Source organism: Anoplopoma fimbria, chromosome 5 (genome assembly GCF_027596085.1).
Source record: "Anoplopoma fimbria isolate UVic2021 breed Golden Eagle Sablefish chromosome 5, Afim_UVic_2022, whole genome shotgun sequence".
Taxonomy (NCBI): domain Eukaryota; kingdom Metazoa; phylum Chordata; class Actinopteri; order Perciformes; family Anoplopomatidae; genus Anoplopoma; species Anoplopoma fimbria.
Window position 1 is genome coordinate 6,616,992 of NC_072453.1, and position 288,358 is coordinate 6,905,349.

The 288,358-nt window shown below is 41.5% G+C and overlaps 16 protein-coding genes across 26 annotated transcripts; 7 read left to right on the forward strand and 9 right to left on the reverse strand.

Moving 5' to 3' along the window:
* Positions 1-5,172: 5,172 nt before the first annotated feature.
* On the reverse strand, positions 5,173-10,784 carry metrn (meteorin, glial cell differentiation regulator). Its single transcript, XM_054598676.1, has 4 exons — positions 10,466-10,784; positions 9,275-9,708; positions 7,679-7,738; positions 5,173-6,960 (listed from the first exon to the last, which is right to left on the reverse strand). Exons 1-4 carry the CDS (start codon positions 10,570-10,572, stop codon positions 6,647-6,649), a joined length of 915 nt encoding a protein of 304 aa, XP_054454651.1. The 5' UTR covers positions 10,573-10,784; the 3' UTR covers positions 5,173-6,646.
* Positions 10,785-26,947: 16,163 nt separating this feature from the next.
* stub1 (STIP1 homology and U-Box containing protein 1) lies at positions 26,948-33,052 on the forward strand. Its single transcript, XM_054598674.1, has 8 exons — positions 26,948-27,070; positions 27,771-28,000; positions 28,198-28,396; positions 28,788-28,953; positions 29,097-29,172; positions 29,275-29,331; positions 30,229-30,345; positions 31,264-33,052. The coding sequence occupies exons 2-8, from the start codon at positions 27,887-27,889 to the stop codon at positions 31,387-31,389; spliced, it is 855 nt and encodes a 284-aa protein (XP_054454649.1). The 5' UTR covers positions 26,948-27,070; positions 27,771-27,886; the 3' UTR covers positions 31,390-33,052.
* A 1,221-nt stretch (positions 33,053-34,273) lies between these two features.
* Positions 34,274-35,095, forward strand: crp1 (C-reactive protein 1). Its single transcript, XM_054599476.1, has 2 exons — positions 34,274-34,364; positions 34,485-35,095. Exons 1-2 carry the CDS (start codon positions 34,274-34,276, stop codon positions 35,093-35,095), a joined length of 702 nt encoding a protein of 233 aa, XP_054455451.1.
* Positions 35,096-57,660: 22,565 nt separating this feature from the next.
* Positions 57,661-60,054, forward strand: prr35 (proline rich 35). The gene is made up of 4 exons (XM_054599477.1): positions 57,661-58,089; positions 58,144-59,066; positions 59,235-59,730; positions 59,764-60,054. The coding sequence occupies exons 1-4, from the start codon at positions 57,661-57,663 to the stop codon at positions 60,052-60,054; spliced, it is 2,139 nt and encodes a 712-aa protein (XP_054455452.1).
* A 1,463-nt stretch (positions 60,055-61,517) lies between these two features.
* LOC129091161 (toll-like receptor 13) lies at positions 61,518-66,714 on the forward strand. Its single transcript, XM_054598669.1, has 7 exons — positions 61,518-61,578; positions 62,134-63,009; positions 63,096-63,658; positions 63,744-63,891; positions 63,995-64,365; positions 65,522-65,615; positions 65,695-66,714. Exons 2-7 carry the CDS (start codon positions 62,188-62,190, stop codon positions 66,421-66,423), a joined length of 2,727 nt encoding a protein of 908 aa, XP_054454644.1. The 5' UTR covers positions 61,518-61,578; positions 62,134-62,187; the 3' UTR covers positions 66,424-66,714.
* Positions 66,715-71,101: 4,387 nt separating this feature from the next.
* On the reverse strand, positions 71,102-117,359 carry si:ch73-103b11.2 (myosin phosphatase Rho-interacting protein). 7 transcript variants are annotated; one of them, XR_008531218.1, is made up of 25 exons: positions 117,205-117,359; positions 114,836-114,913; positions 112,882-112,947; positions 95,910-96,061; positions 93,455-93,539; positions 90,516-90,569; positions 89,650-89,878; positions 88,789-89,338; positions 87,337-87,478; positions 87,058-87,174; positions 85,893-85,949; positions 85,712-85,780; positions 85,503-85,592; positions 83,478-83,587; positions 81,436-82,198; positions 81,231-81,347; positions 75,597-75,744; positions 75,406-75,511; positions 74,971-75,130; positions 74,781-74,888; positions 74,609-74,695; positions 74,353-74,515; positions 73,931-74,016; positions 73,582-73,666; positions 71,102-72,572 (listed from the first exon to the last, which is right to left on the reverse strand). XR_008531218.1 is itself a non-coding variant. In XM_054598559.1 (24 exons), the coding sequence occupies exons 1-24, from the start codon at positions 117,322-117,324 to the stop codon at positions 72,501-72,503; spliced, it is 3,729 nt and encodes a 1,242-aa protein (XP_054454534.1). In that variant the 5' UTR covers positions 117,325-117,359; the 3' UTR covers positions 71,102-72,500. The 7 variants fall into 7 exon arrangements, 3 of the variants coding, with proteins under 3 accessions (XP_054454534.1, XP_054454535.1, XP_054454533.1); XR_008531219.1 differs by having other exon boundaries at positions 73,578-73,666; XR_008531220.1 differs by lacking the exon at positions 90,516-90,569.
* Positions 117,360-119,581: 2,222 nt separating this feature from the next.
* LOC129090991 (actin-binding LIM protein 1-like) lies at positions 119,582-135,928 on the reverse strand. Its single transcript, XM_054598393.1, has 20 exons — positions 135,840-135,928; positions 131,945-132,088; positions 129,880-130,063; positions 129,664-129,773; positions 128,944-129,070; positions 128,694-128,787; positions 128,183-128,270; positions 128,012-128,070; positions 126,935-127,012; positions 126,069-126,239; positions 125,355-125,384; positions 125,065-125,194; positions 124,815-124,904; positions 123,467-123,514; positions 123,059-123,123; positions 122,748-122,793; positions 122,611-122,618; positions 122,196-122,270; positions 121,763-121,843; positions 119,582-121,338 (listed from the first exon to the last, which is right to left on the reverse strand). The coding sequence occupies exons 1-20, from the start codon at positions 135,850-135,852 to the stop codon at positions 121,225-121,227; spliced, it is 1,755 nt and encodes a 584-aa protein (XP_054454368.1). The 5' UTR covers positions 135,853-135,928; the 3' UTR covers positions 119,582-121,224.
* A 2,933-nt stretch (positions 135,929-138,861) lies between these two features.
* On the reverse strand, positions 138,862-143,749 carry mfsd1l (major facilitator superfamily domain containing 1-like). The gene is made up of 13 exons (XM_054599163.1): positions 143,384-143,749; positions 142,497-142,597; positions 142,239-142,348; positions 142,098-142,153; positions 141,860-142,003; positions 141,606-141,764; positions 141,372-141,487; positions 141,138-141,238; positions 140,830-140,941; positions 140,575-140,712; positions 140,173-140,312; positions 139,957-140,068; positions 138,862-139,839 (listed from the first exon to the last, which is right to left on the reverse strand). The coding sequence occupies exons 1-13, from the start codon at positions 143,403-143,405 to the stop codon at positions 139,699-139,701; spliced, it is 1,452 nt and encodes a 483-aa protein (XP_054455138.1). The 5' UTR covers positions 143,406-143,749; the 3' UTR covers positions 138,862-139,698.
* A 569-nt stretch (positions 143,750-144,318) lies between these two features.
* LOC129091279 (probable crossover junction endonuclease EME2) lies at positions 144,319-147,402 on the forward strand. Of its 2 annotated transcripts, XM_054598844.1 has the most exons (8): positions 144,319-144,861; positions 145,345-145,466; positions 145,607-145,693; positions 145,782-145,906; positions 146,048-146,126; positions 146,316-146,431; positions 146,534-146,722; positions 146,929-147,402. In XM_054598844.1, the coding sequence occupies exons 1-8, from the start codon at positions 144,408-144,410 to the stop codon at positions 147,083-147,085; spliced, it is 1,329 nt and encodes a 442-aa protein (XP_054454819.1). In that variant the 5' UTR covers positions 144,319-144,407; the 3' UTR covers positions 147,086-147,402. The 2 variants fall into 2 exon arrangements, with proteins under 2 accessions (XP_054454819.1, XP_054454817.1); XM_054598842.1 differs by lacking the exon at positions 146,929-147,402 and having other exon boundaries at positions 144,321-144,861; positions 146,045-146,126; positions 146,534-146,795.
* A 24-nt stretch (positions 147,403-147,426) lies between these two features.
* Positions 147,427-153,189, reverse strand: spsb3b (splA/ryanodine receptor domain and SOCS box containing 3b). The gene is made up of 7 exons (XM_054598845.1): positions 153,065-153,189; positions 150,998-151,133; positions 150,094-150,274; positions 149,661-149,848; positions 149,402-149,504; positions 148,599-148,724; positions 147,427-148,515 (listed from the first exon to the last, which is right to left on the reverse strand). The coding sequence occupies exons 1-7, from the start codon at positions 153,103-153,105 to the stop codon at positions 147,977-147,979; spliced, it is 1,314 nt and encodes a 437-aa protein (XP_054454820.1). The 5' UTR covers positions 153,106-153,189; the 3' UTR covers positions 147,427-147,976.
* A 690-nt stretch (positions 153,190-153,879) lies between these two features.
* On the forward strand, positions 153,880-156,917 carry nubp2 (nucleotide binding protein 2 (MinD homolog, E. coli)). Of its 2 annotated transcripts, none has more exons than XM_054599162.1 (7): positions 153,880-153,942; positions 154,457-154,572; positions 154,732-154,930; positions 155,202-155,356; positions 155,652-155,762; positions 155,981-156,050; positions 156,582-156,917. In XM_054599162.1, the coding sequence occupies exons 1-7, from the start codon at positions 153,909-153,911 to the stop codon at positions 156,719-156,721; spliced, it is 825 nt and encodes a 274-aa protein (XP_054455137.1). In that variant the 5' UTR covers positions 153,880-153,908; the 3' UTR covers positions 156,722-156,917. The 2 variants fall into 2 exon arrangements, with proteins under 2 accessions (XP_054455137.1, XP_054455136.1); XM_054599161.1 differs by lacking the exon at positions 153,880-153,942 and adding an exon at positions 153,976-154,195.
* Positions 156,918-157,632: 715 nt separating this feature from the next.
* Positions 157,633-165,244, reverse strand: atp6v0cb (ATPase H+ transporting V0 subunit cb). The gene is made up of 3 exons (XM_054599219.1): positions 164,983-165,244; positions 159,552-159,735; positions 157,633-158,662 (listed from the first exon to the last, which is right to left on the reverse strand). Exons 1-3 carry the CDS (start codon positions 165,053-165,055, stop codon positions 158,458-158,460), a joined length of 462 nt encoding a protein of 153 aa, XP_054455194.1. The 5' UTR covers positions 165,056-165,244; the 3' UTR covers positions 157,633-158,457.
* Positions 165,245-167,924: 2,680 nt separating this feature from the next.
* tbc1d24 (TBC1 domain family, member 24) lies at positions 167,925-176,371 on the reverse strand. Of its 2 annotated transcripts, none has more exons than XM_054598965.1 (7): positions 176,264-176,371; positions 172,622-173,724; positions 171,856-172,014; positions 171,234-171,297; positions 170,530-170,625; positions 169,575-169,821; positions 167,925-169,310 (listed from the first exon to the last, which is right to left on the reverse strand). In XM_054598965.1, the coding sequence occupies exons 2-7, from the start codon at positions 173,605-173,607 to the stop codon at positions 169,156-169,158; spliced, it is 1,707 nt and encodes a 568-aa protein (XP_054454940.1). In that variant the 5' UTR covers positions 173,608-173,724; positions 176,264-176,371; the 3' UTR covers positions 167,925-169,155. The 2 variants fall into 2 exon arrangements, with proteins under 2 accessions (XP_054454940.1, XP_054454939.1); XM_054598964.1 differs by having other exon boundaries at positions 176,068-176,365.
* A 4,432-nt stretch (positions 176,372-180,803) lies between these two features.
* On the forward strand, positions 180,804-192,905 carry LOC129091692 (alpha-1,6-mannosylglycoprotein 6-beta-N-acetylglucosaminyltransferase B-like). Its single transcript, XM_054599388.1, has 17 exons — positions 180,804-180,829; positions 182,162-182,277; positions 185,626-185,758; positions 185,852-185,988; positions 188,017-188,081; positions 188,342-188,512; positions 188,660-188,827; positions 189,053-189,222; positions 189,357-189,488; positions 189,741-189,874; positions 190,999-191,141; positions 191,328-191,483; positions 191,660-191,806; positions 191,900-192,016; positions 192,137-192,211; positions 192,366-192,526; positions 192,707-192,905. Exons 1-17 carry the CDS (start codon positions 180,804-180,806, stop codon positions 192,903-192,905), a joined length of 2,250 nt encoding a protein of 749 aa, XP_054455363.1.
* A 37,549-nt stretch (positions 192,906-230,454) lies between these two features.
* ntn2 (netrin 2) lies at positions 230,455-269,945 on the reverse strand. Of its 2 annotated transcripts, none has more exons than XM_054599092.1 (7): positions 269,757-269,945; positions 255,852-257,124; positions 244,535-244,723; positions 238,828-238,977; positions 236,017-236,070; positions 231,248-231,322; positions 230,455-231,153 (listed from the first exon to the last, which is right to left on the reverse strand). In XM_054599092.1, the coding sequence occupies exons 2-7, from the start codon at positions 256,900-256,902 to the stop codon at positions 230,765-230,767; spliced, it is 1,908 nt and encodes a 635-aa protein (XP_054455067.1). In that variant the 5' UTR covers positions 256,903-257,124; positions 269,757-269,945; the 3' UTR covers positions 230,455-230,764. The 2 variants fall into 2 exon arrangements, with proteins under 2 accessions (XP_054455067.1, XP_054455068.1); XM_054599093.1 differs by lacking the exon at positions 269,757-269,945 and adding an exon at positions 266,721-266,793.
* A 14,653-nt stretch (positions 269,946-284,598) lies between these two features.
* Positions 284,599-285,234, reverse strand: nog2 (noggin 2). Its single transcript, XM_054599371.1, has one exon. The coding sequence runs from the start codon at positions 285,232-285,234 to the stop codon at positions 284,599-284,601; it is 636 nt and encodes a 211-aa protein (XP_054455346.1).
* Between the last annotated feature and the right edge of the window lie 3,124 nt (positions 285,235-288,358).

Sequence of the window (288,358 nt, forward strand, 5' to 3'; positions counted from 1 at the left end):
CCATAAAATAAGATCCAGTATTTAAAATCCACCTCAGGATAAATTGTAATCCCTTGATTTTTAATCTAGCACAATAATCTGGATAACATTTATATTTTTCCAGTACTTTCATTTATTTCAAAATACCTACAAAACTAATGCAATTCCCATTAGCCTCTGCTGTAATTTTCTGTTAAGCTAATGGACAAATCAACCAACATGCTCACATGGAGAACTACAATTGTTAACATGGTTACATACCTGTGAAACATCAGCATCCATCTGTCTATCAATCTATTTTCTACTATGTGAGCATGTTTCCCCTCATCTGGCCACAGTGAACATATCAAAGTAGCCTTATTCTAGTATGATGTCAGTGTTTGGAGGTTTATATGGTTGTACCCCCTGCCGGCGATGTCAGCCCCAGGATACGGTGAGGTGATGGCAGCTGCATTCAGCTCAAACGGAGGGGTAGCGAGCGGGCCTTCATTGGAGGGGGTCGCAATTCATTCCCTCAGTCTTTCCTTACAATACTTTTTTTTTGGCGGGAAAGCGCCAAAGACGCTTGTTTGACCCAACTTGTGTTTCTTTGCGGGGACCCCCTCCCTGAGAAAAGTGTCGCCCGCCTCCACACCCATACACCATGTCCACCCTGTCTTGATTGATTTTCAGTGCGCATTTTTTGGAAGGGATTACAGCCATCTGCAGGCTCTTGAGGAACAAAGGGGGCTCCTCGCTCTCCTCCCTTCAGTTCTTCAAAGGGATAACATGGCCAGATAAACATGCTCTTGCACCGCTCTGCACTTGTTCTCTATTCTGCCTTGACCTCTCAACCCACCCAAACTGCCCACTCAACTTTTAAAGCCGGCCACGTTATTCTCTGCTTTGAATAGAAGGTCTTCACCAGTTTTTGCAAATGACTCATTGCAGAAAGACCAATATGAGTCAGTGTCTTATAAAAACTGTTGCACTGAAAGAGCTCTGCCATCACACTCATTGTTTGGGTGAAGCAGTTGCTAAAACAACATATAAGATGTTGTTTTAGCAAATTGGTGTGTTCTCAGACGTGAACATTCACATTTTCCATTTGGGAATCATCACTCCCAGCTGTGCAAGGGTGTTATGGGAACAAAACATTGTCAGCTGGGAATCTGGGATGCCAAAGTGTGGTCATGGACCGCAGGCTCATCATCAGCTGGTGCTTAGCTGATGGAGAGGCAGCAGGACGCACAGCCACTGAGTCACAGGCATACAACTCGGCCTAATGTTGGGTTCCAGTGGGTTGGATTACTAGTATGGTTAAGTTATTTATTTATGTGGAAAATAAAGCCTGATGAAATCCACAGCTTCTACATAAACTTAAGTAGTGATGAATAAACAGCTGTGCTTTATGTGTGTGGCAACCCCTGTTTTGGATCCAAAAACAGCAGCTGTGGACGAAGCTGTGGGAAAGATTAGATGATGATGCCATGAAAGACAGATTCAGTGGAGAGAGATCCAGGTGACGGACAAGTGTGAGAACCTCTGTTATTAAACTCAGTTCAACTAGATTTATTTTTTATAGATCACAAATTACAAATTTGCTTCAGAGTGCTTTACAGTCTATACAGCATATGACATCCTCTGTCAAGGACTCTCACATTGGAACAGGAAAAACAACCCCCAAAAAAGCCCTTTAAAGGGGAGAAAAAACAGGAAGAAACCTTAGGGAGAGCAACAGAGGAGGGATCCCTTTCCCAGGATGGACAGAAGTGCAATTGATTTAAAACCTGCTCCGGGGAAAAAGCAAAGTTAGTAATGTGCATTACAGTTTTTTCCTATCGTTTTCATGTACATGGTCACTTTTCCTGTCACTTAACACAGTGGGCTTTAGAGACACACACCTCATGTGTACAAAATGAACAACATGATAGAGATACAACACATTAAATACATAATATAACCATTAATGGTATCAGTAATAGTAATAGAAATGTGACCAATAATAATGATAATAGCAGCAGTGGGTGTCAGGCCGGACCACGGCAGGAGGCACGACCACGGTCCAGGTATAACCATGAAACATGGAAACCTGCTCCGGGGAAAAAGCAAAGTTAGTAATGTGCATTAATGGGGCTGGATAGATTACAGACTGAAAGAGAGAGGAGGAGAGAGGAGCTCAGTGTATCTTAGGAAGTTCCCCACAGGCCTATAGCAGCATATCTAGCGGCTGGTCTAACTATAAGCGTTATCAAAAAGGAAAGTCTTAAGCCTTTTCTTAAATGTGGTGAGTGTCTGCCCCCGGACTGAAACTGGAAGCTGGTTCCACAGAAGAGGAGCTTGATAGCTGAAGGCTTTGGCTCCCATCCTACTTTTTGAGACTCTAGGGACCACAAGTAACCCTGCATTCTGATAGTGCAGCTCTATAGTGGGGTAATAGGGTACTATTAGTTCTTTAAAATATGATGGTGCCTGGCCAATTAGTATCTTTTTTCTTAGTTTTTGTTAGTACACGTGCAGCAGCATTCTGGATCAACTGGAGAGATTCCAGAGACTTATTAGAGCAGCCGGATAATAAGGAATTGCAGTAGTCTAGTCTAGAAGTAACAAATGTATGAACTCATTTTTATGCATCACTTTGAGACGATTGTACCAGATTTTGCAATGTTACATAGGTTATGTAGTGAGAGAGATCAGGCTTTAGGACAGGAATGAAGATGAGATTACTTTAATGTCAGAGGATATTCATTGTTGGCATAGAAAACTGAAGCTAATAGTCTGATGTTCCTTAGTAAAATATTTTTTTTTGCAATTCTGCAGACAGAAGATACATTACAAACAAAGTCAATTGTATATGTTTTAGCTAAAATAACTGAGGATAAGGAATAACCCTCGTTGACACAATCATTTCCCAGTCACTTCTTTCTGTTTAGGAAACTATTGACCTTATAAACAGCAGTACTTGTAGTTACCAGAAATGTGGAAAAAAAATGTGAATCATCAATTTCACAATAACTGTGCAAACTCCATCAACTATGAAATGTGTCATCTGCTGTTTCCAGGGTTAAGATTGTATATTCAATATTGCAAAAAAAACCTCTTCAAACATCTCCACATATTGCAAATGAAAATTGAAAAAGAATGCATGTAGTCCAATATCAAATTATTGGCAGGTTTGTCCGCAGGTCTCATTTGTAAACCTTTATACAGCGGGGTAACAGGGAGCGTTTCTGCTGCAAGCACAGGACTTGTGTGCTGGGTGTGGTGCTTTGTGTTCTGGACTACAAGGGAGTGTCCAGGAGCACTTTGCCCCTGTCTGTGCTCTCATCTCTGGAGCTTTGTCTCCAGCCACTTCCCTCAAACTCCCCCAGGGGCAGGCGGAAGTCCACACCCTACCACTCTCTCTCCCGTCGCTTTGGATTCCCCTTTCTTGAGTGCTTCCCTTCTTGCCATGTCCAAAGCTCACCTCAACAATCCATCTGGACAGAATAAAGAGAAGAGTGGGGTTGACAGGGGACGAAGGTTTTTTGTCTCTGCAGCACACAAATAAAAACAAACACTGAAGATGTGCAATCATCAATGGTGTGCAATATAATCATGTAGAAGTAAGACATAAATACTGGAAAAATACTTTTCCAGGGTCTTGAGCAAGAAATTCTGAATTTTTCTGTTTCCAAAGTTGTATTTGTATTGTGCACTGTGCATACATTGAGAAAGTGATTATTGCAAAACTAAACTGCACCACTGTGTCATTGTGGCCACACTGACTTTATGACTGCAGTTTTTGTGGTTCAACTGGGGTCACAAAGATGTGAAAACAATGCAAGAAGTTGAGCTTTGTCAAAATGTCACATGATGTATTAGTTATAGGCGCATAATTTGAGTGCTCTTTGTTTTGTCTTATCAGCCCTGCAGCAGTAACCTCAGATGTACTGGAGGGGAGGGGGTGGAGGTGTGTGTGTGTGTGTGTGTGTGTGTGTGTGTGTGTGTGTGTGTGTGTGTGTGTGTGTGTGTGTGTGTGTGTGTGTGTGTGTGTGTGTGTGTGTGTGTGTGTGTGTGTGTGTGTGTGTGTGTGTGTGTGTGTGTGTGTGTGTGTTTGCAGGAGCCGAGCAGGGGCCCCCGGCTACGGGATGTTTTAAAGGAGCACTGAGGCAGTAAATAGCTGGAGAGGTTGGAGGTTCACTCACATGAACTACTGATTCGGTGGCAAACCAGTTTCAGGGTTTCTATGGGAGATATCTCACCAGACATGGAAGGCATGTCAAGCTTTTGTGATTATTTTTACCCCATTTAACCTTAACACCATGTAAATTCCCCAGCTGCTCTTTTTCTAAGCGGATTTACTGTGTGCAGTAAATCTGAGATTTTTACTGAGGTGTGTGCATTTAATTGTTCATGCAGAATTTTGCAAGGAAGAGAAACAGGTGGTGAATTTATCATAGAGGATCAGTAATAAGGTCGTTTCTGTATAATCCACCATGCAGTTCCGGGTCTGTTAGAGCATAAAAATGGGTAACAGCTATGGTCTGTGATGCTGTAGATAAAATCCAAGTTGAGGTAGGAAACAAACTTTTGCTCCAGGCTGAAGGAGCATGTCTTAAGTGAAGTGGAAAGGAGATTTGGTTATATTGTGTCCTCGCACACATGCGGTCAGGATAGAGCGAGCGACTGTGTGGCACCTCAGCTCAGCCCAGTCTGCCACACCGCTCCCTTTAATGGCAATTTATTGCTTCCTGAATCCTGAAAATGGGAGGCCTAGGACAACAGAATTCCAAACGCTGCTTTCTACCTCCTTCCCCGTCCTGAGCCCTCAGGGTCCTGAACACTCCTTAAATCTCTCCGCCTTTTAGGCCTCTCGCTCTCTCAGGCATGTCGTTTGTTCTGAGCTTTCAGAGGTCTGATTCATGGATACTTGAAGTGACTTATGTCTGAGAAAGCTTTGCCATGCTAGAAACCTTTGGACCCAAATACTTTGGTGTGGGTTAAACTGTATTGATGTAATAGATGAGAGGGTAAGAGTGCTGATAAATGAATGATCCAGCTGCATAATGTTTGTGGAGAAAGAAATGCCCGAAGAATGAGTTCAAAGTGAATATATACGAGAAAGGCTTTCAGACGAACTTCAATTCATGAGTATTTTCTCACAGTATATTTTAATAACACAGACAAACATAAAAATAATCCACAATACAATGTTTTTTCACTTTTTTTTCATGCTGTGGTTTCTAGAATTTCTTATAAACATATTTACAATTACATTGTTATTAACATAACTTCACATAAAAAATAAACAAATAAACAAAAATGGCAGTGTACACATTTAAGACATACCACTTGAGCATATAACGGTAATTTGGTATGAACACCTCCCCTTGTTGATATAGTGCACATAAGTTATGAATCATTTTACAGAGCAGATTTTTTAACACTGAATGCATATTTATGTCTTTCTCTTGAGCTAGCCGTTGTCCAGTGTAATCCACCAAAAACTGGTCAGATGATTTCTCTATCCATATCACCCTTTTTATATCTTATAACAACACTGGATTTATGATGTTATAATTGACTGTTGTCGACAGAAATTAGTGATTATATACAGTTGAATATCTTGTGTGATAATATGTGACAACATCAGCAGAGAATAACTTGGAAGCAATAAAACTTAAAACCGCTTTGGCAACACTGCTGCAATTCCACTCCAACATATTTTTAGACAATTCATTTCATAATCAAATGCAGTCAAATTTGTTTTCAGGTTTGCAGAAATATTGCATGGCTAATAAAATGTACTGTAAGACAGGCCTCCTGGACACCTGCATCTCTTAATGGAAGCAAAATCTCAGAATTGGCTAGCATATAAAAGTGCTCTCAGCACTAGTTTGAGCTGTGAAACCTGCTCAGGTAGCCTTAGCTTTGTGTCACTACTGTATTTGCTCACATTATCTGTACATATATTAAATTCTCATTGCTCCGCTATGCTACATATAGTTGCTTTTTATTTGGTTTCCAGTGCTCGCAGCATCACACTTTCCAGATCTTTCCCTTTCCGTTATCAGTGCAAACATATATATTTTTTAACATTTTGTTTTGTGAGGACTTTTTTTTATAATCTCTTTAATAATAGTAACACTGAGGATGACCCCAGTGAAGGGGTAGCAAGCAGAATATAACTTTCCCATGACCTGACATTCACTGAACAAAGAGGTGCCTTAATGTATCCTCACTAGGGTACCAAGGCAGTAAGCTTTCTATAGAACTTTTAATAAATTTTCCTGAGTTTCAAAGCAATGACTCTCACTAGGCCTGAATTAATGGCTTGACTTAATTTATCCCGAATGGAAAGCTTTCAATAGATTTTATCTGAACCTGCGTAATGGCATCACTGCGTGTAAAAACTGTCCAATGCCAAAAGCTGATGATCTTCATTTGAACCACGTCCCTCTTGTCACAAGTCCACCAGGTTTTTTCTGACCCGATGACTGCATATTGCACTGAAATGGTGTTGGGGAAAAGTCCATTTCACTCCTCAGACCTTTGGGAAGTCGTTTTGTGGCCCCATGGCTGCATCGGCCAACAGTTGGACACCATGGCTTCTTCCAAAAACATGGAACAGGGCTGAGTTTGGCCTGGCTTTCAGTGCGGCCTCTACTCTGAGCGCTAGTATACAAGCTGCTGTGGAGATTTTAACTCAGTCAACAGGCAGTTCACAGGGTATCTGCTGGGCTGCTTTGGCCATAGTGTAAGCCTGCTTGAAGTCCTTGTAGCGGGGAGCGCAGCCCAACCAGGCCTCCCCAAAGTGGACCCGGCCTGTGAAGAGAAAGCTGCCGGGCCCCGGTTTAACGCCACACTGCAGCAGAGTCCTGACCTCACCCCGTCTGATCAGGCGACTGTTGCCCGTAAACAGGGCGTACTTCTGACGAAACACCCGGGTGGCGCTGACCTTGATCACCGCTGCTCTTAGGGTATCGTCTTCCACCACGGATCTGATGTTACCTCGCACAACTGTGGATAAACAGAACATTCAGGTTAATATCTTCAATCTATGTGGGGTTTGTTTTTTTTAACTTACAAAGTGTTTTGCTGTATTTTTGTCATGTTGCCCGTTATGTTGTCCTATTGTAGCTAGTTGGGGGATTCTTTGTTGACCACCAACTGATGTTAAAAGCCGTGCGAAGGTCGGCGCCTGCTCACTAATCCCTCTGACTTTTGTTGCCAGCTGAACTTTTCCTCACTGCCATTACAGCTCAATCAGAGGCCAGCAGATTAGTCCACTGCTCCTTCTCTTGGGGGGATGTCAGGATTAGTCCACTACAGTGCCTCCAGTAGGAGTTTGTGTGTGTGTGTGTGTGTGTGTGTGTGTGTGTGTGTGTGTGTGTGTGTGTGTGTGTGTGTGTGTGTGTGTGTGTGTGTGTGTGTGTGTGTGTGTGTGTGTGTTGTGTGTTGGGGGTTGCAGAGAGCTGCTGTTTCACCTCTAACCTTTGCACTTTTGAGAGGAGAGGATTTTGGAGCCACTGGGGTGCTCTGCCTTTAAACCGATTTGACACATTTGTAGATCCTAACAAGAACTCATTATGTTCTAAGGCTTTGCTGCCAGGACTTTTTTGGGGGGTCTGGTTTAATTTGTTAATCTCGGCTGAATTAAAGGGGGTGGATTTCTAAGTGACAATGACATTTCATTCCTGGTTTTCATATTAGCAACTTGTTGTATCAGGTAACTTACCAAAGTCACTGGTGCAAACCGCCATCAGAATCTCAGTGTTGTTGCAGGGTCTGCAGGCCTCTGGAGAGAAAACAAGGGGAGAAAAGAGGGAGAGTCAGTTGGTGACCTCACATAGCACTATAAACTGCTATAAAACACCTATATGCCAATACATATACTGAGACTCTGGAAATCAGACTGCAGTTCCAGATCACATGCACAGGAATGTGAGATGTAAATCCAGACTTAAAAACTCTGTGCAAAGACGAGCAACAAAAGAAAAGACCAACCACTGCGTTCTAACAGACAGCTGCTACTTTTACAGTTGGCAGAAGAGGACCAGTGGAGCTTTAAGGTGCGAGGCTCTTCCGCCCCAGACGATTTAAAGGCCAGATGAAACTTTCCCCCTTAAAGCCTTTCAGGGTGTCTACAGTCACACCTCATCAAAGCCTGCTAGACAGGGGCCAAGGGGAAGGAGTGGGGGTGGACTTCAAAGATTTTTTCAAGGGAGCACAATCACACTTCCCACAAAATACTCTCCTTTCTTTCCGCCAAGGACTTTTCTTAAAAAAAGAAAGAAAAAACAAATGCGGTGCACCTTATTCAAATTGGTAACAGGATTTGGAGATGGCCACAAAAAAAAAAAAAAAATCAAACCGACCCTGCAAAGCTCTGTCTGTCTGCATTGACTAAACTGTGGGTAGAACAAAAAAAAGTCCTGGCATTTTTTAAAGTTCTCCTTGTGGTTCTTTGGAGGCCCCTTGCCCACCCCACACATTCTCCTCCTTAGTGAAAACCACTTGATAAATGAGATTCCTTCCTCTCTAGTCAACAGCAAACCCCCTCCCAAGCCTAATCAGTGTGTGTGTGTGTGTGTGTGTGTGTGTGTGTGTGTGTGTGTGTGTGTGTGTGTGTGTGTGTGTGTGTGTGTGTGTGTGTGTGTGTGTGTGGGAGGGAGAGCGATGTAGAGGGGGGAGTATACTCCTACAGACAAGTCTCCCTACAGAGAGGCAGCTCAACAAAAGAGAGGAGCATCTCAGCTGGGCAGAGGCCTCCCTGTCGCCTAGGCGACGGCAGTAATCCCAGAATACTCATGCGGCACCCATTCAAAAGGGCTCTGGGCTCTGGAGAAAGCCCCACATACTGTGCTTTTGTCCCCCTCCTCCCCACTCCACGGCTCCCCTTCTCCTACTCCAAACCAGCACGCCTCTGGGGAAAGTTTGGCCACTTCCTCCCTCTCTGCACTCTGCATGGTCTGTGGAAAGCCCGACCAGCCCACAGAGGCCTGTAGAGAATTATGAATCATCTACAGGCAGGATTTTATGGTGTGGAATATCATCACTGGTGGGTTTAAACCTTGCATCCCCCAAACTTTTCAGGAAGGGAGGAAAATAACTTCAACCACAGTTTGGTGGTTTTTTAAGAGTTTTGTTTCTGATGCTGAGAATAAGTGTCTGTTGCTAGGAGATAACATCAAAAGTTCTTCTGCACGTCCTCTGTTCCCTAATTCATTAACTAAGAATCACAAATTAAAGCCAAAACCTTTTTATAGTGGCTCCTCATTTGACCTCATGTAGCCACACTCAAACCAACATGGCTGACTATTCACTGACTCACCTTCACTGCTGATGGGGTTGGAGTCCAGTGACAGGCGAGCGGTCCAGTCCCCTCTCAGCTCATATCGGAAGGTGGCGATCCTCCTGCTGATGTCCTGATGAGGTGTAGCCTGCAGGTAGAGAGCCACCCTCTCCCCAGGCAGGCGGCTGAAGCAGCGAACCCTCGGTGGGGGAGAGGTCTCCAGGCGGTCCCCTACCAGGAGCTCCAGGACCCCATCTCGCTCCAGGTACAGCTGGGCTCCGTGGAACTGCTCGGAAGGCTTGACGCAGGCCGTGATGAGGCCCGAGCTGCTGCCGCCGGGCCCCACCGCCACAGAGGGCAGGCGGGGTGAGAGGGTGAGGCGCAGGGCCCCTTTGGGATAAAGCCAGTCCAGTGTGCCCTCAGAGCAGTGGAGGGAGATCTGCTCCACGCTGCCCTGCTGCTGGGACAAACCACTGTGAGAAGGGGAAAAAAGAGAGGAAGAAAAGGTTACATAAAGGTTTACATATTATTTTTTTAAAGGCAAGAGTCCATCAATTCAGCATCATCAGTGGACACTTTCCTAAATGTACTGCAGGATGGACTGAGCTGGTTTGAATGTGAGCCATGCAAACAGGCAACTTAACAGAACTTTTCATAAAAAATGCTTAGAAACAGAAGATGACATAAAAAGAGAGAAAAAAAATGATGTAGAACTTTAGCAAATCAAGACATATGCTCCTACTCAAGAGAAAGCAACCACCTACTGGCAGCTTGTGGTAACAGGGGCCAATCATGGCATCTCAAGGGCCAAACTTCTGTAAAAACTGAAAGTCTTCTGCGGGTATTTTAACTTTTTTTTTTAATTTTTTTTATTTAACTGCTATTCAACAACTGCATGCATCACATGTTTGTTTGTTTTTCTCTCCAAGTAACAGAATTAATCCTTCAGTCTCCTGTCTGTCTGGACCCCCCGTGCCTCCTGCAGACAGCCCGGAGGCGCAATCTCAGCAGAGCATCAGAAACATGTTCACTGCGCCCAAATGGCACGTCCCAACATGTCGCATTCAAGCAAACATGGTCCTTCACCAGCAAGACACCTGCAGCATCTCTGAGCGGCATGTCCGAATCTTATCTTTTCATTCAACCAAATGCAGAAAGAGCACACATAAATAATATGAGCTCTTTCTGCATTTGGTGCAGAAAGAGCACATATACTATATAAATACTTGCCTTCCTCTCCAGCTGCACTGGTCTTCAGAATAGCTCGAAGAAGCCGCGTTAAAAATGGCGAAAAATAAAATCCAAATTGCGTTAATCCAAACGCCGTAACAAGGCATTTTTTTCAACAGTGGATGATGCGCAGTAAAAAAAAAAAAAAAAGATAAAACCTTAGAAAAATATAATTCCAAAGCTGCAGCCTCTGCGAGTACAATCCCTCTATAAAACAAATCTGACTGTGTGTCTGATAACCTCCATAGTTTTGTATCCTCTTACCCTGATGTGTAAGATAAGAGAATACTGCTAAACTCTCTGCTCTCTGCTCTCAACTCTCCGGGCTGCTGTGCGTCAGGAGGACGCAGAGCTCTGAAGTTATTCCCCGTCGGAGAAACTTGACGGACCAATCAGAGTCCGAGCAGTGAAACTTTAAACCACTGACGAGGGGGAGGGACGTCTGACCCGCAGAGAAAGTAACAGTATGCAAGGGGAAACAAGTTTCAATTCACTATTGTGTTTAGCATGTCTGCATAGAAAATACTAATTAACTGACATGATGAGTAGTTAACTGAAACTTTGAGGTTTTTTATTATTTCCTTTTTTTTTTTCTCCTTTCTTATTTATTTTACATTGCTGGAATTGGTTTTATCAGTTTCATTATAACATTTAACGATTTTATAATTTTTTGATTTTAACTTGAAAAGGGCTCTATGAAAGTTGTCAATGTTATATGATTATTAAGATGATTATCATATGTACTTGATTTTACGTTTTTCTACCAAAATAATTAGTTAATAAACTTAATTCAAATTAACTTTTTCAAAAGTTTAACAACTGGACACAAGATGTCTCATACTTTACTTTTACGACCATTGTCAGTGTATTTGTTCACTAGAGGCTTTGAGTTTCCACACCAAAATTGTGTAAATTCTATATTGGACCGCATAGTTTTGCATACAAACTAGTTGTGATGTCAAAAACTAATTTAAGGTGAGCGCAGAGAAACTTTCCGTTCTTCAGCAGATTCATGTAATTTCATCTCTCTCTTTAGTATTAAGTTCACACATCAAAGTGAAGCAATAATGAGCTAAACACATTTTTGTGTGGAGGGGGACTTTGAATATACCATAAAATGCTTTATGATGCATAGAAATCTTGGTTTTCAAGTCATGGTCATTAGACTTATATAAACACAAAGAAAATTCTTGTTGTAATCCTTGTTATAATTATAATGAATGGCTTACTTTTTTAACATCCCAAATTCACTGAACTTATAATAAAGCATTTCATGGATTTGATCAGTAGCGTTCTATATGTGCTTCATTCTGCAAAATTGTATTTTCAAACAAGACTGGCCATTTCAAAGACTTCTGAAATGTTGGAAAATATATTACCCTCATGAGACTAAATCCAATGAAGAAGAGGAGACAAAAAGCACTGGTCACAGCTCAATGACGCTAACCTGATTTTCAGATGCACCATATATGATGGTGATAATGATGAATATTTTGCCTCCTCCGGTTGTCGTGCCCTTTGCCTTTTACCCTGCTGGGCTTCTCTTTCATGTTGTGGTATTTATAACCAAATCAAATATTCTTTTGTGTTAACACCGCCATCCATCTCCCCGAGTCAGTGACTTTCCATGCACGTTTGTGTGTTATTGCACGTGTGTGTGTGCGTGATGAAAGTCTAGGCCCCTGCGATGGAGTTATGACAAGGCCTCAGACCAACACAATGGCACATGTGCAGAAATCCAGCTGCTTTATTGTCTGCAGCAGGACGGAGCTTTGTTTTCTGCAGGGCATTTCAAAGCAGCAGAGTTTAAAGTGCCGAACGACAGGGGGGTGACCCAGTCAAAGAAAAATGAATACATTAGTGCCTAAATTTAGTTATGGACGTCACAAATATGTCTTAGCATCCACGTGTGCAAAGTGTAGTCAGACACGGACAGTCAGATTTACACACTTTGTCAAACTCATCAGTGTGCATGCATTTATACACGTGTCCATTAAAACAATAGCACGCACACGCTTATTGACCCTGGTATGACCTGAACTACAGTCTTATCCAGCTAGGATATATTAAACGCTTTCATGTGGCGTGTGAGAATAATGCGCTCATATGAAAGTACGGATCTTAGAGTTCAAACATATTTAAATTAATTTAATGTGGATATCAACGGTTTTATCACATGTGCGATTTAACTGCTACTCCCAGTTACTGAGAGTTTTCATTACTAAATATGTCATGGTGTAAGGAATGGAGAATTAGAAAAAAAAGTAAGTGAAAACAACATTAATTTTGTTTAAACATGCAGTAACGCATACACAGAGGTAAGTAATGCATGTTAAATTTGCATCTCAAAGTACCAGAGTAATGTATTTACTCTTGCGGAGAGTTAGATTAGAAGATTGATGCCATTCTCATATCTGCCCCTACGTCTAACAGGCGGTAAGCTTAGCTTAGCATAAAGGCTACAAACTGAGGGAAACAGCTAGACTGGCTCTGTCAAGAGATTCTATATCAAGGCCATCTGAGTGTGTGTGAATCATCAGACCTGGTTGTTTCCGTTCTGCATCCAGAACAATGCCATCTTTCACGCTAATGAAACACTGTCAGCTTGTCCTCATTTTAACCACTGAACCAGATTCCCGCATTTCTTCGCTCTCTGTGTCCACTGTATTCTCACTGGCCTGCCAATGAGAGCGTCTTCAAACAGTGTTGCTGTACGCATACGAGAGTTTGCATGTACCTGTTAGTTCTGTGTCTATTTACCTCGTATACCGTATTCCTCTATCTATGTGTGTCTGCAAGTACGGGGAGGATTTTGTGACAGTGTGGTGTCACTGGCATTTACGGGACCATGACATTTTGTGTAACTTTTGTTTCGTTGTCTGTTCTCGCTGTCTCAGACATAGAGGCTCTTGTAAAAAAAATGCTATGTCTTCCATAAAAGCTGGAATTACCTATACACAGGGTAATGTGTGTGTAAGTGCAATCCAGAAATATTGTGCTATGTGTTTATTTTTAGTGTTAAGAGGATTCACGATTTGTTTAATTCATTGTTAGGAGTCAGAAAATTACAGTTGTCTAGGTTGCAATCTGCAGACAGAACTATTCACTTGATAGATTTCCTCCTTTGAATTTCACACTCACGACGTGAGTTCAACATTGCTGACATCTAGAAACCAAATCCTCCAGCAGGATCAAAGCCTCACACAGTATTGGTCTACTGTCATAAGTCAACACATCCTTTATATGACATGTGCTGCACCAGAGAGGAGGCTTATAGGATCTAAGGGTTGTATATTATTTAGAAAGTGTGGTGCAGCAGCAGTATGCTGTCAATGCAGCAGCTGAAACACCAAGACGACGAACCGCTCTGAGTTGAGAAGTTGAGATGTCCTCGTTCCCAGACTTTTCAGCAGCTTCCCATGGCACCTCGGTGCTAATCCGGTTGAGCTGACATCGCTGCTGTTTGTTTTCCTGTACGGAGTCATCTATCTGCTGGTAATGAGATCTAAGACCATGTCAGGATACTCTGACAATCAGCCTACGTTCAGAGAGGCCTTCCCGCCACTGGATTGTGCTGTGTCTTGTGTTTTGCTTGGTTAGTTTGAGGTTTGTCATGGGAAATAATGTTTAAGTAGCTGTGGAATCAGGGTTACATATGCAGTTATATTTTAAATTATTGTTGGGTTAAATGAGAATTACAAAAAATATCCTGAATGCCAGAGTCATATATTTTAACATACACTTGCTGGATGAGTGTATTTAGTTATCAGGCTGAAAAGTACATACTTAGATTATTTATATACACAACATGTAGTAAAAGTGACCCTTGTCCCTGTGACGACTATTATTCCCTTGTCACATTATTTCCAAGGGAGCTGTAGCCTGATATGCTTTTGTAAAAAAAAAAAATAGGCATATTTTGGACAGCAAATACATTTTCAAATTTTGCTTTAAGTGAGAATAAATAGTGGCATATTTAGTTATAGGAAAGAGGCTGTTTTATCAATGGAGTTCTGTGTTGTGATGAGTCAGTGAGAGCGGTGGAGTTGGCGTTTTCCCACCTCTCCATGCAGGTGAGGGACTCCTGGTCTGCGGTCACAGTCGAATGGCGGCCAGAGGCTGTGAGAGGAGCCGATGCGAGGAGGAGCTCGGAAAAACTTGTGCTGATATTTACCCTCCGAGCCCCCATGAGAGCTGCATGTGAAAACTGACACCTGCTCTCTCATTGCACTTTCTCAGGATCCTGATTGTGTATGTGTTTGTTTGTATGACAGTAAATTTCTCTTTGTGCCTCTCATCTCAGTTTGTGTGACTGTGTTTGACCGTGAATGTGATGTGTGTGTGTGTGTGTGTGTGTGTGTGTGTGTGTGTGTGTGTGTGTGTGTGTGTGTGTGTGTGTGTGTGTGTGTGTGTGTGTGTGTGTGTGTGTGTGTGTGTGTGTGTGTGTGTGTGTGTGTGTGTGTGTGTGTGTGTGTGTGTGTGTGTGTTAGTATAAAGCCCAGTGGGAAACTGAATACAAGAGGGCCCTATACCAGATAAACAGTGTCAGAGAGGGTTGATAGCAAACGCAGCTGGAAACACGCAGAGACACCCTGAGAATGTGTTTTAATGCTTTTCTAAACATGTAATAGATCACTTAGCTTTACTGTCTCAATTCTCTAATATGACCCTTGTGTGTGATATTCAGATGAATTATCTCATGATTTGAAGACTGAAACAAATCACAAGAGATTTTTTGCACCATCCTGTATCACGTCTCAGTTTATTCATCTTCTCCATCTATCTCTCACTCAACTCTCTCCCCTTTCTGTCTCTCTCTCTCCTATGACGCACACATGTTCTTGTTTTAGTTTATTCTACTTTTTTAAATCCCATTCATCATTGTCATCTGTGTTTGTGTCTCTGTGAGACGAATTGATCTTTAAAAAGTGCTTTGAAGATGTTCGTTTTATTTATAGCGCCACAAATTAGCAATCCACTTTTTGCATTCAGCAGCTCAGAATATAACCTAATTATAGTGTCTGGGGTCAGAGGTCACAGCTGGGTGCCCTGGGGACTTTTCATTAGCGAAATGGAGGGAAGAGACTGCAGGTGTCTATTGGACCTCTCCATCTATTGTTCCCAAATGACTGAAGTTCTGTCACTCTTGGAATTTTGGTTTTAGGGCCTTCATTCTTTCATCTGTTTTTTAATCCTATGTACCTTGTTGACACTGCAAACTTAGAATATGTGCTTTATGCAATGTGTTCAATAGACATTTTGAGATTCATCTAAACAGAACCAGTACCAATACTGACAAAGAAATATAAAAAATAATTGTCGTTTTGTTGTTTTTTAGAACAAAAAATTGTAAAAAATTGAGTAGCCTACTTTTTCCATCATTGTTTAATGCCCCTAAATGGAGCCAAACACTGGTGTGATTCAACCTTGAAATTGTTTAGCGATTCAGCTTTAAGTGCTGATTAAGTCAGCTGAGAACTCAATATGTCAGTACCCCTTGATGCAATATCTCTGCCAGCTAACATTCCCAAATACATCTGCATACATTTCATTTCCCATCAAGCTTTTGTTGCTCTATTTTTCTCACTTGTGTGAAACTTTGAGCACTTCATTTTTTTCTTACATTTAAATTAAAACAATGTCATGGTAGGGACATGAAATTCATGGTTTCACTGTTTAAGAACCTCACAGCTTTTCTAAATTGTTTTCCTTTCAAAGTGCTGTTGTAGTTGAAAAAAAAGATCATGCATGCCTTATAATTTTTGTATCCGTATCTGGACAAAGAGGTTAGATTCAGTCCCTTAGCTTAGTGTAAACACATACTGATAGTGTCATTGAACTGACTTCACACAGGGACAGCGTCAATACTGCAGCCAACCTTGATGTCCTTTGAGATGATTCTCACATTCCTCAGTGTTCAAAAGCACACAAGGGAATAGTTTAGCTGGAGGGTAAACAGGCCAGACTCTTTTTAAGTGGTTCTTCACACACAATTTCCAGTGCTAACTCAAGAGGATCTGACAGTCAGTGCTTTATTACGGGCAGCAGGCTGGGATGAAAAATGTCAAACGAAAACACATCGCAGTTGCCCACAGAATGCACAGGAAGTTTCCTGCGGTACGTGAGGTTTGGGGCTAAATTTAGACTACAAAAGCATCTGAAGCCACCACTGCTGCTTTTGATTGAGGCAAGCATGTGTCTCTGCCCTTTATAGATGCTGTGTGTGTGTGTGTGTGGCGTAGTGGAGGGCAAGGTAGTTCTCCAATCAGAGGGTCGGTGGTTCGATACCCGGCTTCGGCAGTCGATGTGTCCTTGGGCAAGACACTTAACCCCAAGTTGCTCCTGAAGGCTTGCCATCAGTGTGGACTGGATGATGAATGTTAGTTAGAGTCTGATGGTGGCACCTTGATGGCCTGTCATCAGTGTGTGAATGGGTGAATGATATGTAATATACTACTGACTGTAAGTCGCTTTGGATAAAAGCGTCTGCTAAATGACTGTAATGTAATGTAATGTAATGCTGCAATCCCTCATTAGAGCACTGCAGTGTGTGGGTGAGCTTGTGATGGATGCCTGCCATTTACTTGCAAAATTAGGTCTGTGAATGGTGTGGCCTGTCTTGTTTTTGGAGGGAAACCCACTTTTGGCGTCAGCCTTTGGAGGACGACATCTCCAGCCCCATTCACTTCACATTTATGACTCTCATTAGCTGCCATTAACAGTGCATATCCCAGTCCTGCTATTTAAAATCCAGATGAGAGTATTGTTATCAGCAGCCCAGTGGTGCTATAGTGATGCCTCAGGCCTGGTGAGTTTGATAAGCAGTGTTGTTGGAGCCCAGCCGGGGGTCAGACAGGGGTTCACCGCTGTCTGTCTTGTTTTTGCATTTCCACCCCCCACACCACTTCTAATTGGCTGGATCAATTTGGAGGGAAACTTGAGCAGGATCCCTCCAAAATTGACAATAGGTATAAGGTTTTACATATGTCCACAGGGAAGACAGATGTTGTCCCTTTTGACCACATCCACATTTGAATACCCTTATTTAGATACAATGGGAGAGAATACAAAGGGGATATATTTTGGCGGTCAAGACAGATGCAAATATTTTGGCGCTCAAGACAGATGCATAATTTTGGCGGCCAAGTCACATTGCGATAGACTTTTTCATAATTTAGATGCTGTGGAGCGTTAAACTTTGATTCAAATAGCTGTTTTTAGATGATCTGAATGCGTACTCAATGTCCACATCTGACAGGCGTCAACATCAGTCACAAAGAAAACAGGGTGGTTTCCTGTCAAACATGGTGACTTAAAGTCATTCTGATCCTGAAAACGGGTTACACTGCAACATCGTCCCTTGCAACTTTGATGAATATGTGTTTTATAGTTGAGAAAACTACTGAGAAGTTAACGTTCCTCCCTGATTTAATGTTTTTTAGAGAACATTTTCAACATCTTTATGCTAAGCTAACCAGCTACAGGTGCCACCTTCACATCAAATATATAAGGACAAATATGAGAGAGGTAGCCTGTTAAACATGTCATATCACCCAGTGCATTAAGTTCTGGTTTTCTAGTCTCACCTGTCATATCTCGCTTCACTAAATAAAAAAACGAAACAAATTGAATGATCTTCTTATCTAACACTCAGCACAAGAGCGAAAGAGAGCATTGACCAAAATACTGAACCATTTCTTTAATATGCACATACAGAATAGACATATGTGACTAACTCAGTATTGACTGAAAAACCTGATTAATCTTCTTAATTCTGTGGTCACAAATGTTGCCATTACACCACAAAAAATCTAATGGATAAGTTTATCTAACATAATAGAATGTATCAAAGTTGCTACATTAATTATTAAAAATATATTATTTACTCTCATTTCTTTCCCTTAAAAACCCTAACATTTTAGAAGACACACATGAGAAACTTACACTTGTAAAATGCAACACAGTTTTTTTTACTTTAACTGCCTGACTGCACTCAATCTCCTCCTCCTCCTCCTCCTCCTCCAACTCCTCCTCTTCTGCACTCCATCCTGCTCTGTGAATTAAGTTTGGCCCGGCCAGGTCATCCTTGGCTGTGCAGAGTATAATTAGCCTGCCTACACACATGCACGCACATACACAGACACACATTCAGACTTTAAACTTTAAACCCCCCTATACAATGGCCTTCTCGAACAATAGACACATGCCAATACTATGACCCCCTCGGCTATCTCCCCATGCACAATAAACTCCCTGTTCATCCTTAAACTCTCCGCCTCCGTCAACAGAATAATGAGACTGATAAGATTACGTTTTTACCTATCACATTTCACATCGTACCAGAGAAATAAGGCTGAGCTTAAAAAGTTGCTGAACCTCAGCTGTTCCCATGGAGGTTTGAAATCTGGCTGGTGGTCAGAATTACACTGGACGTCGCCTCAACATATTAAGTTTCACGTAATAAAGAATGTGTTATGGGTTCAAAGCTTGATACTGTGAAGTTTGTAACCAAAGATGGAGCTGAGATTTACCTTCAGAAACCATTGAATAATGATTTTAGTCCAAAGCTTTACACTTTTACATGTACACTTTAAAACTACTCTTTTAAAAGTGCTTGAAAGTAATTTAATAATATAGATAAAATGCACCAACGGATAAAAAGTAAGAATGAGACACTGTGAGTGGGAAAATAAAAGGATGAATGCAAAAGGATAAGAAGTTATTGAGTGATCATTCCAATAGCCTTAGCAGTAATCCAACAACCATTACATTTCAGCCTCCAGATGACGATTCAAATCTCTGAATAGACGCCATAATTGCGCACCAAATCTAAATCGAGAATGTCATTTATCTGCTACCATCTTCCGTCGTCTCCATTCAGAATCCTTGGTGACCTGCAGTTCGTCCCTGAGCCCCTATTGATCTTCTTTTTTTTTTTTTTTTTTAATGCCATCAAACACACGAGCTGCCCTCCCCTTTGCTCTCTCTGCACCTGCACTCCAGCGTCCTCCGGCTCATCAATGGAACCTGTCTTTTAAAAATGTATATATCTGTTGCAAATGAGGTAGCCATTGTTGGGGGGAAAGCCCTTGAGGGGACCGCCAAAATTTGGAGTCTCCCCAGCTCCATCATTGAGTAAACCCCAACCCCCAACTTACGTGCACACACACACACACACACACACACACACACACACACACACACACACACACACACACACACACACACACACACACACACACACACACACACACACACACACACACACACCTCTTAGTTCAGGGGTATCATATCACCTATCCCTCAGGGTATGCTGGTGTGCAAGGCTGGATGTTTTCATGATAACAGGTGTATATGAATATATACAACAGGTGGGATGAATGCCGGAAGAGAAGTTTGTGGCTGTTTTTTTGACTAGAACATTGTTTTCTACAGGTTTTATTTCGACGAAGCAATGCTTGAGTGTGTTTTTATCACACATATTGGATTTATTTATTTATTATCTTTGGTTGAAGTTATCATTAGCTCCTGTTTTTCTGTTTTGAGTGTAAAAGGAATTTTGCTAGGCATACCAGGGACAATAAATATTTGTCTCACAGCTCCCTTTGGTTATTTGGCTTTATTTACTCCATCTGACCCACGACTGATGAACGGAGGAAGCTGATGGAAGCGGAAAAAAGAGGACTCTGTCCTTTGACTGAGTGACTCTTCAATAGATGTGGTGTCTTTCTGCAGTGAACTGTGTCGTCCTGCAGAGAAGTGCAGACGAGTGAGACAGCAAAGGGGAAATCGAAAAGAGAGAAAAAGGGAACTTGCTGATTAACTAGAGCATGGAGGATAAGCCTAAATTGCCTGACACATTCTTGCATGCACCCATATGCATGAGTGCCTGCACTCACACACTTTATATACATGCACGTACACACACACACATGAGAACATGCATTAATACATGGGCCCAACTTAGGGATTTTGGGCCCTGCCTGCACATGTATGCAGGCTAATCAGGGCCTCTCCACAGACAGAAAGCAAAGGGTCACTCAGGGTGAGATGTTTGTGATGGAAATTTGGACGGCAGGCGTAGGAAAACAAAGCTAGAGACAGGACGCCCCAGAGACGACATACTTTACACATGAGATAACACACATTGAGGAGTTACAAATGAGAAAAGGGTTTAACAAAGCCTTTCTCATTCATATTACTAATAAAGAACTTAATTGCAGGCGGTTTCACGAAATTATGAGAGAATAGTTGGATTTAGAAACTATTTTGTCTGTAGATTTAATTCTGAGGCGAGGAAAGAAAAAAGCATTTCACCAAGTTCTTTGATTAGATATGGTTCGATCGCAAAACACAAGATTAAGAACTAAACTCATATTTATATTTGACAAAGGTTGCACAACAGAATGTAAGTCTTTTTCTAAAATTGTCTCCTCTAAGTTGCTCAAACTATTCATATTGCTCTTTTTTCAGCTATCTGCATCATACACGTAGACGCAAACTATTCCACTGATTGATTTTTAATCCAGCGGTGAAGATATGGTCATTCCTTCACCACTGGAGGCCAGAACATCTAGCTTTTATTGGACGTATAGTGCATAGATCGGGGGAATCTGATGGAACCGCCGCGCCTCATCGAGAAATCACACAAAGATGGGATTTAATGGCCCTTCGATTGAGCGGTTTTGAAAAGCCAACCTCTGACCTCCAGCCTTCACCCCTGGCAACCCCTCCCATCCTCCAGGGTCCAGTGCTTGTCATTGGTCATTTGTCAAACGCCTCAGCCTGATCTGATTACCGTCCAATTTGAGATCTGCCGACTACACACTTCTAGGATCAAGACAAGCTGCTTTCAGCAACTTTACAAGACAACAAATAGCTGGATTGTTGCAGGAAGAGACAAGTTTTGTTCTATTCAGGCGATAGAGGTGGCCAAAACTAGGCGCCTTCCTTGGTATCTTCGAAAGAGTTTTATTGAAGCAGGAAAAAGCTGTAAGTGCTCACATCCTGCTAAGTGCAGTTGTTGCAGACAGTTATGCTCATATGTGTTGAAACCTATTAAAACCTTTTGTTCTCAGTACTTTTTTTCATACAGTGAAAATAGGAACTGATAATATATATATATATATTCATATATATTTAACTTTACATGACAACTAATAGCTGGATTGTTGCAGGATGAGACAAGTTTTGTTCTATTCAGGCGATAGAAATTGACAAAACTAGGCGCCTACCTTGGTATCTTCTAACGTCTATACAATCTTCATTTGATGAGGAACTAATGGAGAAAACACACTAAAGTCATATTTCATACTGAATCATTGCAAGGCCAACAGAACAAAAAAGATGGTGTAAAATAGTGGAAGAAAATAGTCAGATCAACCGTCTAAAACTTAACATTAATCCCATCCGAATCAAATGATTAACATATATATGATATATATGATAAACATATATATATACATACATATATGTGTGTGTAGGTGCTGTTTATAAGCAATATAAATAACTTCTTGGAGAGCAATGGTTTCCGCATCGTGTGTGTGTGTGTGTGTGTGTGTGTGTGTGTGTGTGTGTGTGTGTGTGTGTGTGTGTGTGTGTGTGTGTGTGTGTGTGTGTGTGTGTGTGTGTGTGTGTGTGTGTGTGTCACTATGCATGTGTCCGCCTATGTCTGACTGCTCTGAAAATCTTCTGCAAAGGCCTGTCAATCAAGAGCAACACTCGCCTTTTCCTGATCCGCCCTGAAGGACTGTGCACAATCACCCACACACACACACACACACACACACACACACAAGCACCACCCCCAAAACAAACCTCTGTCTGGCCAACACACACACACACACACACACACACACACACACACACACACACACACACACACACACACACACACACACACACACACACACACACACACACACACACAATTAGCCCATTGCTCATTATGTCTGCTTTAGCTCTTTTGAATTGTGTTGGTGGGTGGGGGTTGGGGAAGGGTGGGGGTTGGTGACCCTAGAGAGCATGACCTAAGGGGACTTTTGAGGAGTTAGAGGGGGAGTGGCAGTGAGGACCGGGGGATGGGACATGGACATACAGGGAGGGAAAGTAAGTTACTTCTTGGTGCCCCTGCTGCTAGTGGTCACTCCTGTGAAGATCCCCATTGATTTTCAGAGTGAAAAACATACAGATAGTCATCACTAGTGAACTGCATGAGCTTTACCAGAACAATTACTTTTGAATTGATAATGTGGTGAGATACAACTAAAGCAAAGCTCATTATAATTTAAAAGAACTCAATGTTGTCTTTTGCATGATGCAATTAATAACAATCAGTAAACAAATAGTGTTTCCATCTGGAGATATGCATCAGTTCCATTAATGGTTAACTTATACTGTATGTAGATGCAGCGGTGGAGGAGGGAAGGATGAATTTCACTCTGCATCCCTGAACTGCTCAGTCTCAAGAGTTTTGATTTCCCTCCAAAAACTCTTTTGTAAAACTTCTCCCCCGCAACTTATACACAGCAGCCGCCTCCACCTCCAGCCGTCACACATCAATCCATGGTGTGTGTGTGTGTTTTGGGAGTGGGGGTGTCTCAGCCAGTGTGCTTTTAACCCCCCAGGGTGTAAAACATTTTTGGACTAACACGGCAAGTTTCAAAAACAAACTGTTTAATTTCAGTTTACTCAAGCTTTTTTAAGGTCTCAAACCAAAATACACCGAAGATGTTGTGTCATTTACATCTAGTCTGAGAAAAAGAAGAATCTATCAACTGCATGACCAAAGTTTCTTATGTAATCCATATGATACATTTCAGTTGTGGCTGATCACAAAATCGCCGTAAATCCTGTGATCCTCTGCAAAGGATTTTGTATATTCGCATTTTAAAATCAAGTTTGCCTGAAATTAGATTCTCATTAACAATCCACATTTCTGGTTTCCCTGTGTGTGTGTGTGTGTGTGTGTGTGTGTGTGTGTGTGTGTGTGTGTGTGTGTGTGTGTGTGTGTGTGTGTGTGTGTGTGTGTGTGTGTGTGTGTGTGTGTGTGTGTGTGTGTGTGTGTGTGTGTGCAAGATCTGAATAAGAGGAGTTATTCCACCCCCTCCCTTTGTCAGGAAGCTTAATCACGGTTGCAGAGGTGTGCGGCTGGCCTTTGACCCATGGGTATCTCTGGCCTTTCTCTTACTTGCCTTTGGGTTAGCTTCAGGATATCCCTCATTTAACTCTTAACCCAAGGAGTCAGCTTTAGCAGCCAGTGATTCACAGTTAAAGCATGTGAGAATAAAGGCACATTTACCCAGTCACTATAAATGATTACCAAACGCTTTTAACCACTAATTAACTAAAGTGATTACAAATCGGACATTACTTTAAACAAGTCTCCTTTCTGTCCACCTTTTGGAGTATATTATAGAGTCTGAAATTTTATTTTAATTGTAAAGAAATGTACTAAAGAATATCACTAACTGGAGTTGATATAATCTATTTGGGAGTAATCTTGTGGTTGTTAATGAGCATTACAAAATAGATATATGTAGGGGAATTTACAATGAAAAATCAGTTAGAAAAGAAAGAAAATCCTTGATTTAGTGCTCTGTATTTTGTAATTTCCTTTTTTTCCACTGAAAAGGAATTCTTGTTATACTTCTGATGTCATTATGAGCACATCCAACAATGTTCCTTTCAAAAAGATCACATAGTAACTTCGGACACATGTCACATACTTGCAATACATTGTGCATGCAGATTAGCAGAGCACCTTTAATTATTTGACGAACTTTAAAGTTTTAGTTTGTGTTTGTGTTCTTGCACAAGAGCAGCTTAAAGGAATGAGCAAGTGGCGATAAAGAGGGAAGTTGTGATTTAAAGCTGGACATGTGTGTGCATTTGAGTGTCTGAGTGAGATGTGTTTTATTAGACGCCACAGTGCGATGGCTAATTACAGAGTGTGAAGGCAGTCATATTTAAAAAAGTTTGAAACAGGTTCAGAAGAGCTGGTAAAAGGAAAATAATTGCAAACATGTTTCTACTAACAAGCAGTGATATAACATTATTGATACTGACAGCATGACAATATTGGCACACGTCTGACTCTCAAATAATCAAAATAGGCCGATGGACTTCCTTTCATTATGAAGCTGTTTAATCAGTTCTGATGTAAATGGAAACAACAATTTCCTGAATTTCCATCTTCTTTCAGTTAAAACAGGCGAACTATTGTTTTACTTTTGTGTACATGTTGCATTCAGACCCACTTGAACAAACTGCATTAAGTCTATGAGCCTCTTCCCTTCCCAAAATGAGCAAACCCACCAAACAAAGGGGCACCATTGTGGATAAATACTGCTTTTGTTTTACCCATTTGAACCTGAGGTTTTGCTAAGAAGAGTGTGTACACCCTTTTTCCCTTTTCAGATGCTTTGGCGCTGAATAGCGGCGACCACTGCCAAATGGGAAAACGTCTACACAGTCAGAAAGAAAGACCAAAATCAATCAGGAAGTGGCTGCTTTTCAGCTGTGCCAGAGGAGCCGGGCAACTTCCTGGTCTTGTTGCCAAGGTGACTGTCTCAGCCAGCTGGTGCAGCGGGCAGCAGTTGGGTATGATGGGGGGATGGCAGAGGATGACGGTTGGGATGTTGGACAGAGGGCAGAGAGCTGGTGAGTGAGGGAGAGGCAGTTTGAATGTAAGCACTTTCAAACTGCATTCATAGGAACCATCACAATGTGGAGTTTCTATTCGGTTCATTATCCTTCGCAAACAGTCACCTAATCTCTCCAATCGCTCACATAAAATGTTGTTTTCCAAAATGTTGAATAATCTATGACCTTTTTCTATGGTCGACAAATACACTGAAACTATGTGGAATCCAATCAAATGTCCATGTCTTTTTTCTCTAAGGAACATGATTATAAGAGATGAGAAAATACGGTATAATAGTTTAGAAATAATCATATAAATCATGAGCAGGAGAAGCAGGATAATTTAAAGACGATTCTGGCATATACAGAGCAAGCTTAACCTTTACTCATATCAATAATGAAAAATAATGTTGATATTATTGAATGTGCCTATATTGAGATGTCAATCAGGGATATGGCTCGGCCAAATATTTATGACTTTCCCCTATTTGATAATGTGCTTTTCTTGTGCAACAACAAACTAGTAGGGAATTTTATTTGTGTCTAAATTCTGAATGCATGACGGGAAATCCTGAGTTAAAAAAACCAAGATATGTCTTAAATTAGAGTACATGGGGTTAGGAGCAAACAAAGCAGGAATTTGAGTAAAACTTAGTGACAGATTGTTATTTTGCACTTATGGATAACAGCAAACATGCATATACAATTATTTCTGTATAACTCAAAATGTTAAGTGTACGAAAGAGGAACATATTGTATGCCATTTAGTAAATGCTTGGTAGAAATGTGTGTCACTGATCTAAGTTTAACATCTTTGAATCTAAACTTCTGAACTCACTATCCTAAAAACCCACTTTTACAGAGTTGGGACTGGGGCTGGCTGGGTAGCTGGGTGTTCTGGGGGATCAGGGGACCCGACTGGCGGAGATAGGTAAACACAGCTGGGGACACACAGTGCTGGTGGGTCTGCAGCTCAACGGCCCCCTTCACAAATTTATCAGTGTGTTTGCTCAGGGGATGTGCTCTAAGCTTCACACGCTGATCTCTGTACGGCGCCTTCCCAGAGGCACAACAGGCTGGGATGAAAGTGAACCCGGCCACAGTCACAGCCTTGCTAATTCCTCAATGGCTAAACTTGAATGTTCATCTCTTTATAAAGGCCTATAAAGGTCATCTATCTGTCTCAGCGTGTTGTTGAATCTCTCGGTGGGTGGGATGGCCCTGATGATATATACTAAATTCTTGATCATAATCTTACCACTTTTCTGAACATGCCACCCACAAATGAAATACATTTGTCATGAAGCCGCCCCCATTTTTTTTTTTATCTGAGCATATAATATTTGCAATATTTTGGCACATGCTGCTTTCATCTTTACTTATCAGGAGTCACACTTTCAGTCAGTCCAAGGGAGGTATATTACCTACATATATATCATATGATTCCGAAAGTCTTCATATATATATATTTTTTTAAATAACAGCTCAGTAAAGATTGTGCACTTGTGTCACTTTTTAACTTTGGATGAAACTTTTGTTATTGAGCGCCATCTGCAGGGTGTCTTTTGTTGTGTTGTGGGTTTCTCCACCCGTTGGAGCAGTTAATTCACATGGGGGCATCCTCATTTCAGTAAATCAAAATATATTTAAACAAAGATCTTTTTACACATGTCATGCTCAATCAATAAAATGGACATCCATTCATTGTATGTTCTCTTATTTCACATTTCCTCTATAATAAACTATTTATCTAGGTAGTAGGCAATTTGCCTTTTGCGTCAATTTTGTCTGTAGGGTGAACGCGAAAAAAACGTCCTTTCGGCTTCCGTCGACGTCGCCTATGCTCTTGACGTCAGCATAACAACAACCTGTCATGACAGCTCGTATGGGTAAAAAAATACCGATTAGGATATCAAAACATATAAAATCCGTTTCACCTGGATGTAAGATTACTTCTTTAAGGTAAGGTCGGGAAACCGCGGATGTAAGGTACAAACCATAACTTAAACCATAAAATTAGAAGGCAAATGGCTGTGTAGCGAATGAGCTAACCTAGCATTAGCTCATTTCTGTTTTATGAGGCTGCTGAGCGGTGTGGAGGTAAATGTGAGAGAAATGCAAAGACGACGTGTTCAGGCCCTTGGTACCCAGAGTCCAGTCAGTTGCTGATACATTGTGTCACTACAGGCATCAAACACCCGGCGTGAGCCGACAGCATAGCTCACTATGCTAGCTTAGCTAACCAGCTAACGTCAAGCTAAGCAGCGATCTCTCGTTCGCTGCTTAGTCAACCAAAGTTAACGCATTGTCACACTGTCTCTGTGCTCTCTGCTGCAGAAGCTATACATCAGATGTTAATAAGCCCAGCCTTAATAACAATGTCAACGTGATTGGTTTACAACCTCTAACTACGTGTTACAGCTGTACAGCCGGGTGAGACAATGAGTGTACAATATTCAGCTAGCTGTGCTGCTCGTTTACTCACTACTGATGGCAGTCGAGCCACCTCGCTGTATTTTTTTTCTGCTGTGTGCACAGTCAGCGAATTAAATAGCCTTTTGGGTGGCATCAAGGACTGCACCTAATGCGACCAACACGCGCATTGCAGGTGCATTGCAGTGAATGTCGACTTAACTTCATATTCACTGGGTCTCTGGTCTAGTGTGTGAGATCCAGGAGGGGCAGGGCTTTCTAGGACCTGTCAGCTAGCCAGCCGGAGACACGGGGAACAGAATCGGGAAGCAGGGCGAGGCGGGCCCCGCGGAGCCGGTGGAGAAGATGGCCGGTAGCCCGGAGAAGAGTTCCACCGCACAGGAGCTCAAGGAGCAGGGGAACCGGCTGTTCCTCTGCCGCAAGTACCAGGAGGCTGCTACATGTTACAGTAAAGCTATTGTGAGTAACTGTCATTATGAAAGAATAGCATCAATGGTGGAATGGCGTCTCCTTAACAAAAACGAAATACAACCTAGTATTGTCTTAATTAAATACAATCAATGCATTTTTTTGTGAGTCTCTTTGTAGTTTAGTCTACAGTGCCGGGATGTTAAAGTGGAAGTATATGCATTGTCTGGTATGTCCTGTCTCCCCAGAACCGTAATCCATCAGTGGCAGTGTACTACACAAACAGGGCTCTCTGCCATGTGAAGCTGCAGCAGCATGACAAGGCTCTGGCAGATTGTAAGCATGCACTGGAGCTGGACAGCCAGTCAGTAAAGGCCCACTTCTTCTTGGGCCAGTGTCACCTGGAGCTGGAGAACTATGACGAGGCCATCGGTAACCTGCAGAAAGGTCAGAGCAAACTAGTATATGATTGTGAAACCTTTGCAACGTTTTGTTCTAGTGTGTAGAAGCAGCTTGCTCATATATTGCACAATGTTACTCCTGTATTTCCTCATTTATATTTTTATTATTTTTTATTCTACTAATACAGTTGCTTATATCAGCTCCTCTGCTGCTAGGCACTTTATGGGCACAGTATATGTTTTCAGGGATGTTTATAGTATGCTTTGTCGGGGTTTCTATCATTGGAATAATAATAATAATTCTACAATGAAAGGTATAAAGAGTTTTACACATCTATATTGTTATGTTGTCTATGGAACAAGAAATGTCAAAGTGAGAAAACTGTAGCAAAAACTTTAATGGTATACCATTGTTGGTGTATTACTCTTTTCTCCAGCTTATAACCTGGCAAAAGAACAAAGATTGAATTTTGGAGATGACATCCCCAGCGCCTTGCGCATCGCAAAGAAGAAACGATGGAATAGCATTGAGGAGAAACGCATCAACCAGGAGAATGAGTTACATGCCTATCTGACTAAACTCATCATGGCTGAGAAAGAAAGGTGAGACTGTCAGTGTGCTTATTTGAGGGGGAATGATCTCTGGATGAAGATGGCAGATCACTGGAATAAGTGTCATGACGGTATAATAATGTCCTTTTTTTGTGGGTGAAGTGGTTATTTATAAAAACTTTGTATTAATGCAGAGAATTTGAAGAACACAAAGAGAAGCAGGACGACAATCAAAATGGAGGCGACGCTGCCAAGATTGCATCAAAACATGCAAGTTTTATATCTGTTTTTGACGGTTGTTATTCTTTCAATAAACAAATATAGTAATTCATATATTCTAACTGAATATTCATATGTCATGGCCTACTTTAGGACAAGTATCTAATGGACATGGATGAGCTCTTCTCTCAAGTGGATGAGAAAAGAAAAGTGAGTATGAAAATGAACTCATTATTATTAATATCAATTGAGCATGTAAGAGTTTATAATTCTGTTTATTTCCTCAGTGATTTCCCGTACCCACTTATACCTATTATGTGAGGACTCGAATTTATCCCTGCATGCATTGAGCAAAAATCAGGGAAACATCCTGGATAGGTCAACATCATCCATTACATGGCTGACAAACAGACAGACACAAACTGATCACATTCACCCACACTAATGCATCTTTGCTATCAGTACACACCTACTTCACACCATCTTCTTTGATCGTTGACATGGCAACAAGCGAAATAGACTCAAGCCCATTTTCAGATTTGTGTGCAGTTATGGTGGCTCATTTCAGATTTGATTTTAGGGTGTGGACATTCTGTCTGCATTGTTCCTTTGTTGTATATTCCAATTATCAGCTACATACAGTGCTTGCGTTTGCGGCTGTGAAAAAATGCACCTTTACTCTAGACAGACGGTTATGCTCTATTTCCAGCCCAAGCTGTTTCTATGGTAACCATCACTATTGGTTTGTCAGGGATTGCAGTGTTAAATTATCCTTGCTATAGTTAGTGATTGTTGACTGACCTGAGCTAGCTGTCACGTTATTGTCATTTGAAATGACACCACACTGACTGCTTACAGGGTGTTTGTTTTGTATGTGTACGATGCTCTGAAGGCCGAGGGGTTCAGTATAGAACTCGGAAGATTTTTTGAAATGTAATACCTTTTATTTCAACAATTTGATGATATTAAAGTTTGTCATTAAACTGTAATGAACCTGGTAAGACCAGGAAAAAATGATATCCAAGCTATATGTTATCGTAGCAATTCTGATTTCATATCCCTATATCTCTGATCATGACTCTGGCTGCGTTTTTGTCGTCTGTTCAGAAACGGGAGATCCCAGATTACCTGTGTGGTAAGATCAGTTTTGAGCTGATGAGGGAGCCTTGCATCACACCCAGTGGGATCACCTATGATCGCAAGGACATTGAAGAGCACCTACAGGTAAAAAAAAAAAAATCATGTCCCTCCAATTCTCAAAAATCGATATAATACTGTTTTTTTTTTTTTAATTAATTAACGTCGGCTAACTTTGGCTTCTGGTAAGCTTGTTTGGGTTTCTCTCAATATCTTTTACCAAATGCAAACCCTGCTATCTAACTCTCATTTTGACCAAATTCTGTCATTTTCACATAAAGCTAATTTGCAGTGGTTTATATGAATTACATTGAGACTGTCTGTGTCCTGAATGAATCACTATTCAAGTTTAGGTCATTTTGGACGGACGTTTTGGGTGTAAACTGCACAATGACTGGTTGCATACAACCGTTAGGCGGTATTTCTAGTTTCTATTGTGCTCTGATTGTGATTAAAATTGTTGTGTATTTGGAGTACATTTGAGGTCACTTACGTTTCCCAAAATGCACCGTAATATCATGTGAATATCTATGCTCACTTATTATTAAAACTATACCACAATGCATTGCTAATTTTCGGTCACCTAGCAACCAACAAGCGACGGTAGTGGGCTTGAGGAAAGTAAATAATGTATGATTAGAGATCAAAGAGAGGAATTTGGGCTACATACTTTCATAATGGTGGTTTTCAAAGTAAAATATTTTAGTGCTACGAATTCATTGGCATTTAATTTTCAATATATTCAGTAGTGGTTCAATTTACAAAATTAGGCAATCAATTGCCAGTAGGATTCAAATCTTTATAGTCATTATTTTCTTCCCTATTCTTGTGAGCCTGTATGATTTTTTTTTTTTTTTTTTTTTTTAAGCCTTAATTCACTTGTTACTTGTATTATAGGTGTGGTTGTACCCAAATAAAAGAGTCTTATTTGCATACAGTATATTCTGTATTCTGTAAATTCAACCACAGATGCAAACACTAACATTTAACCTGCTCTCTGTGCAGCGAGTCGGTCATTTTGACCCAGTCACCAGGAGTCCTCTGACCCAGGACCAGCTGATCCCCAACCTGGCCATGAAGGAAGTGATTGATGCCTTTATCCAGGAGAACGGCTGGGTGGAGGACTACTAAAGGAATCACCCCCCCATCTCCCATCTCTCCATCATACCCCAACACAAGCCTGGACAACACAAGACTGTAGAGAACAGATCACCCCTTGCCTGGAGATGTACTTTATACAAGCGGGAAATACCACTCTATGGACTACCAAATGAGAGCCGTGTATCTCATTCTGCCTCTTCCCCCCCACATTTTATCTTTGCTGTAAAACTCCCCACTCCTACCTTCGAGGCTCGGTGTTCATGGCCTGCTGCTCCCTTTAAAAAAAACATTCATTCTACCCCTTCTATACTTTCTCTCTTGCTTCCCCTTCCTTTCTCTCATGCTGTATCAAGTCTCTCAAGCCTGACTCCCTTCTTTAAATAAGGGGCCACGTTCTCAGGTCTGTCCTGCTCCCTCCCTACTCTGCCTCTCTTTCTCTGAGTGCCACAATCCTTGGAAAGCATCAGCATTGCACTCCAGTGTTTCACAGAAACCACCAATATTAAAGAGAAAACATCTTACACATGGTGGTTGAATACATAAACACATTGCCCTTTTAGTTGGCGTTTACTCCAGTATTTTTGGTAATTTTTTCACTAAACATTGGAGTGTTTGCCCACTTCATAATCACATTAGCTTAAGTGGTACCTAAAATGCCAAAAAAAACTCACTCACGAGAGTGACTAGTTTGTGTGCAAGTTTTACATAATGAAGGCCCTTTTCCACCTCCAGGTGGCGCTCCAAACATACCCACCCGTTTCACAATACTGTAATATTTTGAGAAAATATATAAGTATTTTTCTTTGCATATCAATCACACCCCATTACAGACAATTTAAATATGTTGAATGTATGCATAATACTCTTACGGTTTAGACCTGACCTACAGTAATGCAGAAGTGGGGGGGTTTTTCAGGATAATACAAAGTTTTCATGAAAGGCGGCCTTGAACTGGATGCAGAAAATCAACAAAAACAGCCGCTGCATAGAAAAAAAGTTTTCACATAGCTGGATATTAATTGAAAATGTTTGAATATTGGTGGCTGACATGAGTTGTTCAAGTTGATGCTAGAAACCTGCTGTCTGTGTCGTTCATAGAAACAAAAAATGTGCTTGAATGTTGTGTTTGACTCGTGCTGTTTTTCCATGAATGATGATGGGCGCTCACATCAGGCATGAAGTGATTTTTTTATTTTCCTATGCAAAGACAAGAGGATGGTTATTATTCTTCTCCCCTTTTTGCTGTTCATTTTATGCACCTCCCCCTTACAATGTCGCAGGTTGCACCAGTTTATGTAAACCAATCATCAGTGTGAGACTAAGTAAAGTTGTGTCTTGTTGCAGGGATTTGAGGTTTGCTAGCATCATTGTACCAAACTCCTCCTGTGTCAGAAATGCTGGAAGAGTTATAATATCGCATCCATACCTCAGTCCAATTTTTTGGGTGCTGGTTCACTGGCATTCTCTGTAAAACACATTTTCATTAGTTTACAGGTTTTCCAGCCCGAATGTGTGTCTGTGGTGAATTAGGCCTGTCGGTGGTTCATGTCTGTGTGCAGGCAGTGTAAATAATTTGCTTGTGTATCAGATTTTATTTCTTGACAAAATAGGGTTCTTTTTTTCTTTTTTTTTTTCTTGAGAAGTCCTAGAGCTTGAGAAACTGTATTAAATGTAGATATGTTGATAACATAAACGCCTGGTTCAGTTTTCATTTGTCCCCATTAAACCGCAAACTTTGAATTTGTTTGATGTTTTTATGACGCCATTAAAGAGATACCAAGTATGACGACGTCTGTACTGTACTGCTCAGAAGCAACCGATCAATAGCAATCAAATGGTTTCCAACATGTGAATAATAATAGTAGTACAGCTGTACTACAAAGCAAAATACCTGCTTTGCAGTACAATCTGTAAACTGAGCCCTGTAATAAATGCAAATTTGTGAAGCTAATTTTTTGTTTTTGTCTCAATGTCTGTTTTTGATTCTGTAGTTTGTTTCATACAAACTGAGTCAGTTTTTCACGTTTCTTCCTGCCATATTGCAGAAGTTTCCAATTGAATGATGCAATTCAGATAGCAACTGTCTCTAGCACATATTTAAGTTGCTAAATGTTTTCTTGAAAACACATACATTCTGATTATTTATTTAGCAAATGCAAAGTCCTTGACCAAGCCAAGGTATCCCTGAAATGAATGCATGAACCTTTGGGTTTATAATTGCACGTTTATTGCAGTTGTTGTCTTTTTTTTATCCACTCTGTCATGAAAAGCGACAAGAGGGGCAAACAATTGCCCTGAGATATGACACTGCAGATATTTAAAGCATCAGTAGAAATAAACTACTTTTTTAAATGTTATTTTTCAATCAGCATGAACAAAAGTTAATTAACATTTATTACTATTGGCAGTCATCTCAAAACACTGGCACATAAAATAAAAAAATAGTATCTGCGTGGTTACCACCAGCAGTTAGTGAAAAAACATGTTTTGGGTGACAACAACAATCTCTGCCAGGCTCTGACATCTGGTATGAAAGATTGTTCTCCCTGATGAGAACACTGTAAGTCTACCATGTGAAATGGACACACAAACACATAACTGAAATGGTGTGTGTTTGCATGAGTCACATGTAAAAGGACAGTGTCACCCAGTCCTCACACACCGGGCCTATTGTCAGAGCATCGTTGAACAGCTGACGTCATGGCTTGTGCTAGGAGGGAAGAGGACTGGGCACGGGACATTTGCAAGTGGGACTGAGTTAGCAACACAGAGGAACAACAAACAACATCAAAATGGTAAGAAACGCTGTTTTCTCGTAACTTTTTACATAATTTGGTCTCTGGTGTGACTTGTCTGTTCAGAAATGATTAGGACTTCATTTTTGGATACTCTCAGAGGATGATGGATGTCTTGTATGTGTTTGAAGAGTGGCAACACTGCAAGGTTTGCTGTGGGAATACTTGGTGTCTTTGGATGGGCTCTGACACTCTCCTCAGCCACGCAAGGTATAAACTTAACAGAATTTCATGAGAATTTTTTTTACCTTCAGATATATACCACCATATGTTGTTCAAACACTGAGTCAGGGTGTCTTAACTCTATCTTCTCTTTTTGTGTTGCCCCAGTGGGTCTGAGCGACAAAGTCCTGGTGTTCCCTTATGAGACGGACTTCAGCTTCGTGGCCCTGATCCCGCAGAAGGAGATGGGGCTAAGGGCCTTCACTCTCTGCATGCGTGTGGCCACTGAGCTGCCGGAAGAACGTCAGATCATCCTGTTCGCCTACCGCACAGCCGACTACGACGAGCTCAACGTGTGGCGTGAGAAGGACGGACGCATCTCCTTTTACATGAGTGGCGACGGCATCACCTTCCACCTGCCGCAGCTCACCACATTCCGCACCAGCCTCTGCCTGACCTGGGAGTCTCGCACGGGCCTGTCTGCTTTCTGGGTGGAAGGGAAACGCAGCACGTACCAGGTTTACAAACCCGGGCACAGCATCCGTCCAAAAGGCACCGTCCTTCTGGGGCAGGACCCAGACAAACACTTGGGGGGTTTAGAGGCCGTGCAGAGCTTTGTAGGGGAGGTGACTGATCTGAATATGTGGGACTTTGTGCTCTCCAGGAGCATGATCCAGGCCTGGCACTACGGGCACAAGGTCCCCAAGGGCAACATCTTTGACTGGGGCACCATGGAGTACGAGCTGAACGGGAACGTGATGGTGGTGGATGATGACTGACTCAGTGAGGAGTCGAGTGCAGAGAGGGATGAGGCTTTAGAGATCTGTGTTGGACTGATACTGATATGTGAAATTCTTTCTTAGATTCAGTGTTGTTTTATGTTAGGGCTGATCAACTGTTCTTCCATAAAGCCCACAAGTCTGAGGCTGAGTATCCTCCTATATGTATGCAGAAAACTGAACTGGCAACTAAAGCCTATATTTTGTGGGACACAGAAGTCAATTGTTTCACATCATTAACCTTTTGCTTAACAGTAACTCAGTTTAGAGTCAATGAATTAATCAATTATCTTATTTTTCATTTTTTAAAGTTTTTTTAAGTCTTTTGTGTCTTAAAGCTTCATCCTTCTATAGAACCAGTCTGTAAAGAAAAAAAGTTGATGTGCCAGAAGTATCCATAGGGTGGCACTCTGTACTAGTTCACATCAAAGAGAAACTCTGTTTCAAGTGAAGCATTAACATGCATCGGCTAATATGATATTGCATAGTTATTAACCAGGCCACCAAAAACTGAATAAAATGTTTCTGCTTTAAGTATTCAAGAACAATTTTCATCAGCCTATAATGATATGTAATATAAATGGAGAACTGCAATGCAACTATAAGTTAGAAAATTACAGGTAAAAATTGATTTGCATATTTCCAAAAACCTGTTATTAAACAAGCAATTAGTATATTTGTTTGTTCAATGCTATTGATGATAAAAATTAAAGGGTATAGTAAAACAGTAAGCTGGGAGTTTCATCGTTTCTATTGTAGACTTAATGATTTAACTGCACTCAAAGACAAATTGCAATTATCATGTTTAATATCCACCGCCATAATGTTGCCTTTGGTTAGCGTACTCACTTATGAATTTTCCATGTTTCAACTGATGTAAGAATGCTTTCGGGTCTGAAATAAAATCTTTCCATATGACTAATAATGTTTGTAATTAGAGAGAATTATCGTCTTTGAACCTTTGCTGTTTCCTTTTCTTAATCATCTTTTTTAAGACACATTTTAAAAGAATAATAACTTGTTTACATAATTCCAACTGGGGAATTGTTAAATGTATTTTATGTTATGCTTTATTTACTGATTTTTTATAGGGAATTTCACGCATTTGGCTGGAGGAGGAGGGGACAAAAAGGTTCCACAAAGATAGAGAATTAGCCACTTGTCCATCGATACATTCTTAATGAGAAGACACAAATTTAGTTTGACTTATAATTTTCTAGTGCTTGTGCTCAATTGACAAAAAGTCCTTTATTTCAGAAGACCATTTTTTTTAACTCTATAAGGCTTCTGTACTTTTTCCTTATGGGCCTTTGTCTCCAGGTTTTCAGTGTTCCTCAAACAGAATAAGATGGTAACATGTTTCATACAGAAATCAAGTCATATGGAGCCGCTTCACTAACAAACCCCTCAGAATAAACTCAAGGTCAGATCTTCTCCATCCAAGTGTAACACAGTAACCCTGAGTTCCAGTGTGCTGTCTCTGTTCATCTCCATGGCTCCGTGCACTCGTCCTCCCTGCCTGCACCACCATCGTGACCTCCTTGCAGAGACAAGGGGAGATGTTTCCAGTGTGCAGCTCATGCAGGCTCCCTTGAGGGTGGGAAAGAGCTGCGTTCCCAGTGTGTGTGTTTATTCCAACCAAATCACCCGTCGGCTCTCTCGCAGCAGCTAAATAAGGAGAAGGCAGGGCCGATGAGTTCTGACTGCGGGTCAGCAGCCAAATGTTCCACCTTCTTGGATGTTGCAATGCATCAATCGCAGTGCCCACTCACTGTGTGGTAACACCTTTGTGGACCATCTGTCTTAGCCTGCTTCTTAGCCCTCTGGTACACTGGTACACACACACACACACACACACACACACACACACACACACACACACACACACACACACACACACACACACACACACACACACACACACACACACAAGCACACACGGTCTGTTATTTCCTTCTTTTTGCATCTCTGTCCAATAGGGGTACTAATTCTTCATACACAAAAATGTAAAAATAAATCCCACTTAAAAAGGTTTAACTTCATTTCGTCCTTTTAGTGTTTTAGTAATCTCAATTTTAAAACATCTCAAGGTTCCACTCAAAATATGTAAAATACATTCATAGATTATTTCTAAACATTGCTCTAGCAAATAAAATTGTGTGTTCAACACAACCTTTTCATTTCATGCAGGCATGTTAATATTTTGGAGTCCAACTGTTTCTGCTACAAAGAAGGACTTTAATTGTGTAACAGAAGGACAAAATCTGTGGCTATGGCTCTTCACGGAGTGGATAATTATTCCCTCTGTGACACTCTATTGCATGTATTATCCAACTAAGCAAACAGTTACAGGGCTCCTTGTCCTGCTTGCGGACAGGGCCGCCAGTGTGTGCCTGTGAGATCTGCATATTGGCCCATGGTGGTTAAAGCTGTCTGAGACAAGGCGGTGCCACTGACTGTATGTCCATGCGTGTGGAGCTGGTGAAAATGTTTTCCACACGAGAGGAGAAAGACGGCAAGAGGGAGCCCCGCGTGAGCCGGCAAGGGGAGACAGAAGGAGGGCCGTTCTGGATTCCTTCGAGCAACTCCAAATAGATTTCCAGGCAAAACATATTTGCATACGCAAGACAGTGCTACGAGCTATCTGAGTGAGCTGTGGCATGTGTGCACTGAACAGATGGATAATTTTTTTAGAGCTTTCTTGCAGAAATTTCAGCCCATTAAATTGAGATCTTGGGCATTATTCAGCCTGCTTTTGTTCACCAAGCGCGAAAAAAATCATCAGGATCAAGTTGCTCTAGTTTATTGGATTTAGTGCATGGTATATGATCATGTATGAATCAAAAACATGACAGAACATCGGGTTTTAAACAACAACCTCTGTGAATCCATGCATTAACAAAGCCAAGACATGCACACAGATCAGTGCAGTAAAGACTGTGTCCTTTTATCCCCAAACTGAGTCAAAAAACAATTCTGCAAACACATATATTACAACAGAAACTCCACTGAACTGCAAATAAGGCAGAATACCCCTATAAAGGTGAACCTGTCAAAAGGATTACAGTTTGCTGGCTATTGAGTGCTGTCTCATGATCACCTTTGATATTATTTAGGCCACACTAGAGGTTAAAAAGATGTGTCACCTGATTCGAAAAATCAGCTGCTGCTTGTTTATTTTTCAATATAGAAAATAATTTTGAGAAAATTGTGCATTTAAAAGGATGTTAATCAAAAATCTTGAAACATTAACTTCTATGCACTTAATCTTTTCTCAGCCAATGTGTACCGAAAGTCTATTGGAGGGTGACGCTATGACCTGTAAGTCAGGTTACTACTTCACTCTACTGTTCTCTCTCTCTCTCATTCTTAGAGGTTGTAATCTGCCAGTATGGCCACTCGTCCTCTCCCTCTGGGCTGTATGAAAAATTCACCAGGCCTTCCCATTAGAGTCAGTCTGAATCAGTGAGCAGGCGTTACAATGGCCACACACACGACACATTTTTATCACTCGACACTTAGCAACGCAAACGGTATGTTTACGAAAAACCACAAAATCACAGCGGCGCCTCATTGTTTTTTTGTTTGTTGCTGCAGGTCAGGTCAAGCACATACTGTATGTACTGTACAGTTGCACATAGACAAGATCGGCAGCCCTGAATTGTTAAAATCAGATGGACTATACCCTTTTCAGTGCAGGCTTTTCACGCTGATGGTGAGAAACCTGACCTTTACTGTGAGGGAGTGCACAGCCGGTGCAATACCTCCTGACAGGACGACTAAGGCTGACAGTATGAGCTTCCTGACAGCACTTCCAGGGAAGGTGTATTTCCTTAACATGAACCAAACCTTAATTACAGGAGGGAAACACTGTTCTACGAGAGAACAGCCTTTCAAATAACACCAGCCAAAAAAAGATAAAATAATCTTTTGGGAATTAAAACATGGCCTCTTAACGTGCTTATAATATACCACATTGGCCTTGATTATTCTCCTACTTCATAAAAATTATACACTTTAAAACACCATTTATAAAATTCACATAAATAAACTCATATATTTGTTATTCATATGTAATTGTTATGTGGCTTTTTTGGTGAAAGTGCATCGATTTCTCCCAAGGTGATCACGATCAATTAGAGCTCCCTCCCTCCCACCTGTGCGGGTCAATCAAAGTTGACCAAGATCACCGCTAAATGTTGCCGCAAGTTTTACTATAGAACCATAAGTAACTCAAATCTACCGCTTTTTTGTAAGAACAATATATGCCTTGGTGTAATATTTTGGCAGGTACATAGATTAATGGTGACTGTAGAATGTGAAAGTAAACTGCTTCGTTTTCCCGTTAATATCACTGACACTGTGTTTGTTTAGATAAGGTGCGTTTAGATGATTTAGAAAGCTCGGAATATCCAGCGATACAAGTTACACTGTCATGTACCAGTCCTCATTCCTTGCATTAACTGTAGTGCTCAAACGATTTGTGTCCTTCGACAGAAAATGAAAGGAGTCTGTCACAAATTTGACATACAAAGTCAGTGACTAATCATGGAAAGTACTATACAAACAGTTCTATAATGTCTCTGTGGTTTTGGAGGAGGTTTGTCAAGTCTAGAATTACTCAAGTTATATCACTTGAATATTTGGCTTGGACTTGGTTACTTCATATTATAACAAAAGAAAGAGAGCTGTCAAATGCAGGAAGTAAGAATATTTATTATGTTGAATATATGCACAGACAGGCACTCGATGGCATAAAGAACACAATAAGGATTGGCTGGCAGCTACTCTGGAGCCATTAGTTTAGGAAGCCTTAGATTATTTAATACCTGACTTAAAATTTTCTCAGAAAGCTTATGTTACAAACTGGGTTGTGGCGTTTTGAAGATGTGTTTACAAGGCCGTATTCTGAGAAAAACCATAGTTGCATACATGGAAAGTGTAGGATCCAGTGTTTTGGGAGGTTTACTCATACTAGGAACTAAAAAGTCAGAACATCTTCTGCTGCATTGACTTTGACCGATCTCACATGAAAGTGCACTACAAAATCACTGAGGTACGCCTTTTAATATGGTTCATTTTGATATTGGTAATTGGCTAATTGAAAATAATAAAAACAATACTGATGTTAAATTTTTTCACTGAAAAAAGGAAGCAATTTATAGATGTCACTTTGTGCTCTGGGAACTTTAAAAAAATTAATAAAATAAAAATAAATCAACCAACAAAATATAATCATAAGATGAATTACAAAGGGAATTGTTCTTGTTATTTTGTCCGTCACCTGTAGGAACATCTTATATTGGATGTGATGTAGTATGATGTAGATTTGGTTAATTTATAAAAAAAATATTTAAAAAAAAAAAGGAACAAAATCAGTAGTGGTTTGGCAGATTATAACAGGGAAGCACTTAAATCAAAAGTACACTAAAAGTATGTACTGTATACAGTATACATTTCATTAAAAAAAACCTATCAAATAAATCTATCTGCAATTCCAAACTCTTCACACTAGTGCCAATCCATGTTAATGCTCTCTGGTCTCCCCCACCCCAAAAGAACGTGGCATCAGATAGTAGAAGAGAGCGAGAGGCTCTGTGGTTGAATGCATTGTGGCTTTTAGCAGTGAATTCCCCTTCGTCGCCTCTGGGCTGGCCTCTCCTGTGAACATATGAACTGTGCCACAGCGTGTGGCGCTGGGAGACGGTCCGGGGCCTCCTGATTAAATATTACAGCCCTCTAAATGGATGGAGATTAGCCTCTGTGGGAATGTTAAGGCTTAATTTACCCCCCGGCCAGATGTGTGTGTGAATGAGAAAGTGTGTGTAGATATGAAAGGGAAAGCAGGGAGGGAACGGGTTGTGGTACATGTGCCCCAGTGTAAGTGGATTGCATGTTTCCGGCAGTGGGTCAGTGGAGGATGTACTGCGGTTTCATGGGGAGAATGTATTGCAGCAGTTCAGAGGTGGGAGCAGGTTAACAAGATCAATACTGTTCAGCTGTGCAAGAACTGCAATGTACTGTATTTACTATATGTCTTTATTTTTTATGTTCACTTGAAATGTTTTTTTTAAATATGAATAGGATTAATTGAGTCTATTGTGCTGTGAGTATCGAACTGATGGTAAATACTTGGTCTTTATGTTAAAGACAAGAGGAAAGAAAAGCTCACTGGATTTAAGAAGTGAGCATGAATACCTTGTGTTGCAGAGTTGGATCATCTAAACTTGACGTGTATTATTCTTGCAATTAGTACTTATGTTCCTCAATGTTTCTGTATATTTATGCATATCAGATTTTTTATATATTTATTCAACATTCATAAAGACTGACAGAAAAAGAGAATTGTTAAAGGTTTATGTAATTGACAGGGATGAAATAATCTTAGCAATATGTGGTATGCTTATATGTGTGTGTCCCTAAATACTTACAAGTCAGGTAATGGTTATAATTGTTTTTTCATTAACATCATTTGAATTCATTAGAGTTTATAACTTCAATGATACATCGGACTAATTGTCTGTACAATATTTGCATAGATAGATAAATAAATGTGAATAATGGTCAACATTTAATTAGTATAATTATAGTTAAAAAACAAAAAACATTATCAATAAGATGTTACAAGATATAAAGTTAAAAGAAGGGTTAATTCAAGCTTTGTAGAGTGAAAGTTGTATAGAGTTTACAATCAGGCCATATATCGTGATGTATTCACTGTCTCTTACAAAGTCAATACAGCCTTTATAGCCACAATCACAATGGGAATTTTTAAATATAAATAGATTTTAAAATAATTAGGTCTTTTTCACAGCTATATTTCCCTTTTGCAGTTCAGAGTTGTTCTTGCTGCCTCATTTCAGGCTACATGCAGCCTCCCTCAACAGCAGACTCAATGAAAAAACATTGCTCCACATTGGTTCTGTTTGACAGTAGGTGTTAGCAATAGTAAAAATTATTACTATTACTAAGGAAATGATTAAATTCAAACACGTATGGAATAAATGGCTGTCATCTTAATTGCTGGTTGTTTTCTGTGTTCTGTTTACCATCTTGACATTTACTCTGAATTATTGATTGGTTGGTTTTGTAGTTCACCGCCTTTAAAATGCTTTTAAGGATGTGAGTGCATGTTTTGAGGTCTTTGCATGAAAACCCTAAACTTTATTATTTATAAACACACGTAACATAACCTTTATGAAAAAGGGGGGCTTTCTATTTAATCATCCACTCTTTTTCATCTTTTAGCCTTATTGAGTGTGTTCGTATGTTGGACGTGACGGTCGTGGATGTCTGATAAACACGCTCGGTTTTATTCTGCAGAAGTGTGCATCAGATGTATCACTGCGAGGCCTAACTTCTCTGTTAATTTTCCTCTCATAATGGACAAACACATCCATCAAACACACACCACATATGTGTACAACATCCGCAGACAATGACTGTTCAACATAAACCCACCACATATGCGCGCACACACACACACACACACACACACACACACACATACAGAAACACAGCAAAACATCATCTCACACATGCACAAACGCACACACACACAAGCACTCTGCGCCACTGGGCAGGGACTAGCCTGAAAGATTGAAAGCAATTAAAACTATCATCTGCAGTGGCTCTGGGCAGGCCTGTGGCTGCGAGGGGGGAGCTGCCACTGTGCATCAGCCTCTCAGTCTCAGCAACGCGCAGCGACATGAGAAGGAGAGTCGCAGCCCTCTCCGAAACGCACAGGCACTGCCACGGCTCCCCTTGTAACGTACACACATGTACGCTCACACAGGGCTTTGTCATACAACTGCCAACACTCTTAATCCTGCTGCTGATCTTTCACCTGCTCCTGTGTTTCAGCGTCTTCTCCTTTAGAGCTGAGCACATGATGAGGCTCAAAGCTGAAGCATCCCAAAAACTCTCTGCGAAGTTCGATAACTCCGTGTGCAACGAGAGAGCTGAACATTGGCAATCAGACAATATTGTCGAGATTTGGTGCAGGTACGCTGTGTGTGGCTTCATAATGGCCTGGCCTGAAGCGCGAGGAACCAATGTGTCTCCAGAGGTGAAGAAACGCAAACAGTGACGAGAGAAAAAGTTACGATGCAATGATGAGAAAAGATTGAGCAAGGTCCCTTCGGTGCTCGGGATAAATGCCTGTTTTTTTTTCATCTGCATGTCCTACACTAAAAAGTCTGCAGAGCCTTGGGTACATGCGCCTGCTGACAGAGGAAATAGTTATTGTTCCAGTAAATACTTTTGTGCTTTGGGATGCTTCGTTGGAGGACACACACACACACACACACACACACACACACACACACACACACACACACACACACACACACACACACACACACACACACACACACACACACACACACACACACACCTGCACACAGGACTCATCAGCCTGATCTCATTAAGTGAAGGGCTGTAACTCCAAGCTGTTTGGGCCAAACTTGGAGCAGTTTACCTGCGTTCAGATCCTTGGGAATGGTGGCTGTCTGGCTCTGTCTGGACTGGCCCCTTAACAAGTCTCCTCAGGACAACCACGCCACCATTATCAACTACCGTTACTGTTTCTCTCTCTCTCTCTCTCCCTTTCTCTCTCTCCTTCCTCTCCCTCCGATCAGCTCTCCACCTGTCACTCTCACTTAGCGTCGACATTAGCACCGGTGGTTTCCTCATCCTGGTTCTCTTCACCCCTCCCCGCCACCATCTCCCCTTGGTGCGTTTGAATACATATCTCCGATATTCAGCCCCTACTTAATTTGACAGGCCCCTGTTTTGTCAGTCTGACAGGCCCATAGCAAGACACTAATAGGCCACAGAGACCACCAGCAAAGGCACCAGCCAGGGAGGCCCCTGCGGTGCCAGTCCCCATCACCCTCCACGTCTCTCGGGGCGATGCAGGCAGCAGAGAGGGGGTCATGGGTGGGCTGGTCAGGCAGGAGTGCTGTCACACCAGGCCACAGCAGACTGGACCAGGCCTCAGTACTGACACAAGTCACTTGAACCCCCCACCACTCAGCCTGTACACACAAAAGCAGGGTAAAAAGAGCAGCCAGTGGGGGTATCCAGGGATCTAATGACTGCGCCTGCCACTCACAGCCATGACTGCAGTCGTCATAGAGATGGCTGCTGAGAGAGGGAATTAACTCCACGCTGTTTGTTTGATGATGGACCCGTGGTGGAGCAGCTGGGACGGAGGAGGCTTATTTGTTTGATGTGTGTGTGTGTTTCCCTTTAGGGCCGCCTGTCTGACCGATTGTGACCTGCTAAACTCTGATCATAGTTAATTGGTAGCCGGTGGTATTGGAAGGAGGTACCCCAAATTTGGAGACAGTGCCTATTGTTCTTCTTTTGTTGGCACACCAGACAGGTGAGGGGGGAGTTCAAAACAGACACCGATTCTAGCGGCACTGATGGCAATGTCTCTCTGCGCTCCATCACGTCAAGTCCAGACTGAAATATCTCAACAACTATGAATAAATTGTCATCAATATCTGTACACATTCATGGCGCCTATAGAATAAATCCTACTGACTATGCAGATCCCCTGAGTTTTCTTCTTTTGCTGCCATGAGGTTGACGTTTTTAGTTAAATATCTCAACATCTATTGAATTGATTTCTTTGAAATTTGATACAGACAATCATAATGCCACCACAATGATGACATTTGTGGTTTGGAAGTGAAATGTCTTGACAACTATTGGACGTATTGCTGTGAAAGTTGGTTTTACTGTAAGTTCCTGCAGAGCTGCTAGTGAAGCGGTGGACCTTTGAGTCTTGTTAAATTGACACGTATGAATGACGCTTTCTGCTCTTTTCAGGACTCACATTAAGATTTTAGACTCTCTATTATCATTGTGCTGCAGTCAGTTGGTAGTTCCTGCAGAAGGATGTGAAGTAGAGTTTTCTGAGCACATCACAATACTTAACCGCAAACAAGATCAATGGAAACCATTCTGCAGAAGTGTGTTGGTCAAGAACCCTGACCTACACATCCATGACAACTGGACAAACTCCATCTGCTGACAAAGACAGACAGCTATAAATTCACTTTGTGATGAGATAGTTTTTTCAACCACTGTCGGAACTCATTCAGTTCTCATTAATGGGCATAATTCAATACATATCAGATCAATATGGTGAATGACATTTTAAATGTCCATTTTGAAGAGTTTTTATTATTTTAGACTTCCTGGGGCTTGCTGTCGATTGTAAAAATATTAAAGAAAACTGTCTTCAATGATCAGTCAGGGGAGATCATTCTGGATTCTTCTCGTATTTGATTTTGACTGGTGACAGGCGCTGTGATAGAGAGAGAGAGCAAGAGATCCAGAGGACATCAGGGCTGGGATGAGAGCCAGAGACAGGGGGTCGACTGGGGGACTCCCGGGTCTTTCGTGTAGTGAATTATTAAGGTTTACTAATACTTCATAAATCTCCTCTTTGTCCTGTCCATTACCGGCCTGTCACATCCTCTTGCCACTCTTAGACTGACTCACTTGCTTCATCTAAATGACAGAAGTTAAACTGTGTTCCAGAGGAGATGGGGTTGGGGGGTGGAGTTGAGGGGGCAACAGCACTCTGCAAGTAGGCCCCAGGGCTGGATGGCTTGGTGAGGGTGCACGTCAGTTCAGATTGTGTGCTTGTGTGTGTGTGTGCCACCGCTGCTCCTGCTTGTGTTTGTGTGTTGTCTTGTTGAAGTATCCAGATTGAAGTATAAATATGCACTTAAAGACAGTGAGTGACTGAATCAAAAGAGGAAGTCAGTGTGTAATTTTTCAGATCCACGCTTCCTCATTAACTCCCCATGCATCTACACCACCAGCTCGCTCCCTGTCTTTCCTCCGCCCCCCCCCTCCTCCTCCATTTCTTCTCCTCCCAAAACAGCGAACCTTGCCTCAGTGCGTGCCTGGCGGACTCTCTCCGCGGTCTCGACAGCCGAGCTGGTCGTTGCCCCGAGCGCTGAGGAGCTGTCGCCTCTCGTTAGTGTCGCTGTGGCGACCCAGAGTCCTGCCTGCCTGCTCCTTGATTAGAGAGTGAGGTGGATTGTGTGTGTGTGTGTGTGTGTGTGTGTGTGTGTGTGTGTGTGTGTGTGTGTGTGTGTGTGTGTGTGTGTGTGTGTGTGTGTGTGTGTGTGTTTAGTAGAGGAGGAGATGCCACTCAACCCCCCCCTCCTGCCCGTAGAGCTGCTTTTAAAGATCAGTGATTTGGTCAATTGGCCTGGCAACTCCAATCCCACCGAAGGTCACTGATGACTCAATGGACCAGTCAGTGAGGCAGGCTGTCATGTCATAACGTGTGTGTCCATGTTTGTGTGTGTTTACAAGTTACCAAGCCCACCAACAAAATCATTGAGGGCCAAATCTATAAAGATGTGATCAAAATTCCACAAGATCTTCCAGGCTTGTTCTAATTCAAAATCATTTTCAAAGTACTGATCACGTGAACTTGCGGACTCTACATAGAGATGGGACCCTTTACTGTATGTGCACTGAAGAAAATGGATCCATAGCTTGCTTTGAGTGCTTGTACTCGTCTTTCTTTTCCTCCTTTATTGTTCTGTGCGTTTGGCTTGAACTGTTTAACTTCATATTCAGCACAGGAAGTGAGATAGAAGAAGTGCAGTTTTGTTAAACAGAACAATGCCTTTGTATCTCATCTTGTAACCTTAAACTGTGATGGATGGTGGCTGACCTTGTGAAAAACTTTGGACTGCCAACTGTCTGCCTGTCTGCTGCTAGATGGCCAGGTCAGTGAGTCGCTAGACCCCGAGGGAGCCATAAATACTGTGTGTGATTTCACTTCCTATATGCCCTGCCCTGGGCACAGCTGTCCATCTCTGGACAATTTCTCTGCCCAAAGGGAGGTCTGACTGGCTCTGCGGACCTTGTGCACAAGCTGTCCATCTGTTTGGGACTGTCTTTCATTCACCCCCTTGGAAAACATCATTTTGGATTTTAAAATACTGACATTGAGTCATTGAGTTTGAGTGTAACTGGGGAGAGCAATAGTTTTCTTATAAACTCAGCATCAGGCCTATTTATAAAGCAACAAAGGCCGGATGCAGGATGCGTCACATGCCACTAAAGCCGCGTTTAGTTCAAAGCTTTTAGCCATGTCAGCGTCATGGCACTAGGGATGGCAAAGCTGGTTCGTAGATTTGTCGGCGTTCACTCTACTACTTCGGTCAATAAAATCCATGGTCCCCAGAGGATGAATCCTTATGACTTATGATCGCCTGACTTTTCATTTTCAGTAAAACAAGATTACCTCGAATTATTTGACACAACATTTTGTGTCATTCATTACTCCCAGATGATCTCTCCAAATAGAGAGGCGAAGTTCCTCCCCTGCCCTTCTAGTGGCCAACCATTGGCCCTTATTTTGGAAAAAAATAGTTCCGTAGTCAACCAAAAGAGACAAATACTTATTTTGATCCTATTTGAATTGACCTATGAATAACAAGTATGATCTGTATGATGTAAGCCAATTATCTGGTTGAGTAGAATAGGACCAGATCCTGGTAGAAAAGCACCAGATATGGGTAGAATAAGACCACATCTGGATAGAATGAGACCAGATCAATGAGGTGATCATAATGAATTTTAACTGATATATTGAAGGTGTATGTGTTTTGTTTTTTTGTGCTTCTAGGAAAAAATACAGCATGGTCAAATCTAGTTTTAGGCAAAATAACTGGACTATAAGTACAGCCTCACATAGTCACTAGCAACGCTGTATACTCTTAGTCTTGGTTAGTATGAAGATGCTAGTGTAAGACACTTGACTTGCTGCGCTGATTTCGATAACATAACATAAACCAACTTTTTTGATACTTACTAACACTTAGGTTGGTATCAGAACACAAACCCTATTGTCAGTTAATAAAAAGACAAAATCTGGACTTTTGCATGAAAGACAGACTCGCACACAACCATCTAAAAAAACATTTAAAAAAAATACATTAAAAAAAAGCGCCTCCAAAATAGAAGACACTTAACAAAAACTTAGAACACGTTCTTCATCACCATCCGCTGTGTATCACAGCTTTAAATTAGCGGATGTGAGAGGAGAGAATCTGCAAGCGGCAGTGAGAATATGAGAGAACGACAGCCAGTGAGAGGGAAACAAGACTTCCCTCTAGCTATGGCTTCCTGACTTGTTTATTTGCTAACTGGGTGGGGGTGGGGGGGTTGGGGAGAGGGTGAACATATGGTTTGCTAAAACATGGACTTGTAGTTGGGAGGCCGAGGCACCCTAAGGGATGGAGCTGACGGGCTTTGGTCCCTGTCTCCCTCAATTCCTCCCGCTTGGACAGCCAGAGCCGAACAGCCGTCCTCCAGGAGTTAGCAGCCTCTCGCTCTCCCTCCCTCTCCCTGCTGCAGCCCACACCCCCCACACCCATCCACAGTCAAACCCAGAGTTGTGAAGAGGGGGAGGTGAGGGGCCACTGGCTTTGGGGCGTACATTGGGGGGGCCCTGGCTGCAGCTGGGAAACTGACTGACACCATCATCTTGTCCCCAGCCCCCAGAGTGTGAGCCCTGTTGCTGAGGGATTAAAAGCCCCGGTCCCGGCAAGAAGACATGCTGGTACTGCAGTCCCAACACATATGGACATTTGCTGTGCATTAGCGTTCAGATTTTGGACATGCTTTCTGGGTAACGGATACTCTCTTCTCTGGGAATTTGTCAGAACTCAGGGTGAGGTTACCGAGTAAGTTCAGGAGATATGGTTTTAGGAGTGGAGTAGGTTGTCAATGACCTACCAGCTACTGAAGCTATCTTATACAGATCACTGCACTGGGATAGACAGTTACACACACACTCAGACACACACCCTCAAGGTCTATGTGTTTACGGACACACTCCCTCACTGGGATCAAGGCGCTAATGTACACACATGGTCTCACACATCCTGCATTGATGAACAAACATATGCACACACTCATATAAACTCCCTGTGGGTCAGTGACTTAATATGCACATACTTACACACACACACACACACACACACACACACACACACACACACACACACACACACACACACACACACACACACACACACACACACACACACACACTGGTTCAGTTGTTGATAGACTTACACATGCACACGCCCGTACACACCCTGAAGGTCAGCACCGTGATGGACAGCAGTCCTGATGTGCTCTGACAGACTCGGCTGCTTCCTTTCATTTCCACTTGCTTTTCCCCCATCAGGTGACACCCACAGGTGCCTTGGCGAGAAAGACCCCACCTCCTGCGGGTGCGTTTGGGGGCAGCTGGTGAAAAACGGGAGGGCGTAGACGTAGACGATGAGCGAAAAAGCGGGCTGCCGTGGCACCAGCTGCTTCCTATCAGTGACCCACAGCATGGTGTGAACTCCACCTCTCCTCACACTCACAGATATATATATGATTGATAAACCGTGAACGTTAAGCATCAGCTGGCTCTCATTCCAAGTGAATAGCAACAAGCAGCTCTCACCTACTGATTTGCCTGTAAAATTAAATCCTTATCTGAGAAGGGCATAGATATCTGCAGAGCAAAATCCAGCGAGTCATATGTCTAGTCATGACTGAACCTTGACTTCTGCCCTTTTTAGATATCAACCCAGCTCACATTGACGGCTGGGTTTTCACCTTGGAAAATAGCCAGTGTTCGTCCAGCCCTCTTATGTATAATTGTGTGTGTTCATTTAAGGGTGAAGCTGAAAATGTCTCATTGTGTGCTCCAAGCGCTGTTCCCTGACATACTGTTGGGGCATTTCACCTCTGAAAAGGACACATGTCTGTTTTGTCAGGACTTTTGGATGTTGAAAGTGCGTCTGATAGCTTAAAAGAAACCAATGACCTTTGAAACGATAGTTTTGGGAATGATGCTTATTCACTTTTCAAGAGTAGCTGAGAAGATCCATACCAATCTCATGTCTGTCTGTTAAATATAATTGCATTAGTACAGTCAGCATTCTGTTAGCTTGGCTTAGCACAAAGACTGACAAACGGTTGGATACAGTTGGGCTTGTTCTGTCCAGAGGTAACAAATCCACCTACCAGCCCCTCCAAAAGCTCACTAATTAACATGTATGTTATGTGAGTTAGTAGTTAATTGCTGGAGCCTTGTAATCACAAGGAGGTCGCCAGGCAACCAGCTGAGACACTGGCACACGGACAAAAAGAAAATACCCACAAATTTCTAAGCTCTTGCAAAATAGTTGAGGTTCAGAAAGGTCATGGGGCAGCTAGAGTTTTACATGTTTTTGCTACTTGTGGGTTACCATCGAGACGGAACCAAAAATGATAACTGCACTAAGCCCCAAGTAAAACCACAGCTTTTCACTTCTAAAGTTCTGTTTATGTACTATAAAAAATAAAGAAGAAAGAGATGTAAAATGTCAACTTCTGAGCTTTAATGTTGCTCTTTGGCATATTACCACAGGACAGAGGCAGGCTAGCTGTTTCCCCGTTTTCCAGTCTTTATGCTAAGCTAAGCTACCCGCCTGCAGCCTGCACCTTTTTAAATTTAAAGGAGAAACATGAGAGGGGCATCAATCTTCTCACCACTTCTCATCTCATCTCTTCTCACTTAGTTTGCAAAGCAATCCGTACTCTGCATTTTGCATTTTTCACACTACAGCCACCTGATTCTTTTTTCCAAAGTCCATTATCATACAAGTTTCAGAGGCCTATCAGTTTGAGAGACCATAAGCCTCTGTTGATGAGGTTCTGTTCTGCTGAAGTGTCCTTGAGCAAAACACTGAATCTCCACTTGCTCCGGGACTGCTGAAGTGCCTCGTGAAAAACCCGCTCAATTATACATCAACTAGCTGCAGTGTATATAAACTATATTATTGCAACAATGACGTAAGACAGCTCTTAGCAAGTTAAAGAATATTATTCAGATTATAATTATAATTTGAAGGCATAAAACACACTAGGTGCTAAAGAAAACCAGAGGAAGTCACCAAGGGCATGAGGTTGTTTTGTCACCGTGGCTTGGAATGGCTGTTGGAGTTGTTCTCCTTTGAAAATGGGGGAAAGAGGGGGAAGAAGGGAGGGGGTTGGTGAATAATTGATAGTGGCTGAGAGCGATATGAGTTTAGTTAATGTGCCCAGCAGCACAGACTAAGAAAGGAGCTGTTAGCTATTCCACCTCAGGCCTAAAACTCAGGCAGTGGAAAGATTCACCCTGGGTTAGAGGTCGTTGTTTAATCATCCATCTTCCTATCTGTATACATTTTTATTACTCCATACAGTCCTTTTTTCTTTTCAGATGGTGGGTGCATGCAGATTTTTATCTTAATTTGCATGGGTCTGTTTGTGTGTCTCTGTGTGTGTTTGGAGGCATCTGCACATCTGGATCTCCCTGCTAGCGGTGTTGTTGCAGCCCTCAGGTTCCTTTCTCTGAGTGGTAATAGAGTGCTCCTGTCAGCCTCCCCAGATGCCGCTCCATAAGGACCCTCAACTCTCGTAACTCGCCAGAAGACTTCTGTGTTCACACTGCAAGTCTCAGCTTCTTCACATTCCTACTTTTCCTGCTGAAGGTAAAACACTGAAGTTTGCATTTGGACTTTGAGTATTTTTCTTTGTACTTGGGGTATAAAAACAAGTAAATACAAACAAACAAAAAGCCAGACAACATTAATCATTTGTCACAAGATATTGTTTAACTTAATCATTAAATGCAGCAGGCCCCGTGTTATGTCTGGGCTCCAGGGGGCCTGGTCGCTCCCACAAAGCTGCAGTGCGCCCCCCCCACAACTCAAACATACCCTACTAAGAGCGAGAGCAAATTGTTTAAAATGTATGAACGATAGTGTCAAATTCAGCATGGAAGGCTGCAGAGAAAAAGCTGTTTGCAAGTCTCTCTCTCGTGGAGTGTCGATTCACTTCCCCTGTGGTTTCCCTTCCAATATAGAGGTGGAAGTTCTATTTACAACCACGCAAAGCAAGCAGGCAAAAAAAGGTGGCTGTCAATCATTCTCCACCGGTCCCTTTCTTCAGTACTCTGGACAGTACCGCTGTTACATAAGCACCCCTAAAAATATGACACAGCGCTGTCCATGGTCCTGACGCAGCAGCTACGGCATGTAGTCACATCATGTATCGGCCAATTATTTGTTCTTTTTGCTATTTTCCTATAGATACATAAAGTTTTAACAGAGGGACCAAACAAACAAAAAATGTCAGAGCCTACATAATTTTAACATCACAATTCTGTATAATCTGAAAGGTAACCCACAATTTTTGAAGAAGGTTACACATTTCAATAATTATGTATAAGAGTCATATCAAGCATGAGGACGCAGGTTTCATCTTAACTTTTTATGGACTGGTTTCACTCTAACAGTGTCTACCTAATTATATATACTTTTCAGTCCTTGATGGTCAAGTGTCTTTTATTATAAGCAATACGATACTACTTTTATTCACAAATATTCACTTGATTCATGGGGATAACGCCCTTTAAACCCCTCAATCATAACAAATTTTCCTGAGGTTATTTCATATTTGATTTAGCTTGACTTCTTTGTATATGAAAACTTTTGGATCCTTACTATGCAATTTCAAACGTATTTGTAAGAGCTTGAAGAAATCGTTGCATGACAGTGTTGGCTCTAACCAAGAATGTTAGACTTTATGCAGGCTTAAACATTTAATACCTTGAATATCAACAATCTTTCTGACAAACTGGACAACAAAGAGGCTGAAGGAAGTGGCAGCACTGAAGGAGTAAGTCCTCACTAAACACTCATACACTGACATTGTCTCCTGAGTGTCTCTGTAGTTGGAGAAAAAATAAAATAACTGACACCATCTCCCATGTGCCTGCGCTTTAAGAACTGGAGGATGTTGCTTCTCTCCTCTCTCTACTTCCTCCTCTATGTCATAGTGCGCTCCTGTCGTTCCTCCTGATTTACCAGACATCCTCTTTCCCCTGTTGTCACATTTGGTACAGATGGTTAGGCTCTATAGAGTGGCCTGTCAGTCTCCATTTGGCTGCCTCAGTGTGACAGCGGGTCTGATGGCTCGTGAAGGGCCCCCGACTTTCCCAGCACACGGATACTGACATTTCTCAAAGGGGCTTGCATGGGTGCTACCCACCCAGCCAGAGGAGAGAAATGAAGAACCTGGAGTTGACCCAAAGCCTGCACAGGCTAAGAGAGCTGATGGATTAGGAAAGAAGAGACTGTGGAGATTGAGAGGTGGAAAAGAAAGGGGAAGGGGGTAGAAGATGAGAAGTGAGTGGGAGATAAAAAGATACAAAAGAAGGGCAGGTAAAGTGGTAGAGGACAAAAAAAGTTCAAGAGAAATGAGGCTGAACTCTCAGAAGACAGACATGTCAGTCATCAGTTGTAGATGTGATCTTATATCTCATGTCAGTAACTCATCCAGTGCGCTAACCATTTCCTTCTGAGGGATGCTGCTTCGAATTCCCTACACCCTTCAACACCCGGCTTTGTGCATGTTGTTGGTAATGCAGGGGGAGTGAAGTAGAAAAAAAAAACTGTTTATATTACTTACTGTGTAAGACAGTCATATAGAGAAATGCAGACACAGGCACATCATCAGATACACACACCTTTATCATTAAAACACACAGAAAGCCAAAAACACAGATGCAGACATGTGATCAGATAAATTCACAGTTCTATCTAGTGTGCCATTATTTTAATGCATTGCAAATTACAAAGACAGATGTCGTGAGTAAAAAGGGATGGTGTAATTAGGGGAGAATAGTCTGTAAATGCTTAACCGTGTATGTCAGTGCAGCAGAAGCCAGAGATGCTCTCTGATTTTAAAAGATAACATATACTGAGTATTTCTTTTTTTCTTCTTGTAATATTTGGAGATCTAATTCAAAAGGGGACAATTATGAGTTTTCATTCTATTTATCTTTGCTAGAAATCATCCTGTTATGAGCATATTCTGATTTGGATGTAATTTCCATAATGGAATATTTCCTTTGACGAGTGCAAGTTTATTTAAAAACAAGGAATTATTAATAGAAAATTGTTTTTCAAGATTAAAAAAACAACAGATTTTAATACACGATTTTCAGGTGTTGACATTTACATTTATCACCTCTTATCTCTGCTGTTTCCTGTATCATTTTTAATGGACATTATTTTGTACATTTTGCTTATGTTCCTTAAAGTTAAAATTAACGCTAGACTTCAACAATTAGTTATCTCCGTTCTTCACCTTGATGCTGCTAATAATTAGGGAAAACACAGCATGTAACTAAATACACTCTTACTTGTTTCAGTATTCACAACAAAACATACAATGAACTACCTTAAAATGACCTCATAATGGAGGACTTAACCCAGACAAATGTCTACCCTTCTTTAAAACAAGAAACAATCACCGACCTGACCTTTGCCAATATTGTGTAAGTTGTTATATTGCATCCCGGCTGCAAGGTAGAGACCACATTTGACAATTCAGGGGGGAGAGAGGGATGGGAGTGAGGGGAGGGGAGGGGGGAGCTGCTGTATTGTAGTGCCTGCGGGCAATGCTCCCAGTCAATATATATATCCACACTTGCTCCTGCGCTCCTATTTGAGTGGGACGCGCTGCCCTCTCAGTGCCGCTGCAGAGGAGTGACAGCCAGCCACACCGGGACGCTCTCGAGGTAGGGATGAATACATTTCTTCTCTACTTTCAAGTTACTTTTATGCATGCAAGCAGGTTAGTTTGCTAATATTAAATTATTATTTTTTAAACTTAAGGATTCCTTATGTACATTGTGCTTTTGCACACATTAAGAAAATGCTTTTGTTGTATGTCTTTTATGTAACATATCGAAACATTAAAGAATGAGTTTTAAGTTGTAATTTAAATGCAATTTGATTGTTCATTTCTAAAGCTGAATGTGGTCACAACATTTTATAAAAAACAGTTTTTTTATTTCCATATACAGACTTTTGAAGCTAAAATTATGCAGTGCATTGCCACTGATTTTACACATGCAATTTAACATTATTAATGTGATTCTAATGCAATTCCTGTAACCAAGTACTCCTTAACCTTAACCCTAAAATCTTATCAGCTGCTGTATCATCGGATGTTTGTCTGTCAAATTTTAACGGCAGTAAATAATGTGTCTATTCATGCATACAATACATTTATTTAGTTTTTAGAACAATGTGTTTTTTTTATTGTTTGCTGCAAATTGAGTTATAAAGGACATTTGTTATTATATTGAAAATGAAACAGAGATAAAGATGAATAATGACAATACATTTATAAGCTCTTTCTTATTTTCCAGACAACCAACTCTTCATTCTGACAACCATAGGTAAAGTATGAATTTATAAATGCTTAAAAACCATTTCAGTTACAGTCAGTTACAAAGTGTGCATTTACTTACTGTACAAACAGCCCGTCCCGTAGTCTGCCAGTGGTGTGGTTGCTGCTGCATGTTACTTGTCAAAGCTTTTAGTGTGGTGAACCTCCTTAATTGGAACAATAGATGTTCAAGCGGTTAGGCTTGTTTGATCATCAGCCCTAAAAGCTTAAAACAAGACCGCAGGGTTCGGATACGGGGCAGCGGGGGGGCAAAGTGCACAGTCAGTGGAGAGGCGAGCGGGTAGCAGTGACCAGAAGAGGAAAAAAAAACTACTGTAAAAATGATTTTTATTGATTGGATCGTAGCAGCAGCTGTTAGGTTCCATTATGAGCTCAAAGCTCAGGTCAGAGCCCTGGGGCGGACAAGTGAGCCAATCAAATGGTCAGCCACAAAACGGGCCAATTCTTAGGGTCCAATTGGGAGAGCAGTTGGCAACAGCCTGCCATGCTGTGTTAGACTCACTGCGTCTTTCATCATCACCCTTCGTGCTGTGGCTTTTATAGATGAGGTTGTCTGCTGTCTCTCAGTATCACCGGCCATCCATCACCTGTGTTTGCTTCACTGGCCTTTATATCAAAACTTGTCATGAGCCGTCTTCGCAAGACAGAAAAAAAAATATTTGGTGAAGTTTTTCTTTACTTCAGCTTGGACGGAGCAGCACACAGACTTTCATCTTTGAATGACCTGGGGAAAAAAGACAAAATAAAAGCCCCAAAGCGTGTTAAAAGTGTTTTAAGTTTAGGAGCACACTCCTCCTCACATCTTCTTTCACCGCAGGGTTCACCCACCGGCCTGCCTTAAAGTATAAAAAGATCACAAAGTTTCTGTAATTTAACAGATGAAAAAAAACATTTATTGTATGAAATAGATTTTTTTTCTTTTTTTAGGGGGTTAGAAAAGAGAAGGATATTAATTAAGCTAATGCTAATGGATGATGAAGAAGGATAGAAAAAAAAACTTGAGAGAGAATGAGAGAAACATTTTGACGGCTAACAATTTTAGAATAAATTGAAAGGTGTAAATAGTCGCTCTTTTAAAATCTCTGAATAGAAGCTATACAAGCTGTTTGCTAAATGTTCATTGATGGAAGAAAGACAAACTTAAATCATGTTTAAAGTGATAATAAATGAAAATTTCCTTAATTTTAACCTTTTTTTTTAACCTTCTCTTATGAGTGACATCAAGTTACAAAATAATCCTCAATTATAATAATTAAAGCTTTTTAAAATTAGATAAAGGGAAAAAACATATCTTTGAATTAAAATGTAGCCTCCAATAATACATGGTATCTTTGAATATTGATTAGTCAGTGTGACAAAACTTAGAATAATACAGAGTTAGTCAACGAGACAGAGTTCAGGAGAGCAGTTGAACTTATGCGCTTGTCCTGACCCAGATCCCATTCCTGGCACTAATGACGCCCTTTAGGCATGACGCCAGGCTCTCATTAGGAACCAGGCCTCAAACCTCCAACTCCTCTCCCTTCCATACCTGCAACCCTCAGCCTGGCCGCACTGTGCCTGTAGCCGGTCTCCGAGGGTCTCGCCCTAAGCTCAGGCAGGCCTGTTAGTGTTGCGATGGCCCCCTGCACAGGTGCTTAGTCCCCTGTGACGGCCAGTTAGCCCCCCAGCCCTGGACCCTGCTAGCGCCCGGTGCTGCACTGGAACTAATGAGTAGTGGCAGGTACAGTCAGAACAGAGCAGAGTGGGACTCCCTGCAGTTAGGTTAGTGGCAACCCTCAGCTTAGGCAGACAACAAATGTGCTCTCCTAACACACATATGTGCATAATGTGCATAATGATATATATGACCCTTCAGTTCACACATGACTTTATCTAGAATATTTAGATTTCTTACAGAGCCACATTTCTGCAAGCTGTCTCTTGTTTTATTTCCAGAACAAATAGGCAAAGTGAAATAAAAAAATATAGATGAAATAAAAAATCGGTTGTTTCTGATCTGTTGATTTGTTTTTTGCTGTTTTCAAAAAGTTTCACCTTTTTATTCATACAGAATATTCTTGTGTGTTCACAGGTACAAGAAATGCTCTCTTTCATCTACATAACCAAACTGAGGAAAAAACAATGAAATGAACCCTGGCACAAAAGATATAAAATCAAAAAATATAACTTGAATTATCATCATTTAAATACAATCACATAATCTTTATAAATATCAAGACTCAATCATGTCTAAGGACGATACTTGCAAAGTGACGTCTGCCAGCAAACACAAGGAGCGCAAGCCTAAGAAGCCTCACTATATTCCCCGGCCATGGGGAAAACCCTACAACTACAAATGCTTCCAGTGCCCCTTTACCTGCATGGAGAAGTCCCACCTGTACAACCATATGAAGTACAGCCTGTGCAAGAACTCCCTTTCTTTGTTAATTGAGTCAGACTGGCCGTATAAAAAGGGCAACATCCTGCACCCAGAACAGCTACGACCCTTTCAGCAGGCACATGGCCATCAAGCTACCGGGAAAGACGGATTAGAGCAGGTGACACGGACTGAGGAGGGACAAAGGCAACGAAGGGCCATTGAGGAGGAAGGGGAAGACAGGAACAGCCAGGGACCAGAAGATGAAGAAGAGGGAGGGCAAGGAGAGCGACCAGAGGTCACTGGGCTAACAAAAGAGAGCTCCAGTGACCGCAACAGAGACGCTGTAGAGTGCGCTACCAGGAAAATCAAACAGCCAGAGTCCGAGCTTCTGATGGCTGACATGCTCTCCCTGGAAGATCAGCTTTTACGAGCACGCTCAGTAGAAGTAGAGGCCCAACTGAAACAGTATAAGCTATCAAAGACATATCTGACAGCTCCTAGTCTGCTGTCGGAGCAGTGGCGGCTGTTGGCTTCCAGCCACTCTAAGGCAAAAGCTGAAGGTGCTCAGCCCAGAGTGAGTAGTTCAATCCCCTGTTACCCTCCTCCGCCAAACCTGCTGGATTACCAGGATCCCACTGGACTCAACTTGTCACTGCTCGGGGTGGGCTACCCCATCAGCCCCAGCCTCTTCTCCTACATGAACTCAGCTATTCCCACTGCTGCCGCGGGTGTCACCGCCCAGACCCACGCGCAGCTCGCCCAGCTTCCCTTCCTGGCGTCGGCCGCTCAGCTGATGCACCCAGCCTCCAGCACCCACACAGACAGAGCTCTTATCCCACCTCGCCTCTACTACCCCTTTCTGTGTGAGCATACGTTTGGACCGGCCTCCAGTCAAACCGATGCCAGCAAAGCGCTCAAGACGTCCCCAAACAGCCTAGAGGTGAATACTCTGTCCGGCTTCCAGCCTAAAGTCAATCTGTGGAAAGTGCCTGCTTTGCGGCCAGGGACCGCTGCAGTCTCCCCTGCTGGCTGGGTGTCACCTCAGAGAGACGCCCCCGAACAGGGCTACAGGCTGGGGGATAAAATGCAGGCTATAGCCAAGGAAGGCAAAGCAAGCTGGGGCCTTAAGAGGACAGGTGCTCCTCTGGGGAACCAGGAGGTACCCGTTGAGAAGAAGCCGACCATGGGAGGTTTCAGTTTGGACCTTTTGAAGAATATCCAGACTGCATCAACTCTTAATATGGCAGCAGACAGAGTTCTCTTCCATGGAAGGTGAAGATTTCCTTAAAGTATTCTTGTTTTGTTAAAAACGATTGTGAGTAGAAAACAAGCAGTAAGAGTATTTTTTCCCCGTTATATAGGCTAATTATGTACAGGGAACAATTGTAGAGGTATTTCATTTTGTTATACTAATGAGCCATACATTTTTCCCTTTCTCAGCTTACAGGATGCTCAGCTTCAAACCCGGCCCACTGAACTGTGGTACAACGACCCTCTCGCCAGTCCCAACAGTGAAACATCCTCTCTTTCTACCTGTGGGGGACCCAACAGCCATGACCCGACCGCTGCCCGGACAACGGGGGAGGGAACTTCAGAGTCAGTGGCTGCTCTCCTCGGTGACCTCTCCAAGGCCTTGCAGGAGTACCAGGAGGCTGAGCGCAAAATCTCCCACCTGGAGAAGGAAGACCTTCCCGCTCAGCGCCACCTCTGGGAACACCTGAGCAAAATCCGCAGCGAACTCTCGCACATCCACCAGGCGCTGGAGCAGACAGCCCGCCAGAGCGACGGCCCTCTCGACCTGTCAGTTAAAAGGGACACAACAGATTTGCTTAGTGACCGTGGTTTGAGAGAGGACGGCAGTCTCAAAGACAACACGACAGAGACAGAGGAGGAGGACGAGGAGCTGGAGGAGAAAAAGGAGGAAGAAGAGAATGAGGTCGAGAGGAATGCAATGAAGGCTTCGTTGGAGAGTCGAAAGCAGTCGTTGGACATGCTGATCAAGATGAGTCAGGCATCGGTGATGAACGCAGAGGTTCTATCTACCGGCGGTCTCGGCATGAGGCCCAGTTCTGCTGAGGCCTTATGGCCGAGCAGAACCACCAAATGTGAGGCAGACTCCAGCGTCCTGCTTTGCCCAGATGGTAGATCAGTGGTTTTCACCGACATCCCTTCCTCTGCCAAAACCCCAAAGAGACCTCCGTCCATGCAGCAACTAGAGGCCCAGTGTCCTCCGAGCCCTTTGACAGCTACTGACAATTAAACTTCTACTCATCTGACTGTAATATAACTGACTCCATACAGTTGTTCGAACGCAATTGTCTTTATTATTACTGGCATGCCTTTGATTTGCACTGGCTGGAGGAGGACTGTCAATCTGACCCTCGGTTTAACTTCGCAACAACCTCAAACATTTTGCACCTTATGAGACAAACAGGGAATGAATGAGAAAAAATGTCTTACAAATGCACTATGGACATTGATTGTTACAACAATTCTCCTAAAAAAATATTTTAAAATGTAACATCAGCACTTGACAGTAACTTCCATGAGGATAATTTTAACAATTAAGTCCATTAAAATCATGTTGAGAGACAAACATTTAAATGGATTTGTAAATATTGTTATTATAATAAATGTAAGTAAAATGATTTGGAGGGTAAATGTTTTTATATGGGTGATGTCATGTTGGACTGGATCATTTCACTTGATGAATAAATTGTATTATACACACTGTATTTCTCTGAATAAACTCGGTAAAAAACAAGAAAGACTTTTTTGGACCAATAAAAGGGAAAATGGGAACAAACCATCTTTTATATTATTTGAACATAAATTCATTGGTTTGCTGTTCAGTCCCATTAGAAAAGGCCATGAGGTGAAATGCCATCATCACTATAATTTTAAGTCTAAATAAGAGACAAAACGACTCATAGTGGCAGCACCACCTGACTCTCCTCTATCTGTCCTGACACAGTCGACGGATGTGCTAAAGGTGAAGCAGCTCCTGAAGCTAAATTGCCATCAGCGGGGTCACCTGTGCTTCTACTCGTGGATCAAGTAGCCCTCCTGCAAAGGTCAGAGCCCCAGGGCTGAGCTCCAGTTGGACTAAATGGAGGACTACCTGTCGCCCCCAGGATGGGCACCGAGCACTGGGGAGCCCCACGTCTCCTGGCCCCTTTACCACCGTCACACTCAAGACACAGTGGCAAAGGTCAGCTGCCTTGACCAGAAGAGCCCACAGTGGATGCTCACTGGATATGGTTTATAAAAAAACAATTCTGTTATACAAGCAAATACATGCAAATAATTTGGATTTAAAGTATAATGTAAGATTTGTATACAATATTAAGACATGTTAAAAGCTTCACATGGAAAGATATATATTTGTTTGAACAAAAGGAAAAAAAAAGTTTCTCACAAAAGTAGAGTTGTAATTATTCCATACAGTTGAGTATCACCTGGGGGACTCTTTAACGGGAGTCTCCCTAAATAAATGTATATGTTGGCATTATGTCTGACTCGTTTAAGGGTTTCTGCCGCATGCCAATTTAGATATTTGCGATATGAAAAGTATTGCACTCTTTCAGTTGCAGCTTCACTAAAATCCAAGTAGATAGCTCCCTCATGTGGGGAAATGATTTAAAGCCACATTGTCTCAGTCATCAGAGCTGATGACAAAGTCCTTCCTCAAAGAGCTTTTGATTTACTTACTGCAAAGAAGCTGCCAGTTAAAAAAGGAAGTGTGTTTGCAGAGTTAAAAGCAGCATAAGAGGAGCATTAAATGGTAAGTTCTAATATTTCATTAATGTTAGGGTAGGAGCATGCAGTCAGAATACTCAATTGAGACTAAATTGAAGTTAATTTATATATATATATATATATATATATATATATATATATATATATATTGCAATTAAGGAAATGTTTTTTATTAAAAAAATAATAACTTTAATTGCGTACTTCCACTCATGTTCACATTTACTATCTACATGCTGTATTCGTTAAAGTGCCTGATGTTTTATAGTTTTACAATTATCACCATTATCTGGTGCTCCCCTCAGCTGTATAGAACTTTGTAGCAAGCTTCCTCCTTTTTTTTTTACAACTCTATTTTGTTTCGCTCTCGTAGCGGTGTTTTTGGCCATAGGCACCGGTTTTCAGCGATGAGGTGGTGAACAGGACGAAGCATTTAACAGAGCGCAACTTGTTATCCGCAAATAATCCAGAATAATCAGCTATTGCTTTGTATCTTCAAGGAAATGTCAGTGCAGCTACTGTGTGAGATTATGTTTTAACTTATCCATGATGCATTTCCTTTTCTATCTTAACATATTTTTAGATTTCTTTATACTGACATCTGTGCAGTCTGTGCCCAAGCAGCTGTCAAGTAAAGATGGTGCGATCTGTCCTCTTCCTGCTTCTGCTCAACACCTCGGCCTGCTGTGGTTTTGGCTTTAAAGGCTGCTCTCTGAACTTCCCCATGACAGACGTTATATGGTGCTTCAACCGGAACATCGTTAACCTTTCTGAAGTTGTTAGCATGTTGCCAGATAACATAACTACCATCATCCTGTCCAAGAACATGATCAGGGTCATCCCACCTGGATCATTCAGTCAGATGCTTGAGCTCGAACGCCTGGACCTGAGCCAGAACCAGCTGGTCTCTCTCAAAGGAGGAGAATTCAAAGGCCTGGGTGTCCTGAAATGGCTCAACCTCACCTGCAACAACATATCACACATCCACTCCAATGCCTTTGATGGACTCACCAGTCTACAAACCCTGCTTCTGATCCACAACGTACTTGCAACAATCTCTCCGGATATCTTTAAGTTCCTCCCAGCCATTCAAGAAGTCGATCTGTCCCTTAACATGCTCAAGACTTTCAGCTGTGGGGACTCTGGTGGATCCTCCACTCTTTTGCAGCTCGACCTTTTCGCAAACAACATCCAGAGGGTTAATGTAAGCTGTTTCCCTGCCCTTGAGTACATCAGGCTGTCCAACAACTCAAAACTGGAGCTGCAGGCTGATGTTTTTGCCTCCAACCCTAGGCTGAAGAGTCTGCTTTTACAGGGAGTTAATGCAGAAGTGCTGGCGGGACTCTTAGCGGAGACAAAGAAGAATCTCTCTTCGGTGGCGTTTTCTCTGTTTGTGGAGAAATCTCCACTGACGATCTGTGGATTGTTAAAAGGAATGAACCAGCTTAAGAAAGTCGAGGTATCTGTCCTTGTTGCTTATGCAAAATCTGTGTTTATTTTTTAACGAGTTTTAAATAACTATACTGTACATTTGATTTGATACAGGTTGACTTGAAAGGATCCAGGTTACCTGAGGCTAACTACAGCCTGCTGGACTGTGACAGCCCACCTGTGGTTGTTATAATGGATGCAAAGCTTCGAAATGTTGCACAGTTGTCGCTGGGTAGGGGTAATACGAGCAGACTTTATCTCATCAACTGTGGGTTGAAGCAGATATCTCATACTACATTCGACGGTTACCGAGGACTGAAAATGTTGCAGCTGAATCAAAATAAGATTGACATTCAGAGGGACACATTCAAAGGCCTCACCAACCTCACCTTTTTAAGCTTCGACAAGTGCAAAATTCGTGACATTGACCCCAACTGGTTCGTCCCTCTGAAGAAACTGACTCGCCTGTCTCTCGTGAAAAATGAAATCACTGAGTTGACACCAAATGTGTTCAGCGCCCTAACTCGACTTGAGCAACTCTACCTGCAGTTCAACCTGCTGAAATACATCACCAAGAAGCCCTTCAGTAAGCTATGGAGGCTAACGAAGCTCAACCTCAGCTTGAACATTATTGATTTTATCGAAGCCGGCACCTTCCAAGACCTTACGAGACTTATGTATGGAGTATTCTCTGCTTGTGCATTCATCTTTCCTCAATTTTTCTCGGTGTCCAAATATTTAACACATTCATCTGTCCATTAGATACCTGGACTTAAGTGGGAATCGGATCAAGAGGCTGACACCATATATTCTGTCTGGCCTGATCAATTTGAGGCAATTTGTGCTGTACAACAACCGCCTTCATTTTAAATCCTATGAAGCTCCTTTCATAAACCTTACTTCTCTGGAGGTATGACTTGTTTCTTTTAAAGTCAATTAATACAAATAGTTATGCAAGTTATGTATATATCAGTTAATTTTTTATTTGTCTATCTTCTATGTCAACTTTGGAGTATCTGGAGATGAACTACCAGGGGCCCGGAGGTCAAGGCATTGGTGTCATTGGACCGCATTTCTTCCAAGGTCAACGTAGACTTACCTCCATTGCCATGGGGCACAGCATCCTGGTCGACTTCCATCCCAATGCCTTTGTTCCTCTGGTCAATTTGAAATACCTGTACATAGCTGGAGTTGTTATGAAAACGACCAACCTGAGCGCGGTGTTGTCTCCTCTGAAAAATCTGAAGAAGCTGACTCTTTACAGAGCAGACCTTGATGCTCTGCCTGCCAACCTTCTGCCACCAGATAATACACTGGAGATCCTCAAAGTCCAGTCAAACCACCTGCACACTGTAGACAAAACTATGCTGGATGCTCTCCCAAGGTAAAAGAGCTATTGAAATGTCCAGCAAACAGCGCTTTACCCTTAGAGACCCACATAGTCCCATTTTTTACTTTATTAGGGTGGGGGATCTTTAGGGGGAGATAGCAGATAAACAATATATGCCACATAGGAGTGGTATACACTATCTGAAAACTAGACACAATTCGGGCTCAGCAGTCACTGTTGCCAGATTGGGCTACTATATGGCAATATAAAAAGAGAAATTGATTTTGTATCCAAGACATTACAATTTCTGAAAGAATTGCATTTTTCACCAATTAGATGGATGAGCAATTCTGTCCTTGGAACTGCTCAGAAACCCCCTGATGGTCAATACACCATTCATCCTTTGAATGCCATAGGTTACTAGTTTGTTCAAGAAATGTTCTTACTATGTGAAATGGCCTATATGGGGATTTACATCATCACACATGGATACAATTGGGCTCATTAGATCTACAAGAGTCGATTTTAAAATGAGAATTTATGCAATTCCAAGACTGTTTAGGGATCCCAGTATTCATAAACCCAAACTGCATTGGATTAGTACTAAGTAGCATGTCTGTAAAGTTGGGGACTTGTGGGACCCCAAAGAACCCATTTTTATTCACATATCTTGAGGTGAGAGGTCAAGGGACACCTTTGAAAATAGCCATGGCAGTTTTTGCTCACCAAAATTGAGCCTAACTTTTGAGCCTTATTAAACCCCCGTCCTGACAAGCTAGCAGGACATGGTGCTAATGAACTTATTATATTGTCTTGTTTCATATGATACCACTATCTTCAATCTATCTTCAAGCCTCAGTACAGTTTAACATTTTGAGAAATACCATTATTTTACTTTCTTTTTAAGAGTTGGATCAGAAGACACCCTCTCGTGTCTGTACGGTAACAATGAAGCTGCAGCCAGTAGTCCTTTAACAAGAGAAACCGTTAGCCTGGCTCTTTCCAACTGTAAAAAAATCCCCCTATCACATTTCTACCTCATTCAGATTTTCAAATTCTACTACTGAAATATCTGCATCACAAAAAAATAAACAATTTTGGAATCTTGACACCTCCTCTGTGCAAACTATACCAGTACTGACATACATATTTGGTGAGAATTTAAACTAAATACAATCTGTGACATTGGTGTATATTTATGTATTTCCAGATTGCGTGTTTTGGACATTACAGAAAACCCACTTGCCTGTACCTGTGAAAATGCCTGGTTGAAGACCTGGGCCATCCACAACACTTATACACAGGTAATAGCTGGAGACACTGTGTTAAGTTTTAATGTATGTTGTAAACCAATAAAAGGTAACTTCATCAAATTCCCTCTAGGTGTCCTACCTGTACAGCCTGCGGTGTGACAACGACAGGAGATCTCCCTACCTGTGGCAGTTTGACGATAAGGCTTGCTCCTATGAACAGGTTTCCTTCACTCTCTTCATCACCTGCTCTGTGGTGGACATATTGTTTGTATGTGTGTGTCTGGCCTGGCACACACAAGGCCCCACTCTGCGCTACCTGCTGCTCGTCCTCAGGGCAAAACTACGTGGACGTAGGGGGGCAGCAAGGGCCAAATTCCAGTATGATGCATTCATCTCCTACTGCTCTAAAGATGAGGACTGGGTGATGGGACAGCTGGTGCCCAATCTAGAGAGGCCTGCTGGTGGTGAACCGAGTCTCAGGCTGTGCCTTCACCACCGTGACTTTAGGCCCGGCGCTGCTGTTCTGGAGAACATCGAGGCAGCCATTCACAGCTCTCGCCACACCATCTGTGTGGTGACACGTCACTTCCTGCAAAGTGAGTGGTGCTCCATGGAGTTTCAGTTGGCCAGTTTAAGGCTTTTATGTGATGGCAGTGATGTCCTGCTGCTGGTGTTCCTGGAGGAGCTACCTGAACACTGTCTGTCTCCCTACACACGATTACGCAAGATCGTACACAAGAAGACCTACCTGCTGTGGCCTGAGAACCCACAGGAACAGGAAGCTTTCTGGGTCAGAATGATCAATGCTTTGAAAGACAACGAGGAGGGAGGAAGAGGTGGAGAACATGAGTTGGCATAGCTAATTGGCGAAATCAAATTTTGAGATAGTAAGTCACAATTATGACTTACAACATCATAATTATACAAAGTCATAATTAAAGTTCATAGTATAGTATGTCAATAAATAAGTCTTAGTAAAGTATGTACGAAAAAGTCATAGCATATTATTAAAAAGACATATTTAAGTATTTGACAAAAAAGTCATACTATAGTATGTCGAAAAAAAGTGATTAAAAAGTAATATTTTAGTATTTGACGAAAAAGTCGTAAAAAAAATCATAGTATAGTACATCAATAAAAGTCATAGTATAGTCTGTCAGTTTTTTTTAAGGTAATAGTTTATTAAATCAAAAGAAGTCACAAGAAGTAATATTTCAGTATTTGACAATAAAATCATAAAAAAGTCATAGTATAGAACATCAAATAAGTCATACTATAGAATGTCGAATAAAGTCATAAAAAGTCGAAGTATAGTAATTCGATAATAGGTCCTAAATAAGTCTTAGTAGTGTGTGTGAAAATGTCATAGCATAGACTGTCGAAAAGAGTTATAGTATAGTATGTTGAAGAAAGTTATTAAATGGTCATATTTTAGTATTTGACAAAAAGAGTAAGAAAAAAGTGATAGTATAGTAAGTTAAAAAAGTCATAGTGAACTATGTCGAAAAAGTCATTAAAAGTCATAATTTAGTATTTAACATAAAATGTAATATAAAAACCATAGTATAGTATGTCGATAAAAAGTCTTTAATAAGTCTATGTAGAGTGTCTGAAAAAGTCATAGCATATGATGTCAAAAAAAGGCATAGCATAGTATGTAAAAAAAGATCATAAAAAGTCATAGTATAGTATGTCACTAAAAAGTAAAAAAAGTTAAAAAAAAAAGTCCTAATTCAGCTTTTTATAAACTATAAAAAAGTCAGTATAGTAGGGCAAAAAAAACATAAAAAAGTAATATTATATTATCTTGAGAAACATCATATTATTTCGTGTGGTAACAAAAATAGTGTAGTGTATTGACTATAGTAATAAACATGTCATAGTATACTATGTCAAATTAAGTTCAATTCCTGTGTCTATGTTGCTGTTCTCTGGGTTACAGATGTTAAATGCATTGTCATCAGCTGTATGAGTCACAACTTAGCCGTTGTGTGTTCTCTGTCAACAAATACCTCCTTCTGTCAGACTCTTTCTCTCTTGAAAAATCTTTTCTTCCCATTGGCATGGCGCAGTTTCTTTGATTTATTTCTATGTTTGGTTTCTTCATACACACTTCCACAAACCCATACAAACACTTCACTACTGTGAAAGAAATGTTAATGTTTAATGTTTTTGATAATTGTATACCCTGTGAACCATGACAAAGTTTTACTGTGGCCTTTTGCACGTCTGTTAGTCTGCTAGCTACACGATATATACATAAATAGATTTTTTTTCTGAACAGTCAACTCGCCTTCAACTCTCAGTTCTCTTTTTACCTTTAACGGACCTCTTTATTCCCCTCTTAACTGTTTCTAAACAGCGTCTCACTTTGATTTTAAACAGTCTGTCTCTAATTGGATTACACATTAGCATATGACACCTACATCCTTAAGAGCAAAGTATATATGTATAATACCTAGATGTAACTCCAATACTGTGCTTTTGTTCGGTGGAGACCAATGATATCTGTATGATCTGAGACAATTTGCAAATGCTATAATAAAATCCTGAAAGCAATCTCGGTTCGCAAGTCTAAATTCTGATTTCCACCACACTACTGATAACTATTTCTCATATATTGGTTTGTTTAATTATGCTGATGGCAAATAAATTGCTTTTCTCAGCCAGGTTGTGTGTCTAACTGCTTTGTTGCTGGCTCTGAACTGGTCTGTGAGATATGTCGAATAAGTCATTAACATATATATTGTATATTGAAAAGGTCATTGTATTGTATGTCTAAAAAGTTCATAAAAAAGTCATAGTATAGTATGTTGAAAATGGTCATGAAAATCAAAGTAAAGTATTTTGAAATAAGTCACTTGTGGTTATATTATAATACGTCATAAAATGGTTTAAAAAGTCATAGTAGAGTATGTAAATCTTTTTATTAAATAGTCATATTATGTTGAGCCATAAAAAGTGATAAAATATCCTAGTCCAGTGTGTCGAAAAAATGCAACAAAAAGGTTATAGTATGTCAGAAATAGCCCTAAAAAAGTCCTAGTCTAGTGTGTCAAAGCAGTGTCAGAAAAAAGTAATAAAAAGTTGTAATAAAGTATGAGGGAAAAAGTTATAAAAAGTAAAATTATCGTATGTCTAAAAATCACAATTTAGAATGTTGTAAAAGTCATAAGAAATCAAAATGTAGTATGTTGAAAAAAAGTCAAAGTAATTTGGGACAAACAAATTTATGAAAAATGTATTGTACAGTGTTCCAAAAAAGTAAAAAATGAAGTCCAAATATAGTGTGTCAAAAAAAGTTATAAAATGTAAAAATATAGTATGTTGAAAAGTCCTGAAAAGTCATGGTACAGTATTTAAAAAAAGGTCATAGTAAAGTTTGTCGGAAAAAGTCATAAAAAGTCAGTGTATAGTATGTCGAGAAAAAGTCTTAGTAAAGTATGTTGAAAGATTTAATTTAAAAAAAGTCATAGTATAGTATGTCGAAAAAATACTTAAACCGTCATAGCATAGTATGTTGAAAAAACATCATATTGTAGCATGTCAAAAAAAAGTCAGAGTATAGTACGTATAAAAAAGTCATCAAAAAGTCATACCATCATGTGACGAAAAAAGTAATGTTGCAATACGTCGAAAAAAGGAATTTAAAAGTCATAGAATAGCATGTCGAAAAAAGTCATAGTATAGCATGTTGAAAAAAGTCATAGTATAGTATGTCGAAAAAAGTCATAAAAAAAGTAATAGGACAGTATGTCGAATAAAGTCATAAAGAAGTCATAGTAGTTTATGTCAAAACAATCATATATAAAAGTAAAAGTCTAGTTTGTTGAAAAAGGCATACAATATTCATGGTATAGTATGTTAAAGAAGGTCATAAAAATGTAATAGAAAAGTGTGTCCTAAAATATGTATGCTGGAAAAAAAATCATAAAATGTCGTAGTATTTTATATCGAAAAACGTTATTAAAAAAATCTAAATACAGTATGTTGAAGTCATAAAGCCATTCTTATGTAGGACAACAAGTCATATAAAAGTTAAAAGTAAAGTAGGTCGCAAACAAAAGTAAAGAGGCAAAATATATTATCTTGTGAAAAGTCCTAAAACGTCAAAAATATTGTTCGATGAAAAAAAATTATAGTATTGTATGTCAGAATAAGACATTATGTTGAAAAACGTTACAGTTAAGTATGTCGAAAAAAGTCATAGTATAGTATGTCGAAAGTTTCTCCCCCGAAAATTATGAAAAAGCCATAGTATCATCTTATAAAAAGGCATACACAGTCCTGGTATAGTAAGGTAAGGATTCCTAGTAGAGCATCTCATAAAAAATATCATGGTATATAGTATGCCATAAACATTTCAAAGCATGTCATGAAAATGTCATAGAATAGTATGTCACTAAATGATATGAAAAATCTAGGGCTCCAGCTAATGTTTTTTTTTTCATCGACTAATTTGCAGATAACACTATCTAGAAAATACATTCTATTAAATGTCATAAAATTGTGAAAAATGTCCATTCCAGTTTCAAGTCCAAGGTGATGTCTTTGAATGTCTTGTTTTGTCAGTCCAAAACTTCAATATGGGCTGCCTGGTGGTATGGTGGCTAGCACTGTCGCCTCACAGCAAGAGGGGCCCGGGTTCAATTCCCGGGCTAGACGGCCTTCTGTGTGGAGTTTGCATGTTCACCCCGTGTCAGCTTGGGTTCTCTCCGGGTTCTCCGGCTTCCTCCCACAGTCCAAAGACATGCAGCTTAGGTTCATTGAAGACTCTAAATTGCCCGTAGGTGTGGATGTGAGCCTGAATGGTTGTGAGCCTCTATGTGTCAGCCCTGCATAGTCTGGCGACCTTTCCAGGGTGTTACCTGCCTTCGCCCAATTACAGCTGGGATCGGCTCCAGCCGCAGCTCTAGTTGGCAAGTTATTTTGAAATGACTTGTAGTGAGTGAGTTACACATTTTTTGCCGTATAAGGATAGCTCTTTCTAGAACAAGGTAATATTTACTATAATTGCTACGAAAAGTCGACAAATACAATTGTTTTTGGAAAAAGCTGAAAGGGTATTTTTTGCCAGGTTGGCCTCAGCGCTCCATCTAGTGAGCTGCAAAGGTACTGCCAAATGGTTATATTAAATTTAAAACTTTGCAAATTTACAAGGATAGTTATTTGTAATGTAAATGTGTTCAAGAATTCACGTATTCGTTCATATTAACGTAAAATTATAATGCATGATTTCCAATGACCAGTTGCATTTGAATATCACAATGCCAATCACCATTAAGTAAGACACAAATGTCTTTTGCCACTGTAAGCTTGCCAACGGCCCCTCGGATGCAGCAACACATTTTTAAATAAAAAAGTGATGGAGGAGACAACCATGTGCCACTAAAATCTCCAACGCGTGTTGTGAGAAAATATGAGCCTGAATACATAAATGAATACATTTTTTTTCTTATCTATTCCTTATTTTCAAGTGGATGTGGTGAAGAAAAAGAAAAATTCTCGAATAATTCCAAACACTTCATTTATTTGACATTATACATTCAAATGAAAATAAAAAATATTCATATATATTTCATATAGAGCTAATGAGCAAGGTACAAGTTTAAAACAAAACACAGAAGTCTTGTGTGTGGCATATATATATATATATATATATATATATATATATATATATATATATATATATATATATATATATATATATATATATATATAGACACACACATACAAGACATGGTTTGAATACTATACAGTGTGTATCCTTAGCTGCACAGGTTTCATGGATGCTTAAATTCTTCACTCAGTTGAGGCACAACTAGATTTTAGTGAGAGGTCAGGGATTGGGCCAAGTGCTTAAAGACTGCCGCTTACAGTAAAACATTTCAATCTCAACACCTTAACAGTAGGACTTGCAAAGCAAAGCTTATTAGTGTTTTAGAGTTTCACACTAAAGCATTAAGTAGGGAAATGAGGCAACATGATCATTCTGCAATTCAAATGATACTGTACAGTCATGCAAATTCCTAAATAGGTCCGTTTTATTTTTCTGAGATGATATTCTCACACAAAAGTCAAAACTGAGCAAACACAAATCCAGGTTTTAAGAAACTTTAAAAAAATCCAGTATGTCACGGTTGTTCACTAAATTTGACAGAAGTCCGGATGTTTGGTTGCACTGCAAAAATCGACTTGAAGTCACTACACCAATTTGAGACGAATAAAAAAAAAAAAGCTTCCTCAAGTAGTCAAGTGATAAGTGCAATCCCACCCCTCTTTACCCCCTTCACACACAAGACACGCCATTTTTTATAAAACTCTCATACAAAAGCAAGTGAAGCATCACATTGTTTTCCACTATCAATCAAACCATAGTTATAGTACAGCAGATGCCCCAACAATCAATAGCAAACCATACTCTTACATATATCCAGTAGTTATGTACAAAAAAACTGGTGCAACATTAAACACATTAAAATTATTAGATATAGAAACTGTAACAATAATAAAATACAGCAGATACTTAATTCATATTGGGAAATATATATTACTTGTACTGTGTATTGCTGTCTATTTTGGCATTTTGGAGGATCAGTAAAAATGCTGTCATGTATCCCTCTCGCAGCTTATTTGACACATCACCTGCTTCTCCCTATTGGACAGATTATACATCCATGGATTTTTTTTAAAGAAACCTCACACAGGATTGATTCAATAAAACTTTTTTTCAATTAATAAAAAAAAAAAAGAAAAGAAACAAAACTATGACAACTTGTCAGGAGCATGGAAGCAGCAGGTCCAGGATTAAAACTGACCTTGATAAATGTATTTCCAATTTCCAATAATAGTCGTCAGCTGTTGCTGGCAAATCCGAAGCATTCTGACCAAAAACCAAGGTCAAGAAAGAGAAACAAAACTTCAGATTCTTGATATTCAAATCTTTTTGGAATCCTTTGCCTCAAAAAGCTTCATACGCTCCTGCACGGTTAGTCCCTCTTTCAGGCTCTGTTAAAGGAAAAGAAGAAAGTAATTTATTGTTCATTAATGATAAGGGTGAATGTGGGCAGAGACGTATGTTAGAAAAACAAACCAAAAAATACAGACACTCCAAAATGGGCATTTATTTTCTGACCTGGAGGACCTTAATCTTAATGTGAGATCTACATGAAAAAAGTGTGTTATACTGGAATATGCTCATGCCACATAAGGGTAGGTACTGGTGCGCACAATGCACAAATAAATTAAAAACTCACAAAACAGACAAAAGCTGACAGTTACAGAAAAGCTTTTTACAATAACAGAGCAAAACAATGTTTAAACATATGAGATATGTTCCATAAAAAAAGAGCTATCTTGTCCCTCTATAAAATGTCCTGAGATAGTTCAATGATCCACTGATGAGCTACACTAATATGCACCTGCTTTTTTTGCAGACCCAAACAACTTACAGAAGTTGTCAGTTTACAGAAAATTTAGGAGTGACACTTATAAATACTAAATATGAGTAAGCTGAAACACTATCACTAGGTGTTGGATTTTCAAAGCAAGAGCTAGCATTGCTTGGTCCAAAAAATAAATAAAAATCCACCTACCTGCACCTCTAAACCTCACAAATTAACTCTTTTGTTAACCTGCTGTTTTCACATCAAACACAAGTTAACGTGTAATTTGTGATTTTTAGAGGGGCTGGCAGGCAGATTTTTATTTTTATACCTAGCCTGGCTACAACCGTTTTTTTATGCAAAGAAAAACATAAACGGCTGCTGACTTTAGCTTCATATTTACCGTACTTGGGATAGAGTGGTATTGTTTTTCTCATCTAAGACACAGAAAGCTTTCAAATAAGTGCATTTCCTAATATGTCAAGCCAGAAAGGCTTTTGGACAAAGTTTGCAAATCATTGCATCTGTGATATAAAACCAAGGGGTAGACACTACAATCAGCTTTAGTGGTGAGGGTTGTGGGGTGGGGGAGATCATGCGAGGGTAGTAAGGGCATGCTTTGCTATACCTACAGCACATCTTGGGGCAGGGGTTGGGGGGGGGATCACCCCACAATGGGGGGTGTCAGCTATCCCATGAGACCTGTTCAATGACAGACTGACGGACAAAACAATCAGATGACAAACTTACAGGACAAGAGACTTTCAGTAAAAACGTCCGGACCAATGAACACACTTCTACCGTGTGTGGCGGCTGAGTGCAGAACAATTAACAGCAATAAAGTCTGCACGACAAAAGCTTCAACATGACATCACACTGCAAACTGAAATGGTAGCTTTAGAATGCATGGACATTTCTCCAACTGTCCAAAATGTCTGTAATTAGCAAACAAAAATCTATTTTATTGAACTTGAAACTCACCTTTGACCTCATGCCTCTTGATTGCTTGGAGGCCATTGATCGTTCCTTTTTCAGGAAATCTGGATTACTTTTTGATTTCATGATATCTAAAAACAACAAAAGAAAGCCCTTAATACCATTTACTAAAGTAGCATAATAGTAGTAGGAAAGTTTACAAGCAATATCATTTAAATATGTGACCTATTTAATTGCTGGGACGCTAAAGACCTGAGGTACTGTATGTTGGACCACTATAAAAATTAACTGTATATGCATCCCATTTTAATTTTTAAAAAGGTATTTACATTTCCAGATTGCACCAACGGTGACAAAACAGGTTGTCATTACTCCTGGACGTCTTCAGTACTTACAAAACTTGGGAAATGTAAAGAACTTTTGGGGTTAATTCAGTGGTACTGATTAAATGAACATTTCCTATTTACCGTATCCAGATGTGACCGTTCCATCAACAGTCTTCTCGCCCAGAGCTTCTGTGGCGATGAGCAGCTTCTCCTTCAGTTTGCCGATGTCGCAGTCGGCCTTTGCTTTCGCAATGCTGAGCTCTGTATAGATGTCCTTATATTTGTCTGTGGCATATTTCTTGTCCTGTTGAAATTAAATCAAAGACACTTCCTCTCAGTTTTTCAAAATAAGTTATAATAAATTGTTTACGATAAAATAAATAATGGTTTTGCTTACCCTTAAAGCAGACTGCAGTTCATCTTTCAAAGAGTGGATTTCCTGTTTAAGATACTGGATCTCTGACTCCTTAATTCGAAGCAACACCTACAAGATGGGGAGAAACCCTCATAAGATTTAAGATCAAATTCTGTGCGTGCATGTGTGTGTTTGTGTGTGCGTTTACACATACCTCCAGTTCATACACATCTTTGCCCTGGGTAAGTGGTGCCAGTGCTGTTTCGCCACTGAAACAGGAGCGCATACGAGTGATCTCTGTAGTCAGTCGGTTATTTAACTCCTGTTGGAAAGAATAAACGTGTGTTTTAACTTGTTAACACAAATGTTTTTGTATGTACTTGTGCATATACGTGCATTCAAACCTGGTTGTGGGCGTTCAGCTCCTGGTTCTCTCTCTGACACTGCCTGAGGGCCTGCCTCTCGGCCTCCAGTGCCTGTGCCAGGTGAGCGTTCTCCAGACATTTCTGAGAATACTGCTCTGACAGCACCTCCAGTTCTCTGTGGATGGACTGCAGCTCCTCCCTGGACAGTCAGATCGTCACAAAATCACCAATTCTCATCTGATGTTTACCAAACCAGCCTTGACATGAGTGGATCTTTTTCATCATGTGACAAAAATTATCTGGCCATCCCCCTAACCCATACTATTAAGTGATAAAAATGTTCTCAACCTTAGGACTTATCGTCAAACCTGAATATGGTTTTCAGGGTTTGACTTGACAAGAAAAAGTCAAATGATCATGTAAGCTCTTTTTCAGTAAATATCGTGTTTCTCATTTGCAAAGTTTAAAACATACTCGAATTGTAAGCGAAGTTCATCGATGTCAGAGTTCAATCCACTCAGTTGGGAACGATGGGTCTTCTCCAGTTCCTCCCTGTGTGCATTCTTCATCGCTTCAATAGCTACATTTAAGATAGATCACACACACATTTAATTACTGTATGTTGGTCTTGTTTTTAAAGTACAGAGATAATAAGTTATCTTTACCAGCAATTGTGGCAGCCGTCTCCTCAGCCAATAGTCTCTCTCGCTCTTCCATAAGTTTGGAGATCTCCCTCTGATGCTGCCTCTGGAGGTCGTGTACAACCTTCTGGTGCGTGTCTTCCATTGCTGCAAAGCCACGTTCACACGTGGCCTAGGGGAGGAAAGGATCAACTATCAGTTATCACAAAATGTATTATTAACTCTAAACCTACAATCTAAGTTGTGACCATAAATTCAGGGTAATATCTATTAATAGTTCACTAGGCTACATGGTGTGTCATGCAAAATTAGTGATAGAAGCCATGCAAGCTTTTTATGATTTGAAGGTCAGTTATGTTAGAAAGAGAGCTGCATAGTTGTCATTAATAGACTGCACTTCCTTCCATCGTTGAATGTGGTAAATGGTGTGTTTGTTAATGCCCAAATGAAGAAGATATCTTGGTGGCAAGCAAGGCATTTTACACTCACTTCACTCTGGGGGGAACATAAATGTCTGTACCAAATGTCACAGCGATCCATTCAATAGTTGATAAGACTAGAGGATAATTCAGGGCATCAGCACAGTCAAAGGATGCATTGGCTGGGAGCAACAAATGTCGATGCCAAATATTGTGCCAATCCATCTCGTAGATGTGCATATATTTCACAAGATAGTGATAGTATATTTGTCTCACTCATTGGCTGTAAATCAAAAGTCCTGATCATTGAAGGCAATCACCTAGTAGTTATTGAGATATTTCAGTCATAAATACAACATGAATAGAAAGTGGTAGATCAACGACTGACCTTGCCATCCCTACAACCACGGTGCTAGTATGGCTCTAAGGATGAAAGCCAACTAATATAATCTAGGTTGTCAGTTTAATAAATTCAGGAATAATTTGAAATCACACCATTTCCCAACTCCAAACTCTCTGTGCACATTGGCAGATTGTTAAACAAAAGCAGCATGATGTTAATCTATCCTACTATTTATCTAGTACTCTCTCACTTATTTTACACCATCACTAAGGTAAAATGAAAGAGCAAAAACCTTAAGACTTTCAAAGTCTCTCTGGTATTTCTCTCTCAGGCTGGCCACATCTCCTTCTAGGTGCTTGTTCTCCAGTTCGTCCCTCATGGTGCTCATCTGAGCCTCCAGCTCCTGGACACGGTCCTTCAGAACCAACATGGAGTCCAACTCCTCCCCCTTCCCTTGCTCCTCCTCTTCCATTGGTGTAGCGGCCTCATCGCAAGGAAACGTATGGGAAACCTGAGGACCTTTTTTGTCCTGTTGTTGCTTTTGGATACATTGAATGTTTTCCATATAATGGGAGTTTAACTTTTCGATCTCCTGTCTGTGGATGAGCTGGAGCTCACAGATCCTCTGCTCAAATTGCTCCTCCAGTTTCCTCACATGACACTCGTGTCGCTCTTCCACGGTGCCCATGTCCACGAGCAGAACTTCTAGCTTCTGTTGACTGTCGGCTGTTGTCTCCATGAGGGCCAGCTCGGTTGAGGCACGGCCTTTCTCTGCTCGGCTTATCTCTTGCTTATGCCTTTGCTTCAGCTCTTCAGTCTCCTTCTTAAAATGGTCTTCGAGGAGAGCCAGTTGCTTCTGCTGCTGGGAGAGCTGGTTCACCCGTTTGCTGATCTCACTCTTTAATGTGTGGTTCTCCTTCTGGAGACTGGACACTGTCTGTGTGAAGTTCTGTCGCTCATCCTGTAAGGATGCTTCATAGTTCTCTTGGATTGCACTGACATTGCGGGCATGCTGCTGGACGAGAGCATCCATGTTCTGACCTGTCTGTTTACACAAGCCCAAGTCATTTTCATGCAGGGCCCGTAGCCTGCATGCCACATAAGCCACTTGAGCCTGGATTAGGGCTTCGCGCATACAAAGAGATGTACTTGTGAAATGATGTGAAGTTTGGTGGCCCAGAAGAGCATGGATCATTTTAGTGAGTCCAGGATGGTTTTCACCACTTTCTATCTCTTGAGCATACTTGTGGAGTTTTGCTGCTTGTCTTTGAAGCTCATTAGCCAGGCTTTCATGTGCATTTTGCAGTGATTCAATTGAGTCGACACCACAAGAGGGCATTTTTCCAGCCAAGTGTCTGTCTACGATATCCTCAGCCAAGCCTCTAGCCTCTTCCATTTCAATCTGCTCCATGTAGGGAGCAAGCTCGGGGGGGCGAATGTCTGCTAATTTCTGTTTACTAAATCCAAAGTTATTTTTGACTTCTTTTATTACATTTTTCAAATCAGGCCTTTTGGAAGCATCAATAATTGTTATTAGAGCCATTTCCCTTTGATGCAGGTTATCATGGGCATGCGTCAACTCCCTTCCCAGTATTTTGAATTTCTCTTCATAGCAAAGTTTTAAGTTCTGAATAGAGTAGGCTAGCTCTGCTTTAATGAAGGTGTTAAAGATAACTGTGGCATCAACATCTGCATCAGCTGAAACAGTGTCCTCTTTGGATTTCGCAACATCTGTCTCAGCTTTTTCCAATTCTTTACAGAATGAACTCTCTAACATCAACTTCCTGGTCAAGACATCAGCATAAACTACAGCCAAGCAATCTTTGTCACCCCTTTTAATGTTCTCCATGTCTTCCCATATCTCAGCAAGAGACTGTAAGAGGTCAGACTTTGAAGTCTGTATTAACAAAGCCATCTTGTTCAAAACGACTGCCTCAAATGACAACGTTTTGGCAAAGAGGTGCAAAGCTTCTTTATCTAGAGAATCCGGGGTTTGATTTTGATGGACAACTGGGGATTGATCTTCCAATGACTTATGTCCTTGTCGAATGTACAGGGATGCATTGAACAGATTGTTCTCTATCTCTGACAATGAGTGCAGCTGTGAATCAGTGGTATCACGAGAGCCACTGAGAATAGTCCTGACTTTCTCTCGACTATTTTCCACACATGCCAGGGCCTTGGAATAATGCTCATTGGCCGCACTACTCTGTATCCCACTTTCACAACTTAACTCCTTATCAGGGTTAGTTTTTGTTTCTGTCATCTTTACATCGGTCTTTGAAATGTCCTCTGCTTGGATGGATGGTTGCTCTGCTAGATTCTGTGTGAGGTTTCTTAGTTTATCCTCAGTGGCTAGCAGTTTAGTCTCTAGGGAATGTATGATAGAGATGAACTTCTCTGGGTCACTACTGTGAGATAAGGTGATATCAGAGGAAATGTTCCCTTCACTTAGATGGATGTCTTCATTGACATCCTGGTTAACTTTTTCTCTTGTTTCTGCAAAGGAACTGCCCAAATGGCTTGTGTCCAGGCCCTCTAAATGTATGTATTTTTGGCACTGAATACTGGAAAAACGTATCCTTGGTCTCTTGGCTTGAGATTCCTTATCATCTGGAAAGTTCTCTGTCTTTGATGTATTGTCAAAGGGAAGTGAGAGTTCTTTGTATGCTGATAAGGAGACCGATGTTTTAAGCCTTGACTTCTTGCTCTGTTCTGGGATTTGCTGCCTTTCTACGCGTAGGTCTGCATAGCCCAGCTGCAGAGCATTGAGATGCTGCTCTAGCTCAGCGATGCGGTCCTTTGCAACCACGAGCTTGGCTTTCAGATCTTTTTCAGCACTACAGGGCTCAACCTTATCTAAGATACTTTGACTCATTTGACAAAGAAGCTCCTCCTTAGCTTGCAACTTCTGTTCCGTTTCCTCTAAGCTGCTGCCAAGTGCAGCCATTTTAACAAGGGCCTCTTTCAAGTCCTCTTCCTTACGTTCCACCAGCCTCTCATACATCTCCTTAGTCTGCCGGATCTCCTCCTCCTTTTCTCTAAGGAACTGGCTCATTTTCTGAAACTCTTGGGTAGCCCTCTCATACGAGTTCTCCAGGGTGTAGTAATCAGCCTCTTCTGTTTCAAGGCGATTGCGGAGCTTATTCACCTCACGGTCTGCTTCTGCGATCTGGTTGAGAAGCTCCTGACAGCGGCAAGTGAGATGGCCTTTCTCTTCTTCTAGCCTACGCATACTCTCCATCAGTGACTCTACCATGTCGGACTTCTGGGCCAGCTCCTCTTGCAATTTCAGCATTTCCCCCCTGCATTCCTTTCCACCAGAGGCCTGCCTCCCTCTTAACAGGGCCTCCACCTGCTGCTCAGCCTCTAACAGTCGGTTCTCCATCTCTTTCTTTGCAGTTTCAGCCTCAGCTAATCTTCTACACAGATTCTGCCTTTCCCTCTCATGACTCTCCTGCATGCTATGCTGCTCCATCCTCAGGCGCTCCTCTTTCAGTGCCTGACCCTCTTCAGTTGCCCTTAGCCGAGCAGTCACTTCTTGCAGCCTCTCCTGCAGCCTCTGTATCTCTCTCATGTGGTCTCGTTGCAGGGCTTGCTGCCGCTCCAGGTGCCTAAGTGCCTGGTTTCTCTCCAAGAGGCTGGCCTCTATATCACGGAGTCTATCTTCACTGTCCTTTAGCTGGGCACGGAGGGTGGCCTCACCACGGCCATATTCCTCTTCTTGTTCTTTTGAACGCTCCTGCTCTAGCTTAAGCTCATTGCGCATTCTGGCCACAGCCTGTTCACTGGCCAAGATTTCAGCCATTGCAGATGCTAGTTTTGCCTGCAGAGCCTGAATACCAGCCTCATGGTGGTCTACAGCATCCTGGGCTTCTGTGTAGCTTCTCTTTAGTGTCCGAATCTGCTGCTGAGCAAGGTCCTGCTTGTGCTTTTGTGTCTCCAACTCGCCCTGCAAATCTTGATTAAGCTTGTGTAGGCGTTGCAAAGGCACTCTGTGCGGTGAAGACGAAGGGGGTGTTGCATTCTTGAAAAAGATTGATGAGACAGTTTCATTAATGACATCACCTTACTTCCCCTACCATATACGGAGAACCACATCTCGGGGTAACCAGGAAAATAAGTTTTTTCCTTTCTTGATATCAATCTCTCTTTTTTTCCAAGCTTCCACTGTGCTTTTTCAGAGGTGACTTGGAAAGAAAAAAATAACTTTGGTGGGTCACTAATACATTGATTTAAAAAAAAAAAAAAAAAAAACCCCAAAAAAAAACCCTAACCAACTGTTTAACTTTTGCAAAGTTAATATGATGCGTTACAAAAAGGAAATTCTGTCTCCCTGTTCCCGGTATAACTTAAAACCCCACAATGTAAAAAAGCATTAAGTTAGTTAGAGTATGCAATTCTGAAACACCAAAAAGCATGCAGAAATCAAGCTTGGAAAGGGCAAACAGACAAAAGACAAATGAACACAGAGAAAAAGCACAGCGCAAGGTTTCTTAATCAAGTTTCTTACCTTAAGCAAATCAGACCAAATCAATTATTTTCCCAGGAGATGTGAAACTCCGTAAAAACAGTTAGTGAAAACTCATGCTAAGAACACCACAACCATGCGTATCAGTTTTAGAGAATAAGCACCCACACCTGTTAGTAGAATTTTGTACAAGTTACAATAGCCAGAGATAAGTCTGATCTATCATAAGAAACTACACTGTATAACAATAATACAATCTACACATGTACAGTTTATCAAATGTACTGCAGGTTTACAAAACATATATACTATCTTGTAAAACATTTATTTTTAAAAATTAGAATGCTTGTTGGAATGCTATTTGTTCATACTGTCAATATTGAAACCCATACTAATCCTGCTCGAGTGGATGTTGAGTGTAGTACCTGCAGTATATAGCCATCTCTGGCACTTTGTTCCCTCCCTAGTGCATTTTCCAACTGCTCTTTTAAAACATTGTTTTGCTTCTGAAGTCTGTCCAGCTCCTGCTGCTTCTGTCCCAACTGAAGAAAGAAAGACAAGAGAAGAAATAATGAACCAATGGCACAGGATGCTCATAAATATGTATACCGCTAAACTAAGGAAACATACCTCTTTGTCTAGCAGTGCAGCAAGCTCATTTGCAGGCAATCTGTCAGAGTTTCCTGAACCTGTGTTGATGGGCACTTGCTTCTCTTCTCTTAATGGTGTTGTCTCCACCTGATGCCAGCGCTGCTCAATCTCTACGTGGACATCTGAGGTTTTGTTTTCCATCTTATCTTCACGAGCAGGATGGTCTACTTCCATGTTTCCTTGCCCTTGGCATTCAGGTATCGATGGCTGTACCGGTGTTGAAGTGTTTAGTGTGGAGGTCATAGTAACAGTAACACTATTTGGCATATGGGTTGCACTGGTTGTTCTACATGGAGGGACACCCCTCCTTACACCCTCTTTTTCTTCTTCTACTGTCATAGAAGGTGGGTGAGCACCTGACACAGAAGAGGTTTGGAGGGAGGAGGTAGAGATAGGAGAGGACGCTAATGAGGAAGAGGAAGGGGAAGAGGACGGAGAGCAATATGAAGACGTTGTGGAGAATGATGAGGTGAGGTCGACTGTGTCGGCTCGTTCCTTCACAGGCTTTTCTGTCTTTTCCATTTTGAACTCAGACCAGTCGAAAGTCTTGGAGCGACCCTCTCGTCTGCGCTCACGAACTCTGCTTTTTCGGGGTTCAGAGGGAGGAGCAGAGACATTGTTGCCAGCTGGCTGTCTGTGGACATCAGACTTGGGGGCCTCATGATTAGGGCTTGGCTCAGAGGTGGCCTGTGGACACGGCTCCAACATCACATGGGCTTTTGTCTTCTCGTCAGCGAGGGATCTGAATGAACAAAAACACAAAAAGGAAAGAGAATATGTGTAAGATGATTTTTAACAGAACGCAATGTGGATAAATTAACATCAAGCTACAATAGTATTACATAAAGCTTTGCTGGACAAACAACAATGCGTACATTTGTGGCAGAGCAGCATCATTTCATTGTGCATTGAAAGCATGATAATCAATGAAAAGCATTCAAGTCAAAGCATAAACATCAAAATGTTTACATGGAACACTGCATTAGGCTGAATGGAGTTAACCTCTATAATCTGAGGTAAGCCTGATGGCAGACGCTTGGCTTTAGCGGCTATGTTAATGCTATTTGTACACAGTAGTAGCGCAATGTGAAGAATGTGTTTGATTGGCACTTCGTAGTGTTGAGGGGCAGAGCATTACAAAAAAAGAGAGCTGACGGAATAATCTATTTTTACCACGTTGTGTGTGGAGGTGTCAGGAGGTATGAGTAAGGGGAAAATGAGAAGGAACAGAGCTCAGGAATGAGAAAGAGGTGACTGTGAGGCGCTCTGCAGAAATACCAAAAATATCACACATGCTCTCCTTGGAGGGAGTTACCTAAGAGACGCTGGCAGAGTGTGACTCAGTCAATGCGGGTCAGTGCATGTATACAGTATTACGTGGGATGACCCATCTGCAAGGCAGTACTTAGCTTTGAAAACCACAAAAAAAAATAATTAGGTGGTTTTAAAAAATCCTCAGGTGATTTACAAAAAAAAAAATTGACTTTTGTATCTCAGCTCTTCTCTCGATTCATTCAAGGTATGTTCGGTCTGTGCTACAGTCGTGATTTTGTTGTTGTTCTGTGATCACTTCCAAAAGTTAGCGGACAACCACACTGCAATGATTAATTATTAAAATGCTCTCTGCTGTTGATCAACAGATGGTGGCAGGTTATTCCTGCATGTTGATGTGATTGCAGTGTGTGTCTCTACAGTAGAACAACTGACAGGGAGACATTACTCAACAATCACGTGACATAGGGCGGGACGACAAACACGCCGGGGCTGACATCGCTGAGCAATTACATCACTGTTTGAGAAAGGGGGAGATATTCAACACACAAGCACTCCAACCTGGGCTTCAGAACGGATAGTTTCAGAGAGATGTTTTTCCTGGAAGCAGGTTGAAAATACCGGATGAGGGAGGAAGAGAAAAAAGGAAAGAGAGGGTGAGGAGGAGAGGGGAATTAAAATAAAATAAGTGGGAAAAGCAGCCATCATATCTGCCAGTGGTTTAAGTGTTAATCCTCTTTGGGTATTACCGAGTGACATCTGGGGCAATAGCAGGCCGCACATTCTTCATGATGGCCTGAATCCAGTTGCGACGGATTCCAGAGGTCATGGCTGACAGGGTGCACGCTTCCTCTTTACACTGAAAACAGAAAGGCATTTCATTGAAATCCCTGACAGGGATGAGACAAATGACGTTTAAAATATCTTCCTGACACTTGTTTTTGTACAAGCCTAAAATAGTATTAAGATGTGCAGCAGCAGATTTACCCAGACAATGCAAGGCTTTTCCTGTTTAAGAGGACGGACTTATTTGTTGTTCTTCTTTCAGGTGTTTGGAAGATTTATATTTACAGCATTAGATGTCCTTCAGTATCTTCTTTAATAATTGTATTTAGTAGTAGCCCTAATGCAAAAAACTCTAGGAGGAGTACATTTTGAGAGAACAAACTTCTTCTCAGAATGCAGTTTTATCAGCAGAAGAAGAATAAAAACTGTGAAATGAAGACAAACCTTGGCCTTACCTCTCCTTCGCTTTACTCTGTTTTGCTGTTTAACAAGCTATTTATGTGCAATACATTCAACCTGACTGTGTTTTCAAATCTAAATAGCACTCTGCTTAGTGTGATTAACTAGATTTTTTCCTCTCTGATTGCCGCTCCCCTTTCTTTTGCAACAAAGTAATAGCAAAAAAAAAAATAGCTTTAAAAGGCACAACAGAGGAAACCATTTCTAAAAAACCTTGTGTTAAACCATTTATTTTATGAGGAAAACAATGTGTTCTTTCCATGAAGTCCCAGTGCACTCTGGGTTTTCAACTGCTATTAATCTATTACATCAAACAAGATATTTTAATCATTTATATGGAAAAAAGGATATAATTCTAATAGCCTCTGGCTTTAAAATGGGTTGAAGCAGTTAACAATTATATGTAGTTGAGACCTGTCTCCTTAATGCCCTCGAATGCAAAACATGACTTGACATGAATTCTTTGTAAACTGTTCTGAGCAATAGAATTCTCCCTTTAAACAGAGTTATCCTTCGCTTAGTGACCTTGTAAGACTGCTTTATTATGTGTGCAAAACATTAAACTTTAATAACCTAAAATACAGGGACCTCTAGTGGAGGTTAAGTGAATTCTACAAGAACACAGTTTCTCATTAAAGCTTCAGAGGACACAGTAATGGGGTCTAAGAAACCCGGTACTCTATTCCACTGCTTTGACTGCATGACGCAGCGCCTTCCAGTCAGACCAAGGAGCAGAGGGAGTAGACATAAATACTGGAGTTATTAATTTCTCGACACCAAACCCATGTTGTTCTCAGCCAAAGAGACAACGATCCCCTTGACTTCTCTATTTCTGACTTCCTCTGGAGAAAATAGTTGGGTAAGCTGCCTCAAGCTAATGTAAAGAAAATAAATTACATTGTAGCTATCTGCCTCCTCATATAAGATTATTATGAAGAGTTTAATTCTATATGTAGCAGGGGAAAAAAACACCACCAAATGGATAACGATTGGACTTCATAGCAACTAGTCTGGTAAGACTGGTGCCAGCAACAAGTGCTAAAAATGTTTAATGGCCAAAGGATTACACAACGAAAGCCTCCGTCGTCATAGGACTCACTGCAGCATCCATAGAACTGCACAACTGTTTTGCAATAAGGGAGTTAAATAAATGCAACATAATTGTTTTTAAAATGTGAGTGTCATTGAGCAAATGTGGACAAGGACAGGGTTTTTGAATGCAAGAGGTTAGGTAAACATATTGTGCAGGATGAAGGACAAAAGGTTCAGAGAGACAAGCAGGGCTGGCGACGGCTGTAACAGATTTAGACCCCCATGATGTCAGCCTCTCACAGAGAGATGACAAGTCAAGAGACATCCGTCATAACAGACAAAGAATCCTTTCAGAAAGACAAAACCTGATACCTGAAGTTGTACCACATGGTATCGAAGGCTGTTTATAGACTGTCAGCAGACAGCAGAGCTCAAGTGTGTTGAGTTTGGTGATGAATTACACAGGACCATCAATGACATGAAGAATTAATACTCACCAGGATTTGGAAGCCGTAATTCCTCTGGACTGGGAACTCTTTGACATCATAACAGGTGGCGAGGTCAATCTCACCATCAAGTTCTGAAGCCTAAGTAAAAAAAAAGTAAAAAATGAAACAATGCAACAAAAACAAAAATGTCCTTGTTAATTGCCTATTTATTCAAATTCACAGTCAAAACCACACAGTCTCTTGAAAACAATTTTTACCTCCTCGGCTATTGAGTCCTTGTAGTACCTCAAACTCTGATCTGTCAGGACAAACCAGTGTTTCTTCCACTAAGGTGAAAAAAGACACCTTTAATTGGATTTCACCAGGCATCAATGATATAATATAATTGTATTCAGTAGAACCAGATGTCATTTAATCCCACTAATGAAAGATAATTACCATTCCATCTTCATACAGCTTTGTCATCCATCCTTTTTTGAAGTTCAGCAGATCTGGCTGCAATTAAGACAGATTAGTGTGATGTAATATTATATAATGCAACTAGATTAACTCAAAACTCAAAAATCAATAAAAAGGAAATTCAGCAACCACATAGAATTGACTTCCGATTAAACAAACCACCAAATAAAAACAAAGCTAATGGAATTGTATTTTGTTGAAACATTTTGTGCTAATCTGTGACTATATTAAAAGTTTTCATTATGTAAGCGTTGATGTGATGTAGTCAGAATATAAAATTGACATCACCTTTAGCTCTACTGCAATATGTGCATTTGTTTACATTTAAGTCACTACCTCAGCATGAGTGCAGATATTCAGCTCCAGCTAAATAGACCAACTGGCGGGAGCTGGACTTTCCCTGTGAAACTAAAACTGCTGCACATTGAAACTAAGATCAAGTCTGTTTATAAACTCCAGAGTCAGTCATTCAACCAGAAACCGGACTTCAGCTCACTCAACAATACCTTGCTTTTGTTGAGCTTCATCAGGTGTGGTGTCACCGCCTGGCAGAGAGTCATTCTGATGCCTAACTGCCTCCACTTCATATGTTGACAATCTGTTTCTTTCCGTCTGTCCCAGGGATATACACGACTGTGGCTGCTTCAGTGCTGCTATTTATAATCATCAGTAGCGGAGGCGGCAGTGGTGTGTACATAAATGTGTGCGTGAGTGTTTGAGTGGGCGGGGGTTCTGGCAGCTGCAGCTCGGCCAGAGAAACCAACCATACACCGAGGGGATCACCCCTGCAGCACTGAACAGACCGTGGATCAGTGGCAGTTTGTCAGACTGGTAGGAGTCAGACGTCAGGAAGACACTAGTTCAACTTTAGGGCTACTTTAATCTCACTTGTAAAAACTGAAGAAAACTAGTGGTAATTTAATGTGGAGTCGGCAAACTTGCAAACCACCAGTGCAGCAAAATGGGTTCAATCTCTGCTGCCACGCTTCTGGAAGTGCTTTATTGTACACAATTGGCAATTTTCAAGGGTGGGAAGATGGTGAGGGATCACACCCTTTTTGAATCACAAAGCCATTTAATGGGACCGTGAAATTATTGTTTGGTTAATGACCCAATACACTTTGGAAATACTGTCTGTACTCACAGTCATTGAGGACTCGGTGACTCTGCGATCCAGTGACTTGGCTCTTCTTAAATTGGCATAAGTGGAGCTGGACACATCAGGGACTGAGCGATCCTTTCCTGCATCCAGTGACATCTCCTATAAATATATAATATTATATATTTTATTATAATAAGTATTTGAAATTAGAAGTAATTCCTTATCAACGTTAAATAGTACATATGCCATTCAGTGAATTCTTTTGGTAGTTCACACTTTTTTAGATTTGGTTGTTCAGGATTAAGAAAGAGAATAACATACATGTTTGTTGGCCAGATAGCGCCTCTCGCTGCGTCCTTGTCTCTGGCTTAGCGTGGTGTTAGCAGAGGGCTCATTGGAGCTACTTATGTCCATGCGCTCTACAGGCTGACCATCCTCAAATCTGCCAATGATTTGAGAACGCCTAAGAAACACAACAGGACCATTTGTTTCAAAGAAGTGCTTGATTCACAGTACATAGAGTATTTCAGTTGACATAAAAGTATTGTCTGACAATCAGGAAAATATCAAAATCATTCTTTAAAACATACATTTTTCAGCATACAGAAAGAAATATTTGCTTAAAAATGCAGCACATAATCCTCACAATGTGGCAGAATCAGCATAAAAACAAGACCAAAGCATGTTATGAAAGAAAATTTGAGCCAAAATCAATGTCCATAATGGATAAAAGTAGTATCAATTTATTGTGTGCAGAATGCACTGCAGTCTTTAGTGCACAACATTTACAAAATACATAAGACGTTTGACTTTGGACATCATTCAAGACTCAAAGAGACTTTCATAGTAATATACCCAAAGAGAACCATCCAGAGATACATCAAAGAAAAAAAAGTAGGTGCTACATGATGAGAGATTAAATTTTAGAAGACAAGGAAAATGACTAGGATGGTGGATTAAACAAATTGAAGTAGCAGCAATGACAACACAGTCAGGGTTACCTTAAGGCTCTGCACTGTTTACTATATGTGTGTATAGAGTGTGTGCACGAGAAAGAAAAAGAAGAAAGAAAGAGATATCAAACTGTATGTTAACCCACCATTAGTACCAACCACCAGTATGTTTGAGTATGCACAATATATACAGTAAATCAAGTATTCAAGAAAACTGTGTGGGTTTGTGTTCTCCCAGGCAGTCTAGAGATGAAATGATAGAAAGCAGGAATCAGCGGTGACCAGCAGGGAACAGCATTGAGACAGGGGTGGAAGGGTTGGTTGAGCTTTAGATCTGAGATGCTCTGTTCAGTAGCCCCTGGAAAAGATTGAAACGACAAAACAAACTAGCAAAGTAGCAAGGGCAAAAGATAGAGGTCAGTAGAAATGAAAGTAAAACATGCATTTCAATCCCCAAATCATTGCTGGCAAACTACTGGTAAAGCTAGGGGAGACAGCAATAGCAAAAGATGCTCAAGATACAGGAATGTCTGAAGGACAGCAGCCACAGGGTGGTGCTAAAAAACTAAAAATGCTGATGCTTTAAGCAATGTATGGGCTTCACATAGCAGATTACTTGGCAATCAATCTATATGTTTTAAGGCTATGTCTAGGGATTACAATCAGAGGATCATTAATGAATATTAATCATAAATTGGCAGCCAGTATAATCACAAGTGAATCTGCATGTGTTTTATGCTATGAGATATGTGACTTCAAATGTCTCCATAGAATAATTTTTGCAGTGTGCCAAGCATGACCCAAATAAATAAACTCTCACCTGCGCTCTTTCCCAAACAGCCGAGCCACCTCCTCTCGGCCAGGACTCCGGGTCCGTGCCCTCAGCTCTTGCCGCTTTTTGTCTGAGCGGAAGGCTTCGCGGTAACTCAGTCTGCGAGCCCGGGGCACATCAGACAGCGCTGTGTACTCCCTGCCAGGCCGGCCCACTCTGCCTCCTCCACCACTGACACTACAAATGCTTCCTCCACCACCACCACTGCGTCCGTCCGAGGTGGGTGTAGACCCGCTGGGTTCAGAATCCAGCGAGCTCTGGGAGGAGCTGATGGTGGAGTAGCTGGGGGAAACAAGTGCACCTGGAGAAGGGAGAGGATCTTGGGAGGGTTGATAAGGGGAAGTTTGGGATTCGGACTCAGAGTTGTACCTGGGACTGAGAGCTCCTAGAGAGGAGGAAGATGCTGACGATGACAAAGGTAGATGCTGGGGTGGCTGGGGTGGCTGAAATTGTGGAGAAGGCTCGGACTTTGTCTTCTCCAGGGAAAAGTAGCCACTCTCCACTCGTACCTTGCGTCCGGTGCTCATGGCGCCTCCATCTAAAGAACACAGAGCCACCAATATGAAACTCCCAAATATGTGAACATGCACAACATATCTGTAAAATAAAAAATAGTGACTTGAAAAAAAAAGTAATTATTTCACTGAACAGTTGCTGAAAAATCTTATTCTTAAGCGTCAGAGTGAAGAAGTTGACTAAAAGTAAATGCGCAAATGCCTTTATGTAAGCAGTGATAAACTTTCCAAAACTGTTTTCTTTTTTAAACTAGTTAGCCTTATCACAGTGAAACAATAGCTGAAGCATATGCAGGATGTTGAGGAATTTGCATGCTATCCTCTTAGTCCTCACCATCTTGAGTAGTGATACTGGAGTCTGGTTGGCTCTGGCTCAGCTGGCTCAGACAGGAGGCACTGCGGCTGCAGGGGATGGTGGCCCTGCTCCAGCGGTTCTCCTCCTGCCACAGAGTGGCACGGCTCATCGGGACACGCTCGGCACTGGCGATGTTGCTGGCCAGGCAAGGGATGCTTCCTCCACTGCTGCTGCTGCTGGTCACGGTCACCTTGGCAGGACCAGGCTCCTGGGTGCGGGTTTGGGTTGGAAGGAGCGGAGGGGAAGAGGAAATTACATAATGGGAGGTAAGGTCACAGAGAGACTACAAAAAGGAATACGAGAAGGAAAGAGATCGAAGAATAATTAAATATTGAAAAGAACAATATAAGTGTTGCTTGATCTTTAACTGCAACTGTGCAGAAATACCAGGTTTAAAAAGAATGAATAGCCATTTGAATGTTGATTTAGAATTTGAATGCCAAAATGATGAATGATGCTTCAAACTATTCAGTACAGCCAGTCATCGTCATCTGAGTAATAAATACAAAGAGCAGACAAAATTAAACATTCATTGCTGTTTTGTTCAAAGTTTGATGTCCCCAGAACATACTGGGCCATAATCATCATTCGAGTTCATCAGAGGAGAAAGATTTTCCAAAGCAAAGCGACCCTCAAACATCAGCTTTTCTGCCAGCCTACTTTAATCACCACAAACATGCTGTTGTGCCAAGAATCAATCATATCGGAGAGAAGCAAAAATCACGTTCTTTTTATTCACCCTTCACCTGGATTGATCTGGATTATAATAAAATAATTTATCAGGGAATTTCAAAGCCACCCAGGGTGAAGCAGGGAAAAAAAAGGTTTGGCCACGCTGAACTCACTGGGTGTCCATTCATGTCTTCAGTGGAAAAACACTGGCTTGCAGTTTCTCCACCCTGCCAATCACAAAAAGCCTTTGATGTTAATGCTTGCTATGTAGTGATGATTTAGAATCAATACAGGTAAACCCAAAAATGTGTCTCAATGATTTATAGTTTTGTACTCTTTGAACTATGGCTTATAGTTTTGTTCTTATTTAGGCCAAATTCATGCATATTTATGGCATAAAGCATTATTAAACGCAGTTTGTAGCTAATGAGTAATCACAAGAATCTGAAAGTAGAAAACTCCTTTCAGTTACAGTATGACACCCAAATAACTTTCCTATCATATTTTTTGTACTCAAGGTCAGGTGCTTCAATTTAGAGGCACCACCCAGAAGACAAACATGTTACAGTGCTTAAGCATTTACAACAGTTTACGAGCATGAGTCTTCAGTAACTTCAGTCAAAGTGGGTGGAGAACATTCAGGTGGAGAATTGAACCTGAACAAAACTGTGGATATTTATCTGTGACAATCTTTATCACATTTCCATCCAAGAACAACTAAACAGCCCATGAGACAATGATAGAAACTGACATTAGACAAGCACAAACACCCTCACACATTATTAGCCTTAATTATGTTGCTTGGCTTGACTGTTTATTGTTATTTCAAGCAATTCATGTCACATGCGTGAAAGAAATGCAAGAATTCCTGTTCTGGGCTGCATTGTTGTTTAAAGCCGATACCAGGAACTTATTGTGATAAAATAAAATCCTAGTTTGTAGAACTCATCTACACAGGAAAGTAAACAGTCTAGGTCATCACTGTGTCACCACTGTCAGTCTGCAAATGAGCCTTGTTGGTGTCAGCCTGGCAAGGTCACAGTCGGATTCAGGGCGCCGTCATTAGAGAAACCAGACAATGAACTTCAGAGAGGATTTTGTGTCACCACAAATTTGGACTCACATCAAAATAGGGAAAGCTCTACAATATTTTATAACAAGCGCCTATATTTCATCTCTATTGAAATCATTATTATGGTAATAAAGCTTTACCTAGTCCTGTTATTATATTTTTTTAACTACCATGGAGAAATCTGACTGCACTTTCATGAAAAGTGCATTTTTGTTCCCTATGGTCATGTGTTTAGATGCTTGAATGACGCTGCTCAGCTTGCTCTCAAGACTGTTGAACGCAACTGTGTATTGTTTTCTCATTGCTAAACGTTGTGTATATACACTTGATACTTTTCAGATTCCTTCTAGACACATTCTGGGACCCTGGACAGGGTAGTCAATGTGGAAAGTCAACAAACGAACAGCATTACAGGGAATTCAAGTCCAAAAGTCCACCTTTACTGGACTCTGACTTTGACATGCATCCTCAATAAGTCTGCAAAGGCTCAGGGCTGCCACAGTGTGAAGCCAAAAACATTTTTGAGCCATCTTCAGGATTTTACTCACAATTCACAGCATTGGAATGTTTAAAACATTTGGAAATTGAAATGCTTGAGGTAATTTCACACGGTATTGTGCTACTCCTCATGACCATTTTGAGCTGTTGCATGCTCCTGCACTGACATCATTTTACTGTGCACATAGTCGATGAAAAATTGTGATGTTTCTGTTTTTAGGGTTTAGGACAGGGATTTGAATCGGTTAGTAAGGACACTTTTACAGATCTCAACTTGAAGTCCTGAATCTGAAAACAGAGTGAAACAGAGTGCACCAGCAAACACATTAGTGAGAGGATCATGGTCACATTGCTGAAGGTTACTGCTGGATGTTACTTTAGCAGACAGCTTTCATCATAATCCTCGATAATGGTATCAGGAATATTTTGATAGATCACTTTTGTTGGCAGCCATCTAACCAGGGGAAACTATAAATGTATTTGAAGTAGGTGTCCTGTTCTGCATCTATAAAAAACAGAACTACATTGTTGAAACATAATGCAGATATATCTTGCAGAAACCTATATGACAATGTTGTTCACACTTTTTTTTACCAATGACCACTGCAAATGATCAAAGTGTATAAATGAATTTAGGAGAATGTGGAAAGCATATACTAAACGTATATTCAAAGTAGGTGACCCGTTTTCCATCTATAAAAACAGAACTACATCTTTAGAAACATGAAACAAGTATTTGGTTCAGAAAAATAGCTGACAATGTTTAAAAAACGGTATTCACACTCTTTACAAATGACCACTGCAATTCATCTAGACGCATAAATTAATTTAGGATTGTGTGGAATGCAGTCTATTCGACCATTGAGACTGCCACATCATGTGTCTCAAGAATGGAAATATGGATAGCGTGAACAGTTCATCATGTTGCTGGCAGAAAAAAAACAATACATCTCTTTCTCTAGGGGAAAAACAGCTGGTGTAGTTTGAGTGGTATGAAAAGCCTCCACACTGCATACTTCCACAGCACATGTTGTCCTAAAATATATGCAGGTTCTTTCTCTTCAGCTATGGAAAAATTGCCACATGGGGATCATTTACAAATGCTCAACTTAAGTCAAACTGTGTCGATATTAAGTCATATCCATCTTAAAAGTTTGCATGAAATCATATGGGCAGACACTGATTATCTGTCATTTGGACATACTTCAGTTATAAGGTAGACAATGTCAGACAAGCACAGATGCACCAAACTAAATATGCATCAGAATTGTTGCTGCACTTGGTAACAATATGACCAAATTCTTAAATCACCTAAACCTAATAATCATAAATGACTGTTCATCTGTATTCTCAAAAAAAAAATGTATCATCATTCTTATTCTTTGCTTTAAGTGTGCACAGGTGTCTCCTGGTTGCCAGAATTACGGGGCATTCAGGAGCCCATCCTCACGAAATAAAAAACAACAAATCAAAAGCAAAAAATTCACACATGACCTTCATCTGAATTTGGTTGTGTGAATAGTGTGTGAATAGTTGCATTACCTGGTGACTGGGTGGATCAACCTTGCGTTTTTTCTTCTGGTTCTGCTTGTTGGTCCTGGGGTAAACAGTCAGAGCCTCCTGCCACCTACGAATAGTGAAACAGTCAAAGAGTTGTTCTTGGGAAACTGTGGTGGATCAATGTATGACAGAGGAAAGGTTTGCTGCACCAAAATATGAACCACTACACTTGCCAGGCAAAGCATGTGCATGACTTAACGACACCAGCCGATACAAAAAGTGCAATGTACTATTACTTTAACACCTTCTAGACTGTAAACAGTGAGCTAATGCAGCGAAAGAGAAATTTGAATCACAGTCTAATCAACTAGGTGGCAACACAAAGCATCTTAAAGCCTCGTATGGTACCATTTAATTATCTTTGATCATTAACGTTTGCTTTTTTGCTCTGTGTGTGCGCTCTTACTAAAAGGGCAATTCACAAGGACGCAATTATCGAACTAGCCATGGTTGATTTAGTTAAGTGTTGTGCTTGAAAAGCATAAATACATTATTTACTACACAGCAAAAATAATACCACAGTTTTTAGCTTTTTAATGCCACTGTGCCATCATACTCTGCTGTAGCACCATCATTCTACCTCGACACAAGGTGATATGTATGTATGTGCAAAATCATCTGCATTAATTCTAGACCAGAAAAATGCCCATCTAGATCATAACTAAAACTAGACTAAAGTGTTCATGGTTTAAGACAAAGTATACAGAGTCTTGGTTTATTAAAAACTAAAGTTTGACTAAAAATAATAATGTTTAAGTTGACAAAATATAACTAAAACACACCTGGTCTGATTGATCTCAAAACTAACCAAAATAATCTGAAAATAGCCATCAAGATTAACAAAAATCCTCATGTTTTTGTAAAGTATAGAGCTTCATGCAATACATAAACCACCGCTCTTTCACGATTAGAGTAATCAAGTCAGTAACTATGGTACACCACACTCATGCATTATCAAATATTTTTCAACTACGCCCACTTTGTAAAGAGTGAAAACCTTTGTTGTGGATTGTCACACTTTAAACTGTCATACTGTCATACATATAAATTAATGAGTGTCCACACAGCCCTGTTATTATACTGTAGCATAATTATACTGTAGCATAATTATACTGTAGCATAATTAATAAAAGCTTAACATAACCAGGAAAGACATAAAAGATAATACATATATAAAAGACATATATTTTGTTCTTCTTGGTTGTTACAACAGTCAGTTATTGGCAACCTTTACGAGGGTATGACTATGACTGTGTGACGGCCCACAACCAACACATGGGAGCCAGATGATGGGAGAGTGGGAGAGTGGGAGGTGTGCAGCGATAGAGCAGGTAGCATAACGGAGAGTAGGTGTTATGAGTCACAGCTCCCTAAGAATAGCCATAATATGTACTCTACAGTGCAGGGACATGACAGGTTCCTCCACATAATCCATTTCAAAATTCCATAATTTTCCAGACTCAAAATTCCAGACTTCTTGGCTGATTTTTTCAAACCATATTTGACATCCGAGTACAAATGTCTAGATGTTTATTATGCAAATAAACATTTATCCTATTTCTTTGCCCTTGTATATGGCCTACAGTTGCCGCTACCCCAATTTTGGAGATGTCCAACACAAACTTTGCATCAAGCTTTTCTTTTCCCACTTGGAATCTGCCAACCTGGCTTTATATTTGTGATTGTCAAGCCGGCCCTCAGTGCAGTTACCCGTTGTGGCCGTTCATTCCACAGTCCAGTTCGACGAGATTTCACTGTCAAACATCTTGCAAAGGCAGCTCTGTGTAGGAGTGTGCGTTCAGTTGCACGTCATACTTCTTGCCTTGCTTTCGAAGATATCAAGCTCGCTCTGGCCCGCGCTCTCTCACACACTGGTAAACATTTTGGTGGCGCTGGCTGCCTGTTTGTTTGATCAATGTATATTTAGAAATTCATAATTTTATATCTTATAAAACAGGTTATGCGAACACAATTATTTTTCTTTCCCTCTTTTCTTTTTCCATATTTATCCAGACCTGGAAATTACTAAAATCAAATTCCATATGTTTCTGTACTGCGTCAGTGTTTTGTGATCTGCGTCCGGGCATATGGGGGGGTTTGTGAACACAGGTAGACGCCAAGAGAGGCAGGGAGCGGGAACAGTTCAAGAATGTGCACTGTCACTGCAGTGTGGATTGCAAGGCTCTAAAAAAGCACAGCCCAAAGGAGACAGCAGGGGGCAGAGCAGCTTTGGCAGCAAAAGCAGCTGCTCCCAACGATTCTCCCTTGTCCAAGTCTCTCTCATCCTTATTCATTCAAACCAGTATAGAGAGCAACAAAAAGCATATTGCCCACCTGAGGCAATTATTCTATATCATTTAGCTATATATATGAAGATATAAGGGCAGATTTGTAATTCCTACATTAACAGATCACATTTCTGGTTATTATGTCTTACCCATTGATTATTTCTTTACACTCGGCCCGTATGAAGTGCTCTTTGTCAGGGGTTAGGATGCAAAGCGAGTTCTTCTGACCCGTCCTGGACTCTCCATCAATGACGTCGGAGCACTGGTTCATATTGATTGTACCCTGTGGTAGAGTACTGGGCTGTAGGACACAACAGAGACACATAGATAAAGTGTTAAGTGGTTAACAGACGTGACTACATAACCTTCCACATGGTCCGTCTTCTCACACAATCCGCCCCAGCAATAAATTTCCTGCAAAGCTTGGCAAACCACACACGATGATATAATCACAGTCTGTGCACAAGAAAATGTTCTTGTTAGGGTTCGATGTGATATTTTTGTTTCTTGCGACATCTATCATGGTATTTAAAAGAGAGTTATTACATAATTGCATCATATATGCAGTTTTTTTTTTTTTTATACTTCACTAACTCCATTTGTAAGGGAAAGTAGCGCCCTGGCAATAATCACAGTGGTTTTAGACAGGGAAATTAGGTATTTGTTCACGACTCTAATGGCCTAGACATGACATTATGGTTAACAGTCGCCACTCAATCCAGGCTTAAGTCCAAAATCATCACAGTAAAAATGATGCATTTTTAGCAGCTGTTGAAGGAAATTTTATCTAGTTAAAAAGGGTGACATCTAGAATCAGGTGCATACAAAAAACACATGGAAGCATAGTAAGTTACATTATTTATCAAAGGAACCAGGGTGTTTTACTTCAAATTTATTCCTATTGCATCCGTTCCAATGTGAATATAGCCTGTTGGTGGTTCAGTCCAAATCCACACAGACAAATTGTACATTGCACCAATAGAAAGAGCCTGAAAGGACCTGTGAAAAAGACTGTCTGCTCTTACAAACGGTACAAGTTCATGGGTTCACTGAGCGGTTTTGAGTTTAATCTGTCTGATGCCTCGCTGTGAGGTGTAAACCCAACTATGCACACTGAAACGGACGTCATCTGTCAGTTATTAATAACGTGACCACAGGACTTCCACAATAACACTACTTTGTGTACAATGACTTAAGGTTTTCACCACCAGGTTTATGTAAGCATGCAGTGACTTTGTATGTAGGCACGGCTCATTTACCATGAATAGAGGCATGCTAGCTCAACTTGGAACAGATAAAATAATCTATTCATAAACCATTGCAATGCATCACTCCGAGTGGACCTGTTTTGCTAGTCATGCAAAGTACTTGTGCAGATGCATTCTTAGAAGGACAGTACTAACAGAAGGTAGATATTTGCACACATATCACAGATATTACTATATCATAAAACTGACTTTGCGTTGTCTGACCTCTAAATGACTTACAAGCAATGGGAGAAGCCACAATAATCTCGTGTTGACCGAGGGATTTATATTTGTTCAATGTAAAGTAAATGAGTACTGCATGACTAAGCACATCGGGCATGGGTGGCTGTTTGAACAGCATTTGGGCGCTACCTTCACTACACTAAACATACAGGCAGAATTATAGACACCGAAATGCCACAGTGGTTTCAAGCTATAAGTACCAGGTAGCCACAGATGATAAATTACAGCCCTCTGCAAATAAGAATATATTAGGAGATAGAGATGGAAACAAAATTAAAAGGCATCCCATTCATGTTTGCTATTGCCTTGATAAATCTAACTCAAGGACACGATTAGTGCAGCATAACCATAGCCTGTCAGCAACAGAGCAATGGAAGCCTCTAATGTGGACAGAGAAGTCAATAGTTAACAGTTTGTGGTCATCCAACCCTGAGGGTAGATGAGAGACCCCGTTTACTTCGTTACTGTTAAACGTCACTTTCATTTTTGACTCTTTGACCACTGTCTATATTGTAGCAGACAGCACAGTCAAAATGTGGCACAATAAATTGGAACATAGCAGTTTGGTTTAACTAATCTAAGAGTAAGAGACAAATCTGCGGCAGCAAGTAACCATTGCCATTTCACATATATCATGGTAAAACAAGAGTGCCACAGAGAAAGTTGGACACTATGTTTTGCTTCAACTTTTTACAGCCGTGGCTTTAAAATCACAGAGGGCTCTTGACACTAAGGTGAGAGGCCAGGGCAACAGCCGTGCTTGACAGACAGACGGACAAATAGACGTTGGGACAGCTGGGTGAGGGCCTAGGCCTGCTTCAGACTGGACAGAGAGACTGGCGTCAGCTTGACCTGAGAGCCCTGTCACTCTCAGACATGGGGAGAGGAAGGAGGTTTGGGGACAGAGGGTTAGAAAGGGGAGATTAAGTCTCAAGCTGGTGGTCAAGGAGAACAGCAGTGCAGCAGGAAAAAAATGGGTTTTGTGGACTCTGACTTTGGACTGCTAGGCCATCTGTCTGAGTAAACAAATCTAGAGTACACCACACATGTGGGCCTGTCCTTGAGCTGGAGTCAGAGGAGGATAAACAGCAAAATATTTCCAATTCTGGGAACAGTTGTACAAGCAGTTTAAGCCCCCAGTTTTATAATCTCAGCATCAGATTCTCTGGGACTCTGAAAATAAATCAGAGATTGACAACAGCTCTGATTAAAAACCTATTTTCACAAAGCTGCTCACCTGTGAGTCAGATTTGACAGCTTACATAACGTAGGTGGTTGTGTAGGAGTACAGTATGAATAAAAGCAGCACGGGACCCCACTCACACGTGTGCACCCTCCCTGCCCCGGCACTGTGTCAGCTGAGCACCAACACACGGCCCTACTTCGGGCCAGCAACACGGCTCTAGCCCCCAGACCCAGGCCCCCAGACCCAGGCCCCTTGAACCCACACCTCTCTGTCACCTAGCCTAGACCCAGTCCCCTCTTCCCGGGCCACCGCTCTCCACAATGGGCCCTTTGTGAAGCAGCAGCAGTTCGCACAATGTGGGATTGTCAGCCGCCACAGTCCACAGAGCCACTCCTCCCCTTAACTCTCAACAAGGAAATGACTGAGAGACAAGAGGCCCAAACAAGTGTCCTTTTGTGATCAGAGCATTGGAAATTATGAAGCCAGCATAAACTTATTCTAGTCTCTGAAGTTGTTCAGACAATAATATGAATACTGTCTGGATGGGAGACATTCAGTCTTAAGGGGAGACAGGAACAAATCAAAAAGAGATTTGGTTTCTCCAGGCCAGTGTTTGATGACTGAAGAGGCAGGGAAACATTTTGCATCAGCACCAATAATTATAGGGATTTATACATCTGTGAAAAGATTAAATGAAAGCAGCAGCCAAATTAGCAAACTTAGCTGTCAAACAGTACTAGTCTTCACCAGACTACTGTGCAAACATCAAATCAAAATATTGTCAATATAATTATTAATTAGAAAACTTGCTTCCCATCTAAAACACAATTTATAATTTAACCCTAAGTGCTCAAAATAAATTTAATTAAAATGTATTTTCTGATGCCATACAAGTGAACAGAGACACTATTCCCAGTTTACCCACTCAGGAACTACAACTGATCCACTGCATAGTTTAGACCCAACTCTTCTCTCCTTACCATATATTCACATGTCTTGTGATATTTTCCAGAAGGTGTGTATCATTACAACAGTGTTCATTAGGAACCAACTCTCTGTTTAGAAATTGGTAATTAGCATGCCTTAGCGCTATTGGCATCCTTCACTCTTGGCCATTCCGCAGCTTAGCAAAACATTCCCATTCTCCTTTATGACACAGCGGGAGAAATATTTGCTTCTTTTGGCAGCTGGCTGAGGATCTACTCTCAATTTTGGTTGAGAAGCAAATACTCTTCCTCTGCCATCAACATTTTTGGGTTTGACAGACTCATTTCTAGTCATGGAAAGTAAAAGTGCAGTTAAACTGACTCAGTTTAGAGGAGCATGAGGAAATGAAATGGCATTTTAAATCATGTGATCTTGTCACATATTTCAACATCTTAAAAAATTACATTCACTTTATTTTCTCATTAATATTGTATCAGTACCCAAAAACACAGAGTATTGCTCAATGTCAAAGGTAGTTATAAACACCTGTTAGTTGATGAGAAACATCTGGAATTAGGTGCCAGTTTGTCTGCCAATGTTGGTTGTGACAAATTCAAAAGCTACAACTGCCCTTATTAAATTACATTACTCTTCTTTAGACATGTAACAGCAGGATCCAGAAGTTCGTCACCCCGCAGCCAAGCCATTTGACTTTGATCACTGAAGACATGGAAACCAAAAGGAAAGCTGATGAACTGGCACTGCTTAATCCTGACTCATGAACATGGCCTGGGATCAGGTCTCTTCAGGGTCCAACATCCTCTGCTCATTACCGATAACGGCAATTATGCAATGAATCTTTCCATAGCAACTAGAAGGCAACAGAGGTAAACACTCATTTTTTGATACCAGTGAGCATGCCCAACAACCAGCTGCAGGGGAAATGTCCTCAGGTGCCAGACGGTGGAGTCAACTTGAGTCTTGCTAAAGAGGAATATCAAACCTTTCTCTCTCTCCTTCCCAAGTCCACAATAATTATACAAACACAGATATACATTGCAATCAGGCTGGGAACTAGAGCTGACAGATTGGTCACGGACAAGATTACCATCATCACAGTTCCAGAGTCCTCACGGCCCTATAATTTCACCCCAATATCAAGACAACATTTAGCCAGTACAATCACATGTGGTATTTACCTTATATCCTCACTTATAATACCATACCTAAGCCCTGCCTGTACTTAAGATAAACATATAGCTCTATAAAATCAGACTAAACCATATGGTGGATATCTGACATCTCTGTCGCAGGGCCAAGTACAGTCCTCCAGGCATTTTCAGATACACCTCACTCCACTGGTATGCTTTTAAGATATTCAGACGGTATAGGAATCTGCTCGAAGCCCAGCTACACAGCAACAGCACAGAAGTGAAGGCTAATTGCGAGAGCACTGTATCGGGAAAAAATTCTGAGGAAAAGAATCCAAACACCACGCATTTCGCGCATATTTGTACCAGGTATTTCAGAGAGGACTGTGGGTGGCAGCAAGGCTGCATCTCTTATGGAGAATGGTGAGAGAAAGTGGGTGGTTAAATGCTGTGTTGGGAGGCCAGCAGTCGACAAATGCAGAGGAGGAGGAAGAGGAGGGAGAGTTGGAGGATGAAGAACCATTTACCACAGCTAGTACAGCAGGATCCTTTCAAAAAGAGGCTAGGATCAGTCAATCAGATGCAACTGTACTGTAGCTACATGAACCAGAGCAAAGCCCAGAGTAATTAAATGGATGTGTGGGTACCAAATCAAACAATTTATCCATAGTACATTATTTTCTTATTCTACTACATATAGTAATTGTATTTGAAGCTTTTCCAATTGTGTTTATGTAATGTATATCATTTTAACAAATTAATAATTTAAAAAGCACACAGACTGATTGTGAGAAATCTGCCAGTCTATGTCTAGGTGGTGACAGAGTAGAAGGGCGGCTGGAGAAACAGGTGCTACAGTCGAGTTGTGTCATGTTGCGTAGGCTGTTGAGACTCAGACTAAGTAGAATTACTGTGAGTATGTGTGGTTTCCAGATGGGCAACTTTTTCCTTTCTCTGCTTTCCAACTCCATCTAACATTCGCCAAGGTGCTTCTTTCTGCTCTTCACACTTATGTCTCATAATGTAGACTGACTTAAATTCAATTACTGTGTTTGAATTTGTTTACCTCTGCTTGCTCTACTTATCAGTTTAGTTTTTAATCTCTGCTTTAGTGGGTGCTAACTAGGGCTGAGTGAGATACCAATTTAATTTGATTAATTGAAATGTAAGTTTTTACATGATGTGCAAAATATTTAAATCATTAAAAGTTATTTTAATATGTACAAAAAGGTTACTATTAGTCAAAAAGTAATGTACATGATAGCAAGCCCCAAAAAACTGTGAAGAGTGCCAGGCTTTGAAGCAAATTTTTACATAGTAGCTAAACGGTGGAATTACAATAACCGGGTCCGTCCCATGAGGCCATTGGGCCCAAAAATACTTTTTCCGATTGACTTACATTGGGGAAGAGATGTTGGTAACTGAGCAGTATATAATTTTTGAGGTAAATCAACCTCTCAGTATGAACACTTGAATAGCCCTTATTTAAGTCACTAGGTTCCAAAAGTTGTTAAATGCACTAACTACCAGTTTAAATTATTTCAACTTTGTCTCCGTGAAATTATGTTTTAAAATTACATTTATTTGGCATGGCTGATGGCTGAAAATAGTACAATACCCTGGAGTCTCAGCAACTGTTGCCATGGAGAAGCAGTCTCTGATCAAAGCGCCATAGTTGTTTAATTCGACCAAAATTGACTTAATCCAGGTGAATTGATTTAAGCTGCTGATTGTAAAATCTGTTTTCTCGACAGTGAGAAAATTTGGAGATGATTGCTATCTCTAAAGTACGTGATGTGAAACATTTTAGTTTTGTCACATATCTCAGTAATTTCTGTGAAACATGGAGGCAGTAGAGTGTGGCTCATGCATGTGCAAATGCATTTTACACTAATAACACCATTAGGTCCAATATAAAAAACAAACGCACTCCATTAACACCATTCACTAATATGAACTCACTGCAACTGATACTCTTCCAAGGACAATAAAAGTGGATAACCTGCACATTTGACTGTTTGTTATTTACAACACCACTAATAACCAGTGTCGCTCTTTAAATATCTTAATGTTTCTCTCAGTACAGTACCATCACTCACTGACTTCTAGAGCAGTAAATCCTAGAGTAGCAGCTCTAGGATCAGCCTTTTTTGTCTCCACTGCAAAAAGCAGTTGTTCCCAGATCAGTCTGCCCCAAAAACAGCAGTGTCTGGATAACTGCAGCGTCCCATACGGTGCTCTGACATAGCACTTTGGAAAGTAGGCCAAGGTGAACAGACACCCATTATATGCTGTTGCAATTTTAAAGTCAAATGGTTCCAATGAAAACTATTCTAACCAAATACAAAGGGCACATAAATAACTTTCACTCTAGCACAATTAACAAGCCCCATTAAGTTTCTGCAACTTAGTCTACACTGTGTGAAGAAATTACATAAGCGTGCAGTCAAGCTTCCACTACCCCTTTGATAATGACTGCAAATCTGACAAAGCCTAAGTCAACGCAAATTAGCCTATCAGGCAGAAAGGAAGGGAAAATGGGGGAGGCATTGGAAAATGTTGCTTTGGGAATTCAGCTAATACCTCGGTTTTTGAGCAAGCAGTTTTTCCACAGGGCTGAAGAGCTGCTTCCTACAAGCCCAGGTCTGGTGGTTAGCTGTTAACCTGCCCAAAACAGTCCTGACCGCAGATACCTCTAGAGGCTAAGAGAAGATTCATAAGGTAACAAAACCTTAGGGGCAAAATTAATATTCAGATGTTATATGTGTTTTAGGACTTGTAAATATAAAAAATGTCCAAACTAGTATCAATACAGAATATTTCTTTAAATCCCTAACTTTCCTAAAGATACAGCGTTTAATGGTAACCAAACTACTTGAATGAATCACGTACAGTAAAACCACACAAACAGTAAAAATAAGAACTTTTCCTACATATAATACTGTATGTAATTGACACATTTAGTGTTAAACCAGACCATGTATTAAGCATTGAGGTTTAATTCCAAGTTTAGTGCTGTCAGTGGAAAGATTTAGAATATAAACTTCCAGACACAACAAAAGATTAACAGTATGCATTCTGGTTCGGGCATCTTAATATGTTTTGCACATTTCAGATAATCAGCTTAGCAAAGGACTGGAGTTTATTTAAATACAGGGGGCATTTTTTTGGTTTCTTACTCTTGAGAGAAAGCGCAGAGGAGAGAGCACTAAGCTGGCATTTATGGCCAGGAGCTGAGGAAGCTGGAATGGGGTTTTAAAGAGTGAGTGGCTCACCAAACAACAATTAGCAAGAAGCCAACATACTTACATTGCAGGTTATGGGGATTTTACAAGCAAGACCCAAAGATGAAATAAGGCCAAGAAATGGTAGTAAGAGCTTCTTCTACTTCTGGGATAATTTCACTTGCATTTCAAGTATTTCTATCTACATATGTGGACCCTTGCTATTGTATTCAAATGAAAGATCAACAAACCAGAGCTGGGGCGATTCATCAACATAATGGATGTTTTTGATATAAAAATTGGCCAATTGCTATATTAAATTGGGAATAAAAAAAAGTATCTTGAGAATATTAGACAAACATGTAATTATATTAATCAACTAAACGAAAAAATACTTGTTACATTAATCAATAATAAAAAAATATATAGTTTTGTAGTGCAGAACTATACCAAACCCAACTGCACTTTCTTTCTGTCTAAAAATATCTAGTCTGCAAAGCTCTGACTTAAACAGGTGGTTGGATTGGCAAGTAGCCAAGCTGAGGTTAAAGGTCATCCAATACACCTGCACCTGTTGCCACTCGGAAAGCCATTCAACTGCAGCTGTAGCTACTGCAAGCCATTACAAGTCAGCAGTATTAGACACTTGGTCTCTGCCAGGTTAAAACTGAACTTCATCCAACTGAGATGTCATACTGCAGTGATGTAACTAATCAACCTAGAAAACACACACAGCTTTAGCTTATGAGCGTGATAAATTGTGTAGCCAAATGTTATTTAATAACGGATATGACCTCAATGTACTGGTTGTTGACAGTGTTGTGCATCAGTGGGCGATTCACCATAGCAGTATTTTCACTTTCTAGTGTCTAGGTGTCCTTACACCCCCACCATCGCAGATCCAGACACCTACCGACCTACCCCACTGTTTTATTAGTGCCTGTCTCAGGGCTGGCTAACCTCTCACCCTGATGCTTTAAATGAAACCTTTTGTCAGAGTCCTGGTCTAGTGTTTAGAACAAACTGAGCGAGCAGTCAGTCAGGCCGGCCATGTTTGGCTTTATAGACAAGGGAGGGTTTGGGAGAGAGAAGTTACACAATACAGCTGGCTGCTCTCTCCAACACAAATGATTTATTGGCCAGAGAGAACTGGAATGAAAGACAGAGATGCAAGAGAGTGGCATAATAAGAGAAAGTGAGGAGGCGAAAGGAAAGCAAAGTGAATCGGACTGAGTAATGGGAAAGTAAAAGTGGGGACCAAGCAAGTGGAGTGGACACTGGTTAAGCCAAAGCCTCCTGGAGCCAGCCTTTCTCTGGATAATGAATAGCTGGAAATCATTAAAAAGAACAAGAAAATGAAGGAGGGTGCAAAGAGAAGGATGGTAAAAAGAAAAAAAGGAAAAAAAGAGCCTTTTAAGGACTTCTCATCTAGCCTTATGGTCAACCCAACTCGGTGCTCGTTTTCACCAAGAGAAAAGTTAAAAGAGAGTACATATTCACCATCAACTGGAATGGTACTATTTTCCTCTGGTGCTGATAGACCTAGTGCCCTGTGTTAAATGATCCTGTCCACAGGCTCACGCAACAGTGAACACCAATATAATAATAGACCACAGGGTTGAACACAGGGACTGTCCCCACTTGCTTCCAGCCTACATTAGTTAAAGCCCAGAGTTTGAGTAGAACCTTATAACCATGGTTATCTTGTGGAAGGTGCAAAATTATTAATTTCTGATATGTTAGAAGAACATATACGCCTACTTATTGATGTTGCCTGGCTTGCATCAATTCGTCTATGCATTTCCAGGTCAATAAAGTCAATGAATTCAGTCCTATTGTCAATGAGGGCACTTTCTGCTCATCCAATCAAAGAGGGACAGCGTGTCTCCATTTTCTGGGTGTTTGAGAGTGCATACTGGAGAATAATGTTGTTTTATTGACTGTAATTTGAATCTAATAAGTAATTTGAAGCCATTATTTTTAGACTCATTGGGTTTTTGGCTGTGGAACACACACACACACACACACACACACACACACACACACACACACACACACACACACACACACACACACACACACACACACACACACACACACACACACACACACACACACACACACACACACACACACACACACAAATGGAGGGTAAGGGGAGGTCAGTGGGGAAGCATGAAATCAACTGCGGTCTTATTTCAGCGCAGCTCCCCATGTTTGTACACTAATGACAGAAATAGCTTTAAATGGCACTATTAAAGATAAAGATAATATAAGTAACTAAAATGGTGCCATGTAGATAAGTGGCTCACACCAGGCCAAACACCAGGAGTTTAATGTTTAGAGAGCAGACTTGGCGCTGAGCCATCCAGGGTTACTGTACTTCTTAAGGAGCTGAAGTATTCAAACAGTGAACAAGTGGAGGAGATAAGATTTTTTATCTTGGCCACATCCGGATGATGTAGTGCTAAAGCCAAGACAAAAACTGAAAAGCCCAGATAAGACATTTGAAAGTCAGACGTAAAGGCCAACATAAAGCCAGATTGGTCATAGATCAAGTGAAAATACAACCTAGCCCGTCGTCCATGAGACCTTTCATTGCATTCAGCTTAATCATACAAAGCCCTCAGTTGGAAAGTGGACCCTCATTTTGGGTCACTTGGAGGACGGCAAGCCCCTTGATTAGCAATCAATGTGAGCTGGTGGATAAGAGCCTCTGCTTAAGCAGGGATGTACGATCCCTTTACAGACTACCAAATTGCTTCTGGCATGATATCTGTAGAAGTAGTCAAGTTTGTTGTGTCTGTGTCGGGTCAATCATCGCTCATGAGAACAGACTAAGTAGACCTCTTGGCTTGGATCTGACGCGGAGACTGTGGCTGAAATACATGATGCTTGGTTTGGGTCGACAAAACTAGGCCTGCACGATATGAGGAAAATCTGTGATGTGTGATAACATTGTTGAATATTGCGTTAAAGATATGACTTAATATAAATAAACAACTATTGAAATGTTCGTATTACCCATAGATTTCCTATGAAGGCCTGCTTCTCTTTATTTTCAGAACAGAGATAGAAGTTAATATTTTGAAAACAACTAAATGTTGTTTTCTACAGCAGCAACAGTAAAAATCAAAGCATGAAGAACACAAACATTAGTCATTATAAGTCATCCATCCTGTCCTTAGTCCTCCCTGTGATGACAATCTAAATTTGCCAAATTTTAAGATAGGTGGCAAACTAAGCAAAAAAGTTATAAAAACATATACACAGGAATTTTTTTCTAGCTTGAGTAGCCAAGGGTTATGTCGTGCCTATTCTTAATGAAGGTTATAAAATAATAACACTGAGGCTCACTAGTCTGCACCAAGACGGCAACAACTTTATTACTCCGACCTCGTCAACAACAGCGCGTCGCAGCTTATCTCCCCGGACACATACACAGTAACACTGTTTACAAGAGGAAACTTAAAGTTATTCATAGCTTTCACTAAGAGACAACTTAACAAAATAGCTGACACTTGTTTGATACTATTCAGTATGGGCCGAACTAGCGCGCTGTGCTTGTGTAAACATAATGCTGGTGGATGAGCGAGTGCGGACAAAGCAGATCAGATTGTAATGTCTATATCATGTTTATGCTTCTCGAACAGGTGTATTTATAAATGATTGACTTTAAACTTGAGCAGGATTTATTACACTTACTTGCAGTAACAAGTGTCGCTGTTATCAACTCAAGTAACGGTTCAGCTTCAATTGACCTGGTTCTGTAATGTACTGTAATGTAATGTAATATGTAATGTATTCACTATGTCCACCGCAGCCTCTATGATCTGCTGTTCACTGACTTGGTTGTGTGTGTTTGTGTGTGTTTGTGTGTGTATATATGTGGAGAGCTCCTCTACAGCCCCAACACAGAGCAGGGTCTGGAGTGTGATAATAAATACTACGGTCTTTAGCCCAAGGGCTCGATTAATACAGGATTTGGGTTATTTGCTTATTCATTGCGTTTCAGGCAGTCATATTGTTATGACGATTAAAATAAGATTTACCGGGCAGCACAAGACAAGACCTTGCCAAGTGGCCTTGGCAGTAGGGATGCCTTGTTGAGAAAATCTTTCCACTCAATGGTTGATAAACTCATGAGAATATCAGTGTTACCAATTACATTACATTTTACAAGAAAAGATATTCAACGTTGACGCTCAAGACTCGCATTTGTCGATGCAACATTAAACTCCCACTGGTTGGTCGTGATACCTGCACAGTGGTTGCTTAATGAATAACGCCCTGTGTGTTGCATCCTCATTGTGGTCTGCCTCACACAGCCAACAGCTTGGGAATCCCTGGGATAAAACATTCCCTATTTCTGTATATGAAAACAAGGGAATGTCCCTCTAAAATATAGTAAAGTGGGCGACAGTCTTGGGATGTGGGGTTGAGTGGCAGTTACAGTGTTGTCAACCCTGATGATTACAAGCTGTATGAATGGCTGTTCCCATGGTTTTGTGGCTTTGTGCAATGGGAACAGTGACCCCACTGTAATCCATGGCTGTTTACATTCCAGCAGATCAGTTCCTACTGAAACCATGGGGAAGGAAGGGCAGGGGTTAAAGAAGACTCTCACGAACCATATCTCTACAAAACCAACACATGCCTCACCCAGAGCACACACTTTGTAAACAACCCACAATGATCCAATATGGAAGGCTTGCATTGTCTTATCAACAAGAGCATTATTCCTTACCCTTTTCCCTCTAAATCATCTGCTTCTCTCTCTCCAATCCATCTTTCAATCTTAAATCATCTATCTACCATTTTGGACTGTAACACAAACTTGTGTACTGCAGGCAGTCTTGACTTCCCTCTCCACTCGGTTTCCCATGCATGGCTGTGAGTGGAAGACTGGAGCTCCCCTATAAGTATCCCTAATTTTATGGGGCGGAGTGGTCAGCCTCCACTTATTCCCTGCATAGATTGCCTGAAGGCAAAAACACAGCTCAGAGGCCCTGCCCACTCATCCAATCACTAGCAAGCTCTCCTCATTACCGAACCAACAAAAGCTCCTCAAAATTGGTTAAAAATAGCCCTAAATGTCATGTTTCGAGGGGCTAGAGAATGGAGAGAGTGTATGTGTGTTTCAGCATGTCAAAATGTCTTACAAGTTTAACAGCAAACCTTGCTTAGTGATTGTATATGCTTGTGTCTGAAAGATTCAGGAGAGAGGCAACAGAATAGCGTGCCTCAGGTTAAAAGAATGCACAAATGTGTGGAAATGGAGAGAAGTTTGTTGAAATTCTCTCAGTTCTTGGACTGTGCTATGGGGCAGGGGTCCACCATTTCAATTCCAGTAAACACTGGAAATTAATTGAGTTAGGATGAAATGAGAATGACTTCAACAGCTGAAATGTCATGAGAACATCATGTCCTCCTCAGAAAAACAAGGGATATGGCTGTGGTACAGACAGTCAACTGCAGTCAATACAGTGTCTCTGAATGGGCCTTTTGTGCAGTGCAACTCAATAGGTAGATTCGTCTTATTTGCAGGTATACTTTGCAGGTTCACTCGGAAATTAAATACATTAATTGGTAGGTATCAGAAAACAATGTGCTATTCTATTCCAATGGCCTCCAAATAAAGTGAGGAAATATTGTAAACAGTGCACCGTCAAGAGTCATAAAAGAGGATTAAAAAAAAAAAAAAAAAAAGCAAATCAGCATGAGCTCAGAGACCACAACAGAGATAGAGACATTGCAAAGAGGGAGGGGTGTGCGAGTGTGCTAGTAGGAAAAGGTTACAATCAGGTCAATGCAAGGTCAACGGGAGCTGGCTGTTGTGTGGGATATTTGGGACCACATAGCAAAGCAGTTATTAGAGCGTGGGTGTTGATCATTGTAACTCGCACTGATGTCATTAAAGTGGCTTTGTTGAGCTGGAGAGTTCTTTACACCCACATACCTGCCCTCACCACGGGGTGATAATGGATTTTGTGTGTGTATGTGTGTTTCGCACATCACTTAAACAACTTGAACAGCTTAGTCACACAGTTGTGTTTGGGCAGCCTCTGTTCATGTTGTTCGTTTCTCTTTACCTCACCTCTAAATGATTATAGGACCATTCTCTTTTTTCAACAGTGATAACTCAAGACGGCTCAAGCTGCGGGTTTCGCAAACCTTGCAGCACCTGTTCCTGACAGACTCCCATCGGTCCCAGGTGCATTCTGTCACACACACACACACACAACACACACACACACACGCACACACGCACGCACACACACACACACACACACACACACACACACACACACACACACTACAACTCTGTCCGATACAGACACATTAGTTTCTACTGTTAAACCTACTGTAGAAAGGCTTGCTCACCATATGACTAGAGACAACCACAGCCCACACACTCGTGCTTTGCTTCCATAGCGTTCTGTCCTGTATCCCTTTAGTCAGGACAGAGACAGCCAGAGCTCTCCACAAAACAGAGAATACCTCTCTCCCATGTTACGCAGGCCATGCTAGACGGTTGCTGGACAAAAGGGACAAAACATGTTGCCTTGGCAACGCTCCCCTGAAATAACTGCGTTGGCTTGCTCTGGGGAAATCTAGCTTGTACATTCAGCGAATACTGGAGACTGAACTGACAGTGGGCTTTGCGAGCACAGTTATCGCATTTCCATGTTTTACAGCTAACAAACTGTATAACAAACTGTGTAAGTGCTAATATTCAGTCTTGGACACACTAAATGTCCACTCCCTACTTTGGAGGCCAACTCCAAGAACTAATGCTTAAAGCTGCACTAACACATTAGCCTTGCATGGTAGCACATGTTCTATGCTGGTACACATTTACATCCTCTCCATCCTTCCAATCACAACACTTTTTCTCTTTATCCTGCGCATACTGAAGCTACATTTTACCAAGCTACCACTTGTCTCCTGTACATAACTGCTCCTCAAAGCCACAGCTGCTCCAAGCATAAAATGATGGCAGTGGTGCGTCGTGTTGGGTGTTCACTGTAGGTGGGCAACCCCAAATCGATGGCTTCAAAAACTGTGATCCCTCCCAGGCCTCTGCTAACCCATTCCTTTCCCCCAGAGCCGTGCCACATCCTGCAGGTTGGGACCGCAGTCCATCTGGGTTTGGTTAGACTCAAGACACAAGAGTCATAAAACTAGGCCGAGAGGAAAACGGAGGGGCACTTCCTCATCTACAACCCCAACCAGTGCGCTCACATGGGGGCTCTGATGTGGTCTGCAGCAACGTTATACTGGAGAAAGCTGGCAGTCTTTAGATTTGACCTGATGCCGTTAACAATAAAGCATCTAAACTGATCTTAATGTCAATCTCTTTCTTGTGTTATTCTGAAACATGTTGCCCTGAATAGTTTAACCGCATGTTATATGCCTTCCACTGAATACTTCATATCTGTGTATCAAATTTCAAAACAATACCTATCATCAACTATGGGTAAATAACCTACTGCACATTAATGATGCAATAAAGTATTACATTTTGGCATCATTGCACAAACAAATTGTTGCAATAATGGCTAAGCTGACTTTTTCAAAAGGCAAAACAATACTTGCTACTTAGATTTGATCACCAGTAAAAACCACGTTTTGGCATTAAATGTATTTTACGTCATTATCTTAACTGTCTTTAAAAGTTAACAACGCTTTAAACTGCATTTTATGAAATCCTACAATGCCGCTCAGGTTCCAACCCTACCCGATGTTCAAACAGTCCAAATATAAATTTTCCCTCTTTGTCCGCAGAAAACGAGGGCCAGATAGCGAATCTCCAATTAGCCAAGATTGTGCAGCTGTTTATTCAACTCTAAACAATTATTCTAATGAGTTCGTTGTGACAAGTGAGGGTTCTATATTTAGTGTCATTTGATATTTCAAGCTCCAGACCCTTGCTACCCTCCTCTCCTTTTGATCACTCGTTCAGAGCGGAGATGAAAAGATGAAGAGTGACATCCAGAGAGAACGATGAATGGAAGAAGCACATCTGCCTCTTTCCTTTGTCTTTCCCAGTAAACACATCATCCATCCTTCTTCTGGTGTCATCATTCTCCACCAGTGCACAGAAATACAATTTATTGGATAGAGTTTGACATTTTGGCCGAACTTTTGCGTTGTTTAGTAATGAAAACCTTGGTTTAAGAAAAAAAACTTGGATGCACAATGCAAATAGTAGCCTTTCCACTCAACATGTAGACAATTTCTATAGGGGGAAAGAAATGACCCTGAAGGGCACAGTAAAGAAAAAAATAAATAATCTACACAGCATCCTAGCTCCTGCTGCTTCTATTACATAAACCCTCTCAGCATATCTCTCCGCTGCCAGAGAATGCCACATACAGTATGAAAGGGTCAAAAGCAACAAAGCAAGTGCTGTTTCAACTACTTCTGCTTTCACCTCTTTTCAAAGCACATCCACGTTTAGAGAAAAACTGTAGTGTACTGCTCTGGGTCAATCATTATTCAGCATGCCCACGCGGTGCAGTGCATATAGAACCCACACACTATAGTATTCAAACAAGTGACCTACAAACACAGGCAGTCTACATTTTACTTTTATAATTACTGAAAGATATTCAACTGCTGACCCCAGTACAATTTACGTAAGGCATTAGTTGTCCTGGCATTGAGTGTTTAAAAAAAAAAAAATATATATATATTTTCAGAACAGGAAGGTATTATGGGGCTCATGCACGTGTTAGCCGGCACATGACTTTTATCATTATTATCAACACCATATGCTGTCACTCCATTCCTTTTGACACCGCTGCGCTAGTTAGCTTAGTGTTTAACACATTCACAAAATACTCTGTTGGAAGAGAGCAAGCGTTGGTGTTAACAGCGAGGCGACTGCCTGGTCAAGTGGCAGTGAGCGCATCACATCCTCCAGGTATTCCTCTGAAACATCCTCATGTGAAAAGCTTTCACTGAGAGCGGGAGGTACATTATAGTATATCAAGCAACAGTTAAACCAATTGTGAATAATGAAATTGTGGTCAGGGCCTTCATTTAGATCAACTGAAAAGAGAGTATTATTTTTTATTTTTGTCAAAGCAAAAAAATAAAACAACTCAGCAGCTATCAGGAGGAAAGCTTTCACTCACCATTTCGTCCAGAGCATAGCGAAGTAAGCCGTGCTCGTAAAGAATGAAGAACCTCCTCTGCCATTTCTGCATGAAAAATAAATTCTTGAATTACTGACATGGTCACATCATAGATATCATAACAAGCCCAGAAGTGTGCCACATCAGCATTTTGTAAAGAATAAAGCAACATGTGAAAAAGATTGGGTTTTGAAAACTGTTTCTTGTTTTGTATTAGCCACTTTTAGCTATGACAGTTCAACAGCTACTGTTAGAAGAATGGATAAACAAAGATTTTTTTACTGGATCTGGAAATTAATCTGTACATTTTGCAATTAAAATGTTGAATCTTGGCCACAAGACTGAAATGCATACACATACAACCATTAAACACACAAGGGCTAGCAAGCTTTTGTAAACAGCTGACATGCAGTGGCATCCCAGTCCTTGGCACACTTTCTAATACATCCCAACTTCATAAGGGTTTCAAGCTAACTGGTAATCAGATCATTTTTCTTCATAAATAAATATATTAAGAAAAAAAGACAGGACAATAAACATAAATAGTAAAAACCCAGTTTTTTATGTCACAGCTGAATGAATCTGTCTTCCAGGATATATAAGTAACATGCAAATAACCTTAAACTGACGATATCTGACAGTATCATGTCAGTGTTTGCCTAAAACGCATTAAGTGCACAATGTTAAGGATACCAGCCGACTGGGGTAGATGAAGCCATATCATATTTTTGAAATACTATGAAGACAAATTTTATCTTTTGGTTACACTTGTAAATTCTGCCAATATTTGTGGAAATGATATGTTGACGGTTTATATTGATCTCTTTTACTCATTGGCTTGATGCGCTGCCCCCCTCCTTCCTTAATGCACCGTTTTGTCTCAGTGTTAAATATCCTGGGCTCCGATTCCAACTGAGCCCAATCCATAAAATATTGAGAGGTGCTTTGTAACCTAAAAGGCACTGAAAGGTCTCAATTGGGGTGCTGATAAGCTTCACGGCTGATGTTAAAGCGACACTGCAGTCATATCCATTAAAAGGTGATGGATATCTGGCATACAGGGTTGTTGTTGGACGAAATACAGCCGCGGACCAGCATCCTGTCAGATTAAAGTGGTCCTAAAACATGACCCATCCAACAGGTCAGCTCTTTTTTCTCTGTTATTTGCTTGTTGGTCAGTATAAGCCTGACCAACCTGCTCACCTCAGCACTAAAGGCCACCAATTATACATCAGCGGTGAAAAGATGATTGCAGGAATAGGCCGAACACATCAGCGATTATGTCAAAGCAGCAGCAGTATGTTGACAGTAGTTGAGTCCAAGGATCCAGAGGTGCTTTTCCCAAAAACCCATATGGAAGCCATCAGTGTGGCTGTGAGAACTGGGACTTTTCCTTCTCCTCCCCCACATTCTCTCTTACTCCTCTTTGGGATGTACCACCACAGTATAATCTGAGAGCTGATAAAGGAAGCGGTGCACCAGAGCAGGTCTCCCATTACATGATGCTAGGGGGAGCAGGACTCATGAAATAAAGTCAATATTAGGCTCATTATAGCTGGAAAATGACACTTCTTCTGATAGAGGGCCAAGCCTCCCACAGGAAGCTGCCGAGTCCACGAAACTGCTACAGGAGCCACAATAACCAGACCTCCTGTTCGTCAGATGTCACACGAGACATCTGACGAACTTGGCCCTTGTAGGTTCCCTAATTTACAAAACTTTACCAATCTCGTAGTCAAAGCTGTCGAACACTAAATCACAGGCACTGCACAAATTGACTCATGGTACAGACAATGGGTTAAATAAAGTTGTTCCCTTTGGAAACCCCCCCCCCTTTGTTTTCATGAAGCTCCACCAAATGTCTATTAATAGGAAGTCAAAAAGAGATGAAGAGAAGAAACAATGCTCTGTTCTGAACATAATCAATTTCAAGTCCAGCAAAGAAACCACTTACCCGAGATCTGTGTAAAGGATTGTCAAAATTTGTCCCCTCTGGTGCCAGTAGCAACCATCCTCCATATATAGGCTTTGCCTGGTGAAGGAAAACACAATTAGCCTTGAAAGCAAACACTTTAACAGGCACATTAACATATTGATTAACAGTTCAATTGTCCACATTTGAATGCACTGTAGATATAACCGGAGGCTAGTCCCTAGTTTCAAACTGTATCCCAATATCAGACAGGATTACAAGGACACACACATTTTAGCTCAACCCCGGGAAAGTGTGTATTAGTCACTTGCTGCCTCGAGTTGACTGCAGGCTACATTCTCCAGCTGGCTGTATTCCAGAGCACCATGCTGCCCTGGGAAAAAAAGGAAAGGCTAACACACATGATTTTCCCTCTGATCCTCTAAGTGGGTGGACTGGTGGGTGGAGGGGGCAGCAAGAGGCAGAAGTTAGCAAGAAAAACTGGAGGAGAAAACAGGAGAGAGGAGCAGCACAGAGCCAGAGAGCTTTTGTGACTCCAGATTTGCAATTCAAACTTGTACTGAGAGAAATGCAAGTTGGCCTGGCCGTCTTTCTTAAATCGTTCCGGTGCGTACTTGAACTCCAGCCATACTAGTAGTCAGCATTTTTTCGCTGAGCCAAAAAAGGTTCTGCATAACCACTGCAAGATTGTGTGTACAGGAGCACACATTTTACTAAATATGTTTACACTCAAATCTCACCTACACGTAAAGAGCTTAACAAATTAAGTGCCTTACGTAATCCAACAGCATTCCCAAGTCTGCGGAACAACAGCCAACAAATGGAGTCAAAAAAGCCCTGACATTTAAAGCCGCCTGGCACCTCTATGCCCCTCTATCAGTGGGTTTGATTACAGTCATAACTTCATCCCATGTAAAGCCAAATATAATCCACTAAAATCCTGTTTTGCTCTCATCACAGGAGGTACAGCATATCCCTAAGCTCTGTGATTTTGTAAACAAAATGGGAACCTTCAATCAGACGTCCAGCTGTAATCTCAGACAGTCAAACGTTAGCGCTGACTTGAACGGGGAACAATATTCAACTTTTGAAAGACAACCTGAGAAATGACACATATGAATAGCAACTAAGATAAGTTATTTGATAATGTGAATGCAGGAAAGAACAGTTGGAAAGAAGTGTTGAAAGGGAATCCCACTAGTACTGGGACATTAGCTTCATCCTGGCTTAAGTCTGAAGCCCGAGGAGAAACACTTAGACCGAGTGTCACATCTTTCCTCACATGACCTGACAGCAGCACAAATGGCAAGTCCTCCCAAGAGAGAGATATAGATGGAAATAATCTAGGTCATTTTTTACCCTTCAATGATTCAGTGGATAAACGGAGCCATTTGAGTGAGTTTGCGTGTGTTCATTTCGCAATCCCCCACCAACGTCTTATTACCCCACATCATAAATGACTATGTATTACTGCACAAATGTCGTGGGGCGACAAAAGGAATGAAAAATGTCTTGAGTGGAAATAGATTCAATGGCCCTCAGTATCTTCTCGTAGTGAGACTCAAAACAAGGAACAACATGGCCAGCCTGTCCCGGGTCTCCAGCTTCTGACAGCCGATGATAACCTTTCACTGGGAGCAGTCTTCAAAAAGGTTGATAGCCAGTGGGTCAGAAATTCCACTGAGAAAAAAACCAATAACCTCAAGACTATTTCCATTCCAACAGAGTAGCCATTGGTGATTGTGGAGGTCACAGAGACTGGATATTGTTGACTTTAAACCTGTCCCGTTAAACTGCTTACCCAAAGGAGTGATCACGATAGCAGGCCAACAGAGTTAAGTGTGCCCTGATGTCACCTTTTACAACCTATCAACAAAGCAGTCCAGTAAGGAAGCATTATTGGAACCTATTCATTTGTGAATATGGTCATGTGACATAGCATTATGATTATGACAGCCATCCATTCTCCAATTACTTTAGAAGGGAACTTGACAACAGTGTGGCAAAGAATAATAAGGCAAAAGGAAGTGTTATAGCATGGGTCATTATAGCAACTTTTTGAAAATAATTCACACACGTCACCCAAATGAGTCAACATAAGCAGTCGATAATAGGCTATTATGCTGTAAGGAAGTGAGCCAGGTGGAGGCATGTATGAGGCATATATCTGCATGAATTGAGGTCGATAAATGCCCTGGCCTGGAAACTAATTATGGACAATTAATCTAACCTTTGTACTCCATGGGCTTTTGACACATGCCAAACCGTTTGAAATGTGCACACCAAGCTGACAAGTTAAAACAGGCTTCCACTTCTCCATTACTATAGGCTAAGAACATATTAGCAAAGAATATGAAATGGTTAAAACAAAAAAAAACACATTAGTTCACCTGATTTAAGTCTTCATCGTTCAGCAAATGTGATTCTCTGGGCTTGAAGCAGTTCTGGCATTTACTTTTGTTGAAAATGTTGGCTTGAAATTTCCTACAAGGATTGTCTTTGAATGACATGATTGACGGAGAAGGCGACACTTGATGAGGCAAAATAAAAAATAAATTAAAAAAAAAAAAAAAAAAAAAAAAAAAAAGTTTGAAAAAACAAAACTGCTGGTGAAATATCCCAGGAAAACTTTCTAAGAGAGAGGCTCGAAGACCATTAAATAGGAACTATTGCGTTGTTCACCTGTCCTATGTTACCTGAGGCGGAGCACCACCTCCCGTTAAGTGATATCTATGATGGTCATCTTGCGTGAGGGGGGGGGGTCGCCTCCCGCAGCTTACGTCGACCTGCTCACTTTTTGTTTTTGTGCACACGCGTCGTAAGAAGTTGTCAAATTAGTATAAACGAAAGCGCAGACAGGTGTGTGCGCTCCTTTCCTTAATGACGTCCCACCGACGAGGAGTCAGCGCTGCACAGGTGACATTCCGGGCCTCAAGCTCGCTGCAAAGGTCCCGTCAGCCTCCATCGGGCAGGAGCGGCTTTACCGAGGGAGTGAGTCCACTTCAGCCCCTCTCTCTCTGTCTCTCTGCCTCACGGGTGACACCGCATTCATCGCCGTTAAATCTATTGAACGCTTCTAAGGTCTCCGTTCAAGGCCAAACACCGTTATCCAACTTTACAAACGCCATCGACTCGGCTGTCACGCCGCTGGGTCCATACCGTCGGGGTCCCGTTTCGTCGTAGCACCGTTCCCGTTGGCTCTGGTACGCAGTCTGCGGTCGGTGTTTTCGTGAAAAATCCTCGTTCGGGCCGTACAGCGGGGAGGCGGGGAGGAGAGAGTGAAGCGGTGAGTGACAGCAGCTTCGACCAATCAGACGCGCCCACAACCGAGGCCGTGTGTTCACTGTCCAATAGAAATCCTCTATAGTCTCCAATACTCTCGCTCAAGATAGGTGGGCTTTAAAGGGCCCATGATAACAAATAACAACTTCTATGCAAAACTGTGATGTTATTAATACTAGCCTGAGTTAATATTTTTCATTCCCAACTGAAAAGACAGACTGCGGCTACATTTATTCAGGTTACCATTGTTTTTAGTAGAGCTTATTTATTTGGCTGATGTTTTTATCCAGGGAGGGGTTTGTGTGGTTTGCTAATCTTTAAAACCCATAACAACAGGAGAATACAGCAAAACAAAAGTTAAATACGTGTTACTGTTTTACCAAACATTTATAATTCTTTCCTTTCTTCCAACATAAAAATTGCTAAACAGTCTAAACTGTGTTACCTCAGATGAAAATGATACTAGCTAATTATTGAGGCTTTAGTTGGTAAAGATTACATATCACTTAAATATAATAACACAATGATTATTTCAACTTTCATGGACTGATGTGTGCATACAGAAGTCTAAAGCCATAAAATGCATTCAGTACTACAAAGAAGTGTTTTCTTGATGGCCTATTTTTAAACAAATGAGAGCAGGCTAACAAAAGCTCACTACATCACTTTCATCATGTATCTCTAATGAAATTTACATGACATGTCATTACATGACAGAAGACTCAGTAACACTGCAGTCTTGGAAATTACACTTAAAAATAAGTGATTTATTAGATTTCATCATAACAGATGCATAAATAACAGATGCAAAGCATGCATGTAATACACTTTATGATGGTTTGATTTGTTTACATTATTACATCTGTTTTATTATTGGGGCTGATATAGTAAGTAACAGAGGAAGGGACCGTGATGGATGCTATTTTTACACTAGCACTACTACTACAACTAAATGACATTTCGATAGATGCAAGTAGAGACAATAAATGTCTCAAATATAATGCCCAAATACAAGCTCAAACAAAGCCTGTCAAATGTTTATTTTAAACAGGGGGAGCGATCCTGAAGTGTTTTTTATTTATTTATTCAAGGCTCTAGAGCACCATCTGTTGGTATTAAATATTCAATGGCTGTGTCTAAGACGTTTGGAGATAGAAAAACGTTTGGAGATAGAAAAATAAATAAAAACATGTTGTACAAACATGTCAAAGCAAAACCAACTATGAATGCAACAGAGACAGAGGGCAGGTGAAGTTAAGTCAGGGAAAATTGCAATTCTTTTACCATGTGGCTGGTTTTATGAGTGAAAATATGAAGTGTAACTCAATGTTTTGATGTTTTTAAAATGTTGACATGCTTTGTGTACGTATTGGAACTGAAATTATGTGGAAGATATGACCTCAAAACTGACTCCTCATTGCAAACAAACAACTTAATTTATTCTGTCAATAAAGAGACACTCATTTTCTCAAATTGTAAGTGCAAGATTTTATTTAGGACGCTTGAGGTGGTGTGCTGGGACGGCAGTGTCAAGGTTACATATACAATGATTTTTATCACAGCTAAGTCAGGGGAAAACATAAAACAAGAATAAGTCATATCATCCTAAATTACCTTTAATAACCCAATTTAGCACATTTCATTAATTTAGTGACATAAACATTCTCAAAAAGTAATTTCATATCTTCTTTCAGAATTACATGTTGAAGACAAGTTAGACAAATTGTATGTACTCAAACACTGTAACATACATCAGGTATGATAATACATAATAATACATTACGTATTATTCCCAAAGGTTAATAATAATGGTCTACACAGGCTTTCTCTTAACACAAGATCATTTAAACCAGCTTCACAACAATTTTAGACATGAATGACTCTGACTTTAAACATCCTAACCACTCTCAAACACTGTGCTCTGAAATCATCATTCCTTAATTTCCAGAAGGCAAGTAGAAAAATACTCATGCATTTCCTCATGCACTGAACTACATGTTGGTACATTATCCTTAATGTGCCAAACTGTATCCATCTTGTAGTTGCAAGTGCAGATATTTTAGGAATAAATATTATTTTAAAGCAGTGGTTCTTAACCTGGGTTCGATCGAACCCCAGGAACAGACTTTGCTGCGAAAATGATATGAGAGTGGCACTTGCCAAGGTGAAGCCGCGCATTTCTGAACTTGTATCTGAAAGGCAACAGCAAAAGTCACATTGATTTGCAGTAAATATTCACTGAGTTATGTTTTTGTGTGAAATTCATGTTTTGTTTGTCGACAAACCGATCCTCACAGCATCGTACGAAGTTGCGTACCTGATCGCAAATCATTCATTGAGTTATGTTTTTGTGTGAAATTGTTGGTTTTGTTCTTTGCACACAGTGATTTTGTGTGCAACTGATGCATGGTTCATTTTGTGCACTAATAAAATATATACCTATGTTTTGAAGAAATCATATTTTATTTTTCCAATTACGAAGGGTTCGGTGAATGCACTGATGAAGCTCGCAGGGTTCAGTACCTTCAATAAGGTTAAGAACCACTGTTTTAAAGCATTAGTTCCCCTCAAAAATGTTGTCATCGATCATAATCCAAGGCTTTGCATAATCACTCCTATATAATAAATTAGCATTTTGCTGATCTGGTGACGCTATGAGTGTGAAAACATAACAGCAACACACACGTTAAGATCTTAGAGGTTAAGCATAGGTCAGGTATGGGAAAGATTGTCTGCATTGGTAAATGTCACAAAAGTCAACATCAATTGTTAGTTTGAAACAGTCTAGTCTCCGGCATCAAAGACGAACATAATATTTTGAAAAATGCAACAATAACTGTTGCATTTCGATGAATGGAGATAAATTGAATACAGCTTATTGTCCAATATGAACATAATCACTGGGGAGACGGGGCTGATTTAGGAGAGACAATATAATAATGGCTATCTATCAGTGAAGCCAAGTTGAGTTCTCATGTTCATATCTGCTTAGAGGTATTATACATTTAAACATTATTACAATAGCCTAAATAAACTAACTGGGAAACACAACACTGTGTCCAGTCTGTAAGCAAAAAATGATATGTACTGCATATTAACAATAAATTGAAACATGGATTAGGCAGCATTTAGAAGAGATTTGCCCTCTTCTTCATATTATTACGTTTCCACAGTGGAAGTTTGTCAAACTCTTGAAACTCCATGCCAAAGATCTCAAAGAAGGAATCCGGGGAAAGATGATGCTGCAAAGAAGAGCAAGAAAGAATAAAGTGGACTGCGATAAAAAGCAGCACCCAATCTGTTTGTTGCTTTTTTTTTCTAAAATAGAAGTCATGCAGTATGTTTGATTGAAACCAAATATGTCCTCATCTTGTTTTTAAGGAAAACCTTTCAGCAGATGATGCCACTGTCAAGGAATGTATTAACATCCGAGAAAGTTTTAGTATATGTGGTATTTTACACAAAGTCTAGCATTTATTAAAAAAAAAATGAAATAGAAAATATTGAAAATACATTTTGCACTTTAACTTTTGCTCCTTTGGCAAACTTTCGTGTCCAGTGAAGATGTAATGTTTTATTTAACAAATGGCAATTAAAGACAAAAATAATGAAAAGCATTCTGTTCAGCCATAATAATAATAGTGCTTTTCTCACATGTTAATGTACCTCAAGTCTAGTTCTGTCAACATCCCTGGGAAGTCTCACTCGTCCTCTACTACTAACTGCGAGCAGTTCATATGGGTAGACCTTGAAGAAAAAAAGACTGGTTATAATTGCTTTATAAGTTGATTTTCTCACATGCTACACGTAAACACAATCTTTTGTACACTTACGCTATGAGCTATTTAGATGGAGTTTGAATATCATGTATCATGCAAATATGCATCTTGTAAAACCGCAAGCAGTACTCTATAGTACCTATGCTTCAGCCTTCAGTGAAAAATACAAGATTCTGCTTCTCTATTAGCCGTTGACAAACGTAATGTGTCATGTAATATTCTGGCATGCAATCTTCTAAAGGTGTTTATAGGTACAACATTACAAGTCTTTGCAGTGAAAGCTCTCCTCTAGTACACATGGATATACAAACAATACTTGCTTTTGGCTCCAACAAATTAGGCATAGACACTCCTCTGTCCATGCGTGCTAATGGATATTGACCGTCGGGGATGAGCTACAGAATGAAGCAAACATGTGCAATTGGCAACAGTCATGGCAACATTAATCACTTCAAAGCTTAAAGCCAACATTAATCACTTCAAAGCTTAAAGCCAAATTACTGCCAGAAAGTATATTTATAAAAGTGTGGTTAGAGAGTCAGTAATATGTGTAACACATATATCAATGAAGAGAGATCTGCAAGCTGTATTTACAATTTGGATTAAAACTTAGTTGAATTCATACTTCATAAAACATGCTCATGCAGACAGTCCTTTGGAAATGCAGTACGCCAAACAGGGAAAGGAAGTATGATCCAGGGGGATTTAAGATCACTTAAAGCTCTTCTCACATACCTTAAAGTCTGAAAGACAGGGGGAAAGGGGAAAGAACAAGCAACACTAATTAATTTCTAAAGAATTATCCACTGAGTTGATATTTTAGTGATCAACAATATCCATGATGGATAATAAAGATGTCTACATATACTAACCTCTGAATCTGTCGCTGCTGTAATGGGAGAAATCAGCTGACCGTGGCTTCATGAAAAGAGGAAGGAGAACAGAGGAAAAATGAAGGGCTGTAAGTTGAACAAACCTCTTACAGTTTCGTTAGTGTTTTTCCACAGGTACCTTTTATAAACATAAAGAAATAAAAAGCATGCTACTTTTTAGTAGGTTGTTGTAATCTAATTGTACTTCAAAATGATGTATATTTGCACTAAATTAAGCCTAAGATTGTCACTAAATGGCCTTATACAATAATGCTAAAGACAGCATTAGGTATCATTGATGTTGTTCTTACCGGATTGAGGCCATTGCGACCATATCCAGGCAAAGAGGATGTTTGGGTTGTGGTGGAATTTGAATCTATGTGAAAATGAAACAGCAGATGGATTAGCTCATCATGAGGGGATTTACAGTCAGACGCTGCCCTTTGCCCAAATTAGATCAGACTTACTGAGCAGAATATATCTCGCCAACATCTTATCTTAGCTCTTTGCTAATTGTTCTGTAAAACTGACTTCTCAGGACTGCTCTACGTTTGTATTAACATTTTTTTTCCAATGTTTTAAAAATTTACAAGAATACATCTATATGCTTTAGAACAACTCATCTCATACAACAATCAGTAGAATATTTAACTGCCTCAAGCGGCATTAAAATGAACTTTTTAAAAGGTTGCTTGACAGATGAAAAGGTCATATCGTACCTTGCTGTTTGTAAATTGGAGGCCTCCTGTACATGTTGAAGCCTTCCTCTGCAGATAGAAAAGATTATCAGATTATTTACTCTAAAATATCACACAGCAGAACGAAAATGATATATTGTAATAAACTTCTGTAGTGTCTCCTTTTTCCCTTTCAATGTTTTGAACTTATGCATTCAAATTTAATTTATTTTATTTTCAGTTTAGAGGACATTTTCCCTGAAAAAGACAGGGACCTCCATCAGTAAAATAGAGCATCTGCACATTTAATTTACTTACTCAGAAAAGCACAAAGTGCAGTAAAGGTTCTTCAGGTTTTTAAAAATTGTAGTTAACTTTACATACATTATCAAAAAAAAAGGCCAGCACAGCAGTTATGCCAGTAAAGTTATGCCATAATGAGCACATACACATTTAGAAAAAAAGCAGGCGTAGTTAACGTTTCCTAAATACAGTTTAATTTTATTTTTCAGAAATTATCATCAAGATCATTTTAAGGATCTTGAATTGATTAAATATAAATAAGGAATATAAATACCGCACTGCTCACTATACAGAAATCAAGACTGTGTGGGTTATAAGATGGTTTCTAAGTGATTTTCAGTTCCCACCAAGAACTCATGCCGGCGCTTACTGGTCAGAGCTTGTCATATCTCATCCACACACGATAACAAGGCTTTAGAAAAATCACAGCACCTCTATAAATAGGCATGACTGTAAAGGAATGTATGAGTGAAGTTGACAACAGGCACAGGAATATTAATTTATTTAATCACTCAAACTGGTTTTATAAATAGCTACTTTGATCTATATTTATATGAAGGATTGTTTCTTTTAGAGTAAGAATTTAGTGAGCGGTGGGTGAAGCGGCATAACAAGAGAAATGAAAAAATAGGGTCAAGTCAAATATGCGAAAAAGGAAAAAAAGGAGAAAATCAATGGAATATCTCAAGGGATCATCTAGCTGCTACGGTGTGTGTTTTTTCTGCTGTGCTGTTTTCTACAGTATGATATGAAAAGAGTGGGCGACTGACAGTCTCTGAACTTTGACCACTAGATGGCTCAGTGTTTCTTACTATAAATTGAATCACATCTTTGTCATCTCATCCTACAAATGCCATCTCTAACCCTTAGACTAGATTGTTATTTTTTTGTATTTGGTTGTTGTAGAACATCTTATTTCACCACTTTTGCACTAGTGCTGGTAGTTCAGAATATAAAATGGTGGGTTTGCTATAAAATATAAGTGTTTGGTAGGACATATGAATGATAACAAAAGGTAAGGCAATAGCAGGAGGGGAGAAGGGATCCAGCAGAAGAGCAGGGGTGGCAGAAGAGCAGGGGTTCTTACCTTTGGTGTGAGGGAGAAAGTGCTGACTTAAAGGGGAAGTGGGGCATGTGTCATTGTTGCCAGATAATAAAGAGGGAGAAAGCACCAATCCTGTTTGTTATTCCACGTAAGAAGTGGAGTGAGAAGTTGTGGAGGTAGAGGAGATAAGGGAAAGTGGTAAAAAAGAGAAAAAGTGAGCAGAGGGAGGTTAATATCTTTACAAAGGTGATAAGAAGATTGAGATTATTCTACTTTCGTCCGCTCCTCTCACCTGGCCGGTGGAAGTGTTGTGGTGATCTGGACAGAGTTGGAGTGTAGCTGTGACGATTGTTTATTGTATGAACTCCAAAAGTTCCGTGGCTTGTAGATTTTGGTATGTACTTTCTGTCTTCAAAACCCTCCTTGAAAGAAGGAGGACACAAAACCAGTGTTGAATGCACAAAAAATTAAAATGAATTTGTGTCAATGAGTGTTAAATACATATGATCTTAATAGTGGTCTGTCATATACTATATGTTACCTGTAGTAATTGTAAGTAAAGTTAATAAAACAAATATTTACCTCTGTGGTTTCAGATACATTTCCTGGTGACTAAGAACAGAAGAAGAAAAAGAAATGTGTGAACCAGAAAGAAACAAAACATACACACTTCTGGTAAAAACCTTGTATCTCCAAATTTGTCTGATATGAAAAAGAAAATCAATTATGATTGCAACTATGCAACGCTAAAAATGAAATAGGAAAACATGTGTAATAGTAACAACTCTGTAATCCTTCAGCTGAATTTAAAAAAATCACAGAGTAACTAAGTTTTCATGAAGAAAGCTATGAAAAACAGGAAACATAAAGATGTATTATTAATGTACTTTTAGCCAATTATACTTAGTAACTTTGCACAGATCATGAATCAATGCTCAATTACGCAGTTTATAGCAACTAACCACTTTTTCAACTGACTCCATATTAAGTATGCTAATATTCTCTGATTATATTTGAAGTTGCTCTGTATAAGAGAATCAACCAATTATTTAAGATGTAAGTATCCTGTACACCTGCAGATATCTTGTTTTGAGTGTTTTGTTAATTTAGAAGGGCTATTGCTCCAAAACACTCACATCTGACCTTTATTTTTTTTAAGCCAAACACAGTCAGATATCAGAAGAACGAAGCAAGACCTCACTTGATTTGATTCATAGATCAAACCAAAAAAAAACAATAAAATAATGACACTCAAACATGCCATTTAATACAACTTGGAGCACTGAACAAAGTTACCTCTGCAGGGCTTTGCCTGTCCTGTCTGATGCCTTTGTTGTCCAAAGTAGAGGGGTTGTGGTTCACAGACTTATAAGATATCATATCAGGATGCTCTATATCATATATAGCCTTGACTCTGGGAATGGCTGCTAAATCTCGGTAATCAATGATCTCATTATCTACTTTTGCCTGGGACAAGGACAGGGAGGAGAGGGGAAGAAGGACACAGAAGGAGCAGACAGTAAGGGTTATGTCAGGTGAAAGGTCAAAGGTTATCTAATAGATGATTTCATGGTGGAATTAAACTTCAATCCCACAACACAACAATAGTCTGATTTTGGCACAAAAAATTGGTCAGATTAACATCATAATCTGTGGCCTGTTTTATTACTTATCAGGTTTACAAGTATAAAAAAGGTAAATCGTTTTCGGCTCATAATCGGCTCATATTTTGAGGTGTTTTGATGGGGTTAAAGTTTATTGAATTGCCAATGAATTCATATTGATCAAGTAAATAAATCTAAAATCCAGTTCAATATGTGGCTGATTTGAGTCAATTGAAAGGCTCTTTATCATTCAACCACAATTGAAATCCTGTATTTCTCTCAAAAGATATAAACTAGTTCCGATCAGTCAAGGTAAATTTAAAAAGATATGTTTTCAGTAAATTGTATTTGATTTTAAAATTGACTTTAAAAATGATTTCCACAATGGCTATTCTTCTAAATGTTTGTCTTCAGTTACAAAAAGCAAGATCTGGCATGAGAGACACTTTGTCCATTCGATTCTCCTGTACAAATAAAGGATAAATTCAATGAAAATCAAGCCACGGGGAATTGTGCACCATGGAAGGTGTTAGGAAAGATGTTGTCACCAGAACTTACACAGATGGTTCGACCAGGACTCCCTGGGGTGCATGAGCCCGGCCGGGAGCACGAGCTTTCAGATGAAGATGTAGTTGGCTAAAGGGGGAAAAAAAACATATATTAGTTTGACTTATAGGATGCTGAAACACTTACTGCTTTAGCTCAGGTGTTGGTTGACAGTTTACATTTCAGTTTTCTCTCAAAGCATAGCCACTACACACACGACTTGGTCCTCACATCTGGTCCCTGTTATTCATGTGGGTAAAAGCATGCACTAGGAATCATAATGCAGCAGTTTGGGCCTGGCGTCATGCAGTTTATGTGCATTGTTCCATATTGTAACTACCTAAAAGAAGAATTAAAAAAAACTTTATTTGTTGCCTAATAATGATATGAGCCAGACTTTTGTTTTGCATTGTACAAACATCATACATTGGTGTCTGTTACTGTAAATTGTGCAGGTACAAGCAGATGACAGATGAAATAATATAGTCAAGCATGCATCACTGTAAAAATCCATATGCAACAACTAACATGTATATATGCAGGATATGTAATAATAACTGCACTCACAGGTGCTCTACAAAATTAAAAGCTCCTCTTAGATATCCTTTAAAACGAAGATTTAGGTTATAGGACGGAATCAAATTTTATATATGAAAAGTGTCTTCCTCCTGCTTCCTTCAATCCAGCCTGGTGAGCAAAGCGAGTGCGGTTAATCTCAAAACGTGAGATTACAGCCTGCTCACTCTAGAAAACCATATGTGCAAACAGCGGGCCCGCTCACAATATTAACCTTTCGTTTATGTTGGGGATAAAAGAAATCAAGACAAGGTGTTTTTGGTCTGCTGACCTGGGAAGGAAGAGAATGTGTAAGGACAGCGATACACATTACTCACACTCGCATCCTATTTGTAACAGCAATTACAACCATAATACTAATACTTCCATATTAACTGGTTATTTTAAGAAGTTATATAGATGATACTGTGACATGACATGCCTTGATAGAAATCTGTCTTTGCATATTTCTTCTAACACACATTAAATTGCATGATGTCACACAAGTTGAGTGTTCAGTTCAGGAGGACTTACCATGAAACTGTCCTCAGTTCTGCTGCTGTCTCTGCAGTCCGGGTGCCAAACTGTTGATCCTACAAAGGCAGCGACATTATGGCAAAAAAAATTACAGCATGTCAAAGCAAGAAAAAGTTTTTAAATGTATGTATTCATCCAATTCCAATTCATCCTAACTCTCAAACTGACCTTGCAGATACATGTCTTCACCCTCTGTGAACATTTTGTCACATCTGCTGCATCTTGCACAGCTGGGGTGATAATGTTTCTCCCCTGCCTACAACAGATGATGAGAAAGGTAAAAAAAGAGTAAAAGTTAGGCTTTATTACCAAAAACTAAAACTAAGATGTGATACTCAGGGCAGGGGGTTCCAACCTTTTTGGATGTGAAAACAAGCTTCAAAAGGTTTCATCAAATCAGGGTTTAGGACTAAATAATCATTTCTGTTGCTGCACTGAAATTTTCACATAATTACACAGTCTGCACATGAATCATTCTGCACAGTGAAGCTTAAACATCCAAGCATAGTTGTCAAAATAAAAAATAATATAAGTAAAAAATAGGTTAATTGTTTAATTAAATATTATAAATGTGTTAGAACCACCAACCGTTACGTCACAAAATGTATTTAAATTGCAAGTCATGCAAATATAAATACAATAAGCATCTTTCTCTTCACTAAAAGCAAAGATTTCTCACCTCTAGGACTTTTCCAGTTATAAACTTCTGACATGCTTCACATTGAACCCCAAATTGAATCTGGTAGTCCCTCTCACAATATGGAACGCCATCCCTGAAAGATAAGATGTTTGAAATTAAAAACACATTTCTGTGTATTAGTTGTTTAATCTGCCAACATTGTTTCTAATTCTAAATTTTGTTATTAGAAAAAATTTACTCAATTGAGGATAATTAGAGAAAGAATTATGAGCCAGAGATCTGTATTTACTTGCTGATGTATTCTCCGCTCAGCACTCTTCTGCAGGCTTTACACTTGAAGCAGCCAAGGTGCCACTGGCCACGCAGCGCCAACAGAGCCTGGCCGTTCTTGATGTCTCTACCACAGCCAGAGCAGCCTGAGAACACACACACACATATTCATGAAGGGATAACATTCAACGTTCAAACAGGTTTGTCACATTTTTTAATCAATACTATACTAAATGTGTTTGGCCAAGTCGATCTGGTGACATATTCAGCTATATTCTTCTTAATTATTTAAGGATGTAAATGTATAGACTGAACTATTTGAGTTGCTGTGCTCTTTCCTGTAGTTTCTTTTTTTTAAATAAGCACCTTTCTGCACAGTCCTACAGAGAGATCTTCTTAATCCAGAGGCTTTATGAGTCTGAATCCTCTATTGATCCCTGTCCTATCTATAGTTGTCAGTTGGATAAGGTCAAGTTAAGTCGGAGAGTTGTCTGCTGGATCTCTCAATCCATAGTGAGTCATTGACCTGGCAGGATCCCAAGAGAATGACAGGATTTTTAAAGTAATATCAGCTCATAGTTGTGGCCACAGCTGGCCGATGTCCGCTGCATAATCCACTGTCTGATTATGTCTGCATGAGATCAAAGTCTTGGGTCTATTCTAAAGCTTCATTAATTAATAGTTTTGATGTGAACACTGGATTAAATGTCCAGAGTAAATCATACAAGAGTGCACTTACTACTGGAACATCTGACGTCGTTGGGAGTAGGAGAGAGGGGTCGAATACATCGCTGACAGAGGCAGTCCTTTCCACTGAAGGTGACACAATCCCCAGCAGGAAAAGGCTGTCTGAGAGACAGAGAAAGAGACAGACGTATACCACACAACTCTTTGTACAAAATAAAAAGCTTTTTGCCTCAAAGTTCCAAAAAAGTTACACTTGTTCCACATTTACTTGCAAACAGTGCACACAAAGCATGCTGGGTGGTAGGTCTTCCCCAAGACTGTGACCACAGCTCCCTCCACAAATTCCCCACAGTTGGTGCAGCGCGTGCCGTGAAGCCTCTGGAAGTCCACCGGGCAGAGGTATTCACCGCTCTTCATGAAGAAGCCACTCTGAGCCAGGTCACAGCCACACACTGCGCGCACACACACACACACACACACACACACACACACACACACACACACACACACACACACACACACACACACAGTCATACAGGGAGAGAAGGATGACAACAGAAAACATTAAAGCTGCAATAATCTATTGTTTTATTATATTTGGATCAATGGACTCTGTGTAATGTGAAAGGTGTCACAAACTAATTTTCGCTCATCAACAGCTCTGACAGACCCAATGTACGCTATAGGCTCAGCAACAGACAAAAGTTAGCTACTAGCTGGTGAGCTAATGCAGATAGAGTAGACTATACCACGTTTGGTTAAACTTGTTTGTCATAATTTTATAAAAGGTGAGAAAATGTGTGTCCTGTTTTCAGCTTGGCCAAGTGCCGAAGAGCTGAATTACATTCTTTTTGTAAAGAGCTTTAGGGAAAAGCATTGTAACTTCTTATATGATACATATGTCTGGTATAAATTTAATGTTTTATGTCTTTTGTATTTTGTGTCAGTAACTATGAATTTACTGTTTAAATAATCTAAATTTTCAGGCTTACGTCATTGTAGTAAGTTAACAGCAACAACGTCATCAATAATAGAGATGAGATAAATGCTATTTGTGCTGTCTGACTTCATCCTTCTGCCAGGGTTTCTGAAGTGTTTATGTGTCTGACATGTTACTGACAGGGAGGCAGTGTTTTCTCCCGGCTTGTTCAGAGTCATTTGATACCACATAACCCACCTGACACTGTCTCTCTGAACCTGCCAGGACAGAATGCACAGGACAAATGGCAGAGATGCCAAGGACAGATTTGTGCTGCTCTATTCCTGTCTACCTGCGAGTCACTCACAGCCTATGTGGGGTTTCTTTTTTTTAAATACTATTCTTAAGTGTAAATAAAACACGCACACTAATTCCTCTGAGATTGTTTCATAGAAATCACAAACAATTAACTTTAACAATGAATCTTTTCATATCTTCTGATGTAAATAAATGCATGAAATTGAGTGCATCAGATTCTTAGCTGATCTCATATACACATAATTGTTTTCACTGTGACAGTTATTTAATTTGTCTTATTTCTGTACCAGAAAGTTGAATTAACTTTGACAATACTTTTTTGGATCACCAAAAAAGCCTTATTTTAATTCACATTTTGAGTCAAATTCTGATTCAGTGGAGCCCATAGAGCCCTTCGATCTACAGGTCTTCCCACTGTTAAAATACTTCAGGCTTCTGTGCTCTGAAAGTCTCTTTGTTTCCCCTGCGCTGAAAACACTGTCACAATGCGATGAAAGGCCAACAACACGAGAAGCTTGCCGGTTTCGATTAGTGGGGACAATAGCCTGTAGAGGAAATATGTTTTTCACGGAAACAAAGTAACTCTGGTGAATGAACCCAGGAGGTTCTCACAACAGCCCATTGTTAATGCAGAACATTCTGTAATAAATTTAATTTGATGGCACCAGCAGGCTGACTTGAATGAACAGCAAATTCCTCACAATTTAAAACTAACCTTCTCTGAAAATAAGGTGTTTTAATGCAACCTAAAGGGTTCATTATTTTTTAAATGTTAATACAAGTTTTAATCCAACTGGAGAAACGTCACCACACCAGTTCCACGAAATACTTCTACTACGAATCCGTTGTAGTGTGGCTGTAGCCTGTTTTAATAAGTGATTTGGAGCAAAAGTCAGGAATTCCGTGCGTTCAAGGGCGGCCACAAATTCATCTCCACTTCACATGAGGAAACAAATTCAATGGTTTGCTCTCAAGTTTCCAGAATGTCCAAATTTAGACACCATTGACCTTGCCTGATTACATAAGTCTGTCTCAGTCTGGCTGACATGTGATTGCAGGATAGTCCAAAAGTGCATACATTGATGGTACTACTCACCCTTGCAGGTAAAGCACTTTATGTGGAAGTGGCTGTTCTGCACGCGCAGCACCTGCCCCTTGCATGGCTCCCCACATCTTAAGCACTGGATGACTTGCTTCCCCCCTGGAGAACACGGCTGGCAGTCATCCTGAGAATGTAGCACTGCAGGAGAGGGAGGAATACGTGAATCAGTTAAGTCTTGACAAATTCATTATCGTTGTTTGCCTTTCAGCTCGACGTATGAAATGTGATTTTACAGTGCCTGTAAAGGTCAAGTGTTGGACCTTATTATCTTTTTGCCTCCTTCTTAAAAAAACCTGCCACTCCCTGTTTATTAACCACATGTAATTTTTTGCAAGTACTTCTTAACTCTCGTGTGTGCATACAGAATGTACTGTCAGTCTACGTATCTGCTAGCTATAATATTTTACAATACAAGGGAAGTTAATTATTATTATTATAATCGATTTTTGTAAAACGGTCTGTTACAATATAAGAGTCAACAGAAGAAAGTACTATAAAAGAAAAAGAAAGTCCTGAATTAAAAATCTTAAATAAGTAAAAAGTAGTTATTAAAATATACATGAATACCTAAAGTTAAAGTACTTATTAAGGGAATTAAATATCATATTATATTATATAAGTGGATTATAATTATTGGAAAAATGAATGTGTTATTGACATCTCTTTAATGTTTCAGTTTGTAAAGACTTTACATACTGCTGGGTTGCTTAATTTATAATAATAAAACATCATTCATTATTGATTTATGTTTTGTATTAATAATAACAATCTGCAAAGTATCTAACTAATGTTGTCAAATAAATGTAGTGCAGTGAAAAGTACAATCTTCACCTCTGTGATGTAGTGGATTAGAAATATAAAGTAGAAAGTAGAAAACAATGGAAATACTCAAGTAAAGTAAAATTACCTCAGAATTTTACTTAAGTACAGTACTTGGGTAAATCCAGTCCATCACTGGTCTACAACCCTGCTAGCTATGACAGCTATAATGTTTTCAGTGTTTAACATGCCAAACATTACTTTACACTCTAAACCTAGTCAAGTTTGTTAGCCTGCTAACATGAGTTAATTAAGAATAAACACAAAGTACAACTTGCTAAAGGGAATGTCATTCATTTTTCAAGTTTTTGAACACAAAATATAGCCCACAGATTTTTTAATGCATCCAAGCTGTTTATCCTTTTCTGCCTGAGTAGTTCATGACAATACAATACAAAAGTCCTTCCTGTCAGTGCTCACATAACTGAATGTAATAAACAGACAAGCTTTTCTTCAGCACGGAAACACACATATACACATATGCACTCGCACACACAGTCACAGTAATCTGTTGAGTGCCCCACGAAGACAGACAGGAGCTCACGAAGAGGCATTATTTCTAATGTTAGATCTCACAACAACATCAATCAGTGTATTCTACAATAGCGTTGCGGTTTTGCTGTAAAACTTAGTTTCATACTGAAGCAAGAACCTCGTTCTATCTAATTTTGTCATGTGTGTATGGCAGCAGAGGCAGTGGATGTCTGCGCAATCTAATCACGGTCCACTTGAGAGGTCTTGAATGTGATTAGCAGAGGAGAGAGGAGAAAGAATGTGGCACGTTGAGAGCCCTGTGTAGACACCCAGCACACAAATAGATAAAGAGACACAGGAACTTCAGCTTTTCTTTTTTTCAGATACACTTTTGCCAGAGAAAGTCTTGATGAATTAATTTATAAACCAGATAAGAGCTACACTTTGTTTATATGACCCAGTTGGTGTCAGCTAACATGTATGATTTCCGTCTAAACAGAAAGATTTCCTCACACTTAAAGCTGATAGGGGGAATGTTTTTTTAAACGTTTCCACACCCGGCCTCGTGAATACTAAGAAAATTGAGTCAAGTACCTCGGTATGTGGCTTCAGGTTTGCCCCGCAACAGGAGAGCTTTGTCACTATGGTAACACGCATGAAGCAACAAACTAGGTTAAGAGACCATGCTTCCAAAATGGTTAATATAAAGCTCACTGTAACTGATTGAACAGTATGGAAGATATAATAGTGTGTACGTTATGCAGTGCTGAGGGGATTAAGAACCTCCACAGCTGCTGTAATGCAGACCGCTTTAGTGATGATAGTGATTAAACGAAGACTAGTAGTCAATATCTTAACATCCTGGAGCAGTCTAATTAAGTCTGTGTATTTTCAAGCAATATAGGATATACTTTTTACTGTAACTAAAAGCATAAAATAAAAGCAAAAACAACTATTTGTTCAGACTGAACGAGAAAAGACTTTGATTATAGTCATCGTTTGCTATTTTTTTGTTAAAATATAGATTATTCCTGCCAATAGAAGAGCAGTAGAAGGAAAAGTGTGTGATAGCAATCACATAATATCTAATCTAAAAGAAAAACTTGTGAAAAATAAGTGTTATTACTGCCAAAAATCCTAGCAGGAATGTAACCTGTTCTTTTGGCTGTGGGACTCCAACAATGAAACTCAGCCAAACTGGCCTTTGTCCTAGAAGGCCTCAGATATTTGCTAATGACTGAGCAGTGATGCCAACACAAGAACATCACATAAATACTCCTACTGGTTATAAATGTTTGAAGGTTTTGTTTTGTTGCTGACTGATAGAGAAGTACAGGTTATATACTACATTGTATTATGTGTATACAGTTATACAGAATTTGTGTGGTGTTATCCTGTATATAAAGCATTTCCCTTTTACTTTATGCTCCTGTGTAAATGGTAAAACTCATGTGTGGAGTCCTCAGATGGAAATATTTAAAGAATCCAAAATGTCTTCTGTTCTTTCTTGATCTCGCCCAGAACGTGAAGCTGATATGGTGTCAAGTATTAGCAAATGGTAGATTTAGAAAGACCGCAAATGGAGAGGAACCTGAGACGGACAGTTAATCACACAACACCGGTGTCTCCAGCTATGAAAATCTGCATCTGTGTGTGTAAGGAGGGAGTCTCTATTTTAAATCTTTAGAATTTGAGATGTTTCAATATACCTCATTCTAATTGTTTGTAAAGTAATCTTAATATACCATAGGACTAGAATATTAGCCATAAAATAAGGTCATATAATTACTTTTTGAATGATATTAGTGTGTGTTATACGGATTACTATTTGGTCATGCATATGTGTGGTAATAACCATCTTTAAAACTGTCAACGTCTTGAATGTTTTTAGGGTAGAAATATTTACAGTGAAAATTCCTAATTTCACTACAGTGATGCACCTACATGGAATTTTGTGAATTTGATTGAGAGTGTTTCTCCACTCTTACTGAGTAAAGGGTCACTACAGCAGCACAATAGAATATCTATCTGTTCCTTGTGGATGCGAAATAGAATAATGAGAGCAAATCACTGCTAAATTCAGAGGTATTGCAAAAATCACATGCTGGTCTTAACCCACTAGGATACTCTACGATTAGCTTTAACAACTGTGATTGCACTTTCCCCTACTTGGCAAACATACTTTTTAATCTTTGAATTCAGTTTCTAGAATTGGGAAAAGGTTCGAAAATCATCACTGTTTGCTAATCTAACAGGTCAAAATATTTTCTTTAAAGTATAGCATGAATTCACTTCATTTAGTTTCCAGGATTCACATACGCAGATTACAAATAACATGTAGTTTAAACAACACTGTACACTATAAAACAATGCTAAAGGGAAGAATAGTATAACACTACCTGCAAGAGCAGTTAAGACAAAGTCATAGATTGTTTTGACCTTCACATTAATCAAATGCCACCATCACAAGTTGCACACAAATCAAGTCCTTAAAGACAAATATAAAACACAAGAAGACACACACACACACACACTCATTCTCTATTTCTCATCCGATACCACACACACACAATAACACACACTTTAAAATGTCTACCTTGCTCTTTCATGACAGTTGGTGTCTGCTGGTCTGTTACGAGCGCTCACTGCAGCGGAACACAGTGAGGACAGGAACTAAGTGGACTGCTGGTCCAAGGGAAAGGGGGTGGTCCAAAACACAGCGTGCAGGACTATGTGTGTGTGCGTGTGTGTGTGTGTGTGTGTGTGTGTGACTGTGTGTGTGTGTGTGTGTGTGTGTGTGTGTGTGTGTGTGTGTGTGTGTGTGTGTGTGTGTGTGTGTTCTCAAAGTAGACAGTAGGAGTGGCATTGTGCTTCTGAACCATGACCTCAACAAGCTGATCCCAGACATTTAATGCTGATATAGTCGTGTATTATTTATTATTTATTTAGTTTTTTGAGGTAAATCACACTAACTTTGTTGGGCTTTTTCTTTGCTTTAAAACTTCTTCAGATATGGTGATGACATTCGCCTACAATACCCAGCTCTTTGGTGATGCATAGAAAATGTTGGACAAATATTTGCAGAAAATTGCCATAATATTTGTAAGTATATTATGGGACTGTTGTTCAGTGCAAATGATTCAGTGATGACATTACATGCTGCTGATATTTTTGGCTTTTTAAAAAAATATAGCATTTTGTGACTTTTTGTAACTAGCAAACTGAATACAAGTTGTCCTTTAATACACACAGACTTCTATAGTCTGCATAGAAGTAATTAAACCTGATAAATGAGGCACAATATTCACAATAAGTATGATTCAAAGCTTTTGTAGAGGGAGTTGTTGAATCAGTCAAAGGGTTGACAGCTGTCATAGATTAATCATATGTTCATAATTTAGTCCGATGGACCAAAAACCTTCATTACTCACAGAAAGGAAGATCTGCGGTGATGTATAGTAATGCCTAGCAGAGCTAACATTAAATGTGTGCAACACTGTTTGTTTAGTAGCTTGATGTCTCATTATTAAATAAGAATAAAGCAGACAGAACATGTTAAATCTTGTCATTCTGTAATGACAAGTCATTAAAGTACCAAGATATCACCCATGACAACCACATAAGGAAGTAAACTGTCCTTTACCTGACATCTCTGCAGGTATACCGTCCAACTTCTCACACAGGATGTAGTCGTTGGGGTTGATGAAAGGCAGCTGCTCCATCATGGACTGTTTAGGAATGAGGTAGAGAATCTCTGCAATTTCCCCATCTTCAATAATTGACATGCGCCTGACGGAGTTCTTCCTCTTGACCCGGTCCAATACCACCATTTCATTGCTGTTGCTGGAGCCGCAGATCCTGCCCAGGCTGCTGAGGTTGAGGAGGCCCGACATGCTGGTGCTCTCGAGGCTTTCGGCCACGCAGCTCAGGCTGCAGACTGACACCAAGTGAGAAACCATAAAGCAAAGCTCGAGATGTTAAAGCCCTCTGTTGAATGGCAGGCATTAAGTTGCTCTCTAAGACTTTATGACTGACTCAGCGTGTGTGTCTGTTGTCCATCAGGCTGTCAAAGACTAACTCTTACCACACGCCCCTTAAGAAGATTAAGTAAGGTATATTTTTAGGGTTTATCTTCATGGTAAACAGAGGATCTGAGCTCAAGGAAGTCTGGTAACCTTCAGGTAACCTTCTTTGCCTCCATTCCAGTGACTTTGACTGGTGCTCACATGGGATGCATCATTATAGTAATCTAGTGAAGATTAAGAAGATTATGAGCTCTAACTGTATCATCCAGTTATGTATGCAGTTAGAGTCATATGATTTAATTTAATGTCTGTCTGATTTTGGTTGGATTACGACTGAATACAAGGACCAGCTAGACACAACATACTTCATTTTCAGGAACCTTTCATAACCCTCCTACTGCAAACATTGTACATGTGATTGTTTTGTTTTTTCTTATCTGTAATCTACTGTGTTAGTTTTAGAGCAGGAAAGATTTAACCTGGAACAGAGCCAGGGAAAGGAGTTTGGCACCATGAACCAGGATATTTAGAGTACTGAAGTATTTGAGGACTCCAGCATTATTTAAGGGTAGACTGTCCCGATCAGTTTAGGCACTTTCTAATCTGCTTTTAATCAAAATTCACAAGCTAGACTCACCAACATTAAATGGTGTGCCACTTTAGAGGTTGAATATGTTCTCCTGAATTTTACTTTGTTGCACCTGATGTATTCTATTTTCAGAAATAAAGAAAGATGACAATAAATTAATGGTAAATTACCTTAAAATAAATATAAATTGGCACAAATGGTACAGCAAGGAACGTGTACAGGCTTAAAAGGAATAAGAGGAAAATGTGTGTATACCTAAAACATGTTACAGTAACTTGTGTATTTGCTTACATATTTGCCTGTGGATATTTAAAAGTAGCCTACATTCTCGCAGGTGTTGACAATATGATGGATGTGATATGAAGCACCGTTATCATGACTAGCAAAATAGCCAAACTGACCCACAAAAAGGTTTCTGATAAGATAAGTAACTAGTTACTAAGAATTAATGTACCTAAAACAAGAGAATGAATATTATTCCTGAAGAAGTGAAGTAAAGGCCATGGGACAAGCAATCTCTATAATACCATGGTTACTCCAGGAGCAGTAGTCTTATCCATTACAGACACATGAGGAAAGAGCTCTACCTACTGGCTGTAATGTGCTAAACATGCTGTGATCAGTATTCAGTGGAAAATTACACCAGTTATGCTGGTCAATATGATATTGCAAATTAAGATTGAAGGGATATATCTGGCTTTTTACATTCTCCACTATGTTCACCAGCCAATCGCTAACTGTATCTGTCCGTCGTTTTGTGCAGAGCAGGTAGTTTACATTGGACTTTTAATAACTTTTTCACTGAAAACATTGCTATCTGAGCGGTAAGGGTAAACCAAAACAATAAAGCTGTGGGGCCAGAAAGCTAAATAATGAGTTTAAACTGGTTATGAAGCTCTGTAAAGCTGAGGGGAGCTGCAGATGGTACCAAGCAAATGTGTGGGTGTCACGCTTTTTTTTTGTAGGAATGTAACACAGATTGTTATGTCAAAAAGGGTGAAGCATTTTATTTCTGCTGTTTTTTTTTTTACCAATGTTAAAAAATATCAAATTCCCTTCTTCAAGTACATAGTTAAAAATTTAACAATGAAAAAACAGATAGAAGGAACAAACAATTTCACTGTTTCATTATAAAATCATTTAAAAAAAAATAACGGACTGTACATTTTTGTGACATGCATGTTAATGGGAAAATATCCTAATTTATGTGGATGCCAAATCAGTGTTTATGGTTAATTGAAGCAATAAACTCTTCAGTGCGTGCTATATGAATTGAGAAAGCTGAGTGTTCCTGCTTGCAGGGTCGAGCTGGCATTGCCTATATGTAGTTCTTCATTGCATCACTGTCATGTCAAACGACGGCAGTAGTGACATCATGGAAGAAGAAATAAAGCTTTCTCTGTCAATAGAGCACACACTGAGGAATGTATATCTTAAATTGACTACACCTACCATCTACATAAAAGGTGCCAAATATTTCCTTTATCATAAAGGGACCTGAATAAGGTTCACACAGTCAGTTGTGGCAGTACAGTTGATAGCTAAGGCTTTAAGAGAGTTTGATCTTTTAATTACCTGTGTTACAGAAAAAACAGCAATATCTTGTTTACATTTAATACACTGTATTGTTACTATCTGGGCGTAAATACTGTTTAACAGGGATTTATTTATTCTGATTCATTAAACTGCTTGTTTTCTGCTGTAGCAACCGCTGACACAAAATTGAGAGGTAATGTGTTTTTCAGTGAGGTGTGCAATAAACCAAGTCCCATTTGAAGTGTTACATGTAAAAGACATATAAAAAGAGAAATGTTTCAACTTGAGTAAAGTCTTAACAAAACTTAGGAGTTGATAGAAGGAGATCTGACCGCCTCGTCTTCCTCATCCTCATTTTGCTCTTCCTCTCCCTGGGTGAGCGGCTCTCTGTCGGAGTCTCTCTCTGCCTGGCCCGACCTCTTGGTTGTCTTGTTCAGGGTCCCGCCCTGCAGAAAAACAAATATTAACTGAACACACTGAACTGTATCCTGTACTGAAATCAGCTGACACTAGGCACACACAGAACATATTTAAATTGGTACACAGGCTGTGAGATATCTGACCTGTCTGTGGTCAACAATGTTGAGCAGCACTGAGGTGACGATGCAGCTGATGGTGTTGGCCAACATGAAGATCATCATCCTCTGCCAACGCCACAACGGAATCTTAGTTTCACTGGCCAGGAAATGGAGAAATCATTGAAGGTGAGTAAGGATCTAACATTCAGCATTGACCATCAAGTGCACTGCCAAAAAATCCTCATCCGAAGCATTTCCTACCTAGACTTGGAGCCCAAAATCTGCCCAACGACAAGATTTGACACCCCAATTCCAACCATCTGTACGGAGGTGGCCAGACCCATGGCGGTTCCCAGAGTCGCCTGAGGCACCACGAGGGGAATAGACGGCCACATGCTGGCCTGGAATACAGCACATATAGTTTAAATTAAGATAGAACAGAACTGCTTTCCACAATTAATGTCCCCACTGCAAAGTATTCGAATTGAGAAATAATAAGACAAATCAATCACTTAGAAACTTCGGTTCACCATCATGTGACAACAACATATATGCCACTAGAGTCCTTAGTAATTTCTTCAGGATTGCAACCAATAAATCTACCTGAGAGAAAGCACACGTTAGAAATAAATGGTTTAAACAATTGCTTTGACATAAACTCACAGCAGCAAAGGAGTAAGTGATTCCCAGCCATATGGTGGACACCAGAGGAGCAACAAAGGTGAAGGCCAGCAGTCCAAACACAGGCAGTGTGAGGACGGCACAGGCCACCGCAAACACGCCCCGCAGCCCCACGTTATCCTGGAACAAACACAAGAGAGGGTCACGTGTTACACCAACTTACCTCCTTATTTCATATTGCTTCATAAGACTGAATTTTTAGAGATTAGAAACAGCTTTTAGGTTATAGATGCTTACTATGAGAATGCCCACGCAGGCTGAGAGGACCAGTGAGCTGTCATACACCGCCCCAGCGACATACGCTGCGTCCTTCTGACTGTAGCCGCTGTATTTATCCTGAATAAACTTACTGGAAAGAAAATAATACAGAAGTATTAGTTATTCTTATAAGTGTTTATGCCCTGGGTTAATTACAATACAGGGATTTTATGATAAATACACATCCTAAAGGAATTATTTCTAAAAGAAATCTGTTCTTATCCTAAAATTAACATTGAATACTGGCCTTATAAAACCTAATTTTAAACCTGTGTCAAAGGCTCTACCTGGCATCAGCGATGAACGGGAAGATGCCGTTGTAGAAGAACATGATGGTGAGAACCAGCAGCCAGTATCTTAGCGACAGGAGCTTCACATCCTGAATCCTCTACACGTGCACACACAGAAACAAACAATGTAAACGTTTATGTACATTTAAACAAAATAAGTGAGGTCAGATTCTCCATCTGCACCATCTTTATAAACAGGTTATATATTTAAAAAAAAGATACAGCTCGTACCACTTTGCGGGACTCCTCTTGGATGGCGCCATCAAGACCCAGCTGCCTCATACCGATCTTGTCCAGGGCACTGACTAGAATGGCAGACGCAAAGCCCAGCACACACAGTAGTGTACCTAGAACATAGCATGTGAAAAATGCTCTTACTTAAACCTTTCTTTCTTTTTACATATTATTAATATTCATTCATGCCATGAAACCCTGATGGTTCTCTCCCCTTTATGTATTACATACCACCCCAGAGTGTCCACTGCATGCCATATTTTTCTTCAAACTTCTGGGTGAGGAAAAAGTTCAGGACCGAACCAAGGCGAGAGAAGGCCAGGGTCAGACCGAAAGCCAAGGCCAGCTCCTTCCCTTTGAACCAGAAAGCTGTGATGCGGTTCTGAACAACTAATAAGGAAGTAAATGAGAAGAGCAGTTCAGGAACATTCTTTTACGTCAAAACCAATAAGAGTTTGTACGCAACTTTTGGAAGGTGGCCTTACTGGTCAGAGATCCATTGCCTGATCCAAACAGTAGTCGCCCTGTGAGCATAAGCGGCAGCAGATAGGGAGTTCCTTTGAAGTGGGAACCCAGTGCAAACAGTGACGAGCCCAAAACACACAGAAAAGAGAACAGAAACACTCCAACTGCAGAGAGGATGAAGGTGAAACAATATACCGTGAGTTACCATAACTCCGTTGTTTGGTTTGCAGGAGATATAATCTATTTTTGTTGACTTACAGCGGTTTCCTAATTTGTCAATCAGGAACCCAGCCATGATCACCACTACTGCATTCCTGTTGATAAGTGATAAGAGAACAGAGCACTAAGAAGCCGTTAATCAGCATAATACAGTAGAGTCAATGTTCGTGGGGCACTTACGTCCAAGCATAGATGGCGTAAAGAAGATTGTACTGCTGAGGATTCATCCCCAATCCCACCACACAGTCCACTGTGCCATTGATAACCGTTGCATTGGTACATGTCAGGTTCTGCCAGATGAGGGGAAGCCAGTGATTTAAGTTATTATCTAACAAGCCACAAACTGTGATTTTCACGCTGAACTGGAAAGATCCTGTTAAGTTAATGTGGGGAAATCATTCGATACTGATTGTGTCTGCCCTGCTACATCTTGCTTACCCCTTGGAATTGATCCTGCAAAACACTAGGGATGTCGAAGCAGAAGTAGGAGCCAAATGTCAGCAGACAGTTGAAGAACAGCACCACAAAGCGGTAATATACTGTAGAAATGAACACACACAATGTTAAGATACTCATTTAAAAGCCTGACTTCACTATGAATGTCAGTCTAAAACATGGGCAGGAAGAGATACAGACTTCACTGGACACTTCAGTATCACATTTTCATTGAAGGCTCAATTAAATTTATCGGCAGAATATATTTTCCCAACCACAAAATATGTCATCACCTTGATGGAAAATCTTATATCCATACGTCTTCTATTAATTATTGCCTTTAACACAGTGCTTTTGAAAAGACAAACTCTCTAGAAAGCTTTTAAGATCCCCTCCAGACATGTTGTAAGACATTAACTACTATGTTTTGAATAATCATAAGTGTCAGACATGGATTTCCCCACAATCTTATCATTCTGCCCAGCAACTTTCAAATAATTAAATTGAAGTAACAATAGGAAAAGCTTCTTTTTGAGGAGGTGCAGATGCATTTCCTTAATTCAGTCAAATGGAGGCATTTCTTGTTTGCTTCAATGGGGGAAAACAACAGTTTGTTTGAAATCAGTGCAGCATTATCTGAACTTAGCTTAGCTTCTTCCAGATGTTATTAATGAGATAGTAAACAGTTACTGCTTACGTCAGGGTTTTGGGCAACGTCCCATTAAGTCACATGAGCTCTTAACCAACACGTAGCTAAGACATAAACTGCTGAGTTGCTCTTTTAGTGGAAGTGTACATGAGGGGGTCACAAGACAAACGTCTGGTCATCTGCTATACTACATTTGTTGACATGAGTATTTTGTGGGAAACATAAATATATGCAAAAGTACCTTTCTCCGCCGGTTGCGTCATAGTGAAAAAAGGAAAGCGGCTATAAAAGAAAACATCCAAATCCCATTCTTCAGTGTTGTTTACATGAACAGGCTGGTTTGCAGGATGCGTTGAGGTCTGCAGCAACTCTCCTCCTGCTGTCTGCAGACCGCAGATCTGTGAGACACACGGCTCGACCTGTTAACGCGAGAGGACGCAGCGGAGTGTTTGGAGATCTACGCACGCAGCGACACTGCAGGGTTTTTTTTTTTTGTACCCTGGAAACTTTATTGAGGAACATTTGTAGATCTTCATGTTATAGTTCTTTTATAGTAAACATTCAAGAAAAAGTAAAAGTATAGGTGTTAAATAAGTGTCTAATTAAATGTCTTAATAAAATGTGAACACAATGGTTATTACCATAAATCAACAGGTTTGTGAATGTTGGCATTAAATCGTACATTGTATAATGAAATAAATTGTTGGAGTTTTTTCAAAATACGTTAACAGAATATTTTTTAATATATTTAAAATATTTAAATTATGTGAGTATGTTGTTGTTGTTTTTATGATAAAGTTGGTTAGAACATTTTTTTTTTTTGGTTAAATGACAAAGAAATCAGGGATCAATTTGTGTTCAGATTAATGTTATCATCAGATAAAATATAATTGAATAAATTAGTGTATATATGTGTACATCTGATCTGTTTTATAAGATTATTTTTTTTAGTTATTGTGGATTTTTTCATTTTTCTTACTTACTTACTTACTTATTTAAAATACTTGTTTGTTTTCTACTATGTACCTTGTTTGCACTATATCTATGCTGCTGTAATCCTGTCAATGTCCCCGCTGCGGGACTAATAAAGGATTATTTTATGTCTCCTTTGAAAAGGTTTATAACCGGCTACCAGGTAAATGCGCGTTTACCATCGTTTGTCCCTCAGCGGACACCATCGAGATGATATAAACATTGCCATTCTATTGGTTCCAATGCGTTCAAGGTGTTTCTGAGGAGTCTGATTATGTTTATAACATGTGGAAATGTCTGCGTTGCGTAGAGTTAAAACATGGGAAATATCTGAATCTGAGGGAAGCGACGCTGAGACAAAACTTGATTTAAAACGTGATGAGAGCAGTCACATAGTGACGGTCAGCACTGCAGAGGATCAGAGTTCAGACCACAAGTGCAAAACCTTCCCATCGTCGTCACCCATAAAAACAGAGTGCAGCCAAATCAATGCTTTGTCTCCCCCGCGACCAGATCCGCATGGCACACCGAGCCCTGCGAGAAAACGTCGCACCAAGGAGGAGATAGAGGCGGACAGACAGGTAGTAAGGGAGAAGAAGGAGGCGAGAGAGAGGCAGAGAGCAACCAGAGCCCGGGAGAAGGAGGAGAGGAGACAAGAGCAGCAGAGTAGGAAGGAGGCTGCGGAAAACCTGAAGCGTCTGCGGCCAGAGAGCTGCCTGAAGTCTCTGACTGTCTGCCTCGATCCAGGTACGCTATGCTGCCTTCAGGTGCAGTCGGATTTTTTTTCCTCCACCGACAAGATTGAGACACAGTTAGAAAAGGATTTATCTTTTTTTTTTTTTTTTTATTGATGCTACGAAATACACATACTGTAAACACATTGATTAAAGTAAAAATATTTTTATTTGATATTTAAATTTTAGGAAATATCAAAATGTATTAAAAAGTATTTTTCCATTCATTTGTTTTGGTTGAATTTGACACAGAAGTATGAAATACTTGGAAGACTCTCCGTTTTTAATGTTAATTAAATATATAAGAAAATATGTGAACACTTGAAGCAATGACAATTACGTGCAGGACAATTAATATTTTCCACCTACAAGCTTCAATGTCTGAACCAACAAGGACCCATTAAAGACACCAGGGTATTACTTCCACAAAGACAATAAGACTGGAATGCTTCATGCACATGTTTGTTCATCGAAAAAAAGCCTGTTTTTTTCTCAGCCCTTCTGCAACAGGATGGCTCAGACATCTTGCTGGACACCCTGGCGACCTTTGAGTGGAGGTTTACCATTGAGAGCCAGCAGCTCCCACACAGCATCACCTGGATCAGAGATCTACCTCAGGTTGGCACCAAAGGCTTCTCGTAAAATAAAACATATTCTGGCTGCTTTATATTTATTAATTTGCTGTATTTATACTTACTATCACATTATTACCTTTTCTACTTTCTCCAGTGGGATCATTACTGTTTTGTCTTTTGCAGGGGGAAGATGGATCGGTGGAAGAGGAGCAAGTGGCTGTGGTGCTGGGTCTGAGTGACTTTGTGGACATGGTGATCTCTGTGAAGAAGGTGAGCAACCTTTAGAAGGTTTAATAATTTAATTTTGATGCCAGTCTACATGATGGCCCTCCTAAATATTATTTTGTTGCCACTGCAGATGCTAGACAGTGATGGGGAGGAGACAGGGATGGGGTCTCTCCTCAGTCCAATATTGGAGTGTCTCAACCGTGATGCAAAGAAGGTGGTCACTCTCTTAGTGACAGACTCTCAGCCAGATTACAGGTTAGTGCACATGTCCGTGATTGTGGCCTCTGATAGGTAAATACTCTAAGTTACTTTCTTATTTACTAACTTTAAACACTTATTCTGTGTTAGCTTTCATATACACACTCTGATCTGACTTATTGGTTTACTTACCAGCAGGAACGATGCTTGTGGTGTGCATTTACTAGATGAGATGCTACAATCCAAATCGGGGATGGAGAACCTGGACGTCGAGGAGGTCAGTTTACTCTATATCTGAGGATTAGTTGATCTTACATGATCTTTTTGTAGATGTTGCCACTCACCTGTTTCAGAGGGTAACAGAGAGCGTAACACTGTACATACCAGTCCTGCACACTTAATGATTTACAATTAGTTTTAATCATTTAAGAGGGGTGTCTTTGGTAATGTCTCCATTTCTCCCCAGGTTCTTGTGTACCTACAGCTCTGCAAGAATATCACCCTGGTCTTCCTGGAAGGCTGGCAGGAGGTCACTAACCACGTATGTGCCGTCACCAAGGCCTTATCAAAGCGCCCTTTCAAGTACGCATCCACTTATGTCATTACCTTCCATTAACACACAAGGAAGAAGTTACCCGCCTAACGTAACCTCACTTTTAAGATGTCCTTCCATGTCTTTTCCAGACTGCTGACGGAGCGAGCAGAGCTGCCCTTCTGCGTGGACGGTTCATGGGCCAGTGGGGTTCGGGTGGAGAGGGACGGCTCTGGGCTGATCGAGGTCTGGAGCAGGCAGATCCAGCAGCTGAACAGAGTCAGTCCTGCTGTGGCCTCCACTGTGACTGCAGCCTACCCGTCTCCTCAGCTGCTGCTGCAGGTACACCATCTGACTGTGCTTCAGTATGGCCTTGTAGAGCTCAGTGCATAGAGAGGGTGGCCTGGATTCCCACTGTGTGTAACAATTGCTTTATTGTAAAGCAATAAAAAGCAACACAGACTATGTTGCTTTCTATTGCTATTTATATCTAGCAACCTTTCCGGATGTATAAAGAACAACCAATTTCTAATGTGTTTTTTTTTTGGGCGTACCAGAGCTTGGAGTCAGAGGAAGACAGAAAGGGGCTGTTGGCTGGTCTCTTAGTGAAAAGTGGAGGTAAAGAGAGACGAGTAGGACCGGAGATATCAGCTAGAGTTTACCGCTGCCTCACTGCCCACAATCCCCAGCTGGTCCTGGACTGATCTGACCACTTGAGAACCAGATGGACGGATGTCAGTGAGGATTAATCTGGTCTCTAATGACACTTTGTCACCACTTGGCTGCTATTGTGATAATGTTGATGTTTACAAGCTAAAAATATTCCTTTGATATCATGTTCACCTTCCAGTAAAGCACTATTTATACTCATCTGAACTTCAGAAGATTTCAGGAACAGAATATATTTAGTATAATAACAAATTATGAAACAATATTTTGTTTGTTGTAAAAATGCAAGATGTAATGTTTGAGAAACCTCGGTGAACTACTTTTTTTTGTTTACTTGTAAAATAGCCTATAAAATAAGCTGCAACAGAACCCTCATTTTGTGTTTTATTTTAGAGAATTTCCTCATTAAGAAAGGTAATAAACAAACTCTAAATAAAAAAACAAATCCTCTTGTAAAGCAAGAACACAACCATTGTTGAAAGCCAAATGTTGATTACAAAACACATTTACAAAATGCAATTTCCATAGTATCAAAAAAAGCAACTCCTTTTCCCCTGGAGTCTATTCCTGAGAAAAAGAAAAATAGATTTGCAGTGTTTCTTTTTTTTTTTTGTCAGAGCCTAATCTTGCAAACGTTATGCCTTCCAAAGACAGTGACTTGTAGATTCTTATTTTTATTAATAACCCTATGATAGAATTTGAATATATGACCCAGATGTCACTCACTACCTCCCCCTCAATCATCACCATTGTTTGAATATCACAAACTTGTATAAAAAAGAGAAGTAAGAAACCACCCAAACTGTGGATTAAGAAGTGTTGGCTTAAAAAAAAATAGATTGCTCTTATCTCCATGATTCTCAACAGGAGATGTGTTGATGGCAATGGTAGAATAGCTGTCTTCTAAATACGTAGTGACTGCTACGTCATGTCCAGCGGCATCTTTTGCATTGGTAGTCCTCCGGCTCAGAGCTGCAGCTGTCGTAGTCGCTGCTGGGGGGAGTAGGAGGGCAGCGGCAAGTGCAGGGATGAGTTTGAGGTGACATTTGACAGGGGCAGTTGTATGGGACTGTGTCGAGAAAGGGGCTGGTGCAGGGGCTCGGGGAGGCGCAGGCCCTCAGGGTGGAGGCTGGGCTCGGGGAGGCGCAGGGGCTGGAAGGCAGGCTCATCTCCTCCTCGAAATCCTCGAGCAAGTCCTCGTGCTGCTCCGAGGCTTCTGGGCTGCTGCTGAGGGTGAAGACCCAGCCTAGCTTTACGTGGAGGACGGTGCGCAGGCCCGGGGGCAGCTCTATAGCACTGAGTACGTCAGGGCAGCGGGGCAACATCTGGCGGAGCCGCGCACAGCAAAGGTACTGCAGGGAGGTGGGTGTATAGCAGGCACGGATCACCTTCATACTGCTCTTAGCTGCTGTGGAGCACACCATGGGGTAGAACTTCTTGTTCTGCAGCCTTGTGGCAGCAACACCTGAACACACCACGAGGCAGTCATGACTAAAATGCAGTTTTCTTGCTTTTTTATGTAGCTTTGAATTAAAGAAAAACACGTACCTATAGAGTGCCGATTCTTGTAGAAGGTCAGGGTACCGTGCCAGGTGTCCAGGTGCACTCCTATGATGGAGCCCTGGCCAAACCGAGAGGAGAACTTCACTTTGTCCCCTTTGTGCTGGAGGAGTCCTTTAAACAGATTTAGATAAGGAACAGGATGTGTCTTTTATTTTCTTTGGTGGAGGAAGTATGTAGAAATATATTAATAATACTACAATGTAAAAAGTCACTGGTTCCCACCCATTGGGGGTTGCCAAAGCAAGTTAATTATAGAGTTTATCAGTTGTTCTCTACTGTTTTTGTTATGCATTGAATATAATGTGAAATATCCTATAAATATGTCACTTCGTCAGTTTACTCAGTGATAGAGAAGAGGTCATTTAATAAAAAAGGTTGTGAACCACTGCTCTAAGTCATGCATTTAAAATCCTACTAATGTGAAAGTGCAGAAGTAATATCAGGGAATGGCCTTAAAGTATCAAATAGGAATAAAGGTATTCCTTAACCCCGTGTGTGTGATATATAATCATATAATACATCATTGGATCGTATGCATCATACAATGCGCGGGGCAGTGGCAAAACCCACGTGATACAGATACAGGAAACTGACTCTCAGTGGGGTGTCCCTGTTCTGAACCGTCTCTGTTGAAATGCAGATTGGTTGTTTAGTTCTTTAGTCCAGTGGTTCCCAATCGAGGGGTCGTATTTTGTTGAACTTTTCAAAATGGTAGAAAGTCTCAGTTCTGTTTCAAATATCACTGATAATTCATGGCATATTTCAAACTTGTATTCTGCCCCTTTTACCTGTGTAGGAGAGTCCCCAACTGTCTTCATCGTGGCCCAGCAGGCTGCCAAAGCTGAATTTGAACTTCTCCATATTCACCTCTGCAGTTCCAATCCCCACCATCTACACCAACAAAACAATAAAAACAGGATCAAAACATTCTATATCTTCACCAGACGAACTGATTGCAATGATCCTCAAAAGCCGAGCAGAGATTTAGAAACATCTTAAGGCCCCTGCTATAACAAGATCATTATTATACAACGGAATACTACCCACCATATCGGTTCCATAGACAGGAGAGGTCATCTTGACTTCCCAGAAGTGCTGGCCGTCTGCCAGCTCCTTGGTGCCGCGGATGGCCGCTGTGCCACAGCTATAGTCTGAGTGAAAGCACACCTTTCTGTTGTCACAGCTGAGGAAGGCTCCAGAGGACCTGGAGTGCTCGTCCCACTCCCAGTCAAAACCTGGGAACACAAACACACAGACGTCTATAGAAACTGGATAGATATGATTTCGTACTTTGTTAATTGAATTATCTGAACAGCTATTGGATGGATTGGAATATGTAGTAACATGCTCACAAATACTTTCATAACACTGTGAAAGCTGTATGTTGTGATATTAGTCGGCCCACTTCAACACGCCAAATTAACAGCATATCCTGTTTTGCTCATATTGTGTATTGATGTATTCATCAGCTTTTGCTTACCCTCGTCCTCCTCCCCACAGAGGCAGTCACTGGTGACCCCGTAGCCAGGGCTGAGCTCTTCCTGTCGGTCACACTGGCAGAAAGACTCCCCTATCACCGGCACTGTGCTGGGCAAGGCCACCACCTCAGATACGGCCTGAGGACTCTCCAGGTAATCCACCTCGGACTCCACGTCGCCGATCTGATTGATACAAACAGCATCTTGTAAGTTCATAAACGTGGCCATGGTCCAGGGCTGTTGGCTTGGTAGCAGAGAAAGTAATTAGATCCAGTGGAGAGGGCCTAAGGATTGTATTCAGCTTTTAAAAGATTCTACTAGAAGCCCTGATGCCTTTTTGTAAAGAATAACCTTTTGGTGGCGGCAAGACAGAGCAACCTGGAAGAGCCTGGACTGAATTATAATTATAATTATAAAAATGAAATCACTCAATCTTGCTAACTTGAACAAACGATAATCCAAAGAACCAAATGAGAGCCATGTTTCAAAGACTCAACGAGAGGTCCTTTTACCTAAAAGCTGTTCATGGTTCCCATTGGTTACAGAAGTCATGTGTGCCAGCAAGTAAAATTAGACCCCTTCCAAAAATACTGTGGCTCCTTTCCTTGCCTTTGAAGACCTGGCCATCTCTTACACACAGCCATTTCTGACAGGGGACAGGCCCAGTGGAAAACTACTGGTACTCATGTAGAGATATTATCCGTCATATCTGGTCATTACATATTTGTTTTGATGACACAAACTTTGGATTTCTTATCTTCTTACAAGCGGTGTTTGCAAGTGTCTCTTTATCCAGTATTACCAAAAATATATAAAATATGCATTTCCTGGTCCTTTAGGGATTACATTTTTATTCCACTCCACACCTTGCTCAACTTTTCTTTTCACCCCATAAACCTGTCTCACCTGCGTCGTTGTCTGCCCTCCCCATTCCTGCCTATCCGACGTCTGGATCACTGCCATGGCTTCTGTCTCTTGCTGTGTCTCGCTCCAGGCCACATGCCGAGCCCGGCCGTTCCTGCCTCTTCTCAGCATAGCAGCTCTGGGAACAACAGACCCAACACCTTTACAAACAGCTTGCATGGGTGCAGTAGGCCGTGTACTATGTTTTATTTATGTCAAGTAAGATCAATGTTGACCTCCTGGTTTACAGCTTATGTGTTTGTTGAGGTCAAAATGTTTTTGGACATATTACATTTAGACATATCTATTTACACATTTTTTGAAACATAGCAGGCTGTCTTCAAGGAAGAGAGACATAAATAACTCCCTATTTCAAATTGAAGAGGGCTTTCTGGGATTTAACAACAAACAGATTCAGCTGAATATGAGTTTAACTGTAAAATGAGGTCTAAACAAATGAACACATATCCTAAACCAATGATTAGAGTATATCAACTTAAACTGGTGGCATTATTTCAAGTTTGAAGATGGTAGCTTCTGCAGTTTGACTGATAAATTATACATTTGATTTTGTTTCTGTCTTGTAATTCCAATTTTTGCGAGGTTGCACGAAAAAGGTGGGAGCTCTCTGTGATTCTCAGCGTTGTTGTCCAATGTCTCACAAACTTGTTGGGCAACTGAAATAAGTTCAGTTAAAATTGTGAATAGCAAACATTCTCTTTAGGCTTTTCTCAGTACAGCACTGTGTTCACAAAACTTTACTCTCCTTACAGTCAATGTGAAGCTACAAAATATCTTTGTGTGGAGCCTACAGACTGATCTTTGTGCACTAGATCACCTATTTCTATCTGCACCATATGCCGCAGTTGGCAGCAGGAAATGTTTCCATGCACTTAATTAACCTTTAAAACCAAACCCTGTGCTCTGCCTCTGTGGCAGCTTCATTTGCAGATAGACACAGATGAGTGGCTACAATGTGTACAAATCATAAACAACATCTTCTAATATCCTTGTGCTAATATTGACTGTCCCTGCATAACTATGTTGCAACTTTAATTTATTACATAAGAAAGTAGAATGAAAGTGGATTTGCTGATTCTGTAAGAAGAATGAGACATTTTTCATAAGTGGCATATCTACTTCTGAGGAAACTTTAGGGGAAATGTAATTTAAAGCATGACACAGTGTGCCAAAGTGACAGTATAACAGAATAAACATGAAAAATGCATGTGCAATAACAATCAGGGAAGTTGATGCAATTACAAAAACAAAAACTTAATTGGCAATAAATAGTTTTTATACAGTAGGACACAAGCATAATACTTAGTTGGCTATTTTTGGTAACTTCACACTATATGCTTCCAGACGTATTGACCAAAAACATCATGTTTGCTTTAAATCTTATCTGTGTTGAACTTTCACAACCAGTAATCATTACAATCAATTGCCTCAGTTGCTGTGATTTTCTCAAATGTGTCCCTGTTCACAATTAACCAAGTTTTGATTAAATTACTTGAATAAGTAAAATAGTATTTTACTCCATAATACAAGTATCATATATTTGTTCTATATCATGGTAACGCAGTTGACACCTAAACAAGAGTCTCTCTTTACTAAATGCTGTACCTCAACCTGATTGCATACCATTGTTAATGCCACCACTGAACACAGCAGCTGGTGACTGCTTTGCAAGCAGGTGCAGGAGATAACTGCCATCATTTAGATTAGTTAGTCTGAAGCTAGTCTCACTTTAATTGGGCCTTACCCTACTTACTGTAAATGCATCATCTGGACAACCAAGACCTCAAGACAAACTACTGTAACTTTGTCAGCCATTGTTCAGTCGCAGTTGGACAGTGACATGTGTTTACATGTTTCAGGTATGAAAGTACTGAAAATCCCAACACTGCCAATGTCTTGCCCCAACTTGTCTGTTCAAGGAACAAGTAGTTCTACACTTCAGCCGATGTTTTGCTGTTTTGTTGTATCTTCATCTTAACTCAGCCAGTAAACCCAGTCAACCACAGCACAGCATGGATATCTCTATTCTAGCAGCAGTTATGCTCTTACCTTACAGTAGTCGTCCGATAAACTGTCTTGCAGTGGCTCATTTGAATGCCTGTTTGTCTCTATATCGGACTGTGTGACAAGTGGAGTTCACACTCTGCCCCACTGCGCAGCGAGCTAGACGTAAACATTACTTCACCACGCCTTATCGTGTGCTCATTGGATACGACGCGTAAGGGGAGGAGTTTATGTTAATTTATTTGGTTTTCTTTCATTTAGCGGAGTAACCATCTAATACCTTTGGACTGTTTTGCCAATGATGACAAGACACCATGTGTGACCCACATGTGTGTGTGTGCTGACTTGATAAAACAAAAGAGGGGAATGCCCGTCGAGTGCTTAAAAGCAAAAGTATGAAAGAAAACAAGAAGGACGGAAAACCACTATTCCAGGGGACAGAAATGATGATGTATTTTTTTATTAGCCATTCACCAGACTTCTATTGTAGTACAAGTATAAACTACTGCTAAATAATGTTTCCAAGCGGGGCTCACGACTCTAAAGTAGCTTCGCATATATCAAGATTATTGGACAATTAGATTATAAGATCATGCTGTATGTGCTGATACATAACTAACTATGTAAGCTGTTGGTAGAGATAGTTGTCATCTTAAAAGCCATTTAAAACACTTACACAAAAATCACGTTTTGCACAGGATTTTTCTATACATGTTGAGCGTTTGTGGTGCGAGTCACCGGGCTCTGGTGAGGTGAACGCACCATGGTGCGCATCGGCAGCCTATTGGTGGCCTTGGAAGGGGGGCGGGACTTCAGTGTAACATGCGCTTTCTGATTTGCTAGTTGACGCGTGACGATTACGGAAGTAACTGAGCCCTGTGCAGCGTGCATGAGTCAAATCCAAAATATGGAACCAAATAATGGTAGGTCTGCGTTACCTGTTACAAAGTTCAGGTTAATTGTGACTCGTCCGTTTGTAAACGAACTGTATCCTCTTTCTTCAGAGTGGCCGGCTGTCAGAAACGACTGCACTTGTGACATGTTACACATTTATAGCTTAGCTAACGGGCTAGCGGAGGCTAATTGGAAGTCGGCTTAAGTTTTAAATATTCAGCTGTGTGACAATGTTGGAGCTGACCGACAGGGTTTTTAATGTCGTCGGAGAAGATATTGTTTGTATGAAAAGATATACTATTGTTACTGACGTAGTAACTAACGTAAAACATTATTCTTAAGCAACTCTAACCCAGTTATGTTGAACTTGTGAACTCGGTTGCCCCAACTGCGACATTTCTCTCTGAGCCTTATTTCGGTTCAAAGTACCAACTCTCGTGACCGATGTGTCATAATAATCATATACAATGAAGGAATAGCCATTTGAGTATCTGCTGCATTCATGCTGAACTTACCAACTTTTTCTTTCTCCTTCCATATGAGACGGGAACTTGTCGCAGGTCAGGCATGTTGTGTTGGTCCTGTCAGGGAAGGGCGGCGTGGGCAAGAGCACCATCACCACAGAGCTAGCACTGGCTCTCAGGCATGCCGGCAAGAAGGTGAGCTCCAAGACCAGCTGAGTGTTTGTGTTACCCCTGTTAAGACAATATGTGGTTATGATGCATTGTTCAATCACATTACTCTGAACGATTTATATTAAATAGTCAAACTGTTTCTAACCATCAGTAAATTGACTGACATGAGTCTGTGTTCCTCAGGTTGGCATCCTGGACGTGGACCTGTGTGGACCCAGTATCCCCCGTATGCTCAACGTGGGCCGGCCTGACGTGCACCAGTGTGACTCAGGATGGGTGCCAGTCTACACCGATGCCAAGAAGAACCTCGCCCTTATGTCCATTGGCTTCCTGCTGGAGGACCCGGATGAAGCAGTGGTATGGAGGGGGCCCAAGAAAACAGGTTAGCTATATTATCCAAAATGTACTGGTCCAGTCCACTACCGGTCAGCGACACTATTTAGTAGACCTATAAGGTGGGCGCAGCACTTATTGTATGTGTCTATACCAGTATACTTAAAATATTATTGTATTTGACGCAATCACACACTTCTAAAGTAATTATTGTGATATTCTATTTGTCTGCTTTAACATCTATGTCTCAACACAAACCTCTGTGCTCGCTCTCTTTTTCCAAACATATCTTTTCCATCTCTTTGCGTCCTGTCCCACAGCTATGATAGCCCAGTTCGTGTCAGATGTAGCATGGGGGGAGCTGGATGTGCTGCTGGTGGACACGCCACCGGGGACATCAGACGAACATTTGGCAGTGCTGGAGAACCTCAAAAAACACAGAGTGGATGGAGCGGTCTTGGTCACCACACCTCAGGTACCCACTAGTCTTCAGGGACCTACCTGTCCATAACAGGAGGCTAACTCACACTGACAAATAACCTCACAAATTGAGTTTTGGCTGTGACCTATATACAATATATGGTCCTTCATGTGTTTTGAAGTAAGGTTAAAGAGAAACCAAACTGGCGCAGTTGTCTATGTGACCCAGATTTGCTGAGATTGAGATCCAATTACTTTCCTTTAACTGGACTCTAACCAGAAACCTTTTGTAAATTGCATGACATCCAGTGACAATTGTTCTTTTTTTTTTTTTCTTGTGTTGGCTACAGGCGGTATCCACGGGGGATGTAAGGAGAGAGATCACCTTTTGTAAAAAGACAGGTGTACGGATCCTGGGCATCATCGAGAACATGAGTGGATTTGTTTGTCCACACTGCTCAGTATGTAAACTTTCATACAATTCAGATGTGTAATACCAATACTTTCTTATTAAAATGTCTTTACAGTAATGAACGTCAAGGATATAAATGTCATCTGCAAATCAATTGCTGTTCTCCAATTTGAAACGCGTTCTCAATTAGTAAAATACATCCACTATTTATTTATTTTTTGGTCAGAGTTGATTATATCCATTTGAATAATTATTCTCTCTTTTCAGGAGTGCAGCAATATATTCTCAAAAGGTGGAGGAGAAGAGTTAGCCAAGTTGACTGGATCTACATTCCTAGGTGAGATGGGAGGGATTGATTTACATGTAATGTTGGCTTCCAGCCACATGGTGTCACAACACACCTTAACAGCACATCACTCCTCACCCTCCATTCATGATTCAGGAGGCATTTAACATGATTGCCGTGATGCTAAAATGGTCGATCCAGATTTCAAAGCAGCAGCGAATTTAAAATACCTCGGCGAGGGCTTATACATTCTCATCATTAATTCTTGATCAAATTAATAGATAATTGAATGGCTGCCCTCAGCGGTTATCCGCTTTGTGTGCAGATCAATGTCTTGAGTAATGATGCAGCTAATTCAGCTTCCCTGTGGCAGTTACACGGCAGCTGTAGTGCTGCATAGCTTTAGCCATGCGGGTATGTGATAAGTCAATGCCCCTCAACATCCACTTGATTCTCACTACTGACCCTCATTAATTAGTATGTCATTTGGAAGGGTTACCTTTCAGGCGCGAGGTTGCTGAGAAACTGCAGTGGTGCTAATAATTGGTTCAGGTGATCATCAATATGTCTTCTCTGTTTCAGGTTCTGTGCCCCTGGATCCTCTGCTCAGCACCAGTATAGAGGAGGGAAAAGACTTCATAGAGTCATTTCCAGAGAGCGCCACATTCAGTGCCATCAGCAGCATTTCTCAAACTCTGCTCGACAGCCTCCAAACAGCATGAGATGTGAATGTTTAGAATGTCTGCATTGTGTTTACATGTTGGCATATATGCTCTGTATAATGTAGAAATTGTATACATTGTGCAGATATAATTATGCTGATTTCTGTGTTGCATATTTGTCCTGTACAGTTTAACACAATTAAAACTATTTACTCATTATCTTGTTTTATACATTATATAAAATAACCATCTGCTAACAGAACAAAGGCTTTGTGTTCAGTCATCTTTCTGTGCTGCCGTTCCTGAGGCGTTAACCACAATGTGAAAATTAACAGCTCACCGCAGAGCAAAACAGGAACACACGGGTACTGTAAAACTGCAACTCAGCTTATTGTCTAGATACCATTTTATGATAAATCATGCTGCCTGTAGAAGACTTAGAATGTGTCGCTCTAAAATACACAGTACTTAATACACTTTGTGTGTGAAGCCAGTCAAAACTAAGTTGGAATCTTCTTTAATTTGATTGTGACACACATGTGGACACATCAGGATAACTTCAATATCAGTGGTAATACAGGATTGTAGATTGGCGCTTTAGTAAATGCGTCAGCAGCAGATCCATTTTCAGGAAAAACAAACTCCAGATCAAATTGAACCAGTCAGTGAAACTAGACCAAACCTGAACACTATCTCATTGGATTCTTGCTGCGTGCTACAAAAGATACTATCACGTCTTTTGTGTCATGTAAAGATTTTTTTGTTTGTTTTTGGAGGAAGTATACAACACTAAACCATCTTTTTGATCTGGATTAAGTCTCCTGAAACTAGCCTGCTCCTCAGCTTCATATCCAACAGCAACAAAACACTGAAACCCATGCAGGATCTTAATGGCTGGAATGTGGAAAAGATGAAGTACAGCCACAGATGAAGATGGGAGGGGGGGGTGAATAAGATGGAAGGAGATGAAATTTGGAAATTACACTTGTGAGACCCAACACGGGGCACACACACCTTTAATGCAAACAGCAGTACTACAGGAAAAACACTGAAGTTTGAGAATGTTTGCGTAATGATTAGAATACAGCTACACACAAAACTCCCACTTTACCAGCAACATACTAAAGGCAATCTTAATTATTAAACCAAGAGTTACATCCAGAGGAATTCCAACCACTTATCACAATTAACCCACAGTGCATTAAATCTATCTATGTAGATATTTATGTCTGTATATATGTATAATATATCCTGGGGAATTAAAGACTTTGCTGCATTAAACAGTTCAATGAACAATTTCTTATAAATAAAATCAGTGAAAAAAAAGAAAAAAAGAAGAAAATCGTAAGTCCATATACATTTCTCTTTACAAATAGATCCTCAAGATTAATGCAGAAATAGTGTCAACTCCCAGGTTGATACGGGAGGAGAGAAAGCTGTGCGGCCCTTTGGTCAGTGCTCTAAGACCAGAGGCTAAGCGGCCTCAGCTGGCCTCAAGGCCTGAAATAAGTGGAGGGAAAAAAGGAATCTTCATCATACAATTTTGAAACACACGCACACAAGACAGACAAATCACTACATTGCGCATTTACAAGTTGACTATCAAATTGGGACAACTGTACACATTGTTTGAGATAAGACCATATTTATGTAGCCATTTTAATTCATTTTTTTTCCCCTGCCTTCACTTCTTTCATCTTGAGTGGAAGAATTTTTACATTATTTTCCCCGTTTTACACTTTTTTTCTCCAGCAGCAACATAAAGGACAGATCTTGTAGTGGAGATGTTTGGGTGTTTATTTCGTGGACAGAATGAGGGCAACGATGAGCCCGTAGAGACCCAAGACCTCTGCGAAAATCAAGATGAGGATCATGCCAACAAAAAGCCTCGGCTGTTGAGCTGTTCCCCTCACGCCCGCGTCGCCCACGATGCCGATTGCGAAGCCTGCTGCCAACCCACTGAGGCCCACGCTCAGCCCAGCTCCCAGATGGAGGAAACTCCTAAACACACACACAAGTATTCGTCAGCAAAATGGACGTTGATGATCTGGATTCACAGTTTAAGCGATCGAAAACATTTAAACTTGCATGTGACTGTGTGCAACTGTGGTCAGAGCCTGTCATACAGCAGGGCAGCAGAGTAAAAGGTGTTGAAGGTTTGAGTTTGGCCCAACACTAAACCAGTCTGCTGCCTACAGCCCTAACCATATCCACTATGGCTTTTGCTTGTTTTACTGGTTATTACTTTCAAGTTTTCAAACTGTTCCAACAACAACCCTGTGATGAATGTTTATGTACACTATTTTTTTTCTAAAATGTAATTATAGTGTAAAGAGTGCACACATAAGTCATCATAGATATTTTATTAAAATAAATACCAGTAAGATTTAAAGATTAAGTCTGGTGCATCTTTATTATGCCTCTGTGCCCTTGAACTATTTGTCGTAATTCTTAAAAAAATTTCAGAACTCATATTGCTGCACAGAGAGGAAATGACCTCATTAGAGCAAGACAGAAAGTTGAACTCTGTCCTAAGCATTTGCAATATGACAAAATTAAAATTGCAGTCGGAGTCATTTAACTACACTGGCTGTGTCCATTGTAGAGTAGTAGGTTGACGGCTACACAGATTAATTTTGTTAGTAGGAAAAATATGTATTGTAAAATATATATATATATATATATATATATATATATATATATATATTTGTTTTGGTTCCCTTCAGGCTCTTCATAACAAGTGACAGAGACATATCACTACTGCCTCAGAACAGAGTAAATAAGTATTTTCCTACTCTGTGTTGTCTCTTGCAGTCTTGTGTGAGATGGGTTGACAAACTGAAAAGGAAATGTAGACAACACAAATGTATGACAATATGGCTGAACTCACTTGTAGAGGGTGACCTTCTCTGAGATGTTGTTGGCAATCAGCACTGCTACTACCAGGCCGTAGATGGCTATGATACCCGCCATGACCACTGGGATGATGGACTTCATGATGAGCTCCGGCCTCATCACTGACATGGCGGCGATCCCTGTACCGCTCTTAGCTGTGCCATAGGCTGCTCCCAGGGCTGACGGGGACGAGAGAGAGAGAGAAAAGATAATTTTATTAAATAAACAGGGCAGCGCACACACAGCAAATGACAATAGGCCAGCAGACTGACATCAGAAATCAGAGGCACCAGCTGAATAAAGAAGCAGAACTGAAATAACAGATGGATGGACAATACAACAACTGTTAGTTTCTGTTCCCCTTAAAAATCCAACATGTCTCCATCAGGGGAATTTTGCTGGTGTTTAAAAAAGGGAAAGAACCAATCGTGTTCTTGCGTCTTAAAATGTGCTCTGTCACATGTCATGTCTCATCTATTCAAACTGCTTCAGCCCCTGCCAATTTCAGAATGGACCCTGCCAGGCCGCTGCAGAGTTGTTAATCACTCTCAGAATGAAATAGCCTCATTAGGTTTAGGCACACAGGGGAACTGCTGACATCACAAGAGAAGCAGGATGCCACATCTCCAGAGAGAGCATGAGTACAGGATGGGCACCAGGGCTGTGAATAGCGTCGCTGTAATGTTACAGGAAAGCAGAGCAAAAAGCTTCATCAGCATATTAGCTCCGTCAGCCTGTGACGCTGAGGAGAAAGCATAGTGCCACCTGCGTCACACTCGCCCAAGTCTGACTGCAGGAGGAGGGTGAAAGAGAAACATCAATAATACACCCGTTCTAAAATTAGAAAAGCATATGTAACCAAATATAGAAAAGCAAACACCTATTAAGAACTGAGTATAATTTACACAAGAACAAAGAATTGAATAGCTTCCAGGTGAGATGACAGAGACAACTCGATTTTATTTATAGCATAATATCACAAATTTTCCTCAAGGGGGTTTCGATCGGTACAGCGTAAGACCCCCTGTATCCTTAGACCATTGATTCAGATAAGGAAAAAAACAGCATGTGCACAGAACAGACAAACAAGTTGTTTGCAATACTCAACACACATCTAATATATTGGTCCTTACATGCTGTGGTAGTTCTTCGATTTTCCAGCAGCAGTAAACATATTTTTAATGATATATATAGATAGATAGATAGATAGATAGATAGATAGATAGATAGATAGATAGATAGATAGATAGATAGATAGATAGATATTCATTCTAGCAGAGTTGAGGACACTTCCTATTTTCATAGATTTACAGATGTTGCTTTGATGCTAAATATAGCCATCTGCACCCTGTGGGCTCTCTATTGCATTGACTCAACATGTCAAAAAAACTGGTTGTGGGTTGTATGCTATTTGTGAACAGAGAAAAACATGTCTGCATAACTGTCATTTAATCTTATGTAACCGGGTTAAAAACATCAACTGTGTTACAAGGCAATGTCGTAAAAAAAAAGTGAGCAAAAATCCATCCCTAAATGAACGTGCCAATCTCGTCTTACCATTGCTGTATAAATAAGGACCTGGCGGAGCAGCTTTCTTGCCTTTTTGTAGCCAACATAATGATGATGAAATGTGGAAAGTCTCTGGAGATATAATCTTGGATAGCCTTGTGCATACATAGGAACCCTGCCCTGTTTTCTCATTTCTTGGGACAATGTGTTGAGCTAGCCTGGAGGTAGTTCTGGTTAACTAAAAGACTAGCTTTGAGGCCTTCTGGCAAATAGATCTAGAGGAAAAAGGAAGATAATGCAGACCAATCTTTAAATGTGCACATGGCAGCCAGCCATGGCCCCAACTACGTACAACGATTCACCACTAGACTGATGCTATCAATACAAGGTTAAATCACTCCTGCCCATCTACAGGGATGTGTTTGAGTAAAGCTGAGCACCGTTTTCTCAAACAACGACACAAGAACATTTTTTTATTTTGACTCTGTTGATGTGCCAAACTCTTTGCTGGGGGACTAAATTGTTTAAATACAACAAATCAAACACATTTATTTACAGCAGCTTGAAGAAGTACAGACAACCAAGCTCAGTCATTCAATATAAAAAACTGACCCAGATAACAGATCCGATTTAAACCTTTTTCCCCCCAAAAAACAAACCCTTGAATTTAGCAATATACAAACACTTTTATGGGGACAATATTCTGAAAACACCTATGCCATCCTCTGAAGAGACAATTCTTTTAGCCATCCATTAATAACCAGAACTACAGGTTACCATCAGTAACGTTATCCTCCGCCTCCATTCTTTCTTGATAAGCTTGGCCTCACTGAGGTGTGACAGGCGAGGGCTCATCAAGAAACACTAGAAACCTAAAATATTGCCATTGTGACCTGACTTAACGGTCCGGTGTCTGGCAGGGAGGTTCTGCAGTGCCGTGGAGGCACCACCTCTGGGTATTAATCCTAATCCCCTCAGCTTAGGTGAAGAGCTCCCCCTCCCCATTTCTTTTTTCCTCCCTGCAGTATATTTGATGAATGGGATGCCCCTGTGACGTCTTGTGATGCTACAGTAGGAGGTGCCTCCAGCTAGGGATGATCTTGCATGCAATATGCCCACGCAGTAGACAGCAGATTTGTGTGCTCTGAATAATGGGCGAATAGGGAAGTACTCTGAATTACAAAATGGTTAAGGTCATAGTAGTAAAAGCATTTCCCTGTCTTGGAAATGTGCTTGCTAGCTGCAGTGCACACGTGTGTAAAAAAAATGAGACTGCATGCAGAAATTATAAAGACTTTTTGACATTATCTATGGCATCAGAAGTTGGATGTTTGTATCATCCCATTATCACCAATTAAACCTCTCCATTGAAAAGTGTGTGTGTTGGAGAGAGATTGATCATCTGAATGTCATTTAAAGGTCAAAAATCTGAAAGCATAAAATAACTTCCTAGTTGACAAATTATGTGTTAGTGCTATGCCACTGAGAACACACATACCAACAATTGCACAGGCAATTGGAAAAGGCAGATGCTGTGGAGCAGCAAGTTATTTCGGGCTGCAAAAAGAAGCCCGAATGTATGAAACTCTATGAGAAAATTTCCCTACTTCTCAATTGATTTATTACCTCAGAAAACATTGGGAACATGAGTTTATGGTCTAAATCGCTATTTTCAGGTTTTCTTCAATACAGCATGATGTTCATTTAGTTGATTATGGTCCCTTTCAGAGTAAAATAGACCATAGAGCGGAGTACGCGTCAGTCAAGTCACTACTCAGCATTCCAAATATGGTTACTTCCATTTATCTGTTGCCAAAAAAACAACATAGCAACATCTGTAATCCAAGATGGCGACCGCAAAATCGGCAAACTCAAGGCTTCAAATGGCGGTCCGAATCTTAATGGGTGTCATCACGAAGACTAGGTCCACTTATACAGTCTATGGTGTACACCAAAGTGAGAAACACCAGCTACACTTTCCTATAAATGACTCCATAACACATGCAGATCCTCAACACTTAAGTCTGAATCATCAAGTGTCCCCATCATACCACCGATGCAACATCCCTTCTTTGTGCCAGCATGATCCCCTCCCAGTAGCTAATTCCCCAGCTGTCACTCCCTCACCACCACAGACTAGTACTACTGCTAGCCTCATGAAACACCACAGCCATGCTGCCTTTGCCCATCCCTACACATTAAACCTCATTTCCTAGTAGGGCTGACATAATAAAATCCTGTAGTTTCATCATGGGACTTTTTTACATTATCAGCTGTGATGCCCTATTGTACTGCCAATGTTAACGCCTCAAACAGCAATAATCAGGTGTTTTGTTAAAACAAACATTAATTTCACTTACTATTAAATAGGAATGTGGATGTATAAATATATAGATAGATATAAATATGTTAAGACAAACTAAAAGATGGGAACAGAATGTAAGATAACATTCTGGTGGAAAAACATCTGTGTAAATATATTTAAAGGTCTACACTATAGACATTCACTGGTGATTTCCACCAATAAAAAAAACGATGTACCATTCACCACCATAAACGAGCCAGTTTTGCCATAACGCCTGAGCTACAGCGGGTCAAGCCCTCTGCAACATGGTCAATTAGCTTGTCAATTTCTCATTGGTGCTGCACCCATCCCACCAGTCACCCTCATCACATGTAGAGCTTTGCTGTGAGCATACCACTGGCACATGATGTGGCCCTTGTCCAAGATTAACTTAAGAAAAATAATAAACTAGGAAAGGATCCATAAAACAAGTATGACCAATAATAAAACAAGCTAGTTTCAAAGTTCACTTTCTGTGCCACTTGGTACTTTCTATCCAAAACATTGATAAGAGTGGTTTTACACCATTCTTCGGTTTTTAAAATGAGCCATATTGACTTTGAACAGGTTCACTGCTAGCTTTTAACTTTTGCCTTTATAGTAACATTTCACAAGAGCGGCAGCCAGATGGTAATTCCCAGTCAGAAGTCTCGTCATGTGATTATCATGTGACCTTGTGTCATTCCCTTGAGCAATAAGGAAGTTAATCAGCTGATTCTGCTTTCTATGGTTTTCTGCGAAGGTAAAAGGCGATTTTCTAATAAAAAATAATTTGCATTAAATAAGATAATTCTAATCTATTTGACAGATTGTTGCATAATAGCAACCAGAATCGAGATGTCACTGGTTAATGTTCTCCACTACATTAAAGAACAGCTACCTTTAAATAATGTGTGAATATTATCACCCATTGCTTTTACACCCTGCATGCAGGACTGTGACGTCTGGAAGGAAATAATGGGATTTGAACCAAATTAAACATTTTCTATTAAAAAGGTTCAGAAAGCTAACAAGCAGAGGATAAATATAATATATGTTGACACCTGAGTAGATTACTGTTAACCAATGTGCAATGCCTTCATAAGACAGTTGGCATTACATTTTCACCGTTGTCCTTTGCATTTAGGTAAAAATCCCCACCAATGAAGAGTGGACCGAAATAAGCTAACGTAAGAGCTAACGTAAGCTACGTCAGTCATCGGCTAGCCTAGCTAACTAGTCCTAACTAGTCGTTATGGTCTGTGATCAAAGCATTAAGGCTGGCAGAGACAAATGCATTAACTTACTAATACTAACGAAATATTGTCAGTTTAAGACTAATCAAAGTCATTGGCTACCCGAGCTATCGATTAAGTCTCCATGAGTGACAGCTCAAGATTAGCATTGCGACGTTAGCAAGAGGCTAGCGGGCGTCTTTCACAAGTAAGCTTCAAGACACGCACCGGGGTTGACAACGCAAGGTACCCTGTTGGAAATGATGCAAATGCAAAAAAGGGGGTTAGCAGTGAATCCACAGTCAATCAGACAGCTCAAATATATTTAAAAAAAAAGGTGGTGGTCTTGTGATATTTACCGCTGAACACCATCGCAGCGGAGGCGCCCATCACCGCGAAGAACGGAGAGTATTCGGGACTTTCGGCCGACATTCTTGCTCACACGATATAAAAATAAACTTAATATGTATAAAATGAATTACTGACGTCGACTCAAAAGTCACACTGAGCGAAACCTATCGAAGGCTTGAAGCGAGAGAACAGCGGGGAGCGTCTGACAACCTAACTAGCAGTATAAACGGGGCAGTCACGACTCTTCAGATAAATACCCGGCGCAGCAGCACAAAATGGCGAAGCGGAAAATGTCACCTGACTTGGTCGTACGGGTCAAACCAATCGTCGACTGGGTGTGGGGGTGTGGGGAGGGGGGGGCGTACTAAAACAGTTCGTTAACAATACACTGTGCTACACGATGCATATATGAAACAATATATATGGATTTAAAAAATATATAAATAACTTATTCAGTACAAATAAAGTGTTTTACATTTTTTATTCTTCTCTTTTTTTTTTTAAGGGTCACCCCTATCAGGCATCCCTTTGGTGTGCTCCGCTGCAGGCTTCCCCTCTGATATCAACGCATTCACCCTTCAAAAGCAATGGGATGAAGTGATGGGGATGGGAGAGGGTGTGGAGACACTACTGGGCTGATGGGACTATGTATTTGTGTTATAATACACAACAAGGAAAGAAAATAAAGAAAAATACACATTTTATTTTAAATGTCTTATTACATTATAAATCGTACATTAATGCATTGCTCCAAGAGACCCTCGCATTTGATTGAAGTAACCTCTCCAAGAGGGCCACTGAAATTCCTAAATTGCATATGTTTAAACACATTTCTGCATTTTGCACCAGGACTCCACCATGCAGCAGAGGGTGATTTACAGTCAGCTGTGATATGCAGCAACGTGGAGCATGAGAGTGAGAGAATTTGAGGCTAAGTGTGTATGGTTGAATGTGTGTGTGTGTGTGTGTGTGTGTGTGTGTGTGTGTGTGTGTGTGTGTGTGTGTGTGTGTGTGGTGGGGGGAGGGATCCGAGAATCCCCGTCACACACTAGCTCCCAGCATGAGCAGGCTGAGAGATGCAGAAAGAGGAGGGGTAGATGGAGCTAGGACATCATGGGAGTGATGTGTGTGTGAGTCAGAGAGAGCTTGTGCAGTCCCCATGCCTCTTCCTTCCTTCATCCATCCATCCTGCTGCATTAATAACAAAAAGGTCACAATGAATGAGATTAAATTATTTTCACTTGGTTTTCTCTCTCCCCGCTGACTGACAGAACACTCACAGACCCAGGCTGTCTCTTATAGGTGGATATGTATGACGCCTTTCTATCCTTTCTATCTTATTTGACAACATGCAGCAATATAATAGCCCATGTACCTATACATTGTTGTTTCCTGTTTGCTTTGGGCGGATGGATGCAAGGATTAGAGGGTTGCTCTTGTGCTTGAGTGGCATAATCAAGGTTGTAAGAGCACAGCTTTTTTTTTTGATGGATGGTCTCTGAGATGGTGCTTTAAGGAAGGGAAACAGGGAACTATGTGAGAAATTCTCACAAGGGCATGATTCAAGATAGCATTCAGGATGCACAGCAGAGCATTTGCGACCAGTCATTCATGTACACTATACCTTTGTGCTTAGATCTAGATCCGTCATTTCCTTCATCAACAGACAGTCTGTATGTTAGAAAGGCCTAGGATCGAAAGGAAGTCAGCGGGAAATGTGAGAAATGTTTTGGAAATGGAGAAGCTGCATTTTAATTAATTAATGGAAAATCTTTGATTTCTGATGTAAAATCAGCCCTAAAGAAATAATTGAAATTGATTATTGTTATTGAAGAACATATGTTCATAAGGATTATTTGTGACATGTAATCAGAGACCTCCCTCCCTCCAATAACCAGATTCAAATATTCAGTCTGTGAGACCAAAAAATTCTCGTCGGGCCCTCCTTAGTCTGCGTCTTAATCCCCCGTCCAACGCCCCTTGTTATGTGATTGGCGTGGGCTGGTGAAGGAGAGTCCCATCTCAGTGTAGCGTTAAAGACTTAAGCATCTTACTCCTTGAGGCTGGAAAGCGTGGTTTTCAGGAGATGGGCCAGACCAACACCCAAAGGAGCAGCTAAATATAGCAGTGCATGTGCGATTAGCAGAGTGGGAATCCTGAATAAACAGCACAGCCTCGGCTACACGGAGTCAATACCACTTACCGTAAAGAAGGAATTACTCCAACACGTTGCTATCCAAGATACTACATTGCTTCGGATGCGTTAGCTTGTGCCACACCCACTGCAAATGAATTGGCCATACATTTTAAAACTAATTTAATCTACAGTATTGACATGGCTTGGAGGATGTCAGTTGGACAATTTGTAGTGTGTTTAGCAAATTTAAACAATTTATAGAACTTAAACAGTAAGTTTAATTAAATTAATTATGCAGTAAAGCTGACTATGGAAGGAGGCTTTCACGGATATATTTGTAGATATGTCTGACTCATCTCTGTTAAATATTTCCAGTCATGCCGTTCACTGTCTGCTTCCACAAAAGAGAGACATCCAAACAAAAATAGAAGTGTGCATGAGTGATTTAGGAGTCACAGTTAGTGTTAGACCTACATACTATAGATATGCAATTTGAAACATTTCATGTATTTATTAAAAACTAGTGCTGAGTTTAAATGAAGATGTTTTCCCTACCAACTGAATGTTTCTACTATATGCAAGTTTTTCTTTGAAGGAAAGATCTTTCAAAATGTTTAAATTGGAAACATACTGTAGTTTTGGGTATTAATAGATGCACAGAAGCTATCAATTTAATGAAAATAATTGCATAACAAGGAGTTTTACAATTCTATTTAAACGAATAGTATTTTTTTATATAATGACTTAACTGTTATTTTGGTTAACAGGCGTACCAGCTGTAAATACTAAGAGTAGCGCAGGATACAGGGGGGGGGTTTAAAAAGGCATCTTGCACTTCTGTGACAGTCTGAAGAAATGTCACCTCTTTGCAAGAACAGAGATGTGATGGATTTGGAAGTAAAGCAATGACTAGCAGCAAGACAAACAAAGACCAAGTCACTTGCTCTAATGAAAGCATATTGCTGTATTTTCACATGTAAGATACATTTGTAGTTACTTAATGTCTCACTGGAAGTTTGAACATACAGATACAAACACTTTGCCAACAGGGCACCATTTTGGACCTCTTTTTTCACGGTCTTCACACTACAATGGACGGAAATAGCAGGAGAGGGTAAGAAGGGAAGGATGAGCAAACTGCATCTATCTTCATTACTTGTAAACCAAAAACTTTAAAAAAATTTGTACTTGGTATTAACATGAATATTCATATACACTAAAAAAAAAAAAAAAAAAAAAAAAAAAGGAGAAATTGCCACTCATTCAAAATAAAAGCTTCAACATATGGTGCAAAATGGCAACACTCAAATTCAACACTGACATCCACAAACATTCACCACATTAATTCATAAGCAGATCTCCTACATACGTGCAGTGCAGTGGGGAAGTTGGGACTTGACTGAGAACTTCACTGCGTTCATCTTAGTTTCAACATTAAAAAGCACATCTCACCAAATCAACTCTGGACTTCACACATTTTATCTTAAACCTTTTAGCCTGGTTATTCTTTTTTAAAAAGGACCGCAGAGACAGCTATACAGTTAATTTGGCAGATTGAGCTAAACCAAAGCACATTAAAAGACTGAATTTACATTCAGAAATTAAAATGTTTCAGCTCAGCACAAACATAAACACACCATAGCCAACATAAAAGTACCTTTAAATGAACCTCATATTGGCTTTATCTACAGTTGATCCTGACTTCCATCATATTACCAGACACGTTAACATAACTAGCACATCATAATACAAATCTGTAATTACAAAAATAAAAATCAAACAAAATGTTTTGTTCACATGTCAAATTTGGATTAACTGCATAAATAAATATAAAATTGTGTATCATGTATGAATTTGTAGGACGGATATTGTTCGGTTTGCAGACCTCTGTTTTCCACCTCTAATACTTTGCAGGACATTTAAGATCAAGATTTTCTGCTTTAATATAAGTGTTAAAATTTGTGTGCATGATTATGCGCATAGGAGTCTATGCCTGTATGGATCTACATGTATGCACGTGTATTGTGTGTTTATGGGTACATTATTATGAGGCCATGGCGTCCTGGAAGCCCCACACTTCTAGAAGGGCAACCTGAAAGCTCTCAGCACACAAGGGGGGGTTGTCAAAGGTGGCGCAGCGGCCAGCGCGCCCATGGTTGAGCTCAGAGTCGATGTAGAGAGCGTTCCCGTCGCCTCCTCCTATTTGACACAAGAGCAGACAGTTTGTATAAATTACGAGACTGTATTTCTGAATGGTTTTCACTTGAAAAAAAAAGTTCCAGCCTTTCTTTTACAGTACCTTGTTAAATCAAATCATAGTGTTAAATGGGATGAACAGTTTACAATAAAATCCCATGTTAAATATGATCCCATGTGAGAAAAAGATAAATACCACAGTTTAAAAAAAAAGGGACCAGAAATGCCCAAATACACAGCAATAACATATATTAATAATTTACTAACCAACTATGATGGAGTCAAAGTTGCCAGCCATGAACATGGAAGTATTCTTGGAGTTGAGGTTGAAGTGGCGGGCGGAGAGGAAGGGCGATAGTTCTCCAGCAGGTTTCTCTGGCTGCTGTAGGCCATTGTTGTCCGAGTTTTGCCCCTCGGGTGAGGCTGTCTCTTCTGGGTCCTGAGTCTTGACGGAGGAGGCTAACTCAGGGTGGCGGATCACCACCCACTCATAGCGCTCCATCTCTGGCTTCAGCTAACAAGGGAAACAGCCGTTTATTATCAATTACACACCTGAGCATCACACATTTAATATTAAGTACTGCACATTTATTAATAAAAAAAAAAAGAGATAATGATCTCAATGAGACTACTTGATTAAATAAAGGCTAAAATGAAATTAATACATTTAAAACATCTGATAGACATCAGTCCTTGCTGACGATCTCCATTTTCTCCTGGTGTCAGGTGACGTCCAGGTCAGATACTACTGGATCGAGTTACAGGAGTTTCCGATCTGCGTGTGCTAAAGTATTGGTGCGTGAGATGACGCTGTTTTCTGGCTCAGACAGCTAACAGCTGTGCAGCAACACAGATACCCAGTAAATAATTCATACAGAAGGTATTAGAGAGCCAGTCTGTTCTGCTATTTCTAGCCCAGGAGGAAGAACTGAAGCTCAAAGCAGAAAAGCTTGATTGTCAGACAATGGCACATGGCAATGTCAGTATAGTGAGTTGTGACCTACTAGGCCGGCTTTTCCAAATGGGCGACTGTCATACCAAGTTGGGCCAGTGACACTGAAATCTAGAACATGTGAAAACAGGGTGGATAGTGCCCTCTGGTGGTTATATGCTCAAAATGAAAACATTCTCCCTTCAACTGATCACTAGAAAACCTCCAGAAAGCTTATCTAAATAAATAAATAAAAAATATGTTAAGTCTAGATAGTAAAAAGTAATTCACCCTGAAAACAAAGCACTCCCCTGTGCCAAAGAAGCTCAATTTGTTGCCTCCTCTCTTCCGCTCCTCCCAATCTGTGGACAGGAAGGCTCCACATACCTGAGGCAAAAAAAGACCCAATAAGCGTCGTTGTCTGAAATAATTAAGTACATTGATATGAGTGGACGATTGCTTTGTGTAAGCTGCCAATGTTCGTGCGGAAATCAGTTTGGAACGACATAATCCAATCATACGATACCTGTGTGACCTCTGACACCTATTCACAGAGCCAAGGAAAATAAAATAACCTTAGTGCATTTAAAATGCAAAACGTTACTATGAACCTTTCTAGTTATTGAAAAAAATCCACTTGACTGCCCATGTGTATGTCAGTACAGAGGTGCTGGTAGTACAAATAATAATAATAATAATAATAATAATAACAATGATTCTGTCATAATTAAAGCTGAGATCATCATATACGATTTACATAACATTTAACACTATATTTGGCTATCCATAACAATCAGGTTTACCAGAATATATTTAGATAATTTACTTATGTGAACTGAATCAATCCTCTCATCATAATAACATCAAATATTTGATTGCATTATATCAGGATGTCTTCATATCCCATGTACACATTTTACATCACAATAATGTGCATCCTCGACTCCCTCCATCATGGGAGGAGAATGGGAGAGTTTGCTATCTGTGATGCTTACATCGCCATCTGTGGTCCGGATGAGGAGCAGAGTGGGTTCGTAGCCTTCACAATGCGAGTAGAATCTGGAGGAAAATGTTACAGATTAATTCATTGCAACCTACTTTATAAACACCCTATACTGACTCTATGGATTACACTTTAGGTTGGTAGATTTACTAAGGCACATATGCATGTACAGGCATTGTTTAAATATAGAACAAAAATGTCATGGCTCAGCTAATGGCTTCTTAATTACTTCAATAAAGACTAATTACTTCTGTTCCACAACGGCAAGCCTGCTGGTTACCTAAGGCAGGTTCTTCTGTGTACAGAACAGATGTACTAAACTAAAGCAAAAAGGCGTGGCAAATCTCTTTCTTTACCTATTAAGGACAACTATCTTCATGACAGCAGTCTCAACACCTTTTTTATTATTTACAATTTTCTATCCAACTTTACAACTTTTTTTGGTTTGCAGCTTTACATTTTGCTGACATTTTTACAGTATTTCCTTCCAGCCATTTTGGCCATAAATCAAATTCAAAAGACTCAATGCTAAACAGGACCTGATATGTAAATTGTGAGCAGCAGCCAAGATTAAGGCAGGATGAAAATATTGAGGTGAGCACTGCACAATGTACCTGTTCAGGCTGCAGCCATGGGTGGAGGTGGTGAAGAGGAGTTGTGGTTGGCACAGGGCAAAGCGCTCAGGGATCCACGACCAGATATCACGCATCTCCTTGGCACTGACAATCTCAGAGGAGAACGTGTCGGGGTTAAGTGCCAGCTGTACGTTCCGCCTGGAGACGCCCACAACACAGACACAGGAAGAGATGGAGAGGCACACAATGTGAGGCAGATCGCACAGTTGGTGATGCATAAACCTGAAAGTAACTGAGCTTTATTTGAAAGAAATAAAGACGGATCTGGAAAATAGCATCGAGAAGAAAACCCACCTAGAACTGTGAAATAACCTATGCAGTAAACACAGGGGTGAAGTGCAGATGAGACAGAAGATGGTGGATGGAAAGACATGGCAGAAACCAAACGAAGAGGAAAAAAGAACATAATGTGAGTCATGGATGCAAGAGCAGCTAGAACCATTCACCAGAGCATGGAAGAGAATAGAGCTGAAAAAGGTACAGGACATTTTAGTCAATGTCAGTTTAAAATGATAGAAGTCCAGCAAAGCTTAACTATCAAAAGAGAAAATGCTACGTACTTAATGACAAATAATATTCTAGACATGTACCAGTAAGATATCCATGTAATGGATTCAATGTCCTTACTGATGCTAGATATACAGTAGATGTGCCAAGTAAAGCCAAAAGAAGCAGCCTACTTTCTAAATAAAGGGCAACACAATAATCACAATTCACCACATTAAAATCTGATTATTGACTATACCGCTTCTGTTTGACAGTGATGCCTTTCTGCTGCAGGGACTTTTCATTTGTGAGCTGCAGCAGGGTGATCTCTTTACGGCTAAACATACGGATGGAGAAGGCCTTCTCTAGCAACTTTTCCGGGGTGACGGTGGAGGCAATGCCCTTGACGAACGCTTGAATGTCATCCTTAACTTTGCTTGAATCCTGCTGCTGGCTGCCCTGGCCTCCCTGGGCCCCTGCTTTATGCTTGCGATAGAACTTGAGCAAGGCTAAAGCCACACGGAAGAGAACCTTGTAGCCTTCCACTAAGTAGATGTCCAGGAACCTGACCACGTGGCTGAAAGGAAGGTCACCTAACACCCAGCGCTGCCAGTCGGAGTAGACCTCAAGCACATCCTGGGCTGTGGCCACGATCATTTTGTGGGCAGCTGTGCAGTACCTGTTGGCCAGGTCACCAAAAGTCATGCAGCTGGACTCGTAGGCCAGGAAAGTCTGATCCAGCAGCCGTTTGCCTGGCTCGTTGCAGGCCAGTATGCGGCTGACATGCTCAAAACACTGAGCCTCGTCTACGCTGAAGTGCAGGAGCAATGAAGTAACAGCTGGTAGTGACGGGCAGTGGGAGATATCTGGAAACTGTCCGGACACGCAGTTGATAATCTGATGGGCTGAGGTTACTGCCTCTGTCTTCAGGCAGTACCGCGGCAGAGGACTTCCATCCACGAACTCTGGAAGTTGGATGTGGGAAGAGCGCTTCTTAGTGGCTGCATTTCCCATAATGTCACGATACACTTCTGCATCTGGGGTAACTGTACGACAGGGAATGGCTTTGATGAGTTGCTGGTAGACTTGCGCTCGTAGCTTGTGGTTTTTGGCCCAGTAACCCTGCCGAGCCATCTGTTTGAACTCTTTCAGGTCTTTACAGTCTACCTTGGTGGGCCCGCTGCTCTTGGCCAGTTCCCCCATTTGGTTCCAGTCCACAAAGCTGCCATAGTCTTCTTCAGCCATGGTGATGAAAACTTGCTGGTCTTTCTGAGTGGGAAGAGAGGAGGGACGCTTCGGGGTATTGCTGACCTTCTGTCCTCCACACAGCAGACTATTTTTCTTAACCGTCCATGATGGTTACTGGAAGACGCAAATGAGAAAGCAAGAGATTAAAACATCAGTCAAAGTCAGTCACCGTCATCAGCACAGGAGCATAAAAAAAACTTTGATTATCTATGTTTGTTTCACACTGAGCAGTAGGACATTAAGAAAGATAAACATGTTCTAAATTCGCTTTGACTTACAAAACCCTACACGTCCTTGGTGAAGTCCTACAAGCAAAACTATTTCTATATACTTATCATATCAATTAGTTGAGGATAATACATGGTCTTGGGATAAGTAGAGGTATTCATATGCGTATCTGGTTCTAGAAGTGGTGATTTGCAGCAAGTTAGAACTGATGTTTTGCAAAATGACCACAGCAAATCTGTACTTGGACACCACATTAGCAAATTCCACTAATTAGATTTATGCTCTTAAGATCTTCAAATGGAAAAGAGCATGAACTGTACATCATGCATTTCATCCGAAGCAAAAACAAATCAAGTAAAACCCTTACTTGAATGGAATGCAGTGCAAGGCTGTCTTAGTGATACCATATGACAGCCAAAACAACTTCAATTGTGTGCAGACATTGGTCGTGGTCGTTGACAGATTTAATTGGCCAGACAATGTTTCATATTAAAGAAATAAAACTGGGATCTCTAGTGGTGAGAGAAATACAAACTTGTGTATGCTGTAAAAATTGACTGGCAATATATATAAAAAAGGACAGTCATGCATGTCCAAAGATTATGAGCCATATACAGTATGCTGAGAATTACTGCTGAACCTCATCAAAACATGTCACACTTGTTTTTCCAACAAGTCACATGTAGATGCATGTCCAAAGATCACTTGCAATATACTGAAAACAGTCATAGAATCATCAGATCACGTCACATTGGCTTCCAACAAGTCACATGAAGGTGCATACCAATACAATACTGAATGCAAAACTGGAAGCATTTATGGTGACTCTGTAGAGAGATTAACGGTCCTACTTTGAGGGTATGTTAACCTCAATGTTGCCATTTTACCTCTAGGAAAGGTTGTAATTGGTCAAAGGTAGACTGAAATCCAAAACAATAGAAACTGAATTGGCTAAAGGGCCTCTTTGACATTTGAGTGAATTTCAATACGTTCTCAGAATACCATTATATATATATTCACAACCCATCATGTATACAAGAGGATACCATTCAGGCAATTCAAGATGCCAAACCCAACAAGCTTAGGCTCCATCAGGTTCAACAGGCCAGTCCATTAACATCAGTACTGATCATTTAAACTGGGGCCACTTACCCCATGATGACAAATTAACTTTGCAAGGTTGTCGGAGCAGAGTGGTGTATTATCCTGCCAATATGGCTGATCTAATGTTATACAGTACCAGTCAAAAGTTTGGACACACCTTCTCATTCAACTACTTTGAAGAATATAAAATATAAAACATATTCTGGTTTGTTGAGCATTTGTTTGTTTACCACCAAAAAATAAAAATAAAATAAAGAAAAACCATTGAATGAGAAGGTGTGTCCAAACTTTTGACTGGTACTGTACCTGTCCTCATCCTCAACAGGTTAGCCTACTTACATAATGCATGTTATTGCATATACAAGTCTACATTACAGGCTTTTGTCTGCACAGCCGATGAGAGATGACAATGAATTGGCAGCTACACAAAATCTGAATGAGCACTAACAGCTCCCATCAAAGTGCATTCATGCATTTTGCTCAATTTTTTTTTTGCAAAATCTGAAAAAGATAAATAAAGCACCTATAAAAAAAAAAAAAAACGTGAAGCTGGAGCGTGCACATTGAACTGTACATGTGCAGACCTGCACGGACGTGGTTAGGTGACGTTGCTGTAGAAGAATCACGGATTTTAAAATTTGATCTTGGAGGCTGTGGAGCAAGTGCAGATGCAAATACATCATCATCACAGCAATGGGTAACGTTACAGTGTCTGCCACCTTACATGACAGTGTCTGCGGGTACGGCGGTGCCATCATTACAGCTGCAAAGGCAAGCAAAGCTGATGACCCTTTAACGTTAGCTAGGCAGCAGAGGTGGTAGTAGCCTGTGCACACGAGTCACGGGGTATTTAAGATCACCGCCCGAGTACACCTGATACACCTTTTTCCATTCAAACATGCCAAGTTAGCATTGCTAGCGTGTTAGCTAGCCGCAAGCTGCTCCTGTCAGTGCATGCAAGGAGCTAACGACCCCTTGAACAGACACAACAACGCTAGCAGTCAGACAACACAACACGCAAGACGAACACGAAGCCATGCAATTACTACCAAATACTACCAGAAAAAACTAAAAATGACAGTAAAAATGTGTTGGCTAACGTTAGCTAGCATACATGTTACCAACCACTAATTCATCTGGTCCGCAGGCTGTCTTGGAGTTTGTTGATGTGGGGAAGATTTCAGCTTGAATTTGTGGAAAAGAGATGCATTTAAAGCTGAAAGCTCGTCGACAGGAATAAGAATGACCTCTGCCGCACACCACCGAAGACTGGTCACTACCTGACGACCACTGACAGCATGTAAACTCACGGTGTCCTCACCTGGTTGTGAGATGTCTTGAGACGTGCAGCAGTATTCCTATTAAGTTGCCTCGAGCATGCGCAGTGGCTCCAACCTCGTTTACGGTCCTGCGTCTGTGCGTGTGCTGCTGGAAGCTGCATTGAGGGGCTCAGGTGGGCTGGTTACATATATATATATTTATATATATATATATATATACTGTTTACTGACACTTTCTGTGTACGTTCTGGTTAATTCACAATAACTCCTCTTAGAAAACATTTTGATCAAATTAAAGAGAGTGAATGAATAAAAAACAGCCAGAACAACAACAAATATGCATTAGCTAGTCCTTATGTGCTCTATATATGTCAACTAGGCCTACTTATATTCAACTCATATAACACACACATTTCCATAGACTTCCATAACATATACTTGAGCTTTATAGGAATGCCACAAACAACCATTAGTATGATAATAAGCGCATGTTCTTTACTTCTAGAGGTCAATTTACACTATTGTGACCATGAAGAGGTTGCATGGCAGATCACAGTATCTGATTTTTCTTGTTTACGTGCAGACTTGCTCCGTCACATAAGTGATGGCACTGAGACAGCCAGGAAGTACCCTAGCAAGGGCAACAAACCCGGCCTTTGTACTCAAAGCAACCGGCAAAACACGACCGCCCAACACATGACAGTTATTATTGATAATTTAATTGTGGAACCATCATTGGCTTCCAGAACAACTTGTTGTCCGGCCCTGTCTTGTCCCTCTTAAACACAGCTGATGTCTTTAATGTCCTCATTTACGGTGACCTTCTTAGTATTAGAATGGAGAAGACAGAATGTGCCTTATATGCTTATGTATGATAGAGATGTGCGAGTAATCTTTCAGTCTTAGCCAAAGATTTAGCAGCATTTGGCCGGAAGCTGGAGTTACTTTCCCACCCAAAATATTACAAGAGAAATTCATCCACATCTCAGCATCCATTACACAATAGTATACAGTACCAGTCAAAAGTTTGGACACACCTTCTCATTCAATGGTTTTTCTTTATTTTTATTTTTATTTTTTTCTACATTGTAGATTAATATTGAAGACATCCAAACTATGAAGGAACACATATGGAATTATGTGGTAAACAAACAAATGCTCAACAAACCAGAATATGTTTTATATTTTAGATTCTTCAAAGTAGTTGAATGAGAAGGTGTGTCCAAACTTTTGACTGGTACTGTACTTCTTTATTAAATTTAATTGAGTCTTGTCTTTAAGATTCACAAGTTCATCATACCTCTGACTGCTCTAAACAGCTTGTGTTAATCCATTTGTCGCCGAAGTGGGTTAGAAAGACGAGAGCAGCAACCATGTCACATGATGATCTGCAGGAACACCATATCATTATGATGATTTCACATTTCAGTTGTCTACACAGCTCAAAACATAAAACATATATAGTAACTCCAAAATGCATGTGTTTTGTGTTTTATGTGAAATTGGTGTGTTCATGCTCTTGTTGGTGTGTACTGTATTTGTGAGTAATTATGAGGGAAATTGAGGAAAGATCTTGGTATCAGGAAAAAAACATGAGTGAGTATGAGGGATCATCAGCGAGTGTGTGTGTGAGAGTGAGAGAGAGAGAGAGAGAGAGAGAGACATATGGGTGTAAAGCCAGTAAGCTATTAGCTCCAAGCTTATGGAGGTTTATGCGCATCAAATCGTGCCGCTGCCACACACTGCGTGACATCACTCCAGTAACCCCTCCCCTTCCTCCTATCTCTCATGGTCATGCTAGTGCACACATGCACATGGTTTATGCTTTTAGATGCTTGTTTAAGAAAGGAGATGCACTTATGACTTCTGGTGACTAGTAGTTCTCTTGAATACCTATGTTGAATACACTTATTGTAAGTCGCTTTGGATAAAAGCGTCTGCTGAATGACTGTAATGTAATGTAATGTAATGCACAGTGGCATAGATGTGCATATATTTGTTTATACCCACAATCTAAAAACAAATTCTATGAATAACACATAAGACAACACAAGACCAGGATCTGAAACACTGATTTCATATCAGCCCTAGCCTGGAAGATCTGACCAATCCTGTTAAATTAGATTAAGAATTAGACCAGATAGTCCAGTTGTATCCTGTAAACATACACTTTAAGAACAGGGTTTTTTCGCCAAACAACTTATTAAAGCTGGTAAACATACAATGACGTTTGATAATTGAATAGTGCTCACACAGAACTGTTCAAGTTGCACTGTGCAGCTATAAAGCCTAAATAAAGGTTTATCCAAAAACAACTGGATGGATACTAATGGTGCTAATCATTGAAGCTAGTAAGAAATATATGATAACCCTTAACAGCTTTTCAAATGTGAGGATTTTCTATGCTCCTATCATTTTGAATTGATTGAGTATCTTTTTTTTTTTTTTTTACTGTTTGTCAGAGAAAGTAAAAAGTAAAAATTGACATCGACAGACAAGAAATAGGCAAACAAAATGTGATGGGCGTGGCTTATGTCAGAGTAATTGATAAGATTTGTTATAAAACATAATCAAGAGATAATCAATAATTATAATAATCTTAGAATTAGACCTCTTGCAGTCATAGATCCCAGTATGAGCTGTAGAGTCCAATTTTAGCCAGTAGACTTTCTGCAGCTTCCCCTCAGCAGGTTTTAACCTCAACTGACGCTGGTGCTGTCAGCCAATCAAGGTTAAAGTTGTGGCTGCTTACGCATTGAAGCGAGGTAGGTGTGGCATCCGGTGTTCATGGCCTTCTAATTGGAAGGCCAATTAGAAGGCCACTCCTTGTTCTGTATCATCGCTGTATGTCAGCTGATTCAGTGACACAGTGCCCCATCTGTCTTTATCCAAACGGGATGTTGTTAATAAGTTAAGTGGTGTGGAAACTTTTGTCCGGCTGTCTCGCACTGTGACTGCAGTCCTCCCCATTACTGTTGCGTGTTCATTCTCATGATCATCCTTTTTATTAGTCAAATTTAAATAGCTCACAATAACATTTTTTTTCTCTCATTTTTTTTCTTTTTTGTATTCAATGTAGAGTTAATTTGATTTGAGTTCCCAGTTGGATATTCTTCAGTTGAAAACATTTGTGTTAAGCTCTATTTCCTCTATTTCTCTGCAAGAACACCTTGGCACTATGGCGCCCTCCTCAGGTACCTGGGAGACTCTGATCTGTGGTCAATCTGTGTGGCATTTCCACTTGTGCAACTTGTGTGTGATTAAATAAACCAGCATTGTGACTCAGTAAAACACACTTGTCTTTCAAAAATGCGATTATTATTGTTTTTCTTTTACACATATTTATTCAAGCACTGACAATCACATTGAACCCTCCAAAGAAATACATTGCTTGTCTGAAATACATTAATTGTGACAACTGTCTTACCACACAGTAAATCAGAATTACATCTTAACTTAACTTTAATTGTTTTCTATAAAGTTTCCACTGGGTATTTTCTAGGATCCATTATTATGCTAGCTATTGTTCCTATCATTACATTTGTACTGTCTTTTGTCCGTATTGTGTCACTTAGTGCCAGAGGTTTGCACTATTTGAGCTATTTAAATGAGCTCCCTGCTTGAGTATCAATTCACAAGCAAGGCTTAAGTCTAGCCAGCGCCACTGAAAGAAACTGTGTCACCCAATAGCGTGGGCTCCATTGTATCTGTGAAAGGCCTAAGCAGCACTCTGGCTATTGTTTTCTTTAAAGGGGAGTCATGTTACCTTGACAACCCGAGGATGGCTACCCATAGGTCCTGAGCCAGAGAAAAGGCACGGCCAGAGAAGGAGGGAAAGAAAGCGAAAAGAGACAAAAAAGGAGGCAAGATACTTCCCAGCCCTTACTTTACTTATCCTTTTTTTTTTTATTTGTGTGTTTTGAAAACAGGCCCAATGGTCTCCAGTGGGTTGGGACGGAGACCAAAGGAGGTGAGGATGTGTGTTTCTGTGTGGGGTTGTCCATGTGCTGGTTTGTTTTGTAAATTGAGCTGTTGTCATCTCTTTATCTGTCTCACATTGACACGCAACAGCAGTTGGGTTTTGCTTAGGTTCAGTATTTCTCTCAGAATTTTAATAAACATGTTTAACACACGCGCGCTGGCAATAACATTACTTTAAATGTATTTATGCCTTTAAACTTAATCAATAATGTGAAAGTGTGACCATTCATTTTTAATATTAAGAAACTGGTAAAATAGATATCTGCACACTTTAGTCTATGCAGAGAACACTATATTTTAGCTTTCAGTCTATAGGACCTTCATCAGAGCATACAGGGTTCAACTCCTGATACTTCCAGCACCTTGTTTAAGATAAAGCCAGGTGAAGCAGTGTTTATCCTGCAATATAAATAAACTACAATGGTTCTTTTCTGCTTGAATACAAATATGAATGTTGAAAATGAAATTGCAGCAATATCAATTAGCATTTTCTTTGTTCTAGGCATACCTATACATTCATTACTAAGCATTTTGAACTTACTGGGATTTGCAATGTCCTTGTTTTGACAGTGAGATCCAGTATCCTGAAAACAGAGGGCCATGCATGTTGCACTGCGGCCACGCAGGTAAGGCTAAGCAGCGTATGATCGTATAGTAAAAGTGTACAGTAGAAAGAAACTGAAGCATCACGCCTCATCCATGCTGACCTCGGGAGTGTGCTTACTTTAGTTGGCTGAAAGCTGAAATTGTCTCATTTTGAAAGCTGATTGTTCTGAGTGGTACCTCACTGTGAATGTTAAGCTCATTGATTAAGCCCATACCCGATGAGTAATTGATTATATGTGTAATCTCCCTTTTACATGGAGCTGGAGATCACTTACAGTAGATATCCAACTTTCACAAGATATTTTGTTTTATCATGTTCCCCTCTGTGCAACTTTACAGCTCTGCTTCTTTTTCATTCTGTATATGCCCTCACCCAAAGTGATGAGTGCTCTGACAGCTTTGATGAAATGCATTATGAAAGAATGAAATGGAAATAATTAGTTTGGATCTGAATCTGGAGCTTTATAGGCAGTAGAATGGACTCTGCTTGTACATGTACTCGAGCTTGGCTACGCCGTGTTCATTTGGTCATGGGTTGGTGGGTGTATTGGCCGGATGAAAGTAAGAGAGCCATGGCTTCTCTCTCTGGCCCAGTTAAACTGACGCTGGGAGCCCATGTGAGCAGCGAGCAGATACATGCTACGATGGCACGTCACGCTTCAGATATTTGCTTTGACACACCAGAGTCCTCACGTGAAGTCATGGAACAATTTAGTCCTCCACATTCTCAAGGTATTTGGCAAAAGGCAAAGTCAGGCTGTAAGTTTTTATTACATCAGGTCCGCTCTTAAAATCAAATATGTAAAGTTACACAGAGATTTAACTGGTGGGTAATTACACATTATATTAAAGGCAGGGCTTTTATTTCATGTCCATGTAAACAATGACATATCTGGAGTTGTTTTTCTATATTTAATAATGGTGAGTCTGTGCTTATAAAAAAGAAGATGCATAAGTTTGGGCATGTACAAGGATTGTAGCTCAACACATTTGAGAAAAAAAAATTTATTCATTAAAAAATATTGAGTGAGCTGTAGCTTGTAGCTTTAGTTAGTTAAAAGTGATGGATACAGTTTTGAAATTGTTTGCTTAAAGTAATAGCTAAATGCTTGAAACTTTAAGCTTCTGCCACTCCAAAGTAGGAATACGAATGCAAACTTTACCAAACCAGCCTAAATATTGACAGTTCAATTACATAAAGTATATTGTAACAAAATCCTGTTATAAATCTTGTTATCTTGATTCATGGGGTACCTGAGTTTGTCAGACAAATAAAGTCATGAACAACTGATGTACTGTGTGCTGTTTTCTGCAGCATTTCCAGAGGTTTCTCTGTGTGTTGTGCCCTCTAGTGGTTGCCTGGTGCTCTGCCTGTGCCTGTCTGTGTTCACCCTGCTGCTACAGAGCCTCTGGGTGCCGCTTGAGATGACCAGGGAAGAACCTGCTGGGAGGTCACCTGAGGAACAAGGTGAGCCTTAATGGTGTTAAAGCAACACTGCATGAATAAATTAGATACTTATCACATCACAAACACATTACATAATCTCAGCCCTGAAATGAAGTCTTCACACTAAGCATTGACTGGGGGAATAGGGCAGCAGTATTCTGTGTTTCTCAGATCAGGTCTTATCGACCGGACACAAAGTTAATCTCTGTCTTTCCAATGTTAGATGAAGCTTTGTACACAGTTCACGGTGGGTCCTTCCTTGTGGTTTGCGGCCAAGACACCCCTGTTCGACCCAATTTGTCCGGCTAAACTGTTTCCCTAAATGAGAGTATTTAAGTGGGCAGGATACAGGGTTGTTTGGCTTTGGTCCTGGTTGACAAAGAAGAGGCAATGTTAACAATCTCCTACAGAGTATGTTTTTCCCTAAAATCAGCATTCTTCTCTTTTGCACCCAAGGAATAAAATAGCATATTCTGTCTTCTTTAAAATCATCAGGAGCATGGTACTAGACTCAGCAAGCTCCACTCCGTGTTTTAAGGGGTTCAGGAGTACTTTAATCAACGTTCAATGGTCTATTTATTGCTTTTGTAAGGAAACTTGATTTAATATTCAACAGTGTTTGCATCATTTGAGTAGTTTCTGATGTTTTATTTTTCATTAGGATCAATTAAGATGATAAAATTATAATCTAAAACAGATGCTGATTCATGTCGCATTAGTTTGTTTTTGGAAGTTTCTTAATTCAAAGAAACTTGATTCATTTCTGAATCATATGGAACTGGCTGAACCCACATAGAAACCCATTCATGCACATAATTTATTTCCTCAGTCAGTAAAAGGAGCCATCTTAGGAGGGTTAATAACCGGACTCACAAGCTTAATTTAAGACAGAACAAGCACAATTTTTGTGACAGACTTTAGATAAATCAGTTTCAAAAATGTAATCACGAGAAGACTTTTTATCTAAATATCCGATCATTTTCTTCTCAAATTCTAGGAAAATGTTTTTAGCAGACAATATAAACCACTGGTGCATCTCAGCCACAGACCCACAATTGCTCTGCGCTTTGAGGGACCCACCACGAGTTGTGTACAAAATGCCACCCAGCAATGATTGTGTTGGAAAATATACCACATGGGTTCAGATGTTGGTCAGCACACACAGTGAATCCAGCTAACATTGACCAAATACTCAGTTTCAATAAGTCTCTGAAACATCACAAGATAAGATAAGTTAAAACTTTATTGTCCATTCGCACAGCATCGCATGCTCCAAATAATTAACAGAATAACATCAACGTAACCCTCCCGCAACCATCAAAAGGACATGACACAGACATCATTACTCTGACCAAGTAATTTAATGTTATATATGACATTATAGATTATGTTATATAATGTTAAAATGCAGGGATAAAATATAACCCATAAAATAATGTAAAAAAATAAAAGATGTAATAGAATACGCCACTATAGTACTAATTATTTTAAGAAAAGGCTTCAATAAGATGATATTAATTAAATACAACTGAATTGTCTCATTCAAATGGCAGATTTCTTCTATAAAAAAGAAAAATATTGGCTCTGACATAGAGGAAGTTTATTATTATCATTTCATTAAAACACATTATTGTGTTTTAACAACACATTATAAGGGGCTTTGTGTTGCATACATTTCTGTCTTCATGTGATCTGGCAATATGCAGAAACAACATATTATTATTTAAAATAATAATAATATTAATACAAATATGTTTTACTATGGATATGACAAGTAAGTAAGGGCTGCACACACATACTCATTCATACATAATTATGTCAGCTGTACATTTACGAGTTTTTAAATGACTTGGTAATATGGTTATCTCACACAACTGGCATTAAGTTGTTACAGGATCCCACCTCGTCCCTCCCATTCATCTTTCATTGCGTCTGTGCCCAAAGGGCCCCTGGGCATGTGCATAGTGATATGATGACAGTCAGCTGAGCAAACAGAGATGAAGTGACATCACCAGTCTGGTGGATTTTAATGTGTATCACAGGTATATAGCTCCATCCCCAAGGAGATCCTTACTCTGACCTCAAAGCAACCCCTCCAATAAAACACTCAATATTCCTCATTCACAGGCAGCATAACTCTTTTAACAGTCCTCCTTGCCTCATACAGATGTTTCAGTCAAGACATCCTTGATGTGCCATCTCAGAAAAGCTCTTTTTAAGCCCATCCAGCAGGCTTTTAAAATGCACATTCACTGTTTTTACTGTTATGGTATGTCTGTTAACTAGCTATGTTACTGTGAACGCCACAGTCAACACAAGAAGTGCTGAATAGTTTTCATTTAACGTTGTATGTAATAAAAACATACACCACAGTCAACACAACACAAGAAGTACTGGATAGTAGGCAAAACCCCCTGTTAATATATAGAAACTGGAACCCACATTTTAAGGACTTATAGCTTAATGTATGTTTTTATAATTAGTTCTTGCGAATGTTGGACGTATTTTTCTTTGAATACACTTTATTATTGGTTAAGGCAGTAGTTCACAACCAGGGGTAAGATACATTTTACAGGTTCAAGTGTGATCAAAGAAATATAAATGAAAAAGACATATTTCAGTTACACTAATTTCTCTTAAATTCTCGTTTTCTTCACTTCTTGTAAAATACTGGACACTTTCATCTCTTCAGGCCTTTTAAAAGCTAAGAAAAAAAGTGCTTACAACTAATTTCTGCATTAAGGTCATTCCAGTTGCAACATAAAGAGATGTTGCATAGTTTTTAGGGGTCACAAGCGAAAAAGGTTGGTAACCGCTGGGTTAATGAATGCACAACACCTGACGGAAATCAATGTAAATGTGCCGTTTGTAAATAGATTGAGGTCAGCAATTTGAGTTTCACCTTCAGCCATGGAGGTGTCAGTGGAAACTTTCACAAAAACATACAGTATGTCTATATCAGTGTATGTGTGGGTGTGTGTGTTGGTGTGTGTGTGTTGGTGTGTGTGTGTGTGTGTGTGTGTGTGTGTGTGTGTGTGTGTGTGTGTGTGTGTGTGTGTGTGTGTGTGTGTCTGGGCCAGCTCTGAAGCCACAAAGCAATATGAGATGACCACAAAGCTCCAGTAACACACATTACACCATTACCCCCCACATGCAACATAGAAAATACACATAGCCATAATTTGCTGCTTCATTTGCTGCAGATCAGGTTAAGAAAATATAATTACATAACCCTGGTGTTTCATGAGACACAGAACAAGATTTTCCATGACATAATACAAGGTATTACTACTTAAACATTATGTTAGGGGGTAGATTTTTATACTGTACCTACATGACATGCCATGTTGTTTATACTTTATGTCCCAGGTCAGCGTGGTCTTGGCTTTCGTAGGCTGGCGCTTCGCTTGGAGGCTTTGAGTACTCAGGTGCAGAGGCTGAGCAGAGAGAGGGGTCATGTCTCCCAGCTGACCAGAGATGATCTCAGCCTGCTGCTGCAAAGGTATCTGTGTGGTTTTAACATATAAACAACCGAATATAACTTATTGTATTTTTTCACACAGTGTGGTTAAATGTGGGTTTATTTATTTTCCAGCATTAGACAGGATCATCAAGGCTTAGCCCGCTTGGTGGAGCGGGAGCTGAAGAGAGTGTCTCAGAGGCTTGACCAGCTTCATCAACAGCGTCACCATCAGTCTCACACACCATCACATGACCTCAGACTATACACAGGTGAAACCCAGACCTTCATCACATTTAATCTCTCTTAAATGATGTGTGTTATTTTATTAGTTTTGGGGTGGGGTTAGATTGATTTGACCACCTTAATGTGGTCAAATTAAATTATTTAAGATACATTTTCAATGTTTTTAGAGTTGCTTTGAGAATTTTTTTTTATAAAAAAGAAATTCTCAAAGCAACTCTAAAAACATTGAAAAAAAAAAATGTATCTTAAATGTTCTTATGCCCTATCATTAAAACTGATGATGCTCTATGATATGAAGGAAGAAAAGTTTCTCTATCCGGAGGGAAGCTTTTCTCGAGACAGAGAGTTTTTTTTAGATTAAAGAGTCTTCTATCTTAATCTTTAGTGTGGATTTGTCATGTCATGTGGGTATATACCCCAAAACAGAATTAGATTTTTAGCATATATGGAGGATCTGTGGGGTTAAGATTAGATTTACTGGGGCCCCACAGTGAGATTTAGACCAAAAAGACATGTGTATTAGGCTATGAAATATAAATCTTTCCTAGTTTGGCTTTAATTTTACAATAAGCAGCTCATTGTCCAAGCCAAAACAGAGATTTTAATGTTCGTTCCAGTTATTATGTGCTTTAACATTCCGGCTAATTCAAATAAATACACTCTCCCCTCCCCACATGTTGCCAGCTTCAATAACTGCGAGCGTTTCTGTGGTTTACTGCAGTGGTAGTGTGACACTCTGAGCCAAATGCATGGTTCATAGCCTCAATGGAGGTTAACCACACAGTGAAATTAACAAGCTGTGATAATGGAGGGTGTGAATAGGGGGGTTAAAGGGCAGTGGGTGCAGGTGGTTATGGGGGATGAAGTCCTTGAACAGAAGTTTAACAAGTCCCTCAGAGCCGGTGCCGATCAACTGGCCATGGGAAGGAAAAAAGTTCACATTTACACTACGACCCTCGTGAGAGGTGTCAGGTGAGAGTCGGGTTCATGCACCCGGGTTGGCACGCGATGGGTTGTGTGTGTGTCTGTGTGTGTGTGTGTGTGTGTGTGTGTGTGTGTGTGTGTGTGTGTGTGTGTGTGTGTGTGTGTGTGTGTGCATTTGACTGCGTGTGTTTGTGTGTGGGGGGATGAGTGGCAACATGCTCACCTCCCTTCCTTACAAAGGGAATTCATAAAACTTGGGCCACACACACCATACTGTGCATATGCAAGGGCACACACACACACACACACACACACACACACACACACACACACACACACACACACACACACACACACACACACACACACACACACACACACACACACACACACACACACACACACACAGTATGCGCACAAATGCCACCCGCAAACACGCAAACACACACTTCCCCATCACCAGCCTGTTTGCCCCCTTACCCCCCTCCTCTCACATTACCTCACACCCATAAAAATACGACTGAATTACCCAGGAGTCCTTTCACCAACTTGTCTACTCATACTCTTGTTTTTGCAGGGGGAGCAGTTTTTTTTCGTTTTTTTTGCCGTGCCCCTATAGCACATCACTGTTTTTAGGCTTTCACACCTTCACTTCAGGTTTTCTTATCTTTTTTTTCACTCTTTTCTGTTTTACTATGTTGTTTTACACAGTTAAGGACTGCGTATTTTGGCAAGGACTAGCACTGTAAAAGGGTATGTTTGGTACAAGGCAGGTGGGTCAGGTGTGTGTGAGTGTGTGTGTGTGTGTGTGTGTTCATGCCAGTTGATTGACATTGGCTTGAGATGGTGGGGGGGCTTACTGGAAAGGGCCTCTGAGAACACACTGCCTCTACTCTAATTCCTCTCACACGCATGGCAGCACTATACATCGTGCTGATGGCTGCTATTCATTGTGAACGTTTCAGCTGAGAGGTTGTATATCAGAGTTATTATCCACTGTTCTTCATTAGCCACGTTGAGTTAACTCCACAATGTGCTTTCTGTTACCAAAGCCAGGATTGTGGAATAATGATACATTCAAAATGGCCACATAAAGTGAAACTGTGTGACGGCTAATATCTCACCCATAGGGCCCAGTGAGAAGTGTGAGGTGCCAATGGATCGTGCGTATCCGGTTTGTGCGGAGAAAGTGGAGGTGAGAAAGTAGAAATATATGTGGTGGCATGAACATAATGACACTGTGTGTGCAATGTTATGGTTGCATTGAGGTGCTTACCTCAACTTAAATGTTTAAGTTCAATATTTGGATCACATTATATGAGCTGATTATGGAAATACCATTTAAGAATAATGGCTATTACGACATAGCATGTATATATGATATGTTATTTATACTTTACAACACCAGGAATGTGCCTCGTTATTTGGCTGATTTAACATGTGTCTCTCTGGCAGTTCCTGCGGGCTCGTTGGCAGTCAGACCCCTGTTATGCCTTTTATGGGGTGGATGGTACCACCTGCTCCATATTGACATACCTCAGCCAAATAGAGGACTTTTGTCCCTTTCGTCTTGGAAGAAACCACTCTTCACTGCCATGGCACCAGAAACCTCACCACACTGAGAAGGTACGAACACAACAGGCTACTGCCCTTGAGTGTCACTGTTAAACGATTCAGCCCATGATCCACTCCTCTAAAACACTAATCTACTATAATTTCTATCAGATGTACACTTCGCACTGCCTCCTTGTTTCACACTATGATTGTACACAGGCGGAGATACGTACTACTCTGAGCCCGCTGTATGAGGTCATCAGCAACAGCAGCGGTCCTGCCGTGAACTTCATCCGGTCCAGAGTGGAAAGGATGTCTGGGCGGTGGATACAGGCTGCTCTGAGGATGAGGCAAAGCAGCAACAAGACAGTCTCGACCCAGATGAGGGTATAAACACCAATACATTACATCAGATCATAATGTTTATGTTAAGGGCTTTAGTGTACTGATTTTTAATACTACAAAAATCTAGTTCTCAACTTACAGTTTTTCTAAACTCACTTACATTATGAGTGTAGGATGAATCTTTGCATCTACTAAACTGTCATGTTGGCATCCATTAAAGATGGATTTAGGACTATATAAAGGACTATGTAACCTCCCATCCTCTAGGTGCTGCTTTATCCTGGGGCCCTGGCTGGCAGTGTCGGCCAGCGTTTTGAGGCCCTGGTGGACAGAGGGGGTCCTCTAGGGGAGCTGGTCCAGTGGGCCGACCTCAGCGCCTCTCTGACAATCCTGGGCCACAACTTAACCTTCAGCACCTCACAGCAACGGCTCCACAGGTTAACGCCACTGTCCACAAGTTACTTTCACCTGACACAAAATATGATGTATACTTTGAAAGTATTATGATAGTTAATTGATTTGTAGAGAGTCAAATTTAAATACTGATGTGTGTTTATTGTGACTGGTCCAGCCTGATAGGTGCTGCGCCAGGCCAGGGCAGTTGTCCAATCCAGAGGCCCCTGGCCTTTGACCTCATCTACACTGACTACCATGGCCTTGCTCACCTTCATGGCGCCATGGGACTGGCTTTCCTGCATTACCAGTACAACCATCATTTTCTAAATACACAATAATGTCTCTAGTATATCGGTAATTCAGTATGTTTCATGGTCTTTGGAATAAAGACCTTTAATGAAATAGTAGATAAAAAGATTGATTAACCCTGACATTTACCTAATCATTATCATAAATGAAATAGCCAGTTACACATTCAAGTGTTACATAATCAGACAAACCATGTGTATAAATGTAAGAAACGCTTTGTGATTAACCATTAAAAAAAAAATGATTGCAGGTGTCGCTTCAGAATCCTGGACTCTTTTGGCACCGAACCAGCCTTTAACTTGGGGAGTTATGCGCGTAGTCATGGATATAAAACACTGTGGGGAAGCTGGGGACTGCAGCCTCTGCAGTACATGATCATGTTCCGTAAGTCTGTGTGTATGTATTTGTGTGTGTGTGCACGGCTGTAATCATGCAAAAATGGTATAATAGCACCTCAACACAGCACATTGATTTAGAAATGCACTATTTCCAGACATATTTATATCCTGCTGCTTTAGCACTGACCCTTCACATGCACATCTCTAAGCGTCTTCACAGCGAGAGGATTAATAGCTGAGGTTAAATAAACTTGGTGCCCAGACAGAGCTTTCATTCCAACACCTCTCTATGTCATCTTTCCCACCCTGCCGGGAGATGGAGACAAGCTGGCCGCACCGGGAAGAGAGCCACTCTTCATGCCTCAGCCTGAAACACTGTTTATTTGTCCTACTGAGGGGGAGACAGGGATGGATGTAAGCTGATGGTGGGGAAGGCGCAGAAAGAGAGAAACAAAGTTCACAGGAAGTGGGGAGAAAAAGAAGAAGCTTGAGAAAAGAGCGGGCGGGTGTTTATGCTTCTGTTTTTAAATGGGGAAGAGGAGGACAGTCGATGGAAGGAAACTAAACAGAGAAGTAGACGAAGCAAAATTGTAAACAGGCAGCAAGAGCTCTGGAACAAAGAAACAATTCATTCTTTCACAGCTTCATTTCAAACCTGTTGCATGATCTTTATCATACCAGTGTTCTGTTGAATGTCTCTGCTAATCTGATAGGTGAGCCTAGACAGGTGTAAGAGACATGTGGGAACAAATGGAGCTGAAAATGAGCCAGGAGAAAATTATGTGCCGCTTTAAATGAAAGAAGATTTGGCAAAAGTATTTTAAACAAGTACCTTGAGACAGGAGATAATCACACACACACACACACACACACACACAAATGTTTTAGAACTGTGATGTGATGCTTTCACACACTTCCACACACACACCTTTGCCGCAAGCACATTCCTATTAAAGTAAATACTCATCTTTCACACCTTCTTTAGTGTGTCGGGTGGCAGCTGCCTATCTAAACAGCCAGAGGTTAACCTCACTTTCTTTAACAGCATGTTTTTCCTCTCGCACATCATTTTAATCAACTGTTATTCACTTGTTTTTCTGGACTGTGCTCTCAGTAATGCCCGTCCAAGAGTAAAACTGAATTTGAGGTGCCCTGTGATCTGCCCTCCAGCTCATACTCCTGATAACTCCTTCCTGGGCTTTGTGAGTGAGGAGGCAGCGAGGGAGGAGGTGAGGGAGGATGAGCTTGAGCCGGACAGCTACAAGAAAGACAGGATAGCAGTCATTTACGGCAAACAGGACTACATGTGGAAGGTAAAATGACCAAAAGGGGAAAATACATGATTGTCGAAAGGCTGCAAGTTAGCCAGAAACATGTCAAGAGTCCCGTTTTACATGATAGTAAAGATTTCATAAAAGACAGCTTAGTGTTTTTGTTCATCCTGGTCTTAAGATACTCTGTGTCCTGTATGTTTCTGTGTGTGTGTGTTTATATGTCAGGGTAAATCTGAGTATCTGGAGGTGATCAGTGAAGAGATGGAGACCCATGCTACGGTCTACCAGCCTCCAGGACTCGCTTCTAATCTGCCCAGCTTCATCAGAAACCACGGCCTGCTGACTCAGGAACACTTCCTACGACTTCTAAGCAGAGCCAAGGTCAAATAAGAGCCAGCACATCGGAATCTTTCAAGTGCATCTATTGTTTCTGGAGTAGATTTGTGACACATCATATTGGATCACTGTCCTTACATGTTTATGCTGGCTGCCGTGCTTTGTTGATATTATATGACAGATCCTCATTAAGATGCTAAATAACACGTCTTCCCTTCCAGGTCTTTGTAGGTCTCGGGTTCCCCTATGAGGGACCAGCACCCATTGAGGCTATAGCCCTGGGCTGTGTCTTCCTGCAGCCACGATTTCACCCACCACACTCATCAGACAACAATGACTTCTACAAAGGGAAGCCCACCACAAGACAGGTAGATAACACGGAAAGCTTAAATAATAACAGCTTGAAGTGAATATAAATATTGTTAATCAATTCTAAAGACAGTTAAACCTTTGGATGACAGATCACCTCCCAGCACCCTTATGCTGAGAAATTCATAGGAAAACCTCACGTGTGGACCGTAGATGTGACCAACAAGACTGACGTACGGGAGGCAGTCAGAGCCATTTTACGCACGGAGGTAATGACCCGAGAACCAGCAGTTACACTGTATATACATGTATATATAGACAGACTTTATAATCCTATAAATTTCAGTTTCAGTAACGCTGAATAAAAGTGCATGCGTATGTTGTTGCAGGTGAAGACTTTCACACCCCGGGAGTTCACTTGTGAGGGAATGCTGGAGAGGGTTCGTGGCTACATCACTCACCAGGTACAGAGGTGTAGCCATAGATATGTTGCAGTACTTTTTGTAGCTCCTTCTACGCAATTTTACCCAATTCTCCAGCTAAAAGATTAACCATTCAGTTGTTGTTTGGTTGAAAACTCTCCCCATTGTCAACTTTCTCTCTCTTAAATCACTCCAGAATTTCTGCAGTAAATCTGACCCTACTTGGCCACCAGAAAGTGCTCTAAGGGTTCACCTGGGTCCCCTGGGTCAGTCGTGCGTGAGTGTGTGTCGACGGTCCTCTCTAGTGTGCGAGCCAGCTCTGTTTCACCACCTAAACAGTCCTGCTGCGTTCGACAGGTGAGAAATCAGCAGGTACACACTGTACATTTATGGGGGTGAAAGGCAGTTTAACAAGTTCAGAGTTGTCAAATAACCAATGAAAGGGCCTTTATATTGTCTGTGAGCTTACTGTAGGAATCATGCTATTTGCGCTGTATGCAGCTGAACATGAATTCATTTTCATTTCCCATTTTGCAGACTCAGGATAGGCTGCTCCATCATGGGAAAGGAAGTCAACCACCTGTTTCCTTCCTACAACCCTTGGGGCCGACAGTGTGGCCTTCAGCAGGAGCCTCTGCTGTTCAGTTGTGCCGGCTCCGACCCCTCTCACCGCAGACTGTGTCCCTGCAGAGCTCACCTACCTGGACAAGTAGCACTGTGCCCTGACTGCCTCTAAACAACTCAGGAAATAGCGGCAGGGTAACAGGAAAAAGCTTATATGATAGAGACAGCACCAAAGAGCAATGCAAACTGTACGGGTGAAGAATAGTTCTTGACCAAAGAGAGCCAGCTATCCCGCCAATGCTACTGAAAGCTTTGTGGTCTTGTTTGTTGATCTCAAGCCGAGGTTGAAAGATAGTAGATATATCTGGATTTTATTAACATACAACATTGATATGAGTTGAAAATCAACCATTTTCAGTGCCCCAGTAATCTGAATCATCACAGTCAGCATCACTGGCATTCATTATGTTATGCCAAGTGGGTAAAGTTTACTTATGTGAATTCTCAAATATGGCTTGGTGCGTCCACTTTCTAGATTTGTCCATTGCCATTGTTATGGACAAGAATTTTGTTTACGACAGTCATTACTCAGGAATGAAAAAAAAAAAAAAAAAAGATGGTTATTTCACAAGTGTTTAAGGATGATGAATTCAAGGCCTGGTGTCTTGTGTTGCACAATAATACCCCTCTTGTTTTTGTAGCTTTTCCTTGATCCCTTAAGCAAACAGTCTTTGAAGTATGGAGGCAAGCCGCACTTTAGGGGAAAAAGTGTTTAGTTGTATTTAAATTAATATAAATGTGAAGTGCCGCTTACGACTCTAAAGCTATTCAATTCTTCTCTCCTGCTCGAGATTATTCACAGTTCAGTGTTCTTTAATGTGATGTTGGATACGTTTCTAATCATTAATTTGCTTACAGTAATGAATCACGCCGGTCAGCGTTGCATGGGATTACCACTCATGTAACCCCTCAATTCTTTGCTGGCTGCAAATGTTAGCCCAGGCCTCGTAGGAGAGCGGGTGACAGCCTAAGTGATGAGGCTCATTATCCGAGTGAATCATGGATAACCTCTGGATGCCTTTGGGAGGTCACAGCCATATGACCATGATTATACTGTCATATAAACCATTGGTTCCCAACCATCTCTGACTTATAGGAACCCCCCTCAGCTCTGTTTAAATCCATGCCCCCCCACCCCCCGTAAAGGCAGAACCTGATTGTTTATCTTTCAAAAACATATTTTGCGTCATTAGGACCAGGGGAAAAAAAGTCACTGAAGGCAGGATTAATTATGTTTTCTCGACTTATTTTACTAGAAATGATGATTTTGATCATAACAGATGACTCAGTTCTTGCATTTGCGCCAATATTATTCCTTGACTGCCTCATAACCTACCGATATTTAAAGCCTCCCTCAAGGGCATTTTTTTGCACCCTTGGTTGAAATGAACAAAACTGGAAACTTAACATACAGTATATAGACCGGTTTGGCTGAATGACACACGCAAAGAGAGGTTTTAAGCTTGAACGTTTCTATTTCACAAACCTCAAATAGTCAGACAGACTTAACCCATCATCCTTTCCTGCAAAACAGCTTGTGAAAGAAACAAATGATAACAACTAAAGGCTAAACTACAGCCCACAGACAGTTTTGTAAGTGATGGGGTGCTGGATTTACATGGTGCAGCTGTTAGCAAAGATTGCTCCAACAATGGCAACACGCTGCTGTATTGAAAATTGTGAGGTTTTTCTTGGAAAGGACACACTCATGAATGTTCATTTTCAGAGCAAGAGACCTTTTCCGCCCCGATACACTTCATGTGACCAGAACATATTGTCACTCAGGGATCAGACCGCTCAGGGTTGCGATGACAGGACTGGTTGACATTGTGAGTAACTAGTAAATGCATGTGAAATGATCCACAAAAACAACATTTGTGATTACTATGGTGGACTCCAGTGAATTCATTTGGACCTGTCAAATATGACTTTTGCTTAATTAGCTGAGCGGTCCAAAGATGATGGAAATTAACTTGTGTTCATGTCGAAATGTTATGTGGATTAAAGGAAAATAAAAGTTGCTTTTGACTCACAGGGACGTCTCTGAAGCTAATTTATGGAAAATTATGTGTAATTTCTGGATGAGTCATGTTAAATCATATCAGTTACATGTGTTATGGCATATAAAAGCTGTCACTCATCTCCCAGGGGGCTGATAGCAGAAGGTTCAAACTAAGGTTTCGAAAACAGCACCAAGTAGATATGGAGCAAACGCGTAGATGTGGACAGTCTAAGGTTTCATTGTTCCACGCGGCTACTACTGACATCATATTGAATGAGACTGCATGGGAGAGAAAAACTGACAAAGCCCACATGTTTGCCAGAAACCCATTTGACAGATCAACTGATTCCTAAACATATTGTTATTTCAGATAAATGAAAAAGTTCACAGCCACTTATGCAAAGTAGTGCTTTAGATAAATACTAACTCTAGCATGGAAACATGCTACAGTTAGTGTTTAGCACACAACGACAATGCTAACATGCTAACAATCAGCAGGTATAATGTTTACAATGTTCACCATCTTATTTTAGTTTTATTTTAGCATGCTTACATTTAGCAGCACAAAGTGCAGCTGAAATTATTGAGAATTAAACCAGAGTAGCCTATTTGTTGGCATATTGATGATATTTACATTATAGAGGAAAAGTGAGGGGATAACCAAAGTGATTCCGGTTCATCCCAAGGGGGACATGAATGTCTACACAAAAGGTGCTGAGTTCTTTCAGTCTGGACCATGCCACTAGCATGGTTAAGAAGAAATAGCGCCTGCAGCATGCCACCTCTGCACGTTGAAATAACGATTAGATGGTTAGAAAGTAAGGGATGATTGATGGAGGAGAAAAACAATCTAAACCCTTGAGAAAACCAATAGAGGAAACATGAACCTGTATCGGTCAGCCAGACATCGTGGAACGTTCATGCTCCAATAGAGGTTCAATAATGTTTGTCCGAGTGCTTTTTAGTTTTACATCAGAGACACGAAACTATTTTGGCCACATAGGGACTCTTTCTCCTATACCTTTTAACTGTGGAATGTGGTGGCAAACTAAACTTCACTGCCAAGAAAAATGAGAGATCTTATAGACGAAAGCGATACAGGAGAGTTTCACTTAAATTCAAACTTTCAACTTGTGTCATGTCTGTCATTTTATATGAAAGATGAAGATTTATTATGAGACAAATCATGGTATTGAGAAGTGAGATAACTGTTTACATATCTTTTCAGACTTAATTGCTATTTCACATACGTAATAAACTTACAAGTTAGAATGACAAAGCACAAAAATAGCTTAAATTTAGTCTAAATGTTTGCCCCGTGACAGGTTCAACTTCAAGTTACATAGCAGAGGAATTATAGACATCTGGGTCTGTTTCTTATGAGGGCTACTGGAACATTTTGTAACCACCAACATTTATACTTATTGCTGTATTTTATTTTCTCGACTGTTTACTATCAATCACACTGTTTATACAGGATCTTCAAGTGTTTCCCAATGTACTTCAGATCGAGTGAATGCCCCCTTTTTCTCATTTTATTTGGTCTCCTGCCCGCTTTTTTCTTTCTGAGGAACTTTTCTTCACATTCCTTTTACTTTGACTCATGTCTCCCCTCTCTTACTTGATTTGTATCCATGCTATGGTAATAAATATTGATAGGATGACTGATCAAATCGGTTTTGAGCTTAAAAGATTCCATATAAAAAAATATTGGCGACAAGAAGAAGGGATAATCTGGTTTTAACAATTCCTTTCGCCAATATCAGATGTTATGTACTATAGCAAATTAATTTAATAACTTTTTTAAAAGGTCATGTACAGATGGATGGGAGCAGTGACAAATTGGCTTAAAATATAAGGGACGTTTTAGTTTAGTTCTCTGCATATTGTTGGATTACCTCCAGTATGATGATTTGTAACTGAAAGGGGCCAAATATTTTTTAGGAAATTATGTTTTAGCCCATATGTCTTTAGGAACCTCTTTGCCTCTCCAGCTTTGTTGATTTGCAACAGCAGGTTGTTCCCTAAAGGGGGCAGTGTGGTCAAGCTAAACCAGCTGGAATTGGACTAAGTCAGAGCATCGGCAAAACCTCAGCAACATGCTCAAGCTGACAGAGATGAGAACAGGGAAAGATAAACAATAAACATCCAAGGTATAAGTGATTTTTTCCATGTCAGAGAAGATAGAGAGTTAAAGGGGGACAGAAGTGTAGTAGATGTGTTTGAAAAAATGGAGACACTTCCAGTCTTCTCTACAGGTAGGTCTCAGTTCCGTCACTTGCGCATGGGGGGCTAAGGGGGGAGAGAGCAGCTAAACTACCATAAGAAAGCAGCTGCTTTTATTGAAACCTGTTATTGGCGTGCCAAGATTACACTGAACAACAACAACCCTCTCTCCTGGAAGCCAATAAAACGCCGACAACAAACACTTGGCTTGCCTACAGCGCTGTTAGAAGCCACAGAGGTTGGCCTTAATGATACTTGGTAACTATTACATACTATTAAACTTAAGGACTAAAAGAGGAAGAGAACGGGAGAGAGAGAGAAGAGGGAGTGGAGCAACAGGGATTCGTTATTGTAGGTAGCTGACTCATTGTTGGGCAACCTTACAGCGATGCTCTGCTCTGGTGTGCGTGTGTATAGACTGTGTGGAAGGTAGTTTGACTGTTGAATGAAAATGTGTGTTTTTGTGTCTGCCTAGAGACAGATAAAATAGTTCCCTGCCTGATCTGCCGTTACATCCATCAGCAACACACACTACAGGCCAGAGAGCTGTTGTGTATGCTTGAGTGGTCGGGGCAGGGCAAGGGCCTTTTTTCCGTGATCTCCCCCAAACGTCTCGTGTCAGTATTCCAGCAATCTCACCACACCTGAGTAACTCTGAGGCAGACGTGATCCGGTCCACTTCTCGGTTGCCTCTAAGTGTGTGTGTGTATGTCCACATAGCTGCTAATCCCATTGTCTTTATGTATGTATTCAACTGAGAGCATTTTATGACCTCTTGGGGACAGGAGAGGTCATCGGTGCAGACTGAGCTCTAAGAAACAGCAGCCACAAGATAAAACATGATATCTGAAGTCATTTCTAAACGTGCCGCAAAATTAAAGCAGAAAACTGTCAAAAAATGAAGCAGGTTATGTTTGATTCTATGCAGCTGACCGATTTTGGGAGAAAAGCTTGGGAGAGGTAAGGAAATCTTCTCTCGTTTTGTGCTAAACAGATCCGTACCTTCTTCTTAGGCAACAGAGGTGTAAGTTGTGAAGAAACACAGAGCTAAGAAAGCCCTTGTCATCTTTCATCCTACACCTCTGAATTGCCTTCATTTTCTAGGGGGCCCATAAATTGCCTCTTATTGTCCCATAAATGGCTCCTTTCGGGGTGGGATTTATAGTGAGGGGTGGCAATGGGGTGTACAGGGGGGTTAAAAACCCTGCTTTTGATGTCCCCTCTGCTTAACAGGCGGTTCAGACGCGCCTGCCCATATGCTGCTCAGTGCTTTTGCCACACACTGCTTGCGTGCAAACTCTCTCACACACACAGGCACATTAAAAGATATTAAACTGCTTTTCTGCTTTCATTCAGAGTCATGGGATGTAACAGCCAAGCAGGGTGGTTCACGTTAAGCTCTGCCACTTCCTCAGCTGTAATTAAAGCCGCCCATGCAGGGGGTCTCTAACAGTCTTGTTTTGCTACACCCCTGATCCTGACCTTTTCAAAAGGAGACGCTGAAGCTTTTTTTTTTTTCTAACACTGCAGAAAAGCTTGAAATAATATAGTCTGGAGGTTATTTCTGGGTGATGATGTGTTTTTCCCTGTAGTTTTAATAAATGATGTCATTCAACTTGTTAAAAATCAACCAAAATATTTTAGTTCTGATGTCACAAATAGGAAGTCAACATTCACTTTGGCACTATAGTTTACACTAGATCACAGATGTGGTATATAAAAGCACTCTGCTTCCTAATAAAACTCTCCACAAGGGTGAAAAAATTAAAAGGTGAAACTTACATTAGCAAATATGGGTGTCTCAATTATTTTGTGAAGCATGTTGGGGGAACAAACATGGAATTGGTGGAAGCCCTCACTATTATACATTGTGATAAACAGGGCCATTGGCGTGGTATAAATATATATATACATATATATATGGAGATAGAAGGCAGTCAGAACTGGGCCACATACTAAGCCACCAGACATGGCAATATAACCTGACAGAAAGTGATTGATTTGTGTCCTTTGTATAGTGCATTCAGAAAGTATTCCGACCCCTTCACTTTTCACATTTTGTTATGTTGTAACATAAGCTAAAACCAATTTAAATGATATTGTCCCTTAATCTTCACTCAATTCCCACAATGACAAAGGGAAAACAGGATTTAGACTTTTTATCAAATTCATTTAAAAGTAAAAACAGGAATATCACAATGAAACAAGTATTTAGACCCTTAACTCAGTACTTAGTCATAGCACCTTTGGCAGCAATTACAGCCTGGAGTCTTTTGGGGTATGATATGAAATCCACACATGGATTAGGGGATTTTTTTGCTCAGTTTCTCCCGTCTCCACACAAGATCTCATCCACAGTGACCATCGGGTCCTGGTCACCTCTCTGATAAAGGCCCTTGATTGCTCATTCTGGCCGTGCAGCCAGTTCTAAGAAGAGTCCTGGTTGTTACAAACTTCTTCCGTTTAAGAATTATGTAGGCCACTGGGCTTTTGTGAACCTTCAATGTAGCAGAATATTTTTTGTAGCCTTCCTCTTCCTCCATCTGTGCCTCTCCAACAGCTCTGCAGGCAGTTCTTCCAACCTTATGGCTTAGGGTTTTCTCTGCTATGCATTGTCAGCTGTGAGATCCTATATAGACAGGCTTGTGCGTTTGCAATTCACGTCCAATCAATTGGAATTCACCACAGGTTAACTCCCAACAAGGTGTAGAAAGTTCTCAACGATGATCAGGAGAAGTGGGAGGCACCTGAGCAAAAATGCCATAGCAAAGGGTCTGAATACATGTCAATGTGATATTTACTTTTTTACTTTTTAAAACATTAAATAGAAAATATTCTGAAATTCCATTAATCCCAAAACTTTACTGAAATGATTTTAACATATGGTTGCAGCAAAACAAAATGTGCCAAAAAAGTGAACGCATCTGAATACTTTTTGAATGCACTGTCTATGTACGCAATTGCCTGGGTTAAGTGATGAACCGAGGTGGGAGTCTCAATAGTGACCACTAGTGGGCGGATTGAGAATGGCAGTAGTGAGTAAGACGAACCAGAGATGAAGAGAGGATGACAAAAAAGTTGTTGTGGACAGCAAGGCAATATGTTGCCAACAATGTATCCTGGTTATCTATCAGGGTTTTCTTTTTGTTTGTGAGATATTCCATCACTCTGTTGTTTTTCTCTCAGTTTTAACTGTTTAACATGTCTCCTTTGTCATTCCTTTCTCTCCTCCTTTATCTCACCCACAAAAACACCTTCGCTCTCTTTTCCCCTCTGCCTTTTGAATCTTTCTTACCTTTTTTCTGCCTACTTCTCTTTTCTCGCTCTCTCTCTCTCTTTCTTTCAGAGGCAGATGAACCAGGTGATAGTGACAGCCAGCTGTGTGCCAGTTACCACGGTGATGACAGCTGCCAGCCCAGGTGCACAGGCAGCTGTGGAAGGCTAGGAATGTGTATGAGAGAGGGAAAGAGAGAGGGGAGTTGTCTGTGACACTGGTATCTGTGTGTATGCATGCTTCTGTATGTGTGACAGATTGGGGGGGGGTTGAAAGGGACCTGGGTGCTAGTGAGGACACAGGTGTGTTTAGTGAGGGTGGGAGCGTGGGAGAAGGCTGGGAGAGGAGAGAAGAGAGCGAGAAGAGCGGTGGTTGGGGGATAAACTGACCTTTGACCCTTTTCATCGTCTGGGCATTTCCCAAGATCCTTCTGCAGAGACTTCGGATGTGTCTCAATGTCTGCTCATTGTCTAGACGTTTGTCCGTCACTCAGTGCTCGGGCCGACCGTTTCTCAGCGAGCGTAATTGAGTCAAGACAAGGAATCATAGCAGGAAACACTAGTTAGTGCTCAGATGACATCAGCTTGTTAAATTGGAGCCTGTCAAATAAAACAAGGTTATGAGATGAACTGAGGTAGATAATGAGTGAAGTTCTGACCAAATCCAACACCCTTTTGGAAGTTTTTTTTCTTTGCTATTTCATTGATGGTTCAAGCGCTATTGAGTCATCACAGCAAAGCACATTCCTCCTGCGGTGCACCTGTGAGACAAGCACAGATGATACAACTGCCGTCCCTTCAAACAGCCTCTTTCTTTTTTCTTTCCCTTTCTTTTCCTCTCTTTCTGGGAACATTCCAATCTAGTCCTCTCGTGCACCTTCTCCTCTCCTGCTCCTCCCCCCTCCCCTCCCCACCCCGTTCCCTCTCCTTGAGAGCGGGAGGCCGCGGCGCCATCACTCACCACTTGGTGATAACCGGCACAAAGGGGGCCTTGGTGGCCCCCGGCTGCGGCCGCTCAGGGTGCACCGCCACTGGGGAGAGAGCGGAGGAAAGTCCCCCACCTCTGCCGATTCCCTCCAGTCCTCCGTCGTCCCCACCTCCTCAGATGATGAAAACTCTGTCAGTGCGGATTAGGAAGGAGCGGTGTGCGTCGGCGGAGGGGATAACAGTGATAAAAGCCGTGCCGCCTCACCTCTGTATGTCCATCCCTCTTTCAACTTGCTCACTATTCGCCACTTTATACCAATTTTGGGATTCCAAACCTTTTCATGCTGTTTTCACGTTGCCAAGCTATTATTAAGCTTCACATTTTTTTACGAGGAGTTTTAACGGGTTTCCATTTAGCCCTGCTAGATCAAAAGCAAGGTTTTCTTTTAATAAATGAGTCTTTAGATTATACATGTGCTCTACACATACAGGTGGTAGTAAAACAGCATGCTCAGGGTGACAATGAGACATAGTTTTTTACTGATTCACAATGTGTGGTCTCAGCTAACTATCTATCTTTCATGTTTAAAATATATATTACATGTACAGACCAACGTTTGGGATATATTGCAGAAAGAAGGGGGGTCTAGAGACATTTAGAACGGTTGTGATGGCGAGGAAGGAGGGGAGACAGGATGGCGACGGCGGGCGCCACGAGGGTACAGCACCGAGGGATTCTGGGACGGGGATGGGGGCATTAGGTTGGGAGGAGGGAGTATTCTAAGGCTGGCACAGCAACGGTCTCGCTTCATGGTGAGAGAAAATGGGCGCTGCAGAAGGGTGGTGGGAGGGTGCGGGCTCCGAAATTGATTTCATGCCGGAGTCAGACACAGCCCCGAGGAAGGAATAATATCAGTGTGTGTGTGTGTGTGTGTGTGTGTGTGTGTGTGTGTGTGTGTGTGTGTGTGTGTGTGTGTGTGTGTGTGTGTGTGTGTGTAGAAGAGCAAGAGAGTCCAGTGTGAATGAGGGGCACACAATGGCAGAAGCAGAGAGGGAGAGACAGGAAAAAAGAGAGAGAGGGGCCGACCTGCATCAAAGAGACTGGATCTGCATGAGAAAAAGCATGTTGCTATTTTGCTGTTGACATCAGCAGCAGGCGGCGCCACAAAAAGTGGGTGTTTGTTGTTTGCCAATTATCAGATCCACAAATGCCTAATCTACACGTCCAGTGACCTATATTTTCATGACATTACGAGCATTATTTTCACTTACTATGGCATCAAACAAAACTAAGAAAGGATTTGTGGAAAACAGAAATTATATAAGTATTTCCATGAGCACTGCCAAAAGTCTGGCAAAAATTGAATTGAATAAGAATTGTTGTTGCCCCTTAAATTACATTTAATCATAATTTCAACCCCCCCAAAGAATCTACATATTTTGTCATATTCAACGTACAACTAGCTGATAAAACCAGACAGGGTCTGAAAAATGCAGCTACAATATTAAACGCGAGCATGCAAGAAGAATCTCATCAGTGCACATTGCCATTTATGTAAAACACATGCAGCCGACCAGCAGTGATCTCCATACACAGCGAAGTAGTGAGACCTTGAAGAACATTGGGATACGTGCCATTTAAAAATTCAGACTGTTTCCTCCTCTAATGTCCCTGCAACACACTCGTTCACGTGCACAACTGCACACTTGGAATCCGTCTCTTTTAAGTATTCTCACACACGCACAAGAAAACATGTACACAGACACGCTCTGAGAGTGCATACCTTTGAAGAGTGTTTTGAAACGGTCCGCTCCACAGACCACAAACCTGCACTGATGCCTTTATTTGTACTCATTACACCTATCATGAACCCGACCGCTTTCTTCCGTTCTTCCTCTTCCTTTTTGAAGGTCTGTCGTCCTTGCCCTCACTTTTCTGTCGCCCTCTTACTTCTAGTCCATTTTCCCCCTTAATCTCTCCTTCCTTCCCTCCCTCATTCCCTCTCCATTCTCTCTCTCTCTCCTCTGTCCTTTCCCCCCTTCTTGGCATCGCCGGCAGCATCTCTTTTAAGGCACATGTCAAGGGAACTGTCTGCCGCTTTCAAAGGCCTTTGTGTCCGGCCTTTCTTCCCCTTAATTTGGTTTCCCCAAAACACTTTCCCATAGCATGGCCGTCTCGCCCCCTTTTCTCCCAGCTACCCCTCTCCTCTCATCACTCCCTCCCTCTCACTCGTGCAACTGTCCCAAATACGTTTTACTGGAGATGATATGCATAAAGTCGGGGGTATCTCAGACTTCATTCAGTCATCTTAATTCATGAACATGAATGTCGACATATGTTAAGGTGATCGGAAGATAAACTATGCCAAATGTATTCAAATTCCAAAGGGAAATTGTATTTTCAGAAAAGTATAGGGAGATGAGGAGAACGATGAAGAACATGTGATCGAAGAGATACAAAAAAAATCGAGGGCAAGAAAATTCCGCAGCATTGTAGACATACAATACTACGCCCTCCAGTTCGTCCGGGGCATCCGGTTTCACCGCTCCCCTCTTCCCATGACTTCTCCTGACTGCATAGGTTTCTTCTGGGAGCTTCTTGTCATGGCAACGCTTACCAAAGTATTCTTATGTTTGCAGGCCGACTAAAGGGGGAAGACGACCTTGAAACAGAGGAGCGTATTTATTTATTTGCTTTGCGAGAAGAGGCAGAAGAAAGACGCCGTTGAGATGACACGTTCAACGTTTTTCTTTTTTCTTTGCGAGTTGGCAGGAGAAATAAATTCTGGAATCAAGCGTGCCGTGCCCCTGGTCAGTGCAAGTGACGGCATTCTTCCTTGCATGTGTGCGCAGCGTTGCGGTGTCCTCACCTCAGGCAGACATGTGGTTTTAATCCAGCTCATACGGACAGACTCCTTCACTTTATCTGCATCTCTTTCTCCCCCCACAAACCTCTCCTGTGTCTCTTCATCTATCCCATCAGTCCTGCCTTTGCTCCCATTCCTGCCTCTTTGACAGCAGTCTTCCTTTCTTTCACAATATATATTTCCCTTTCATATCTCTCATATCCCTTGCCAAGATATTTTTCTACATTGTTTCACCTTTTTTTGTTTGTTGCTGAAGCCCTTTCTTCCTTTTCCCCCTCTTTGGTCTCTCCTTAACACATCAGCTATCTCTGTGCCTGTCAGTCACTCTACCCTGAAATCTTTGAAATATTCTCCTACAGGAGCATCGCAGCTGTCTCACTGTAGGATCTATTACTTCTCCGCTGTATTACCTCTCACATCCCACCGCTTTGAGAGAGCCAAGACCAAAACATCTCTCTCCTCCAGAGATGTGAGATTGAGTTTGTTTCATCAGTGGTTCTAGTTGTATCCTAAACCCACGAGGGGTCGGAGAAACATACTGTATGTTTTCATAACTGTCCAGGGACTCAAAAAGTACAAATCTGCAGTGGATAATCTTTGCTTTGAGGCGTGTGTTTGTGAGTTGGGGTAAGTAACTGGCTCTCCAAGAGACAGTTTTATAAGCGTAATTGTGTCCAAGTGTGAAAGAGACGTGGTCTGTTGGTGCTGAGAGCTTTAGCATAAAAAAAAGAGGTGGTTGAAGAGGAGATGTCTGTATCCACTCGTCCACCTCACGGAACTTATTTCATCCCTGCCGGAGACTCCAACTGCTGTTTACAGTAACACAGGATGTTTCTATAGATCTGAAGGAAAACAGTGAAAAAAATCACATCTTATGGATTGTCTTTTTTTTAAAAGTGGTTTCAATTTTGACAGCCAGAAGAGGGCCAATGAGAACCATCTTCAACCTCTTTAAAAGGGTGGGGGGGCTTGGGTTGATTTGGAGTCTCTCTCTATCGCAGGATCAACAATGGGATTGCATTACTGAGACTTGAGGAACTCTGTGAAAGCATTGAGACATAGGGTGCTTTTAAAAAATGGGTTCACCCTACTTTAAGGCCTTTCTCAGATGGATGATGGTTATTGAGAGTGATATGGAGTGAGAGCGATACGGCCAGGGTCAGATCAAGTCCTCCTGCGAAGCAACAAAACATGAGACAGGCGTACTACAATGGAACGATCATGATGGAGGACATTTGCTTCTAATTGACCTCCGCCCTCTCGACTGGGCCCCCCAGTCAGGCGTGGCTCGTCGCCCCGAGTAACCCCAAGCAGCATCTCCTCATCCCAGAGTGGAGAATAGGAGCACTCTCCCCTCCTTCCATTGACACACGCAGCCTTGTACCTTTGGCCTGAGAAAGCAGGAGAGAGGTTGTTTTTGCTGTCTGAACTCAACCAACCATCAAACCGCTCACAGCTGGGACCCAGAACCATGACCTGGGACCAGGACTCTGAGGAAACTTGCGTTCCCCAGAGCAACGGCAGATATATCAGTGGTGGTGGCGATAAATGTGATGTAGGTTACATAAATGTGCTGAAAGGTTTCCTTTTTCATAATAATTTCTAAGCTTTGGTCTTACCGGCAAAGACAGTTCAGATAACTAAGCAGAGAAACAAAGAGAGGCACTTGATATGATATGACATGACATAAAAAGGTAAAATCACGGTTCTATTTTCCACAATCAGTTAAACCTGATGTCAAACAACTCAGTGAAATTGGCCATTTATTTGGTTTCCAAATGAGACGGGCCACTGCTTCAAAGAGATTGATTACTGGTGCCAAGCATGCATGAAATCACGAGACATATTTTCAGTTGCGCCTAAATTATTCCAAGCAGCGCATTTAAGAGGTTAGACCTTTTCCTGATGGCTCCAGAACAAGGCTGCACACGCACACATAGGCACAACAATACAGGCAGTCACGCACATGCTTGAACACACACACACACACACACACACACACACACACACACACACACACACACACACACACACACACACACACACACACACACACACACACACACACACACACACACACACACACACACACACACACACACAGCAGCTCAGACAGCCAGACTGCCCATACACCCCCCTCACTTTCTTCTTTCTCTGACTGTTTGTGTAAGCGAAGACTCAAAGTGGAGAGGGTGGGTGGGGGGAATAAGAGGGAGAGAAGACACTGAGAGAGCGAGCTGGTGATCTGACAGCATTTTGATGGGCACGGGCTGGAAACAATTTGGGAATGGGTGGTGGGTGGGGGGGGGATTTAATACAAATTCCTCCCAGCGCAGCCATGTGTCCCGGTCGACCTGAGCTGCCCCAGCACACCTCCCCTAGAAACTCACACCCTCTGCCCGCCTCCCTCCTCACCCACCTCCGAGCTGTCCGACATATGCTTAGCTGTCACTCACAGCCGCCCGTCACATTCTCCTCACGCCTGAAGTGTCCGTGTTTGTGTGCATAAGAAATGCGGTGTTTGAAGAGGGAGGTATTCTGGGAGTCAATCATCTCGATGGCGAGAGTGACAGTCGAATTCGGTTTCACGGTACCTTAAAGTGTTTTGTCTCGGCAGAATGTAATCCTGTGGCGGCTCAGCTCCTGTCATGAGTGGCTGTGACTGATCAGGTGATATATTGACTTTAAGCAGAGTGCTGCAGTACAGGGTTGGATTGTGGAGTAAAAAATACAATAAGTTGTAGTTGACGTTTAGAAAGACGGCCTCATACTGTTTCAACCTGTCTGCCATTATGAGCATCATTTGCTCTCCTTTTGATCAAATAGGTCATTTGCGGTGAAGGATTAGACGGAGATTATATTTAGCAATCATTGTTCCGAAGCGGATCGGCCCGCTCCCACTTCATCATCCACTCGTCTTGTAAAAAGATACCCTACACTTTTCTGCGCCATTGGCAAGCATGATTGACCACAATTAGGCCAATTACAGCCAATTTTAATGACTGGGACAAATTGATGACAGAGTTTATGGGAGCAGCTGTCCTCATTTTCACCATATTACTCTCATCAGCCTGGACATCACTGGATGAGCTGGAGACGCAGCGGGAAAGGTGGGGGAGGTTGCACAGTGGAATGTACCGTACGTATGTGTGGAAGCGTGGGCGAGTGCTCGAGTACTCGAGTACTTTCTCTGTGTGAATGCAAGTGTTTCTGCTAGTGTGTGTGTTTTGTGTGTTCGTGCGTTTCAGATCAGTGTTGAGTCACGTCCAGGGCCGATCTGTAGTCACCGCTGCGCTGGAGCTGCAGGTGTCCCTGTGCCCCGTCGATTGTGGGCCGCCTCTTTTTCCCAGGAAAATGCTTTCAACCAGAGTTGGGTTACAGCAAAGGAGCACAGACATCTGAGAGATGCCAGGAATGTCCCTCCCCATCAAAGGGCAGCATTTGGCCATTTTTATATCTGCAATTAAAAAGGGGAACAATAAGAGGGAGGAGAGGGAGTGGGTGCGAGGATAGACTGAGGAGAGAGTGAAAGAGGGTTGGAATAGAGGAAAGAAGGGGAGAAGAAATGTCAGCACCTGCTATGGGTGCGTGCGCTGCCAGAGAAAAAATAGCTGCAAAAAAGAATGATGAGGTATGATTCTGCCCCTCCACCCGTCTTATTTTCAATAAACCCTTTAATAAAAGAGAATGACCCCTCTTGACCTCCACTTTGCATCTGGTTGTAATTGTGTGGGGAAGTGCCTTGCCAAGTTCAGAGACCTCTGAAGGTAAACATGTCTCCTGTAGCTTGAAAAAGCCACAATGCTACACTTTGTTTCAAGATCATTGCAGTATTGATTTTGATTTAAATATAGTGTTTAAAGACAAAGAATTGTAACTGTGATAGAACTAGTTGTGTTTGAGCAGAACCTGATACTTTTAGCCTCTTTCGGCACATAGTTTTGGTTTTCCGGCCAGAAGTTTCGTTGGTTCACTCTTGACACTCTCATTAGTGACTTTTTTGCTGCAGCAGACAGCTACTAAAAGCTCCAAGAAATCCACTGTATACTACATTTTGTGCACCCAACAGCTACTACTAAGTGGAGTATTTAGCAGCTAAACAGCCAGATATTTCCCTCAATAGTTGGTAGAGACCAAAAGAGAGCTAATAGGAGAGTGACTGTTGAACTTACATTAATTAAGCGGACACAAACACAACTCCAGATATGTCTGAGGGCTATATCGACTTTTTAAGGTATATCGACATATTTTTAAACAAGATGTACAATCAGACAATACCTATTTATATTGATATAGGCTAATGTTTCCTTACAAAACCTGATTCTACCATAAAGAAACATGCCAGTGTTTGCATCTCTCCTCTCTAAAAAAAACAAGTTATTGCATGTTTAAGCTTCATCCTTTCCCTTAAGAGAGTAAGGACGGCCAACTTAGTGATCCTACAACCCTGTTATTGTTCAGTCCTCTAAAGGTCAACAATGATCATCGTAATGAAGATAACGGAAGTTGTTCTCACTTGGAATGGAGTAAATCATCACATTTAATGGGCTTTCATTTAGAAAAGCGCTGCAGTGCCTTTACAATCTCTGTGCTTCACATATTTCCCTTGAAATATGCTTGTTTTTACAGGCCAGGAAAACAGTCCAAATACAACCCAGAATGAGGGACACGGCATTCACCTTGGGGTTTTTGAGGCTTGTAAAAATGGGTGTTCATTGCATTTTCTCTCTCTAAGCCACCTGTGCACACTGGCTTTACTTTTATCTTTCACTTTCTGAAATGTAACTTGTACATTCTGACCAAAACAGACCAGAGTTTAAACACAAAATGTTCTCTTGGATTTCCCCCAATCACCCACTTAAACGGAGATTTCAATTTTGATCCATGAAATAAATTGTTCGTGGTTGGCAGTGGACTAGCGGTGGAACATAGTTGATCCTTTGAGTTGGGTGTGACTGCTGTCTGGCAAACCTAGACAAGTCACTTAATGGCCTATTTTTTTTCATACTCTCATACTCTATGTCTCAATCCTTTGCATGCTCCCTCTGTCGCTCCGTCCCACTTTGGCTTCCCCTCTCTCTCTGTGACTTGGGGAGCTTTCAGTCGGCACATTGCGTGCGACAGCGGTGCTGCAAGCTGGAAAGGCACAGTCCAGGAGCAATAACATAGCTGGAGCAATGTAGAGGTGTGTATCTGTGTGTGTGTGTGTGTGTGTGTGTGTGTGTGTGTGTGTGTGTGTGTGTGTGTGTGTGTGTGAGACAGTGGATGCACCTGTAGTAAGCTAGCAGTGTTTTTAAATAAGTCAGTCTCCATACACATGTGTGCTTAAAAGACTTAACCATCTGGCAAATGCCACTATAGATCAACCAGCTCGCAGCTTCGACCCTGACACGGACTTCCATCGCCGGCTCCAACAGGCAGCTGTGTTCTGGCGCCCCATAAACAGAATTCCTGCCTGATTTTACAGTTCTTCAACTTTTCCTTGTTCCCTTCAGCAAAATGTGTATTCAGAGTTGCGCATTTTTAGGGGTGTGAGCTGGACAGCAACACAAAGACATCTAGGGATTTGACCAGTTCTGCTTTAAGAGACTGGCTTACATTTGACAAGTTAGCGACACAATCACAAAAAGAGAAGATGTATTGTAGCTGTGGTCACGCTGCTCGTGAAAATATCCATATTGTGAAAGCAGATGCTTGAAATACTCCAATTTTTACACTGACCGAACAACCATCTTTAAATACTGCTGTAAATAATCTGACAGGGAATATAACCATTTTTTTTCTTTAAGTTTTTTTTTATTTTTATAAGTGAGTCCATGTGACATGAATGTCCCTTAAAAAATCCATTGGATGAACATGGGGTTCTGGGGAAAGACCCTGCTGTGATGCTACAGGGGTGGATTTTTAATGGAGGTCTTTTTTGAGGAGGGAGGGGGCAGGAAGTCCCTTCAGTCGCTATAAAGCTTACTCATATAAAGAGGTAATCCCCAAATAATTACAGGTGGGGTGCTCCATATACAGACTCAGACTTGGGGGGAGGCACCACTACCCAAGCCCCCCCCCCCCCCGTCAAACTCCTCTACCTCAAACCATGGATGATAAAACACTAATAGGCTGAGGCTAACACATGCTATTGCCAACAGTTTAACAGGTGGATTTAAAGTGTTCTCACCAACTGTTTCTGATTAGACATCACCTTAACCAAGTCCAGGTAGAGCAGTAGCATCAGGACAGGCAACGTAGATTGGAGAAAACTCCACTGTATCTATTTATATTGCAGGGTTACTTTGGGGTTATGAAAGGCTTCAGTGTATTGGACATCAACTTGAGCTTGTGGTTTGACCCAGAGGCCGTAGATACAGTTTCCACTGCAAGTGGTTCAACCTCTTCCACTAATGACAGCTTTTCTCCTGCATTCTCCCATACCAGACATGCTGACATGGTCCGGGCTTGAGTTACAACCATCATGCATAAAACAACATGGTGGGCCGATAATTAAAGGAAAACATGTAACAGTAATTAATAAATTCATGCAGAATGTGGTATATTTTGACTTGCTTATCAAAATGAGAAAAAGGCCAGTTGAATTATTGACTCGAGTTCTTGAGCTGATCAGGAAAGAAAAGAATGAATAACAGAGTGAAAGAGAGAGAGATGAAAAACAGGCTCTTCTGCACGTTTGTGTGTGTGTGTGTGTGTGTGTGTGTGTGTGTGTGTGTGTGTGTGTGTGTATGTGTGTGTGTGTGTGTGTGTGTGTGTGTGTGTGGGGTATGAAGTGTTTATGTTTTAAGTGTGCCTCCAGCGCTAGACAAAACCATTAAGATAAGACGGGGACAAATAGCAAATGAATGCCCTCTACCAAAGATTGCACTTCATCCTCTGTGCAGCTATTTCAGTTTTACTACTACTACATTTACTAAAATGAGAATTCCTCGGTCAGTAAAAGGCAGATCGTCTTTGGAAATGTCCTTTTTTGTTGAATAATGAACATAATTATGATGTATTACTGTGTACGACAACATAACAACATTTACTTGACAAGCAGGGGACACGATTGCAAAGCCTACTTTAAAATAAATGTGTATTTTATATTGTTCATATACAGCAAGTTTATTGGACTTCACTGCTGGTTGATTCATTACATATGTGACTGGATCCATCCCCTTCAGAGATTGAATATTTACTTATTATGAGATCATTAATTAGATGGTTACACATTCAAGCTACAAAATGAACAGTTCAATTTATCTTAATAACAATCATTCCCAGAGATCAATTGTTTGAGAAATAATATGGCCACTACTGTACTGTACTTTTTTCTTCCTTGATATTTCTGGTAATTTAACTTTCACCAGGTGGCACTCTTATCTATGTGGGTTGCTTCCGGACAAACTGCCTACTGAGTTCTTCTTCCGTTGTCCATAAAAAAAGCTCTGTTGCTGCTGTTGCAAATATATAAATGTTCATCACATCCTGGCAGAGGAGTTCACCTGGGAACAACCTGCCCTGCATCGGTTGTTTTAACATTTGAAATATTGACATTACCCTGTCTCACAGTTGCGCTACAGTTGTGTTAAAAATGATACTTATTTCAGTTTCGTATATTATTACTTTGAAAGGCTATTTAAAGACATTACAGTTAACTCTTGTTGTCGTCTTGGCTTCTCTCCGTCTCTGCGAGTTGATTTACAGTCGACAGCGGTGTGGGCGTTTAGGTCTTCGACAACAACTGTGACCATTCCTCAAAAATACCACTGCTCTAGTGTACACTAACGCAGAATACTAGACAAATATGTGGCTTTACTTCTCCCCTAAGTATGCGAACTAGTTTACTACATTTCACATAACAGTTGCTGTACTTGCTGCCAGTTGGGATGTCTCACTGTGTTATTGTACAACACTTGATACATATTTCCGAGCTGGTTTTGCTTATAATCTGATAAAGAAGTCTTTGACATGTGCCTTTTGGCAAATTCAGATGGAAATAATGGATAGTGAGTGAAACACTGGGTTCAATTGACTGCACAATGACTGAATCAATGAAAACTTTCAATCAAATGGGATTAATACAGCACTTTTGGCATAACAATAAACAATATTAGTGGTGGTATTATATTCACTGAGAAGGAGGTTTCGTTATGCAAAAGAAAATGGGGGAAGGAGGGGGGCAGTTGTGGGTGCAAGGTTTTCCCCAAAAACACTGGAGGCCAAGTGAAATTGAGCCTAATTCCCTGGAATGCCGCTTCCGTCTGGTCATGTCGATAAAAATAAAGCTTATTGTGATAGTGGGGGGTTCAGCCCCCAGGTAGAGTAATGAAAAGAAAACTGGCACAGCTCCCAAAGGGAAAAGCTCACCTTCCACCCTGCTGGCCATAAACTAGATACTCGTATGAATGCATACCTACAGGAGAGAAGTGTGTGTGTTTGTATGTGCGTAAAATTGTGTGTTTGCATGCACGTTTATGTGATCATAGGTTGTTCAGAAAGTTAAGCTGCACACAAACATGCACTTATCCAGTGTCGGTGGAAGGAAAAGCTACGGAGGGAAAGTGAATGAGGGGTTTGGAACCACAACAGGTATTTAAGTGACTGTGCAGGTGTGTGTGTGTGTGTGTGTGTGGTGGTGAGAGGTGAAGGGCTGAATCACAGATAAGAACATTCTGAAATAAATGCACACTAGAAAAGGAGTCATAATGAGTCATAATGGAGTCATAATGTCCCTCACACATAAAAAAAAAAAGGGATCAAGAAGGTAATAAGTTGAGTATGCATGAGCAGGTGATAAGGTAGCTATAAACGTGTCAGATGTGTAACAGGCAGTGAGTCACCACAACACAAGACAGAGCGACAGCTGCACTGGTCTCTCCGGCTGGAAGCTTTACGAGTCGGCTCAGGTGTGCTTCTCGGAAGGGCCTTTACAAGCCTGACGATGCATTTAATGAGACTCGCTGGGTCTGACGTAAGCTCATGCACACTTACGCATATTCACAGAGACATATGAAACAATGATTTGTTTTTCTAATAAAGCTGTCAAACGACAGCTCGACAACCAATCGCAAGATTCAGTGATTAAGCACAGTAATCACAGCCATACATTTCCTTACATGCTGAATGCTGAGCTAAGCTAACCAGGTTTTGTTGGTAAATTCATATTTAGCATACAGGCATTACAGTGGTATTGATCTTCTCATCTAACTCTTGCCAAGAAAGCAGGCGTATTTCCAAACCTTTTTTTAAAACTATCCCACTAAATTATCTTTGTATTATTTCAAGAGTATAAAGAGCCACAAATGGCAGGGTTACAGGATGAGCTGAATAACATAACTGAGCATTATTGATGCATTTGACAACATGCACTAACCTATTAAAGCATAAATACTTCACTTTAAGCACATAACGGTGCTCACTAAGAGAAGTGTAAGCTAAAGAACACATGCCGGTGTTGTTTTGGCAGCTGTCAGTCTGATTCAGCTACTGCAAAACACAGAAACTATGCGAGATAACTATACAACTTTGTTCGGGCTGTTTATGTCCATACGCATGAAAAAACAAACTATTTTAACTAAAAGAAAATATGGCACTTAATTAACTGTTGTTGTAAGGGGTTCGAGTCTGACACTCCTTATACTTAGGGCTAAATCTAAGTGAGTGAGTATGGTATAAAATAAGAGTTTCAGACTTATGACAAATTCAAAGACAAATTCATCAACACTATGATCTAAAAAAAAAATGTTAAAAGGGTCTCTAATCCCTTTAATAATGAAATGGAATTACAGAGTTTACTTTTGAAAGTGAGGAGTGTTTCCACAATAAGTCTCCTCTATTTTACCTGGATGAGATCCATCCCTGATGCTTTCTGTTTAAGCAAGTGATGAATACCGTGTAGAGCTTTGTTTGTAAGATGGATCCAACATTCACTCACTGCTTAATTAAATTAACTTTGGTTTACAGGTTGAGTCAGAACAGGGTCTAAAGGAAAAACTCCAAGAAATGCTTTTACTTCGGGGAAAATGGTTGTGAGGCAGTGAACTCTTTTTTAGTTTGTGTGTGTGACAAAGAGAAAAAAGGGAAGCTTCACAGGGTTAAAATTACAAACAAGTAAGGGTGTAGTGGGATGGGGGTAAATTATTCTTTAAAACACAATGCTGCTGCTGTTAGTGTTTAGCATGACCTCAGAATATTCTAACTTTCAGAATTTATTCAGAAATGTCATGATTTTAGTTTGAAAGGAGTTGACTTAAATTACAGTCATCAAAATTGCTGAACTATAAAAAGGTACTGACAAAACAATCTCGCCACAACGTTCATATAGTGGCTGTGCTGGAACTTAAAATCACATCGCGTGATTAGACCAGTTATGTAATTGTTTTCAAATTTCAGTTTCTCAAACTTAAAATATATTGCAGCACTTTTGTAAAATATGTACTAAAATATCTGTGTAAAAATACAGTTTATGATATGAGAAGTTTAGTTATGCCTAGAAATAGGCTAATATTGATATGTAGGAGGTTGATGTGATGGACCCCTTTCCAAACTGTAGTCAACCCAATGCATCAGGATTCACTGCATCCAGGCAGCAAACTCCGGTTCTGAAAAGTGAAGCCAATTTAGAGGTCCCTTAAACTTGCAAACTTTCTAATGGCCAGTAAGGGGCGACTCTGGTTGCAAACAGACAAAATGACCTTTCTTCTGACTTGATTTATTACATCAGTAAACATTGATAACATGACTTAATGGTCTAAATCGCTAGTTTAAAGTCTTTTTCATACAGCATTATATTTCATTTAGTAAAACATGATCCTATTTAGAGTAAAACAGACATAAAGCAGGGTATGCTTCAGGGTGTGACTGCCATTTGATTGATAGGTCACCATGGATTTTTTTCAGCTTTAACCCTTTCACAGAGTTTTTTTCTTTTTAGTTCATGGAAGTTAATTGCAACATTTTGGTTGCCTAATAAGGTCTCATTCAGCGTTTGGTTGTACCAAGCTTCACCATCTCATGTCATTTCTGGTTCCAAAAACCAAGATGGCGACAGCCAAAATCTAAGACTTGAGGCTTCAAAACTGCAGTCCACAAACCAAAGTGACGTCAAGCTGACTACGCCCTCTTCTTACATACAGTCAATGCTCTGTGCATGTAGCTTGGGCTGCAGCAGCGGAGCTCTCTTCACTTTCAACGTCATCCAACATTATGCTAACATTGCCACAACATTATAGCAGTCGGTGGCTGATGCTAAGCAGACTGGCAGACCTGGGGTGTATAGGAATGCAGGCTTTCTGTATGTTTGTGCTGCTGCAGCTGGGCTTGGCCACAGGTATGTATGAGGCTGTGAGGAGGAATACTCAGAGTGGGCGGAGGTCCGTGCCATCTGCGCGCTCTACCGTGGGAGAAAAAGCTGAAGGACAGACGAAGCGGCTAGCACGGTGGTAAAAGATGTCAAGACAAATAGACAGAGGGAGAAAGTGAGGGGAATCCTTGTGCTGCACCGAGGCTGAGTGGTTGGAGGCAGCTGTTAGGCATGTAGGCTAGCTTTAAGGGCTGGCAGACAACATGAAGGACTAACTTTTGGTGTTGACAGTAGCACTAAAACTGTCATCTGCAGAATTGCTGACAGAGACTTATTCACAAATGTACAATCTTATTGTGAGGTGAAGAAGTTGGTTAAATGTACTTAACTTAAACCTGCAATAACAGATTATTTTAGCCACTATGAGGGCATTAGAAACAAGTTGTGAACACAAGATTGACTTAGCACCATGTTCCTTATTGATATGGTACATTTGTAATTAATTACATAATGAAAAAAACTCTCCCTGTACTTGAGACAAACTTACTCCTGCATGTTAAAAAACAAATGTGTTAAAGACACACCAAATTTGATCAGATAGTCTATTGTGCTATGCAGAAGGTGACACTCGCTGGATTATAATTTAGTTCTTAGACTTCTTTGTAACAGCTGCTTATTTACAGTTAGGGTTAGAGCAACATTTCAATCATTTGGAGTTGTGTTTCTGGCCACCTGATGAATGGAAGTCCAATATTCACTCTTTTTTTAAGCTCTACTAACTCCTGAGGGAAATATCTGTCTCTTTAGCTAACTTTATTTCTGTCGTTTGGTGCTAAGCAGTCGGCTTTTAGAGCTTTTTCACTATTTTGCTGGTTTGCCAAGGCCACATGCATCTGTGAAGGATAAAAGCTTGATTCTGACTTTAACAACAGCAGCCTGCACATCTCTTTCTTAAAATTCTTATTCATTTTGACAATTTCTTCACCGTCTATCCACCTTTCTTCTTGGAAAGAGCTCACCTCTCAGGTATAAAAGTGAGCGCTGCACACATGTGTAACTTTCCATCGTTTGGGGGTTGGGGTGGTGGAGGGTGGGGCGTGTGTGGTGGGGGTATCCAGATGGCCCCTTAATTAAAACCAGATAGGGGCAGTTAAAAAAAGAATGAGAAAAAATGAAAGGTTGCATGTATTACACTGAGATATATAAAGATAGTCACCTGGATTATGGCATGTGATTATACAGCTCATTTTTTGTTTGTGGGGAATCATAAGCGTGCTACAATAAAAGACAGAAATAAGTCATTATAAAAGCATATGAAACATATGAAATTAGTGAGTACTAGATTAATCTAGTCTTCTAGCAGAAGTTAAGTCATTTCTATTTCACTATTTTGCAACATGAAATACTTTTAGTAAGGAAAAAATTTCATCTTTTCCAAACTCAAATTCTTGTTTTGGCCGAACCTCACAACAAAACAAACCTGCCCGTCAAAGCGAATTTTTCAGATAACACATGTCACAAATCTGCTTCAAATTATCTACCCACAAATAACTATACAAGTCCATATATTTCTGAGGTAAAACGCTAATGGCTACAAGTCAACATTAATTCTCTCCAAAGCGCTTGAGTCGATCAAACTCCACAGTAGGCCGCGCTAACCACCGCTGAAAAGTCATAACCACAGTGGTTATTGTAGGGCTGGTGTTAGCCATATTGTAGCTCAACACCTTCTAATGACCGTCAGACTATTGCAGCTCACTTTAGATGTGTAATCTGATACCGCTGTTCACACCACAAACCAACAGGTCTTTGGGGACTTTTCAAAAGGTGTCTTGTAATTGACTCCCACTGAAAGCCGCCCTTAACTGACTGACTGAGTAGTTAGATTTGTTGAAAGATAAATAACCACTGAAGAGGAGTTCTGGTTGGAGAGTAAAAACAGGCGAGAGCCGCCAGAGACCTCTGGTGTTTTCTGCCATTAAAATAAACAAATTTTGTGTTTTGAAAGAAAGTTTGGCTTGTGCCGTTTGCACTGAACTAGCTTGACAGTTTGTGAAGGTTGAGTATGGTGTTTTTGACAAGGAAGACATAAACAAAATTGTTCTCCCTCTTGTTTTTGTCCTCTTCATTTCTATTCTCACTCATTTTTAATCCTTGGCTCCCAATTTTGAAATCAGACAGAGTTTCAGAAGTCTGTTGCATTCCAGTAAATTTACCAAGCCCTCTCACCTGGTTGTTATTATGCGTTCTTTTTGTCTGGTACAGCCACTCCCTTTTCCCACAATAACCCTCTCCTCACCTCTGCCTTAAAATAATAATCATAACTTTTGTCGTCAGGCCCCCTGACACACATAGCCCACTGCCCTCTGAACTTGGATCCAGAAGATAACTGTCATTTGTAGGTTTCTTGCGCTGCATCAGAGGGGATTTAACCGGACTCAGGAGTTAAGTGCTTCTTCATGATGCTGCATTCAGGGCTGCTGTGTTTTTGATTATGCCCAAAGCTGCTTCATCTCTTTGAGAAATGGCCTGCTTGTGTCAGTGGGCTATGTAAACACCGAGCCTTAACATATAAACATCAGTGTTGACTTTTCATAGCATGAGAGAAAATATATAAAGAACCTACAGGTCACGTGAGAGGGCATGCTGGTAGAAGGAGAAAGGAGGATTGTAAAGCAGTTAAAGAAGCGTCTACATTTTATGTAGATTACGTAGATTTCATGTAGAATACAGATGTCCTGGTGCTTAAATAAGATGGTCTCCTGAAGCAGACATAAACCACACTAAAGCCTGCTGAAATTAAAAAAAAAAACAACACAAAGTCGTACATCAGGGCTCTCTGTCTCAATCACTTCGATGGGGTTTTCCCTGCCCCCATTCCATCTCAGGTTTCTGGGAATGCTAGGACAGGTGCACATTCAGGTGGAGCATTACAGATCCTCTCTATTGCTCCTTACTGACAGTCCCATATCTCAGAATATCATTGCTCTTCTATTGTGAGGTAAAGTTTGTACACCTGCATCTTTTTTTTCAAGTGTATGCCTTGATGGTCCCTTGGAAAGTAACTTCAAAGCAACACTTTTCATCCCATCTTTATGTCCCTTATAAATTGCTTTAGTGAGGCCGAATTCTGCAGGTTTCACATACCAAGCTGAACTTCATCAAGACAAATTCATTAGCAGTGCCAAATGGGAAAATTATCCAAATATGACATTCTTTACACATACCCAATAACCATATCCATAGTAACAAGTGTTTTGAACAGTTTTACTGAACATTATGATGGAAATAATTTGTTTATTGCAAGGATGAAGTCTGCGGTATTTAAAAGAGGAAAAGTTTAAGGTTTAGTTGTGCAGCCAGTGGTTATGAGTTTCTGGCCTATGGCGCTGGTATGGATTGTTTTTCCAGTCAATAGTGTTTTCACCATGATGTACCTTTTCTTCCCAGAGAGCTAGAAAAAGTAACGATTTACCAAACACCGCACGGCACCACTCCAAAGCTCGTCAACATCCTGCCAGTCATGACTCTTTCATTAAGACCATCGGGAGGAAAAGGAAACAGGAACGGATGATGCCAGGACGGTTCTCGCCTGTGCCTGGATACAGGTATAGCATGTCCTGTGTGTTTTTGAGCGCCTGGCGGTCTCACTCAGAGCTGGTAACGCTGGCCTGAGGTTGGGTGCCAAAGTAAATTGTGACGGCTTTCGTATTTTGTGGCATGGTTCTACTACATGCAGCCGCTGGTTGTGTTGCCGTGGCCATAGCTTGGCATCTACCATTACCGCTCTAGAAACAGGAGTAGAGGACAGGAAGTGTGGTTTCCTCTGGTTTTACTGCACCATGTCAAGCCTGTGGTCCTGCTCAACCCAGCTAGCCACTGAACTGTGACACACACTTGGAATTTGCCTTTATTAAAAATGACTGATTGCAGCCTCAATCACTCATTATATGTATATTTTGGTGTTTTGCAACTGCTGAGGTTGTTATTTCTAGAGCCATGTCATAGCCGACAGTCTCTCTATGTTTTTTTTTTTTTTACAATACAGTGCCCTCCATACAGTTCAACTGTATTTTGCCATCCATTTGTGCTTCAATCAGAATCTGAATACAGACACTATTACACAAATGAAGCCTCTATGCCACAAAAAACAGATCTGGTCCGTAGCTCTACCATCACCCCAGCGAGGTGTTTTATTGGCCTGCGGGCGTGGCTGCCGAGTGGCATCTGTCATCAGAGTGTGCCCTTGCTCTACGCCAAGGTGAGTTTATTTGGTTTGATACGTGGTGTGCTGCCCATATTTTCACAGGTGCCTGTGTTGTTGAACCAAGAGCCTGATTCCTGCTTTCCCTGGCAGAGACAAGGCCCTGGTTGTCCAGAACTTCCTCTGGTTAGAGGAGGGGGGGGGGGGGGGTGCCCCTCTGCTCCCTTAGGAAGCATTCCTATTGAAAATGGTCCTCTCTCAAAATCCCACCACCTTAACCGCCTTAATCGATCATTTGGGGTTGAATTAATGTGTCTTTAAGTGAAAATGATTCGTGTTTATGAGAAGAATTATTTGGGATGGATTGATACCACTTCTGTGATGCTGCTCTGGGGTCACGGTACACTAATTTTGACCGATACAGCAGCCCAGTTTGACATTGGTTTTTAATAGTTACCAAGTCTGTAAATGACAAAACTTTATGGGGCCAGTGAGTGATTGAATGTGAAGACTTTCAAAAAGCAATAGAAAGAGCACCATGGATCAAGTCCTCTGCTCTCTGATTATTTTTCATACTACATCAACATATTTAAGTGCAAATATCCATGGCGGACATGGTGGAATAATAATGGTCCAGGAGCTGTCATTAGCTGTGATGAGTCTCTGGCCAGAGTCCGCCTGGCAGAACCACGTCCTGCTGTCAAGTCACGCCACAGCTGGGCTGAAGCTGTGATAGTAGGGGAAAGTCCGTAACATGCCTGCTGATGTCGATCTGGGGTCAGATGTAGATGTTTTGTTCGCTATGTAACATGGGGAGAAGATGCTGTCTAGGCCTAGCTTAATATAACTCTGATAAGAATTAAAGCAACATAAAGTTTCAAATAAAGTTATTTGAAGAGCGTCTGAAATGTGCCATCATCTAGTTAATACTTTCTCCAATACTTAGGTTGAAAAAACTACTTGCAAAACGAATGGCATTCCCAGCAGCCTCAGCTGTTAGTGATGATGTCAGCATACTAACACTGAGAGCATATTAGGCCCAAAGACCCATTGTGCCTACGTACAGTCTCACAGAGTACGGCTCTATAGCAGAGGGGTACAAGTACAAGAATATTGTCCTAAAGTAAAAGTACTGCTACTTGGAAAAAAGTTGTGCACCTTTTTTTTTTTTTTTTTTTACTTAAGTTAAAGCAAAAAGTATGTCAGTTAAAATGTACTCTGTTACAGCGTTACATTTTAATTAGGGGAGGGGAATGGGGGTGATGACATATGATTCTACTGTTACATTAAAGAGTAGGCTACAGAATATAATGCATTAAATGTGAACTTATACACAAGTGGAACAACATTAGCAACAAGTACCGCTCATGTCCAAACCAACAGATGGGCAGTGCAGTGCATACAGCTGACTTTCAATTATAAATATACAACTGCCTTCCTCACTGTAGCCTCACAAGAATTAACCTAAAGGGAGAAAAAAAACTCCAAAATGATCAAAAATAAATATGGCACCTGAAACCTCTTTTAGAATCAACAGCTGAGACAAAAAGTAAACAATATATGCTACTACGTTGCTAGGTAACAAGGTTGTTGTTGACGTTCTTAGCATCTCAGCAGTGTGTTGTTGTACTCACCTGTCTGAAGGGCTCCACTATGTCCTTCACAATCTGCTCCCGGTCCAACTGCATGTAGGCCAGACCATCCAGACCATCCAGACCATCCGGCCCCCTACTGTTTACTGCAATAATTGCACCAACACCGTTATGTATGGCTTCATTTACCGTATTTTCCGCACTATAGGGCGCACTGGATTATAAGGCGCACTGTCAATGAATGGTCTATTTTCAATCTTTTTTCATATATAAGGCGCACCGGACTATAAGGCGCATTAAGCGAAACAAAACAGTCAGTCAGTCAAACTACATTACCCATGACCGTTAGCGGGTTGATGAGTTAATGATGTGGGATCGGGGAACGCGTGTTGTGTTGTCAGAGCGAATGCAGAGTGTGAAATAAAGCCGACGTTTATTTACTCCGTCCACAAAAAGCCTTTTTTTGTGTGTTTCCCACACTCCTACAATATATAAAATACTGACAGCCTTGAGTTTGAAGTCCGCGTCGTAAGCGTGTCTCTTGACAGGAGCCATGTTGGGTCCTTATACACACACACTGTAATATTATGGTGAAGCACAGTCCACTGTATTACTTTTTGTCAAGTAATTTGAAAGTTGCTACGCTCCTGACTACGGTGGCCGTGATGCTGCTGCGGTGCGGCTTTGTAGTTTACTAAGTCTACTAAAACATGTTGACAGAGCGCCGTGTACCACAAACCCGCTAATGTTTCGAGGTCAGTAAGCACAACCAGAATTAATCCATATATAAAGCGCTCCGGATTATAAGGCGCACAGTCGTTTTTTGAGAAAATTAAAGGCTTTTATGTGCGCCTTATAGTGCGGAAAATACGGTAATTGTAAATATAGGGCTCTCTTTATATAACCAAACATTTACATCGCATCATATCCGGAGTGTCACCACTCTGCGGACGTAGACAAACCTGTGGATGCGGATTTATGTCCCTTCCTCTTTATCATTTTTTTACACAGTTTATCAGGACTTTTTTCATGTAATTTGGATGTAGCGAAGTGTACATTTGTCTAGTGTCTTATGTACTGTGTATATTAATGTATTAATGCTTTTGTTATTGCAGTACACATCCTAGGATATCATACCATGTATTATCTTAAAACATGAAGGTATTCTATATCTTTGTTGGAATTACCTTGTGAGCAAAACCTATTGGTGGAAAGCATGAAATTATATAAAAATAATTATACAGAAGAAATTTAGCAAAGTAGCCAATGATACTAGTGATAAATAGTAGACCACACACACACACAGAAAAAAACAACTTACTGTAATAGCAACGAGAGTAAATGTATCATTTACTTCCACTTGCTGTAGACTTCTTGAATCACTTTGCGTGCACTTGTCTGATTGTCACAAACTTGAAGACCACAATTCCCACTGGAAAAGCCTTCAGGTCTTTTTTTCCGTAAGAAGTGGACTCAGAGGAAGAGAAAATGTATTCTAAGGGGAAATAAGGGGATGTGCTTTTCACTGGGGAGGGGGTTGCGTTGGCCTGCAGACATCGAAGCGTGACTGCAAAAGTCCTGGTGGACCGTGGAGCCTGATGACATCTCAGTCTGGACTCATCGCTGTTTTCTCTTGAGGGAAAGGCCCCCGTCTGCACAAAACCACATTTTTACACATCCACGCTGTCCATTCTTCCCATCTCGTCCCCATCCTGTCATGTGGTCTCTATTCTCCATGTCATTCTCTAATCACTTTCCTTTCCTCTCTTAACCTTTTTTTTTCTCCTCCTAATCCTGCTTGCCCTCTCTTGTTTTGACCCCCCCGTCTCTTTGTCCGTCTTCACAGATAAGTAGGCATCCCTCACCTTTCACATAACATCACATGGTAGCAATCAGAGTGGGCTTTGGCAGACAAATTAGGGCAGTTAATGTAGACCGGAGATCAGTGCAGAGGCGGGGAAGCTGGTGCTAAATGCCAACAGATGGGGCCTGAAGTGGATGGGCCTAACGCAGAGCAGTACAGTATAGCCTGGGGTGTAGAGCTGAGAGGGGCTGAGCCTGGAGGAAAGAGGAGCATTCTTACTAAATCTAGTTTTTCATTAGCGAGAAATGGAGCATGGAAAGATGGAGTGAGAAAAGAAGGCAAATTTAATGTTAATTTCAATCCAAAAAGGACTTTTATTTTATTGGAAAACTATTGAACCACGGTCTTATCTGAATTGAAATGCTATCCAGAACCAGAGTCTTTTGGAAAATACTCTAAGGCAACACCATTTCTCCCAGGCTCTATAGTACTCTGCAACAAAACATGTTACTCTCTGTCCATTTGTAAAGTAAACCATGTATACATATTCCAAAAAATGAGTCAGATTTATTTTAAACACAGCTTGCCCCCTAGTTCACCGCTGAGTTATGCATATTTAATCAAGTGTTTGGCTGAGACGGCCGATGGGACTCGAAGCCAATTCAGCATGGATACTCCTCAAATGGCACATTTTAAGCGATCAGTCTGTCATCACTTGTAAAATATGAATGAATAATGTTCTCTGAAATCTATTAATTCAGAATAAATTTCTCCCCTAAAATGTGGGACTCATCATGCGCTGCTTTGTGAGTATTTTTCTCATTTTTATATTTCAGTTAATCTGGTTTGATGAAGCGTACGTCCCTGTATAGATGATTAATCGACCCTTTACAATGGATCTACCCCAGTGGGCGCAAAGTCCTCTCCATCTGTCATGCACTCCAACTTCTTAAAGAGTGCGAGGAGAATTATCTTTTTGACTTCCCCCTCTCATAAAACGAAGGCAAAATCAAAGCCAAGATGTTCTCTGATTTTTGTATCCAACCCTTTATCCCAAAGCCAAATGCCTGCGCCAGGCTCGATCCTGAAGTAGCCCACCGCGATCCGATAGAGCATTCCCGATCCAAACACAACACTGCAACATATTGAAAGTGTTTTAATTTTACATCATTAAACATGTTTGTGCTCACATTGAAGAGAAAGTTTAATAATTACTCAGCCCTAAAGCCAGGATTGTAAAAAGCTATTAAAATGTGCCGTAATAAGTGATACGACTCACAAAGGGCTTACGCCAAAAGTATCAATGTAATTTCTGTTTGTCCATCTGCACACAATCCGCTTTTTGTGATCACCTTAATACATGGGCAGCACACACACACACACACACACACACACACACACACACACACACACACACACACACACACACACACACACACACACACACACACACACACACACACACACACACACACACACACACACACACACACACACACACACACACACACACACACACACACACATTCCTCTTATGTTACAGGCTTTGAAGAGGCAGACTCATCCCCATTTTCAACAGTACCCAATCAAACACAAAGCTGAGGGGCGGATTAGGAGCAGGCTTGTGCTGCACAATGCTCCTATCAGGGACCACACTGGTTTTAAATTACCCCCTATTCCTCACTCTTTTTCAATCACTCACTGGCCCAATAAAGTTTGTTTCTCCAATAAAAAGGCCCCAACAAAGGAACACTGAATCCCAGTTTTGTGCGACAGCAGTCCGTAACAATCCTCGACACTGTGTGTTTGTGTCTGGAAAATTGTCCCAGAGTATATCATGGATGTGATTGGCCCATTTAACAGTAAATTGAGAAGAACACATTTCCCTTCGAGGCATGAAATATGCTCTTTTTTAGTTTAAATGGAAAATGGAAAGATGGAGGGATTGAAGGATGACAGATGTGCGAGCGGAGGTGTGGTCATTGTCACGCATGTTGTCAGATCCAGAGGGAGTGGTGTCTCTTCAGTCGACAGCTGGTTTCACTCAGAGAAAAAGACATGCAGCAGAGAGCGAGAGAGAAAGGGATCGGACCTTCACCACTGAATATTTATGATCTTGGTCCACACAGATTTCTCGCCACATTTTTTTGCGGTTTTCAGTGGGGGTTATTACTTTGTGACCCCCACACACACTCACAGACAAGCATACATGAGTGTTCACAGATACGTTCAGATATTCACACATACTCTCGCCGTCTCCGAGGGGGGAAACGAGATGGGGGGAAATAATAAAAAAAAAAGAGGAAATAAGTCATAGAGATCATTAGAATGGAAAGTCGTGAATGTGGCGAAAAAGTAAAGCATTAGGGAAAAGAGAAGATTAAGGAAACAGACCCCATGCTGGAAAATGCCGTTGTTGAGCTTTGAAGCACAGTGGTAATGAGGCTCCATTTAAAGCCAATGAAGCCGCTTTGGCAGCTTATGAAAGCACAATTGGTAAGCCCCCTCGTCTGCCGCTGGGTGGTGCGTGGATGTGTGTGTGTGTGTGTGTGTGTGTGTGTTAGGATAGGGAGGGGAAAGAACGGACAGTATTTGGCCGGATCCTCTTTGCTCTTTTCCAGCGCTCTTAGCAGCAGCTCTCTCTCAGACCAGTCACTCTCTAGAGCTCCAGTTTTCTCCCTAAGTGGTTTCCCAAACACACTTGAAGATCTCATCATTGAGTTGTCACTCTACACAGTGTAGGAAAGTGACAGAAATCAATATGAGTCTGTCTTTATCCATGTCATTATAGCTATAACTGAGAATGAACGCAGGCTGCTCAACTCTTATACAGTTTGCAAATATACATTTATAAAGGTGTAATATGGAGGGGACGTAAAGAGAAACAGCAGAGGCTAACAGAGCACAATGCATTGCAACTTCAGGTAACACAAGCGGAACAATGAATAAGAAACTTGGTGGAGGTCATAACATTGGACGGGATGGTGTTAAATTCAAAAAATGTTTTAACTTGGTTTTAAATCTGGTTTTCAATTTGATATATTGGTGCAGTCATACTCCCAACAAAAACAGTACGCTGTCTTATACATCCTTTCATACTTTTAAGGGATGGGAAGACGGCCTACTGGCTTGAGAGACTTTGGGGATGGAAAGACCAGTTCAAAAGTTCACAAAAAGGTTTCCACTTACAAAAAAAGGCTACACAGCCACTACGTTTACTCTTATTTGTTTGCAGCACCTGCATTACGCTGGTCACATAAAAATAAAAAAAACTCAAAGGACATCTCCTGAGTACATTTTTGGCAAAAATAAGCAAAAAGATGGAGAACAGTTCTCACACACACTGAGTGAAAGACAGAGACAAATAGAGATGGAAAGAGAAGCACGCTGATGGTGGGCCCGGATGTCCAGGATGGATGTGCTTGATGCAGAGACTTGTCATGGTGTGTGTGTGTGTGTGTGTGTGTGTGTGTGTGTGTGTGTGTGTTAGTGTGTGTGTGGGTGTCCAGACCATCTCAGCAACCTCTATTCTCAAAGCCGTGATGGCCACGCCGGGGGAGAGCGATGATAAATGGTAGCTTTCCTGTAATTTACCTTCAGGAGGATGGATGGAGCCGGCCTGTTTGGTTAGAGGGTGGGGAGACCAGGACAGAGGAGACTGTAGGTGAGAGAGTGGGGGAGAGAAAGAGAGTAAGGAGTTTCCTGCTTTGGATCTGACTTCGGGAGTTGGGTTTCCTCAGAGGTGAGGTACACATTCAAGTGTGTGTGTGTGTGTGTGTGTGTGTGTGCCTGACTGTTTATTTACAGAGCTTTGCTATGTTCGTAGAGGAGGGGAGCCGCTCTCCCCAGTCGTCTCCCCCTTCAGACCCCAGTGTGAGTGGAAACACACCAGAGCAGTGCCCACTGTATGTGAGCATTCTTTCCAGTGGGAAACACACGCATATCAATTTGACATTACTTCCGCAGCTCAGGCTAATGACTGTAATCAAAGAGACAGATGATCAGCACAACACACAGCTCATTAACTAATAATTTATTTTTTTATCATTTAGATTAAAAAGTCAGTGGTTCATTGCCTCAGAGGAAAAAATGTACAAGGAAGACTTTGATATAACAGAAGTGAAGAGCAGAACTGAACTGAGGGAAGAATCCCTTTGTTCCCCAACAAAGGTAGGTGGACATGTTTTGTGTGTGAGTGAAGCATTATTCCCAGGACGTTAATGTAACAGAGAGTGGTGGGTTGTTGTGTCTGTGCCTCTCTGGGAAACGAGAGAGGGTCCGATCAGCCTTCGTCACATTTGCACTCGAATCTCCTCAAAGTCATTTACAATTGGGCGGTTGTTGTCTGGAAACAACATAAAACCAAAAAATAAAATAAAAAATAAGGAATACATTCTGTGTAATATCTGAACCATATCTTCTGGTTGTGATCACAAAAGCATATGTTTCTGGTTTCCACATCCATATAACATCATCTGGTTTTGTACATCCATACACGTGAGTCATCCCAGGCCAAGTGACGCTTCACAAAAAGACAAACATGATTGGCAGAGGCCGTTCAGTACATATTTACAACATCAAGAAATGTGTCAAGACCTATTAAACAACGCGAGATTGTAAGTGAACCAGGAAGAAATGTGGAATCAGGACGGGGAAATGTAAATGAAAACTGTTCATCATATTCTGTTCAGACTCGTCAATGCAAACTTTATACTGAGAACTGTCTGCCTTCAATTGAGAGCTCTCTCACCTCTCTGCAGCTCCGGTTCATGTTCGCATCACTTGTTTACTCGGGTAAAGTTAATTAGACACACACACACACACACTCACTCACGTATACGCACACCTGTGAATGCTATAAATGCTGTGAAGGGGGTTAAACAAAGCAGAGCAGTTATGGCCTCAGTTCCACTGCCAATCTGCCGGGCTTGTTAACGTAAAACAACGGGACGGCTCTCCCTATGAGGCTCACTAAATAGCTTTTTCACAAGACTATGCTTCCACCCCCGAAACAACATCTGGCCACTCTTACTTCTCATCTTTTTTCCAACAATCAGGGTGGGCACTTGAGAAAAAGGAGAGCCAAGAGAAAGAAAAAGGAGGATTTCTTTTTTTTTTTTCTGCAATTCAAAGCGAGAGAAAGTCCAGATTCAAGGACACCACGATCCCTCCTAATGTGTGTTGGTCCCTTAAGGAGTTAAGAACCAGAGAGGCCTCACTGGCACGTACTTTGACCATCAATCATAAAGTGTCACGCCGTACTTGCATACCGGGACGAGGAGACTGGTGCTACTGTAACACCACCTGTCTGACGGTCCACTGACAGCCAACGCACAAATAATTGACTGTTTGGTTCTGCATTTTTGCTGAATTCCAAAGGTGGGAATTGTGTCCTGGGCATGGTGCTGTCCAAACGTTTCTTTTTTTGTTTGACATTTTTGTCTTGTCCACGAGAAATCATGGTGGGTGATATCTCATTTTGGTTATGTTTTTCTTTTGGGGGGGGCTTAGAAAAAAAATCAAAATGTCATTACGCGACAGACAGATAAGCATGAATATCCATAACATCCTTCAGAGTTTATAATGGCATCAACTGTCATGGTGTCCACATTCTTAAGCTTGGTGACATTATTTCATAAACACTTTACAATCAGTCCATACACCTGTGTGAGTGTGTCCTTCACAGTTTGACATACATTCTCGGCAGACGTGAAAAACAAGAGCTACAGTGCAGTACAGTACACCACTGAGGAGTTTTGGCAGCATCGCTGTGCGCTGTCACTTATCTAAGACACTGAATACACAACATGCAAAATGGGTTTAAAAAAAAAAAAAAAAAAAGGGGAGTTTGGGGAGGGTGGTGGCTGACACACAGAGACGAGAGCGGAGGAGAGACACTTCTGGAAGGATGACAAACCAAACATACCGCCGAAGCCAGAGGAGCGTAACCGCTCGCTAGCATGACATGCCTGCCCGCACACTCACTGCTACGCTAGCTCGATGTGCCCCTCAAAACTGTGTGTTTATCTTTTACTCTATTTAAATAAATTGTAACGTGCTTTACAGAATGAAATAACAGCAAGAGGCAGATAAAAAGCTTGAGAGCAACCAGACGGCTCTCTCTGTGGTTTCTGTCGGTCCTGACTTCCATAGTCTCTTAATTGAATTTAAAGACGGACTACGCTTATTTGGCAAAGGATGACAGGGATCGCGTCAGGGTCGGCAAGTGGGGGGAGATAACTGGGGAAGTTTTCCTTTGGATCTCGATGCTCATTTTAGTTTTAGTTCTTCACTGCTCACTGTAAGGTTTTGATGGACCAGCAAAAACCACAAACATGCAAACATAACAAAGCACATGAGGAATGAAATATGATCCCCTCATGTCATAATACAATCAGTGAGCACTAAAAACTTTCCAGCCTCATTCATTTTGTCAAAATACACTTGAGAAAAACACGATTATGTTGTTTATCCGACTTTGTTTTCTTCTTACTGCATGAAAAGGAACTCTCGTTTCAATCTCTTATTTCGGCAAACAAAAGCCTGCCAGTCACTGGAAGCATCAGAAATATGTTCAGACATTTAAATACAAACAAATGACACCGGCCACACAAAAACATCTGGAAGGCCACTACCGCAGCGGAAGACATTATCCATAAAGCAAAAGGTCTCCTTGGAAAAATTGGTATTGTTCTGAAATTCCAGCCATTTGTCCACACCGCTTAATTTTTCTTCCAGAAAAAAGTGACAAGCAATGAGTCATGATGGTGATGCATGACTTTATAAACCACTCATGAGAGGGACTAGTGGCGACGAGGCACAGTCCCTGAGGGGCCTGGAATGTGACTCACACATGCTAACAGGGTTTGTTCTGCTTAAAATGAAACAATAGGATATATTTCAAATAAGTTCAGGGCTGGGATATGGATGGATGATGTGAAAGTAGACACACAAAGAATATAAACTCTACTGTGAGCAGTGGCATCAAACACTTGCAGATATAAGAACAGTTTGTTCTGTGAGGGCTGTCTGGTGGCAGCAGCAGTGGTGGTGAGACTGAGGTTTGCTGTGGAAAACGTCCCTGCAAAGGGAGCCCTTGGTTCCTCACGGGACAAGAGTTTCATAGTCTACAGTCTGTAGAAGTTACTGCAGAGACCTAAAGCAAGAAGGCCCCATTTTTTTTTTCAGGAACATTTTTACAGCAAATGTTGATTGAATTGCTGATCCAAGTTGTTTCAAACAATGAAACGTGAGGAGGACAAGCTGAGGATGCGCAGCTTGTCTTCTTACTGAAATCAGTCATTGACAAACACTGTTCAATACAATCCTCAGAGAAGTGTGTGAAGTGTGGTTTTCTTAAATGTCAAACAAAATGGCAGGAGACAGTCAGTGTTGGCGGTAAGAGGAGGCTGAGGGTCAGGGGGTCGCAGTCGGGTGGGGGGGGGGGACGGACCAGTGGACGTTTCCTCCGTCGTCGTCGTCGAGGAGGGAAATGGCGTCTGCTTTTGTCTACACTTCATACCCTTTTTAATGGTCCCTTTTTAAGGCAAACCAATTGGACAAAAAAAGACAACCGACATAACAAAGACAAACCTTGAAAAATAAAAAAAAAAAAAGGAAAATAATTATACAATATACACAAAACGTGGTCCTTAAAACAGGTAGGGTACATGCAGTCTTTCTAATGTGCAGTGTTCCCGTGATGGGGGAAGACAGGGGGAGGAAAGGGAGATTGCGGGGGTAAGGGTTCATGAAGGTGGGGGAAGGGATGAACGCTGCTTTCCCATCACGCTTTGCCGCACTTCCCCTTCTTCTCTTTGCGCTGGAACTTCCTCAGGCGTCTCGTCCAAACGTCCCTCCACTGGATCACCAGGCTGTTCTTATCGGCCATTAGGCCCACGCGCTCCGCCCCCGGACTGGTCGCTCCACCGCCAGGACCGACCCCCGGACCCGTCCCTGTGCCCGTACCACCGCCGTCGCTGCCGCCCATCACCAAGAAGCGCTTGCTCATCTGGATCTTGGGACATTTGCAGGCCAGGTCCTTCATGTGGACCCACAGGATGTTGTCGCCTCGCTTCAAGGGCTCGCCGCGGCTCTTGTACACGGACACCAAATTTACTGAGAACTTCGCCCAGTCCCCGATCGTCTCCATGTCCAGCACGTTCACTTGCACCGCTGAGGACACATTCATGAAAAAATACACTCAGGCCAATACTCCAAACACGGTACATATATGAATAATGGTTGATAAAGAATCCTCCTCTCTTACCATAATCCTTTTTGCAGTATTTCTTCATGTTGATCTTCAGGTTGCCCTTCACTGGTTTACAATACGACTCACAATCTGTAAAAAAAAAAAAAAAAAAAAAAACATCACTCACTCCTGTACTGCAGGCTGGAACTTCACCACACCTACCGACACTCACATTACACACATAATGGGACACTTACACACTTGAAATGTGAATCTTCATAAGGTTGCATTTTAGGTTTCATAGTGTATTATGTGGTGCTTTTGTAGCAGCATCACCACATCTGCAATGCAAAGTTAGTGTGACAAAACACCGTTAACTGTTATGTGCTGTGAAACCACCAATACAAACACTGAAAAGCATCAAAATGAACCACTAGGTTCTTGTTTCTGCACATGCGCGTCTACATTTCTGGATCATATTTCCTCGTAGCACTTATTGTATTCGTATTAGTTGTTGCACTCACTGTATTCGTATCAGTTCGCTGCACTTATTGAATTCGTATTCGTTTACTGCACTTATCCTATTCGTAGTAGTTTGTAGCACTTATTGTATTCGTATTAGTCTGTTGCAATTATTGTTTTCGTAGTAATTTGCCTCTGCACTATACTTTTGCTCTGGTTTATGCTTTAAGATGCTTGTTTAAGAAAGGAGATGCACTTATGACTTCTGGTGACTAGTAGTTCTCTTGAATACCTATGTTGAATACACTTCCTGTAAGTCGCTTTGGATAAAAGCGTCTGCTAAATGACTGTAATGTAATGTAATGTAATATTTGTACTTCTATTCACCAACAGGGCCAAGAGGGACTGGAGCAGGTTGGATAACATTAAGCTTGGTTTGGTTTTTGTGTGCTAAAATACAACTTCTGACAAACCCCACATCAAACTGCTGCAACAGCCGTTTGAAACACACCAGAGTAATAAAAGTGTTCAGTTTGACATGTTTTGCAGGGGTCTAGAGAAAAGACAGAGCGCGGTGGAAGCAGGTCATGGTTGGATGGATGTGAATAGACCTTGGCTGCCAGCGTGACGACTGAGACCACACATTGGACGGATGACCTCCAATGACCATTCAAAGCGCCAGGGATGAGGTGTTATAATTACGATTGTGACAGTTAAAATGGACCTCTTGGCTCAGTGACCTATCTCAGATCTCTTCCTGACAGCCTCTAAAACCAGCCTTGGTTTGGTTGGGTTTGGTTGTCATCTATCTATAAGAGAGCATTTTTTTTAGGTTGACACGTCCTCACACGAATATGGAAACTGCACTGGAAACAATTGAGCCCTGAATGTCTCACTCTGGGACTTGAAGCAACTTTGTCAGCCTCACATCTCTATACTCTATAGCACAAACCTTTCCTTCAACATGAATAACAAATAATAGCCGGATGTATTTGTAAACTGATGTTGAGGATGACTGTGTTAAACACTGCCTATGACCCGAGAGAGTTGTAGATAAGTCACATCAAATAGAGCACATGCATGTTATTATTTCCCAAAGTTTGTTTCTTTTGAGATCATGGAATATTTATTTTGTCATCTAAACTATAAAAGCTTTGCTTCTCTGTGATCACAAAATGTGTTTTCCATGAGCTGAGAGCAGAGGGTAATGGAGAACAAAGGGCTTAACTAAATGAACATTTGAAAGTGCTTATTTAAGCAATCAATAACAAGAATCCTTGATACAATGTAAAGCATTGTGTTGTGTTTTTTTAAAATTGTTCTCATGGTAACTACTGCTACGGGAGCGGTGACAAGAAAGAAAGAGACACTGTTGATCATTAGCAAGGCTCTACTGTACTTGACTGGACGCCACTGGATTTTATGAACCGCAAAATTTTGGATCCACTTCTTTCAATTTCAAAACTATGAGAAACTAACAAAGTTAAGAAAAAAAATGAAAGGAGGGTCATATTTCAACATGGTTAGTCAGTTTTAGCGAGGGGACACAAAAAGCTGACCATGCTGCTCACTTGTCAGGGCATGAAACTGAAGAACCACATGCTGGTAACTGGACTGGTATCTGTGGTCAGGCCTTTCATTGCCTTCAACAGGAAAACTATTCAGTCCTGTTGCTTCCCAAAGCAAACCAAATAAAATTGCCGGATGTGGAATGCCCCAATTAAAAAAATAAAATAAACTGTCGTGAGAGAGAGGAATTCCGCTTTCTGGGGTTGCATGAGAGAAGGAGTGTTGCATCGTTCATTTTCTTTTTTTTTTTTTTTTTAAGGAAGGACGGATGGAGCAATGGAAGGAGGAGAAAGAAACAGGGGACCAAGGAGCCCATAAAAATGTCCAGGAGGCTTGGCTGTATATCAGAGCGCTGGAGATTTTATTAGCCAGAGAGAGGAGAGACAAGGAAGGAAAGGGAGAAAGAGAGAGCAGATGGCAGCTTCCAATAACCTCCAGACAGGGCGACTTTTAAAAAACGATGATTGGAGGTGTAGTCGTTGACGGCTGCAGAGGTGTACTTGTGGATGGATTTGTGTGTGTGTGTGTGTGTGTGTATTGTACATTACTCACATACTTTAAATAAATTATGTTTAATATCATAGCTTGCTTAAGGTCTTTTTCATTATATGTGAGCGTGTGGGTTCATGTGCAGATCATTATCATGTAAGTGTGCATGCAACTGTGACAGGCAAGCATTCATATGAGCTATGCATGGATTTCATTAGATCACTGCCAGTGTGTGTGTGTGTGTGTGTGTGTGTGTGTGTGTGGTGTATACAGTGGCTGGCCTAAAGGTATTAGTGGTAAAACGCTGTCTGGGAGACAGTGTGTGTGTTTTCCCATGAAGAGTCACTTACTGCTGGCTGTTCACCTGGAAAAGCTCTCGGTGAATCGCCCACTGACCCAGAAGACCGGCCCACTGAAAACACTCACAATTGGCTCCGGGGCTCTCGATGCCCTCGTTCCCTTTGAGCCCCGCTCACTGTGCCATGACAAGGACAAATTGCACCCACCGCCCCTTACACAAAAACTTTCTAGGGGCCTTTGGGTTTCTGATGTTGAAGCTCGTTCTATGGTAGTTTAGGAAGGAGAAGGATGGCGGGGGAAATGCTCTGGTGTGTTCGGTAGAGCCTGAGGTGAATTGCCGATCAACAACTCTTTTGTTCTGAGACCCCGAAAACATTTTCCCAGGGAAGTAGACACAAGAAAGTAAACACAAGAAAGAGCTGAACTGTGCATTTTTGTGCAAGTCGCAAATGAGAAAAGAACCTTCAAATGTGAGGATATTATTATTATTGATATATTGACCTTTAAGGAAATATATTTCCTTATTTATTAAGTCTGAGTCGAGGATAAACATTGCTGTGCGTTTAATATGTAGCTTAAGCCAGCGGGCCGGTGAGCTTAGCAGTTCAGCTGGCTGTGTCCAAACGTACCAATCTATTGTCTATTGTCCTTTGTTTAATATGTATTCATTTTGTTTACAAAAACTATGACTAACTATGTTTGTTAACTACTTTTTTTCCATAACTATGACGAGAAGATTCCGAAAGGCACAGACGCCATTAAATGCAGCAGTTCTGTTTCCTGTTCTTTGTGACTCAGAGTAACGGACTTCAATGACAACAACAGGGCTGGGAAGAAGGAGATAAAGTGAACATTTGAATGAAATGTTCAATATAATCTGATAACTTAAAAAGACTACTAGACATACTTATACTTATACTTAGACTAAGACAAGGCTGGAATCCCCATACTTTTAGTCAGCTAAAACTGATGAAAAAGATATTTGGTTGATAAAATATGATAAAAACTGACAAGGACATTTGAAACAGGCTAAAAACTTGTAAAAATAATCTGACTAAGACTTATTTGTACAAACAATCTTATGAATAATATCTGCTTCCAGTCTTTGTCCTTAACTAACCTAATTTATCCAATTTACAACATCCTCCCAATAAACACGAGTGGTATCGATCTTGTCATTTAACTTTATTCAAGAAAGCAAATAAGTTTATTTCCCAAAAGTCAAACTTTTCCTCTAATATAAACCAATATATTCATTCTACAACATTTGATTTAATGGGAGTCTTTTTCCTATAGTTACTGTATGCAATGTTCAATGACTGGGTTCTGCCTTTAGCTTCAATATTTCCCTGTGGAATGAAATCAGAGCCATTAAAGACATCATTAGCCCTCAAACTGTTTTTGATCAATAAAACAATATGCTTTGGCTAGCTCAGTAAAGTATCTGCGGCAACATGGGGGGGAGCGATCTGCAGCCTGAGTGATGATATATGTTATAAACCCATAATGAATCAACATTTCCAAATCAACACCACCATTCAAATCAAACAGCCGCAGAATGAAAAATAAGGAGAGGGTAATTGACCGGTGCGTAAATTGGACGGCTAGAGGGGGAGACTGAACAACTTTTCCCCCAGCCACTTGCCAACACTTTTTTTTCACGTCTCAAAACTCTCCCTTCCACTAAATCTCCCAGCTAAACTTTAACTAATCACCTCTGCTGCCTATCTGCAGGCCTTGGCTCTCCGCTGCAGCTATATTATGAGCACAGCAAGGCTCCACTAACTTGAGGTTAGCAGTTAGGGGAAATCATGCCAAGGATACAGGTTTTTAAGACAATGGAAAAATTCTTCAATTCCCAATGCACTCGTTCTCTTAGCCAAACTTCAAAAGAGCGGACCCGCCCTTCATTAATATTTATTCCACACCTGAAAACTCAAGACCAGTAATATTAAAAAATATGTTTTTGTTCCTCTCATAAAGCGGTGGTGCTTATGGGCGAGGTGCAGAGGGCGAATACTAACCAGCTGGTTCCTCTGTGCTGCTCACCACAGCTGTGGGGTTGACCACTGGGATTTCTGAAACACACAAGAAATACAAAGTTATTTTGCTGGTTAAATGTAAATCCATGCCTTTCAAGTATGGTCTAAGTCAGTGGTTCTCAACCTTTTTTCAGTGATGTACCCCCTGTGAAATACTTTTTTAGCCAAGTACCCTCTAACCAGCGCAAAGCATTTTTGGTTGAAAAAAAGATGTAATACTAAGCGCTCTGCCATCAGTGTCTGATTTACTAAACTGTCAACACTGACGATTGCATTGTTGCATTAAATTCAGTTTATGAACTTACACTTATATTTTATTGAATATTTATTAAATAACAATTTTTAAAGGATTTTTGAATGGATGCTAATTTTAAATATATATTTTTTAAATCTCACGTACCCCCTGGAGTGCCTTCACGTACCCCCAGGGGTACACGTACCCCCATTTGAGAACCACTGGTCTAAGTGATTTGGCTTTATGCCCGCTAAGAGTGAAAGTGTGGTCAAAGAAATGAAGTATGTTTGAATTCATTATTAAAATAGTTGTTATAGCAAGGTTTTGTGAATAAATTAATAAACCTAGAACAAAATGAAGAGAGTAAGCTTAGTATTGAGAAGTAGAAAGTATGTTTGCTCACCAAGGCCAATAAGAGAAAATACTAGGTTTGCCTTTCAGTAGCTTTGTGACATTTGTCAACTATACACATGATAACACACAGTGCCTTGCAGAGAGACATGCTAGATAAACACTGACAGAGATACTTATTGGCGATGAGAGGGAAGACAGGCTCAAATAAACCATGCATTCCACGCACTAATGTGGTGGTTTCACTGTCATGTTTAAGGAATACATTGAAAGATCCTGAGACGGTGTGAGTGGTTGAAAGAAGTTTGAGCCAAACTCAGTATATGCACCACAACTACACCCAGTAATCCAGTTTGGAGAAGTCAATCCATTCAAAGTCGGTGCGGTTGATACATCTGAGGAAGACTGATTAAAATGGAAAAAGGTGGCTGCACTGGATTAGTCTCGTCCTCCCCTAACAGATGCCGGGTTAACGCTGCTGTGTAATCCCCATGCAAGCATGTATAGACAGATGGACAGATGGCAAAGGGGGCAATCTTGGTTGGATCGTCTTGAGACAGATGTAGCCCACCCCCCCTCGCTGTGCCCGCTGGCTACTCTAAAAAGTGCCTCGTGGAATTCCTCTAGGACTTCTCTTCTAACCGTATTCAACTTTCCAATACAAATGCTAATAATAACGACGGCCCCTTTGCTTTTCCCGTAAACAGAGTTACTGGAACGCAGGCTTAGCATCCACCCAGAAGATCTGCTTTTGATTGGATTTGGAGGTTGAGGGGTTTGAACCAAGCGAAGTGGGAGTGTGTTGGTGGTGGGGAACGGGGGGTGCAGGAGGGGGGGCAGCAGTTGTCTCTCTGAAATTATGGACACCCTGCCAACAAAAACAAACAGGGGCTGTCGCAGCTGCTAGAAAAACCGCTTTGACTCCGTGTGCCCTCATGGCCACATCTTGTGAAGACAGACAGATGATGAAAGGATCATTCAGATGAGGGTTGCTGCCATCATACTAATTGGCTGCTTAATGGGCTTGTCTTCTGTCTTGGGGTCCGGGAGCCTCAATAGGAGGTACGATGCCCACAATGAGGCCATATTGACACACACAGTTGTCATTAACGCAATTCGTGATGGATCCGAATGTGCGCATGTACTTAAAAACGCACAGACACAATTCTTCTTGTTTCTCACTGGGATGTTTCCGTGGCATTAAAATGAGAGGGGTCTGCCATCCATGACCACAGTTGTTTTCTCCACCTCGACATCCGCCATCTGCTGCTGGAGCTGCATGTGAGGGGAAACAACGCGGCACCATGTGGCACAGTGTGGCGGAGCTCGGGGACGGCGCTGGGCAGCACGGTTTGCTTTGGTGGAGGGTTGTCGTGGGAGTGTGTGTGCTATGTGCGACCGTACCGCCTGGCACACAGTGTGGTGGAAAGTTGCCCCTCGATTACGAATGCCTGCATGGTACTGGGGCCGCTGGCATATTTCATAAACCGCACGCACACATAAACGTTTGTCACAGGAAATTAAAAAACCTGATGTCGTCGACATGCAAACAACTGCAAGTACAGAGAACACACACACACACACACACACACACACACACACACACACACACACACACACACACACACACACACACACACACACACACACACACACACACACACACACACACACACACACACACACACACACACACACACACACACACTATACATCATTGACAGCAAGTGGAACGACAAAAAAACTTGAGTTCTCACACCAGCTCTCGTTAAAGATCACATATGAGTTTAGCTGTGATTTTACATCTGGGCACTTTTTGCACACATGTTTTGGGCTGTTCTCTATGAAATTATCATTGTATTTTCAGTGGCCATGCAAACCCACAGAGCACACGTACTGTGTATGTGCAGTGCAGAGTCCCGGGTTGGGTGTGTCTGTCAGAGGGCCAGAATGACTTTAGGCTATAGGGAAGTGTGCTTTCAATTATACTCTGTAATGTCACTAGTTTGAGTATGTTCTGCTTTGAGTGTAGCCCACTTCTTTATTGTAACTGTATTAAGCCTTTTGTTATATTTCGTTCTTCACAACGGAGCACGCCAGTGTTTAACAGTTTTGTGCAGTGACTCATTGCCACGATGATCAAATTACCAAGCCGAAGACGGTCTCATGCAGTGACTGCTAGTCGTGTGTGCGGTTGAGTCACTCACTGATGCAGGGGGCCACGGGTGAGCGGCTCTGCTGGTAACCCTTGGCGCAGCGGTTGCAGGTGATGCCGGTGACGCCGTCCTTGCAGGGGCACTGGCCTGTGGTCTGGTTGCACGTCTTGCCTGCCGCGCCCACAGGGTGGCAGTCACAGGCTGGGGGGGAGTGGAAGGGAGAAAAGTTAATTAGATGTTGAGTCATTACATATTTTTACACACAAGACACTGGCTGAGTCTCTGCGGGGTACTGGATTAAATCTTATAATGTTCAGTTGATTGCCAGCAGACAACTAACAGACATGCATCAGGGCTCTAAGACGACAGGGTGTGAGGCATCCCATTCCTGTTTCCTTCTGTGCTTTGGATTACCTGAACAGCGCAACAATGAGAAACACTGTATATGTTTTTGTGAATGAGAGAAATAAGGTGAAGGCCCAAGGTGACAAGTAGGGGGATGGCGTGCTGCATGAAGTGAATCACTGTCGGGAGACCCAGAAAGGCACACTGTGTCCCCCTCTCTGCGCTCTGCCCGGTGCCTGCATGGTGGCACACGCTCTGCCATTTCATCATCACTTCCCGAAAGTTCAGTGGATGCCCAGCAAATGCCAACAGCAATAAGCAATGCTCCGGTCACCTCGCTTTGGCAAGGCTTTTATGACTTTTGCTGGTTCTAGGCAATTTATTCAAGCCCCCTTAAGCAACGTGAGGTTGCTTTTTTCGGGAGGGGGGGGGTTTAAAGAGCTGTTTAATACAAGAGCTGGCGTGTTGGTCCGAAGCCTTCTGAGAGAGCTTAACAAGATGTTAAAGAGGATGACAGGGAGAGGGCAAGATATCAGAGAGTGAGAAGTGAAGAGGAGGATTGTAGAGAAACGGGTAGTAAGTGAGAGGAACAGTGTGTCAGTGTAGTCCAAACACAGCCTCTGGCTCGACAGCATAAACATCAGTGAATCTAACCAAACCGTGGCTACTCCGACTCCACTAAATAAACAGGCATTTGTTCTTTGAGTAATAAACGCATACTTAACATTTCACAGCAATCCAGCCAGACAAACACATCAGTGACATATCAAAAGAAATGTAAGACTTTTACATCTTCTTGAGCAAGTCCTCATGGGTGCGACTGATTTGTTTCACCACAAATGTGACATTCTCTGTGCAGAACAAAACAATTCAGAGCACAGAAGAGTTTAAATTCCGGTTTTATCTTCTGACATGCTGCCAAAAATACTACAAACCGTGAAATGCAAGGTGAACATTCTGCTTCTTTCCTTATTTAGTTATTCTTTAGGAAAACAGGCGCAGGCTAGTTCAAAATGACTTGAGCAAACAGAGTGACTCGACTGTAACAAGAGAGCTGTAATTGTCCAAGCTTATCAAGAAAAGACAAGAAAGGCCAAAATTACACTTTGGGGAAAAACCCTGTAACCCAACAGTTTGTTACAGGGTTTGCCAGAAAGAGGCAGCTGCTAACGTGCCACGGTTTCTTCCCACCACTTGACGGAACTGTGAATGTGTTTATTTGCACCGGACATATTTTAGCTGCTACAAGAGAGGAGAGCCTGAGGACCCTACCACCTGTTGACGAGGCAGATGGAGGGTTTGAATGGCTGAAACTGACCCAAGAGTGATCGCCTGGGTCTGGCGGCCGGGTGGAGAGGGATTAACTGCAGCTCAGATCTTCAGAAAACATGTTTGCCTTTTTTCCGGCAAGGCCAACCGGTCCACAGGTGTCAAAGTGGCTGCGCTCTGTTTGAAGCTGTGCTCGGAGACGTAAATCTGAGGTTTCAGCGGCCGTGCAAAATCCCAAACGTTTGAGACAAGTAGGCCCAACAAGGAAACTCAAGCTTTGATGATGCTTGGTAAGCGTTCCTGACTGACCTAAGGGGAATAAACATCTGCATATGGCAGGATGTCAGAGGTCAAGTCAACAAGGGTCTCCCCACTGCGTGTCTGATGCTCTGTGCCAACCACGTAACCTAGATCCTCACCCCCAAACCCCCCTTCATCAGGCAGTGCTCCTGCCTCTGTAACCAGGTACTACAGGACCATTTGAGAAACTCTGTCATTCCTGGAGTTTGTGGCCCCCCTTTTTTTTTCTCCTGTGAAATGATTTGTCCAAAGCACATGTGGGATAAACCCCCCGTTATTTGATCTGTCTGATACAAGTCTGGAGTTGGTCTGTCATGCCTGCAGAGACATGTGGCCATTGTTTGCCGGCTGATCACCGAACAGCACAAGCTATCAACTCGATCCAGTCAGTATGAAAAAGATGTGAGAGATGTTAGATGTTCTCACTTCCCTTATAAACAATCATAGGTTATTTATAATAACCTATGATTCATATTTGAATTTACTGTCAGAGTCCAGATTTTTCAGTAAAAAATAAAAACAGTTCCTGCCACATCTGACCGGGCTGGGTATGGGGGTGGTGGTGTCAATCTCAACCCCCAGCTCTCCTCCTTGAACTGCTTTTCTGAAGTTTTATGTGCTAGGGGCTCGGGCCAGTTAAGAAGCAGTAAAAACGTCCTCAGAGGTTGATGACTTTTCAAGCCTTTGCGACTGCAGACGTGACAGGCACTGCGTTGGGATTTGTAGTCCTTTGACAGGCTCGGTTTAACTGATTCGTGTTGCTCCGTGCATGTGTGCGTGCATATGGGCTACTCGTGAGGACTGCTTTTTGTCTGCAGTTATTGGCAGATGGCCGATTCGGAGAGGTTGCCCTTGGTTGGAGATATTTGTTTTATTAGTCAGTTATGTTCTGCTGGTAACTGTGGAAATAAATACAATTCTTAAAATATGTAAATGTCTTAGTTAATAAAAAGCATTGTCTCACAAAATTACAAATCAATAACATGCCACCTTCTTAAGTCATTTTGCGTGTTATAGCTCAGATTTTCTTGGATTGTTGATTGTCATTTCATGCCACGGAAATAGACCCTCAGAGCAAGTGAAGTCGCAGTATAAAGAGCGGGAATATCCGTTTGGGGTGGTTGGGCTGTAGAAAGTCAGGACGCCACCGTTGACTTATTTACGTTGAATACTAATTTACGTAACATAGTACTTATTTTAACCCAATCACGATCTTTTCCTCAACCTAACCAAGTAGTTTTGTTTGAATTTACAATATTAACTATGTGTTTAAAACTGCAAGCATGCTTCAAATTGGGAATGAGAACAGTCTGTTAAATGACGTGTTAAAAGCTTTAAATGTGTTATTCATACACTATCCCATGAGTTCACATTGCATTAAATCAAGAGATTGAATACAGTAATTCTAATGCACAAATAAATTGTGCATAGTAATTTTTTTTTTTAGAGATACTAGCATTATTTTAGCGTTTGAAATATAAAACGCAATGTTGAAGGATTGATAAACAGAAGATCAATCAAACAGCTCCTCCCTCTGAGTGACACCTGAGATTAAAATCATGTGGTCACAGGTACTGGGTAACCTTGATACTAATGTTAGAGAATTGGTGTCATTCACCCTCAAGGATCATATTTTATGCTGCTTTAGGCCAGGTCCTATATTACTAACCTAAAATTACCCTTAGAATTAGGTTGCATAACACATTTTCTGTCCACAGATCCTCGTGCCCTGCTTCAGAAAGATATTTGAGACGTACGGTCAGTGTGGTTTATGTTGGCCGGCGTTTCATGAGGCCTCATTTTTAATGCCTTTTATCAATGCTCCTTGCGGTCAACGGATACCAGCTGTATGGCATGGATTCACATAAAAACCTTGCATTTTGAAGAGCTCATATACTGCAGCCAGGCCATGTGGTGATTGCCATGTTTCTTTCACTTCTCTGGCTGTTTTAATGCTTGTGACACAGTAAAGGGCCGGTGGAGAGGTTAGTGCCTGGGCATTTATACTAGAAAGCAGGAGAACTGCAGTTTTTCTGTATGTGGGAAGTAAGTAGTGGTTGTGATGCTGAGGCATATTGTGTAAAGACACCCATCTACAGAACCGGTATCATTAGAACCAGACATGGCCTGTGTGTCCTCTCAGAGTCCTCCCAACTCCTGTCTCGCCTTTAGAAAACACCTGTGTTTTATTGTTGTAACTCCATTTCAGACGTGACCCCCTTTAGCCATACCGCACCTCTGACCTCTATCTTGACCCTGACACATGGAAATAAAACATGGGGGAGAGCAAAAAAATAAAAAATAAAAGCAGGGACGTCATGTTAAAAGAAAAACACAAAGGTTTTACAGGCTTTTAGTGAGTTATGGTGAAATAATAACAGAAGTTGGGGAGGAAGAGGAGAAAGTGGTTATAAACAATCATGGGATATGAAAAAAGTGAACAAGGGCCTAGGCAAAGGAAAATGACGGCTCCTAAAGGGCTGCGGAATTGCTCTGATCAATCACTGAGCCAGACACTCAGCAGAGGCTTTTCAGATGTTAACTTTCATTTCCGTCACATCTGGGGCCTTTGAGGGGGGGGGAGATAAACAGTTTACCACCTGATCATAAGGCTTTGATAAGGACAAATTGTAGTGTCAGGGGGGGCTCGGGTATGTGTGAGAGCATCACACTCTCACATAATGCAGGAAATGGAGGAAGAGGGAACAATTTGCACACAGGGGTGCACATTTTAGGGCTGATCTCCTGTCAGGATTGAGGCAGATCTCTTTCTGTCAGGGTTTTGGTGCAGCAACAGGTCAAATGACTTCAGCTTTAAGATATTAGATCCTAGTAACTGTGTAGTTTTTGCCATGACATGATGAATGGCACGACATCTTAGAGCAACTATCATGGGCAAGTGCGGCCTGATATCGTGCCATTTCTAACCTCGTGGTTTTCGGTTACAGCAGCTTGGGTCGTCTACAGAAGGAAAACTGAGCGGAAGCCAGTGGGAGATTTTCAACCAAAAGATCTTTACTGCTTTGAGCGTTGGCTGCTCTCGCTAATGCTGTTTCTTATTTTCTGGAAGTAATTCTTTACCTTCATCAGGATCAACAGGATAAAAAAAAAACTGTCTCTCAGCTATTTATTTGAAAACTTTCCTGAGCTATAAGTACAGGAAACTGGTGTTATTTTTTGCAATGGGTCCAGTGGGAGGATAGAAATGCTTCCAGCATATTATTAGGCTGAAAGTTATTCACTGCAAATGTGAATTAATAAAAGGGTAAAGAACTTTTTCCATGAGAAATGCCTCGGTCAAATGATAATATAATGTGGTGTGTATGGTATGAGGAAACATTTGGTGAGACGGCCAGAGAAGCTTCGTGCATAGTATCAATTCGTTTCTCTCTGCTATGGTATGGCAAGTTAGATATGCTGATATTTTTTTAAGAAAAATTGACCATGACCGTGTATGTTTCTAGTCATAACTTTAAAACTTTTTCAGACATGAATACTCAAGTATTAGCAGGGTTAGAATGTCTCAAATGAGCTTTTGTTTGAAAGTTTTGTAAATATTTAGCGTAGCATATTGCCAAATGAAAAGTCAAACTGAGTTTAAAGGAATAACACGTGACATTTTCAAATACATATATTAATTTATGCTACTCTCTTACTGGTTGATGTGATACAAAAGTGACATTTCCATTAGTTGTTGTCAACATAGATTGGTTGTTAATTCTTTCCCAGAGAAGAAAATGGTTAATATCATGATTACCACCTTAAAAAATAACAATTACTGAAAAACAAACACTCCTATTAACTAATGCACTCGACAGCGTCATTTCTTTTGTTGGCCTTTTACCTTTGCAGGCCCGTCGGTGGGTGATGGGTCTGGCCATGTCCCTGTAAAAGCCCTCCTTGCAGTAGTGGCAGTGGCGGCCTGCGGTGTTGTGGCGGCAGTTCATGCAGACCCCTCCGCTCTTCCTCCCCGACAGCTTATACAACTCCATGTTGAATCGACAGCGACGGGCGTGGAGGTTGCAGTTGCACGCTGCAGTGGGAGAGAGTAAAGTTGTCAGTGGTGTGATGGTATCAGTGAAGGTGAGTTAATCTGAAAGTATCTTTATATTTCTATCTGTATAAAGTCTAAATGTGAGCCAGTTTAGATGAAATGTTCACATGGAAGTGTGCATTTCAGTAAAACATATGCTTACTCTATGTATATCACAAGAAAGCTGGCAGATATTTTCCAGTTAGGCAGCATAAAAGAGAGTGGTGTATAATCTACACTGCGGCTCTGTGCTTGGCTGCTATTCCAGAACTCATCAATCAAAAGTGATATTTGCAGAGCTCATTTTCTCCATTTCATAATTAATGAATTCTGCTTCTCTCAGCCCATTAGTTATTAATCCCTGGAAAGGGAGACATTAATTTCATGAATCACTTATGAGTGAAGACTCCTATAAGATCTATTAAAAGCAAGAGGCGATTCAGAAAAGGAATGGGCTTCAGCTAGCTGTCTTCTAAATGAGGCGAGCCGCGATATATGGGACATGTGAATGGAGGTTATATCTCTTCGCAGTCCCTCCCAGTTCCACTTGAAATCCTGCCGATTCCTTTATGTCTCTTTGCCTCACCAGTCTTTCCATTGATTCCCATCCTATTAGACCACATTCACCAGCTCTGACGTTATTCATTTGTTCACTTTCTACTTGTTGGGATTGCATTTGAGAGGCCTAATGAGAAACCTGCCCTTCTTGTTTGTGTAGCGAGAGTTTGATCCAGACGCTCTGCTGGTAAAATCAGAGTCAGACCTGGGACCTGAAGTCTTGGCCCTGGCTTCAAAGACGACTTCTGCAGAGCTTAAAGTTATCCGTGGATAAATTAGAGTAAACAACAGCAGAGCTGCTTTCCCCAAAAATGTCAACAGTTATTGCAAAAGGATTATTAGGGCATCACAATAGAAGGTGATATTTATTATTCACGTGAGAGTGTGATTGAGAAAAAATGCTACAACAATGGATGTTTAGAAGAGAATAAGACACAAAAATGGGGAATAAGTAAAGACAGAGGGAGTGGGAGGCTTTTATGTGAGTGTTACTATGTGTGCAATACTGTGGCCTTTATAGAAATGTAAGAACTTTCATGAGCGAAAGTAGCAAAAATAAGTTCGGTCTCTTTCCTTGTCGTCACTAGCTGACACATCCTGCTGCAGTCAAGGTCAGTTCTGCAGTTACACTGAGCTCAATGATCTGTATAATGTTAGATGAGCTCTGTGCAGTTGATCAAAAATGACTGTTAATGACACTCGCAGGAGGAGAATGACTTATATATCACGTAATATGCGAACAGTGAACGAAATGTAACCTCCATCCACACTGAAGGGGAAGCCTGGCACCAGGTTGGGAGAGGCCCAGTTTTTCCTGTTTGCAGAACCTGAACAAAAAAAAAAAAAAAAAAAGGGGGAGCACATTCCCAGACTGTTTCCCAATTCCATCTGGTTATTACTCGGCCCAATTTGTATGGAATTCCGCACTTAATGAAATACTGTTTCATGTATGGATCCATATCGAGGCAGCGCTGTTTGCGTGAAGACACTGCTGGATGTTTTGGTGTGCTCTCGTGAACTGGTAAACTCAAGATGAGGATTGACCTTTGACCCTGATGAATAATATAGATGTGTAGGATACCGAGGGGTGCTTACATATTCTACAAAGCTTTTTATCCCAAGTAGTCCGTTTGTAAACTGAATTACACATCAAACTGATATGAATCTGTGTGCATGTGTGTGTGTGGTGTGTATCTAGTGTTTGAGCATGTGAACAACTAAAGGGCCTGCCCGACTTCTTCTGAAGGGAATGTGACGAAGAACACACCAGCTCCGGTGAGCGTCTGGGGCTGCAGGGGCGAGAAACAAGGTGGGGGACTGTGATTATGATCAAGCGTCTCAAACACACACACAGCTGTGAGCACTTGTGTCCATTAACACCTTGCAGCAGAACATGAAAGCCATGGATCACATTTTCTCCCCCGGACGAAGTACCGACGGCACCTCTTATGGCATCTTTTTCGATCCGCCGCTTTGCAACAAGATCGGCCAACAAAGCCCGAAGTATGGGAGGATATGTTCAAGCGTGGAGAATGTAAAGAAAGCTCCAGAATTTAACCTTTAAATGATTTAGCATGTGTAGCAGTGTTGGCTTTAACAACGGCCAGATTTATTTGTGACGGACAGGTAGAATTAGTGACAGGAATGGTAGTTGTGTATTTCTTTGACAAGGAAAAAAAAAAAAGAAAAAAAAACCAGTAATGAAAATGTGATCTAAGGTTGACGGAGAAAAATAAATAAGCAAAAAGCACTCAAGTAGGTGTGTGTCTGTGTTTCTGTGTTTTCTATGGTGAACATGCTGTGTGCAGTTAACTTCAGCTCGGAGCTGCAGCTGCCCAAGGATCCTGGAATGTTTATGGGTTTGTTTTGAAGTGCTTGTGAACACACACACACACACACACACACACACACACACACACACACACACACACACACACACACGACACCCCACCTTCCCCCTCAACCTGCCACCCCCACCATCGCAGCACCCCCCCCCCCTCACGCAAATTAGGCTCAGCGGGGATAACTGAACACTGTTGAAGGCCATTTTTCAATTCATTAACACATCAAAGCCTCACTAGTGCGCTGCAAAAAAAATAAAATAACATTCAGTAATTCTTATCTGTTGGAGGAAAAAAAACAGACACTTCGGTGTTCTGAGTTCTGTGGGTGGTGGAGAGTCAGCAAAGAAACTGAGATCCTCCAGTAAGCGTGGTTATTTTATGGGTCAGGGTCCAATTTGAGGATGAGTAAATCTGGATCCTCGTGTTGTCGTGGAAATCAAATAACAAACATATGCGACGGGCTTGGCAAACAGAGGGATGCTGCAACAAAAATAAACGAGGGGATGGCAAGAAACCCCCTCGGAAACTATTAGAGTAGAGAATAGTTGCACTACTTTGTCATCAAAATGAACAGCGCCAGATGCATATTTTGGTGGAATAAGTGCTGGAGTAAATGTCTTGTTTTTATCCAATATCTTCCTCTGTACAGTTTGCACTCATCTCAATTTGTGATCTTACTTCTGCTTACTTTTTTTAGGTGCAGATAGAGTTAGGGAGTATTTCAGGTTAAGTAGACCAACAGAAGAACACACCACTGTTCTATCTCAGCTTTCATAAAAGGTTCCTCAACAAGTAAATGTGCTCTGAACAAGCTCACGGACTGGTCCGTCATGTGCGCTATGACAAATTGGCCCGTAAAGACTGCACTCAACAAATAAAAAAGTGTGTTTGTGCGCTACCTCTCAGCTCCCCTCCACATGTCAGGGATAAATCTAACCTCATTTTTCCTTCAGCCCCACCAAAGCCAAGCCGGTAAGCACAGCCAATTGATTTTGGATGCCTGTGCAAAACCCAAATCCCATGGCTAAAATTGGTTCTTAAAAATCGAAGGGGCCGCTCGCCCACCGCCACCTTTCCCCTCCTGGCCCAGGCCGCACTCCAGACCTGCTGCAGCCCCCCTTGGGTGCTTTCTCCGCCTGGCCAAACAGGCTCTGCTATATGGGCTCCTGCCATCATGTGTGTGTGTGTGTGTGTGTGTGTGTGTGTGTGTGTGTGTGTTCGCTGTGAGTCTGTGTCTGTGTGTTTGGGCTGAGTTCCGCCTGGCTGCTCCAGCCACCTGCTCAGGGCACCGGGGGGGGAACACCCGGTTAATTAGCTCCTCATTAGTGCCAAGGCAGTGTACAGTGTGGACACACACACACACACACACGCACACACACACACACACACACACACACACACACACACACACACACACACACACACACGCACACGCACACGCACACACACACGATTGCTCACAAAATGACATGGATCAAATAACAAAGATGCCTTAAAAAAAAAAGTGAAACAAAAGTGAGACACCGCTGGCTGTAATGAGCTGTGGAGAACAAGCTGAGACAAAGATTTAAGAACTCCGAGCTGAAGACTAACAGGAAACTACAACTAGTCCCGCTGTGTGCATTACATGGAGCGTGCTATGATGTATGCAGGAGCTTCTACTTATTTGTAACAAAGCCACTCCAGAGCCAGTTGCTCTTTCCCTCTCTTCCACACAGACATCTTTCACTTCTAGCTTTGACACAACGTCCCAACCCTCCCCGCCCTCCACTGGTTTCTGCGGTTAGCCTCACGCCGTGGGCTTAAGAGCCGACTCTTGGGAGCCCTTTTGAACTAAGAGTCCCCTTAATTCCTCGCCCACCCCTTCCCTAAGCCTCCCTCCACCCCCCCTCCTCTCCTCTTACTTTCATGAGACCCCATCTTGAATACTCTCACTGGTTGCCTCTCCCTCCTTCTACTTCATCATTCCCCAACCCTTTCTCTTGTCCATCCTTTCCTTCATCTCCCGTTTCTCTCTCTGGATGGCATCAGGCAAGGAAAGATTTTTTTAACAAGATTAGGCTGGAGGGTTGCCATGTTGGGGGGGCCTGGTGTCAGTGGTGAGTTGAGTCTTTAGCTCAGTTCCCTCTCTCTGGTCCACTTCACTTCCCTACGTCTAAACAGTGTTATCTGTCTCCCCTCCTTTGCCTTTCCTCTCCGTCTGCCTCGGTTGCTGGTTTTCCTGCAGTCCTGAGACTAGGAGCAGAAGTAGACAACTGTTGTGCAATCAAATTATCACAGTGAATCAGTTAAAAACAAGGTAAAACAGATGTACTTTTGCCATGACTTTTGGCGTACACAACCATGAGGTCCAGTCAGGGGGATGCACGCAAGGCCTGGGCTGGTTTAGAAATAGAAGTGACAGATGGACCCTACTGTGTAAATTCACCACTGCGGCCAGAGATGACCGTAGAACTGCTGAGGGAAAACCTAATGTTTGTTTCTGCTCAGCTTGTGACGCAGGCTTGTATATGAATGCACGGAAAGGAAAAGGAGTCCTGGGTTGATGACGGGTAACCCAGAGCAGGAAAAAGGAAGGTCAAATGTTAAGGTGAGGAGGAAAATATTAAAATAAGAAGCTGGACAAACACCATGTTCATTTTAATTTGAAATGAGCCCAATTCGAGATTTTCCTGATGACATCATGAGGGTCTTTTTCTCAGAGCCACAGAGGGCATAATACTGGCTGAGCAGTACTCGTTTTTACAAAGAAACTAATCCTTATCTTAATTTGTCTGGGCTAAATTTAGCTGTGTTTCATTCCACTTTGACTCATACTGCCACTGCAAACTGACAAACACTAACATTTCAAATACATGAACGTGTGCAGAGACACAAACAGTGCATACATTCAAAAGAATATGGCCACGACGTGTCAGCCATAGTCAGACAAACCACAGCTAAAAGAGAGCCAAGCGATTATCACACACTCATTGTTAAAAAAACAACGTATATTCCAACAGCCTCTGAATCTTGCTGCCACCAGCAACACCGGCTGGTAGCCAAAAACCACATGTTTTTCTCAGGCAATAGAGCACAGAGGCCTGCGACAGCATTAAAAAAAAAAGAAGCAAACTGTGAAGTAAAAACACAGGAAATTCAATGAGAGAAGAAAAAAAGGCTGATTTCAGCAAAAAAAAAAAAGAGAAATATAGATGAAATAAAAGAAGAGGTAGCAGAAGGGAAAAGGCAGAGGGGTTTGTCTCAGACAAGAGTCAGTTACAGAAGGATAGAGGGGAAGAGAGCGCCGGCGGTGACGGGCACCTCAGGAGGTGATTGCTACCATCTGTGGGGGAGAGTCGATGTGGCCTGCAGGGAGAGCAGGGTGGGCACGCTGCAGCTCCACCAGTTTGCTTTGGCACAGGGATGAAACGCCACATCGCACTACTAGGTTACATGTGACTCTCGCACATGCACTAATGCAAAGAGATGCATATGCACACACACAAAAACACACACAAACACACACTTGGACTCAAGTCAGCCACACAGCATTTCCGAGGGATCCAGCGCTTTAACCCGGCTGACATTAATGTTGTTATTTGACACTTTGCTGTCCCTAACATTTATTTCACCATGTTCCCTGCTTGCCAGAGAGCCTTTACGGGTGGCTTCATGGAACTAGAAAAAGCATCAGTCCCTTGTGGATTGGCCGAGGACCAAAGTTGCAATACTGTCAGAGGGAATAAAAGCAACGAGCAAAGCTACAGTACAAACCAATCAATCGGACCAAACCCTGTTGGCTCAGCCAGATGAAAGGAGGTTACTCTTGCTTCAAACACACACACACACACACACACACACACACACACACACACACACAAACACACCACCAAAACAAAGCTCACGCACACCTCATGTTTGTTGGCCTGGCTGTTCTGTAGCAGCCCCTGCGTCTCACGCTAACCACCCCAGAGGCATCATTTCATAGGGCTGTTGATTTTAGAACAACATTCCTCGGCTGTGTAATTATTTAAAAGCACAGGAGGTTTCTTTTTAAAAATCACTTTCTTTCGCTTCACCCCCCCTCCTTTTTCTTCAACACACACAAACTTCTCCTGCTCATTTGCGTGTCCCGCTGTAAGTAATTGAAGTGTCGGTTCCTCGTTAGCCTCCAGCGACGGGCGGCGGAGGTGGGAGGGTCTTTAAGTCAATTAAAGCTAAAGTAGGAACAAGGCACATACATGTAATATCACGGCGGCTCTGTCTTTTTTCATCATTAGCCGTCTATATTCGGCACCTCACTGAGCTTCATATCATGTTGCCCTCTAGAGATAGACCGCTAAATTTCAGTTTTCTGTGTGCTGGATTCTCAGGGTTCAACGTGGAAATTCAAAGTAGTCCGGTGAGGTTATCTTTGTTCTAACCAAGACCCAACAACATTGTGTTGCAAGAACAAAAGAACACAAATCCTGCTTCTTTTTATGCAACAATTGGGAACCTCCAAAACTCGGTGTTGTTCATGTTATTGAACAACACCGGGGGAGTGTGAAAGGATGGAGGCCTATTTTGAAATTCTAATCAGCATCAAAAAACCATCTGCCCGTCTTTGGTGAGGGAAATGACAAGAGAGAGAGAGAGAAAGAGAGAGAGAGAGAGAGAGAGAGAGAAGAGAGAGTTTGTGCTTCTGTGGTCTTTGGAGTTTCCACAGCTCTGTACAGATCTGACGGCTTATTCTGAGTCCTGTTCCTGAGCATGTGTTCCTGCCTGGCCTCTTCCTCTAACTCACACATTCTCACACACACACACACACACACACACACACACACACACACACACACACACACACACACACACACACACACACACACACACACACACACACACACACACACACACACACAGACACAGACACACACAGACACACACAGACACACACCTCTGTTGGATCTGCACTCCGTTTCCTAAGAAACCCATCTGTCAAATTCCCCCTAATTCCAGCTAATAGTTTCCAAAAAACAGAGGCTGAGCCCACCAAAAACCACGAGTCCCCTGAAGAGGTTTGAGAGGGTTGTGACGTGGCCCCTTGACTGCAGATCAGTCTGTTCTGCTTCTCATTCATTAGTGTGGAAGACATGATCTAATAAGATCTATTATGTAACAGGCAATAACTTTTTAGACGTAAAACCTAACTTGTGGGAATTCCCTTCAGGTGATGACTGCTGGAAAAGGAGAGTCTACAGTGAATACTTATGTGGTTGATTGATTTAATTTGAAAGGAAACTCCTCTTCTTGTGCAAAAACAGAATACCATATCACTCATTCCCCACCGGACTCAATATGTCAAAACCTAGTATTAAAAAATGTTCACCACCACACCCTGATGTTGCAGCAGAGCGGGAACACCCAGTTCTGAGACCAACCGCAGCTCACCTGCGTTTCTGGCAAATCAGCCCAAATGGCGTTTCAAACAGCCTTCATATGACCTCTGCTTTTATAATGCTATGAATGCAGACCAGTGTGCCTGGAGCAACACTGGGAGCAGACCTGGCCTGACTGGTCCATTAGGGATGGATGGTGTCTGGCTCGTAGCGTCCCAGAGCAGAACTCTGGACTTCCTGCAGGCGGAGTCCGAAGCGAGGCAAAGGACGGGATGAAGAATAGAACAGCTCGGTGCCTCATGGTGACTGTAGACACGACCAAGAGTCCAGAGAGCTCCTACACCACCATGAATGATCAACTGCTCAGGATGTCACATCGACGTTGACTCCACAAGAGGCCACTTCATCTTCTACAGTGACTTTGGCAGACTCTATTATGGCATGACACACCGCCTCACATTTTTAATTCAACAAAGTATTTACATTTCAGCAATTGACCATGCCAGCAGAAAAGCCAATACTCCATCACGAGCAGTAACCAAATAGCTTTTATCCATCTGTTTCCTCATTCTGTCCCGTGGCTCAAAACCTCGGGGCAGATAAATCACAGCTTTTTCCATCATGTCTCCCTCAATACAAACACACGCGCTCCTTTACGAGGCTGCCCTCTCTGACTACCAGAGCGGGGATTTGTAAACCGATGTCTTGAGGCAGGATTCATAGCGAGGGAGGCGGCAGATGGGGCGTGTGTGTGCATGGCTTGTGTCTGGAGACGGTACGCAAGCTTGCCAAGAGCGCAGACAGTAATCTTGATGCGGTGCATGTCAAACGTTTAGTAAGACCAGCAAACAATCAAACCAGCCTGTTAGAAAACAATGTTCTTGTAGTGCAGGGTAGAGATTAAAGTCGAGACTGCTCCGAGTGAGGAGCAAAACTCAAAACCATCTTTACAACAGTGTGTGAATAAGCGGTGGAATCGGCTACCAGGCACATGCTTTCTCAAGGACTGACAGACTGAGCTAGGCCGTGAAACAGCAATTGATTTGGCTCTACATCTGCCCACTTTTGAATTCCTCATTACCCACAAACCATCTCCCCGTCAGCTTAACCCCGTCAACACCCCACAAAGGATTATGACCCCTGCCCGGCCCCCTCAGACCCTACCTTTAACCCAAACACCCGCAGGGCCTCATGAAGGCTCTGGTGACACCTAAGGGACTCCTTGAATCTGTAACTTGCCACTCTTACACACTTGCCCGGGATAAATACTTGCACCTCGCTGCCACAGTGGCTCACACCGGCAACCCTCCCCTCCCCCCCTCCACCTTTCGTGCACCACATCAGAAAGAAAAAGCAGCTCGGAGAAATCAACAAGGGGCGGATGCATTTTAAGAATGGGTTTTAATATACACTGGGGAGACTTTTTTAAAGGCTTTCCTGCTACTTTGAGGATATGTTGGAACCAGTTCTACCGGAATAAGCTATAAAGAGACTTTTGGAACATAAAATTGGGGACATCTGGGACCGACTTTTTGGCTCGTCCGGATGTGTGATCAGGTATAGCGTGCAACGTATATTAGGCTTTAACTGCCCCGTATCAACACTGGGATTATGTCATCGGAGTTGGCCAGTGCAGCCGGGCTGTTTAGTCCTGGAATTGTGGATGGAAGTGACATATCAATCCCGCAGAGAAGAGCTCTACCGGGAAACGGGTGTAACATTTCGGAAACAGCAACGGGACGTTTGAAAGAGGGCGTGTGCAAAAGTATGTGCAATAAAACACTGAGGGATTTACAGGATATTGTTGTCGAAGGTGTCTAGGTGTGTAATGTGTGTGAGTGTGTGCGTGTAGCTGAGAGCTGAGTAAGTAACGGTGTCAAGGATCGACGAGAAGCCAAAGTAAGGCAGCGTCGGCCTGAGAGCTTTCAGAGGACAGAGAGGGAATGTTGGCTCCATCGGCCGGTCTGAGGTTAAAATGGCTTTGCTCCTCTGGCTCTGTCACTCTCTGTCGCTTTTAAACAGATCTGGCACTGTTCAATGCTAAATATGATCTCATGCCAGCTCACAGGGCAATTATAACATGTTAGAAAAATATACAATGTTTTTCAATGTCCTGCTCCTGTTTTTTTCTCTCTGGCTGTAATTTTTATTTCATTACGGGGAAAGGTTAAATTGGGGACAGTGGTTTCTAAACTGGTTTTATTTTCCTACGCTAACAAATTTTTATGACAGGCGAAATTGACCTGAATTAAGTTCCACCTATGTCTATTTATACTAACAGAGAAATGCTGTTAAAACGACCGCCGTAGAAACATACACATATTAGAGAACGTATACCTGATGAAAACATGACTAACATGGCACACGTCTAAATCCTTTGTACATCCATGAAATTAAAATATCACATTAAAGCCTGATGTAGTACAAATGTAATCCATTTGTATTAACTAAAATTGCCAGAGAAATTGCTATAATTTTACTTGGCAAGCTTTCAGAGTACGTCTGGATGACTTTTACAGAGCATGTCTTGAGGTGGAGTCAAACACTGCCAAAAAACATTCTTGGATGACTTCGCTGTAGCAGTTTGCCAATGACTCAAGCTGTTGTCACCCACTGTTTAGGCTAACTTGTGAAAAAATAGTTTTTTTTCATAGTCAAGTCCAGAAATCCTGATTTTGTTAAGAGTTGGGCTGTTTCTCTGAAGAGCAACGGTAAATAGAAGGGGCTGATGGGAAATGCAAGAAAAAGGGATGGGCCTCATGTTTTGAGAGACGTTGCCAAAGTTGCAAGCTCAAACCACTTTCTGCTACCAGAACTCCTCACCTGTAAAAACACAAACATATCCGGTGTGTTCTGGCAAGACTCTTAATTACCCCTCTGACAGTCAAACACAGGTCACAAATTCAATTTGTTGGCCGGATTTTACAGTGATGTCCTCATCCTGAGAGAGGGCGTGAAGAGGTCATGACTCTATCCAACAAAGAAATTAACAACTTGTATTTTGAAATAATTGCTTATTTTCATGCACTCATTGAACTAAGAATTGTGCAGTGTGTTTCAACACATCACATTTGCATGCTTCGTTTATAACGGTCACTGAACTGATGTTAAAACAGCTAAAGGTTATTTTGCTAATGACTGGGTTTTGATCTTCTCTTTTGTATGATTTTTCTTATAAAAAATTCAACACAGAACGTTATAGACACATTGTGTGTCCTCTCAGAAAATCTGTTGCTATACTTAAGTTTTTAGAAATCAGTCTGTGTTGCTTGCAGGTAAAGAGAAATCTCCAGCATGTTCCACATCACACTAACTCAAACATGTTAAAAGCACATAGAGAATGACAGATAAGAGGGAAAGACTTACGCAGACACTCATTGGCCTCGCGGGCATTGGCCCTCTGCCACGGTCGGTCGTAGTGAAAGGGCTTGCAGCGGTCACATTCGGGTCCCTCTGTGTTGTGCTTGCAGTCGCACACCAGCTTGCCTTCCTTGTCTTTCAGACAGCGGGAGCCGTGTCCGTTGCATTTACACCTCCCACCCACCTGGAAGTCTCCCACTGCATAGAAATACGTCGGCAGCGTCGTCGTCACCGCCATGGGGTCGTCGTCCCTCCCTCCGCTGTTGCTCCCAGCCCCCAGCCCCAGCTCCCGGGGCAGCTGGGGCCGGCTGAAGACCACGCGGATGTCAGTGACGGTGACCCAGTCCTGTAGGACGGGGCTGTTGTCAAAGTCTTTGCCGGAGGGCCGTCCGTCCAGAGTGCTGAAAGCGATGAGTCCTCCAGACAGCGGGTAGAGGTCAGTGTGGCCATCGGTGCAGAGAGCCTCCTGTTCGTTCTGCTTGGTAATGGTTGCTTTGTTGGGCCGATTGTACATGCGCCGGCACTGCGAGGAGTAGAACTGGTAGGGCATCCAGGTCTTGCCGTAGTCCATGCTCTTGTATATGGTCAGGGATTCGGGTCGTGGGGAACAGAACTGCAGGCTGACATAGGTGATCTCAAACTTTTTGCCGAGTGAAAGGGTGAGGCTCACGTTGTGCGGCGAGGTGTTCAGATTCTCTGACTGCCAGCAGGTGATGTTGTGTGCTGAGTTTAGGTCAGTGAGGTAGGAAGCAGGGTGGGCACGGCGAGGGTCAGCCGCGTCACAGATTTGGCATGTGCGCACAGAGGGCCGATCGTCGCCCCTCTCCACCACGCTGCAGGAACGGGACGCAGGCCGGCCGCAGACGCTGGACACCATCACCTCCTTGCCGAAGGCGGCATTGATAAACTCGGGGATACAGCGGCGGGCTGCGCCTGTGTCATCATAGCAAGGGTCCGGTGGGGTCTGCTGCCCTGCGAAGGGATTGGCGGCACTGTGGGTGGAGGCCGAGCATGCTAGGAGGCAAAGGCCCAGCAGGCACCTCCAGGGTTCCCTCATCCTGCTCAGAGGCCCTGTGTGTGAGTGTATGTCTGTGTTTGTGCACGGATGAGTCTTTGTGTGTGCACCCAAGAGTCTGCGTGTGAAATGTGAAGATGTACGTGTCGTCCTGCAGATGTGTCCGTCTGTGTGACTTTCCCCTATGTGTGTATAATTGGGAGTCAATGGAAGGAGAGTGTCTGAGCTCAGTGACCCTTCACTTCAGGCTGTCCAGAGTCCTTCCTGTAAGAGACAGAAACAAACACAAAGGTCAATGTCATAGACATATTTTTACCATAATAGGGAATAAAACAGAAAGTTATGCTGATCTAATTCTACTGTATAAAAAAAAAGAGTGCATCTTCAAAATCAAATTATATCTGCCCTTAGGAGGAAATGCAATTGTATCTTTATCTACTGTACAATTACAAGTGAATGTTTCATTGACTAAAAGCCTGTCAAAGGATAAGACAGTTAGGCAGGGGGCCCCGAGAGAAAGGATGTGACCATTTAAAGAGAGACATTAGTGGCTGCAAGTGACTGCATCCTGAATTTTAATGCCGGCCTCTCATTCAGTACTTCCATTCAGGTCAAAACTGGCCAAGCCTTCTGGTCATGCTTGAGCAGCATGGCAGAAGTCACCCTATAATCCCTGGTCATGCTGCAAAGCAGTGGACCGTGTGTGACCCCAGTCAAACCTCTGCTTTAGGAGAGTGCCCAGAAAAAAAGGGAACTATTTCTTTATATGAAAATATGGCTCTACTTTTAAGCTCTTACTGATTTTTTGCAGGAATTCAACGGAGAAATCAACCATAGCAACACTATTGTTACACAGGGCTGACCTTGGAGAAGGCAGCATTATGTTCATTCAATGAACCAGAAATTTCACCAAAAAGTGAGGATTATTCTCTGCATTAAAAAGAACTGAGGCTACGAGACTCCATTCAAGCCTTTTCTAAATCTCTGGGTCAAGTTGGTACCTGGATGACATCATTCATACGCTCACAGCTAGACGAGGGGCCTCTCTGTCCCAAAGAGAGAAGATTGAGGGGAGGGGGGTGTTTGGGGGTCGAAAAAAAGAAGACAGAGAAAGAGATGTTTATAGCCTGAGGCTTTTCCTTCCCTAATCCCCCTTTTTTCTTTTTTACTTCCCTGGGTGTCAAATCCAGAAGAACCCCATTTCACAACAGACAGCTGAGGGGTTGAGAAGGCACCCCAACCCTCTTTGCGAGGTATTTATTAAATTACAATGAATCCCACCCACCTCCTCTCACCCTCACTCGCCCTCTTATACTACAGCATCCCTCTTCATCTTGGTAGAACAAAGCGTCGCCTCTGTATCCACTTCAGTCAAGCGGGGAAGGCAGACAGACGGATTTAAGAGGAGTCGGAAAAACAAAAGTTTGGTTCTTTTCTTATGTGAGGGGTCCTAAGCTAGCAAACCCTCAAAAGAAGGCCCAGTGGCCTGGTAAATAGGACCACTCTTCTGTGCTCAAGTGCTTATACCCAGCAATTTGGCCTCTTCTCAAACACTCATTGGGTGTTAAAGGAAAATAGAGGGAGGGAATTATACAGAGCAGAAAAGACAGTGAGGAAGAAAATGACACAAAGTGGGAGTACAACCGCTTCTTATGTCAATCCTAGAAAACGGAAGATAACTGCAAATATAAATTACTTTTCAGATTTTCCTGCTTCATTTGAAACTATACTTTAGATAAAGAGATAAGTGTATATTTCTCATCATGTCAAGCTCGGAGGTAGACACAAAAAAATCTGCTGCTAATAAATATTTCTGAGTATATGAAAAATGGATTGCAGGAAATGGGCCAGCTCATAAATGAGTGGAGTAAGAGTGGGCAATGCCAGGACGGATAAGGACATTGATCAATGACATGTGTCTGAGGACGAGGAGGTTAAAGTGGGCACGCAGGAGGGAGTTCATCAGTCTAGGCACTCCATCAAAAGGCTGGCCGCGGTAGAGCTGGCGGGCCCGACACCCACTGGGGAGGGCATGGAGAGACGGCTGATAGAATTAGCAACTCATGAGCGTCCGGGCGGAGCTTCCATCAGCAGCATGTTCATCCGAGAAAGAAAACACAGTGGGGAGGCTCTGAGAGGGAAGAAGGGAGGTAGGAAATTATGACAGGTGAGGGAAATAGAAAAAAGATGGAGAGAGGGAATTATTCAGGCTAAGTATTTGATGGGCATGTTGTTGAGGGAGTGAGAGGAAGTTAGGAAAGTAAAAAAAAAAAAAGAGGCAGGAAACTACTTGACAGAGTTAGGAGACTGAAAAAGAGGATAAGCAGGCACAAGGAAAGAAGAGTAACAGGAGATAAGAAGGAAAAAGAGGGGCACGACAGTGATAAAGCAGAAATGACTCGAGGGAGGACGAGCGAGGACAGATATGAATGGAAGCAGCAGGAAAGAGAGGGAAAGTGACAGAGATGGAGGGAGGGGGAAGTTGGAAAAAAATGAGAGAGGGAGAGATGGAGAGTGAAACAGAGAGAGAGGAGACAGATTAAGGTGTCTGGACTTTGGATGACTAAATATGGTGCGGTCCGTGTGCCGCCGGGCCTGCTGGGAGATTCTTCCAGGGTCTGGTGCTGTCAGGCGCGTCTGGCAGATGAGCATGTAGGTTAAACAGAGAGAGAACAGTGACAAGGCTGTTTAATTCCACTCTGTGCGCCCTCTGAAATAGATGCTAGCCTCAGCAGCAAGTGTTAACGCTCGCCTGAGACAGTCCAGCAGCACTGTGCTCTGGCAATGGTGCGGGGTCTTTATTAAAAACGTACTCTACACAGCTATTAACAATGCAAAATGTGAGCCAGCTCCACAAAATCCTCCTGGATCCGTAAGTGTTGCCAGGAAGTCAGCACAGTGGTGTAGCTGGCTGACCTTTGAAATACTAAGAATCTGTTTCAGCAAAAAAAAATCTCTGCTTTAAGCATTGACAGTGTGTTTAACAAGCCACAATTTCACCCTCAGCCAGGGCGGACATTGTCTTCCATTAAATGTGGTTGAAGTAGCAACAGCTGCATACTCATGGGCCTGTCTTTCTGAGGAAGACAATGAATAACATGCAAAAGTGCTGCTGGCTTTATATTTAACATACAAACATTAGCGTGGTATTGATCTTTGCATCAAACTAACCAAGCAAATTAATGTATTTCCCAAACCTTTCCTCTTATAGATTTAGCGTTAATCCATATATAAAACATGTTAGGATTACTTCAAATTTGCTTCAAACTTCAAATCTGAGATTTTATTTACATATTGACTTCTCTTGTGTCTACATTTAGATCACATATTGTGCCCCTTAAAGTAGACCACAACCCTACCACCACATGGTATGTGAAAAGACAAACGGTTCCTGCAGCAGCTAAGCCTTTTTTAAAGTGAATTGCTGCAGGGAGTGTGGTGACAAATACAAACAGCATAACCAATTCATCACTGCAACATTCCTCCGTGGATTAATGGCAAGGAAAATGTACTTGTGCCGACGTGCTACAATCCCCAGCAGCTAAGCTACTGCAGTGTTAAATCACTTTTCCCATTAGCAATACAGACTGTGTATGGATGAAAAAATATGGGGCTTTTAGAGTGGAAGATCCCTTCATGAGAAGTTGTGCCTCACCACAAAGACCACTCAGGCCATTTGGCTTTTGGAACGTAGCAAATGGTCTTAATCACACAGTGACAGTCCAATTAGAGAAGGTAGGTAATGGAGGGCAAAAGGAAGGGAAATTAAATTAAATTCCCTTCCTTTTAGCGGTGGGTGAGGTGTAGAGGGAGTGACGGAGAGCCAGAGAGAGAGAGAAAGACAGGAACAGGAAGATGACAGGGTGGTCCGGTGGTTTTCCGTCAACGTTTTTTCAGCTTCTCCCTGTCACCGGGAGATCATCTCATGTTGAGTTGTCTCTCTTTCAAGCGTGGGCGCCTCTGTCAGAGTTCACAGATTAGGAAAACAGAAGTCGCTGAGAGGCTTTATTTGGCTTGGTCGTGGAGGAGGGGGCCGCCACGGGAGGTGAGGATAGGAGAAGGACAGCTGAGCCACTTAGTATCCCGAGTGGGGAGCTTTTCACGCTGCTCCGGAGAGTTGGCGTGGTGGCCCCAGTAAGACTGGGAGTGAATGGAGGTCTACTAGGTTGCCTCTCTCGGTTGACAGCAAGCTGGGGCCCAAACTGGTTCCCTGCTGTCCCTTCAGTCTGCTGTACAGTAATCCCTGGTGGGGTTATTAGTGGCTGCCCACAAGCATGGAGGACTTTTTAATAGGCTAACAACAGGACCACCTCCATTCTCATTATCATTATAGAGAGAAGTGTTGCATGAATATAAAGGAACAGTGAGAGCGGCAACAAAGTAACCCCCCCCGCACAGACTGCACAGTTTGAGGTTGTTGTCGACGTTATTCACCTGAATAACATCTCAGCTCATGTTTGTCTAATTCAGAGATCACATCCTGGAATAATTTTATTAATCTGTTGATTTAAAATATTTTTTTTACCCATTTTTTGTAAAAAAAAAAAATTGCCATTTCTTCTTCAATAAATTACATTCGATTTTCAAAAGTTTAAGAGATTAATTTTCTGTTAAATGACTAATCGATTATTTGAATATTTCTTTCAGCACCAATCACATTCGTTACTATCTGTATCGTTACACACACACACACACACCAACACACTCATTTTATAGTCAAATAAACCTGTCCAGATGAATCAACATGACTGACAGGCCTCAGGTAACAGGGGTCACGTATTAGCCGCCTGAATTCCACTTGATGATGGCCGTCTCCGCAGCGGTGACGACGATCCTGCTGTTTTTGTAAGCCTGCATGAGTGTGTGTGTGTGTGTGGGTGTGTTGGTGTGTGGGTGGGTGTAGGGTGCTGCGAGTTCCTCACTGGCATTCATTAGGGATTGAGGAGGAGGGGAGGAGGAGCAGGGAGGGCCGAGGGCAGGAGGGGGTCAACTCTCACAGCTGAGAGCGTCATTAGCCGGGGATCACTGACAAATTTTTAAAGTCTGCTTGTGTCTGCTCAGAGTCTCTGTGTGAGTGTTTCTGTGAGGTTTAATCTGATAAATGTCTATTGTTTTTTTTTTGTTTTTGCTTTACTCTTAATCCAACTTTAAAAACTGTTCCTAGTCACTTCAAAATAATGTTGAATTTGTAACCATAGCAGAAAATAGTTGCTCTCTGTCAGCAGGATAATAATCCTATAATACATCTCATAATACATCTCAAAGCAGGAGGGTCCAAAAAGCATCATAAAACATATATATGAAATAATCTCTGCCTTTCCATATTTTCTCTACACTGTAGGGAGAAAGGCAGAACGCCCAGTAGAGGAATGCAGCAGCTTCTGTGGCCAAGCCCACACGGCTGGCCCCGAGTCCAACAGCGGCTCTTTAAATCAACAGAACCGGATCCAGAACCGAACAGGAGGAGAGAATACAGACCGCGCTAGGTGGGATATGAGGGTCGGGCTAATTCTCACAGATTCACAGACAGGAAGTTGTACTAAGCCACCGCTCTCTTTATTCATGCACGTATACACTTTAGTCCGAAAGCAGGAGAAAAATGCTGATGGGACAAGATTAGTATTTTTCTGTTAATGTTGTTTTCTGTGAGGTCTGTGTTTTTAGTAAGAAAATGGGAGGCGTAGGGAGGGGAGTGGACATGATCAGGCCGACAATTGTGTGCAACAGTGACTCAGATTCTGGGTTAAGCAGGGCTGATTAGTGAGAAACAAGAAAAGACATATCTAGAATAAGAAGGGCTCTGTGTTTTATTCTCACATTGATTTTTAATCCCAACACGTCCAAACATTGCTGTGCAACGAAAAGAAACTGTACTGAAGTTAAGAATGTTTGTTTTCAGTAAGAAAAAGTGAACAAATGGAGACAAAGCACAAATGTGGTGCTGAGTATGAGATTTCCTTTAAAGTAAACTAAAAACATTAACAGCTCAGCTTTGAGGTGATTGAACCTCAAAGGGTATTTTAAAAATGTTTATGCATTTTGATTTCTAGTAAGCACAAAAATAACTTGTTGAACTTACACTACACAGTATTGTAGCAGGGTTTGCAATTAACAACGAGCACCTAAGACGGCATTTTATTTTTCACTTAAAATATGGGAAACAATGTGTGCAACTACACTGTGGCATCATTGCTAAAAATTCCAAGCAGGGGTATAAACTACATAGGACATCCCACAATGCTTCAGTGTTGAATAAATTCAATTTAAGAATATAGCTGTGAACATGAGAGTGAGGGAGGGAAAAGTTGTACTTTGATTTTTAACACACAGGGTGATGGAATTGGGAAGAGTTCAACGATTTATAGCCTCCTGTATCAAACTGTGATCTGCTCTAAAATACAAGAAAACAAATGATCTACATGTGCTGTCAAGATGCGCAGAGAAAGGGATGACACACGCCGCATTGGGATGAAGGGCAGTGACACAGATTCATTCTCGGTGTTTGTCACTGGATGAAGGCCACGCAGCAGTTACAGAGATGATAAAGACATGCAAAAGAAATGCTGAGCGGTTCAAGTGTACTGTTTTGAGAAGTGTGTGGGTGGACTGAGGGCTCCTTGATTGAACATTTCCCATGGACCCGAGCATAACCCTGACCTCAGCTCTGCACCAGTGTGGTTGGACAGGGAGAGGCAGGTGAGGTGGCTACGAGAGGAAGTGGCTCGTTTACAGGGATGGAAGGATTTAAGGAGAGGAGAGGTGAGCGCTCCTTCAAAGCCCTTTGAAGGCTGGCTGCGGTAGGCAGAGCCGCGGTTTTCCCAAAAAGCCCCCCTGACAGGAAAACATTCTTTTTTCCATTGCACAAGAGCAACCTCTACCCCACAGCCAAAAGCAAGGACAAGCTTTGAACTCACAGGGGGAAAAAAACACAAATCATTTTATTAAGTGCTTAGAATACTCGCACGGTTGCGTACATTACACTTAAACACACACGTTGTTGACAGACAAACACATGCGCTCCGCTAGTTTTTATTCCTGATATGTGTCCTCACTCACTCAGCAAGACGCAGTGTGAAGGATGCCAGGGCTTAAGGCTCATCAGAAAAACTCCCTATCGCCACTTACACTCATTCTTCTACCTCAATGGTAACGTTAGCATGGACCGGGTGACCTTGGCCTAAAGGTCGGAGGTCAGCGAAAAGGGGAAGTACCTATTAATTTGTCCCTGCCCTGCTGGCAGGCCGACATCATTTGTCTGAGACTTCCAAAACCACTACAGATCACTGTTGAAATGAAATCTGTGTTATGATGTGATAACGCTTAATGCTTTGGTTGAGGTTTGGTACAAATATGTGCAGCGCTCCCAAGGAGTCACTGTGGGAATTTGCGTTCCCTCACAATAGTTTTTGCGTTCCTCCTGATCCTTAAGAACAATTGGTGTGTTGGTCCAGTCTAACACAAATATCCCCACACCCCATGCTAAAGGTCTTTGTCACTAGATCTTGATTTGCCCGTTTCGGGAGGACACTCTCTGTTAACAAGTGAACATGCTAGCGAAGAGTTGGTCAAACTTTATGGCAGCAGCCTGCTTTTTTTTAACAACATGTTGCTATGCCCTCTGTGCTCTCATGCTGAATAGCTGTTGAAGAGATGAGCAGATTGGAGCTAGCAGCTAGCATACATAGTACCGGGAGAGCCAAACGCACACATCCACTAAATTGTCAATTTGTAAACAACTGACCAGACAGAAACTCTGCATCTGGAGGAAATGTGTGGCTGAAACATTCAGGCCTAGCAGGGTGCAGGGAGGGGCAGGAAGAAGGATGTGAATCTTTGCCCCTGGATCCTCTTCATACAGCGTGAGACAACTTGGGTGTCATGCTGACAAATGACCGGTATTTTAACCGGAAACATAAACCCGAACACACACACACACACACACACACAATTTATCACTTGAAGAGAAAACACACAGCCACTTAAGTCAGTAAGACAGGATTCTCTCCTCTTAAGTGGAGGCAATTACTGTGCGTGTTTGTGACTGAGTATATGTGGCTACTTTATCACCATCTCCATATCCAGGTCTAAATATAAATTCATATCGGGGACGGAAATCACGCAGGATGGAAAGAACATGCAATTTCTACATGAGAAATTGAGTCAAATCCCAATGTTAGACTGTCAATCAAGAAAAAGAGTGTCATATTTGCAGTTGAATCTGGTGCCAGAGAAACATCTGTATTATGAAAAGGTGACCATTCTGATCTCACTGATTCACCAGCAGGGTCATGAACAGAGCTCATTTTTTTTTTAAAAACTGGCTCAAGGTCATTTGTTTGAAGTGACAAAGGATTGACTAAAAGAGGGGATGGAAACCCAGCGAAAACAGAAAAGGAAGGACTGGAAGAAAGTAAGACTACTTTGCCCCGTCGAACTGTTGAAGTCTTCTAGGAGAAACATAGTGGATGTGTTGACTTTACTCGCTCAGGTGGACGGGGCCAAGAGTTCTGAGGAATCCTGCTTTTCCAAGCAGAAGAAAACGATCTACTTATGTTACTGCAGCTTTCTCGTTCTCAATCCATCCGCTTTTCTCTGGGGTTCATAAATACCATGCGCACACACAAACACACTGCCAGGAGTGAATAAAATCTGCACTATGTTGCCTTGGATTAGCTTCCACATCATGTGCCCTCAGCTAGTCCTGGCTCTAACTCCCTCACTCTGTTATTGATGGAAGCAGGGTATGATGCAATTAAATAATGAGGTTTCATTTTCAAAAACAGGGAAGCGATTGCCAGATGAACAGCGCCTTGTTTTTGCCGCACGCATTCAACTCAAACGCATCCGCTGGTTTGGCGTTTTACATTCCCTCTGACCTCAGTGAACGGCGAGGAGCCAGAGGCCTTCCTCGTGGACTGATTCCAGTCATTTGTGGTGAGAAGTAGGTCAAGTGGCTGACACTGTTTCAGTGTGCAATAGGGGCATACTTTAAGTCTATTGAAGCAGTTAAGATAAGCAATCTGTATGAGAAACTCGCTCTCACTTCCAGGCTTGTTGCTGCTTGTGAGCTGACAGAAGATGAGCTCAGAGTGTGCATCCTTAATGTGACGTTTCCTGTCACACCTGGACCACAGTGGGCCACACTGTCACATCACTCTAACCACAGAGAAGACGCTTAAAGCTACCTGACTTGACATTGTACTTTTCTCTTTAAAATTTGCTCTCCAAAAATCAATCTTATATACAAAAAAAAAAAAAAAAAAAAAAAAAAATGACACAAATGTTTTTTTATTAAGCATGCGGCGGCGTTAAAGCGAAAAGGGAAAATATTAGAAGCGACAAAACGAATTTGGAGACTTGGCCCGGGTGGAGGAAGACGGGAACCGGGGAGCGCGCTGCTTGCTTTGGCATCCGCGACTGGCTCCGAGTCCAAGCCGCTATTAAAGCTCTCTGGCTCCGCATAGTCCACCTCTTGTACCTCGTATTAAATCCTCGGCGCTGGGTGTTTTTCTTGCTTTTTTTTTTTTTTTTTAAATTTCTTTTTTTTTTTTCTTCTTCTTCTGCTTGCGACCCACGGGCTCGTAGTAAACCGGGGAGGCTGACACCTGTCTGTGATCCAGCGACCCAGACACCTACTTACAGTCACCACGGGCTCAGCCTGTAATACAGTAATAACAGTCGCTGCCTTTATCTCAAACAAGTGACAGTAAGCCTAATGGACAGCCCGTTCACTCTCTTCTTGTCTAAAGAGAATAGAAGTGGTGCGTAAAATTGAAAATCTGCTCCCAAACGAAAAAAAAAAAAAAAACACGCTGGCTGTCACATAGACTGACACAAAGAACCGTAAATGATAAACTTACCCCCGAGTGTCAAGTCGTCAATGTCGCTGTCTCTTTTTTTTTTTTTTAATATATATAAAAAAGGACGTGTCCCCCCCCCCCCCCCTGAGATCCACACCAATTAGCCCAAAAGGTCGTCCTCCGTCAGAAATGGTCCTCTCCAAACGATGAAGTGTCTCGTGTTTCTCACAACTCGGATCGTTCAACAACAAAAAAAAAAAAAAAAAAAAAAAAAACCAGTGAAGAGCAGCAACGCGTCAGGCGAGAGGAGGTGGAAACGCTGCATCCGCGCCCGAAGCTCAAAGCGACTGAGAGCCGTCCAGTACATCCATAGGTTGTAAAGCGAGCCCGAGGTAGGCTACTCCCCGTTAAATCAAACCCAGACTCCCCCACCAGAGAGAGAGAGAGAGAGAGAGAGAGAGAGAGAGAGAGAGGAGGGGTGAGAGAGGTGTCTAAATATTCCGCTGTGTTCTGGGTTTTGTTAACTCAAGTTTCATTTTACCCGTAAGTTGGCGATGCGTGTAATTCACGTTTGCGTGGCCAAAATAAGGCGCAGACGAACACTTGACCAAACGACTGCTCGCCTCCACATTTGTTTCTTTCTGAAACAACTTGACTGCTCTCACTTTTTTTTTTTTTTTTTTTTTTTTTTTTTTTTAACAACAAATACCTCCGCCGCTTTACGGACTGATTCTCACTGCGCCGCCTGCTCTAAATGCCCCATGGCTGGCTGTGTGCACAGGCAGCCATATGGAGGTCGTAATGAGAACACAACGTTGAACCTGTTGGGGAAACAGTGGGGCCGAGCTGGGGGCCTCCGGGGGCCACAGAAACAAGAGGCAGATGCAGAATGTTATTACTTATTAATCCTAATAACAGTGCAACACATGTTGGGTGTATTAGTGTGCATCGACACTGTTAAACGTTGTAATGGTTTTTATTAATGCGTAATAACAAAAGTAGAGCATCAATTTCAATATAGTATTGTATTGGCTCGTGGTTGCATCATGATGAGATGCTGTGTGTGTGTGTGTGTGTGTGTGTGTGTGTGTGTGTGTGTGTGTGTGTGTGTGTGTGTGTAGGGGAGAGGTTTTGGCACAGAAGATGTGGCACTGCGCCCTGGGCCATGACAGCAGCACATTAACTTATTAACTGCATTCACATGGCTTTATACCACCTATCTAAGTGTGTAGGTTAACGAGCAGCAGCTGAATCTGGTTTTACATGATGAGTGTTTGCAATCTTTAAACAGCCTATCAGAGGACAGCGTGCTGGAGAGGTCACCGGTTTACGTGGTCACATTTCTAATTACATGTTAGACTCGTGAACCCTATTAGGGATATTAGCACTACATAAAGCATTGGAAGAACACACGTGGGTCAGTTGAATATGAACATTGTCTCATCCAATCGCATCTGACAGCCACGACTACTCGTATTGTACATGCGCGTAGAATAACATGTGAAAGTAGTCCGGTGGAGGCTCTCCCCGTGTTGTCGCAGGTGCAGCCTCTCCACCGGCGGCTCATTACTCGAGCATCACGGTCGATCAAATCCCGAGCACCTCCCGGCTCCGCTGTAAGCTGATCAACATTCCTCCTGTGTTTGCTGTACCATCCTCTGGGGGGTAACAGCCCGGCCTGGTCCGGCTCGGCCCGGGGACCGAGCTGCGCTTTGGTGCCTTTTTTTTTTTTTTTTTTTTTTTTTATTCCAGTAATTCATCTCAAAACAAAGAGCGTTTAAATATGTATCCAAACCCGCGCGGATAATTTAAGATAATAAGCATTAACCCCAATCCCATTTGTGTGTGTGTGTGTGTGTGTGTGTGTGTGTGTGTGTGTGTGTGTGTGTGTGTGTGTGTGTGTGTGTGTGTGTGTGTGTGCCTATACACGAGAGCACACCTGCAGCCAAAACTAATTAACGGTGTCAGTGACGCAATGGGGCAGAAATAAAATGAAAAAAAAAAAGACACTGCCAATTAATGGGTTTAAACACAAAAGGGGGGAAGTGGTGGTGCCAGCTTCATCAAAAGCAGGCTAAAATTAATTAAATCTAATCAAACTCGAGCCAAAATAAATGACACACGAGCGCCAGGCTGTGAGTTATGGGAAGGAAATTACAGCAATATCGTGACACATTTTTTGCTTCCAATCTCTGTACATTTATCTGCCATCACACTATATTTGTTTTTATGACGTCTTCTGACATTCTGTCCAAATCGATCCAATTACTTTCCCCCCTCAGTTTTATCATTATTCCATGTCTATTTTCACTTTTATGCTGCATTTCATACAAATAAAGCATTATTCTATTATTATTATTATTATTATTATTATTATTATTATTATTATTATTATTCTTCTTCTTCTTCTTATTATTATTATTATTATCATTATTAACCCTTTTCATCCTCTTATTTGTCTGAACCCAAGGATTCTCTTCGACACTTTTCCCAGGTTAATCAGACTCCAAAATATCTTTCCATGGGTTTAAATGGAGCCTAAATGAGTTCTATAATTAATCTTCATTATTCTCATCTAATTGCATTTCTTTCAGTGCTCCCCTGGTCTTTATTTGTATTCCCCATAGTGTGAACTTCCTGAAATCTAGTTTAGTGTGGGAATGGTGCAACAAACAGACTATTATCATTTGCTTTTTTTTTTATGTTTTCAATTAGGAGTTTAATGTGACCCGTGAGAGAGAGAGAGAGAGTAGGCCAGTAAAGAGGCAGGTTTTCAATCATTTCATCCCACAGAGTTCCTTTGGACAAATACTACAAATATTTTTTGGTAAATAACAAAACAACAATATGAAACATTGTGCTTTCAGCTCCTCTGTTTCTGTCATAAACATCCGCAGTGACAGTATGGTCCATGTCCACGCACATTTAGCAGCACAGGGCCACATTTTTAAGCATTTCTGTGGAATAAAGGAGCCCCGCCAGTCAGGCACTAATCTAGTTAGATTATCTCTCCAATTACAACTGTGGGGGGGAGATTAGAGTGCATTAAAGACATAATGAAAGAAAGCAGGACCAACAAACAGGCAACACACTCACTTGCTGTCAGGAGGGGTTCAGGCGGGGAGCTCTCCTCGGTCCTTTAGAGTTGCTGCTCTTGGATCAGTCTGGTGATTTTTTTTTGTCTACAAAACAAGCCTCAAGTGGTCTCAGTCTGTTCAAAGCCCCGGGGCTCTCAGCGCTGGGTTCCCTGCGGCGGAGACCCTGGAGAAAATGTCAGCCCTCGGCTCTTTCCTCGCTTCAATTTTTTTGGCACCCCTGCTGCTGAGCGGGGGGGCGACGACCCCGTACCTGGTTTTCAGTGGTACAGTGGCGCCATCTTGTGGCTGAGAACGAGTAAAGCTCCGTCAGGTTTATGACCAGAGATCCACCACACAGGTTTTTTTTTTTTTTATTCTGTAACACTTTAATCATTCAATTCAATTCAATTCAGTTTATTTTGTATAGCCCAGAATCACAAATTACTAATTTTTGCCTCAGAGGGCTTTACAATCTGTACACATGCGGCATCCTCTGTCCCGGAACCCTCACATCGGCACAGGAAAAACTCTAAAAAAAACCTAAAAAACCTCTAAAAAAAAACCTAAAAAAAAACCCCTAAAAAAAACCCCCCTAAAAAAAAACCTAAAAAAAACTAAAAAACCTAAAAAACCCTAAAAAAAAACCTTTAACAGGGAGAAAAAAGGAAGAAACCTATGAGAGAGCGACAGAGGAGGGATCCTTCTCCCAGGATGGACAGAATGCAATAGATGTCATGTGTACAGAATGAACAGCATAACAGAGATACAACACATTCAATGTATATGACGTCAATTATTCGTATAATAAGAGTAGTAAGCAGAGTAACAAAGGAAAAAAAAAATGAAGACTACTTATAATAACAGCAGCAATTATTATAGTAGAATTATAATACATTGACGTTCTTGTCCTCATATTATTAGAAGGCCTCATAATTAGAATAATTGAAGTAACGCCTTGAGGAAGGCCATATCAGACATTTGTCTATGCTGACGTTTAGACTTGTCATAGCCAGAAAAAACACAGTAAACGTTGACAAAATGAAACCCTGTTCCCTTAAGTTGTCACGGTATACCATGTAATGCTGCATCCACATGTATTCAGTTTAGACGGCAAACAGGATATGTTTTTGGTGGACTAGAGCAGGACAGTGAAATTAGTTCAGAAGTTAAAATATTTAAACTTTTGGCCGGAATCTACAACCGGATGTTACGTTTCCCACTCACACAAGAAGACAGTTGTTTACGTTGGCAAATTATAGGAGAAAGCTGTGTTTTACTACATGCAACTCTAGCATAATAACATAAAATTGTAAAAGCAAAATAATTGTATGCATTATTTTATATTCCATCACCATAGCAATACATCGTCATGCACGTTTTCGTTATCCGGCCGGCCATTTCAAATGGACTGTTTGTTTGTTCTCACTGTCTACCATCTGTCTGATTCCATGTGAATGCAAATGAGCCAGGAAATGCCAACACAATAGAGTGCTGTCACTATAACACTTAAATAGAATTCAGCCATCATACAGGCCCTATTTTAGTTTAGACACACCTGTGTCTGACGGATGGGGGACCTGAGTACACAACATTTGTATGCTATATGTTGGGATCACGTCACCCTGTTGTATTTTCATTTTCATTTACAAAATTTACTTTAACTTCCTCAGACAAGATTATTTGAGCATTACCACACTGTAGGCCTACTGTATGCCCTTGTTCCAACACTTCACTGAAGAAGTTGCTTAAATTCATTAAAATACTAAGTTCATGTTTTTATGGCCAATTTGTTGGATCAAATGGAAACAAATCTTGAAGTGTGATGAATCATATTTACGTGTTTGTATCATGATCAGACCATGCATTTGTGATGATGGACCCAGTGGTGTGTCCGGCAGAGTTCAACACTTTTTAATGACTTAATGTTGAATTATGAAAAAAATCTCCGGTTCTCTCTTCATTGCAGTCTTAAAACTTCCAGCAGAGATCATATGAAGCTTCATCATGTGACTGGCTTCACTATCATGCTGTTCATCCACTACGTAACCGCTTACACCTTATACTGTATGTGAAATACTTGACATTAGTTACTATTATTGTAACCTTTATAAAGGTTACCTTATTAGTACAGTATGTGGTCCTTTTATATGTTATGAACAAGAATAAGAAGTAAGCTCACAGCTTATGTATCCAATATGTCCATGCCTCTGCACAAACCCATACACCTGACTCCCACTGTGTCAATGCTGTTCTTCACCGTTCTGCAGCCTCCTGCTGATGTCCTTCAGTTCAGCGCGAAACTCCGTGCCGCGGTACACAAACGTGACACTGCACATCCAACACGCCTTTACATTCGCTGCTCGAGAAGTGGGCCAAACAGAGGCAAACCGGTGGAACCCAACCGACTGATAATTAGTTGCTGCTGGCAAGAGTCCCAGAGGGGATGGTTGGGTGGGTGGGTAAAGGGGTGGGGAAACATCGGGAAGGTTATGGCAAGGTTTTGGGGGGAAAATGGGAAATGGAAGTCAAAAGACAGAGAGAGAGACAGGAGAGAGAGTGAGAGAGAGAGAGAGAACAGCGAGGGCACTTCAAACGACATTGAGGTCCCATGTAAAAATAAACAGCTTGAGCCCCTCTCAGCACACCCCCTGTTTATAACGACAGCCGCTCGGGGAACCCCGCCTGTTTACTTTCCCTCTGCCGACTCATCTTAAGTCGGGGACGGCGTGTTGGCGTTATTGTATACATCCTCTCACACACTCACTCACTCGGGGCTCAGCTGCCACTCCACTTCAAAGACCCAGGGCCCGAGTGGGAACGGAAGAGATATTAATGGGTATAATACCAGCATGTCCTTGTGCAGTGCATGAGTGTGTGTGTGTGTGTGTGTGTGTGTGTGTGTGTGTGTGTGTGTGTGTGTGTGTGTGTGTGTGTGTGTGTGTGTGTGTGTGTGTGTGTGTGTGTGTGGCCTAGAGGCTCTCCTAGCTCCTGTGTCAGACACACACATCCATCGCTTGGGGTGTGCGGTATCAACATGTCAACATTAAGGAAAGAGAGCTATCAATAGCTCCTCTGCCAGTATTATTGTCCCATCCATCATTTTGACATCGAACCACTGAAGGTGGTCTCTTCCCAGCTCGCACTGATGACTCAACCGCAGAGAGTTTTTAAATGAGGATACCTTGAGGCCGCAGCTAGGAATCCGCAGTAACCCAATCTGCAGTCCCGAAGACTCGAAGGATGTGTGCCGGGGGGTGTGGGGTGGGGTGGGGGGGGGGTGTGGGGGGTTACTGTTGACTTGCTGTGGGATTATTTTTGGGTTAGCTGCTCACATTTGACAGCAGCGACGGTCCAGAATGACGCTGGGAAATTGGCATTCCCTGCACTCGGTGTGTAGTGCATGAGTGATTAACCCACTGAGGGGGAAGAAAAAAAGATCACTTGGAAGTATGTGTGTGTTTTCATATATATGTATGCATGTCTGTGCATTGAGGAGGGGGTTCAGGTACCCCTCTGGTGGTATTTAGACCCTTCCATTTGTGTGGAATCCAGCATCATTATCCCAAAGTGTTGCCAGCTGGAAGCGCTTGGGAGTTCCCATTTGAACTCTATGTGTGTTCTGAAGATGTAGAAAGAGCAAGAGAGCCGTAACCCTCTAATGAACGCTCTCGTTCTGGTTCTCATTCCGCCTGGATATTCATGAGCGGCGGAATCTGGCACTGTCTTGTCGATTAGCTAATAAATTGCGCGGCCACAACAATGCCACCCAAAGCTACAGAGCCTCTCTATGAATTGGTTTTAATCCAGTGAGCTGGAAGTGGATGATGATGAAGGTTCAATTTAAGCCGACTGATAAATAACAGCCACACAAGTCTGCAATCTATTTGGAGAAAACCTTAAATGTTTGAGTTTTTTTCCCTCTTGCCAAAGTTCATCTACATCAAACATGGTAATTATTAGCAGTTTTGTTTGCTGGGTGATAATTCAGTGGATGCACAAAAGAAATTCCTAGATGTAATGATGAAGTATATGCTATTGTTTGTCCTTTACTGGGACAATTAACACTTAAGCCACCAGAGCACCAATTTTCTTTACTTTCTAATTGACAATAGATTTTGGTGACCCCTTGACCTTTCTTATAGATCTACAAATAGGTCAAAGTTTTCACTTATAATGTGAAATATCTATAATCCTCTATTATATGGATTGGTACACAATGTGGCACAGACATGCACAGGCTTCGGGGGCTGATGTTTTCTCTAGCGCCACCATGATGATGACATTTGTTGTATTCAGTGAAATGTCTCAACAACTATTGGATTGTCATGACATTTGGCAAAGACAACTGAGTCTCTATCCCTTTGGTGAACTTTCTATCAAGCGCCATCATCAGATACAAATTTCCAATTTGTCCAATACCTCGGTATATCACGAAACACCTGCAAAACTAACGACATAAACATCGGCCTCAGCTGTACTTTGTCTTTAGCTATCCAATGTTAGGATGCTAACATAATAAATTAAGATAGCGACCAAGGTGAATGTGACACCTGCTTAGAATCAGCTTGTTAACAAGTCATTCTGAGCATGTTAGCATTTAGCTCAAAACACCGCTGCATTTAAGTACAGCCTCACAGAGCCACTAGAATGGCTGTAAACTCTTAGTCTCATCTAAGACTTTCATAATTACAATGTATTAAAAGAATATGCTTATTCCAGATTGGATTAACCACAATCAGTTTACATGCAGAATACAATTAAGAGTTTTCTAGGCTAATCTAATAACAAACTGTTGTAAAATGAAATTGAAGATGCATTATTAGGCATGTTTGGAAATGAGTCAGATAACAGTTTATCTGATTATGAAGCTGCATTTGATCCCTGCCAGACTGATTATGTGCAAGTCAACTGACTGGGTTAATAGGGCATCAAAGGATTAGCTTCTTACTGCTTATTTGGGATCACAGATAACCACAGTGTAATCACACTGCTTGCAAGCATATACATAAATACACAGAGAGATAGCACACAATTTCACCACTAGATGGCAATATAGGTCTAGTTTGACATGTTCTTCCACCTGTTTCAAGGTTTGTTAGGGAGGTTAAATAAAAGACCATTGACCAAGACCATATCTAGTCAAAATGGTCAAAGTTTTCACCAGGTTAGAAACACAAACTGTGCAGCCTGTAGCTGCAGGCGGGGAAAAAAGTGTCTAAGCTGTGATTTTCTGTCATCAATATAGCTCTCTGCAAGTTTAAATCCTTACAGATGGATAGTTGTTTCTGTTGTCTCTTTAGATTTATGAAAACATTAAAAAGTAGTGGTGGTCTATAAGAACTCCCTGGGCAGATTCAGTTTTCTTTTTTTTTTAATCAAAAACTTTGCATATAGTCTTTGGCCAATGTTGATGTTATTTGTAGGGTTTAAGTCTCAAGTATCTATGGAGAAAAAGTATTCTTTGTCAGGCCCAGTGGTCAGCTTTCCGTAGTCATTTCCGTTACACATTTCACTTACCTTCAGTATGGTTAGCATAAGCTGTAAGGAGGCTTGGGGTGGGTAATTACAATGCAATTCAAAACCAGCCCTCCCATTACTAAAAAGGATGTTTCTTCTCACCAGTGCAATAATATTCAAAGGGCATAATGGTCTGGTCTGACCCACGCCTTTTCTGGGAACTTTTAAAAAACTCTGTCATAAGATAACACAAACTGACTGTTAATGTTCCGATAATGTTGTTGAGGTTTTGGTTTGAGGAATTAAAGCAACATTGTGAATTAATTAAATTGAATTTCACTCAACAACAGAGTATGACCCGCGTCTTAAGTGACACATACAAAGTTTTGGTTAACACTATGGGAAATTCACATGACAATTGTCTGGCCAATTACTAGAGTATTACATATTCTTGTTCATTGTGGTCTCTCTCAGTGTAACATGAACCATTCCTAAATGAGACTAAATGCCCTCTGATTCAAACAAGTTCATAGCAGTGTTCCCATGGGGTCAACCCTTGTGCAATCTGAGCTGAAAAGCATCCCATTCGGCTCTCCCTTTACATTCAGATCCCATTGACAAGTGCATGCAGGAAAGCAACACACACACACACACACACACACACACACACACACACACACACACACACACACACACACACACACACACACACACACACACACACACACACACACACACACACACACACACACAACCCTGCCCCCTTTGAGTCTGAACCTCTATAGCCGTATATGTCCATTCCCTAATTGGTGGTTCTTCTTTCAAAGGAGTGATTATGTGTGTATGTGTTTAGAGGCGTCCTCTCTATGCAAGGCGTCTCGATTCAGTCCATCTCCAACGTCAGAGGGGACAAAAGAGGCACCCGTTCCTCCTCTTGGGGCGAGGGGCCGTTGACACCAATAAATCCCCCCTTCCACTTCCTCCCCGGTGTGTTGGGGTTATGTCAGGAATGTCCTGGGTCCCATTGTCCCCTGGTGCTCTGTTTTTGGTAACCCATCACCAAGCATTCTCTGCTGCTCACAGCGCCTCCTCTTCCTCCCCCCTGTACACACACCAACACACACATACATGAACACACACACACACACACACTGACGTCCACACCCCCTGGGTTGTGTGTCCCCTGGTCCCTCACTCTGAATAGACCACCTCGGGTGAATACGACAGACAGACAGGCGTCAGTACATCAGGTTCAGCAGCCAAAGTCGTGCATGGCGGCCCATCAGGGAAAATACAGCCAGTTATGTTCACCTGTTGGGTTCCCTCGCGCTCTTTGTCTTATGGGAGAAAGAAGGTAAAACAATGGCCTGAGTGTTTTGGACTCCACTCTTAATGCCTATGCTGTCCTTTCAGTGGGATCGAGTGCACTGCCCTCTTCACCCCCTTTATAGTGATCGGTGCTAAAGGACACATTCATTTGATACTTTTACACTGTTATGTATAGATAATCTGTCAGGCATGGAAGTTATTTTGAGAAGATTTCTATCGTCTCATGTACTTCTACCTATATAAGTGAATTCCTACATGTCCCACAATGCCCCCTGACAGAGAATAGGGCTGAAGAAGTTTAGTTCAGCCTTGGTTGTGTGCGTAGATAGAGAGATCGCCCAGGCTGTGTGTTGGATTGAGAGTAAAACCTGTAAAAAACAAACTCTGACTTTTTCATCGGAAATGCCTTGTTTTTACACACAGTGGCTTTAAAGTGGCACCAATTTTTTTATTGGCTGCCACGGATTCTGATCAATTGAGTCGAGCATTGATGATTTAGTATTGGAACATCTGCTTCCTCTACAATAGATTTCACCCTGTGTCATGTCTACAATAATTGACTCCACTGAGGCTTTACTGGAAATACCATAACTCAACAACACATTGTTTTCTATCTAGTCATCAGCAAGGACAGACAAACACACTAAAATATAAAAGTACAGAACTATTTTGCAATATTGTCTGTTTCTTCTGAGGCTGTGAGTACGTAATGTAAGCATTCTCTGATGCAAACATCATTTTCATTTTCTTTTCCTATCTAAACGTCACTTCTGTATTGTGAAAGTCATCTCACCAAGATCCATGTAAACAAGTTAAAGAAAAACATTAATAACCTCTAAATTCAGGAAACAGGATAAAAAAAATCACACACACACACACACACACACACACACACACACACACACACACACACACACACACACACACACACACACACACACACACACACACACACACACACACACACACACACACAACTTCTCTCTAGTTGACATGTATTACACGTAGCCCTTTGATAGCAGCCTTTTCATTAATTGTTCAAGCGCTACCTTGTTCATTAAATAACCTAATTGCTCAGGGGACAAAAGAATAATTGAATAATATTTCCAAAGGGTTGACTTAGACTTTCTTAAATTGAGGTCTTTACACAGCTCAACAGCTGACATGTAATCCTGACCCATAACCCTCAAGTTTTTTAAGTGTATGGTCATGTTTTTGAAAAGTAAGCTACATGCTGCAGTGAACAACTTAAGCAAAGGACGGGACAGTCACCACGTGTGACCAGTAAAGGAGTTATCTGCCATCAGAAATCCAACTTGGGCTCCATCATCTGCCACTTCGACGCCCGTCCCTCTCTCTCTCTCTCACACATTCCCAGATCTCTTTTAGCCACATGTTCCGCATAACCATTCAAGAGATCATGGGTCCATTCCTTGCGAGCCCTTCATGCATTCATTCAAACTCTAATAGCGCACAAACTCTGGCACAAACTCTGTCCTTATTTTTGTCTTCATCTGACTCGTTCACTCCAATCAGAGCAGCGCCAACATCACATTCTGCTTCCTCGTGTCACCTGGCTGCATCAGAGATAGCACCACTGCCAAAACCTCAAATACCTGAGGTTTGATTTGTTATTTGGTGCGGGCAATGTATGTCTTTTTCTGTGTGTGCGTGTGTGGGTGGGTGGGTGGGGGGGGGTTAGGGAGTAAGAGGGAGTAGGTGGGTTGTACACATGTTACGAAGCGAGGCGCCATTGCGGCCTAAAAAACTATTAGGCTCTGTAAATACACACTGTGGCGAAAGTAAACATTCTCAGCATGCCATCCAGGCGCACAGAGGGGTACTGGGAGACAGCCGCCGGACAGACTGTGAGGGGGAGGTGTATACGTGAATGTGTGTGTGTGTGTGTGTGTGTGTGTGTGTGTGTGTGTGTGTGTGTGTGTGTGTGTGTGTGTGTGTGTGTGTGTGTGTGTGTGTGTGTGTGTGTGTGTGTGTGTGTGTGTGTGTGTGCTTTGGGAGTACAGCAGCAATCAGTGAGCTGAGGGGAGATGGATATGGAAAATATAGAAAACTCATGAGTGTGTATATAATCGAGCTGGTGCACTCACGATCAAGTTGAGTAGTCAAGTAAACAACTTAAAGATAGTTTACCTGTGTGTGTTGTTATGACGACCAGGGACCAATTAGGCATCAGGAGTACTCTTGGACCTTCTAGTGTTTGTGTGGGCTGTCCAATTAAAATCTAATCTCAGTCTATCCTGAGATGCTTACAGTATGTGTGTGTGTGTGTGTGTGTGTGTGTGTGTGTGTGTGTGTGTGTGTGTGTGTGTGTGTGTGTGTGTGTGTGTGTGTGTGTGTGTGTGTGTGTGTGTGTGTTTGTTCCTTGTTGTACTCACCTTGACGGGGCCGGGGGGTCAACGGGCTTAAAACAGTCTCAATTCTGTGTCCCATTTGACGGACAAGCCAGGTTTCTGATTTTAGTTTGATGAGGTAAAGATGGTTGAGTCAGTAGTGGTTAACGGCGTATTTGTGTCCATGCATTTTTAGCCCCGGGGCATAACACTTTCACAATTCACAGTCTGTGACACTGGCATGAGCCTAACACGGTCCACAGACTTTAACACACGTTTCCTGATTGGTGAGTTTAAAGAAAACACGTTAAAAAGTTAAATTAGGCTGTTCTTAAAGGGATAAAAACACGGCCATTGATGCAAAAGGGACTATTTTTCTGAATACGAGACCCATGCTGGCAATGGGAGAAAGAAGAAGTAACCATGGAAACAGAGCTCAGAATATGCACTATTCCCAGCCCTGCAAGTGCCACGCCACCCACAGCTCTATTTTTAGGCCTTACTTTAGGCTTACAATATCTATTACATCTAACAAGAGTTAAACTGAGTAATCAGTAAGCATGACTACAGAAATGTGACTCTGACACTATGCGTCTGATTAAAAGGGTAGCAGCATAAGAGCGTATAGGGCAACCGGGCTCCTACTGCAGACGTTAAACCAAGGAATGTTTAATGGGGAGCTCCAAGGACACAAGAAAATACAAATGAACAAAATTAAATAACTTGATTTATCTGATTATGACTGTACAATTTGCAGGTTTCAAGAGATTAAGAATATGAAAAAGTCTGCTAAAGGGTAACTAAGATAAATCGGGCTCAGAGGTTTAGAACAAGCAGCCACAGCAGTAAACAAAAACAAATAACTGTGCGCATGGAGAAATGTTTTAAGAGAGGATTTCAAACAGGAGCCTGGTCAACTTTGACCTTTAGTCTGTCCCTTAAGCAGGAAAGCCCTGCTTGGCATCACAAGCTGCTCTTCACACTCTTCAGATTTGCAGCATACCAAAGACTTTTCAACAACCAGTGTTGAGAAACTAAGATTGAAGTAATACAGTTCTTTGATTGATGAATGAACTCATGACTCTTCTTGGCAGCGCGTGCATTTCCAATGCATTACCAGTCCGCTTAATTGTCAGAAGCACCGCTTGCTGGCGTTGACCAGGAGTTTGATTACGATCACCTGTCATTTGACTACAGTCACCTGTTGTTTGTCGGCAAAGATGGCCGCTGTGTTGACGTAATGGTATGTCATGAATTCAGCGGCCACTGTTGCTGACTCCAGGTCAGGTTTTGTGAGCTTTTGCAGAGATGGATGGTTGACATCACGGTGATCTTGGATCAGTCTCGAAAGCATTGCAAGTGTATTAAGAGGTCCTTGAAGAAGTTCCCATCTTAGACACCCACACAGATAAAACACATGAGTGTAATTAACCAATCAGGGCCTTGCTGCGGTTTAGACAGTGACCAATCAAATGAAGACCACCAGGAAGACTGTAACAGATCTGTGGAAACACACGTCCATACACTCATGCACCATCACTCCACCCATACATCTACAGCTTCTCTTCACCACACACACACACACACTAAAGGCACACTCTCTCAGATACATCTCTTACGCATGAACAAATGCTTGACGCGCACACACACACACACACACACACACACACACACACACACACACACACACACACACACACACACACACACACACACACACACACACACACACACACACACACACACACTCCAGACACCACAAGCCTGGGTTGGTGGTCTGACGGAATGCCGGGTATCATCTGCGGTGACTCCATTTATGTCTGTGTGTGTGTGTGTGTGTGTGTGTGTGTGTGTGTGTGTGTGTGTGTGTGTGTGTGTGTGTGTGTGTGTGTGTGTGTGCCCTCCCTCCCCTCAGTGCTCCATCTAATACCCTGTCATCATCAATAACCTCAGCAGTGCTGACTCACTGGCTTTTACAACCATGGGGTTTGGGCCTTACTTACAGCCACAGACCCTTGTCTCCGACTCTGTCTGTCTGTCAGTCCGCTGCACACACACACACACACGCCAGAGATTTGTTCGTGTGTGCATGTGTGCACGTGGCTGATTGTGTGCGAGCATGCAATCAGCATACTCGCTTACTTACACACGTATTCTTCAGCGTAGAGCCACACAGGTATGGATGTTGACCCTTTACCACCCGCCCGCTGATGGACCCCAATCATGCCCAATCGGACCACAATCCATCATAATGATTGAGTCTCATCAAGAGACAGAGCCTCATCATCTCCACCACAAAGCTTGCCACCCCTCTTCCTCCCCCATCATCCCTCTCCTAATTGTCTCCAGGCCTTTATTAGGTCCTCCTTACAGGCTGAGAATATGTGCTTTATCCTCTATACTCATGAGGGTTTAGCTTTATATGCAGCTTCCAAATATGCTGTATTTATTATGGTTATAGCCATTTTTTAAGTCTATACTGATGAATGTGGAGAGTGTGTTAGACTATCATGATGCTGAGAGGGTTAAGGCCACCACTGTCTTGACATTTTAATAAACGGTATGCGAATGCAGGCTGCTCTGATGTGTCAGCGCCTCACATGCAGCGCTATGATGGTGTTGATGGGGAGACGTTTTCTAGTTTTTCTCAGCGTAACGCTTCAATCAAAGGTCTGTCTGCAGCAGTGAGGATTGTAAATTTACATCAAGGGAATTTTGTGTGGACATTTTGTTATTTGTAGATGAATGAGAGTGTAGATTTTGCGAAAGGTGTGAAGCTGTGACACAGTCAACATGGCTATTTTGCATAAAGTGAAGACAGGAGTCTCTGACAGTTGCTCATTTGAGGACTGGCATTTTTCCATGATGTAGGAAAAAATCCACAAGGTCCATATTTAATCTATAACCGTGTTAAAGTCTTCTGCATTCAAAAGGTAGCTCTTTCTATAATGGTATTCATTTAATGGGTGTACCGTGGATTTAAAGTTGGGACTGGATTTTGAGCAAATAGTCAGGGTTAGAAAGAAATGTGAGATGTGATGAGTTGTAAAGTCATAATCCCAGAATATGTCATTTAATATATGTGTCCTGATCCTACATATCCAACATTTTTATTTGGTTTATAAACAAAATGACAAACATTAAGTCTGAGACCTTCATTTATTGAGATTTGTCTGCAAGGAGACTTAACTAAGTAGATAGTTGTTTACTTAATATCTGGCAAATGATCCGGATTGGAGTGATTAATGCATACACACTGTCAAAATGCAAAATGAGGGTATTTTCTAGTGAATTAAGTACTTTGTTGAAAATGATCCATTCATCGTTTATGCTGAGGACCCCCTGGACTCCCCTCAAGGACAACCTGGAGGGTCCCCGGACCCCACTTTGAGCACCGCTGATCTGACTGGCTGGCAGGGTCAGTTTCTAAAAGGTGCGCACCTAACTGGCTGGAGCCAGGGCGGCGTATTGCCTTTCACACGCTTCTAAAATACTCTCCGGGCAGAGCCTGAAAGGGTTACTGTTTCCCAAAGTGCCTCATTCTGCGCAGTCGAGAGGGGGCGGCTGAGTGGCGCCGTCGAGTCAGAGACGCAGTTTCTAAAAAACCCCGAGACATCATCAAGAAAGAAGCTGACAGTAAGGAAAGCAGCCCCCCCCCCCTGCTCCTTCTCCTCTCCTCCTCCTCCTCCTCCTCCTCCTCCTCCTCCGCTGGCATGCTGCCGTTCCTCTCCTCTGCTTACCAAATCCCCCCTCAGTGGTTGTGTCACAATAAACCGGGGCGGCAAGTGTCAAATCCAACTCTGCCCGCAAAAAAACACAAATCACTTTAAACGCACACAAGATGCGCTCAGTGGAAACAACTGTACAGGCGCTGCTTTTAGCTCCCAGACGTTCAGTCATAGCTCTGTTTAAGTCGTTGATTGTATTTAAAGGAATAATATAAACACCATAACCCCCCCCCCACCCCCCCCACCCATACTTACAGAAAATGACTCCTCGCTTTCATTTCATTGTTAATTTCCCCTGCGCGTCTCCACTGCGTTTAATTGGCCATATCTCTTTAAGTTGCAGACAGCAGAACCCGGCTCTCCAATTAATAGTCTGCTAACGTCAAAAACAGTTGACCATTGTTTTATGGGCTTTGTGTTTTTTGTTTTTTTGTGTTTTTTTTCTCTCTCTCTCTCTCTGTCTCTCTCTATGTCTCTCTCTCTCTCTCTCCAGGGCGGTCAGACTTGAATAGGCGCCGGTCTGCTCCAGTCCACCTCTATACAAATACCTCAGTGGAACTTATGTGGAGCTTCCAGAGTAAAACAGCACAGACCCCAGACCAGACGCTGGCCATTTCATCATCTGACACTGTTTGAAATGTCTGAATCATATTTTACCCATTATGTTAACACCTCTGAAAACGAGCATGTGCGTGGACAGACAGGGGGGTGGGGGGGGGGGACGAATGCGCGTGCCCTGGACTCCCCCCCCTCCTCCTCCTCCTCTCTTTCTGGCTGAGACAAATGAATGCCAGTTCTGTGGAGGTGCCTGAGGTATGTGTTGCGCATTACACGGCGTAGTAAATCAGCCCCGGTTCTCAAAGCACTGTGACGGCGTGGAGCGTCAGGCAGTCCGCACACCGGCACCGGAGCTCGGACTTACTGTGCAGTCTGGAGGTCCACTCCACCCGAACCGTCTACACACTGCAAGAAATGTCAGTCGCAAATAACAGTTTTTTTTTCTCAAAACGTGGCTCAATTTCACTTGTTTCCAATTCAAGAAATTCATGTTTTTTTCTGAATGAAATAACATTGTTATGACACGTATTTATGGGAAATACGCACACTTTCAACTCTTTTGCAAACAAGTGAAATGATTTAGGTCATCAGCAAACTTTTGTGTCAGTGAAAGACTTTGGGACTGAATGAGACAACATGTTCATATTTCTTACAGCGTACACGCCCCCTGGATATAGACACTGGTTATAAGCAACATGGCTCGACACTAATACACGTTGAAATGATAGACTTTATTGCTAAAAACGTGTAAACATAACATGTACACTGATATGTTTAATTGTTTTATTTATTTTATTGAATTTTTTTTCATTTTTAGAAATATTCAAGTAGACATCTCCCATATTTTTTTCTGGTATACTCTGCTATTCTCTTTCCTTATGCTCTATACTCACAATCGTTAAAATAATAAATAAAACGTACAGATTTGTTTATTTCTACAATACTATGTATTCCAAAAAAAGCTGAGTTCACGCCTTTATATATATTTTTAACCTCAACTTTTTTTTTTTTTTTTTTTTACAATTTAATTATTATTGATATTAATATTATACAAAAACTCTAGGCAGCATTGCAGTGAAATAACAGTCAGCATCAATGTTCAGTTGAAGAAAAAAAGTTCACCTCTTGGAGAAGTGTAGCATATGCATTGCATCTTCAATGTCTCATAAAAAATATCAAAAAAACAGCTCTTCCTTATGAAGTGCTCGTGTTCCCCCAAAAAACACGTTTCAGGGTTGAGAATAAAATATGGTCCTGGTTCAATTAGAAAAAATAGCTGCATTTTTCTTAAATATGTACAATGTTGGTATTTCACTTAAAATGCTATATAAAAAAATAGATTTGCTATGGTGCCCACCTCTGTAGAGAGTTAACAGTGCAATAGAAACCGTATTTCCAGTCCACTCCCCCTCGACCTCCACAACTTCCTTAGAGAGAATCAGCACGAACACTTGCACTCTGAGATGATTGGGTATTGCACCTGTATCCACGTACAGTATTTCTGTCTTAGAAACCCTTGGCAATACCACCGGAGGAAAATCTTGTTGATTGACTTGACTGGTTTGCAAGACATCCCCTCTGGGAAAGAGCAGGAGCGCTCAGAGAAACAGTTTCCCTCCTTGATGTAACGTGGCCAGAACCTCACGCCCAAATCCTTCCAGGTGTGCACCACTGGGCAGTGCGTGTAGGTCCACAGCCACTGCAGGAATTTCCTGCGGGCTTTCTTGCCCACTTTGACCCTCTTTCCATAGGGGGTCTCTGTAAGGTCCAGCTTTTTAATCTCGTTTGGCATTTGCCCCTGCAGCTTCACCTGGCTGTCTGCGGTGGAGAGGTTCACCAGCATGGGCGAGGTGATGGACATGAAGTTGGGGTCAAAGTTACTGCCGAGCTTTTTCCTCAGAGTCCTCTCGGCCAAGTCCTGCTCCCGGGGGTCGTACTCCGGGTCGGGGTCCTCCTTGAGGTCGGGCACAGGGAGGTGATCGCTGGGCGACGGACGGAGGCGAAGGTAATGCTGGGAAACTCCGAGGTGAACGCACAGCAGCACGTAGAAGAGCAGCGTGTGTGAGAGGCCCATTATTCCTCTGGGTGGACGCACCGGCTCTTTCTCGCCTGAGTAGTATTCAATGCTTCTCCCGGTCACTGTGTTGTGTGCAATGACCAGCCCGGGGCTTCATAAATAGTAGAAGTTCAGCCACCAGCAAGGCGATACTTTTAATAGACCACGTCGGGTTTGAATGACATGGAGCGGAGTGCTTTTGCTTTTTAGGGCTCCCTTCAACTTTGCAAATGTTGCCCGCTGATGCAGCTCTGCAGCGCCAAACACTTTGCTTTGCTTTGCACAAAAAAAAAAAAAAAAAAAAAAAAAAAAAAAAAGTGTTTAGTCTAAACAACAACAAAAAAAGAAAAAGAAAAAAAAAAAAAAAAAAAAAAAAAAAAAAAGGCACGAAACAAAATGTGTAAAACTCTCTTCTCGTCTCGGCCTCACCCCGCTGCCTCTGGATTCACTTCGGGTTTCTTTCGGTTGTCATGGTTACCCCGGGGACTCGAAGCCACGACGGACCGTCTACACTGGATGACAGCGGCCGAGGCGAGAGCTGCATGGGACGAAGTGTTTTCTAAAGAGGCAGAATAGATCCGGAGCGTCCCGAGGAGTAGAAGCGCGCACAAAAGAGGACTTCACCACAAAGTTTTAAATGTCACTCGCCCGGCAGTGAGGGGGGGACGCCTTGGCCAGTGTTATTTTTACGCTTCTATAAACGTGGCTTCTCTGCACGTCGCCGCCTGACGCTCTCGGGTCTGACGAGACTCCAGGACGACCTGTCCCAGCACCGAGAGACGCTGTGCAGACGGGTCCCTGTGGTATTCCAGCCGCCGGTCTGTATGCACCTCACTGAAAATGTCCACACACTTCAAGAGACAAACGAGCCGCAGTGGGATGCGATCTCAACCTAGGAGGTAACAGACATTTATCTTTCCAGAGGATGTTTCCAAAGCTCGCCTCTTTAATGAGGCTGTAGTATTCCCACAGAGCTCTCGGCTGTGCGTGTGATAGGAAAAAACAAAAATGCTGAACAAAAAAAAATTGCAGTGTCAGTGCATATCAAATGCAAACTGCAATAATAATAATAATAATAAAAAATAAAAAGCCAGTAATCGTTGTTAGTTCAGAGTCCCCTTTCACTGGAGTGTGTTGTGCTGAATCCTTTTCAGAAAAGCTCCAGATCCCACTGTCGCTGAGTAAGAAGACAGTCCATAATCTGGAGCCTTTTTCGCCCGGTCGATGCAAGCGGTCAATCCCTGAGGGAGCGTCTCCACTCCTTTGATAGCTGCTACAGAAGCTCCTACTGAGTCGCTCCTACTTCAGGAGTCTGAGAGACTTGGCGCTGGAGCGTTTCTTTGCTTAGGCACACTGTGTGTGAGTGTGTCTGTAGCGAGTGGTGCTCAGTCCCAAGTTAAATATCCCCCTCCGACGGTACAAAGTGTCAGAGGGGCCTGCCCACCCCGGCCACTTTCACTATGATTGACAGCCCCCCCCCCCCCCCTCCGGGCCGCCTCCCTCCCCTCACAACGTGGAAAATATCAGCCACAATCACAAGGATCAACTGGGTCCTAAAGCACCAGTTTTATCCCCGTATTAAAGTGTAACGTTCCACAACATGAACAGTGTTATTATATCACAGAGAGTCTGACATCTCTCTCTCTCACACACACACACACACACACACACACACACACACACACACACACACACACACACACACACACACACTTTAAGTGCTGCAGCAACTGTTTTCTCCTGCAGTCCAGCACAGTGTCTCTGATGCACTAATAGGTTCAATACGCTGTCAATATTCAGCCGAGGCGCGTTTTAAAAGAGTTTCCTTGGCTTGAACTTTCCCATGAAATTGATGGGAAACGTTTAGTAGCTTGTCTCAGGGAAAAAGGGGGCATCACATTCCACCTTTGTTCGGCAGCATTTGGGTCCACACAGGAATTGGCCCGTTGAACTCGGGGGTCACAAAATAGGCGCGTAATTAAGGGCTATAAATGGCCATGGACAACTAAGCGGTACCTTTCCCATGCTAAGCAGTCATTAAGCCATGCTGGACTTACTTTAGTTTGAACTATGTCGGTCCTCTTATAATGCCACTTAAAACAGTTCATCCAAGTCTCATTTATTGACTATGAAGTAAACGTATTTTACATTTTGTTAAGCCATAATAACCCATAATAAGCTGTCATTAAAATAAAGCCATTTTAAACATAATAAACATTATTTTTTTTTATTAAAAGTTCATTAAATTCAGCCCACATGCTTTGGTTGGACTAAGTCAAAATGTATTTTCCAATAATTTGATTCTGGCTCCAGGGTGTATTTATCCTGCAGTTTGTGAAGGCTGACCAGGTTTATTGGACATTTCGACTTGTCATTGTGCTTGTCTTTTGTAGTGGTCACTAGAGGGCGTCGATCCAGCACGATGTGGACCTGCAGCAGGGGCCAGACTCTCTCCCTCACTGTTTGACTACTCATGTTTGAATGCATGTGGAAGGAATGTGCGCTCATACATAGTTATGGTGCAGCTCAAGAGAATTCACTCAAAGATCAAAGATCTGACAGCCAATGCAGGATCCACTATGCCAAACTCAAGTAATTAAGCTGAATCATCCTTGATATGAGTATTATATAAAAACTCTCCTGTTTGAGGCTGGAAGAACTTTTATCACAAGAATCGCTCTATATTTATTGTCTGGCAGAATTAAGATACATCATGTACCAATCTCAGCTGCTTTAACCACATTGAAATAGTTGGCCACAGTCTTCTCCATCCAATCAGTTAATTACTGTTGATCCCTCCATCCTGCACGCAGACACCGTCATAATGTGGTTAATGATTAGGGTGCCAGTGCAGACAGAGCTCAGTGGGCAGCGGGGACAGTAAGGCTGAGCTGGTTACTGTAGAACTGGCCATTCCCATTGTCTCCCTCCACAGGTCTTGGGGTGCTGGACTGAGAGAGAGAGAACCCCATGCAGGGAGAGAGACACCTCCCTTCCTCCTAGTCTCAAGCACTAATTCTGTCAAGCAACCTCGCAATGAAGTCCACCCCCATCCCTGGCTAATTACCGGAGATAAAGACAAGGGAGAGGATAGAGGAGGGGACCGGTGAGCACAGTGGGGAGGGTCGGCGGTGGTGATGAT

Bases quoted from the DNA above. Each gene is read 5' to 3' on its own strand.
- metrn (XM_054598676.1), bottom strand. From the start codon at position 10,572: ATGCCTTGTTACGGCGTTTGGATTAACGCAATTTGGATTTTATTTTTC. The intron at 9,709-10,465 runs GCAAGTATTTAT...CCCTTCTCACAG, and splicing joins CAGTGCAGCTGGAGAGGAAG to TGGTTTGTCCCAGCAGCAGG. The intron at 6,961-7,678 runs GTAAGTTACCTG...GTTTATCCACAG, and splicing joins GGTTTGCACCAGTGACTTTG to TTGTGCGAGGTAACATCAGA.
- stub1 (XM_054598674.1), top strand. From the start codon at position 27,887: ATGGCCGGTAGCCCGGAGAAGAGTTCCACCGCACAGGAGCTCAAGGAG. The intron at 28,001-28,197 runs GTGAGTAACTGT...CTGTCTCCCCAG, and splicing joins CATGTTACAGTAAAGCTATT to AACCGTAATCCATCAGTGGC. The intron at 29,173-29,274 runs GCAAGTTTTATA...GGCCTACTTTAG, and splicing joins CCAAGATTGCATCAAAACAT to GACAAGTATCTAATGGACAT.
- crp1 (XM_054599476.1), top strand. From the start codon at position 34,274: ATGTGTTTGAAGAGTGGCAACACTGCAAGGTTTGCTGTGGGAATACTT. The intron at 34,365-34,484 runs GTATAAACTTAA...GTGTTGCCCCAG, and splicing joins ACTCTCCTCAGCCACGCAAG to TGGGTCTGAGCGACAAAGTC.
- prr35 (XM_054599477.1), top strand. From the start codon at position 57,661: ATGTCTAAGGACGATACTTGCAAAGTGACGTCTGCCAGCAAACACAAG. The intron at 58,090-58,143 runs GTCACTGGGCTA...GACGCTGTAGAG, and splicing joins GGCAAGGAGAGCGACCAGAG to TGCGCTACCAGGAAAATCAA. The intron at 59,067-59,234 runs GTGAAGATTTCC...TCCCTTTCTCAG, and splicing joins AGAGTTCTCTTCCATGGAAG to CTTACAGGATGCTCAGCTTC.
- LOC129091161 (XM_054598669.1), top strand. From the start codon at position 62,188: ATGGTGCGATCTGTCCTCTTCCTGCTTCTGCTCAACACCTCGGCCTGC. The intron at 63,659-63,743 runs GTATGGAGTATT...TCTGTCCATTAG, and splicing joins CAAGACCTTACGAGACTTAT to ATACCTGGACTTAAGTGGGA. The intron at 64,366-65,521 runs GTAAAAGAGCTA...ATGTATTTCCAG, and splicing joins ATGCTGGATGCTCTCCCAAG to ATTGCGTGTTTTGGACATTA.
- si:ch73-103b11.2 (XM_054598558.1), bottom strand. From the start codon at position 117,324: ATGTCATTCAAAGACAATCCTTGTAGGAAATTTCAAGCCAACATTTTC. The intron at 83,588-85,502 runs GTGAGTATTAAT...TTCTGTTTTCAG, and splicing joins ATTACGGCTTCCAAATCCTG to TGTAAAGAGGAAGCGTGCAC. The intron at 75,131-75,405 runs GTATGTTTTAAA...CTGACTGTCCAG, and splicing joins GAACTTCGCTTACAATTCGA to GGAGGAGCTGCAGTCCATCC.
- LOC129090991 (XM_054598393.1), bottom strand. The intron at 125,195-125,354 runs GTAAATATTTGT...CCTTCTTTCAAG, and splicing joins ATGTATCTGAAACCACAGAG to GAGGGTTTTGAAGACAGAAA. The intron at 124,905-125,064 runs GTGAGAGGAGCG...AATAACAAACAG, and splicing joins ACAACACTTCCACCGGCCAG to GATTGGTGCTTTCTCCCTCT.
- mfsd1l (XM_054599163.1), bottom strand. From the start codon at position 143,405: ATGACGCAACCGGCGGAGAAAG. The intron at 141,488-141,605 runs GTATGTAATACA...GCTATGTTCTAG, and splicing joins GCAGTGGACACTCTGGGGTG to GTACACTACTGTGTGTGCTG. The intron at 140,713-140,829 runs GTAAGCATCTAT...TGTTTGTTCCAG, and splicing joins CCTGCGTGGGCATTCTCATA to GATAACGTGGGGCTGCGGGG.
- LOC129091279 (XM_054598844.1), top strand. From the start codon at position 144,408: ATGTCTGCGTTGCGTAGAGTTAAAACATGGGAAATATCTGAATCTGAG. The intron at 145,467-145,606 runs GTTGGCACCAAA...TGTCTTTTGCAG, and splicing joins GGATCAGAGATCTACCTCAG to GGGGAAGATGGATCGGTGGA. The intron at 145,907-146,047 runs GTTAGTGCACAT...ACTTACCAGCAG, and splicing joins GACTCTCAGCCAGATTACAG to GAACGATGCTTGTGGTGTGC.
- spsb3b (XM_054598845.1), bottom strand. From the start codon at position 153,105: ATGAGCCACTGCAAGACAGTTTATCGGACGACTACTGTAAG. The intron at 149,505-149,660 runs GTGGGTAGTATT...TTGTTGGTGTAG, and splicing joins CTGTCTATGGAACCGATATG to ATGGTGGGGATTGGAACTGC. The intron at 148,516-148,598 runs GTACGTGTTTTT...TGGTGTGTTCAG, and splicing joins CAAGAATCGGCACTCTATAG to GTGTTGCTGCCACAAGGCTG.
- nubp2 (XM_054599161.1), top strand. From the start codon at position 154,144: ATGTTGGAGCTGACCGACAGGGTTTTTAATGTCGTCGGAGAAGATATT. The intron at 154,931-155,201 runs GTTAGCTATATT...CCTGTCCCACAG, and splicing joins GAGGGGGCCCAAGAAAACAG to CTATGATAGCCCAGTTCGTG. The intron at 156,051-156,581 runs GTGAGATGGGAG...TCTCTGTTTCAG, and splicing joins GACTGGATCTACATTCCTAG to GTTCTGTGCCCCTGGATCCT.
- atp6v0cb (XM_054599219.1), bottom strand. From the start codon at position 165,055: ATGTCGGCCGAAAGTCCCGAATACTCTCCGTTCTTCGCGGTGATGGGC. The intron at 159,736-164,982 runs GTAAATATCACA...CGTCCCCGTCAG, and splicing joins CGCTGCGATGGTGTTCAGCG to CCCTGGGAGCAGCCTATGGC. The intron at 158,663-159,551 runs GTGAGTTCAGCC...GTGTGTGTTTAG, and splicing joins GAGAAGGTCACCCTCTACAA to GAGTTTCCTCCATCTGGGAG.
- tbc1d24 (XM_054598965.1), bottom strand. From the start codon at position 173,607: ATGGCTGAAGAAGACTATGGCAGCTTTGTGGACTGGAACCAAATGGGG. The intron at 170,626-171,233 runs GTAAGCATCACA...TTTTTGCCTCAG, and splicing joins TCCGGACCACAGATGGCGAT to GTATGTGGAGCCTTCCTGTC. The intron at 169,311-169,574 runs GTTAGTAAATTA...TGTGTCAAATAG, and splicing joins CTTTGACTCCATCATAGTTG to GAGGAGGCGACGGGAACGCT.
- LOC129091692 (XM_054599388.1), top strand. From the start codon at position 180,804: ATGCATGTTGCACTGCGGCCACGCAG. The intron at 185,759-185,851 runs GTATCTGTGTGG...TTTATTTTCCAG, and splicing joins CTCAGCCTGCTGCTGCAAAG to CATTAGACAGGATCATCAAG. The intron at 192,212-192,365 runs GTACAGAGGTGT...AAATCACTCCAG, and splicing joins GTGGCTACATCACTCACCAG to AATTTCTGCAGTAAATCTGA.
- ntn2 (XM_054599092.1), bottom strand. From the start codon at position 256,902: ATGAGGGAACCCTGGAGGTGCCTGCTGGGCCTTTGCCTCCTAGCATGC. The intron at 231,323-236,016 runs GTTAGTATTCGC...TTTTTTTTACAG, and splicing joins CAGCACAGAGGAACCAGCTG to ATTGTGAGTCGTATTGTAAA. The intron at 231,154-231,247 runs GTAAGAGAGGAG...ATGTGTCCTCAG, and splicing joins ATACTGCAAAAAGGATTATG to CGGTGCAAGTGAACGTGCTG.
- nog2 (XM_054599371.1), bottom strand. From the start codon at position 285,234: ATGGGCCTCTCACACACGCTGCTCTTCTACGTGCTGCTGTGCGTTCAC.